Below are 249,040 nucleotides of genomic sequence, written 5' to 3'. Positions count from 1 at the left end.
AAAGAGTGGCACAATATATAGGGGGGAAAACAGGTGTATGACATGAGACAGGAGTATGACATGAGACAGTAACGAGACGAGAGTGGCTGAGGGCAGGTGCAGGGAATGAAACAAATCAAGGAGACAGGAGACAGAGAAGACACAGTCGACACCGAGGAGACACAGAGTAGACAGAGTAAACACAGAGTAAACACAGAACCTTACAATAACTGAAAAAAACACGTTGTTTTCGATAAGAAGCTGCACCCAAAACAATGATTCAAGCCCTTCTTAGAGGTGACACATTTAAATATGGTTTGATACATTTAATAAAATCAATTGCAAAAAATAAGATATTTATATTGAATGGGTGTGACACAAATTTAGGAATACTTTCATTTATTACTTATTACTTATTATTTATTTAGGTTAGATGGTGTTCATATCAACGCAAAATAAATGTGTTTAATTGGGGACTACCCTTAGCGCATGTGAATCTCACGCTCTGTTGTCTTTCCTTCTTTTCTCCTGACTGTGACCAGACCATAGGCAGCTAGAAAAACTCATACCAACTAAATTACTTGGTAAGTACTTTTTTATTTCTTTATTTCTTTTGATTACTTTTTAACTACTTTTTTAATTTTCATTTCTTTTTTATTACTCTTTTACTTTTTATATTTTTTTACTTAATTATTACTTTTTTCTTGTCATTACTTTTTTTACTTTTATTACTTTTTTACTTTTTCATTACTTTTTTACATTTATTACATTTGTACTTTTTCATTACTTTTTTACGTTTATTACTTTTTTACTTTTTTATTCCTGACCAGTGCCACACTTTTGCCATAAAGATAAAAAAATATCTTAGAGGCACCTTCATAAAGGCTTTATTTTGAAAGCGGTGACCGGATGCTGACAGGTTTCAGTCCGTCAGTCTTGCCGCTGGTTGCTCAGCCTAAAGGTGGTGCAAGGAGAGAGAGGCATGAGGCTCCTCAATGCGGATGACGCTATAGGATGGATTTATTTATTTATTTGCCTTTATTCAAGTGGCCTCGCTGCGCTCTTAAAGCCGGTTAATTGTGAACGGATGCGTCATTAATGCCACGCGCTCCTCTGCACCACCGCTGGCTGCGGTCTCATCCGGTTATGAAATGAACCCCCTGTCTGTTCTCCAGCAGCTCATCGCTCATCAGTGTTTCAGTCTCTGACTCCCCCATTTCTCCCCCTCCCTTTCCCCATTTTCCTCGCTTTTTGAGATGAGCGAGCGTGCGTGCGCGCGCGCGTACGTGTGCGCGTGTTGTAGTTGGCTTATGAGAATCAAGTCCCCATCCATTGTTCCTGTCCTCGCTAAGCCACTTGTTCTCTCTCTCTCACACGCGCGCACACGCACTCAAAAGCGCAATTATCCACGCGCTTTCATCTCCCTCTCAAAGTCCCACCTTGGCTGGCCGTGGATGGGTTTCTGCGTGTGTGTGTTTGAGCTGGCAGCCTTGGCGCCTCCGGAGTGCTCTTCTCACCATGAACACACTCTCATCAGTGGCGGGCCGTGCATTTTCTATCTAGGCCTTCAATGCCGTCTTACTACAGTTGAACAACCTAATGTAAGATATTAGTTCACCAGTGTTCCGGTGCGGGGCTTTTATTGTGAAGGAGCAGACGGAAAAAGATAAAATTGTCGTGTTTCTTGTGTTATTAAGTAACGTAAAACCCTCAGTTACACTGAGAATTCAGAGAATCGTATCGTACATGTATATGTATATTTCTATCGATGTATGTGTGTGTATTTAATAAATACACACACATACATCGATATAAATATGATGAAGATGAAAGTTCCTGTTTACCCAAACACATGACACAAGTAATGAGTCTTTTCAATATGTCCCTCTTGTTCTTCACCTGTTCATTGTGCAGCTCCGTTGCCGCTTGTTCGTTGATCTGTAGATCCGCTCCGTGTCCCCAAAAGTTGTCAAAGCACCGATGCTTGTAGGTGCCGAGTCGTACTCTAGTGTCTCGTTGCTGCCTCGGTTAGACAACTCAAGTTTGCAAAGCCAGTGTGGCTCCCAACACCAAATCGATCACTTGCAACAGGCATCCCCAGCAGTCCGGTATGCAGAGCTTCTCGGAGCCTGTGAGCCATTGGTAGCGCTCGTAGTTGGAACTTTGAAAGTGGCGAGCGAGCCCCTGTCCCGCCTGTGACGGGCTTTGTAGCGTCGGCGTCGGTCTTAAAGTTCGTTGAGAATGGCCTTATAATTATATCCTCGACCAAATCGATATCTTCTCCTCCTTCCGCCATTGTGGGTTGAACAAACAGCTTAGTAGTACGCGAATTATTTCGTTTATCAAATTCAGTTTCCTAGTTCTGAGGTTCTGCATCTACCTGCCCATAGGACCCGCCTCTCAATATTGGTAATCCAATCAAAAGACGTGCAGCACTCCGCCTGCTCGCTGCTCCTGTGCCGGTTCCGGGGCCTTCGAGAAGGCCTAGAGGAGCCAACTCTAAAGCTGATTGGTTGACACAACATTGTCATTCCCATTCACTTGAAGCTACCAGCGCCCGCAATGTTGATTCTGAAGGCCTAAGGGCAGATGTTAGCCCCCTGGCAACACACGATGGCTGAATATGATTGGATAAAAGATCTAAGATAAAGACCAGCCCTCCAAATCTCAACCTGGCGCTGGCAGCAGCGCAACCAAGAGGAACGCTATGAAATTAAGAGAAAAACTCTTACTCTGGGAAATAATTGAATACATATTTGTGGGCAAATATATTTAGAAAAAAATATATATTCTGATGATGTTTAGGCCAGCAGAGAAGGCCTTGCTGGCCCTGACGGCCCGCCACTGACTCTCATAATCTTATATTCAGTACAAGGGCGTGCGTAATATCGCGCGCCCGCGCCCCATTCTCCTCCTCCGTCTCCTCCTCCGTCTCCTCCCCCTCCTCCGTGTTGTGTCGCAGATGAGCTCAGCCGCTTGCCTCCTGGGAAACATCCCGGGGGCACCGAAAAAAACCGGATTGGCACTTCAGTTGTACTTGAATGGCACTTACTCATGGTATAACTCATGGTATTACTCATGGTATAACTCATGGTATTACTCATGGTATTACTCATGGTATAACTCATGGTATTACTCATGGTATTACTCATGGTATAACTCATGGTATTACTCATGGTATTACTCATGGTATTTTTGTATTTGGGCTTTCTTTAATAAATGTTACTTTCTTGATTCTTATAGTTCTGACTTTGTACTCATGGTTTAATTCACTTATTGTAAGTCGCTCTGGATGAAAGCGTCCGCTAAATGTCATGTGATGTGGTTTCTGTGGTTTCTGTAGTTTCTGCGATGACGTTCCACCGTGTCGATGTGTGCAATTCTGAGGCGGCAAGGAAATCTGGACGATCCGTGGATACCGTAGACGTGTTTATCGGGTAAACTCTAAATGAGCTTCTGTGCGAAATAAAAGAGTCTTTTTAAATCTCACTGATCCAATACCGGCGTCGAGACGTCAAGACCGGGGCGCCTGGCTGTAGCGCCCAGTTGGGCCGCTGGCTGGACGCTGCCCTCAGCCCCATGGAAACTGTAGCAGGCAGGATATTGGAGACCAGTGGAGGCCCCTGGAAATGCGGTCAACACGGGGGCTCTTTGTTTCTGATCTCACAGAAGCTGTAAGGGTAGTATGTTAAGTAAAAGTATAGTTACTTTATAAGTAGTTTTTTGGTATCTGTACTTTATTTTACTTGTCACTAAACCCTGGTAGGTATGGGGATACATGGTATAGAAAGGTATTTCTGTAGAGCCATAGCTTCCCGATCGCTGGTCTAAATGAAATGAAATGCACTGAACTCAGCAGGATAACCTGGTTTGGAGTCTTATTTTGATGCACTGGTTTTTTTAGGTCGAAGCAGTGCTCTGTTGATTCGATTTTTGGTCAGATTTTCATTTTGCCGAGATGCACTGTGAATGAGGACCAGTCTGTCTCCGATTACACAACGATTGGTCGACGAGAAGAAAAGTAGAACGACATGGAAGGGGAAGCTGTGCTCTGAAGTCCAATATAAACAGTTTTTCCCCTAAATATAAATATTGTGATTATCATGTTGGCCCCCCTTTATGCCTGCCAGACCTTGATGTGTTGGCTCTGCCGGAGCTATTCAATCTTAATTTTTCTGTCCATATATACTGTAAATTGGGAAAGTTGTTCGCTTAATTGTGCTTGAACCAAATGTTAGCTTGTAACTAAAACCTCTCACTTCGTCTCCAAAAAGATCCATCGACATAGAAATTAGATTTTTAAGGAAGATAATCAATTGCAATCCTGACGACACTGTAAACGATAGAGCAGAAATTGTGTGAACAGATTTTCACCATTGGCCACATCAGCATCATGGTTGCCCTCATAGGGCCGGTTGTAACTGTAACACTGTATTCAATTCAGTTTATTTTGTATAGCCCAACATCACAAATTTCAATCTGTACACATACAATAACCCTGTCCCAGGACCTCACATCGGATCAGGAAAAACTCCCCAAAAAACTCTTTCACAGGGTGAAAAAAGGGAAGAAATCTTCAGCTCATTCATTCATAGATTCATTGTGTCACGAGTATGAGAGCTGTGTCCGTATATCACATACTGGATATCATTATTTACTTCTTTCCATGCTACGTTATACTTCTACACTACTAAGGTCATCTGACAGCTTTAACTACTTAACCTTTTTTAATTTTTTCGACAAAAAACAAATGGAAAGATTGTCAAATACACTACTAAATAGTTAATTCTAGTACAGCTGAGTCTTTTTGATGAATATTTTTAATGTTGTTTAAACATTTGACAGTTCCAGCTCCGCAGATGTGAAGGTTTGCTGCTTATCATTTTGAAATAATGTTAATATTATTGTTTTTAATAATATAAAAATATTAGTAAACATTTTAATATGGTTAATTTATTAGTCATAATTGTAATAATATTAACATGATCGCCTTTTCTTTAAAAGAATTTAAGAAAAAAAATCCTGTGCTTTTATTTTGAAGTCAAGCACAAAGCCCGCGGTCCGGATGCTGCCCCCCACGCCCGCAGCGGCTTGAATGACATGATCGCCTTTTCTTTAAAATAATTTAAGAAAAAAAATCCTGTGCTTTTATTTTGAAGTCAAGCACAAAGCCTGCGGGCCGGATGCTGCACGCCACGCCTGCGGCGGCTTGAATGACATGATCGCCTTTTCTTTAAAAGAATTTAAGAAAAAAAATCCTGTGCTTTTATTTTAAAGTCAAGCACAAAGCCCGCGGACCGGATGCTGCCCCCCACGCCCGCAGCGGCTTGAAAGACATGATCGCCTTTTCTTTATAAAAAAATTTAAGAACAAAAATCCTGTGCTTTTATTTTGAAATCAAGCACAAAGCCTGCGGGCCGGATGCTGCACGCCACGCCTGCGGCGGCTTGAATGACATGATCGCCTTTTCTTGAAAATAATTTAAGAAAAAAAATCCTGTTCTTTTATTTTGAAGTCAAGCACAAAGCCCGCGGGCCGGATGATGCACGCCACGCCTGCGGCGGCTTGAATGACACGATCGCCTTTTCTTTAAAAGAATTTAAGAAAAAATCCTGTGCTTTTGTTTTGAAGGGACATTTTTCTGCAGTGATCATGTGATCAAGTGTCTCAAGTCTGAAAAGTTGTCCTTTGTTACAACAAGTCATATGACACTTCAAGTTGACCTTTGATCTTGAAACAGAATTGAATAGAATGTTGTGACATCACGATGATGTCACATCAAAGCCACTTTTCTGTGGGGAAACCTATATATAGAGACCCAACTGCCCAAGGCAAATCTTCAATCCTTTTTTCTCCGGATCTTCACGGCAAGTTATTACTGACAACCAGCGCCAAAGTCATTAATACACCACAACCGTCTTGTTAAAGACTCACCACAGAAACCTTCAGGATACATATATCTCTCTGCGCCTCTCCACTTTGCTTCATGGATTGCGGAAATAACAAAAGACACGGCGCTGGCCGCCGTCACGGTCGTCGCCAGCAACGTCCTCAGAGCCGTCCTCAGGACAATCAACAAGACCTTCCACAGGAACCTCCTCAAGGTCAATATCAATCTTGGGAATTTCCATTGTCTCACGAACATATAGCCCATCTGAAATGGGTTATTTTTCATTCTGAAGATGAGATCCAGAGTCTGAGGATGCGTCTCGATGAGAAAACTGAGATAATTCATATTCTCAAGGAAGAGAACGAACATCTCTTTGAGAAGTCCCAAAGCTCAGAGACACTGGAAGAAAAGATCCAGACACTTGAAAGCCAAAACCAGGCCTGGCAGGACAAATGTGAGGCTCTTGAACAGAGGACTGTCCTGACAGGAGATTATTGGGAGACAACAATCCAGAATTTGCTCTCAGAACGCCTCGCTATGACGGAGAAGTTTGAGGAAAGGTTGGAGGAGCAGCTCGCCGAGACAGAGCGGTTGGAACTGGAAAATCAGGTCCTGACTCAGAAACAACAGAACCACGAGTCAGAGACCGAGCAGGTCCAGCAGCTCACAGCCCAAAACAAGATGCTGGAGGACGTCAGTCTCCAGCTCAAGAAGAAGAATCTAGGCTTCTTTGGGAGAAAGATGCAGGACAGAGACACAGAGTTGGACAAGATGAAGAATAAGATGGAGGTGAAGCAGAAAAAGATGAAGGCGAAGCAGAATAAGAAAAAAGGGAAGCAAGTGGTTGTGGAAAACCAAGAGGAGGAGACGGTGAGTGTTATTTCAGCCCGATGCACACAAGCATGTGACCTGGAAAGAAAGAGCTGCGAGACACTGACAGTTAAGCCCAGAGTTCACTTAAGCCTACTGGAAGAGAAGATCCTCAATCTCACTGAGACAATTGAGGCCCAAAAGCAGCTGCTCAGCCAGAGTAACCAGTCCTGGCAGGACAAATATGACGCTCTTGAAGAGAACAGCGCCCTGACGGCAAATGGCTTGGCGACGAGAATTAAGAATTTGCTCTCAGAATGCAGAGCTGTGGAGGAAAAGTGTCAGGAGCAGATCGACACGGCAGAGCGGTTGGAGCTGGAGAAGCAGGTCCTGGTTCAGAAACAACAAAGCCACGAGTCAGAGATGCAGCAGCTCACAGACGAAAGACAGATCCTGGAGGACGTCTGTCTCCGGCTCAAGAGGAGGACTCTAGGCTGCTTTGGGAGAAAGATGCGGGACAGAGACACAGAGTTGGACAAGATGAAGAAGAAGATGAAGGGAGGAGAATAAAAAGTGGTTAGTCTCGTGATAGACAGAAGGTGCTACACTGATGGAGGTAGATCCTCCATCAGTGTGGAAATGACAGTGTGTGAAACAAAGCGCTGTTCATGGAAAGACTCCCAGGCTCTGGTAGCCAATGTTGATGTGTCCTTGGGCAAGACACTCGACTCCAAATTGCCCCCGTAGTTGATCTACGGTTTGTGAATGTAGTCCTGATGGGCAGGTGCTGCGCTGATGGAGGTAGATCCTCCATCCGTCATTTACACACTGATGGAGGTAGATCCTCCATCAGTGTGTAAATGACAGTGTGTGAAACAAAGCGCTGTTCATGGGAAGACTCCCGGGCTCTGGTAGCCAATGTTGATGTGTCCTTGGGCAAGACACTCGACTCCAAATTGCCCCCGTAGCTGCGGCCGACTCCCTTTCCCCGTGATCCGCCGGCGCTGCGGCAGACTCCCGTTCCCCGTGGGAGCCGGCCGCAGCGCCGACGGGTCAAGGGAGTCGGTCCCAGTGCCGACTCGTTCCCCGTAACCTGTCAGTCATCCGTCAGCGCGAAGGCCGACTCCCTTTCCCCGTGACCTGTCGGCGCTGCGGCCGACTCCCGTTCCCCGTCGGGAGCCGGCCGCAGCGCCGACGGGTCAAGGGAGTTGGTCCCAGTGCCGACTCGTTCCCCATAACCTGTCGGTCATCCGTCAGCGATGCGGCCGACTCCCGTTCCCCGTCGGGAGCCGGCCGCAGCGTCGACGGGTCACGGGTCAAGGGAGTTGGTCCCAGTGCCGACTCGTTCCCCGTAACCTGTCGGTCATCCGTCAGCGATGCGGCCGACTCCCGTTCCCCGTCGGGAGCCGGCCGCAGCGCCGACGGGTCGCCGCCGCGGGCCGACGGCGACGGCGGTCGGTCACGGCCGACTGACGGGTCACGACGGGTCACGGCCGACGGGTCACGCGGTACAGGGGTCGGCCATTGCCCCTGTAGTTGTACTACGGTTTGTGAATGTAGTCCTGATAGGCAGGTGCTGCGCTGATGGAGGTAGATCCTCCATCAGTGTGTGAATGACAAACGCTATTCATTCAACATTCAGTGGGTTTTATTACCCAGGTGCTCAGATCCCCCCCCCCCCCCCCCCAAATACAAAATTCAAAATTAGTTAAATATATTTACTATTAGAACAATTGATGAATCCAAGTGGTTTTTTTTAACCTGGTGCTCAGGTTTTTCCACACACAAAAAAATCAATTGTTTTAATACTAAATATGTTTAACCAGTAGGGTTTTTAACCTGGTGCTCAGGTTCTTCCACAAAATTCCAAATCCAAAATTCTAAATTATTACAATGTATTTACAATTAAAACAATTGATTAATCCAAGTGGTTTTTTTAACCTGGTGCTCAGGTTTTTCCACACACACAAAAATCAATTGTTTTAATACTAAATATGTTTAACCAAGTGGGTTTTATAAACCTGGTGCTCAGGTTTTTCCCACAAAAAAATAATTCAAAATTAGTTAAATATATTTATTATTAAAACAATTGATAATTCAAATTTTTTTTGTTACCTGGTGCTCAGGTTTTTCCACAAAATTCCAAATTCAAATTCAAAATTATTACATTTTATTTACTATTAAAACAATTGATTAATCCAAGTGGTTTTTTTAACCTGGTGCTCAGGTTTTTCCACACAAAAAAATCAATTGTTTTAATACTAAATATGTTTGAACAAGTGGTTTTTTTTAACCTGGTGCTCAGGTTTTTCCACAAAATTCCAAATTAAAATCCAAAATTCCAAATTATTACAATTTATTTACTATTAAAACAATTGATTAATCCATGTGGGGTTTTTTTAACCTGGTGCTCAGGTTTTTCCACACAAAAAAAGCAATTGTTTTAATACTAAATATGTTTAACCAAGTGGGTTTTTTAACCTGGTGCTCAGGTTTTTCCACAAAATTCCAAATCCAAAATTCTAAATTATTACAATGTATTTACAATTAAAACAATTGATTAATCCAAGTGGTTTTTTTAACCTGGTGCTCAGGTTTTTCCACACACACAAAAATCAATTGTTTTAATACTAAATATGTTTAACCAAGTGGGTTTTATAAACCTGGTGCTCAGGTTTTTCCCACAAAAAAATAATTCAAAATTAGTTAAATATATTTACTATTAAAACAATTGATAATTCAATTGTTTTTTTTAACCTGGTGCTCAGGTTTTTCCACAAAATTCCAAATTCAAATTCAAAATTATTACAATTTATTTACTATTAAAACAATTGATTAATCCAAGTGGTTTTTTTAACCTGGTGCTCAGGTTTTTCCACACACAAAAAATCAATTGTTTTAATACTAAATATGTTTGAACAAGTGGTTTTTTTAACCTGGTGCTCAGGTTTTTCCACAAAATTCCAAATTAAAATCCAAAATTCCAAATTATTACAATTTATTTACTATTAAAACAATTGATTAATCCATGTGGGGTTTTTTAACCTGGTGCTCAGGTTTTTCCACACACAAAAAATCTATTGTTTTAATGCTAAATATGATTAAACAAGTGGATTTTATTAACCTGGAGCTCAGGTTTTCCCACAAAATCCAAAATTCAAATTCAAAATTCAAATACAAAATTCAAAATTATTACAATTTATTTACTATTAAAACAATTAATTAATCCAAGTGGTTTTTTTTAACCTGGTGCTCAGGTTTTTCCACACAAATTCCAAATTAAAATCCAAAATTCCAAATTATTACAATTTATTTACTATTAAAACAATTGATTAATCCATGTGGGGTTTTTAAACCTGGTGCTCAGGTTTTTCCACACACAAAAAATCTATTGTTTTAATGCTAAATATGATTAAACAAGTGGATTTTATTAACCTGGAGCTCAGGTTTTCCCACAAAATCCAAAATTCAAATTCAAAATTCAAATACAAAATTCAAAATTATTACAATTTATTTACTATTAAAACAATTAATTAATCCAAGTGGTTTTTTTTAACCTGGTGCTCAGGTTTTTCCACACAAAAAAAATCTCCTCCGTGAACCGCCACCTTAACGTGGTGGAGGAGTTTGAGAGGTTCGTAATCCTGGTGCGTTGTCGGGGCATTAGCCCCTGGTAAACAGGTCTCAGGGGAGACTAAGAGCGGTTTATGTGCATCATTTACATATAATATTAGTTATAGTTATTGTGAATGACGGTTTATGTGTTCAATTCAGTATATTTACAATCTGTGTACAATCTGTACATAGACATCCCCATATGTATCATAGTAAGCAACTTCCATATGTAAGCAACTTCTTCTATTATAACATAAATCCATTCAATCAGAAATTAAACCCACATTACTGTATCAAAGATCAAACGCACATTATTACACTAACTTTGTTCCAAAAAGTTTGTTCACAGTTGAGAATAAGAACATGTGTGACAGATGTGGTCTGGGCAGTGGTTCTCCACTGGTCTGGGGCGGTGGTTCTCACCTGGTCTGGGCAGTGGTTCTCACCTGTTCTATCTATCGTCCGGCGAGTAAACTCACACGGCTAAACTCACTCGAGTAAAGTAACGCAAACATTTTCCTCACTTTTGGTGTGAACGCAGCATGGAAGAGTGTGAACAGATGGCACTTTGCTGCGTAGAAAGTTACCTTCAAAATAAAAGCACAGTATCTTTTTTGCCCAGGCAAAGGTTATCGTATGTCTTTAAAGTCGACGGGGGGGCCACATAAAATGACGTGGAGGCCAGACTAGGCTCGCGGCCCTTGTGTTTGACCCTTGTGCTCTAGATCACAGGTGTCAAACACGAGGCCCGCGGGCCGGATGCTGCCCACCACGCCCGCGGCGGCTTAAAAGACTTGATCGCCTTTTCTTTCAAGAAAAAATCCTGTGCTTTTATTTTGAAGGTAATTTTTTCTCCATCGGAATGTCGTCTGTTCACTCTTTCATGCTGCGTGTACACCAAAGAGAAGCGAACTCTCGCCTGGCTTTACTCGCCAAACTATTTGCGATCGTTCGCTTCATTCATGCTAGATGCGCCGGAGAGGAGGCGTGGCTTATCGCCATGAAAACAGTTCATTACCGCCGTCCACCATGGAAGAATGCTTGTGTCATTACAGTGAGACTGGTGGGGAGTTATTTGACAATGATTGCAGGTGTATTTAAATGTATTTTGGACCACTTCTGTGCTGCGGAAGTAATTTGCTTTATTGCTGTGGTTAACCACGAAGAACCTCCACGTTGGCAAACATGCTCGACAATGAGCTTTTAATCAAAATAATATATATATATATATATTATTTTATTCATATACATTTCATATGTATATTATTTATATATATATATATATTTTTATATTATATATTTATATAATTTCTTTTAAATATTATATACATATATATATATATGTATGTAATTTGTTTTAAATATTATATACATATACAGGACTGTCTCAGAAAATTAGAATATTGTGATAAAGTTCTTTATTTTCTGTAATGCAATTAAAAAAACAAAAATGTCATGCATTCTGGATTCATTACAAATCAACTGAAATATTGCAAGCCTTTTATTCTTTTAATATTGCTGATTATGGCTTACAGCTTAAGAAAACTCTAAAATCCTATCTCATAAAATTTTAATATTTCCTCAGACCAAGTAAAAAAAAAGATTTATAACAGCTGAGTGTTTGTCAAGGCTCAGGAAACCCTTGCAGGTGTTTCGAGTTAATTAGACAATTCAAGTGATTTGTTTAATACCCTACTAGTATACTTTTTCATGATATTCTAATATTTAGAGATAGGATATTTGAGTTTTCTTAAGCTGTAAGCCATAATCAGCAATATTAAAAGAATAAAAGGCTTGCAATATTTCAGTTGATTTGTAATGAATCCAGAATGCATGACATTTTTGTTTTTTTAATTGCATTACAGAAAATAAAGAACTTCATCACAATATTCTAATTTTCTGAGACAGTCCTGTATGTTTGACACAGTGAAAAACAGCCTGGGGTCAAATTGACCCCAAAGAACACCGACATTAAACATTGAATGGGGTCAAATTGACCCGAAAGGTAACAGGAGGGTTAAACATTCTGTTTAGGATGAAGATGTATTAATGTTCCATATGGAAGAAAACTGCTAAATAACTGCTGAGTTGCAGCACCATTGTATAGAAGAATGTATAAATGTATATATCCGTCTTTTGTCATAAATCTCTATGTTCTCACAAAATATACCGAGAATATCGGTAATATGTGATTAATCATGATTAATCCACAAAAACCTGTGATTAACCCGATTAAAATTTGTAATCGTTTCACAGCCCTAATATATATGCATCTATATATATGTATTTAATATTCAAAACAAATTATATAAATATATAATATCAAATATATCTATATATAAATAAAATACAGATGCAATGTATATATATATATATATATATATATATGTGTGTATATATGTCAAAGGATTCTTGTGTCATTTATAAATAAGTCTATTTTCTCATGTCTTGTATGTAGTAGCCTTTGGGATGGTTTAGTTTTTTAGTGGAACTACCCTGTAATGGCATGTGAGGGTCGTGGGTTTAATCATCGCAACCGTCCACCTGTCCGCACTAACTTGGTGTTTTGTTAGAAATGCCCTTTCGTCAATGAAGTGATGTCCACCACACTCTCAGTCTAACATGTAAATATAATGTTGCTTTTGATCAGATGAGACCAGTGTGTCTTGCTGAGTAGGAGCGCACCACATGAGTCATCAGGGGTCGAGTAAGGTCTCCCCCACCAGATGACTCACAGGATCCTCCATGTGCCGGGGAACATTTGTGATTTTCTAAAGCTAAAAAAAAAGCAGAAAGTGTGTGCGTTTGTTTGCGTTTTTTTGATTATTGGAAAAGGGGAGCCCAGCTGCATCACCCCTCACATACTTCAACATGTGATAACCCAGGCATCAGTACACTGCGAAGAGTCATACAACTTGTTTACAGTGTTATTTGTTAGAGTTCTCGTAAAATGGATTTTATAGCACTAAGAAATTCTGCCTGAGTGATCTGGCTCAGAGTGATTGTTCTCCCCACTTGAACGGCACACTTAACCCTCCTGTGACCTTTGGGGTCAATTTAATCAAAATAATATATATATATATATATTTTATTTATATACATTTCATATGTATATTATTTATATATATTTTTTATTATATATTTATATAATTTATTTGTAATATTATATATATATATAAAGTTTTATAACCGGACATAGACCTGATAAGCCGGCAGCAGTTTTACTGCTAATTATTTCCTTTCCTTAGTAAGACTGATGTATTATTTGTTCGTTTTAATATGACGACGCTTCACTTTAATTGTAGTTGCATATTACATTAGAACATGTACATGGTTTTAGAGAACATCATTGTAAAATTAGCAAAAGGGACATTTTAAATAATGTTTTTTATTTGTAATTACATTTTCTATTCAAACCATAAATATAATAATCTTAAACGTGTTAAATAACAACACTACACACACAGCCTGCAGAATCACACAACCTACAGAATCCCACAGTTCATTTGAATACAATTATAATGCATACTGCTAGCTATAAATCCTATTTAGAAAGAAAATCCACTCGACTATTCATTTCTTTCCAGCAGTCCTGGTCTCTTATTGTCAGTTACAGGGAAACAAAGTCAAAAAGAAAAATTAAGTCACGTATACGTTCTCCTTATCATGGGGGGATTAACTCCTAGGGGCCCCATGCAGGGCAACAACAAAAAGAGCCGTTAGCACTTTTTTACATTTGTTTCGCACACATTTATTTGTAATATAAACTTTGATAGCACACATAACTCAGAGATAGCCAAACTATTTGAAATTATTCAAATCCACATTCAATCTCGGGCCCCTGGGCCCCTGAGGGCCGCTGGGATCGGTTATCCACTTTGTCTGGTTGGTGATCCGCCCTTGAAAGTAAAGTTGGTAAAAAAGATACCTAAATTAATCATGAATATGTAGTTTGCATAATTACCAGTAAGTAGAAATAATACAATTGTATTACTTGAAGTGAAGAAGGAACTAGATAAAACTATATATTTATAATTAAGAAAAATAAATAATTGTAGCTTTAAAATAACTAAATTAACCATAAGCAAATTGACTGATGTAAATAATCAATAGCAACACAATCTGTGAAACTGAATATAAAAAGAGGAAAGAATAAAAACCACTGAATAAAGTTTCCTGCGTGGCGTTGAATCACAACTGTCATAATCTTAAACTTTGTCCCTTTGTGTGTAACACATGCGGTTCCAGTCCCAAAGGGCAACTTCACCTCAGGACAGTTCCTTAAAGTGGGAAGGAAGTGAGCGCTCTACCCAATCTAACATTACATGCCCAAGTTTCAAATGTTGCGTCATTGTTTTGGGGCATTGTCATCTCTGGATTAAAGAAGGGTGACCGACCTCATTGATTTGAAACTGAACAACTGCGCATTGATATATTTGATAACATAGTTAGTTCAAGTTTCATCTCCAGGGGCTTGTATGGACTCACAAATAGCTCAGTAATTATACACTTCTGAGCCCATTATCCAGCAAAGTTGGAGATTTGAGCACCGTACTCCAGTCTCTAAAACCTCTGCACGGCGCTCAAGATTCGCCGACGCTCTTTGTTATGAAAAGGAAACGGGAGGCTTTGAATCCAGAACCGGAAGCTTGCGTTACAAACTGGAGCTTGAATGAAAGACATGACCATATACACGCATCAAACTAAAATATGCTATAGTCCACGATACCGTGTTTTTAGAGCTTGACCCACACTAATCTCTAAAAGCTGCATATCTCTGCTTGTGCTGTATTGGCTTTGACCATTTTGTCTTTAATGTGGATCTTTGTGGAAACTCAATACTCACTCACGAGTGTCCCTTTAAGAGGCTGAAGCATATGAAGAGCAACATTTGGTTCCTGTACATCCTAACAGGTGTATGAATCAGTCAGATTGCGCTAGCTGCTCAGCAGAGTTTGATTAAACTGCTCAAAATATAGAAATACGCACAAGGAAGAAGAAACTCGTCTTCCTTTTCTTTGTGACATGTAGTGCTACAGGTGACTCGTCCCACTTAGTATCCACTCGTTGCACTCCAGGAGCTCACAGAGGGAAAGGTCTCTTGAGGGATCCCCCAGTGAGGGTGGGGGTTGCGGGACTGGTTCATCAAAGCTGCTGGAGGTAGTCTGAGACACATTCAAAGGACTCGGGACGCCGAGCATGGACAGCAGAGACGGACGACTGAGCGCGACTTGTTGACTATAACTTGGCTTTGAGGCAAAAACAGGGGCAGGACACGAGAGGGACTTGGGAGAAGGATCGTGAAGAGTTGGCGGTGAAAGAGAACACGTCAGACTCACGGGACAATCCTGACCTGCGTTCTCTGCCGCCAACTGGGAGTTAAAGGGAACTGCATTGGATGAAGCGGCAAGAAAAGAAGCTTGTGTCATTAGAAAATCATCCAGCACACTCGGGTGGCCTGACCTCGAGACCGCCGAGTGCGAAACAAGGCCGGTGCAGACAGGCGGAACATTTGTCGGCCTCAATGCGATGAGCGAAGGGGAATCTGCGCTCAACGGAGAGCGAGGAGCCGGAGCCGCGGAGGAAGAGACGGAGTCAGGAGCCGTCACAGAGCTGGAGGAGGTGAAGAGTCCCGCGGACGAACCGTGAGGCAAGGCGGATGTCGTGGCTGCCGGAGGGGTTAAAGGTGAGAAACGGGCGCTTTGAACACAGTCGCGAGGTTGAAGACCCAGACTTGGGGTCAGGGAGGTGGAGAGCGAAGGGGGGGCCGGGAAAGCGGAGCGCGAGGCCCCGGGAGGGTCTCCGGAGGGGCCGGCCGAGGAGGAGCTGGACGCGGCGGAGCCTTTGAGGCAGCAGGAAGGCTTGTGGCGCTCCAGAGCTGCCGTGTAGGAGTGGAGGTCTTTTTTCAATGCGGCGATCTCCTTTTTGATCGCCGAGTTGGATCGCTCCAGACACTGGAGCTCCTGAGGAGAAGAGGGTGGGAGGGGAACAACACAGGAGGGAGGAGGAGGGGGGGAAAGGAACAAGTTAATGTCAGTTTAGTCATCTCTATCTTTATTATCCCTCAGAGTGGCACTCGTAAGCCATAAAGAAAATGATTACAGACATACATCAAAAGACTTCCCACACAATCCTCTCCAAGTCCTTTAAGACTCTTCTCGAGCGCTGTAATAGAAAGCACACAGCAGCCGTAGAGTTGACGCTGCGCGGCCAAAGTCGGAAACCTCGGAGGAGAACTGAAATATTGCTCTTATGTGACGATACTGCAAGATCAGTGCGACAGGAGAGAGTAGGTGGTGGAGAGAGCAGAAGAAACGAGGTGATTCTCTGCTGATCGCTGCAGTGTTAGCGAGATTTATGTGAGAAAAAATGATGCCGTTCTTATTTAGAGTTTCTCGATTTGTTTCCTCCTGCTTTATCCATCAACTAAACACTCGCTTTTATGGCCTCATTACGTTTCAACGCAGCCTGAAAACACTTATCCTCCAAAGCAGCCGGTATTCATCTCCATTGAGCCCCAATGACTGCATGCACAGACTTGAATAACAGAAGAAGAACAGTGTCTCCCTTCAAAGAGACCACATTTCTATTATATTCCCCCAAGGTCACAGAGGTCAAAGGCACGTGCGCTGATCCCTTAAACCTTGACCTGCTGACACCGACTCTGCTTCTTCAAAATCGAGCCCGAAGGAGCAGAACTGAAAGAGAAGCGGGAGAGAGAAAGTGAAAGTCTGGGCTCCTTTAGCACAAAAGACACATGCCCATTCATAAATGTGGAAAACACATACCTATCCAACCAGTTACGGCAGTTAAGTGCTGTTCTAGGACAGAAGGACCAACGGGTTAGTGACAAACAGAAACGTACCCAACCAGCTGCTGCGCTGAACTACAGGTTTGATGTTGTATCATCATCATCATCATCATCATCAACATGAGAGTCATATAACACATTTTATGGGTGTGTGTATCAAGCAATAAACCCCACGTGACAGATTCATACAAATTGGATTTTATTGTTTGCTATATAGAAACTAAATCAGCAGACGAGACTCTAACGGAAAGAACTCATTGAGATGTAAGACTTAAATCTGTTTAAAGGAATAGTTCAGACTTTTTGGAACATATGCTTATTTACTTTAGACGAGAAGATCGACGCTATGTTGACATTCTTCTTTAGATCCCAAAAGCAATGTATAAATGGGAGGAAAAAAAGACGTGATGTTCCTTTGATGTTGTTAATTATGATAATTTGGGGGAGTGGCTTTGGGAGCGACGCCAAAAGCAAACTTTTGGAGCTGCTAGCTACTTTCATTGGATTGGTTGGATAATTTCTTTCAATCTAGCGTACTCTAGACTTTAATGTTATTTTTACTTTCCCTTTTGGGTAAGAATTACATCGAATGAAACAAAGTTGACTCAGAAAGTCTATTTTGCGTGTGTGTGTGCGTGTGTGTGTCTGCAACGCAACTTGTGGAATGTGTCCCTCTCAGATAAAAAACAGTACAGGAGGATAGAAAAACAGAGGCGGAAGTGTGTGGGTGTGTGTGTGTGTGTGTGTGTGTGTGTGTTTAGGAGAGGGAGGGCCAACAGGAGGGCATAGCAGAGGGAGTGGAAGTCCTTCCCCGAAAGCAGAGTATTTACAAGAAATGGCTGTGAGCATTTTGTCAGATTACACAACACACACACGAAAGGGAGACACACTGAGTGAACGGGTGATGGTGGAAGGAAGGAAGGAAGGAGGAAAAGGGGAGAGGGGACACAAAGAGTGAATATTTCGAACCTCGTGAAGTTCGTCGGCTCTCTTCGTTTGCTTCCTGCGGCTCTTCCTCGCAGCGTTCTTGTTCTTCTCTTGTTTTATTCTCCCTCTGCGTCCCGTGTGTTCTCCCTCTTCTTCTCTCTCCTGGACAGATACAGTGAAGCACACTCATCGAGGACTCGTTGCTGCGGTCAGTCAGTGTGTGATTTCAAGTGCCCTCTTTTCCCGTGGCCCCACTGCCTTTTAAGGATCTTTTTTCTTTAATGGGAGACATTTTTAACTTTTTGAAATTGCATGATTTGTAGAAGAGATGCCGTAGTCGATGAGGTCATGAGACAAACCTATCACATGACATGTGGTCTCTTGATTAAAGTAAGTTGCAAACTCAACAGATGGACGTTAAATTGGAGGTGCATCCCTTCAAGCTAAACAACTAAAAGTATAACAATTACAACAGGAACAATCTGATTTTAGTCAATTTTAAGAGAACAGCCTAACTTCAACATGCAGAAATAGTAAAGCAGGATGAAGCTATACGCGGCAATTATTATCTCCACCACAAAATAACTGTTGACTATTCTAACAGCACCGTAGACAGAAGGAACGCTATCGTGTTGGACTCTTCTGTCTTTTCAGACCACTTTCAGGTGTCTGTCTGGTTCTCTTTTAAGTATTTTGGGACAATGTTTACCTTTATTAAATAGTGACGAGTGGAGGAGTAACAGAATATCACAAAAATATCACCATCTGAAACTGAACTGGTGACCCGCAGTCACAGCTTACCAAGCCTCTCGAACCACAAGACCAACAGAACACCCCATGGTCATCGATATTCTTAAAATATAAATAATTCCCATGACATCACTAATAGTCCTATTATACTATAGCAGGTGCACTAATGGTTAGTTTTTAACAGTTTGAGTAATTTCATCATTAAAAAATACAAAATAAAACAATGCTTAAAATTAAGTGGGATAAAAGGAATAGAGTTGAATAATTAGTTTGGGTCACTCCTTTTTAGCTCAGATTTGAAGTCATTGACCGACTGACGCGGAGCACGAGGAGGCCACTTACCGATCCGGCGGTGTTGCTCCCCTCAGCGGACACGGAGCTGGGGCTGTTGAGATCACAGCCGGTGTCCATGAATAACGGTGACATCGCCGGTCTCCTCTGCTGCAGACTGGCGCTCACACGTGCGAGACCTCTGCCATGCGACGTGTGGAGTGGACGCATCAGCGAGCGCGCCTCCGCGGCTCCGGGTGAACGTTCAAAGACAATGTCAATGTGCTCACCGGTCGGGAGTCTTCTGAGCGCACCGAGTGTGGCGTCGGGAATCCTGATGATGCAACATGATGCTGCGACTGCTTTCGGTTTCTCTTTATTTTAAACTGACCCGTTGCAAAGCAAAAAGGACTTGCGCTGCCTTCAGGTGTGGCGCGTTGGTTCCGGTGTCCGAGTCTTTTAACGGGACAGAAAGCGGGGATGTTTAAAAGTTTACCCGGTGACACATTTTGCTTTTTTAAACCGCTGCTGGTTTTTGTGTGATTGTTTGGTTTTTGTGGAGAACTAAAGGCAAGCATCATTAAAATAACAAATAAAAAACCCAGCATGCAACTACTTATAGTTTCCCCGCAGTGCAGTTACAGGTCACTGTGTTTATGTGAAGCCTACACTTCTCTGCCAATGTTTGTGAGGATTTAAAAACATACGTTTATGGATATTGTGTCAAATCTCCACATGCAACATGTTCCCATTAGTATCTGAGTTCAGCTGCACTGTTTTAATATTTTCGATAGGGCGTGAACGCACCATGATAAATTGTTGTGGAAAAAATGTTTGGCCACAGGAAGAGCTCCGACCTTAATGACCATATTCTGAATCAGGCTGTGCGTGCGGGGGGATTTCTCAACGCTTTGCCGGTCAATGAACCGCCATGCCTCCCAACAGCAGCACAGGTTGTACCGCTTCTCTGCAGGATGTGATGTAACTTAAAGTGCTATTATGGCTTAATCTCTTCTCAACGAAGTTAAATACATAAATATCGCCAACACTAAAAGTTTTTGTTTCGGTTTGTTGACATTCAGTAAATTATTTAACCTGAGAAGAAATCCGAAATAAATGTATTGCGCAATTGGGTTAATTTGGTAAATCAGTGCACTATTATCAATGTCACGGCTCAGGAATATGATGAACTTGATTAGGCATTACATTAGTAAAAAATAATAATATCTCTATATATATATATATATATATATATATATATATATATATATATACATGTGTATATATACATAATAATTAGGGCTGTGAAACGATTAAAAATTTTAATCGGATTAATCACAGGTTTCTGTGGATTAATCATGATTAATCACATATTTCCGATATTCTCGGTATATTTTGTGAGAACATAGAGATTTATGACAAAAGACGGATATATACATTTATACATTCTTCTATACAATGGTGCTGCAACTCAGCAGTTATTTAGCAGTTTTCTTCCATATGGAACATTAATACATCTTCATCCTAAACAGAATGTTTAACCCTCCTGTTACCTTTTGGTCAATTTGACCCCATTCAATGTTTAATGTCGGTGTTCTTTGGGGTCAATTTGACCCCAGGCTGTTTTTCACTGTGTCAAACATATAAGAAATATCAACTTTTTTATTTATTTAAAGGGCTATTTAGGTAGTCAACAAACAAACATAAAGTACCTCACACTTAAACTTGGGAAGCAATATTAATTCTAATAATTTTCTGGAGGTTTTAATTGCTGGGGTCAAATTGACCCCGAGGGTAAAATATGTTAGTAAATGTAAAGGTAACAGGAGGGTTAAACAGAGCATTTTTCTCTTGTTTGTCAACCATTAACTCCACCATGATACAATCTAAAGGCCTCTAGTCTTCCTCTAGCAGCTGCTGAGGCAAACTGACTGTGTGGGTTTTCTTCATGAACTGGGCCGTGATGAAAGGGACGGCGGGGACACCGCTGCAAAGCTGAAACCTCACCGGCCCGGACAGGTGGACAGATTGACAAGTGACTTTTTTTTTGCTCGGTCCCGATGCGCGCGCACGGAGCTCTGTGGCGAGCGAGACGGAGATCGATAAGTGTTAACGCAACGCGTAATAAAAGAACAAAGACGTGCTATAGAGAACATGGTACTTAAAAAAAATTGTAAATGAATTAAGATTACTATACACAACGCGTTATTTTCAGCACTAATAATCGCGATATATATATATATACCCTATATCATATATACATAAGTCGGCAATATATAGTAGTTTGAACTCAAGGTTGAATGGTGAATTTGCGGAAGGATTGGATAAAATGTCTGCTAAATGACAATGAGATGAGATATATATGAAGGGTACATTGGTATATATCTTTTTTAGTATGGTTTTTTTCGTCATAGTGCGGCAAATATAATTGTATTTTTGTTCTGTATATTGCAACACAAAGGAACGAGCAAAACAGACATAGAGAATGCCTTACCGCTGGAGGTAATTCCCACAACAGACACACGGGGCGGGCTCATGTCACGTAGCTCAACTGGCAGCAGTATGACGTTGGTTAACTGTTGAGACGCAAACTTCGTCTGCGTTAATGACACGAGAACTGCAATTCAAGCCAGTGTGCGGTTTGAGACAATATATATATATATAAATATAACGTATTATGTGTGCTGGTGAGGTTTGTTGTGCGCGTCGTGTGCCGTCTCATGTCACGTTTCCTCGGTAGCTCTGACGTTGGTTAACTGGATGAGAGACACTAAAGTCTTAATAAATGAACAGGGACATCTAAAAGGTGAGAAGTACGCGTTCCTTCCTATACCTGGCTCGTGCAGAGGTCTGGACAACGCGGGGAAGACGACCATCCTGAAGAAGTTTAATGGAGAAGACATCAGCACCATCTCCCCGACGCTGGGCTTCAACATCAAAACACTGGAGCACAGAGGGTAACACACACACACACACCTCTAAAATAACGTATAGAATATGACACGTTATTTATTCCACAGACTGTGAAAAAAGGCTGTAACTTGAACATATGTTGGTCTTCATCCACTCAAAACGTATAACTTATGAGTCACAATAGATAATTGACCTACACACAGTATCCAGCTCTAAAGTCAAATATGCCCGGACAGCCAGCTCAATCAAACCTCAAAGAGCAAGATGGCATGCATGATGAGGATGTAGTATCCCAGTCTTCCTCCACACCCCTCATGTTCTCTTATCTCTTGTGTTTTCTAGGTTTAAATTGAATATTTGGGATGTCGGGGGTCAGAAGTCGCTGCGCTCCTACTGGAGGAACTACTTTGAGAGCACAGACGGGCTGGTGTGGGTGGTGGACAGCGCAGACAGACTCAGACTGGAGGACTGCAGACAGGAGCTCAGTTCACTGTTAATGGAGGAGGTACACACACTGCTGGAGACGACAGTGAAGAATCGTCTTATTCTTGCATTGTTTGAAGCAGAAATCCGTAATGCCGTTTACTTTGATTCTTAAATCAATCTCTGAAGTTGAGTTTCCTCTTTCCTCCATGCAGAGGTTAGCCGGCGCGACGCTGCTGGTGTTTGCCAACAAACAGGATTTGCCAGGATCCCTGTCGAAAGAGGCCATACGAGAGGTACGGTCCACCCCGTTGCAGGGATAATACTTTATCATTATTGCTGCTATGGCAGCTTGCAAAAATTGCACATCAATGTGTTTTCTTGCAGGCACTGGCCCTGGATGAGATCAAAAGTCATCACTGGTGCATCATCGGCTGCAGCGCAGTCACAGGAGACAACTTGTTAGCGGGAGTGGACTGGCTGTTGGATGACATCGCTGCAAGGATCTTCACCACCGACTGAGTGTTTGTCTGTTGGACCACGGCGTTTGAAAGAGCTCAAATGTCTTTGTTCCATCAGCGGTTTGTCACCACACGGTGCTGCTGTCCATCCAGGTTTATATACAAATGTATTTATATATTGACAGTTGAATGAGATGTTGATGGGAAACAATTAAGCAAACTAAACACAACATGGAAACCTAAATTGAGTGTTTTGTCTGCAATGCCTGACATCGTTACACATTTAAATACTGATTTAATAAAGTTGAAAGCTGCAGTGAATGGGCTAATTTCTAGAGTACAGCCTCAAGTGTCAATTCATGAAAATAAGTTTAGCCCATATTGATTCAAGGACATCAAGCTAGTCCATTTTATCCTGTGTCAAGGTGTCTTGTTCTAAAACACTTTATGTAAATGCTAATTTAAGTAATTTTGTAAACATTTCACTACTTAACTCCTCTTGGTTGCACACATCTAGTATCATATGTACAATGTAAACATTGACAAATGTAATCTCGAAAAATGCAGGTAAATGAAACTCGTGATTCATAGCTGATTATTTTCTTTAAATGGTTTGGCACAAGAACATTTTACTACAACCATTCAGTGAGCTGTCTTTATTTCTTAAATGCCTAAGTTACAATTACATTTATTTTTCAAACTCATCTCTGTACCATTAATGCAACATTGTTTTGTACAATTGATGCAAAGTATTCTTTGAAAACCCAGATTAAATATTCACTCAGCAATTTTACTTCATAGCCTCAGAATTTTAATTTAAGGAAATGCCTCAGTTTAACTATAAGACTGAGTAATGTTACACCGTATGTAGTTAAGAGTTTAGATTTACCATTTTATAACACCAGATGCCTCTTCAGGATTAATCAGAAATTCTTTATTAAAAGCACTTTTATTTGTTTCCTCAAAATATAAATATCCACATCATTAAATGATTTTGATGGCCCAGCAAACAAAATCACGTCTCCTGCAGCACGAGAAGGCCGACTCTTATGAAGAAGTTCTGGCTGGAAACTGCAAAGAAGGAGAAGCGTGTCAGAAACCAGGCGCATAAACATGAACTACAACTGTAGTCATATTTTGATCAGAGGGTTAACCAATCAGCCATGAATTTTCAGACTGGGGCGGTAATAAGAAACTAATCACTTCCAAAATAGTAAAGCGTGTAACATCTATGTTCTGCACAAAAAGCATTTCATCATTTGACTTACATGATGGCTTCCAGGTGACGTCCTTCCTCAAGACGATGCAAAACACCAACCTACCAAAGAATCATCATGGTGTAAGTCACATGCTTAGGATAGAAAATCATCAAGTCAACAAGGAGTAATCAGATTGAAGGCTGACATCAAAGTGATCAGGCATATGCTTGTCTTCAAATGTATTCATCATGTTTAAACCAAACACTAGTCAACTCATACAGCACATGTTTTACTCACCATTGATCACTTGCAGATTCTCTGTAGAGTTCGGGAGTCGACAGTGCAGGACAAGTCTTTCATTATTCCTCCACATCATCTTTGATCAGCCATGAACACCTGAAGGAATATAGGTCATCGTTTTCCCATGTAGAACTGAAACGGGTGTTTCACAGTGTTGGTGAAGCTCATATATGCTTCTCAGAATCTGGTAAAGAAGTTTCTTCAAAAGCTGATTCAGTTACATTATCATCACTGAAGCATCTGACAGCCAGTCAGTGGATACAGAGCTAAAACACAGGAGACTTTACAAAAGAACTTGAATTACCTCGTCAAGAATTGGGCGACATTATTCTCGCACCTAAAGGGGAGAAAAACAGCATGCATGAGTTCCAAGACAACTTCACACGTATAAGATTTATTTCATGCTACTCAGAATTTGTGTTGAAATTTCCAAAGATCAAACCACTACTAAAAAGAAAATTGGATTTGAACTTACAAGTCAAAGCCATCCCGATGACCTCCTTAGTTCCGGCTAGAGGTTGACAAGAAAAAAAATTATTACGGTCACCTTCTTGTTGGTACACAGAACAAGTTAGAAATCTGATCAGATAATTGTTTCAGTTATAAATCCAGATAAAAAACCAGCCACTCAGAGCCCTTCAGGGAGCCGGAGATCACTTTACACCTAAAAACGTGTTTCAGGGTTCTCAGTGTCTTATCGGGCCAAAAGGGAGTCTGAGACAATGTTGGATAGTCTGGTACCTGATAGTGGAGGCTAACTGGTGACTACTATCATCATCTCACACTCAAGTAGTGAAGTCCTTTGTGGTGGTCTAGAGTCAAACATACCGTGGGCATCTTTCATCCGGAGCGATGCTAGTCAGGCAGCTCCGTCCTGATGGCTGAAGACAAGAAAATGTTTAGGCCACTTTACAGATTTATTTATGAGTCTAGAAATTCATTTCTATTTTTTATTAAAGAGCACAGATAAGACTAATGTTCATATTCTAAACACATCTCATTGGCAGAGACAGTCACATTTATTTCAAGTTCAGCTTCCATTCAGACTGTTGGAACCCCAACATGTGTCCCCTTATTGCCAAGGCAACACCAGTGGGTCCACCTTTTCAGGTTCTGGCATTGAACCAAGGCGTAAGACGTGTGCGGATGTCATCATCAAGGAAACTGGTGACATTTCTAGTTTTAAAGCAGACTGGGTGTCGAGCATCAGCACCGACATCACCGACCACCAAGCAAACACCTGAAGGCATCACTCACCTGGACGAAGAGCGTGGTTGTTAAGATGGCAGCCTCTTCCAAAGCCAGGCACCTGCAACAGACTACAGTCAGGTCTGAGCACTGAGACAAAACTATCCACGTTTGACCTTCGCTGATGTCAGCTATTCGATTTCTCAACAGATCAGTTCAGATGAACGAGATTCTCGAATGCATGTCTCATCATTATCAGCAGGCATGGGAATAAAGGGTGCATTTATATATCTCACCTTCAACGAGACCGCCGCAATCATGCCAAAGCAGTCACTGAAGCATCTGTTGGCAAGAGAAGAAATTCATTTACAGCACAGAAGCTGCACTAAGAAAATTCACCCCGGTTAACCTTCACTGACGTCAGCCATTCGATTTATCAACAGGAGTTTCAGCTGAACGAGATTCACGAATGTATAAATGTCTCATCATTCTCAGCAGGTGTGGGAATAAAGGCCATTGGCCTCAAAGGTGCACCATGAGCTTACCTTCAACGAGACCCTGCAGTCCTACCAAAGCCGTCACTGAATCATCTGTTGGCAAGTCAAGAAATTAATTTACTACACAATCTAAACCTACATATAAATTTAGTGAGTGATCTGAGAGAATGCCACAACTCAAAATACAATCAAGCAGTCAAGTGGCATCAAAAATGAAAATGCAGTTTCACAGAAGTTCCTGTCGTTTCACATTGGTTCAAAGTGAGCTAAGTTCATCATCATTGAAACTGCATTACGCTACAAGTACATGTTAACGAGGGGACAACTTACCATGACTCTGAATTCCTACACGGCAGCCTCTTCCAAAGCCAGGCACCTGCAACAGACTACAGTCAGTTCTGAGCACTAAATATCCACGTTTGACATTCGCCGATGTCAGAGAGTCGATTTCTCAACATTAGTTCAGACGAACGAGACATATCTCATCATTCTCAGCAGGCGTGGGAATAAAGGCCATTGGCCTCAAAAGGTGTATTTATATCTCACCTTCAACGAGACCACCGCAATTATGCCAAAGCCGTCACTGAATGATCTGTTGGCAAGAGAAGAAATTCATTTACTGCACAGAAGCTATACCTACACATACTTTGAAAAGTTTTCACTCATTAAGATGCCACAACTCAAAATACAATCACGGAGTTAAAGTGCCATCAAAAATGAAAATGCAGTTTCTCAGAAGTTCTTGTCGTTTCACATTGGTTCAAAGTGAGCTAAGTTAATCATCATCGAAACTTCATTACGGTACAAGTACATGTTAATGAGGGGACAACTTACCATGACTCTGAATTCCTTCACTCCGTGAAGGTCTTGCTCTCTTGGCTCTGCAAGAGAAGAAAGCACTTCAGTAGAGTCCAACAACTATATATGATAATGTTGAGGTTCAAATGTTTGATCAGGGCTTTGGTGACAAACTGCCATGTGACATTAGTCGTCCAGTGGTTTGATGGGTTTATCCCCATTTCATCCTTTCAAACACTTCCCTTTACTTATGATTAATGACATCACTCATCTATGTGCTGCACAAAAGGCATTTCATCATTTGACTTACATGATGGCTTCTAGGTGACGTCCTTCCTCAAGACGATGCAAAACACCAACCTACCAAAGAATCATGATGGTGTAAGTCACATGCTTAGGATAGAAAATCATTATCAAGTCAAGGAGTAATCAGATTGAAGGCTGACATCAAAGCGATCAGGCATATGCTTGTCTTCAAATGTATTCATCATGTTTAAACCCCAACACCAGTCAACTCATACAGCACATGTTTTACTCACCATTGATCACGTGCAGATTTGAGAGTAGACAATGCAGAACAACCTGAAGAGAAAGATCCAGTTAGCCTGCTGAAGGACGTGAGTCTGACGTCACACGTATGATATTAATTTCATGCTACTCAGAATGTGAGAAAAGTTTCCACAAATATATTCAGTGAGAGTTCAAACACAACATCACTGCAGCACGAGCTAGTCGAGACTAAATCATGTCCAACGAGCCACGTGGTGAAGGTAAATTACCTTTGCAGCGACCGGGTCCTGAACGTCTGGACCTCATCTGTAAAGCAAAGAGCACATTGCTTCAGCATGGCGGCCCGTTAGCTAGCGGCTAACTTCCTCCACCCGGCGAACACGTGACCGCTCCACGTGCAGAGCTCAGGGAGGCGCGAGAGAAAAGAGGTATAGAGCGATCAAGTGACTCACATCAGAATAATGAAGTGCAGTCAGTCATTCAGTACAGGTCTGTAATCATCATCATTGAGACACTGAAGCCACAACGAACTCTAGAGCGGCCATTCCTAGAGGAGTTCAAACAACATACTTCAGCGTGTGCGACACACAACATATTAAATGCATAATCTCATAAACATGGTGTGGTTCACGTTATTGAAAGTCATGAAATTAAACTAACGCGTTTTAATGCCGGATGGTTAAGGATTGGTTGAAGCTCTGGTCGGTGCTGCAGTGAAGCTGCGAGCTCCAACACAACTGGAGCTTGTAAATAAGTTTACAGTAGAAAGTGTTCTCGCTTATTATGTACAAGTTTTAAAAAGAATGAGCTCCAACCTGAAGTGCAGTCACTGTCGTTGGGTACAGGTCTGGATCCTTCATCATTAGGTTCGTTGGAGATGAACCAGTCCAGCTCAGAATCGATCGGCGCGCAATGCATGCTGGTAAGATTTGTGTCCCATTTGGTCCCGATTCGCTCTGACGTCATATACACGTGGTCAACGATAATCTCGCGAGAGCCAGACGTCACATCAGAGAGCTGATTGGCTCTGAGCTTTGACAACAAACACCACGTGTTGTAGAAAAGACTCATTTGCTGTGTAGTAGTAGAAATACTTCACGCTCGATTGTTGGCTGTTAGTCTTAGGTTTAATCTAAAGACGCATACTGTGTGATTAATAATAAACCAAGCTTATTTATAAAACACATGTCAGAACAAGCAGCAAACTAACTGGACTGATCACACACAGCAAGGGACAGAGCAGACTCTGCTGAGGAGACTGAGGTCTTCTGAAGTGCAGGGAGCACTCCTGAAGACGTTCTTTGAATCTGTGGCGGCTAAACGTGATTATCCCAGATTGTTGCTTTCAACCTCCTGATGTTTGCGGGTTTGAGGTTTATACCAGGGAGCAAACCTCCTTTGCCTCAGCGTCTTTTTCTTCACAGGGGCTATCGAGTCCAGTGTGATTCTCAGTGAGCCTGTGGCACTATAGACAAGATCAGTGGTCCCCAAACTAAGGCCCGCGGGGCCGGATACGGCCCGCCTCCACATTTGGTCCGGCCCTCTGAACAATACCAGACCCATTATGATTTTCTTTTCAGTCTGGCTTCGCAAATACTAGACTAGCCCCTGTCAAATAGAACGGAATAATGACAAAAATGTTAGGTAAGAGAAAAAATAGTGTTATTTATTTCCTGACTTTTCTGTGAAGATCCCAGAAAGGGTTATCAATATTTGGTTATGTGTGGCTTTCTGGAAAACAATACATGTTTACATTTAGGCACCCCTGCGATCGTCACACCTTTTCTGTTACAAACTGACCCCGGCCCCCATCAGAGAAGGGAAAAGTTATGTGACCCTCGCAGGAAAAAGTTTGGGGACCCCTGGACAAGATGATCCATCTGGGACGGACACAAGTCACAGGAGTCCTCTGTTATATTGAGACGTGGTAAATTAAATGCAGAAGGGATCGCTTCTTTAAATTTAGCTACAGCAATGTCAGTTAGACATCTGGTGTAGAGACTTGTACACTCCGGTAGTATAAACTCAAAAGTTATGAGGTAGAGGTCTGACAAGAGGATTCTGTGGGAAGACCTCCAAATGTTCAATGTCAACGCCACATTAAAATTACATGTCATTTGGCTGACGCTTTTATCCAAAGCGACTTACAGTACTGTTACATTCATTCACTGTAGACGCAGCTACAGGGAGCAACTCAGGGTTAAGTGTCTTGCTCAAGGACACATCGACTAGGGCGGGGATTGAACCTCCAACCCCCTGATTGAAAGACGGACCTGCTACCCACTCACCCATAGTCGCCCACATGCAGGAACAAGGTCGAGGGTGTGGCCAAAGCAGAGAGTGGGTTTCTACCTCCATTTGCCTGATGGATCATGGAGGTCTGGATCGTGATCCATGCCTCCGACCAACTATTCATGCACTCTGTCATATTCATTGAATATGTTGTTACTCTGTAATGATTCCTTCTGTACACCTGTCATCTTTTGTTTGTCCATCCTGGAGAGGGATCCTCCTCTGTTGCTCTCCTGAAGGTTTCTTCCCTTTTTTCCCCGTGGAAGGGTTTTTCTATTTCTTGGGAGTTTTTCCTGATCCGATGTGAGGTCAAAGGTCAGGGATGTCGTATGTGCACAGATTGTAAAGCCCTGAGGCAAATTTGTTATTTGTGATAATGGGCTATACAAAATAAACTGAATTGAATAAAACATATAATTGGGCCAAGCGAGAGTTTAGATTGTTTGAGGAATATTAGAATAAACCAGGTCCTAGTCTAACCTGCGGGGTGCGGCAATATTTTCTTCAATAAAATTGAGATTGGTCTCAAAACAAAAGATCAAGAATAGTATTTAAAGTTTGGTACTGAGAGACCACCTTTAGTTTTACGCCTTAGTAGTGTGGACATGTTAACTCGGGGTTGTGTTTCCAGCCTCATATCAACCTGGAAATTAAGCATTGAAGTTATTTCCAATAATTAGGTGGAGATAAGGGTCACATCGATGTAAAGAAATGAACTCTTGGTTGAACATCCATCTTCACAATAGAATTAGGATGTTTAATTCTGAATCCCATCTCTAAAGGTCAGATTCAATATATTTATAAATGTCCATGTCAGTTTGAGATGATTGTATTTAGGGATTTGAAGATTTCAAATCCAAGGTATTTGAAATGTTTAACAATGGGAATATTAAAAAGGTAGGGAACTTGTTATTCAATGTTGATTTAATGGTTAAAGAGCTGATTTGGTCCTATTGATTTGATAACCTGACAATGAACTATATTCTGCAACGGTACTTAGAATATGAGGAATGGAAGAAGGGGCTTTGTCAACAGCACATTTTATGACGTGTCATTGAAAGTGATTGGAAAGATAAACGGAGGTTTAGATATTGAGCAAATAAAAGGGGCTAAAGGGCATTGTTGACGAGATGCCAAAATTGGTTAAAATATTTTCCGGGTTTAGGCAATACATATATAAATGCCATTTTAATGTCTAAGAAACAAACCTTTACAATAGAAGTTAATCTCCAATAGAATCCTAACAGATCTCCAAAAGTTAAGTAAAATGCAGGGGGATCTGATCAGGGAAAACGTTAAGGTATTGAAATGGGAGGAAACTAAAATTGGCTAGGGTGCCAGTTTTAAACTGCATTGTCTCGATGGCCTTAAGTACACAGATAACGCCGGTGTTCTGGATTAAAATCAGGCAGACGTTCCTGAGAAAGTACTGAACCCACTTCCATCATCACTAATTTTGCAAATCTGGTGAATTTAAGATCGGATCGTTGAGACCCAAACTCTGGGCTCCCACTAGGTGTAATGCAAGTTATGGCATTATAGCAATTTTATTGCACAAAAGCAAGTAACTTAAAAAGGTTGGAGACCACCGGTTTGAGCATTTAGCTTGACCAGCGTAGTCTTTAATTCTTAATTGCTTGCATCACAATTGAATGTGTTTTTTAAACTCATCTTTGTACTATCAGTGCAAGTTTTGTACAATTGATACAAAGTATTCTTTAAAAATGCAGTTAGATGAAATATTTAAACAACAATTCCTTCAGAATTATGCTTTGCCTTAGTTTCACTATAAGACGTATATTGTAGGTAAGAAAGAGGCAATGACAGTTAACATAGTTTAGAGTTACCACTTAATAACCTGACAGATGCCTTTTCATGATTAATCACAAATTCTTTATTGAAAGCCCTTTCAAAATATAAATATCCACAGCATGAAATGATTTTTACAGTCACCCCCAAAATTAGGTCTCCTGTAGCACGAGATGGCCGAATGGTATGAAGGCGTCAACGTAATGGCCGGAAACTGCAAAGAAAGCGAAGCTCGTTAGAAACCAGGTGCATAAATCTGAACCTTAACCGTAAAGTCATACTTTGATCAGAGGGTTAACCAATCAGTCATGAATTATCAGACTGGGGCGGTACTAGAAACTCATCACTTCTAGATGGACATAATAAAGCGTGAGTTTTAAATTCTTACCATAAAGCCCCAAGCAGTAGATCCAGATGGACTCTGATGATCATAAACACAAGATGCTTCTTAAAATGTGCACACAACACAAACACATTTAGTCCTGTAACATGGTGGATACCAGTCACAACATTATAAAGTCATTTCCATATAAATGAGTTGACAATTATATTGAAATTTGTTATATGCAAAATTTCTCATGCCCACCAACATCTTTTGAAATTAGATCTACAATAAAGTGGATGGACTATCCATTTCAAACCTCAATACATAACGTACATTTTGACTGTTATGCAAAGACAGAATGGTACAATTTAGTTTCTGGGATTAGATCAGAAAAAATTCTCAGTCATGTCACAGTCAGCGCTCTGCTCCATAAGAACACCAGCAGGTCACTTTACACCTTAAGGGGGGTAAGGGTCATCAGTGCCATACAGGGTCAACAGGAGGAGAGGCTGACTGGAGTAGTAAGGGCTATGAGGAAACCCTTGACTGGAAAGAGATCTTCATCATGTCCACTATCCCAGAAACATGACTCTAGGTTCACATTTACCTGCAGCAGTTAAGAGTCTCTGCGGTTCCAAAACCGTACGAGTAAGCCAGCGACACCAATCCTGCAACAAGTGACTCTGGTTAGTTAATCCAGGTCTAGTAATGAGAGCAAGAACAATTTTATTTCTAGTTAGATCAGAGCGGTACCGATCAGTCATGAATTATCAGACTGGGGCGGTAATAAGAAAATCACTTCTACTCATGTTTAACATATTTGTCAAGCAAGTTAATTGAAAGATCTGAAAATGAAACTACATTTACCTGCAGCAGTCCCAGGTGTCCTGTTGCCCACACTGAAGAGGTCAGCAAACTGAAACGAGTGAAAAGGTGAGTCAATACAGGTCGGTTTGATTTATGAGAGACTACATTATTACGTCTAGTGAGATCAGAGAGGTACCAATCAGTCATGAATTCTCAGACTGGGGCGGTAATAAATAACTAATCACTTCTACTAGAGAGAGCAACGTGTAAGAGTTAGTGGAGCGATTGTAGCCAACTGTACTCTGAACCAGATGAAAGTGTCAAGAAAGACTCCCCAAAACTGATGTGACAGGTGTATTTGAACTTACAAGTCAACGTCATCCCGATGACCTCGTACTCCGGTCCGGTTAGAGGTTGACTTCTCAGAAGCAGCTCGTCCTAATGGCTGAAGAAAAAGAAATGTTTTGGCCACTTTACAGATTTATTTAAGCGTCTAGATTCAGTCAAGAGCACAGGTAAGACACATTTGCTCATATTCTAAACATGTGAACACATCTCATTTGCGGAGATTTAAGTTCAGCTTCCATTCAGACTGTTGGAACCCCAACATGTGTCCCCTTATTGCCAAGGCAACACCAGTGGGTCCACCTTTTCAGGTTCTGGCATTGAACCAAGGCGTAAGACGTGTGCGGATGTCATCATCAAGGAAACTGGTGACATTTCTAGTTTTAAAGCAGACTGGGTGTCGAGCATCAGCACCGACATCACCGACCACCAAGCAAACACCTGAAGGCATCACTCACCTGGACGAAGAGCGTGGTTGTTAAGATGGCAGCCTCTTCCAAAGCCAGGCACCTGCAACAGACTACAGTCAGGTCTGAGCACTGAGAGACAAAACTATCCACGTTTGACCTTCGCTGATGTCAGCTATTCGATTTCTCAACAGATCAGTTCAGATGAACGAGATTCTCGAATGCATGTCTCATCATTCTCAGCAGGCGTGGGAATAAAGTCCATTGGCCTCAAAGGGTGTATTTATATATCTCACCTTCAACGAGACCACCGCAATCATGCCAAAGCCATCACTGAATCATCTGTTGGCAAGAGAAGAAATTCATTTACTGCACAGAAGCTATACCTACACATACTTTGATTAGTTTTCACTCATTAAGACGCCACAACTCAAAATACAATGAAAGAGTTAGTGGCATCAAAAATGAAAATGCAGTTTCTCAGAAGTTCCTGTCGTTTCACATTGGTTCAAAGTGAGCTAAGTTCTTCATCATCGAAACTGCATTATGCTACAAGTACATGTTAACGAGGGGACAACTTACCATGACTCAGTGAATTTCTTCATGACAGCCTCTTCCAAAGCCAGGCACCTGCAACAGACTACAGTCAGGTCTGAGCACTGAGAGCCAAAACTATCCAAGTTTGACCTTCGCTGATGTCAGATATTCGATTTCTCAACAGATCGGTTCAGATGAACGAGATCACGAATGCATGTCTCATCATTTTCAGCAGGCGTGGGAATAAAGTCCATTGGCCTCAAAGGGTGTATTTATATCTCACCTTCAACGAGACCGCCGCAATCTTGCCAAAGCCGTCACTGAACCATCTGTTGGAAAGAGAAGAAATTAATTTACCGCACAGAAGCTTCACTAAGAAAGCTCTCCCCGGTTGACCTTCACCGATGTCAGCTATTCGATTTCTCAACAGGAGTTCAGACGAACGAAACTCCACGAATGTATGTCTCATCATTCTCAGCAGGTGTGGGAATAAAGGCAGTTGGCCTCAAGGTGCATCAAGAGCTTACCTTCAACGAGGCCCTGCAGTCCTGCCAAAGCCGTCACTGAATAATCTGTTGGCAAGTGAAGAAATTAATTTACTACACAAGCTAAAGCTACATATACATTTAGTGAGTGCTCTGAGAGAATGCCACAACTCAAAATACAATCAAGGAGTTAAAGTGGCATCAAAAATGAAAACGCAGTTTCCCAGAAGTTCCTGTCGTTTCACAGTGGTTCAAAGTGAGCTAAATTCATTCATCATTGAAACTGCATTACGCTACAAGTACATGTTAACGAGGGGACAACTTACCACGACTCAGTGAATTCCTTCACGGCTCTGAAAGAGAAGAAAGCACTTCAGTAGAGTCCAACAACTATATGATAATGCTGCGGTTCAAATGTTTGATCAGGGCTTTGGTGACAAACTGCCATGTGACATTAGTCGTCCAGAAGTTTGATGGGTAAAACCCCATTTCATCCTTTCAAACACTTCCCTTTACTTATGATTAGCAACATCACACTCATCTATGTGCTGCACAAAAGGGATTTCATCATTTGACTTACATGATGGCTTCCAGGTGACGTCCTTCCTCAAGACGATGCGAAACACCAACCTACCAAAGAATCATGATGTGTAAGTCACATGCTTAGGATAGAAAATCATTATCAAGTCAAGGAGTAATCAGATTGAAGGCTGTCATCAAAGTGATCAGGCATATGCTCGTCTTCAAATGTATTCATCATGTTTGAACCCAACACTAGGCAACTTATCCAGCACATGGTTTACTCACCATTGATCACTTGCAGATTTGAGAGCCGACAGTGCAGAAACAAAGAGAGAGAAAAAGAATCTTAAATTAAAACTAAGGCGCAGTGGAGCTTCCGCAAATCACATGCGTAATTTCGACAAATTTCCCCTTGGGGATTAATAAAGTATATATCTATCTATCTATCTATCTAACAAGGAGTAATCAGATTGAAGGCTGTCATCAAAGTGATCAGGCATATGCTGGTCTACAAATGTATTCATCATGTTTGAACCCCAACCCGAGTCAACTCATAAAGCACATGTTTTACTCACCATTGATCACTTGCAGATTTGAGAGTCGACAGTGCAGAACAACCTGAAGATAAAGATCCCAGTTAATCTTAAACTAAGGCGTAAAGGTGAGCTTCCGCAAATCACATGCGTAACAAGGAGTAATCAGATTGAAGGCTGACATCAAAGTGATCAGGCATATGCTTGTCTTCAAATGTATTCATCATGTTTAAACCCCAACACTAGTCAACTCATAAAGCACATGTTTTACTCACCATTGATCACTTGCAGATTTGAGAGTCGACAGTGCAGAACAACCTGAAGAGAAAGATCCAGTTAGCCTGCTGAAGGACGCGAGTCTGACGTCACACATGTATGAGATTAATTTCATGCTACTCAGAATGTGAAGTTTCCACAAATATATTCAGTGAGAGAGTTCAAACACAACATCACTGCAGCACGAGTTAGTCGAGACTAAATCATGTCCAACGAGCCACGTGGTGAAGGTAAATTACCTTTGCAGCGACCGGGTCCTGAACGTCTGGACCTCATCTGTAAAGCAAAGAGCACATTGCTTCAGCATGGCGGCCCGTTAGCTAGCGGGCTAACTTCCTCCAGCCGGCGAACACGTGACCGCTCCACGTGCAGAGCTCAGGGAGGCACGAGCACGGATAAAGAATATATAGCATAACCAGTGTCTCACATCAGAATAATTTAGTGCAGTCACAGTCATTCAGTACAGGTCTGTAATCATCATCATTGAGAGACACTTAAGCTTGAGGGGCCATTTCTAGAAGAGCTTTAAAAAAAAAAAAATACTTTAGCTTAAGGGACGCAATAAATATTACATGCATAATCTCCTAAACGTGTTGCGTTTAACGTTAATTAAACTAATGAGAATAAACTAATGTGTTTTAATGCCGGATGGTTAAGGATTGGTTGAAGCTCTGGTCGGTGCTGCAGTGAAGCTGCGAGCTCCACCACAACTGGAGCGTGTAAAATAAATATTATAATAAATAAGTTGACACGCAGCTGATTTAGTGAAGTATTATCAAAGTAGAAAGTGTCCTTTATCATAATGTACAATTTTTAAAATGAATGCGCTCCAAAAGACTAGATGTGAAGTCTTACCTTGGACCGAAGAGAGAAGGAAGTGGCCGAGCTAACCCGCCCGTCTCGCTTTTATATCCCGGGTGAGCGACTCCTCCCAGCCGGGAAAACTGTCTCTGGCATTTCCACGAGCTGTGGAAAAAATTTATATTTTAATTTAAGATTATTATTATAATTAATATTATTATAATTATTATTTGTGTATCGAGGACTTACAGGTAAGATCCAGAATAAAACCTGCAGAGTTTATTTTACTGCGTCTTTCCGTAAAGAAAAACGTCTTATTGTTTTTGTCCACATGGTGGCAGCAAAGATACCGAAAAGGCTAAATGTTCTTCCCAACTTAAAATGTATTTCCTATAATACACTGTGACTGGACATTATTAAGAAAATATGAGATTAGAAAAGCGGGGAGATTTTTTTATTTTAATAATATTATCAAGAACATGACGTACTGTGGTTTTAAAATGATCACGTATAATCAATTGTCATTAAGTAGCTTCTTCTCTGTATTTAAAAATATATATAAATAACAAAAGATGAACAAAAACATATCGGTACATTCATGAGTTGAACACAAATATATACAGACATCTTAGATATTTTTATATGCATCTAGCTAAGTTCTTCATCATCGAAACTGCATTATGCTACAAGTACATGTTAACGAGGGGACAACTTACCATGACTCAGTGAATTTCTTCATGACAGCCTCTTCCAAAGCCAGGCACCTGCAACAGACTACAGTCAAGTCTGAGCACTAAAAGACTAAACTATCCACGGTTGACATTCGCCGATGTCAGAGAGTGAATTTCTCAACATTAGTTCAGACGAACGAGACACATCTCATCATTCTCAGCAGGCGTGGGAATAAAGGCCATTGGCCTCAAAAGGTGTATTTATATCTCACCTTCAACGAGACCACCGCAATTATGCCAAAGCCGTCACTGAATGATCTGTTGGCAAGAGAAGAAATTCATTTACTGCACAGAAGCTATACCTACACATACTTTGATAAGTTTTCACTCATTAAGACGCCACAACTCAAAATACAATCACGGAGTTAAAGTGCCATCAAAAATGAAAATGCAGTTTCGCAGAGGTTCTTGTCGTTTCACATTGGTTCAAAGTGAGCTAAGCATTACGGTACAAGTACATGTTAATGAGGGGCCAACTTACCATGACTCAGTGAATTCCTTCACTCCGTGAAGGTCTTGCTCTCTTGGCTCTGCAAGAGAAGAAAGTACTTCAGTAGAGTCCAACAACTATATACATACCTGCAAACTCATGAGGGACGGGGGGGGGTGTGCAGGTGACTTTTGTGGTGACAACGGGGGGGGGGGGTGGTGGTGCAGGTGACTTTTTGTTGTTGTTGTCACCACATCCACGTTGTTTGAAGCCTCAAAGCTTTTAGAATCACAACTTGTCATTTTATTGTTCCGACCACAAATCTAAATAATGATAATAAACAGTTTAAGAACAAAAGGTCCTCCGCTCTGACTCAGCCCTGTAATGATAGTAATAACAAATATACATTGTCATTTTATATAATATGGTTAAAGTCATTAATAAACCAACTTCCTTTTTTCTTCCTGAACAGTCCTCATGGACTTTTCCCTGAATCTGTTCTGTCTCTACCTGTTTGTCACGATACTCATATTATAACTTCTATACATATTACATACCTGCCATAAATATCATGATACCCGATACCAGAATTCTATACAATACCATAAAAACAATATGGTACCATAAATACGAGACTGGTATATTTATCTATAATAGTAATAAATAAAACATCTGTATGGTTCACTTTTTACCAACTTTTTCAACACTTAACAAATGACAGTAATATGAGTATTCATACAGCCAGATATGAATGAAACTACATGGTTCCATCATAGCATTGATTATACACTATGAGGCCGTTAGTCTCTGACCAGATGATACACAGTTCATCAGGATGAGCAGCTGGAGAGTTACACAACTTTACAGACAAACATTTCACTTCTGGCATCTTTTTATTTTTTTTTCGAAGTCGGTCTCTAAAGCTGCCGCCACTTCTTCGCTGTGAGCTGCGCGCAGCAGTGTGCAGCAGCTCGACACGGAGCAGCGCGTGCGCTCTGATCGCTCTCTTAATGAAGTATCGATACTAAAACTAAATCACATCGTGTTTAACGTACGGGTACTTTGTTAGCATCACTACACCGTGCAGCGTGACAACAGCAGATGTAGCGGCTAACATTCAAGCTAACTTGAACCCCCAAACGATGTCGACAACTGAACGCTGATTGGCCGAGACTCGTCCCATCAAAGATGTTTTATTGCGAAGAAGAGCACCACTTCACACTTTTCTCCGCGTCCACTGCAATCAACGGCAGGCGGCCTCAGGTGCAAAACAAAAAACAAAAAAAAAAAAAACTTTTCACGTGGATGACCTATTTTGAGTTCAAAACGGTGAATTTCACCGAAAGGTGACAAGTTTGCAGGTATGTATATATGATGTTGAGGTTCAAATGTTTGATCAGGGCTTTGGTGACAAACTGCCATGTGACATTAGTCGTCCAGTGGTTTGATAGATAAAACCCCATTTCATCCTTTCAAACACTTCCCTTTACTTATGATTAATGACATCACTCATCTATGCGCTGCACAAAAGGGATTTCATCATTTGACTTACATGATGGCTTCCAGGTGACGTCCTTCCTCAAGACGATGCAAAACACCAACCTACCAAAGAATCATGATGGTGTTAGTCACATGCTTAGGATAGAAAATCATTATCAAGTCAACAAGGAGTAATCAGATTGAAGGCTGACATCAAAGCGATCAGGCATATGCTTGTCTTCAAATGTATTCATCATGTTTAAACCCCAACACTAGGCAGCTCACAAAGCACATGTTTTACTCACCATTGATCACTTGCAGGTTCTCTGAAGAGTTCAGTGAGTCGACAGTGCAGAACAACCTGAAGAGAAAAATCCCAGTTAATCTTAAACTAAGGAGTAAAAAACTGCAAAAATCACATGCGCAACAAACAAGTAGTAATCAGATGTCTGTCATCAAAAAGATCATAGGCATGCTTCTCTTCTTGTATTTCATCATGTTTAAACAAAACAACTCAAAAACTCATAGCACATGTTTTACTCACCATTGATCACTTGCAGATTTGAGAGTCGACAGTGCAGAACAACCTGAAGAGCAAGATCCAGTTAGCCTGCTGAAGGACGCGAGTCTGACGTCACACATGTATGAGATTAATTTCATGCTACTCAGAATGTGAAGTTTCCACACATATATTCAGTGAGAGAGTTCAAACACAACATCACTGCAGCGCGAGTTAGTCGAGACTAAATCATGTCCAACGAGCCACGTGGTGAAGGTAAATTACCTTTGCAGCGACCGGGTCCTGAACGTCTGGACCTCATCTGTAAAGCAAAGAGCACATTGCTTCAGCATGGCGGCCCGTTAGCTAGCGGCTAACTGCCTCCACCCGGCGAACACGTGACGGCTCCACGTGCAAAACTCAGGGAGGCACGAGCACGGATAAAGAATATGTATAGCATAACCAGTGTCTCACATCAGAATAATTTAGTGCAGTCACAGTCATTCAGTACAGGTCTGTAATCATCATCATTGACACTTAAGCTTGAGGGGCCATTTCTAGAAGAGCTTTAAAATTAAAATTAAAATACTTTATCTTAAGGGACGCAATAAATATTACATGCATGATCTCCTAAACGTGTTGCGTTTAATGTTAATTAAACTCATGAGAATAAACTAATGTGTTTTAATGCCGGATGGTTAAGGATTGGTTGAAGCTCCGGTCGGTGCTGCAGTGAAGCTGCGAGCTCCAACACAACTGGAGCGTGTAAAAAAAAATATATAATAAAAAAGTTGACACGCAGCTGATTTAGTGAAGTATTATCAAAGCACAAAGAGTTCTTTATCATAATGTACAAGTTTTAAAATGAATGCGCTCCAACAGACAAAGTGTGAAGTCTTACCTTGGACCGAAGAGAGAAGGAAGTGGCCGAGCTAACCCGCCCGTCTCGCTTTTATATCCCGGGTGAGCGACTCCTCCCAGCCGGGAAAACTGTCTCTGGCATTTCCACGAGCTGTGGAAAAAATATATGTTTTAATTTAAGATTATTATTATTATTATAATTAATATTATTATAATTATTATTTGTGTATCGAGGACTTACAGGTAAGATCCAGAATAAAACCTGCAGAGTTTATTTTACTGCGTCTTTCCGTAAAGAAAAACGTCTTATTGTTTTTGTCCACATGGTGGCAGCAAAGATACCGAAAAGGCTAAATGTTCTTCCCAACTTAAAATGTATTTCCTATAATACACTGTGACTGGACATTATTAAGAAAATATGAGATTAGAAAAGCGGGGAGATTTTTTTATTTTAATAATATTATCAAGAACATGACGTACTGTGGTTTTAAAATGATCACGTATAATCAATTGTCATTAAGTAGCTTCTTCTCTGTATTTAAAAATATATATAAATAACAAAAGATGAACAAAAACATATGGGTACATTGATGAGTTGAACACAAATATATACACAGACATCTTAGATATTTTTATATGCATCTAGATTAACATATTATATTATCATGTGTCATATTTACTAAAAACTCCAAGAACTGAATTAAAGTTCAGCAAGTTAAAGCTAAATCGTCATCATGATTTTTATTACCATTCGTCTCTGTCATGGCACAGTTGCTAGGATATGATGATGTGATGCTGTGTTTACATCTTATTAATTCTGACTCATCCATACAACCATGACTATGACATCAGCTAATTCAAATGCATACTGCATTCAACCCGAGACATGAAAATACAAGCAGTGCAATAAATTAAGTCTTTATTTATTCAGAAAAGTGCTTATTTTTATGTTTGATGACTTCAGATTATTTGATTACGATACAAAAGGATTTAAAAATAAAATGCAGCACATTTTTAGACAATCATTACATACAACCACAACAACTGTTGCCTATTCAGTCTAGTTTGCAAGAGGTAAAACATATATAAAGTGATATTAAGTGGATAACGTTGAATGACAGCAGGACTATTATAAATATTAGAATTTCATTGTAACAAGGGTAAATTAAAAAGTATTACAAAATCACCTGAATCACTTATATGATGTCTTCTTGCCACCAGTTGCATATTTGAATGCATGGCGTAAAATTAACTATATTTTGAATTTCAAGGTGCCAATTGGTGATGTTTCAGGTCACTGAAACTTCTAAAACAAACATGATGTGCAGCTGCAGCGGTAACAACCGAAACACACTCTGATTTAGAACCATGGCGATATTAAAACAAAGATCTCATCTCATTTGCGCACACATGCACACACATGCACACACTCCTGCCTCGTCCCTTCAGGTTAAATAACCTTCACCAGAACACACAGTGAGGAAGTCAAACACTGACATACTCTTGCGTATATATGTGCACACACAGATGGAAAACCCGCTTAAATCTCTGAAAAAAACATACATTTCTTAAAAAATATGAAAATAATAAAAAAATCTTCTTTAATCACGATCACTTTGTCTAAATACGGATTAGCTGTGTGCGTTTGTCCTCTTCTCATTACTGATTATCTCTCAGGCAGCAATAAATATCACTGATTAACGTACCAAAACTAAAGTCCACTCATCAGTCAATGCTCATGCGGCCGAACATTTCCATTCCTTTCGGTTGCACATCAACACGTTTGTAGTTTCACAGTGCAAAACAAAAGGATGCAAATCTTATTCGTACCCTAAGCTCTTGATGAGGGACCACGATTAAGGAGCTAAGCTGCTGAGACCGGATCTCGAAATGGCGACACAGTCGAGGGAAACCGGCAGCAGCTGAACTCAGTCACATGGAGGCTTTTCCATTCAAGCCCATAGACTTCACTGTAAAAGCCACCGAGACACTGAACCCTGTGAGAGGAGGCCGTAAACCTTATGATGAGCAATCAGGACTTAGTCATTTGCACAAATAATCAATGTTTCTGAGGCCTAACGTGTGACCCGCATCATGTGGTCACTGTGATAAAAGTAAAAAATGTGAGCAACGTCCCTCGGGCAGGACAGTCCATCACAGCACGGAGCATTCGGTCAAACTAAATACTACAAAGGGTTTCGTTTTATTGTCCAGTTTCTACTGAAACTCGGCCAACACGGAGTTGTGCTGCTGTTTCTTCTTCAGCGACGGCGCAGAAGATGGCGGTGAGGACGATGTCACGGGTGTGAGCGTGACGCTGTAGAGGTTGGCGATGAAGGCCTCCCAGCCGCGGCGGAAGGCTCGGTCCAAGGCCTGGCAGGAACGAGAGGGTAAAGGTCAGCTTATCCACGGACACCACCAGACAAAAAAGGCAATAATGCTGACCTGTCATCATTTTGATCGTTTCTTTTTCTCCGTCGCATTTTCATGAGCCTGTTTTTTAGGAAGTCATTTTAGGTCAGTACTTATTTTCATGAAAGAAAGGAATCACTTCGAAGTTTTGGTGTTACATTTTTTGAGCAGTCTTGGATCTATTGGAACAAACATATCAGTATTTATACATATTTATTCATTATTGAGGCAAACTTTTATTCTCCACACGTGCGGAATTGTCTGCTGAGCACCGACTGAAAGGCTCCTCAGTTTATAGTAGCAGGTCATTGGAAATAAGGGGAAGTAGAGAAACTGACTGTCTCTCTTGTCTCTGTGGACGATGACCTGAAGATATATAATATAATATATATAATTATCCCGTGGATCATAAGCCAAAATCTAAATTTTTTTTTTAAACAAAACAACCTTAACTTTTCGTACCACTCAGATTCAACTCGGCCTCCTGCTGCAGTGACTATCGTTATTTGACTTATTTATCTTTTAGACTCGACATTACGCATTTCTCTCTCGCACATATAACTAATCCTGTGCAGACACCCAGAGGTCAGCCTGTGAGGCCCGAGGCTGGAGCTGATTGGTTCACGGCGGTGGAATGTTTTTCACGGTGTGGGCCCAGTAGGCGGGTAAACAGGGCCACTGATCGAAGGACGCGATACGAGAGGCACAGGAATGTCCCCTTGAAGCAAGCGTTTCCAAGGAAGCAGGAAATCGTCCGGATCGTGTGAATCTGATGAGGGCACCCGGAGGTGTACGCGGTAGCTCTGCAGCTCGGAGCCTGTTAGTGAAACCTCGGTTACACCATCGTTTAAAAAATATATTTTTTAATGCCATTAAATGTGACGTAGAGGAAAAAGTGACCTAATGAGATGACGTGCACCAGTGGCTGCCGTACCTTGACCCTGTTGGCAGTTATTTGGTGATATGGTTCCCATGGTGATTAATAGCCCAGTGTGTACAATGTGGTCTCTGAGGGAGAACTTTACCCCTCTGTTCCACCAGCTCTGTCGGTTATGTAACGTTGAGGGATTAAAGTTTAAGTGACGTGAAGCTGACGATGGAATTTGTATAAACACAAACAGAAAAACACAAACGCTCTTGTGCAACAACTCGGCAGAAACAACACGCAGCTCTCCCACCTTGCGATAATTCTTCGCCGTGTTCCTCTTCACGGCCTTCCTCCCCTCCTCTTGCTCACTCTTCATCCTCCTCTCCTCCTCATCTCCTTCGTCCTCCATCCTCCTCTTCTTGTCTCTGATCAGGACCTGGTCGTCCGCATCCCCCCGAGTCGGAAAGTGGACGAGCGCGGGCTCCTTCCCCGCTTCCTCCACCCCTTCCTCCGTCTCCTTCCCTTCCTCCGTCTCCACTTCGATCGCCACCCTGCTGTCCTCTGCGGCGTGTGGGTCAACTGGACTCCCTGTGTCCTCCTCGCCTCTCCGCACCTCCTGCTTCCTCCTGGAGCTCCTTCTCCACCTGCTGCTGCGGCGGCCGGGCTTCCTCTGGAGGAGAGTCTCCCCGTCGTCCTCCATCATCCCTTCATCCAGGTCAAACGCCTCCACTTCCTCCCTCTCACCTGCCCCTGAAACATGCACCACCCTCGGGCTGCCGGCGACTCCCCCGTCTGTGTCGCTGTCCCCCGTCTTGCGACACGTCTCCTCTACTTCCTCTCTCCTCCTCTCGCCTCCTTCCCCGGCGGCCTCAGGCTCGTCAAGGCGACCGTAGAAGCCACTGGATTTGTCCAGGAACTTTGGCGCCCGGACGGAGCTCCGCACTGAGCTGTTCCTGGAGTTCTTGCCAATTGTCATCTTTTCTCTTTCCGTCTCTTGTTCTTTTTCCACTCTTCTTATTTTCGGGCTTCACAGCTGAAAGACAGGGGGGTGTCAAGAAAGGTCAGCGATTAATGTCATTAGGTATCCCCCACTCGTGAAATTAAAGCATGGGTGGAAGATGTAATGTCAGTGTCAGGGTAGGCGTGACTGTCTGCATGTTTTATCTGTGTAAAATGCTGCTGATTGGTTCAGCTTTGGAGTTTTAAACCAGTAGTTCTGTTTGTGTGTGTGTGTGTGTGTGTGTGTGTTATAGTGTTATCATGGTTGTGATGTCAAAGCTAAAGACAAGAAAACAGTGCAAACAAAGGCTCAGACTTTGACACTCTACTTAAACCAATTAGATGCTGTACAGCAGCCAAAAATCCATGTTTTCATGTTGGCCATCTCTTGTTCAGTCACGTAAAAAAAAAGAAAAAAGGATGAAATTCATGGGGTTTTGATAACTATGAGAGATGTTAGTGTTGGCGTCACAGCAGTTTATTTTCCATGTGACGAACACCTTCTGTCACTTGATCCTCACTAGAAGTGAAAACCTCCGTAACAAGCCGTTTAAACTAAATTGCACACGATCGGAGGGCACTTTTAATCTTTTCTCCCCCTGTATTTAAGTTAGATTACAATACAATTATACATTTTTGTTTGGCCTTATATTAATTTCTTCAAAAAGAAATACATCAGGTAACATGTCACACAATCTGTCCACAATCAAAGCACCGGCTCAGCAACCCAGATGACAAGGAGGAAACAAAAAAAAGAGAACAGAGGACGTCTCAAATCGAATGACACGATGTTTAGAATGTAGAGCGGTCAATGAGGTCGATAGAGCGACATGGAGGAACACCCCGGGGCTGATTGTGAGAGGAACCAAGACAGCTGTGACTTGTTGTCTTACACAAAGCAATTTTATGGTAATTGATCTAGTAATAAGGAAAATGCAGACACTTTCAGAAAAGAAAGAGTTGCTCGTCTTACCTGATCTGCTGCCGCTGTCTCCTCTCTTCCCCTGTGTTTATGTGTGTGTGTGTGTGTGTGTACCTCGAGTGTATGAATGACTGAGAGCTGGGAGCTCAGGATACTCCCCTCATACACAGCGTCACACACCCACCCTGCCCCAACCTGCACTTCTGTCGCCAGTAAAGCAAATACACACACACACACACACACACACACACACACACACACACACATCAGAGCACTCTCACTCTCAAGGACTCTTTGTCGCTCTTTCTCTCTGACTTTCTACAGAACCACACATAACTCCTCTATACATCCTTAAACAATCATTGAACTGGAGATACAGTTCTGATTTACAGTCCCCACACACACACACACACACACACACACACACACACGCATGTGCAAACACACATGCACCAGAAGCCATCATCCTACTCTGATATCAGCGGCGATCAATCATTAACCATGAACATAAACCTGCAGAGCCAGAGATGGGAATTTCAGTTCAAATTCAACCTCAAAATCTGAGCTTTTAAACTTTCAACTCACAATCAGCTTCTACACTAAATCAGCCTCAGGTGAATTTTGTATTCAGTGATTATCAAAGTATAATACTGTTGAGATATTGTGTTTACATTTAGACATAGTAAATGTCAAATATCAACGTCTTTAACCCTTGTGTCGCCTTCGGGTCATTTTGACCCGATTCAATATTTAACCCTCCTGTCGCCTTCGGGTCAATTTGACCCGATTCAATGTTTAATGTCGGTGTTCTTTTGGGAGTCAACAAACAAACATAAAGTACCTCACACTTAAACTTGGAAAACAATATTAATTCTAATAATTTTCTGGAGATTTTAATAGCTGGGGTCATATTGACCTCAAGGGTAAAATATGTTAGTAAATATAAAGGTAACAGGAGGGTTAAACATTGAATCGGGTCATATTGACCCGAAGGCGACAGGAGGGTGAAACATTGAATCGGGTCAATTTGACCCGAAGGCAACACAAGGGTTAAATATGCTCACTGAGACATTGGTCCAGTCTTAAAATATATTTATATATTTTTCATTCATAACTCATTGATAAATATCCATGACATCCACAGTAAGAAATCTCATAATTGCACCCCCTCCCCTTCCTCTATGAACTGTTTTGTTTTTAGATCTTACTTTTTAATCCGTTATTATCAAGAATGAATCATAATTTATTGACAGTATTGATAATATGCATACCATTTTCAAAGTGTGTTTTTATTTGTCATTCATAATGGCTGCCTCTGAAGGAAGTCGAGTCGCCCTCTCTTCATCTCCAGTAATGTGTTGAAAATAGGAGTCTCCTGGCGTACCTGAGTGGAAAGTATGCGTGTATATAGATTATATGAATTAGCTCACGGAATGTTATCGCACTGTTTGGATGGTAAACACCAAGTCTGGGTGGGACAGGTAGTGTGTGTGTGTGTGTTGGGCATTTATCTACATGTGTTATTTTTTCAAAGTTAACTTGTGTTCACACCTTTTTGTACATGCACACACATGTATACTGTGATGACACACCAACATCAGGAGAACACACACACAGAGAAAAACAAACATAACGATTAAATAGTGTTATAAGAGTAATTTAAGGGTGAAAGCAAAGCATACGTGTAGATGATGATGATGATGATGATACTTTAAAGGTTACAGTTTTTAAACTACTTTCGAGCGTCACAGGTAGTCGAGTCTCCAGGTATGTCTGTGTGTGTGTGTGTGTGTGTGTGTAAGTGAATCATCGGGCTGTGTGTCTATGACTTCAGCTCGTCTTCCTCCCCTCCCAGTGCACCTTCATCTTTCGAGCCCTGCGTGTTGAGTGGCGAGAGGTGGACTCACGCCTCTGTAGCGCTCCATATATAGTCAGCAAGCAGGCGACTTCCCTGCGGGGGAGGGGGGGGGGGGCGGAGCAGCCGTCAATCACACTGTCCTCTACAAGCCTCAGCTGCGCTTGAGGTCAGCGTGGGTAATCTTCGCTGACGGCATCGGAAGCCGGAAGCCGGTCGCCATGGGAACCTTCAAGCGGCGACATGTTCGGGTTTTGGTGCGAAAGACAAAGAATTTGAGTTGCAGAGGTCCCAGAAACTCGGCATGACGGGTCCATTAAAGTCCCCTGACGCACTCGGAGAGCAGATGTGCTTCAGACGAGCAGGCTGTCGAGACGCTCAACTTCTTTGACTGGTCTGAGGTACGATCCAACATGTGTCGCAAGAGAGAAATCGTCCTGCAAATTCCTCCCAAACACTGATCACAGATCAGCAGCGACGGTAAATATAAGAACCACAATTTCTTCCTGCAAACAGTTAAAGAGCAAAGTTAAGAACAATATAAAAAGGCATGAATGAAGAAGACCAAAACACAATGACTAATGTTTCACATGACCTAGTTTATTTTTCAGGCAAAATACAGACATCACAATGTAAAGATCAATGTTACAGTAATAAATACATAATACACCAGTAGAGAATTGACTAATTACACGGAAGCAGGCAGTAGCTGTTTTTACAGTATCATACAACAATGTTATTTCGCTCGTTATTCTTCCAACTTCTGATGTCGGGGAAAATAATCGAGCACACCTCGAGTAGTTCAATTTACATTTAAAGCTTTTCTTCAAATATGCCATTGATCCACTCGTGAAAACCATTCAAGTCATTAGAGCGTGGAAATGCAACATGGACCGTGTGCTTCGTACTGGCTTATTGCATCGGGGGTTTACACGAGTTTCAGTAGTGTTGTTCCCATATTCGGGGCCTCTAAATGGATTCCACAAGCCGTACCTTTTTTCAAAAAGCATCACTAAAAATATACATCGATAAAAATCCCGGCTGGAATTCGCTCTCGTTATGAAACTACGTAAAACCAGCGTTGCGCTCTGAGCCTCACCACTAAAGCTGCGCTGGGTGTGGGACCACTGCGCCTCGGTAGCTGTTGTCATCCGAGTTGCAGCATCGTGTGGCCAAGTTGCACCACTTGTGTGTGTGGAACACATTTGAAGGTATAAGAGCATAATAAATACAAGGGAACGACTAACAAGCATTGTTCCTAATTAATTTGTAAGTTTCATATGCATCTATGTTTCCATGTATGCTGTGGATATTGTCTCCTGTCAGAAGACTCCCCTTTGCTCCACAATAGTATAACCGTGGTAGTAAATGCATACAGTTTGATTAGACAGGTTGTATAAAGCTTATTATCATGCAATAATGTTGGTGTTGTTTTGACTAAAGACACATCGACATGGCTGATAACGGACACTAATCAGGCTCAGCCATAAAAAATATCAAAGAGGAATGAGTTGCACTGCAGGATTTAAATTGAGCACAAGTAAACGTGGAAGCCTAGGAATGAGGCGAGCGTGTTCCCTGTCCTAAGATGCATCGCTCCTTGAGCTTTAGGGAATAACGCATTGGTGGTGTAACAGCTGTTCCAAATGTCAAACTGGCGCCCCCATCAGGCAAATGTTTGAACTCCAGAGGCTCCACTGTACCGCTGGACGGGGACGCCTAACTCGGTAAGAGCAAAGAAAACCTGATACATACACGAACATACACTGTTGTTACAACACACTCACCCAACATATACACACACATGTACTTTGATTACCTGCCACATAAAAGACCAGATCAGTTTAAATGTGACCTCGAACTGAGTCTCTTTTACATTATTTACAACACAGAGTTACATATGCAGCATGAAACGCTAGAGTACGCTTTACAATGTGTGTGTGTGTGTGTGTGTGTTCTTTAGACCTCAACTCCATGGTCTGAACCAAGTCCCTGAGCCTGCAGAGCCTCCTCTCTCTTCATCTTGGGTTTCTCAGTCCGCGTGTGCCACACCAGCACCTATAGGATGGAAAATAATTAAAATACTCTGTTTCTTTCAAATATTGATTACATTTGACCAAAATAATGTATCTAAACTACGATATATGACAACCGCTCTTCTTTCCCATCACACACACGATAGACATCTTTAATTCAAGCTCTCAAGTCTTCCATTTAACTTATTCTTATCTTTCTAAAACACACACACACATACACGTACCTTAGAACAGTTGTCCGCTTTCGGCTCCAGCTCGTCCATGGTGACCAATCCCTGAAGGAAGCTGCTCTCCAGGAAGCCCATTGGTGCATCGCCATCAAAGCAGGCCTCTGGATTGGCCAGGACCAGTTTGAGGGACAGCGCGAAGCCGGCCATGTCCATCGGGAAGGGACGACTGGGACGCCAGCCGGTATGGAAGCGAACCACCTGAGAAGAATTAAACATATAAAAAATGCCATCAGGTTTTTTGTTGTCTGTGTAATTTGGCCATTTAATTTCTTAAATTAAGGTTAACACAGGCTCCTCAGCATTATTCATATTAGACGTGCTCCTTCAGTTCCGCAGTTGACCGACCGTAATGTCAAACAACACCTACCTTTCCTCCTTCAACCACGGGCCTCTCGTATTTCATCCCTCCAACCAGCCCGACCGGCCACACAGACACTCGCTGGGTACTCCTCATCTGACACGAGACAAGAGGATAGTAGTTTTTCCTTCTGCAGTTATGGCAATAAAAAAATAAAAAAACAGCCACTTCCCTGATGTGTAGACTGGTCGTCTTCATTAACAAACTAAATGCTGAGGTGACATGCTGAGGACCCACCTCATCGAATATCTGCAGGCTGTACGTGTTATCGTCGTCAGCGAAGTAAACCACTCCCTGCTGGTTGTCTCCTCCTGGATGAGCCCTTCTGTCCTCCCTGAGCCACCGCAGACCCTCATTCCGCTGCTCGACTCCGCGAGGCTTCAGCCAGCTGGGGTCACCCTGAGGTGGAGAGTTGCCGTTCTGTCAGAAAGTTTAAAACTGCTCTTTTCTTCATACTGAAGACCAAGTTGCAAGAAAATGCATTTAATTCAAACTTAACCCTCCTATTACCTTTGGGGTCAATTTGACCCCATTCAATTTTTAAATTGTTTTGCTTCGTATTTCATGACTTTTCCTAATTTATTGGGGACAACAGGGTAAACACAAAATTCACATGATATGTTTTCACTGTCCTGGACACAACTTGGACACATCGGTGTTCTTTGAGGTCAATTTGACCCCAGGCTGTTTTTCACTGTGTAAAACATAAGAAATATCAACATTTTATAAACATTGGTTTTGGTTGGGTATTTTTTGAATTTAAAGGGCTATTTAGGTCATCAACAAACAAACATAAAGTACCTGACACTTAAACTTTGGAAAAAATATAAATTCTAATAATTTTCTGGAGGTTTAAAGGGTAAAAGATGTTAGTAAATTTGAAAGTAATAGGAGGGTTAAGACTGATGTGATTGTTGTCTCCACCCACCTCCAGCAGTTTGCGGTCCTTGGCGGTGGGCATGTGTAGGTGTGTGTAGGTCAGGCCACTCTTCACCATCAGGTCAGTCACCAGTGGCGTCTTGTGTGGCGAGTCCTCCACAACGATCCAGTGGAGCTGAGGAACGTGGAGGAAGGTCTGGGACAGACGAGTCAGCTCGGCCTTCTGCACCAGCCTTGACAGGGACGGGCAGAAATCAGTTAATCACCTGTGAGTTTGTGTCTGAAAGCGAAATGGACATTAATAGAGGATGGAGACGAAGTAGGCCAGTGAGCAGGAAATGAGGAAAGGAAACCACTCCTCCATAGGCTACCTCGCATACGTCGGGGTGATGACAAAGATGGTGGGCTTAGCTGGCTGTTTCTGCGGTTGCTTCGTCGCCTCGGACTTCCTTATCTGCTCCTGAAAACGATGCAGTTCCCCCCGCAGCCGAGATATGGTCCGGTCTTTGGGCATGTCGTGCTCTGAGCAGTCGCAGCGCTGACCTGCAAATGTTTGTGACGTCACAGACAAGACAGTTGAAAGTACAAAAGCTAAACTGCTCTTCCCCAACTTTAAGATCAGGAATATTGGGAAATGGCATCTACCAAAAACGTGGAGCTCTAGAAGAAGTAAAGAAATGTGTTGGAGATCATGCAGCAAAGCCAATTCCTTCCATGTGTTTTGGGGTTGCCCCCTATATGAATATTTACTTGTGAGAGCTAAAGAATAAGGAAATATTTTAAATAAAATTCCCACAAAAGCACAGGTATATTTAACAGCCTTAACCATAGAGGCATTGCACTTAGTGGGGGCTCTGGTGTCATCAATGCTGGCTCACTGGTGCGTGCAGCTCCTTGGGACACTTATTGGCACATGTTTGCAATGACCCCTGTGATTTACTTACTACATTGTTGAAATAGTAAATGTCAAATGTCTCCTGTAAAAAAAAAAAGTCCCTTGAAACCGTGTGCCGACCACTCACCCAGCTGCATCAGTGCATAGACGAGGCCCATGAGGGAGACCATGAAGTAGAGCACAAACACAGTCTTCAGCTTCAGCTTCATCCTCGTTGCCATGGTAGCCTGACCAGGAGAAAGGATGATAACGTGAGACGTGGAAACCATTACCCGTCACAAAGTGTGACTCTGAGGATGTATGCTGGATTGTATCTCTTGGGATTTGTATCTCGAGGCTGTGGGTACTGAAACTAAAATGGGCCAGAATGATGTTTCTAAAAACTTAAGAGGGATTGCATTCGTATTTAATTTTAACCTTACATTTCCGGACGCTGTTGCTGAGCAGGTCGGCTGTTATGATTAGGCTCGATGATAAATTAGTCTTAACCTAGCAAAGCTGTGTTCGCTTAACAATTGGTTTTCACAGAACATAGCTCGATTAATCATTTCCACGCACTTACCAGAGGCGGAAAAACGTGGAAGACAGGAGCGGTATGTGTTATTCATGAGATAAGGTTCATGTCATCTTTGACAACCGTGAGGTTAAGGCACCTCAGTGCACCAGAACGACCATTCATTCGCCTTCGCGATAAACCAACAACTTCCGGTTTCGGTGCACCACAGTAAAGAGCCCCCGTCGAACGTGTACAAGCACGTAGTTCCACGTTATTATCTGCACAACAGCTAGTTACAAAATAAATAAATGACGAATATATTATCGCCTTGTAAAGGGTGGAAAACTATTAATACGTTCCATAGTATGATGCCTGAAAACGTAAACTATTTATGGAAGTCCATTTCAACCAAGAGACATTTTGATTTTAAACAGATGAAGTTAGAAAAAATATATATAAATACTTAAATAAACAAGTTCTAATACTAGTTACCTCTTTTCCAGGCATTGTTTTCTATATATATTCCACTGTTAATTTTTCTTTAATTAGAAAAATGTAAGATCATAAATGACAAAAATGGCATCTCTTGAAAAGTCAAACAACTTTCCTTTATTTGTAACATACAAATAAAACACTGACAAGGCAGAATGACTTAATTTTCCCTTTCATTGTCGTTAATGGACAGGACTGTAACACTCACTCTCAAACATGGAGTTTTACTTTGAACATGTTTAAAAAGTGTTTTACCTGTAAAAGGCCAATAAATGAAAATGAAAATGATCCACAACAGCTTATATATATATATATACATACACAGAGAAAAGACCAAGAGAAGGACCAGTGATTTGGTGAGGCTATGTAACCATTTTCCAAAATAAAAGTACTCACTGACTTAAAATAAACTGGTTGAGTTTAGGCTCATTTTTAAACTTAAGATCTTTTCACAAACTGATTTTTAACTATCAGTCTTCTTTTTTCTTCTTATTTAAAAAAAAAAAAAAAACACCTATCTGGATTTAATGTAACAACTGAGCACTGATCTAGAGTCAGTTCAAACGTTGTGTCATATTGACGTTGATGCAATTTCACATTTCCAAGGCATAGAGGAGCTTTTTCTTTGACTGCAACACATCATAACAATAATACAGCATGACACACACAAACTGACTCTAGGTCAGAGCTGGGGTCCATCCAATACAGCGAACATGGCTGTTAAATAAAAACAGATGAGGTCTGATTACGTTTGATTAACCTGAGAGAGAGAGACTGTCAGTCGGTTGATCTACTGCCACTATGTACAACATCCCCTTTGTATTGTAACCTATGCAGTACAAAAAAAGACTTACTGTACTTATCAGAAAGTAGTCTAGAACTAATACAAGCACTATTTAGTTTCATTGTTTTTGTTGTTCATTATCAAACAAGCATGAGACACCAATATGTGGTCTTGAGGTGCGGAATATTTTAGGGTCTCCACCCGGTCTAGAAGCAACCAGAAACTTTCACCCCAGGATATGGACTTTGTCGTCCAAACATTTTTTTGGCGATGCATAACATTTTTAGATTTGATAACAGATTACTTCCAGTGTCTAGGTGTAAGAAAGAGTGTCAACTTCACATTTCAGTCTGCCCTGCTTTCACATACTTAAATCTCAAGTTGAGCCTTGATATGACCGTTAAAAAAAAAGAGAACAACAATAGTACCAATTTAAGCCCTTCACAGCCACACGAGATAGAGGAACCGTTACATCCACAGCAGAACAGTAAAGTGATTTTCTTTTTTTTAAACATCTCCAGCCCACAAGGAAAATCTGTACAAACTGACTATAGCCCTGGAATAAAAGAGTTGGTTTCTAGATGGAGCTTCTTATCCAGCAGACCAGCACTCAAAACTGTCCAAAATGACCCTGAAGGTTTTGTAAACAGACATGGAATAAACCAGATCACCGCCTTTCTTGATTGACAGTGATGTGGCAACTAAAATCCCAAATAGAACAAGAACCTTTGCACTCAGTTTATTCTGACTGGGACAAATGGCGGCACACATCTTTGAGTACGGACCTTGTACCAACACAAGTGAAGGAACACCAAATGTCAGCATTCACTTTTGATTCCACACAACTCCCTCATCACACATTTCTAACATGCACTGAAACATCGGAGATTTGTTCAAGCAGCGCTGTTGATCATGATAAAGACGACACGTTCTGTGTAACACTTCCAAACTTTGTCATACAAACTAATGACAGTGGGCTGGCAAACGGGTGCGAATGAAAAGAGGAATAACGACCATTAAAAAAACACTCAGTGCTCTGCAATCACTTCCATCGTCCGTGCAGCCAATCTGTGTTCCTTCCTCCGAGTTAATAGCATTCATCAGCTTCAGACGGCCCCGTAATGAAACGGTGACTTCTACCGATCCTCATCCTTGTTAAATCAATATGATTTGCTCATGCTAACAAACTATGTAAGAGAAGGGATGGAGGATGGTTTTAGTATTTAAAAAAAAAAATACAGCTAAAAAGGTAGCGTCAACATCAACTTGTTTATCATTAGTACCTCTTGGAAACGAAGCGAACAAAGAGGCAAGCGGGAGTGTAAAGGGGGCTGAAGGTGAACGGGTCTGCGGTCACCGGAGGGAGAGCGGGCGGCAGAACGCGACGGACTGGGAGGGTGTTTGTTTTTTAATAGGTGTGAAGCGTGGGAACACACACACACACACACACTACAACGAGGTGGATCTGTAAGCGTGGAAACAATGACTAGAGGGTGGGAAAGAAGGGCGTAAACGAGAGCCAATGATTTCATGGACTGAAGACGCGTCTTCAGAGTCATGACATGCAACTCTGATGAGGAAACGGATGGTGGGGGGGGGGGAGTCATTATGTTCTGGGTCGAACGCAGATTGACAGCAGCAGATTCTTCACTCACTGGGGGAAAAGGGAAAGCATGAATCAAGAAAAAAAAGGGACCATCTCTCCTCATAAATTATAAGAATAAAACGCAGGGGAGATGCCTGCTAGATTTAGGAGAATAAAGAAGATGAGCTCCTGGTAGTGGACAGTACTCTTGTAACTGTAGTATAACGGGCCGATGTGGAGTTGCTGCTAGCTGCACTTCATTCGTTACAAAATCACTTCCAAGCCGTGTGAGGATACAACAGGTGGTGTCACGGCACAGCAGGGTACTTTAAATCTAATCCTTGGGACCCTGGTTCCTTGAAACAAGCTGGTAGTCTCAGTGTGAAGGCCCAGAGACATCCGGGGCTGTATAACAGAAACTGACTAAACCTTTTTACTCGACAGTAACTTGATTGAGGATGTGACTTATTGAGAAAAATGTACTGCGACACCTTGACTTGAGGTAGTACGTTTCTATAATACAGCCGTCGGCCAGCTCCCGAGCCGGAGTTTAAGAAGCGCTGCAGAATGATTGAATACAGCGCGGCACGCTGGGAGATGAAGTTCATTGTCGTGGTCGAGAATGTCAGCAATGCCGTAGCTTTTTTTTCTCGACCGGGAAAATACTCATCATCATCGTTAACTGGGATAAGAGAATGAAAAAAGAAGGCTTGGACATTGAACCAAGAAAGAAAGAACAGGCGCTATGTGTGAAAGCTCACACTGCTTACTGTTTTTGTAGCAGGACTACACGAAACAAAAATAACCCACACAAATCTCAATCCATAATGCGACAACAATATCTGTAGCCAGGTATTCCGCCATGGGTTTTGGTGGTTTTAACGGCACTCTTCAGCCAGGCAAACTCAAAACGCTTGCAGAGTAGCAGACCGCTTAAGCTTTCACACACAGCCATGACAGTTGCTGGCTTTTAACCAATCGTAAAAAGGTGGAACTGAGGAGCGCATTAGTGGCAGCAGCCGCCGCAGTGCCCGCCCCCGTGGGTGTGTCCCGCCGGGGTCTCGCCGTGTTTGGTCCGCCGGCTGAGGATCTCATAGGAGCAGTCGTCGCCGCAGCAACCGGACATGCTTGGCGAAGTATCATCGATCTCAAACCTGAATAAGGGGGTTAATTCCTGGATATATGAAGGCACTGAAATGTCTTCTGCAGTCATTCGCTTGACTTTACCAAGAAACATTACTCACACTCTACTTACTGACATGAGATGGACAGACTTCATGTGCACATTAAAAAGAAACAAACTAAAAATACGAATAAAATATGCGCTTTGTCGTGTTAATGTTCTACTCACTGTAAAGCTTCTCTGAAGAACTGGTAAGCCCCGTGGTTGTGTTTGAAAACTGTCAACATCACTTTCTTCATCTGCGTACTGGACAGAGAGCAAGAGAGCGGAAAGGAAACACCTTAGTTTCACACGACTGAAGGATGTGATGTTTTCTATCAGCACATAATACACCAATTCATCCAGATTCACTTGGTTATTCATACACATAGACATTATGATCGCCATGACGACAGCTGTGGGTTTTACCTGTTTGCGATGAGCTGTAGAATCTGGATGAGGAACTTTCCGAGTCCTTTCCTCCGCACTCTGCTCTCTAACTGAACCTCGTAGCTTCAAGACAACAAGTTAGACCAGAGTGAGCCTATCGTTAAAAATAAAGTAAATATAAAAACTTTTATAAGAAGTGAAAACATTGTAAACGGTAAATGGCTCTGTACTTGAATAGCACTTTTCTAGTCTTCCGACCACTAGCACTTTAACACTACATGACATCATTCATCCATTCAGTCATCGATATACTGATGGGAGGGGCTACGGTTGCACCTGCAAATCAGCAGTAACTAACATTCACACTGTCAACGTCCCACGCCGTAGACACCGCTACAGGAGCAATTCTAAGTGTCTTGCCCAAGAGCACATCGACATGGGCTGAGCCGGGGGTCGAATCCTCTGATTGCTGACCCTGCTCACCACTGACCGACAGTCGGCCCACTGTTTACTACCACAGATGTTCCCTCGCGTGTGGTAATAAAAGCTTCGGCTTGAACTTAAATCCACACACTTACCAATATAAAACCTCCTCCCCACACTCCACGTCGAATCGGAAGTGAGAGAAGGCCACAGGGGCGGAGTCTCCATCGCGGGCCAGTAGGTACCACGCCCTTTCGTCGTTCATCTCGTCCCTCTTTTCCCTCTCCTTCCACCCCCACTCGCTCTGCTCATACCTACGGCACAGCAAAGAAGAGAACGGGTCGTCTTTTAGTTTCGACTGACTGGATGCCATTAGCTAAATTGAACACAAAATTAAATTCTGGCAAAGTGAGAGAAGACAAAATGTCATAATTTCTCTGCCTCTGTCTGTAATCCGTCTGCATTACCCCAGCTCTCCTTTCCACCAGATCCCCAGTGACAATAATTAAATTCATACTCATATCTACACTTGATGTCACTTTCCAATTCTCTTGCATACAAGAAACACCTGGCTCGTCTGCCCTTGTTCTTGTTCGTCTTCTATCCATTTTCAGCAGCAATCTACCACTCGCAAGACTGTTCATCCCCGTTAAATGTGGGTCACTTTCATCCTGAACTACAACAACAGACTTCTTACAGTGTTTGCATGTTGACTCTGGTGAGTTCGAAGGCCCACTCCACAGACAGCGGGTTGAGGGTGTTCACTCTCTTACACTCTATCTGCAGGTTGAGCCTAGATGGAAGGACAAGTATACAGAGTCAATAATAACATAAGAAATGTGTGTGTGTGTGTGTTGAAGTAAAGTGAGAGAAAGACTAAAAGAAGAACAGACAGAAATACCACCAACCGCACTGAAACAAGTATGTATTTCATGAAATACTGAATAAGGCCTTTGTGGGGCGTATGAAGCATTACGTACCCATTTCTGTCGTACTTTTTGAAGGCTGGGAAGGCAGCCAGTGGGTCATCAAGCTGTGATGAGAAGAGACAAAATTAGCTGATAGACACTTTCAAAAACACAAAAGTCTGTCAAATATGAGCCGTTTCTAGCTCCTCACATGTCACGATGAGCTAGTTATATTGGTCTCAAATGGCAGTGAACCAAATATCTTCGGGTTTTTAACTGTTGGATGGACAGAACCAGATATAAAGACACCACCATGTGCTCTAGGAAATGTTGAAACTATGTGGACAAAATAATTCATTATTAAAGCAGATAGGTTAATATCTAATCCAATTTATCGTGAGTCGCGCTACACTTCTGTATTTTTTCATTATGAGACAGTCGGGGCCATATTATGCAGTTCTATTAGGGGGAATATGAAGAAGAAAAAAAACATATAATCACATACAAATTATAAATATCTCTTCAGACTTCCCCTACTTTTGAACAAGCCATTTGTTTTGTCCAATGATGCAAGGTTACAACATTAAAATTTAAACAGAAGCACTTGTTTAGCCCTGACCCCTCGGGCCTGTCCAGTACCCCAGCCATACTTCTCCCCCATTTTATGACCACGGAGAAAGCTATACCAGAAGCCGGATCTAAACTCATTTTTTTTAAAGCAGTGAATACCGTATTTGTTCCCTTTAAAAAATAATCTGAGTCAAGATTCATCGCTGTTGCCAAGAGCACAAACAAATATAAAAGCTACTTTGGGAGAATTTCTTGCATTCCTTCTCTGTTGGCACATCGACAGTTGAAAGGGGCGGGAGAGAGGCAGCACAGAGTGCCCCATTTTGGAACAAAGTGACACAGAAAAGTAATAAGTGTGGGCAGGCCTGTTCAGAGCTTGATGAGGAAGGAGCAACAGCTCAGCTCGAGGCGAGAGTGTGAGCTTTCTTCTGCGGGGCTTCAATAAAGGTTAATCTGGAGACCACCTCCAAGCTACAGGAGCTTTCTGCCGTGTAGAGGATTTAATAATGCTGATTCATTATGCATAGAGACACATATGGCACTGCATTTGGCCTTTTCTGTCAGGGGAATATCAATTACGGGTTTATTCAGAGTAAGAAGGGCATCCCCATCTTTTGGCATCATTACATTAAACCCGGTCCATTACTGCAAGTTCACAAATGAAACCAATCACAGCTCACAACTGAGGTTTTCAAGTGCTCGATGCAATCTGAAGCCAAACCTGAAACAGCACGCGAAAGGGCAAAGTGGTGGCTGCTTTAATGTGAAGCACTTAGCTGAAAAAAGTGCATTTATTATGAACATTAACGCAACGCCATTATCAACTGTCAGAACTACACTACTGCAAATGTTGCTCCGGCCTAGTAGTCTTCAATGAGGCCCTCTCCCAAGGCTGACAATCACCACCTCTCTGGTTAATCTGAAACCCAAAAATCACCTTATTGGCTGCTTCCACTTTGGCACAGACAGCATCCATGGCTGCCCTCTCTTCCTGACGCCGGGCCTTCTTTTCCTTTGCTCTGTTGGACTTCCTCTGGACACAGGAAATAAGGAAAGGGGTAAACATAGGAATGTGTTGAGGTGCTTGAGCAGGGACAAAATGATAGAGAAGAGGGAATTATGCAAATAGGTAGGAGGATAACAAGGTGTAAAAAGATGAGAAAAAAGGGAAAACTGAGACAATTATTTTGAAAAAGCATTGAAAATTAGTTGCAAGATTATGCAGCTTATAAGGAGAATGACTAATAAAACAAATGGGCAGCCTGCAGAACAAACAGCGGTTTCACTTCACACATGATATCTTCGTCAGTAAAAACAAGATAACAATAGTTTAAAAAGGAGTTTCTTTTGACATGATGTATTGATAGCTTTTATGTGCTTAACACTTGTCAGCACCGTGCAAAAGAGTGAAGCATCTAGATTTTGCAGATTGCTCTCAGTGTTGGAGAAATTCGCTGATATTGAAATTTAGCCTGCGCTTAATGTCCAATGCTCATATCAGCAGTGGTGCAACCATAACTCACATTATGACCGACTGCATCAATGGCTGGCTGACAACACGCATACTTTAAAAGCTGCTATAAATATATCTGTCGTAGGTGCACTTCCATAAATAGTCTTTATTACCAGTCTTTAATTATTGGGCATCGGAAAGTCATATAAAAAGTTAGCACACTCGCTCACAGCAGAATAAGAACAGCAGAATAATTACATAAGTCTCCAGTAACATGTGAACAGGGCAGAGACGGTGCGACCACACAAAGGCAGCGGACAAACGAGCAGGAATTGGCTCGTGTTCCTTCATTATGGGGAGGAATGCATCGCGCTGCCAACTCGTGCAACATAGTGCAATAACTACAATAATAACTTCGTATCCACACTATGTTGATCTGCACTTCACACATTTCATTTATTTTATTTACACTACACACATACACACACATTTCATTTGCACTACACACATACACACACTTGCATTTTGCACTGTCTATATTTGGTGTTTTTATATTTAGTTTAATTGTCATTAGTATTGTGTATGCATATATGTTGTATATATACATATATTTTATTTAATATTTTGCTTTGTATGCTTCTATATCTTTCATCCCTGTTTTTATTTTTTATTTTTTATTTTTTATTCATGTGTGTTTGGTTTATTGGTGCTGCTACTGCTACGACAAATTTCCCCTTGGGGATTAATAAAGTATATATCTATCTATCTATCTATATAGCTCACGAGCATTAGCTCCGTACCGAGCACCGAGAGGCTGCACACTGTGGGGACACGTGGATCGGTTTATCTGGGGTGAGAGTGGAGGAGACTCGGTCTGCCTCAAGAGACTGACGTGAGCTCAAGTTATGGAAACTAACTCAGCTTTAACGCACGAGCGCAGGCCCGGCTGTTGCCAAGAAGTGCACCAACAAGTCGTGATGTATTATAGTCAGGCGGGCTGAGAGGCCACACTTCTAGCTTTTTTGGTTAAAATATATATAAATATGTAAACGCGCGCGCACACACACACACACACGTAATTAGCACCAACAGCGAGCAAAGCCCTCGTCATTTATGTGGCATTCCTACGTGGCTAACGCAGCTAGCAGGCTAACAATGGACAACCAGGAGAAGTTAACTGAGCATAACGGAAGAGGGCAACGCGATAATAACGATATATCTATACATATATATATATATATAAATAAAGCCGGGTGGGCTGACGTTCCCATGGTATCTAAGCTAACGTTATCCGGAGCTAGCTAACCCTAAATGGCATCTGGAGGAGCCCGGTGCCCACCGACACCTTTGCCTACACGCATCCACCATGGTCTCTCTTCCTCCCTCCTTCTTTCTCTAATCTCACCATCGCGAGCCCCAAAACATTCACCTTTCATTGTAAAGAGGCGTTGAGCAAAACAGATACACTCACCCCCATGTTTGCCGCTGCCGTGTCTTATCGATCCCCCGGAGAGAGAAACACACCTATTGTCCCCGTGCTGTACTGTTGTTGAGTTATGAGTCGCTACAGGCAGAGGGAAGGGGCCAGATTAATATGACAATGATGGACAGGGTGCTAACGAGGCTAGCTGGCTGGAGCACCGACTGATGGTTGTGGGAGAACCCGCAGTTGGGTAAATAATTTGGTTAAAACATCAATCAGAAAAAATCGCTGTTTTTTTCTTCTCTTTAAATCGGATTGGCGCCAAGAGTGCGAGTCTGAATTTATTACAGATCCCTTCCTTGCCCCCTTTCTTTCCTCTCCTTTCCGTCGCGTCCAACTATGCTACATTCACGTGCTCTCCACCAGGTCCGACTTCTGAGTCCCTGGTGGACTACACTGAACGCCCACTTCAAAACGCTGGGGAAACTCATACTTTTGAGATTTTTTTTTTTTTTAACTGTTAACAGAGAAAATGTGAGTTTTATAAATGTTGCGTTAAAGCTGTGGTGCAGGAGGTATCCAGATTTATAATTTTTTTTAAATCTAAAATTAGCAATACCACAAAGTACAAGTAAACTCCATTACAAGTCACACATTACAAATTTTACTAAGCCAAATAATGTTGCCTGGTATCATCAACATGTACTAAAGTCTCAAAGGAGATAATTCTCAGTTTGCAGCAGAATGACCCCACTGAGTGTTATATTATTATATATTTTTGGATTATTGGTGGTGGTGCAGAGGCAATTCAGGGTTCTTGTTGGTCGAGTTTGCGATAGCTGAAACTATTTAACAATGCATCATTTGTTTTATAAGGTAATACTATATGTAAGGTAAAGTGCAACTTCAAAGCAGCAGAAAACGCAAAAATTGAAGGACAAGTAGGTAAATTGCATTTGAATGCACCATGCGGTTAGGACAGCACTTGACTTAACAAAGAGAGAGTGTATTTATCAACGTGAATGATTTCTATATTGTTCAATTAGAAAATTCAATAAACTGCGTGGCACATTTCATATGGTTACAAATTCCTTAAACTTATGAAGTCAGTAGATTTCAAAATGTGAAATGAATGCTAGCCCTGAATGTACCACTTCATTGTGGGTGAGATCCTAAACACTAAGTAGTTAGATATTCCCCTTGGTGATTACAGTTTATTCAGACCTTTTCTAAGAATCAGTACGGACATTAAACCCAAATTAATGAATGATAATCAGTTTGAGCACATAATATTGTAGAAAACACAGAAAAATTCTGGCAGCGGTGGGATTCGAACCCACGCCTCCGAGGAGACTGGAGCCTTAATCCAGCGCCTTAGACCGCTCGGCCACGCTACCCCCGTATTTCTCTACAACATAGATGTTTGTCAAATTTCCGACAGTGCTTGAAAGCAGCACCTATTTAGCGCGAATATGGTTTACTTGTTTAGAAAGTGACGACAGACGGGTGGACTCATCAAGAAGCACGTCACAAAGTCGTTAAAATAAAATTAAACTTTGCCAATAACTTTTGAGTTAAAGTTGTACATATTATATAACACAATGACACAATACTTTATTATATAACACAATAACACAATTACACGATACTTTATTATATAACACAATAACACAATTACACGATACTTTATACAATAACACAATTGCACAATACTTTGACTACTACAAGCTCAATTAGATATTGGAACCCATTACACCCTGCTATCTGTAAAATATGCATTATATTTCCCATAATCTATATAATCTTAACTAAAATGTATTCTCACTATTAATCTTGCATTTACAGGACCATTTGCAGGTACTCTTGTTTTGCATAGATGCCTATTATGTTCACGTCTGCAAGTAATTATTTATTTAGTTCTCTTTAACACGTCAAAGCCATCATGAGTAAAATAATATCTTGTTTTATAAGAGCATGATTGTTGGGTAGTTTTGCCAAGGCTTTCCTTCAGGCTTTGTAACTATTTGTATAGATTATATTTAGGGCTGTAGGACACAATCAAGTTTAAATTGCACAAATAAAAGTGTTTTCAATGGAAATACTAATATTTTGTCAAACTGTATAAATGTACTAATAATAAAGCAAATCAACAATCAACATCATATATTTTTTTGGAAACTTACAGAACAATCTTAGACAGATTCTAGATTTTACTCCAAATTGATCTTTGAGCCCAAAACAAACTTTCCATTGCAGATGATAAAGTATAATTTATCTATCTTATCTTATCATATAGAAAACAGTTTTTTCACACAAAAATAATTTTACAAAATCTAAGAATAGAAATAAGAAAAAGAAAAGTCACTGGACTTTCAAAATTACATTTATAGGTTTGACAGTTTGCATCATTGATATCAAAAAGAAAAATGTAATTTATCAATTAATTAAATAAACCCATAGATAGAATAAACGTAACTATCTGAGAAGCAGTTCATCCCATTGACCACCAGGTGGTAACGTGGAGTGTGAAATGTTGCAGCGGCCCTACTTCTTCCAAACCTACGATTAAGGTAAAAGACAAGTAGGCCCAGTTTGAGGATGGAATGATATATATTTCACCTTTTGCTGCCTCGGCTTCCATTTTAAATACACTTTTACCCCTGAAGACAGCTCTTGGAAACACACTAATTTACTGTTGAAGCGTGAAAACACACGTTGGTCTCTACCCTGCATCATTTGGTTAGAAAGCAACCGCATAAAATGTAGAGGAATACAAAGTCACAGCAGTCCCCTGGGAGGACATGACCACAGAGTGATTCCCAAGGAGACAAAGGATCCCATTAAGGTCACTTCAGCCTCTACTCATGTTGATTGTGGAAACCCTGTTCACACTTCACCTGGATGTTCTCTCGCTTCTTCAACAGCTCAGAAACATAGGCTCAACGTTATTATATCAGTTTGATACTTCAAGATTTTACGGAAATTGCTTCTTAACCTGGTTTGAACAGATGACTTGTTTTATAAGTCTGCAACAGGCAATGATGTAAAACATGGTAACATACAGTAGAATGGATTGTTTTTTACCGTATACCCCTCCCAAAAGTCTGCTGGTATTTCTGTTATTGTAGTTTTATACCAGTTTGCGGTGTGACAACAAAGCTGTATGGTCACGTCTGTATGCAAATGTCTGTATGAAAATGTGTAAATTCCTTTTGGGGCAAAAGGAATTATTTTCCACATGCTGGATTTCAATGTAATTAGGTCCGAAGAAAACAAATAGCAAAGGATTTATTTTGTTGTTCTTGTTACATGTTTACACAATGGTGTGTGTTGGACCCAAACAAAACGGTTATATATTCCTCTAAATCCCTAGAGACTGGTATCTTGGTTTGGTGGGATATGAGATGGCCACCCTCACAACAGCCACTTTTTCATAATGCAAATAAAGGCCTTGTGTGGGGGGTTCTTTCTCCCTTTCCCCCTCTCTTCCCCCTCTCTCTCTCTCACACGCACACAAACACACGCACGTGCATACACACACGTACACCTCCCCTGCACGCAGATGGCCCGGTCTCTAAACCCCGCCTACAGTCTTTTGTCTTCAGGGAATCTGTCTGTTGAAAACTATTATATTTCCTGCCAGTAGGGGGCGCGATGAGGCTCAGCGTCTGCGCAGAGCCCTGGTGCTCATTGTAAGAAGTCTGTTTTTGCATACAGATGAGACAGACTGCCAAACATCAACTCCTCAACTCATTTGGTAAGTATTTCTGTTGATTCTATCTGCTGTTTGTTTGCTGGAAGGACTGGATAATGACATTCAAGCCCCCGCTCCCCCCACCCCTTCCCCCCCCCCACACACACACTTCCACCCACTCATATACTGTTACATACACGCACGCACACACACACACACACACACACGCACGCACACGCTCAGAGCCCTCTCTTCAGCTCAGCCATGCTTTGTGGTATTCTCTCATAGACCAAATATAAGATGGAAAGATGGATGGATGGATGTACAGATAGATAGATAGATAGATAGATAGTAGATAGATAGATAGATAGACAACAGACAGACATGAAGACAACAGACAGACAGACAGGCAGACAGACACACAGGCAGGCCTGCAGGCAGACATCCAGACAGACAGACAGGGAGGCATGCAGGCAGACGGAAACAAAGACAGACAGGCAGACGGGCAGGCAGACAGATTGATAATGTGGATGAGAAAGGGAGACAAGTGATAGGAGGGGGGAGGAGGATGAGAGAGGGAATCAACAGATGCGGTGTGGAAAGGACCAGAAGAGAATGGTGGATGAGGACGAGGCCTCTCTCAACGCAGCGAGCCCTGCAGCACAGAATTACAACCCACAGACCGGCAGCCAGCCTGCATGTGTATTCGACCGAGCTGAGAGGGCTGCACAGTATCTCCATGTGGGCTGCAGATGTCTGGTACCGGTCTCTCGCAGTACTTGTACTTCCAGATGGAGTCCTCTCAAGTGCAAGTTTCCCTCATGAAGAGGATAATCTCTTTGCATTGTAATTGTGAACTTTCCTTAAGAGCCACCTTCAAAGCTAAATGATATATGATGAACAAACTCATATAGCTATAACTGTCATGGAATGTGTTAAGTACATTCACACTGTATTCTCTTCAGTGTAAGGCTATTGCGAAACACCACAGATGAGACACAGTGGCTCATGTGGAATAATATATTAGCAACACTGCACTCTATTGCACATCTACAACTGACATCAAACCTCAGCATATCACAACTGAATAGATGGAGCATCAGGAAATAAAATCGGTATAATTACAGGTACATTTACAGGTAGATCTTTTTAGGCCCGGTATACAGACACACATTTCGATCCAGTGATAATTTTTTACATCCTTGCACAATTTCAATAAACACAGCAGGGAAAGTTCGATCTATCACATCTGATTTGATTCTAGATCACTCATCTCCTGAGATAACAGAGAAAGTCAGAGAATTTGTTGGGGGAGGGGGAGGGGAGGTGTAAAAGAAGGAGGGATAGTTGTGAGCACATGTGGAGGGAAATGGGGAAGTGAGGTAGACCAAAAGCGAGAAGAGCAGATAGACAGGCAAGGAGGAGGATTGAGACAGGTGGAGAGAGAAACAGGGAGGTGGAAAGGGGGCGAGGGAAGAAGTGGAAACAAGAGTGAGCTAAAGGGAGAGTGGGAGGGACACTCTGCTCAGAGATCGAAACCGAACGAGGAGAGGAGGGAAGGAAGAGAGAGTGTCAAATGGAGAGGAGGACAGAGGAAGAGGAGAGGGGAGGACAGAAAGAAGAAGAGGAGGATGATGAAAGGAGAGCTAAGAGGTGAAGGGAGGGAGGGGAGAGAGGTAGCAGTTGTTCATTAGTGAGGATGTGTTTGGGACTGGAGGACTGAGCGAGAGGAGAGACAGTGGAATGGTGAGCTTCATGGACACTGACTAATGAGAGGAGAGGAGGGAAGGGAAGGAGGCGAGAGGAGGGAAGGGGAGGAGGTGGCGGGGGTGAAAATGAGACTGTACAGGGAGGAAGAGGAGAGGAGTGGAAGAGGGGGGTGCTGGAGGTGAGCGAAGCAAAACTGCTTTAGCCTATACTGTATCACCAGAGGGGGAGAATGGGGGGAGGGGAAGAATTTGCACGTACGCACACACACTGTTGAAATTGAAAGCGACACGAGAGAAATACGGCGAGAGAGGGAGAAAGGAAGCAGGAAGAGGAGGAGGGGTGAGGATTGAGGAAGGAGATGAAGAGGAGGAATGAGGGGACGGAGGCAGGCAGGCAGAAAAGACAGAGTAGAGGAGTCATCACAGTATAGGGAAAGAAAGTAAGAGGAAGCAGAGGAGGGAGGAGGGAGGGAGATATTAAGGAGGGGAGGAAAGCGGAGGAGGCAAAGGAAATGGATGGGGAGAATGGAGGGAGGAAGGGGGAGAAAAAGACAGGAAGAGCAAGAAGGAGAAGCAAAAAAAGCAGGCAGGGGGCACAGAGTGAGAGGAGAGTGGAAAGAGGGGGAGGAGGAGGAGAATTAGGGCAGATATTCAGGAGGGGGGGGGGTAGAGAAAGTAGAGGAGAAGATAGAGAGGGCAAACAGGGGGAGATTAAATAAAGAAGTATAGGGAGAGGAGCAGAAAGCAGGATTGGAGGGGAAAAGGGGGATTAAATGAAAACTGGGAGGATGAGGAAGAGTTGGTGAACAAGACGAGGAGGTGGTGATGCCAAAGAGAGAGAGAGAGAGAGAGAGAGAAAGCTAGAGGAGTATGTAACAGGCTGTTACATGTCAGCAGCAGGCACTTGTAAAGGTAGCAGCAGGCTCTCTCTCTGTGTGTGTCTGTGTGTGTGTGTGTGTTGTCTTTATTGCCAGCATCAGGTGTGAGAAATCCTGCTACAGCTATCACTGAAACAATCCCTATTCTAATCGCTCACTCACACTCACTCACTCACTTACACCCCCCACCCCACCCCCACATGCTCACGAGCACTCACGCACACATGGTGGCACAAGGCAACGCTATTTGAATTGCTCGACATTTTAAATAAAAATAAATAAAAATAAGCCAAGTACATTGAGGCTATTCATCTGAGTCATTGTCCGTTCTTGCACAAAGTCGTGCACGCTCTTCAAGGCACCTTTGCTCTCTCACGTACGTGCACGAGCACGTAGACACACTATTGTACCCCACTCTCTCCTGTCCTTTTCTCCAACACGCATACACCAGTGCAAGTATGGACAGCCTGCCTCAGTACATAGATGCACAGCTGACGAATCCCTCCGCCGACACACTGGCAAGTAGTCCCTAATTTATGGGATTGTTGATAGATGTCAGATTAAGAGTCTATTGCAGCTATTGTTTATATAACACACAACCACGCCGTCTTTCTCTTTATATTCAAACGAGAATAACAAGAAATAATAATGAAAAGTGGGAATTAACAGGTAGGCAGTTTTTAAAAGCTGTTTCACCCCCCGAAGCCTTTAAGTACAACATGCTACTAAATTAAACACATAAGCGTGTCATATTACATGTTTAGTGGCACATCCAAAAATGAAGAGTCGGCTACACTTAATAGTTTTACGGGACTACTTTTTGTCAATCCAAACGGCTGGTTGGGAGAGGCGAACGCATCGGGGCGGATGTCCACCTCACTTTTCCCCGGGTGTGGTCTGCCTCCCCGGCACACACACCGACGCACGCACACACACACATCCACGGCTGCTTCCATCTATCCACGCTGTTCACTTCATTGTACCGACTGAGCGCATCAATTAGGAGAGAATTAGGCTGTTTCCGATGCTGTAGTTGTCTCCTCGCGGCTTCGAAGAGGAGTACAACCCGCGGACGGAGGGCGCCGAGAAGTTTTGAGTGCGGCAGAGCGGAGAGAAGCGACGCACAGGTACAGTGAGACTGTTATCTCGACTTCCAACTAGTGTCGTTACTAATGTAACGCGAGGGTACTAGCCGCAAGCTAACGGGCTAACGTTAGCATCCCGACGACCAACTAGGTGGGACTTCGGCGTTGCACTTTGAGGAGGAAAATGTCGCCTGATATGTGCCGTGCAGCCTCCGGGGGGATCACTTGTGACCGCTCCAACTGCTCCTGTTGGCGGCCAAACGTCCCGAAAGAGGCCGGCTCGAGTTATTATCACCCGGAAAGCGAGTTTTTGTACTTGGGTGCCCGCAGCAGGCAGCGGCGTCAGTGGAAGTAACAGCAGCGGGAGCGTGGGGAAAACAAAAGGACTTCAAAGTCTGACCCGCAACACAAATATATGACTGTTCGGGAAAGCTGTGGAAAAAAATATTGATTTATTTAAATAAATAAAAAAATTGTAGACAAATGTTGCTCGAATAAATCCACCGAATGCGAATCCACCTCCTCGTGTTTTGGGGTTAATAATGATGTTTCTAGTTTATAGAAAAAAACAAAGGTTTACATATGATAACATATTGCTTAAAAAGCTCATACTGATATTATAATGGCAATGTTACCTTTTCTAAAATATCAATACAAATCCTCTTTAAACTTACTCTTGTGATCCGCGAGCACATTATTCGTCACTATTGTCAACGTAGTCGGTATGAGTCAACAATGATGCATCAAGGAGGACCAGACTACACATGTAGATAATTGTGATATAGAACAAATTAAACAAAATATATCTAATTTGTGTGTGTTGATTTTCCCTTAAACCTGATTAAACATGTTTAGCAGTTTTGTTTGTGTCACAGAATACATAATCATGTCAGTTATTCAAATATTGAAAGTTAAGGAGCAGAACGAGAAGTTCCTGAACGGTTGTGTAAACAAATTACGAATCACAAATCAAGAAACATACACGCTCCTACAAATACACGCTGCCTCTGTGGGTTCGCAATTGTGTCTTGGCAGTTGTGTGTCTCTTAATGGTCTTAACAGTTATTCAGTCTGCAAGAGATCGAGGCTATCGTGGCGGTGTTCGAGGCTACCACAGCCCCCTGAAACACTGAAAGTGAACCGAGGCGGGACTACCCCCCCCCCCCCCCCCCACACACACACACACACACACACACACACACTACTGTGTAGCATTAGTGAGTTTCCAAACTTAAAATCTATCGAGACACCCGTAAACCGACGAAGATGTATGACTGCGTTTGGATGATGTGAGTTTGTAGGGAAGTTGGGGACAGCTGTTGTGTCCTCGGGGGGCCACCGGGCGCCGCGGCAGACAAAGACCCCCAGACACTTGTATTGTCTACCGGAGTTTGGTCGTATGCGAATGAGAAAGAAAAAAAAGTACCCCCCTCCCCCAAGAAGCACAACTGATCATGTTAAATCTGTAGCCGGCGAGGAACGAGTTAATGTCGCCCGTCTGCCATGCGCAAGCCCGAGTCGGGCTTTGTTCCGGTCGCAGTTCAAGTTGGGGCAACCGGCGATGAAGTTGCCGACGCGACTGGCGAAGAGTTGTTCAATTCAATTCAGTTTATTTGTATAGCCCAATTTCACAAATTACAAATTTGTTGCCCACTTTGGTGTTTTTTTATTATTACGCTGTTGTCCGTGAGTTATGGCGCTCTTTGTTTTGCGGGTTGTGACCAGTGTATTTGAAGAGGAGGAGGAGGAGGAGGAGGAGGGAGTTTGGTTGGGTTACTTTCTGCTACGCGTGTCCTGAGCTGACCGTCTAGGCTTTTGTGCTGCTGTGAGACTCACAGGCCCAGATACACATATATACACACAGAGATATATACACACAGAGCGAGAGAGAGACATACACATATAATCACACACATGCACACACACACGTATATATATATATATACACACAGAGCTAGAGAGAGACATACACATATAATCACACACACACACACACACACATATATATACACACAGAGGGAGAGAGAGAGACATACACATATAATCACACACATGCACACACACACATATATATATATATATATATACACACAGAGCTAGAGAGAGACATACACATATAATCACACACACATGCACACACACACACACACACACACACAGAGGGAGAGATACACACACATATATATATATATACAGATATATATATATATACACACAGAGCGAGAGACACACACACACATAATCACACACAGACACGCACATATATATACACACAGAGGGAGATACATATATATATATATACACACAGAGCGAGAGACACACACACGCACTCGCACACATATACACACAGAGATATATATATATATATACACACAGAGCAAGAGACACAAGCATATATACACAAATATATATACACAGAGCGAGAGACACGCACGCGCACACATATACACACAGATACATATATATATATACACACAGAGCAAGAGACACACGCACATATATACACACACACAGAGAAAGAGAGATACACACACACACACACACCGTGTTATCCACTGCACTTTTTTTTCAGATGCTGCCACTTGTCAGCGACACTGTTGTGATGAAGAGGCATTGTGTGTGTTTGTAATGGTTTGTGTGCGCATAGGTTTTAATTGTGCAGACTGGGACGTTATGTCCGGACTAAAAATAGGACATCATTATTTTTGGACATCTTAATAAACTTAAAAAATGGATTATGCATTAACAGAATATTGTCAGAAAAATAGTGAAAACTGCTCATCATCTTCAATACAGAAGAACTTAAACTTATACCGTTATTTTTAAACCAAGAGTCAAACATCTAAATATATTGCAGCTAAAGATTTCTTTGGCGTCTTTTGCTTAAAAAAACGACACAAATGATTATTCTATTATAATTGGCTAATCATTTCAGTACAACTTTTCCGTCAGCTTATTTAGCTTCTCTGTAAGATGTTGTGCTGCTGCTCAAAGCATTCCTCTGTTCAATGTTTTCCCGGTGCTCGTCCCGCCGTATCTAATCTGCTGATTGTGTTGTCAATCAGTCGTTTGATCATTTGCTTAATAAACGTCGGACGAAAACAGCAGCAAATCCTTTCAGAAGTGAAGGAATGTAATCTCTGAATTATTCAACCTTGTTGCTTGAAAAACCGGCTTGAACGATAAATTGATTGCAGCGATGCACCTGGCCGACCCGCCGGGTCGATACCACAGATTCTGACTTGCGGCCATTTGACCCACTTTGTTGAGTGGATGCATATCAGCCATAAGCGACCGACTCACAAAGATGAGATGATAAGTCTGTCGGTCTGCATTTACATTCACTTGGTTACGGCGAGCGTCCAGCCACACGAAACCCTGGCATCCTGTTACCGTAGACATAAAAGTTCCACAAAGTGAAGTATACAGATTTAATCTGGAAAAAGGGAGCAGTGGTATGTGAGCTCTAGTGTTTCTTGACCCTCCTGTTACCTTTCGGGTCAATTTGACCCCATTCAATGTTTAACGTCGGTGTTCTTTGGGGTCAATTTGACCCCAGGCTGTTTTTCACTGTGTCAAACAGATAAGAAATATCAACTTTTTTATATATTTAAAGGGATATTTAGGTAGTCAACAAACAAACATAAAGTACCTCACACTTAAACTTGGGAAACAATATTAATTCTAATAATTTTCTGGAGGTTTTAATTGCTGGGGTCAAATTGACCCCCGAGGGTAAAATATGTGAGTAAATGTAAAGGTAACAGGAGGGTTAAACAAATGGCCTGGGTGGTAAACACCCCTCTGTTCTGTGTGTGTGGTTGCTGCCCACATGACAGCAGCATGTTCTTAATTAACTGGGGTAATAAAGACAGACTTGAGCGCATCAGTTTGGGTCTTGTGACGGGGGGAAAAGAAAGAAAGAAGGTGGGAGAAGATCACAAGTGTTAAAAGGCGTGTTTGATATCACCAGACCAATTCAATCTCCAAAGGGCGTTATCAACGGTTATCAATGTGTGTCGCTGTGTCTGTGTGTTTAGCGGGTGTGGACGAGGGCAAAGCTCGAGGGGGGAAAACCTCGCCAGAGTGACAGATGTAAACAGACCAACGGGTGCTGTTTACACATCACGTCCAGTTCATTCATTATTAAAACGAGAGTGTAAAACTATCTAAAGTTCAGCTGCAGCCATCGTGGAAAATTCCGAAACGGCGCTCCTCTGTACAGGCGAGCGCGCCCCGTGTACGAGACGAACGCTCGGGTCGAACCCACCGGGTCTCGGGCCGCTGGAAATCTGACCGGGTCGACGCATCCGCCACAGCCGATCGAATGTAAGCCGGTTCGTCTGGTTCCCAGGCAACCGGGTTGTGGCCAGTGAGCGATTGACGAGGGCCGGTGAGAGATGAGCGAGAGTCGCTGAGCGTGAACACGGGTTTCCTCGAGTAAAGCAGCGTTTTGGAAAATAAACCCAGCTCGAGGGAAAGTAACGGGACGGCTTCCAAGGTGGCAGCGTACGGCGCCGTGCTACTTTACAAGAGGGAATTAGCTTTTTATGGGGTTTGTAGTGAAAACAAACTGCTAATGAAAAGAGACTCGAGTGATAGTTTCACGAGGGATTGAATCGTACTTAACACAGAAACTGTATTTTGGTACCGGGGGGGACGTTTTTACATGTGTGTGTGTTTTGTTGCAGCCATGCCCTCCGTGATGGAGCGCTCGGGGTCCGGGGTCCTGTCCAGGAGCAGAGCCAAGACCATAACCAACGGCAACAGCCAACCACACTCTGAAGAGGAGAGCAGCGACGAAGAGCACGCTCATGGTAGACACACACACACACACACACACACAGAAGTATAATCGACTGACCGTATCTGAATTCAATGGGTTGGTGGGCGACTGAGCGACTTCATGAGTGGAGCTACAGTCGACACACATTGTACAGATGCATCTCGCCAGCATTGCTGCAGTGCTTCCTAAGTCCTTGCACACTGCTCCCCTCTGTCCTTCGACCACTTATTCCCTCTGCCCACACGCTTCTTCCCTTCTTCCATTCTCTTCCCCGGCCACCGGCTTGTTGTCGATCTCTTCGTTTTCTTGAGTTATCTCACACGGCACATTGACTAAAGATATCTCATTCGATCGGACGGTTCAACTGGAATGTTTAGCGCGCGTCCAAAAAGCCACCACCCTAACGTTATGGCCAGCCCCACTTCCCCCCCCCCCCCCCCCCGGTCTCCTCCATCTCTTCTCAGTCACTTCCATCTTTTACATTTATCTTCCCCTCATTTCTTTCCTCCTTTCATGCCCCTTCTCTGCTTCATCCAGTCTTCCTCACTCATCCCAGTCCCATCTCCACCCATTTTTTTTACCATCTACTCCAGTTTCTATCCTCCCTTCCTGTCCTCTCTCCCAGAGGAAATCAGAATCTGTCTTCTTCCTCCTCGTCTGCTTGCCTGCCTCTCTTAGTCTCTTCACTCTTCGCCTTCTACCGTCTTTAGCACAGCATTAATTACTTAATGTCTGCCATCCGCTGTCATACTTCTCTCTCTCTTTCTTCCCACCCAATATATGTATTGTCTGTATAATCGTCACTTAGTGATGAACAGGCTGAACATGTTATCTGCATTAAAGATAGCATGCTAAAAGGTATTCATGGCAATATAAATGTGGTTTCTGTTGACTTTGTAGAAAGAGACGGACTAGATGCTGCGATTTTCAAACTGGATTCAAACCAAACTGTTCAGAAAGCCAAATGTGTGGAACGATTAAGTAAATTGATCAAGTGAAGACTGAAAGACTCGGCGCTTCCTTTAGTCTTTTAAAACCATTAGACACATTAAAAGCCGTCTCCCTGAGTGTTCCTTACAGGCTTTCAACCTGAGGACTGTTTCGCTCTCTTGAAAACTCATTATATGTCCCCGGGGTTTCCCTCAGTGTTTTAAAGTGGAGGTGCTCCACCTGGCCTGAAATGAAGAGTGCCCCCACGAGAGAGCTTTTTTTGTCAAATGTAGTATTGGGCTCATTGAGCGTCAGGGAGAATGAGTAATGCCGCTACTTTACACAACAAAGGTGATGCATTTGAGACATTCAGCAATGGGTTAAACCTGCATTTGGTAACGACCGGTACATTAAAGCAGCGTGGTGAGGTGACGGGATACGGCCAGGATAAGTCGCTGATTGATCATGTTATAAATAGTGATCACTCAGAGCAGCACGTCAATGAATTAAAAAGTTTGAGAGAGACAAACAGCCAAATCATTCACAATAAATTTCTAATGTGTGAGGGACAATCTCCCTTCGACAGGCTGCAGCTGTTATTGACACTCATAAAGGGCTCAGGATCAGGGCCGAAAACTGTGACCTGGGCATCCTCACCAGGGTCAGATGGTCAAGAGGAAGTTACCTGGATGTAACTCCAGTTCTAAGAGTACATGCTCGGCCCTCACGGGTGGTGCTATTGCGGAGGCAGAGCCTTGATTGGATAAACGAATAGTGACACCTGTTAGAGAGCAGAGCATAGAAGATGATTATTACCGTCAGTTAGTTACTCTTCCATGCTATAGAGCAGGGCTATTCAACTTCAGTAGCAAGTGGGCCGAATAAGAAAATCACGGGGGGTGTGAGGGCCGCACAGAATATTGATAAAATAATGGCTAAAAATGAAAAACAGTAATGTATATTTCCACAGGTAAACAGTCACACACGAAAATGCGTCGGTATTGTGTGGCAAAAGTGTTGCGAACAAGCATCACTATAAACATGTTTCAAAGTGTAAATATCCGCTCAAGGTAACCAGTTGTTTCAGATCCCTTCAACCAAACTGTTCCCATGAAAACATAAGAAATGTGACTTAATGGATCAATATATAAATTACTTGGGCTGAAACTAATATCTGGTGGCGCAGCGCACAGACTGCGTGTCTTTGAGTGCAGTCTCCTTTTGCGTGAAAGAGATCGAAACCAGGTCGGGCGAAATTTGTATTTTTTCGAAAATGTATTTCTTCATCCGTGGCTGTGATGCACTGCTCACTTATACAATCGTAATCGCCGAAATGGATATGAACGGTGGCTTGAAGATCTCCAGCAATATGTTTGTGAATGTGTGACAAATCTGGTGAGCGAAACAGAGCCCGCTGCAGATGTGAAGAGAACACAACGCACGCGCAGGGAAACCAGTAGGTTTGAAAACCAGTAGGGGTGTAACACCGGCAACCAACATGGGTGCGTAACATAAAGATGTAACCATACAGGTTTGGTTGAGGCAACAGTGAAACTCAATGGCTCTGGGTTAGATGTCTCAATGTATAAAAGAGGCGTGTCCGTCAGTTTTATCTTTTCTTACCAAGCTATACTGATTTGCAGGCAGTCTTGCGGGCCAGAGTTAAACTCAAACGGGCCGTATCCGGCCCTCGGGCCGCTAGTTGAATAGGCCTGCTATAGATGATAATGTTGTATTCTGTCGTCCAGTCTTACCTGCTCTTTAACTTCTTCTTTTTACATTTTTTTAAATTTAACCTTTATTTAATCAGATGAAAACCCATTGAGATTAAACATCTCTTTTTTGAGAGTGACCTGGACAAGACGAGCAACAACATATAAAACAGTTACAACAAAAAACACAGAACAAAACAAGTAGTTTCTTGGGAAATCTATGGGAATACTCATCCCCCCATCCTTCTGGGAAAAAGAAACTCAAATTTTTTCTTTTGTGTGTCTCTCTCTTTTCCTACAGACAGTATGATCAGAGTGGGAGGAGACTACCAGGCTCAGATACCAGAGTTCAAACCAGGTAAGATGAGAGAGGAAAGCACGGGAGGAAGATGACGGATGAGAATAGGAAGGTTAATGGAGAGAAATAGGGAGGAAATCAGGGCTGAGAAGGAGACATAGACGTGAGGAGGACATTGCAATGGTTTTCCCTTCTCTCCAGGAAATGGAGGGGAAGAAATGAGACACTTGGATGTGTGGCAGAGGTTCAGAGGCTGTCCTTGCTCCGTAATGGGAAATCCAAAAATAGTGACATTTAATACACACGTCTTGGATTGTCACATAGAAGCTCAAGTAATCTGTGGTATATTGAAAGGCCTTAAATTAATCCCTTAAATAATCAGTATTACGAATGTAATCATGCAGCAAGGGTGATTTTGTAGAATAAATAAAAGGATTAGCTCTGCAATATTCAAGCCTTTTATTTTATTCATCGTATCCGCTTTAGTAAAAGATAATGGCCGTCAAATAATTGTTTCATAACAGTCTCTATGGATTCAGATTTAGTTTAGTTTGAATACTATTTCATGAGGAATGAAACGGAAGAAAGCTTCAGAAAGGGGGCTCGTTGAAACGCGCCGATACCGCGATGTCGCCGGAACGCGGCTGAACACTGAGAAACCGATCGGCTGAGAGGAAGTTGTCTCGCAACCAACAGATTGCACCAGATGAGGGAAGAAGCCGGCGAACGGGCCTCTCGTTTAACGTTTCTGGATTTTGGCCAACCGCGGGTGTTGATTTCCCAAAGCGGCCGACATGCCGCCGTCTTCTCCTCGTTTTCCGTGTTAATGACGAGGAAGCCAAAGACGGGACGGGAGACCTCGTGCAAATAAGAGAGTCGCAGTTCAGTTTGATGAGACGACAATCGGCCAGGGAGAGATATTAGGAGCTGATAGATCTCAAGCGGTGGGGGGTGGATTACAATAAATGTATTGCCTCACATAATATATTGATTTAAATGCCTAATGTGTTTACTCTGTGGTGCAGCAATTACAACATGTCCTTGTTTGTTTTGGTTACCAGACAGTCCAACCTGCTACAATGAGAAGGACCAGAGGAGCATGTTGGTCTGGTGTCCCAACAGTCAGCTGTCTGACGCAATGTGTAAGCGTCACACGCCCTGGTGCTCATCTTTCTCCCTCTCTTGTTTCCGGTTCTTCTCTTTCCTCTCCTTTCTCCACCTGGTTTCGCAATCCTTCTCCCTCTATCATACCGTTGTGTTTTCTCCCCCCTCCCCTCCCTTTCTCGCACTACATCTCCAAACTTGATGGATATTTTTTCACTCTGTAACCCATTTTTTTCTCTCCTCCTATCCCAGTGGACGAGTACATCCTGATGGCTAAAGAGAAACACGGATACAACATGGAGCAGGTACAGCACTCGCAGCAAAGGATCATTCCTTTTCTTAAACATCAGAAGAAAATGAATAAATGATCTTTCTCTTGTCACTGCTCTGTCGTCGTCTCTCTCTTCTGACTCATCACTGTCCCGTTTGTCTGACCCTGTCCTCGGCCCGTCCGCCCACTCAGGCTCTGGGCATGTTATTATGGCACAAGCATGACGTGGAGCGCTCCCTGGCTGACCTGGCCAACTTCACCCCCTTCCCAGACGAGTGGACGGTGGAGGATAAGGTGCTGTTTGAGCAGGCCTTCAGCTTCCACGGCAAGAGCTTCCACCGCATCCAGCAGATGGTGAGAGACCAGACACACACACACACAGAGTATTTAGTAGAGAATTTACTGCAATTTTCCAAAAACCCTTTCAATATTTAATACTTAATTTGTACTATTCCTGTATTGTTGTTGTGCAGCTTCCTGACAAGCTGATCTCCAGCCTTGTGAAGTACTACTACAGCTGGAAGAAGACCAGGACTAGGACGTCCGTCATGGACCGACAGGCCAGGAGGCTGATCAGCAAGAGAGAGAAAGAAGATAGGTATGAGACGCCATGAAACTTTAATGATCACCTGAAGGGAGAGAGAGAGACTGGTGGAGGGGCAGAATGAGGAAGGATGATTAGTGGAGGAAGGACTGGGCAGGAGGGAAACATAAGTTCTCATCCACTACCCCTCTGAGAAATGACATTTACGAAGCTTCGTTGTTAAATGACACTCGTAAACATGGCGTCCTGGGAAAAAGGGGAGTCTCGTGAATACGAATGAGATACTTCGATACCACCGCTCGTCATTTTCAGTTGACATTCTCGAGCATTTCAGAAATATTTCAGATGAAATTTAGACAAATACCATGAGGGTGGTTAGTTGATTTTACTTGTTTTACTTTTTTCTCTAGTAATGATGAGATCGAGGAAGCAGACCCCGGCAGTGACAGTGACTTTGAGATTGACACCAAGAAAGAGGTGAGTTGTGTTATTAGTCATGACATAACTTCATTTATTACACATAACTCTTTGAATAGTTTCTTACGGCTTTAGCCTTCGATCTGATATAACTTTATTTCTAATATTTCTGTTTATTCTCTGCGAGCGCAGGCAGTGAAACAAAACCCCAACAACGCCAATACTGACAAGGCGCTCCCCAGCCGCGCTGGGCCGGTGAAGAAGGAGACCATCGGGGCTCAGTACCGCCATCACCCGCTCAGAGCCCGCCGCCGGCCCCCCAAAGGCATGTACCTGCAGCAGGCCGACATCGTGACGGTGTCGGCCTCCCAAGACGCCGGGGTGCACACGCTCCGCAACCTGGACACGCAGTTGGTGTCGCTCAAGAGACAGGTACGTACGGTCTGCATTGACTCAGCGATAGTCACACATACCACCGGCTGTCTTAGAGGCTCGTCAAGAGAGAAACAATTCATAACACACACATAAATATAACTAATCCAGTCTTTTTACAATTGGTGTAAACCTTTTACAAGCAGCTTCCATAATGTAACTGTTCATCAATTGACTGCAACTGCATGATGAAGTAACCGAAGCTTCTTTGTGAATGTGCAAATAACCAATAAACCTGCTGCACTGTCCCCTCCCTCTCTTCTCCGACACTCTTCCTCTCAGGTCCAGTCTATTAAACAGAACAACAGTAGTGTAAAGCAGAGCTTAATTGAAGGGGTTGACACTTTTAAACCCGCTGAGGTAATTTGGTTTAGTTTACCCATTTCCACCTTTCTTTTACACGGTTCCTTACTTTGCATCCTCCATCCAGAGTTGTTTCCTAAGCGTACTCACTCTTCTTCATCTCCGGCCCCTCTCTCTCTCCTCTTGCATGTGTTCTCTCTGCCCTTCCCCAACCCCCCAGAGATATTATTTCACCCCTTGTGGGACTGAGATTAGTTTTAATCTGCCCTTTTCTCTCGCTGTCATTTTCACCCCCCTCTCCTCTTCTTTCTTTCCCACTCCCACTCTAATCTCTCCCTCTCTCTCTCCCTCAGCCTGTCCCTAAAATGAACTCTCGTTGGACCACCGAGGAGCAGCTCCTGGCTGTGCAGGGTCAGTAAAGGCAACGTCTTCCTCCCCTCTTCCAGAGCCTCTTCCTCACACATTCATATCTTCACACACATGAACTGCATGTGTCGGTACGGTGGAAGCACGAGATTTATCTCCTGAGTAATATAAAAAGTAGTTTAATGACGGAAGTGGGGCATGTGTCCATCGACAATATTCACTGTGTGTGTAATCACCATTTGTTGCACTGTATAAATGATATTATACCTTTTATCTAGTGGATTTAAAATATTCCACGATGACAGAAAACAACACCCGTCAGGAAAAAGGCCTGTTTTGTGTGTGAAATATTTCATTTACTTTCTCTTTTTATTTATTTTACCATCTGACAGCTACGATGGTTTTGTTTCCGTTTAGCAAAACAAATGGATGCGTGTCTATCGTACTGCCTTTTTATAGTTTGACGCAACAGAGATGGGAGTGATGGGATCCAGCTGTGATTTTTAAGGAATTAAAGTTCCGGGAGAAGTAATAAAGCGGCTACTGTTCAAAAACAGTGTCGACAGCACTTCATCCGTGACGGAGACCGTCGTCTCGTCGAGGACATCTCAATGACTTATTCATTCCAGGAGGGTTCACGGCTGAGGGGGTGATTTATCGTCCTCGTTATGGACATAAACGGGCGTTAAGTTGTGAATGATGCCTGCTGTAAAGCGTCGTAACCGGGCAGCTGCTGCCGGTGTGCCTTTGAGCAAAGCGTTGAACCCGCCGCAGCTGTGGATTGCAAACGGGAGAAGAGCGAAACAGAGGCTGAAATGAGTGTGTGTGATACGAGAGTGGATCAGGACGGGCCTGCGAAAGAGCAGGTGCACTCAGCCAGCCGACCTCAGATGAAGGTTAACAGAAAATGCACGCATCATCACGCCCGCTCATTTCATTCTCTCTCTCGCTCTCGCTCTCTCACTTGTATGACAGACAGACAGCAGATGTTTTCTGTTGCCTTTTGAGGGCAATGAATTGGTCGTGAGTGATGCATAGACACAATATTAACGTGGTTCTACTGTTTCTCCTCCAGCTATCCGTCGCTATGGTAAAGACTTTGGAGCCATCGCTGAGGTGATCGGGACCAAGACGCCAGCTCAGGTGAGCCGCCTCTTTCATCTCTTTTTGTGACCTCATTCTATCCCTCCATCCACCCAGCAGTTTATTCTGTGAGCTTGCCCATCAGCTTTTCATCTCCCCTCCAATTTCCCATTCGTCCCTCCGTCTCGATAGTAATTTTTCTTGACGGGATGACTATAATCTTCATTATCCCTGCTTATATTTGTCCGCCGACCTCTAATCTTCGCGTCCTTGAACGCGGCACAACATTTTTGTCCTCCCATTTCTTCTCCAACTCTCCGTCTCTGCCCGTCTGCTCAGGTGAGCTCGTTCTTCGTGAGCTACCGGCGCCGGTTCAACCTGGACGAGGTGCTGAGGGAGTGGGCGGCCGAGCAGGTGGCCACCAGCCGAGACCAGAGAGACGCCAGGAGGAGCGGCGAGGACACGGCAGCCGCAGCAGATGGAGCAGCTGAGGAGGACGAGGTGAGATGATGCACGCCATATATATATATATATATACATATATATGGAGGATACATATGTATATATATATGTGTGTGTGTGTGTGTATATATATATATATATGTATATACATACAGTACATATATGTATGTATCTATACATATGTATATATATATTTATATGTATATATACATATAAATATATATACACACATATGTATATACATATATATGTATATATATACATATGTATATATATTTATATAGAGCTGTGTATAAATAAGTTTCTCCTGTCGTAAGATGAAGGCCTCCTCCTGTCGTCTTTTTTTTCTCCCAACTGTTCTCCAACTGTCTTTCTCCTTATCTTACTTCATCATATGTTGTTGTCTCCACTGTTTGCCTTCCTCCTCCTCCTCCTGATCTGTCTGCCTCCTCCCTCCCCTCAGGTCAAAATGGAGGACTCTCCCACCGACATCACCGGCGGCTCCTCTCCTCCCTCCTCCGCTCAGACCACTTCCTCCCTCTCCCAGCCTCCTCCACTGCTGCGCCCCGCACCTCCCTCGGCTCCTCCTAGCCTCCTCCGGCAGCCTCCTCCCCTGCAGACGCGGCCACTCCAGAACCGAGCGCCCCACAACCACCCCCCGCCCCCGCTCATCCGGCCCGCTGTGACCTCCACATCCACCTCTACCGGGAGCTCCAGCCTCAAGGCGTCTCCTCCCAGCTCCTCCTCCACTGCAGGCCAGATGCCCCCGTCGCTGGTCGGGCTCAAAGTGGAGCAGCCCAACTCTCATTAATGTGTGTATATATAAATACACACACACACACACACACATTACTATAGGAATAGAAACACAAACAAATTAGCATGAAAACAAACACAATGCTTTCTCTAGTAACTCCATCGCTCCTCGTCTTTGTTCGTGGGACCATCACACGTCACATGACCATCACATGACCACACGAACCATCGAACACGCTCAGGTCCCCAAGGTGACATCAAAACTCCTCAAATGCAGGAAGTGTGTAAGGACCCCCCCCCCCCCCCCCCTTTTAGAAAAGCAGTGGGCTGAAGCCCCTTTACTGTTCTAACAAACACCTACCTCCAGACCGTTGTTCTCAACACACACACACACTAGGAACTCAAAACACACACTACCCGCACACTTCTGAACAACACAAAGAGACATTGGATTGTCAAGCTGTTGAGGAAAGCCATGACCGCAGAGAGCAAAAACCCCACCTGCTCGTTTCCATGGCAACTGCTGAACATCTGGATTGCGGCTGTTGAACACAGACACACACCGTACATCTTCTCTTTAATGTAGGTTCCACTGGGCAGGTATCAAGTGACTCGAACAACCTTCAGGAAAATGAAATAATGAAACGAGATCAAGAAGAAGAAGAAGAGTTTCCAGCGTGAGCCAAACCCGAGAAGTCGTGCGGAAGGGCGACGCGAAGAAACGGACCTTTTTGAGCTTTGCTTTAAAACTTGGACCATCTTGGGAGAGAAACGGTACTTTTGCAAACGGACCAAAGCCGAGTTTGCTGACGCAGCTTTTAATAGTTGAAGCCGTCTGCTCAGAAATGGGAAAAACCGAAGAGCGAGAGCTCCCTCGTCTCCCTCTTCTCATAGCCATGTATTACTAGTATTAACTGGAGTAATGTTTTCCCCTTTTCTTTGACTAGACTTTTAAAGTGAGCCCTAGGCAGGCAGTTAGTTATTGTAAGTAGTTTAGATGGTGCAAACTTTATTATTTTTATGATGATTATTGACTTGGCACGAAGGCGAATCGGAGCCGTTTAACACGGCGCTGTTCTTTACTGTTGAGGAACGTTTTCTGTCTCTGGACAATGTGTCGGGCAGGTGTGCTTTCTTTCTTTGAAGCGGGTTGAGGGGCGCCTCACCTTAAAATGTTCTGCCAAAGTCTGCTTCGGCTTCAATAGTTCGTCGTTCCACAGAATTCCCACGTCTCCAATTAGCTGTGGAGCGTCAGAGACGAGCGTTTGTCAAGTCGCCGCGTCGGCTTGCCAGGTACAGACGAAAAGGTGTTTCAAGGCTTTTTGGTAAACACCGATTTGCTTTCTTGCCGAGAGCGAGACGAGAATATTCGTACCGCACTCGTGGGTGGGAGAGGGTTCGGTGGAGCCGGTTGTTGGATGTTCTCGTCTCTATAGAACTAGTGCGTCTTAAAGAAGTGTGCGTCTCGATCCTGTCGCAGTGCGTGTCGGCCTCCGTCCGGCTCCTCTAGTTCCCAGTTCACCAAGGTGACCTCTGGCGGCCTCGTGAACTGAAGACTGAGTGATGAGCGGCTGCGTCCTCGTGTGTGTGTGTGTGTGTGTGTGTGAAGCTGCTCGGTGCTCCTCCTCTCAGCTCGGCCTCCACCGGGCGCCAGGCGACTCGCTCCATCACGACGTTTGGCTTTAAAGCGGCTCGTCTTTTGTTCTTAGCGTGGACTTGTTTTCTTAATTGTTTCCTTCCTCCAAAACACGGCCCGTGTGAACGTACTGTATGTGAGAAGTTGTTTACATTGTGGAAACTGAACCGCTTGTGTTTGACAAATGTTTTTTTTTTTTTTTTTTAGAATAAAGAAATGACCAAATAGTCCAGCGTTAAGAGCAGGTTATCCACACTCATGTCGTCTGTGAGATTAGGGTGCGGCTCTGAATACATTCGGCCTTTTGCTCAACAGAATGAAGAAAACCCCCGACTCGTCAGAATACCATCCGTTGACGGGTCCAGCCTCCTGCAGCTGTGTGTCGGGCCTCACCTGAGGCCCGATGAGAGGATCTGAAGTGTGTTTTAAGACCTGTGCTGTAAACGTTATCCTCCACATGTCTGAAATGTGACATCACAAGTCTGACAACTCAACAAGATCGACTCGTGACATCATGAGCCTCAGGAATATGTCTGGCGCACCTGAAACTGACCCAGTTGTAAGTTCCACACAGGAAGCGGTCAGGGGACGCCCCCTTCTGCTGACGTGGAGTATCACCACCGGCCTCTGAAACACCACAGAGTTAAACTAGCGGCACGTTTTCATCTTCATTTTCATTCCATAATCTGTAAAACAATATTAAATGCTGGTTCAAATAGTTCACAATTCCACTTCTCTCTAAAGGCTGTTAATGTGTTCACAGGATTAGAGCTGAAGAGGGGATTGATATGTAATATGAATATTTGACTACATATGAGAACCCGTTGTTGGGCAGAATGGAGGTTTAGTAAACAGGGAAATTGCCGTAGAGCCTCCTGAATTATTCAGATTATGAACAATTATGAACCTTGATAACTTCATGACGCTGCTGGCGATGTGAGCCAGAGCTTTAGATACTAAACGGGATCTTGTTTATCTCATTATGGATTTCAGAGGCAGATTATTATATCAGTTTTTATTACTATCATTGTAATTTTTCATTTTGTCTTTGCACAAAAAAAACAAATAATATATTTTGCAGGAGCTGATCACCCCTCCCAAACCCACCACTACAGTTACAGTTTGCTCAAAACACATTTTAAATCAATGTAAATTACAGCAATGTAAAACGAAAATAACGTAAATAAAATCAACCCTGAAAGAGATAATATAACAGCAACAGCCAGAATAATAATTAGAATCCAATACCCAGCACCTTAATACATGATCAACTTTGAAAGAAAAATCTGACGTATTAAAAACTGAAAGAAAAATAACAAATGACAGTGTATCATCGTGAAAGAAAGTCAGGTACGACCAGCTGACGGGACCCACCGGTATCCGCCTTTCTCTAACCCCCCCGCGAGTGTGTGTGTGTGTGTGTGAGAAAGGAAGTGACGTCTTGTGGTTCGTGGTTTCGAGCGTGAACGTGAGCTCCGACGCGAGAAACGTTTTGGCGGAGACTTTTTTCACGCTTTCTCTTTCCCCTTCGAGCCTTTCTGGACCGACGAGGCTCCGAAAGAACAGACGCGTGAAATATAAAAAGGAATATGGCCAAAAACCTGAACGAGCGGTTGTCGGCGTCATCGTCCTTAAATACACCGATTATAACTGCTGTCTGCACATGGGGGTGGGCGGGGGTAATCTGATACACTGAGCTGTGTGTGTGTGTGTTAAAAGGTGCACTACACTGAAAAAGGCAGCAAAGATATGATCCGACGTGACTCCGTCAACTCCAACCCCCAAAATCCAAATCTGTACAAACCCAAAATGTCCAACGACACAAACAAAAATATATCAAATCAAAAGTAGAAGAAAATAATTCACCATTCGTCATTGAATCTTTTTCTTTTTTTCCTCCAGTGATCTTTTATAATACACACACACACACACACTCTAAAGGCCTGTGTAGCAGAGAGCGGATGTGTGTGTGTGTGGGGGGGGGGGGCAGAAACAGGGACGATGTGTCGGTTCAGGGTTGACATGGATATGAAGGCGTGATGCCAACCGATAACAAAAACAAAAAAAAGTACAAATAATTATTTCAAGCATTTATGTGCTGACAACAAAAACAAACCCGAAATTAAATTCTACAATGAAAGGCAACATAAAATCCATCAACAAGCCCGTCCACGAGCTGCCGTCCCTCCCCTGTTTCCCCGTATGCCCCTCGTTTCCAGTGCACAACTCTTTTTAAAAGCCATAAAAGAAGAAACTAAATTAAAAGAGACCAAAGAAGAAGAAAAAAAAGTACGGCCTTGGCTTGGAGACGGGTCGAAGCCCGTACGATCGATGACGTCATCGAGTCTGACTGGACCCCTCAGACCTGATGGCATGAGAGGAGAGGAAGAAAAAAAGGGAGTGAAGAGGCGTACGAGATGGACGTGTTTGTGCCGGGTTCAGTTGGAGAGAGGGTGGTGAAAAGTGAGTGTGTGTGCATGTGTGTGTTTGGGGTGTGAGGAGGGAGCAGGGGGATTTTTAAAAGTTCATTTTTTTGTGCGGGAAGGGAGGTAGAGAGGAGAGAAGAGGAGAGGGTCCTTTAACCAGCAGCATCAGTCAAAAATCCATCCGCATCCAGTCAATCTGTAGGGCTGTGTGTGTGTGTGTGTGTGTGTGTGTGTGAGCGACAGCAACCAAAGTCCTGGCTCAGTTGGAGTCCATTAGGTTTTGGAGGAGAACCAGAACAGATTCAATCAGACCTGCTTTGAGTGAGGCTCCGAACTTTCTGTCAATCATTGCCACTTGTTAGCGATTCAGAGAGAAAGTAGAATTTTATTGTTTCCAGCATTTCCTCCACCCTTTCTGTCCTCAATCCATCCCCAAATTTGTAACTCTTCCCCCCCCCCCCCCTCCAAAAAAAAAACCGGCAGCAGAAGCGTTCAGAATAAAACGGAATAAATAGCAGGAAGGAGTGACGGGAGTGGTCCGAGCGATCGAAATGTGACTTAAAAACAGAAAGAGCAGATGGAACATGCAGAAGAGTGGAACGTCGAAGTAGAACGCGAGAACAGAAAAAGAAAACGCACCCAGCGGGGACCAGAGAAGACCTCGGTCTAGAAGTACTTCACAACTCAGAGGAAATCTACTCAGTTTCTACTGGCCGGGCCTCGAGGGACAGAACTCCTAGAAAAGAAACGTTTCCTAGTCCCAGAACCAAAAGCCCGACTTCAGACCGTTGTCCAGATAACAATCGTCTAATTTTTTTAAAGTGATCCCACCCTTTAGCTTACCTCCTGACCTCCACGCTGACCCCCCCACAGCATCATCTTCATCCTCGCTATTGCCTCTTTCACACTCCCTCCTCCTCCTCGCTTTACTCTCCTCCCTCCTCGCCGGCTCCTCCTCCTCGGCGCTCACAGTTTGAGCTCGTTGGCGATCTTCGTGGCAATGTTCTTGAAGGCGATGGACGTGCCCGAGATCCGCTTGAAGCGCACGCCGTTGAGGGAGAGCCGCGGCAGCTTGCACACCTCCATCTCCCACTGGACGAAGTCGTCGCGCGCCGGGTTGCCCGACACGCACAGCAGCATGTAGCGCTCGCGCAGCTCGTACTCGCAGCTGTTGGAGTCCAGCACCTTGCGGATCTCGCGCATCATCTCCATCGGCTCCATGGACGACGTGGTCTTCATGGACCAGGTGAAGCGGAGCGAGCGCGGCTTGGCCGGGTCCCTCTGGCCGCCGATGGCCGGAGGGGTACCGGTGCCGCCTGAGGGGGAGGATTAAAAAAAACATGAACTGGAGCGGGCACTCGGTAGAGCGCATACCGTCGCATATCACAAGATTGGGCATTGAATTATGAACATGTTGGCATTAGTTGCATGACAATTGGATACAAATTGACCGTGCTATGGTACAAAGAAGATTTTGACCTTTTCATGACCTTGACCTTTGACCCGATCGATCCTATAATCGAAGCGAATGGTCCCCGGATAATAACCAATCATCCCACCAAATTCCATGTGATTCGGTTTAATACTTTTTTTACTTATGCGAATAACACCATCAAAGGGGAGGAGCTTAAACCAATGCAGCAACGTGACGAGGAAATGGCTCCCGAGTTTGAAAAACTGGGTGGACTCGTTTGTACAAATGAAGAAGAGGAGGACGTCGTTCCGCTCGCCCGACGACCGAAGCGGAGCGGGAGCGAACGTACCCGTGTTCACGGATCCCGGGGAAGAGTTGTTCTCGTCGTTGTTGGAGGAAGACGAGAGAACGCCCCCGAACATCTTCTCCGACTTGTCCACTGTGCTGCTCAGCATGGACCTGGGTGAGCGATGGGAGGGTGGAAGAGAAGGAGAGAGGGGAAGAGGAAAAAAGGGCGAGGGAAAGGAGATGAGTGGCAGGGGGAAAAGAGGAAGAGAGAGAGAGAGAAAAAAGATGAAAATTGTCAGAATTTAGAGAATTATTTTAAAAGTGGAGACAAAAAGCAGGGGAGGAGGGAGGATTGAGAGGAAGAGGGGGATGATGAGGTCGTGGAAATGAATGGAGAAGCAAAAAGCAAAAAAAAAGCAACAATTTCTTTAGGTACCCCCGTGTGTGTTTGTGCGTTTCTCTCTGATGCCGTGTGGCGACACGTCTGTGTGCGACACAATTAATTTTTAAAAGTCTGCTTGCACACAAACACACATTTGGGTCCTTCAACTTAAATCCAGCCGTCGCACACACATGCAGGTCAACCTCCACTCTCACTCTGGGGTGCCACCATTCACCGCTGGTCTCCCGGCCCCTGATTGGTTAAATCGTTATCACCGTCACCAACCAATTACATCCCAGCTCGCCCCCCTTCCCCCCCCCCCTCAAAGCCATTCACAACAAGCTCAGAGATCCACGACTGATTGGCTCCGGTCTACTGATCGGCGGGCGGTTTTCTGAGGTTTTGGGGGTTTTTCGGGGCTGCTCTGTATCTCACCTGCTCCCCTCATCCTGACCCTCTCCCTCAAACGGACTCCTCGAGAAAAATCAACACAAGTTTAGTCTTTTTGAGGGCTAAAGACAACAACTGGACTGTTACACAGACAGAAAATCAGCTGGCTGAACACACACACACACACAGTCGCCTGCTCGCCGTGCCCGCCTGAACGCTCCAATCCGACCACGTCGGGCACCGGCGCCTAATATCTCATTTGCGCTCCAACTGTTCAAGTTTAAGTCCAGATCCCCGGTGCGAGTCACTGGACCGCCGCTCCTCGGTGAGGGGGGCGTGCCAAGTGTTCAAGGGGTGGAGAAGATGAGTCGATAAAACGCAAAGAGTTATGCAGCGTTTATATATTTAAAGCCCACTTAGTAACGGCCGTTCAATGTTTTTAAGGTGACCTGGGGGAAGTTTAAAATGACAGCGGCTGATCCAGATGTCGCGTAAATGAAAAGCTACGTGAGAATGGGATGGCTCGGGGGAGTCTCGATTGAAATGTTGTGAATGCGTCGCAATATGGACCGATTGGCTAATACAAAATGTTCTGTTGGAAACGGATGTGAGACGGCGCCACTTGGACCCGGACGGTTTGGAGCACGGCGGTCGGCACGGTGAGGGCGAGTGGTGCGGCTCACAGGAGGTTAGGCTCATGGACCCCGCTGCAGTAAAACCTCAATTAGTAACACTGGACCTGCACAGGCTGTTTAAAAGTCCTATACAACACATGTGTAACACACACACACACACACACACACACGCTCTCTCATACCTGCAGACGAGACTGAAAACATACGAAACAAACTTAACGGAGCAAACAACAAGGAAACACAAAGACGGGAAACGTGAACACATGCAGACACACACACGACAAATTCAACAGTTTACGGTCTTAAATGCATTCGGTTGTGGGGAAGGACATCACTTTTTCGTTTTGACACATTCAAAAATAAAATGATGAACCAAAACATCATGAGAAAAACCATCTGCAACAGAAATATGGTTAAAAATATAGACATGGAAAAACGACAAGTTGGAGAAGTGGAAAACAGTTACACAAGGATTTCTGAAATGAGGTAACATGAAGCAATGTGTGCCCTTTGGCATGATTTAGTTTAAGATCAGGGGATGCAAAATGGCTCCAAAAAGGAGGGGTACTATGTCGTTGAGGGTACACTGATGAGACGATTACTTTAGATGCTTTCACTGTGCGCCACATGGGCTGTGAATGCGTGCAGCGATCCATAAACAACATCCCAAATGTACACAAACATTTCTTTTTGAGGCAGATTCATTATTTCTCCGTCTCATGCTTCAAATGTAAATCATGTATGAGAAAGCCAAAGGCTTCACTGCAGTAGTACCACTTCTAACCACCAGGTGGAGCAACGGTCCGGATCAAGAGGAGCGTCGCTCCACCTGCTGGTGACAAGCAGACAACACACTCTAAAGTGTGTGAGACGTGTTCAGCATGGACATCGTTCATGGAGGATGTGTCATCGTGTCTTCATCTGCATGCCAGACGAGCCGTGTGTTCATGGTGGGGTGTGTGTGCCTCTGAGCAAAAGTCATGTGTGTGTGTGTGTCCATAGCATAAAAAGCTATTTTCCAGCCAGAGTAGGTCAAAGCCATCCAGTTCTGTTGTTGTTGTTGTTGTTAGAGAGCCAGTGCCAGAGTGAGAACAGAGCAATAAAAGAAAGGAAGCGTGCAGCCGGAGAAATACAGCAGCTCCGTCCCTCCCGGGTCCTCTCCTCCTCTCCTCCTCCTCTCCATCACAACTTCCAGCTAAACCCGCAGGCTTTTTATTATAAATCACCCGCCCGCTGGGATCCTGAAAAACTTGCACCAAATACAAGAAACACAACCTCGTGAATCTTAATTTGATTTCAGAGGCCGGACCAATGGAAGCGGAGGTGAGATGGGAGGTAGTGTGGTAGGCGATAAGCTTGGATGATGGTTAGCAACATGAAACAAACTCTGGGTTTATTATAACACCTTAGGTCTCCTGTACCTGAGCTTCTTTTCTCTCTCGTGTGCTTCTTCATGGACATGCTAGTCATGCGGTGACATTTTGACACCATCACCTCACCAGTTGGGGTTGGAGATGTCTAAAAAACCCTCAAAAGAGGCACAACATCACTGGAAGAGAAGCGATAAATGAGTAGTTTGATCTAATGCACTGCCGAGACTCAACCTGAACTCCTTTAGCTTTCAGTCTCCTACTTTGCTGCCACCTTTAAACGCTCACTTCCTGTCCCCTCCCCTCCTCCATTCTGATTGGCCTCCCTTTACATCACGACAGTCCGCCTCGCTGCTCCTTCACCACCGCACTCTGTTACTTTTCTCTCGCTCCGACTCAGCTGCGTACGCAGAAAACTACAAGCTAAAAAGGAGTAGTTTGGTCGAGCGCACCATCAAGACTCCACCTAAATCTGGGACGCTACAAGGCGGACACAAGCTCACACATGCTTCACCTGGTCAATAAATATTTAAAAAAGGAAGGATGCGGAGGTGGGTGGGAGGGACGATGTGGGACAAAGAGGAAGAGGGGTGAGGTGTTATTGCGCCGCATGATGATGATGATGGGGTGAGTGAGTTAAGTGAATGGGCGGCTGGGTGAGGGCGAAGTTAGTAAAAAAGGAAATAAATAAAAATGGACCAAAACACGGCACGCAAAACCAGAAGGCTCAAAAAAAGGGGCTAACCACAGAAAAAAAGAGGAAAGATGAGGCTCAAGGCACAAAAGGAAGATTTGAACAACAAGCTGCACGAAACACCAAAAAGGGGAGGAAATATATATATACGTAAAATATATATGAAGAGGAGAATATACGTATATATATATATATCAAGGGGTTATATTTAACGTTGGGGGTGGTGCCTACCTTCTCGGAAACCTGAACGAGAGATTTCTACAAAAACAAAAGAGGGATAAAAAAAGAGAAACAAACGTATATATAAAAACATTTAGATTCATGACTTTCCTGTGGAAGACAAGCCGCCCTCTGAGCAGCAAACTTTATAGCAAACTGTCCAACATGAACCGGGCTCACTGGGGCCGGAAGCAGCCAGCGCCGCCCACATCACATTACCCAAGAAATAAAACACAAACAGTGTGACTGCCGTCCACTTTCAATCCGAACGTGTTTAAATGTTTAATCGCTGGTGTGAATGTGGGAACAGACATTGTCAAACGCACAACAGAACACCTTGGGAGGGATTTAATGAGCTCTGTGGAAAGAATTCCATAAAGTGAACCAGTTTGAACACATTCAACCCCCCCCCCCCCCACCCCAAAACGAAATAAAGCGCTCCTCCGTGTACGGAGCCGTCCTGGCTGATCCTGAAAAGAAGTTTTTGGGAGGTGAACAGCTCAAAAGGTCACAACATTTCGTTTTTAAAAAGGCAGCGAAAACCACCTCCTGTGCAGACAGACACGTTTCAAATGGGAATGCACAGAATAAGCAACAACTTAACCTTTAACACACAGTGGGAAACGTAATCTGGCGCACACACACACACACGTGTACCGGAGAAACTCTCCAGATCAAGCAGGGAAATGCAGTGGTGAGGTTATATGATATGTTAATAAAAGACATAGCTTTAGTGTGTGTGTATTTATATTTGTGTGTTTGGTCAAACTGTACAAATGCAACACAATCTCTCTGTCTCCACTACCTACCAGCACGCCAAGTTGTGTGTGTGTGCATGTGTGCCAAGGTGTCCCCACTAGCGGTATTTATAGTTGAGGGAAAAGTGATATCTCCGGTGTAACCATGGATACTGTCGCCACGGAGCTACAGTATCCCTGAGTGGGAGGTCTAGAAAGTAGCTGTGACACACACACACACACACACACACACACACACACACACACACACACACACACACACACACACACACACACACACACACACACACACACACACACACACACACACACACACACACACACACACACACACACACACACACACACACGACAGTATGTCTTACGTCGTCTACTTTCCTCTCGCTCTGACTCAGCGGCGTACGGACTTCATACATCGATCAGAACAAACGTCATCTGAGCCTTTATTGATAAAACTCGTAGAAACCAATGGAGACTGCAGTCAGAGTTGTTTATACTATATCGTCAGTTTTTTTTTCTTCACTTTCCATTTTATAACCACAATGTACTTTCTTCACCTCATATTTACACAGCTGGATCTAAGCTGATTGCACTTCCATGGGCAAGACAACAACAACAATAACAACCAGCTCTGGACTAAAGCACTGATTACAACCAGCGACCCATACGGGTCGTTTTAGTGCTGCAACCTGCAGTGGAAGACGCAGAGGAGAACTGGGCTAGACGTGGAACCAAAACCCAAATTACTCCTCAGTCACCACCGCTCCAAACTAAATTATAGAGGAGACGCAGCTGTTCTCTTCCTCCCCCTTTCTGCTCGCAGCAGAGTTACAGATCAGCACAAGTTGAGTGATAGGGATGGGATGAGACCAGCTCCTTGAAAGAAATACTCGGAGAACCAGTGATGACGCGGACGTACGCCGCGCTGTTCTTGAGAGGAAGCGAGCACATGAAGTGACTTGTAACGTAAACCCAGTGATTTCCTCCATAAAGCTCAGACCTCAGTTCTCAGAAGAAGCTTCCAACTGCAAAGTAGCTGGATAATAAATAGATCAGCTGCTCGGCATCGACTGAGCTACAAACCTCGTCTGCCACACGTCCTCCCCCGTCACATCTGTCCTGCTTCTCAGGTTATGATCTTAACTATTCACCCTTCCTTTTTTTTCTTCTGCTGCTCACCTGCGTACAAACTTGGAGGTGAACTTGCTGAAAATCCCCGTGGTGGCGTGCGTCCTCCGGGCCTGGCTGTTGCCGTGCGACAGTGACGGGGACGCGGGTCCGCCGGGGTAGGCGGAGCCCTGCTGGTCCCGGGCGCCCCGCTGCTGGCCCGCGTGGAATGTGCTGCGGATGCCCACCCCTCGAGAGAAGTTGGTACGGTCTGACGAGGTGGCGCTGCTGATGTTGTGGGCAGATGGGGAGGCACCGGGCGCCCGCTGAGTTGGGGCACTATAGAGGAGGAGTGGGGGGGAGAAAGAGGTGGAAGACGGAGCGAGGGGTTGGTAAAGAAAAGGTGATGCAGAGGAGAGGGGAGGGTTTAGAAGAGCCGAGGGGGCGGATGTGAAGAAGAAGAGGTGTGAAAAGATTAAAGCGGGATATGGGAAGAGGTTGGTAGGTGTGATGACAGAAGAGAAGAGGAGGTGCAAATGTGAAAGAAATTAGGGTGGATTTGACAGAAGACAAGGGAAGAGAACGCAGGAAAGGAAGCCGATGGGAAAGGTAGATGAACAAAGTAGAAAGAAAAGGAAGAACAGAGTTATAAAAGAGGGGGTGGGAGTGTAGAGGAGGGGTGTGGGAGAGAAACACACAGTTAGACAAACAGAGGAAAGTCTTTTCTTTCTGATGTGCTACTTACCTCAGTGTAAGATCACACAAGTACCTACGTCTGATCAACATCTGCCCTGATGTTTCATATAATCCCATAAATCAGTCAAATCCATATTTAGAGTCACAAGGACACACACACACACACACACGGCTGTAACTACTCAGCATAAGCATCCGGGGAAATGCTTTGCCCACGATTAAAACCAAAAACATATAGTTTCAGTTCATTATATAATCTCCCACTTGTCTTGGTGTGTATCTGTTGCTCTGCGATACAACTTCACCCATCAATGAGGAGGGACACAATCCAAAGTCTTGTGGTTTAGGGTTAGGCAAACGGAGACTTGAGTCAGGACGACAGTCCAGCTGTGCGATGGACAGCTTCAACACATCCTTTGCTTTGGAGGACGAAATACACACACACACACACACACACACACAGCTCTTCTATGCATACGGGTTAGTGGGGACCTTGGTGACGTATTATAGTTATAAAGAGGAGGGCGGTTGACTGGAGAGGACCACGTGTTGCAAAGAGGATTATAGCTGCAATATCCTCTAATCGGTTCCAACATGTGGGAGCATTCCGTTGTCACCTGGGGACAAGAGCAGTAAGCGGAGTTTAAGCATCTAAAGGTGCGCTCGCAGGCGGCGTGGCAGGAGGTGGAGGCGCGCTTCGTGTATTCATGGTGGGAACACGTGATTTGCGTAAAAGTTGACTGCACCTCTTCGTTATACAAATGCGGCGCTCCCTGTTGGGCAGCGCCGCTCGCTTCATCGCGGCACGCCATGAACACTCGCGCAGCCAAACGGGTCCTTTCACTTAATGTCGATTCATGAGATTGGTGTTTGAAATGTTTTCCCAGAGGGGAAATCGGGGACGGCTGGAGGAAAAGCAGGAATGAGGTGGGACTTGGGGACACAGACCGTGTCCTGAGGTTACCTCCTCCTCACTCCGGGTACAGTCTGTGTGTTGGAGCGGTACCTTCTCTCCAGCGTTCCCAACCAGGTTCTGAACGGCCCGAGCTCACTGCTGAACGATGCATGCAACGGAACAACACTTCAACAGAGAGCAGACAAAAAGCACATACAGCCAGAGGTCCACCTTGACATTTGCTCTGCTGGAATTTCAGCCTGACATTTGGGGGGGGTGGGGGCGGGGCTTCAGGAGAGTCTAGTCTCGTTGTCTAGTGACTAGACAATGGCCACAAAAAGAATGGGCGTCTCTGAGGCTGAAGGGAAATACCGCTGGCATTTAACGTATTTAAGGAGGCAGAAGAACATATTCAAAGACTTTCCACCACATCCTGAGGCACGTGGCTGATTTTTTTGATGACTAAAACTCAATAATATCAAAGTAGCTCATGAAGCAGACACTATCAAGCAGGCCAGCGAAACAACAAAGCAGAGCACACAGAAATACACACAGACTAGAGTTCAGCCACATGACCAGCAACAGTTAGGTCATCACTCCATTTCTTTCCTTCAGCGTACAGTGAACGCTCACGAGATGAAGACGGGCTTTTCCCGGGCAACCTCAGGACTGAAATGGGTTTGCGTTACAGATTGAGGCTGCATGAGAGAGCCCTTGCTCGCTGTGGGAACCGTAACAAAAAGGGACCCCAGCTGTTTACACAGGGCTGATAGCCAGGGGAAATCCTTTTGTCGACGCACACAATGTGTGCAAATTAAATATTTAAATATCTTTACATGCAACAGATGATACGGCTACATGCGTCAACACTTTTACATCAGCATGTTCTCTGGTTCTCCCCAGATCACTAACAGTTATATGGGGGAAAAAAGTAGGATTTTTTAATTATTATTAATGACTAAACAATTGTAGTAACTGCTGACTTTCAATCTAAGCAGATGGAAAATATATTACAATAGTCGTTTGAATCATTTCATTTTAACCTCTGACTTGCCCTATAAGATAGTGACGCCATCCAGCCCGTGACACAGACTCTTAAGAATGCAGTTTACAGATTAGCAACTTACCTGTAAATGTAAACATTAGTCTGTGTGTTTTTCCCCCCCAATAACCCTGCAAATTGTCCAATGTCTGTTGGTTGGGGAGCTACAATTATCAGATCTCGTCGGTTTAGAGGCCCGTGATGGCCTGGTGGAATTTCTGGTCGTATGTCAAAAGTCCTTTTTCGTTCTTTTCTTCCCTTTATTAATAATAATAACATAATATGAACAGTAAATTAGCTTATTGAGACCTCTGCACTTGGAAAGCTGATCCCTGCTGGTCCATCGATGTCTCTTCTATGAATTTGTTTGTTTTTCTATCTGTCGGGAAACTAAACAAGACAACAACGAAAAAACTACCTCTGTTCTGTCAGAGGTACAGTACAGTGACAAACCTGCTCATCTTGTTCTCAAGCTCTGACCCGCTGGGTAGTGGGAGGTTTGAGACCGACTGATTGGCCAAGACAAGATCTGTCAACATCTCCACTGAGTTTAGCTTGTACAGCCTTCTGAGTTCCACAATCTACTTCCTGGCTGTTGCTAAGTAACTGTTGAGTCTATGATGGCTGGTCTTAGAAATGCTGCTCTCAATAGTCTTGCTGTTAGTGATAATATATATATATATATATATAGGTGATATATATATATATATATATATTAGTGATCTATACAGATATCTAATTATTATTCTTCCTTCCTTTAGCTCTACTTTTTCCCTTTTGTCCATCGTGTTCATGAGGGAGGGATGATGATCTGTGATGAGTAAAGTGGTACTTGCTCAAAGGGGCTGAGACAGCTGTGATTGTATCCATGTGTGTGTGTGTGTGTGTGTGAGTGAGTGAGTGAGAGACTTGCCTGGGCCGTGGTGCGTGCAGGTCAGAGGGGCATGGATGATTGGAGGAGGACAGGGACTTGTTGTGGCGGGGACGCGAGGAGGAGGAGGAGAGGACGGCAGCGGCGGAGGCAGTGGAGGCGCGGGAGCCTGGCATGTTTAGGCTGGGAGGAGGGGGAGGAACAGGAGGAGTACCCCGCCCAACGCACACACACACACACACGCAGACAAACCAAAAACGTGACCAACACACGTCACACAATCAGACAAACATACGAGCATGACATACGTTCACAGACACCGGGCGGGGTTTGTGTGTGGATGGGCAGGGAGGTGAGGTGGAGCATGGTTAGAAGCAGCACTTATCAAACATGGTAAGGGGGAGGGGAGGGGGAGGGGAGGGCAGAGGAGGGAGGGTAGAGCGGAGGAAGTGGAGACAAAAAAGAGACAGAAAACACAGAGAAGAAGGACTTGAACAAAGAGGAAAAGTTGGTCTTTTTGCTTCATCGCGGTTTCACAAAAATAACAATCACAAAGCCCAGAGAAAGGCCGACTGTGTTCTTGTGCCTTTGTGTTATCATGTAAACTCCACTGAGCACAAAAGACCAACTTTAACACACACACTGAAAGACTGAAAACACACTAGAGACAAACTGGACGATGTCAGGTCACACACACACATCACCACATAAAGACAAACCCAGGATTTCACTAGTTGGTCTAAATTTAACCAGCAGGTCTAAATATTTGTAAAATATATTATTAGCACATCTTGAGGTGTCGGTTACAAAGTAAAATGAACTCCAACCATATTCCTCTTATGAACATCTCTCACTGTGTAAATAGTTATCTATCTTAAAACCCTTCAGAATTGTTCTTGTATTATAGTGACAATATAATATATAGTTTTTAATACTTTTTAGACATGATACAAGTGAATTAGTTGGAAAACAAACAATTAAAGAGCAGCAATTCTGATATTAATTGTTATGCCTTTCTTAAAACTGGAGTTATCCCAACTTTTCCAATGTTGCAACACTACAAGAATTGGAGTCAAAATCAGAATTGAAACCATTTAGCTTCCGGTCGTTCTCAGGTAATAACGGGCATGTTGGGATGCCGAGTTTCTCCATGACGACAAGTGGACATTTGGGAGGGAATAAAAGCTGCATTAACTGTCCTGTTGAGACGTCATCACTCTGACCTCTGAGCCTGGAGCTTTATGGGTTTGACCCGTCTCGTGACTTCTTCTGCCTGTCAAGTCCCTGACTTTCCCTCTCCAATCTTCCCCTCTTCCTTTCTACTGCAAACAATCTAAACTATATCTGTAACAAAGAGTAGCTTATTGAGTTACTTAAGCAAAGAGCACTGGCTATTTCCTGAACCCTCTCTTAATCAGCACGGTTGCTACGGGCGACACAGCGCTGCACATTACCGACAGCTCTAACTTGACTTTATCCACACGCACAGAAACCAACACAGTAAGAGACAGGGGGTGTGGTACCAGAGGGAGAGAGATAGATGGAGAGAGAGCAGAGGAACGAGCAATGAGAGAGAGAGAGAGAGAGAGAGAGAGGCGACATTTATAGAGGTCAACCAAACAGCTGCCAATTTCACAGAAAAGCATAGCCGAGAGGAACACACACTGTTTCTGACTGGGATTAACACGGCTGGTGATGGAAAAAAACAGCATTTACTGGACGACCCAGTGTGTGGCAAGACTTTGAGCGTGTGTGACATGTATGTTTAAGCTTGTGTGTGTCAATGAGTTTGTATGTGAGCAGCCTCAGTGTGTGTTTGTGTAGATATTGTTGTGTGTGTGTGTGTAAGCCTATTAAGAGGCAAGTACACAGACCATAAAATGCCACTAGGAGTTAATATTCCATCACAAGTCTTCCTAATCTCCTTGGAGAGAGAGGAGAAAGATTGATATAAAGACAAGAAGGCAAAAGGGAAGCGTGGAGGGGGGAAAAATAAATAGAAGAAGGAAGGTGCTGAGGAAATGTGAGTGACTTAAGATCCAGAGGGAGAAGAGCTCAGACGCAGATAAAAGAACACCAAACGCAGAACATTAGAAAATCACAGAAAGGGGACAAAAAAGGAAAATTGGGGAAGGGGTATGTAACAAGTATAAAAGCCAAAACTTCAAAAGCATTAATGATGATCAAATGAAGTAACGTCAATATCAAAGCAGATGACAATCTCTATGTTAGCGGAGCCTACGATGGTTAAAAGAACCACAGTGCTATAAACAACAAAAAACAATGGCGTCTCAAATGACCACATTGTCACTGTGCTTGGACTGAAAAAATAAATTACTTATCAGACTTATCCGCCTGAACACGGACTCAATTATATTTAATGTTGTAAGCAGTGCACTGTGGGAAACGAAGGGGTCATTTGAGACGGATTCATGACCAGGTAATAAAGCAGTAATGACAATGGCTTAATGTTTAATGCTCATGAAGAAGCACACAAAGCATAAGCGTGAGTAATGTGCGCATGGTGGTAATGTGGACAAGAAGGAGGCGCATTCAGCACCTGCGCCTGACGGTCCCCGACATCGAACTCGAAGACAATAACTCGACGACTTATTGCGTAAAGATGTGCTTTTATGGCCTAAAATGTTGATGGCAGACTCCAGGATAAAGCAACTCGACAACGGAGAAAACTTTTTTTTTCCATTGTTGAGTTGTTTAAATTTAGGAAGTATGAAATGAAAAAGGGGAAAGAATATCACTGACATTTACCAATACAATGAAAGACTAGTAGAACAAAAAGTGGAGCTTAAGTTATGAATATATAAACCCAATGATAGACATGTAATTTGTTGTATTGTATAATTTACATACATTATATACATAATAATAATAATTTGTACAACTATAAGATTATAAAAAGGCCTTTTGGCCTCCTGTTGAGTTTTGTACCTTCTGAAACCTCTAACTGGCCATCTATGATTTGACTTTGGGCATAAACTTTGGGCATTAAACTACAAGTTTGTGAAAGTTAAAGTTCATTGAAAGATAATATTTTATTAAAAAGGAACAGAAAGGTGTTTCTAATTATTTTGTATCTATTTTTTGGTCTGTTTTTTATTGTTCTTTACCCTTTTATTTCTCCTTTCCCTTTGTATTGTATCTTAATGTCCTGTCTTGTTAATTTGTAAAATCAAAATAAATATATATATATTTCTTTAAAGGAACAGAAAGAAGGCCAAGAGCTTAGAAGACCTCGAGGTCTCCACATATGTCAACGTGTATGTGTGTGTGTGTGTGTCTGTGCGCGCGTGTGTGTGTGTCCATCAAACGCTGCCTCTGCTCTGACTGGCCGTCCTCCATCAGACCATCATGGGGTAATCTGTAATCTACTGGAGGTTTGGCCTAAATTCTCAAGGGAGACTGATTTCCTTGTCCAGGAGGGCTCACCCCATCCCGGGGTAAAGCTGTGGCCCTCCGCGAGCCAGCTGGCAGAGCTCTGGAGAGTACCAGCCAAGGTCTGGGATCCAGTAACTGAGACAGCTGTGGGACTGCCTCATTCACATGGTTAGTGTGTCTATAATATGTGTGTGTGTGTGTGTGTGTGTTAGTGAGGAAGCAGGGTTGTCTCTCTGCAACTACTTGAGTTGCTGGTGACAAGAGAGAAAGAGTGTGTGTGAGAGCGATTGTATGCAACTATAGTAAGCCCATCTTTTTTAACACATTTTGAACGCATTTTTCCATTGTGTGTATATACACACACACACACACACGCTTGTGTGTGAATGTCTGTGGGCTTGTACCTGTCCTTGCCGTTCTGGATGCCCTGGCCCAACGTTGTTCTCTCAGTCAGAGGAGAGTTCCGACTGCGACCAGTACCGGTGGACAGGATGCTATTCTGAGGGCCGAGGGGTTAGAAACAGAAATGTTTCAGACTGAGGACAAAACGGTTAAATCAGTGCAGTGGCCAGCCGGGGGGGGGGGGGGGGGGGGATGGCATTCAAGGTGACCAATTATTACTTCAACAGCCTTGAGCAAGCCTCCCAATCAGCCCGGAGTAGTGACCTAAATTAATCAACATTAATTAAGTCTTCACCACACAATCCCGCAATGACAAATCCAATAAATTTTCACCTCAGTTTTTTTAATTAATTTGAAAAACAGAGTGAAAATGTATTTTTCTGGTTATTTAAAGGCCTTGCACTCCCAACAAAAGGTGTTTCCCATTTCCCTGCCTGACACATTAGCCATCTGCTCAGAATGACGTCGGGTGGATATCTCGCAAAGTCCACATACTGTGTAATAAAAATGATAAAAGTCGAGATTGTCCGCGCCCGAACAGGGTGCGACTGAATTAACCGGAGTGACAGAGATGTCAATCGTAAGCCGTTTGCACACGCCCACATAGTCCTGAGAGGAGGCCTCGTCATGTCACCCCAGGGAGAAGAGACTTTGAATCTCACATGGCATTCTTCACAAAATCTGACTCTAAACACCCTGAAATACTTCTATCATTTCGAAAAAACTCAACTCAATATTAAGTTGAGTTTGAAGTAATATACTTGTTAAAGATTTGTTGCTAGGTGCATATGAAAGTTATTTTGTTGGCTGACATTGTTTAATACGTTACAAAACAGCCTTAGGGGTTCTATAGTGGTGCCAACTAAGGGGGTGTCAGAGCTGGGTGATACTAAGAAATTACAAAAGGGTAGTTTCACAGAAGACATGTTGACATGTCACCGAAGGAAAAGCACAGGTGCAAACAACACATTGAATGATGGTTGAGCTCCATTGATCGGCTTCAGTGCCAGGGTCCTTGGTGTGAAAGAACAAGCAGAACCTTGAACATGATGCGCACTTCTACTTTCTTACACGATGAAAAACATCATAGTTGTATTGGCATTTATTTAAATTAGTTTAATTAGTAGATCGCATCTGTTTTGATCTTTGGACCATAGATTAAGAGAATATAAAATACTGTTAATTGGTTTCTTATAGAAACTTTGAGTGTTGCAAATGTCATGAAAGCAGTGTGTGTGTTTGGTCTCACGGTGGAGGGCGTGGCGCTTTTCTTGCGGTCAGTGGGGACCAGAGGACTGGCCGACACCTTGGTAGTGGAGCTGCCTGAAGAACCTTTCCTCCCAGAATCCTCTCCTGCAGTCCGGTTGTCCCTCTTAGCGTAGGAGGAGCCTAGAAATAGAAAGAGTGGGAGGGTATTCAAACGGCCATCACTTGCTGAGCTCTAGCCTGAGAGATCTTCCGTCTCGTTCCCTTCGACCTTCTTCTGCTCATCGGTCTCACCTTCTTTCGTGGCTTTCTTTCATGCTTATTTTTCAAAACTGTTTCGGAACTCAAGGGGATTTTTACAAATGTATCACAACCTTTGTATCAAAAAGTTATTAAAAAAAAAATACTTTTGTACGATTCGTCCACTTCTCGTAGCACACACACCCTTACTCTCCCACACACACACACACCAATCTCACCGTGGTCGGTGGCTCTGCGATTCTGAGGCTTCTGGTTGGACGACACACTGCGCTGCACCTTAGAGAGGCAAAGTGGACACCCGGGGTCAGTGTGGTCTTCTACAGGACTGTCTCAGAAAATTAGAATATTTTGATAAAGTTCTTTATTTTCTGTAATGCAATTAAAAAAACAAAAATGTCATGCATTCTGGATTCATTACAAATCAACTGAAATATTGCAAGCCTTTTATATTTTTTATATTGCTGATTATACAGCAAGAAAACTCTAAAATCCTATCTCATAAAATTTTAATATTTCCTCAGACCAAGTAAAAAAAGATTTATAACAGCTGAGTGTTTGTCAAGGAAACCCTTGCAGGTGTTTTAATTAGACAATTCAAGTTTGTTTAATACCCTACTAGTATACTTTTCATGATATTCTATTATTCAGAGACAGCATATTTGAGTTTTCTTAAGCGGTACGCCATAATCAGCAAAGTTGATTTGTAATGAATCAACTTCATCACAATATTCTAATTTTCTGAGACAGTCCTGTATATGTCAGAGTGTTTACACACACACACACACGTACAGCCGCTGTCAATTCCCAGAGCCATTCCCAGGGGAAAGCTACAACACTGCTGGTTGCTTTGGTTCACCTGTACCTGGATGTAAGTCAACAATCTAAAAACCTAAAAATGAGCTACGTCAGAGAGGATGCCCAAAGGTTCTCTCGTGCCACTGGCTGGAGTTGGGAGACCTCATGTTGCGTTAGCAGAGGACATGACGTGTTCTCATTGTACCTTGTGAGGCGGTGAGGGGGCGTTGATGTTGCTTATATCACATCCTGGCCGGGGCTTGATGCCACTTTCATCCAGCTGAGGGAAAAAGACAAACGTGGAAATCTGAACACGAGTATCGGGAGGAGACGCAGAGAGACTGCGGTCTGGATACAACAAACGCAACAGAATTAAAAATAGCGCAAAAAAATGGTTTGGTCTGATGATGAAAGGGAAGCTCTACATTTCCGTGTGCATAATGATGAACTCACAAGAGCTGATTTGAGTGACAGTTTCCTGTATAACTCCAGTGCAACTGCAGTTTAGAGAGCTCTGATAAACCAACATTACATGGCATAGTACTATGTAACAGAGCGTGTAGGTGAGAGACAGAAGGCGTGTACCTCAGAGTTCCTATAATCCAGTAGCAGGTACGCAGCCATCACATCGTTGTACTTCTGGTTCACCAGCGAGTCCTGGATCTCCTCCTGAGAGAATCCCATCTTCAGCATGATGTCTGGACACACAAGAGCAGATTATAATTAGAATGGTCATCGTCCTGGGCATCCATCATTTTTCTCAAGATGAATTTTCCTTGTGTGCGAGTGGAGAAACAGAACATTTGTACTCAAAGTAAGCTTGGGCATCAGGGAAGAAAGGAATAAATGTAGAAATGTGTTTCTACGCGTTTCTGCTACTACCTGTCCTCCTGGGGTCTTTATAATCTGGCATGGGTTCAACGTAGGGCTTGAGTTCTTCGTCCTCGTGCCCCACGTTCATCCACCGGTCTCTCATTATCTGCTGTTTGGAGGAAGCCAGGACGGTCGAAAGAAATAAGGGAGAAATAAAATTTCACATTCAACAGAAAATAGCGGCGAGAGGAGAAAGGAGATATGGCAGAGATAATAGTACAAAAGAGTCGACTCCGGACAATTTGGCAAACCACGGAAGGGATGCGCACAAGTCTGCTAAACTTAGAGGTCCAATTACCTCTTGGTGATACAAATTCAGGAACTCATAACCCCCAAACTAACATGTATTTACGATGGCTTTAAAAAGCACTTTACACTTCAGCAACAAACTCGCATATAGTCGGTGAAGTCTGGGTCTTCAGTTTAGTATCGTATGTGCTACGTACAGCGCTACTTCAACTGAAACACCAGAGGTCTGGCTATTCGGAGTCGGACAATTTTCATTACAGTTTGTCAGTTCGCAAGTTTCTTTAGACATTTTAAATCTGTTGAGGTTGTGATTCTTTTTAAAGAATCCAAAGCAGCGGAAATAAATTTGCTAACAAAACAATAAAAGCATTTTTGACACTTATCCAATTGCAATAGATTCAAGATACTTCAATGTGATTTTTTGAGTGACGTTGTGTGTGTGTGTGTGTTTGTGTGCGTGCGTCTGCAGAGTGCAACGTACCTCGAGGCTACCTCTTTTGGAGGGGTTCAGAATGAGGAACTTTTTGAGCAGGTTCTCACAGTCGGTGGACATGTAGAAAGGAATCCTGTATTTACCGCGCAGTACGCGCTCTCTCAGCTCCTGGAGATGGACACGGGCATGAAAAGTCAGCAGCAGACTCTAAAAGTCCGCCTTCAAACGTTAACACGATCCTTTTCCCCTCCTCATCCTCACAAAAGCTTCAGATTTTAAGAGCAGCAACCGTGTAGACTGCACTCCAGACCAGCCAAATGTTTCCAACGATTTACTGAGAATGAGGGTCTCTGAAACAGTGTTTGATGATAACGGACATGAATCTCATCGGTTTATGCAGTTTATTATCATGTGGCATAAATTGGCCAAGCAGCACCCCCAAATGACTCATATTGTTGTGAAACAAGCTGGTGGGGATTTCAACAAGCACTTCCAACACAGTGGTACTGTAGTTTGTGTGTTATCAAAACATATTGTTCATACTTCTCCTGGTACTTTGATGATGGAGATATTTTAGCCTATACTTCTATACAATATATATGGTAATGGTTTAATTCAACAACATAATGCAGTTGTTAGCAAAAGTCACCAGGAGCTAATAATAAACATCCCATTACAACCAACTCCTGTAATCTACTTTAATCACTTTCACTCTCTCTTGATTTTAGTTTCGGCATTCTGGGGCAGAAGGAACCGAAACCAGCATGACAAATACTACAACCTCCGGCAGAATACAGACATCTGCTTATGTAATGAACATGAGCGCACACACACACACACACACACACACACACACACACACACACACACTCTCTCCCCTTCCTGACCTTGAGGTTCTGTCCATCGAAGGGCAGCGAGCCGCTGACCAGTGTGTAGAGGATCACCCCGAGGCTCCAGACGTCCACCTCAGGCCCGTCGTACTTCTTTCCCTGGAAGAGCTCTGGGGCGGCGTACGGTGGAGACCCGCAGAACGTGTCAAGCTTGTTCCCCATAGTGAACTCATTGCTGAAGCCAAAGTCCGCTATCTTGATGTTCATGTCCGCGTCCAGCAGCAGGTTCTCTGCCTGCAGACAGAGAGAGAAAGGAGAAAAACATTATTATTATGTCGGGGGAAATGAGAGAAATAATATGGGGGAAAAGGAAAGATTTATTAATATGCTGGCATTCTTTTACTTCTGAATCATGTGACAGGAAATTACACACACACACTTTCGTTACAATTGTAATGTGATATTTAATTTTTCCACATGGAATCTTGTTGCTTCCACTTCCCATCCTCCACAGGAAGGTCAGAGCTTACAGTTTAAAGCTAGCGCGTACAGGAAAGTTGAACAGAGAGGCCACCCTGTCATGCAGTGTCCGTAGAACAAAGATGTTCTCGGAAATGCTAATTCTTTGAAGATAATATATTCCACAGATAGTCGTCTAAAACACTTTGTTCTGGGGAAAAAAGAATACTGCTGGGTGGTGGAGGAGGTTTTCAGAGTAATGGCATGGGGCCTACAAGTAGCACACAATGGGCGAAGTGAGTTGCCACAATTTATTCCTGTGAGTGTAGGTTTTCTATCCCTTCGCCTAAAGTGAGCCAATGGGCAGGGAGGCTGGGGTTGCCTAGCAACAGGTGTGCGCTCCTTTACACTCGCTCCAAGAACTCTGCCGCTACTGTGTGTGTGCACATTAAATACAAGACTGACATCATCTCAAGGCTGACCCAAACAATACATTCAAATCATTTATAGCTCATCAACAATCACACTTTCAGTTGCCCAACAACACAATTAAAGTCCAAGAGTCATTAGTATAGAAGTCACAGCAGTATAAACTTTATGTAGAACATGATTGCAGCCATGCTGTGTTTTTCCAATTTGCTTTTAGTCTTGTTGTGCAGCAGGCTCATCAAAACGTGCTCCTGCAGTGTAGGACCTACTAGAATTAAGCCGGTGCTGGATTTCACAATTCAACCCCACAAATCAAGAGTGATTAGGATAATGCGCAGGACGGTACGCATTACAATAACGAGAACTGTCTGCCCTCCAGAAATCTTATTTCCCACGCTGCCTTTTTTTGTAAATGCCAACCATCATTGTCTACTTAAAATGCAGAAAAGGTACAATGACCTTGGTTAAAGCATTGAACATGTTGATAAAAAAGCCCCAAATAACCATTATTGAGAAAAACAACTTTGAGATGAGAGGCTCCTGTCTGGTTACTGTAGCAGTAATCATGATAATGTCTCGTCTACAGGTCTAGCTGCTGGCACAATAAGAGGATTTACAACTCTGCATAATACTAGGGACCAAAATGACCTGGAAGCATTGAACCTGTGTGTGTGTGTTTGTTGCATTTAATTTTTGCCACCGTTTGATGCGCATCAAATAAAGGAACGGGAAATATATGAAGAGACAGAAGGAGAGGATGATCGAATAGGAAACAAGAAAATTGCATTGAAATACAATTTGATGCATGGGTACGTGTGTTTAAGCCCTCGCACATGAAGGAGGACATTATATCATCTTTTTGATTAACCTCTAGGTCGCATGTTCATGGGCAGGATTTCATCTCAAAATGTCAAATCCATTTATGAGAGAGTGAGAGAGAGAGAGAGAGAGAGAGAGAGAGATGCTTGGGCTTTAACACTCAATGTAATTCCACAATGTTTGTGTTCTCACCTTGAGGTCTCTGTGTACTATACACTTCTGATGGCAATACTGCACCGCTGACACAATCTGGAGAGTGAGAAAGGGATTGAGAAAGATGGAGTGAGAGAATGGATGACACAATTGAAGTAAAAGGTTGAAAAGAAGTAAGACAGAGTTCTCCATTACGATTTCATCAGGAAGCAATAATGAGGAAGTAGTTGGGATGCCAAATGTAAGTAACTCCTGAACTGCTTACATTTACTGATCAGTATTCAATCATTAAAAACACAAAAGGTACATTTGTTTTATACTTTTAAGCTTTATTTTAATAACTGATATGGGCCAATTTTGTAAGCATAGCCCCAAATGAATTTATTGATAAATTAACTGAAAAGCGTATATCACAGCATTATTTTCTCCAACACACAAACCTGTCTGAATTTGGCACGAGCTTCTTTCTCCTTCATCCTGCCATGGGCCACCAAGTAATCAAAGACCTCCTGGGGACACGAGAGAGAGGAGGAAAGATGTTTTAGTGTTGAACCTGATACTTGTCTCCTTTAAGCCAGAGTATTGGGTCAAGAGGACATGGCATTGACAGCATGTGCCTTTAGTCCCAACGTACAGGCACTTAATTAAAATACAAATACTTTACAATTAGAGTATTTTAATGCAAAGGGGATCCAGGTGGTCAATAAGACAACTAAACTATTTTTCTAATATACATCCTTTGGATACAGTCGTTGCAAAATACAGAAGAGTCTGTGCATAACCAGGGGAGCTAGCTTTTCTTTTGGGAACCATTTGAAATACAGAGTGCTTCGCCTCAGGAGGAATGACTTCACAGTGACACGCACTTACCTCCACTCGCGTACTCCATTACCAGGTACAAAGTCTTCTCTGTCTCTATCACCTCAAAGAGCTTGACTGGAGGTGGAGAGAGTACAGCAGTGGATTGGACGGGGAGGGAGACAGGGGCCAAAAAGAGAGGGCCAGGAGAGTAAAGGAAAGAAAAATCAAAGAGATAAGAGAGAAAAGGATTATTATGATTCAGGTTGACTGCGTGACCTTGATACACAGTCTGGTGCTCAGTGTGACTCACCTATGTTGGGGTGATTCAACAACTTCATGATCCTCACTTCCCGGAAGAGCTAGGAGAGAGGAAATCAGATTTAGGTTTATATGGCTCGTCGGTGTGAATGCCTGCGTGTTGTTGCGAGTTACATTTACATTCTAGATGTTCATGTGCAAATGACTAACAATGGATTCATCACGCACGGGTCGATCAGAGAATCAATATTTGTAATGAGGAAGAATTGAGAAAGATGGAGTGAGAGAATGGATGACACAATTGAAGTAAAAGGTTGAAAGATTATCGAGTTCCTTTACGTTTGTGTGTGTTTGTGTGCGTGCGTCTGCAGAGTGCAACGTACCTCGAGGCTACCTCTTTTGGAGGGGTTCAGAATGAGGAACTTTTTGAGCAGGTTCTCACAGTCGGTGGACATGTAGAAAGGAATCCTGTATTTACCGCATGGCGCTCTCTCAGCTCCTGGAGATGGACACGGGCATGAAAAGTCAGCAGCAGACTCTAAAAGTCCGCCTTCAAACTTTAACACGATCCTTTTCCCCTCCTCATCCTCACAAAAGCTTCAGATTTTAAGAGCAGCAACCGTGTAGACTGCACTCCAGACCATCCAAATGTTTCCAACGATTTACTGAGAATGAGGGTCTCTGAAACAGTGTTTGATGATAACGGACATGAATCTCATCGGTTTATGCAGTTTATTATCATGTGGCATAAATTGGCCAAGCAGCACCCCCAAATGATTCATATTGTTGTGAAACAAGCTGGTGGGGATTTCAACAAGCACTTCCAACACAGTGGTACTGTAGTTTGTGTGTTATCAAAACATATTGTTCATACTTCTCCTGGTACTTTGATGATGGAGATATTTTAGCCTATACTTCTATACAATATATATGGTAATGGTTTAATTCAACAACATAATGCAGTTGTTAGCAAAAGTCACCAGGAGCTAATAATAAACATCCCATTACAACCAACTCCTGTAATCTACTTTAATCACTTTCACTCTCTCTTGATTTTAGTTTCGGCATTCTGGGGCAGAAGGAACCGAAACCAGCATGACAAATACTACAACCTCCGGCAGAATACAGACATCTGCTTATGTAATGAACATGATCGCACACACACACACACACACACACACCACTCTCTCCCCTTCCTGACCTTGAGGTTCTGTCCATCGAAGGGCAGCGAGCCGCTGACCAGTGTGTAGAGGATCACCCCGAGGCTCCAGACGTCCACCTCAGGCCCGTCGTACTTCTTTCCCTGGAAGAGCTCTGGGGCGGCGTACGGTGGAGACCCGCAGAACGTGTCAAGCTTGTTCCCCATAGTGAACTCATTGCTGAAGCCAAAGTCCGCTATCTTGATGTTCATGTCCGCGTCCAGCAGCAGGTTCTCTGCCTGCAGACAGAGAGAGAAAGGAGAAAAACATTATTATTATGTCGGGGGAAATGAGAGAAATAATATGGGGGAAAAGGAAAGATTTATTAATATGCTGGCATTCTTTTACTTCTGAATCATGTGACAGGAAATTACACACACACTTTCGTTACAATTGTAATGTGATATTTAATTTTTCCACATGGAATCTTGTTGCTTCCACTTCCCATCCTCCACAGGAAGGTCAGAGCTTACAGTTTAAAGCTAGCGCGTACAGGAAAGTTGAACAGAGAGGCCACCCTGTCATGCAGTGTCCGTAGAACAAAGATGTTCTCGGAAATGCTAATTCTTTGAAGATAATATATTCCACAGATAGTCGTCTAAAACACTTTGTTCTGGGGAAAAAAGAATACTGCTGGGTGGTGGAGGAGGTTTTCAGAGTAATGGCATGGGGCCTACAAGTAGCACACAATGGGCGAAGTGAGTTGCCACAATTTATTCCTGTGAGTGTAGGTTTTCTATCCCTTCGCCTAAAGTGAGCCAATGGGCAGGGAGGCTGGGGTTGCCTAGCAACAGGTGTGCGCTCCTTTACACTCGCTCCAAGAACTCTGCCGCTACTGTGTGTGTGCACATTAAATACAAGACTGACATCATCTCAAGGCTGACCCAAACAATACATTCAAATCATTTATAGCTCATCAACAATCACACTTTCAGTTGCCCAACAACACAATTAAAGTCCAAGAGTCATTAGTATAGAAGTCACAGCAGTATAAACTTTATGTAGAACATGATTGCAGCCATGCTGTGTTTTTCCAATTTGCTTTTAGTCTTGTTGTGCAGCAGGCTCATCAAAACGTGCTCCTGCAGTGTAGGACCTACTAGAATTAAGCCGGTGCTGGATTTCACAATTCAACCCCACAAATCAAGAGTGATTAGGATAATGCGCAGGACGGTACGCATTACAATAACGAGAACTGTCTGCCCTCCAGAAATCTTATTTCCCACGCTGCCTTTTTTTGTAAATGCCAACCATCATTGTCTACTTAAAATGCAGAAAAGGTACAATGACCTTGGTTAAAAGCATTGAACATGTTGATAAAAAAGCCCCAAATAACCATTATTGAGAAAAACAACTTTGAGATGAGAGGCTCCTGTCTGGTTACTGTAGCAGTAATCATGATAATGTCTCGTCTACAGGTCTAGCTGCTGGCACAATAAGAGGATTTACAACTCTGCATAATACTAGGGACCAAAATGACCTGGAAGCATTGAACCTGTGTGTGTGTGTTTGTTGCATTTAATTTTTGCCACCGTTTGATGCGCATCAAATAAAGGAACGGGAAATATATGAAGAGACAGAAGGAGAGGATGATCGAATAGGAAACAAGAGAATTGCATTGAAATACAATTTGATGCATGGGTACGTGTGTTTAAGCCCTCGCACATGAAGGAGGACATTATATCATCTTTTTGATTAACCTCTAGGTCGCATGTTCATGGGCAGGATTTCATCTCAAAATGTCAAATCCATTTATGAGAGAGTGAGAGAGAGAGAGAGAGAGAGAGAGAGAGAGAGAGATGCTTGGGCTTTAACACTCAATGTAATTCCACAATGTTTGTGTTCTCACCTTGAGGTCTCTGTGTACTATACACTTCTGATGGCAATACTGCACCGCTGACACAATCTGGAGAGTGAGAAAGGGATTGAGAAAGATGGAGTGAGAGAATGGATGACACAATTGAAGTAAAAGGTTGAAAAGAAGTAAGACAGAGTTCTCCATTACGATTTCATCAGGAAGCAATAATGAGGAAGTAGTTGGGATGCCAAATGTAAGTAACTCCCTGAACTGCTTACATTTACTGATCAGTATTCAATCATTAAAAACACAAAAGGTACATTTGTTTTATACTTTTTAAGCTTTATTTTAATAACTGATATGGGCCAATTTTGTAAGCATAGCCCCAAATGAATTTATTGATAAATTAACTGAAAACGTATATCACAGCATTATTTTTCTCCAACACACAAACCTGTCTGAATTTGGCACGAGCTTCTTTCTCCTTCATCCTGCCATGGGCCACCAAGTAATCAAAGACCTCTCCTGGGGGACACGAGAGAGAGGAGGAAAGATGTTTTAGTGTTGAACCTGATACTTGTCTCCTTTAAGCCAGAGTATTGGGTCAAGAGGACATGGCATTGACAGCATGTGCCTTTAGTCCCAACGTACAGGCACTTAATTAAAATACAAATACTTTACAATTAGAGTATTTTAATGCAAAGGGGATCCAGGTGGTCAATAAGAGAACTAAACTATTTTTCTAATATACATCCTTTGGATACAGTCGTTGCAAAATACAGAAGAGTCTGTGCATAACCAGGGGAGCTAGCTTTTCTTTTGGGAACCATTTGAAATACAGAGTGCTTCGCCTCAGGAGGAATGACTTCACAGTGACACGCACTTACCTCCACTCGCGTACTCCATTACCAGGTACAAAGTCTTCTCTGTCTCTATCACCTCAAAGAGCTTGACTGGAGGTGGAGAGAGTACAGCAGTGGATTGGACGGGGAGGGAGACGGGGCCAAAAAGAGAGGGCCAGGAGAGTAAAAGGGAAAGAAAAATCAAAGAGATAAGAGAGAAAAGGGATTATTATGATTCAGGTTGACTGCGTGACCTTGATACACAGTCAGGTGCTCAGTGTGACTCACCTATGTTGGGGTGATTCAACAACTTCATGATCCTCACTTCCCGGAAGAGCTAGGAGAGAGGAAATCAGATTTAGGTTTATATGGCTCGTCGGTGTGAATGCCTGCGTGTTGTTGCGAGTTACATTTACATTCTAGATGTTCATGTGCAAATGACTAACAATGGATTCATCACGCACGGGTCGATCAGAGAATCAATATTTGTAATGAGGAAGAATGACACTGGGAACGATGACAATCACTTCCTGTTCATAACCATGTGGTTCAGTTTAGTACAAGGAAAATAAAAACAAACATTTACTATCCGAGGTCTGGCACAATTTAGGATTTTTGGAGTTCAACAGGGCAATGCCCTCAGCTGGTTGTAAACTCACTGCGTACTAATTTAACCAAGTCTTGCTCAACGCCACCTCGTCACTTTCTGTGGTTAAGGCGTGAAGAGACACTATTGACTCATTACAAATTGATTTACCGACTCAGCAGATACGGTCAAACTACGCTTACAGGCAAATTATTCAGAATATATATATACATATATATATATATATAATTCCCCACCAATTCTGGCCCAAGTACACATGGATTTGCAAATCTATCCATTGTAGCATTAAACGCGAGTGTGTGAAGAAAAACATTTATCACTGAATTTATGTATTGGCCCGGTCAGTGACTTTGCCATGTCTTTACATGTTCTTGTCATGCGCTCCGTCTGTCTGCATTTGCATACAAGTGCCTATACCTTATGTCTGCGGATGCATAAGTGATCGGCGCGTGTGTGTGTGTGTGTTGAGTGTGCGGGCAATACATGGATAGAGAGTGTGCGTGTAAGTGGCCAGACCCCACCCTGCCACGATCAAAAGTAGTAATTGCAGCTTGTTTCCTGTAATTAAAACTCTCTCTGAAAACTAGACCACTTCAGAGAGAGAGAGAGAAAAAAAGAGAGAAAAAAAGACACGTGGGGCTGGAATGGTGACTTAAAAATGACTTCTGAGAAAAGGGTGAAGAAGAAGGACTGAGGTATGGATTGTGTGCCTGTGTGAGTGTGTGCGAGAGAAAGAGACCCACCTTCTGCAAACTGGAGGAGTTGAGCTGTGTCTTATCAATGATCTTTACAGCCACCTAGAAGCAAAACAACATTTATTTAGTACACTTTTCATTCATTAATCACACTCGCTTGCAGTGGGTTTGACGCATCTCGCTCACACAAACCTGCACAGTCACACAGCCTGTGACCACAGTCACACAGCCATCTTTTTGGACATATCGCATACACAGAATGATCACAAAATGAGGTGATAAACACACAATCACAGCAGGACTACAGTTGCATAATAATGCAACGAATAGACGGGGACACACACACACTGAGCTAAAGCATGGTTTGGCATAATGAGGTCTATAGTTCATAATCCAACAGTGGGCACCAACGAGGGAGACCGGGAGAGAAAGATGAGGAGAGAGAGAGAAATAAGGAGGAGAAAAACAAAAAAATAGAGAAACAGACAGATGGGAGGGATTCAAAGTGAGAGATGTAGAAAAAAAGGGGATGAAATGGAAAAAGAGCATAGCACGCAAAGATAGACCAAGAATAACGTCTTAATGTCTACTTTTCTCCCATATCCATCTCTCACTGCAAACTAACTAATTTCTTCACTCCTCTTTCTGGTTGTGCTCCTCTGTCTGACTCTTTCATGCCCTCTGACTCACCCTTGTTTTCTGTGTGTGTGTGTGTGTGTGAGCAAGTCACATGGAGTGTTATCAGGGTGTCAGGCACAAAGCTGTCACACATTGACAGAGCACACTCGCACACGCACACACACAAAAAGAGTGTACTTGACTGGGCCTCAGACAGACCCCAGCATGGGCTCGCTGCAGACACAGCTCTTCCCTTAAAGGGACAGACCACTACATTACATCACACTGGAAATCACAATGAGCCAGAGACATTTAGGCTTCTCTCTCGAAGATGACAAAGATATAATCTGCTCCAGCAGATGATACTGTCTCCAAAGCCATGCAAGTCCAGGTTCAGACCTACTGTCTGTCTGCCACAGCGTGAGCCCTCCTCGATGCTCAGAAACCAAGAATGATGATTAACATTCGGTTAAAAAAAACAGTGTTTTTCTACTTTTTTTTTACCATCTCGGCTAATTTAAAATAGATAAATAAAAAAAGACAGTGGCTAAAAATATTCCATTTGTAATTGACTGATGGCAGAGAGTCAATGTTTTTTTTGGCGATATCCAATTGGGTTTCTGTCAAGGAAACCGGTGTGATGCTTCCTTCCGGGGTTGACCTAAAAAAATGCCACACCCATACACGACTTTATTTCCCTTTGTTTGAGGTTGAACATTCAAAGCAGTTCATACTAAGATGCATCTACTTTTTTTAGACAAATGCTTATGGTTCCTGAATTTTAGGCTTGGTTAGTATTGCAGGTCGCTATTGAACAAGCCAGTTTCTATTTAAAAAAATAAGTCTAAAGTTTAGAAAGTCAGGACAATAATCTATTCACCGTGTGTGTGTGTGTGTGTGTGTACCTCTTTTCCGGTGAGGACGTGTCGTGCCAGTTTGACCTTGGCGAAGTTGCCTTTGCCGATGGTTTTTAGCAACCGATAGTTACCAATGTGCGGCTGGTCATCTGATGTGGTCGTGGAAACGGAGTTCCGACATCGCGGCATGCTGGAGCGCCCAGACGACTTGGTCTCCTGAGAAGAGAGAAGTAGATGTGTGAGCACCAGAGGACATGATGACTTGGGAGACGGAAAGCGGTGGAAAGTGACGGTGAAATGAGCCGGAGCAAAACGTGGAGGAACGGTTTTTCAGCTCTCCTGAATACTTTGTCAAAACCTCATCGGCCCTTACAGGCTTTAAATATCCTGCGATTACACGTCCCATCAATACAGAGACTTTGATTTCATATTAATTTGGTGTTTAGTTTCCACCTTTTAGTAGTGGTGAGACACTCATCTCTTAGGCTAGTGGAGTGTCTTCATCCACATGCTATATAAGAAAATGAGGTTGTGTAACTCACCTCATCAACACCTGAGAGAGACAACAATGACTTTAAAGTAAGAGTTACTATCTCGCCAAAGAGACTTATTAGTTCGTTATTATCACCAAGGAATTGCCTTTTAATACATTACATAAAAAAAGAATATATTCAGAACAGGATTATAATTCATTCATAATTACGGTGCCGGGACAAAGAGCTGAGTCTTGGTGTTCCTATAGTTACTGTTTTACTCTGGGTAATGTTTTACACTGCAGTCATGGAACAATATGCATCACTTGGTAAGATATTCCCATTGGGCTTCAAACGACTCAAAGCATAGAAACAATACGGTACCCTGAGTTCATTCACTGTGCGACTTTACTTTGAGCCACCAAAGCCAGAAGTTATTTTAATAATCTCTTTATATGGTCGTAAGGGGTAGAAACGCTTCAGTTCATCTTACAGCAGACAGAAGGACTTTCGAGTCGTACGCACACCCACAGAAAGAAAACAAAACCGTGCTGTGCTGGCAAGTTTTGCATGGTTGGCAACTGCGATTGGGTTTCAACTCCAGGAAAGGGTCACAGCGAGTGTGCATGTATTAGTGTGTGTGTGTGTGTGTGTGTGTGTGTGTGTGTGTGTGTGTGTGTGTGTGTGTGTGATCTGGGCAGACAGGTGACAGGCGGTCAAAGGAGAGGACGGCTGGCTCCAGGGTGACGAGACGCAAACACACACACACACACGGGCTGTGACACAAACACCGGCGCACAGATAAAAAAATACACACCGGTGCGCACACAGCGGCATTAATCTCAGACACCTAAGACACGCTAACGAGAGGCACGGACCAGTGAAATTCACACTGTTGGTGCGCACAAATCATCCCTCTCTCTCGCTCTCGTTGTATCCACCCAATTATCACTCTCCGGCACGAACAAATTAGAGGGTCGCACTGACCGACAGACCGCTTTTTCATCAACATCTCCCTCCCTTCGTTCACACATCGAGGGCCACGGGATGAAAAGGACCCCGTGATTACTTCATCGTGTTTGTGCGTTTCTTGCTCCAGGTGGTATAATCTAACGTCTGTGTCCCAAACACTTCCTCATGCTGACAGTGCAGACAAAGTGTAAGAGGCCAGATTAAGTGCCAACCAAAGCAGGGGAATTGGGATTAAAAAACAAAATGACAGTCACATTAAACGTGGAGGACAGGGGAAGGTCTTTACGGGGCCCGGCGAGTGGGGGAAGCAAATCATTTTTATTTTGGGATCATGTGGGAGATGGGGAGAGAAACACTGATGTGGACAAGACAATGAGACCTAATCTGACCTAATCTGACCATACAAAGATGAGTTCTAGACTGGTCCTCACAGACTATGTGATCCAGCTCTTGGAGGCGATAAGACATCCTATTTTTTGTTTTCGATGGAATTGAAAAAGGTGTGGGCGATGATATGCAAGTAACATAATTTACACATGAAGAGTCCAAATATAAAAGTTGAAATTAAGTGTTTTTAAACATATAAAAAAACAAATTTTGTATACCAACAGAATGTGACATTAAGACTGCACACATGTTGACAAATAAATTGCACTTTATATCTATTATGTAAATAAATCGCAGGCAAAATAGCCACAAAATTGAAGCCGTAGGCTCCAAAAGTCTAAATAAGGCTTTTTCCACTGCTAGAAAAATGACTTGTAAAAAGTTGTGTTGTAAAGTTACTTCCTACTTTGCATGTAAACATGTCTGATTTCCTGTATAACCTGATTATCTCATCCAAGGGAACTGCTTTCTGACATGCTGACCGACAGGTAAATGACAAATAACTGTGATTTGGGAAAGCTGGCTGATATTGTGAGACAATAATACGCCTGGGGCACTAGATGACACGTGTTGAGATGAACACATTGCTTTTGAATCAGAGACTACTCAAGCTACAAAACTAAACACAACCACACAACTGCAATGAATTACCTGGTCCAGGCGCCTTAACAAATGCATAACTAAAGAACCGCCTACTGGGACTTTCCACAACGGTGCGTCATTTAAAAAGCTAAATGAAAACCGACCACAACTAAACATTTTATGTAACTTTACATTTCCAGGGTAGTCCGTCTCAGAGGGAGCTACCATACTTTTAACTTCACGACATGCATTTTACAACACGTGTTCCTAGTTAGGCAACGCTGCAGATTGAGATTCACAATAATATATGAATCAACGATTAAACTGTGCTCCATTATTAATCCGCATACAGCCCAATTAATAATAGATTAGTTAAAATCAGATCCCCCTTTACCAGTTGCAACATTTAAGTGATGCACGCATTATGCATTTATGAGTATAATCCAATATATCGGCCACAACTGTATCATCTGAACAATCAGTACAACCTCTGTGTTGCTGTACTACAACTGGCATGAAGGTCAGAAGAAAGAGACTTTCAGTCTTGGGTCAGCTTGTGCTTAAATGGATCACACACACACACACACTCATCCAACCAGTCTGCAGGCGTAACTTTAAATTCAGTTGTGTACTGGGACCGTTGTGCAAAGAAAAGCAAGCAAATCCAGGCGTTTCCTCTGAGTTCTTCCCTTCTACCACGGTCTTCAACTCTTTGGTCTTCCTTCTATCCGATCCTCTTTCATGTCAGACTATTTTCGTCTTCTAATTCTTCCTTCATTTTTGGGCAGCTGCAAGCCAGGCGAATCCCCCGCCTGCCTCCCTCCCCCAACTCACACACACTGCATATCCAGCTCTCCTCTCTCCCGTCAGTTTTAAATATAGATGTGTTGGAGGACAATAAGTGACATCATTGTTTTGTTCTCGCGTTACTCTGATGCTTTTTGTGAAAACCAACTTGAAAGGGCTCAAAGAAATTACTAACTTAAGATTCCTGGCTTAGTACAGTTAAAAGCCCAAAGATACATGCATGTAAACAATCACATGACATTGTCAACCACTTCAAAATCATGTACGCTATATTTCTACCTTTAAAAAACAAATGAACAAGCATGAAAAAAAGCAAGTGTTTCATCTGGTTTGATTCCAATTTCCCAGTTTAGTGAATTGTTTACATACAGCTTTCAGCTAAGATGTTTTCGAAAGCATTTCAATGCCAGATGACTTCTACCACAACCATCATTCAACTTCACTGGATGCCGCGTCACGCCTGTCAGATTGAGGGCAGACTTGATCGTTCTTTGCCTACCGTGTGGAGAGACCATTAGTATAGTGTTTATATCCAGCCCACAAATTCAGACCCCAACACACACACACACACACACACACACAGCTGAGAGCCATTTACTGCACACAGCAAACACCAGAATGTGCATTTGACCACACACACACAAAGCCGGAATGGTAATCCAAGCCAGTACTCGTGTTTTGACTCGGGCCTCATTATCACCGTCCTTTACCAATCACAGTTCTTGGAGGAAGGCACTCCGACACAACCAGATGGTGCGGTTCAGAAAGTGACCCTCGAGGAGAGTCGCAGTTCGTGCGTCGCTCTACTACCAAGAGAGGGCTCAAGCTAAAAGCGAGACAGGCAAACATGGGAAAGCATGTTGTCAACAGCAGGGAGGCAACGTGGGGGTAATAAAAGGGGAGGGGAGCTTAAAAACACACACTTTGGAAAATTAACACGACAAATCAGGCAAAGCTGAGACAACTTAACACTATTTACAACACTGAAAAGAGCAAAATGCTCTCGTCGGCTTTGACGACTGCGATGCAAGAATCGATCAGCCCTCCAGATCTTTTGTTCTGCCGGTTTCTAGTCGGCTGCCTCGCCTCCCATCACCGTATTCTGCAGTGACGATTGAAACTCACCTGAGATGCACCCATTGCAATATTCTTGGACGATTCCATATTCGCTTTCACCGAGTAGAGCTTGAACGCATCAAAATGCAAGTCAACGCTCCGTGCCATTTAGACGAGACCGTCACTTTGATTACTCGCGCACGGGAATGAATAATTATATAGATATAAATAAATAATAATACAAGTGTCAGATTAAGTTACTCGTTTCAAATGTTGTCCGGTCGCTCCTCCACGGCCTATTTTGGAGCCGAGCTGCCGCACCGACGACATATTTTGCGTTTGGCTGTGAGGTCACCGTCTGCGCCGCGGTTGTAAAGCTATTATGCGGCACGTGTGTAAATGTGACCGCGAAATATCAGAATTATGAGAGTGATCCGCTGATCTGATCGGTGTGTCCATCAATTTTTATTTTGTTTTTGTTTCACTTTGTTAGAGTATTTAAATATATGATGTAGTTACACAGAAGCCCAATATTTATCCTATTACACAATTAAAATACGGTGACTTGCAAACATTGTCAACCAACGAACTGATGTCTTATTGGCAGCTATTATTAGACGCCGTCATGCAGATAGTTTTTTAAGTACCACATCACAACAATGTAATCACACCGTCATTGCAAATAATTTACTACAAATAAATTACCCCATCCCGTCTCGTCTGAAGACAACTTGTTTGCTACTGTGGGCTGAACAATACAGACCGCAGATCTTGACAGACAAATATAACCTTGAGGGAAAACTATATCAAACTTAATTAAATTCAAGAGTAACAAGCTGCAAACCCATTCATTAGGTTAAACTAGAGCTTATCACTTGCACACTATCAAGAGACCATTTCCCACAATGTAATAATACATTGTCATGTTTGATGTTTTACCCAAGATGGGAGCTCGTCTGAAGCTGTGCAAAAGTATTAAGAAGTGTTACTCGCATAACTCAAAAAGTATTAAACCGAATTGCATGAAATTTGGTGGAATGATTGGTTATTATCCGGGGACCATTTGATTAGATTTTGGGATCGATCGGGTCAAGGTCACAAAAAGGTCAAAATCTTCTTATGACCATAGCACGGTAAATTTTTAACCAATTGGCATGCAACTAATGCCAAAATGTTCATAATTCAATGCCCAATCTTGTGATATGCGAAGGTATGCGCTCTACCGAGTGCCCATTCTAGTTTTTAATGTCATCAAATCTTCACACACTGTAGGGTTCGGGCTTCCCATTCACACTGAAACGTGGTCCGAATTGTGAGGACAGCCAAACCCAGAGCTCTCTGTCCAAACAGGTAGAACTTGATAGAAAGGGTGGCAATACTGGGGAAACAAATAAACCCTCCTTGAGCTTTTGCTTTTCTGCTCCAATATGCGTTGGCAGCAGCTCTGCGGTTCCACGAATGGATTACTTAGCGTAGCTCTACGAATTGATTTAAGATTTAATGGTGAAATTTCATTATTTAGAATGATGTATTGGGAATGGCAAAACTGGGGCAGTGAAACACAAATGGCCTTTTGGAGGAGAAATACTGCTGTGACATTTCGTTTCCTTCCAATAAAAATGACAAAGAGAAATACTTGAATCTATTCAAACGATATGTCATTTTCAATTGTGAAACTCAATCCAAACTCTTGAAGAGGATATTTCCATTTCTAAAAACAAATGCTATATGTGGAACAAACGAGCATTGGATACATAACACACAAACAAAGCTGCTTCATTATACGGAAATTTGTAGGTGGGAGTACACACACACACACACACACACACACTCTAGGTCGTGATGGCTGTGTTGCCATGGAGATTTGTCGCTTGCTAAATTCTGCCCGCTATCTCGATGTTCGTTTGTATCGTCTTCATCCTTCTTTCATTTTCTCTCACTCCCTTCTTCCTCTTCACCATTATTTGCTTTTCTACCCCGGTTTTTGTTTCCATTTATATGTTCTTTTGCGACAAGAATAGTTTCTAGAAGACGAAGAAAACAAAGAGTTGTGGCATATCTGACGACGGTCAAAAAATCCAACTTACCACAGAAGATCACTACATTTCGTTAGCTATATAGTAGCTCTCGCTTATGAAACACCAATTAGGACTACGACCCCATGAACTACATTACTATTAACTGGAACTACTAGATAATTACAAGGAAACACCAACAGGGTGTACATTCGGGAAGGCTGAACAAGCACTCTAATGAGAGGAATATTAGAAGGAAAGACGTTTAAAAGCTGCTAAATGCCACCTGATTGAACTTGTAATGGAAAGGCAGTTAAACATGTGTATAGACTCATCCAGTGTTTTTTGCATACATCTATTTTCTGCAAAGGATGGAAAGTAAATAACAAATGCAGCACTTTTTACACTATAGTCACACACGCAGGATAAACAAAGGAACTTTGAACACATGTGCTGCCTCAGGTCAGCAGGGAACTAATGTGAAAATATCTTTGAAAATCTTAAAGCATAGGAGTCTAGAGTTTATTGTTTTCTGTGTCAAACCTTTTCCTGCACTAGTTAACATGTATATATTGTGGTATTAATAGGCCTGCTTGGTCTATTTCAACACTTCAGCTTCTTTATTTTATGTGGATTGTGTGACATTTTATATGCACCTAGGATGATGATTTCCAAAAGGCTCATTGAGGGTCACAGGACTCATTTATAGCGTCAGAAAAACATTACAGTCTGTGACTCATACCAGGACACATCTTTTGATGACAAAGCAGAATATTATTTTATCATGTCATCTCTGTAGAGGGATTTTCACAGCTAAAGATTTTCCAACTTTTAATGGTAGACCTAAAGCCTAAGACCCAGTTTATCCCCAACTATTGCACCACAGCTTGTCAACCAACAGTAACTATTATACACTTCTTTTCAGTCGTAGAGCTGATGTGTGCTTTCAGCTCGACTGGCTCAAGTCTCACTGCAAGACTGAAAAGGCAATGAATGTAATAATAGCGATCTGCACAATATTTCAAATCACAAGTTAAACTAGAATGGGCACTCGGTAGAGCGCATACCTTCGCATATCACAAGATTGGGCATTGAATTATGAACATTTTGGCATTAGTTGCATGCCAATTGGATAAAAAGTGACTGTGCTATGGTAAAAAGAAGATGTTGACCTTTTCTTGACCTTGACCTTTGACCTGATCGATCCCAAAATCGAATCAAATGGTCCCCGGATAATAACCAATCATCCCACCAAATTTCATCCGATTCGGTTTAATACTTTTTGACTTATGCGAATAACACGCACGCATACAAATACACGGCGATCAAAACATAACCTTCCGCATTTTCAATGCGAAGGTAATAAATGTTCTGTTTCCATGATCCTTTGTCGCCTCTTGTGTACCTCTGCATACATCTGATATAAAGTATCTCCGATATGTGCGTACGAGCTATACAAACTCCTCACTAACACATAAGGCTTAGTATATTTGAGAGAGGCCCCTTACTTTTAGCAAGGAGGTGTCACGCTGAGTCTCAGTTTGCCGTGAATGCAGTGTCGGGTGTGTGTGTGTGTGTGTGTGTGTGTTCTCTTGAACTGGATTACCCTAACCTCCTAGGTATGTGTATATTTGTGTGTGTGTGTGTCAAATCAATTCAGAGTTCTTGTTTGCTCTGTTGCCGTCACAGTTGCGCAGCACTTTCTTTGCATGCCCTCGTTGTGCTGCTCTGCAACAGTGCGTGAGCGAGTCTGAGCGGTGCATGTGAGCCACCGGAGCAAACGGGTCTGGGTCGCGTTCACAGGCCGGCCGATTTCAAAAGCCGAGGAACACATGTATAGATGGAGGTGGTGCAGGGTTTCCCCGCGTCGTTTCATTACAGGCTGAGGCCGTTTCACCTGAAACAAGGACCACCGCCTCAAACTATTCCCCGAAAAGAAAAAACGACCACTGACTTTAACTTGTAAAAAGTAAAACACAGAAATAAAAAAAGGTGCCATTTTATACCGTCAAAGCCGTATGTTGGCTGTGTGAGTGCGAGTATTGTTTAGGCAGTCACCTAACAACTAAGTGGCTTATCGCCTCGGCTAAACACGTTCATGTGGAACCCATGGCGCAGTGGTTTTCAGAGTACGGTTAAATCACAGGAGTGCCAGTTATTAGCAACGATAAAGTAGGCTCGATGTTTTATAAGATTAAAAATCCCAATTTGAGGAAAGATTTAATGAAGCAACTGGGCTCGAGAAGCAAGTGTGGAATATATTGTGGGTGTAGACTGTGAATAAAAGGTAGGGAATTAACAGCCTGATCACAAAGGCTCGCTTATTACGAGTTCCCACTATTTGATGTGAACCCCGACTAAACCGATGTCACCATTCTGACTGGATTTCTGAATCAGTGACTCAGCAGAGATCAGAAGGTTTCCTCCTCGGGCCGCAGCTTATCCTGTGAGTGGTGAACAGACACACATTAAAGCCACAGAATCAAGTGTTTCAACAGCTGGAGCCCCTACAAAGGATTTCAAACTAGTCAAAGACTGTTAAGCAGGTGAATAAAGTCACAACAAACACCTCTAACTTGGACTGCCTCCCTGGGAAACATGTTTTGGATACTAAGGAGCATTACTACCACTTGAAAGCAGCACAGAGTGAACAAACAATGAAGGTGTGAATGTTTTCCTCCAACACAAAAGCGCATCTTGGAAATCTACTTTGATTTTAGTGCAACGTATGATTGCTAAAACTGAATTTGTATCCGTAGTTTTATCTTTATTCTTGCAAAACATGTTCCCTCTATATCAGGGGTGTCAAACTCATTTTCACCGTGGGCCACATCAGCATCATGGCTGCCCTCAAAAGGTTGTCACTGAAAGGTATAAACTACCACCCAACATATTGTTAAATAAGTCTATATTTGTTTATTTGAATGTAGAAATATTGTACGTAAGAAATGTTCTCTATCTTTATTACATAAATCCATTTAATTTGAAACCTTCAAAATAAAAGCACAGGATATTTTTCTTACATTTCTGGAAGAAAAGGTGATTATAAGTCTTCAAGTTGTCAGGGGGCACATGAAATGATGTGGCGGGCATTGTGTTTGACACCTGTGCTCTATATAACAAAAAAGCAACAAATGCAACTTGTGTTGTGCTGTCGAATATTTGGAAATTAAAGTGTCTCTCTGGATTTTTCATTTAACCTTTACTAGAAATCAAAACACACATTTGATCACAGGAAGAAATCCAGGCGTTCTCGGCAGACTCGCACTAGATGACGAACAGAAAAGGCAAATTACATTGAAGCAGTGAGGAAGAAATCCACACGCCCTCAACCGACTGACGTCAAACCCTTCACTTCGCAGGTCTACAGTTAGCTGCCACACCTACCACTCGGCTGGACTGGAAAGGCCTGTTTTACCCCGAGACAATCCCAGAGACACACACACACACAACTGAACTTCACTCTGCATTGTTGGTTAAACACCTAGGTAGCACCGGCTTGTCCTATATTTAAGAGTCTTCCGGAAGTCCGGGTGTTAAGGAGGCAAAGGCATACAAAATGTATAAAATAACAACGTATTTTGGATCCAACTACCGTATTTTCCGCACTATAGGGCGCACTGGATTATAAGGCGCACTGTCAATGAATGGTCTATTTTCGATCTTTTTTCATATATAAAGCGCACCGGACTATAAGGCGCATTAAGCGGAAAAAAAACAGTCAGATAAGTCAGTCGATCAAACTTTATTAAACGCGTTCACAATAATTCTCAACATTATTCAAACGTTAATGAGCGTATTCACAATAACTACCAACCTTATTCAGTTGTATTTTGGGATCCTTTTACACACACTGTAATATTATGGTGAAGCACAGTATTGTAACGGACTGAGGGAAATGTTATGTCCGGATGTAAGTGAACGTCTCACGAGCTGGTAGCTGTGAGGCGTGTCTGTGATTGGACAGCGAGTGATGTTGTTGTGTGTGTGTTGTGTTCAGCTGGTTCGGGCGGAGCTATGACCCGGAGCAGACGTGAAGCTGGTTTTGAGGTTTCACGGCGGTTTGTTGTCGTTTGGCGTAGGCTACGCCAACAGTAGCTTGTTCTATGTACCTTGAATAAACACCCTATAAGCCATCTACGTCTCGTAGCGTCCCTGACCCAGGGTCGCTACAGTATGTATTACTCCGCGACGTTCCTGGCTACGGTAGCCGTAATGCTGCAAGCGGTGCGGCTTTGTAGTTTACCAAAGTCGTACTAAAACATTTTGACTTAGCGCCGTGAGCGCCTTGTACCACACAAAATCGCTTAGAGGTCAGTAAGCAAAACCAGAATTAATCCATATATACGGCGCTTCGGATTATAAGGCGCACTGTCGTTTTTTGAGAAAATTAAAGGCTTTTAAGTGCGCCCTATAGTGCAAAAAATACGGTAATAACTTAGTGCATGTGCCTGAGTCTGCAGACGAAAATAAGGGCCTACTAGAGTGTGTGATGATGGATCCACTGTGTGTGTGTGTGTGTTTGTGTGTTTGTGCATCAGGTTCTCCGTTGCTAGGGCCCTGGCTAGCTTTGTCTTTTTGTTCATCTGCCTAGCGACTGGTCTGGTAAGGAGAGAGGCATAATTTATGGTTTCCTGGGCGTAACGGCAACGTGTGTGTGTGTGTGTGTGTGTGTTGTTCGGTATAGATTACTTAAAAGATGATTCATTCATCAGGAATAAGGACAAGCGGGGGGGGAAAAGGCCAACACTGGATTATTACAACACATCTTCCCCAGTATACCTGTGTCAGTCCTCTCACCAGTTCAACGTTTCCCTCTCATCTGTATTACATTTCCAGCCCAACAGCTTTCACGCTGCCAGGGTGTCAGGTGAAATACATCCAACTGTGTACAGCTTCACTCATGTTTGCTTTGTCTTTTTTTGTTGCTGTGGCGCTTGATGGCATTTTAAACCTTCAACCGTCACCATTTCCTTTCCTGGCGCAGGTCACAAAAGTCAAATTGGAATAGACTGGAAGGGAGCGCCGAGGAACGACAAGATGTTTACAATGCGATATGGACTTTGGGAATAATTATATGGATAGCTTTCATGGCTAAGAATCTAATTTTTCAATCTAAAAATGGGGGAAATGCAACAAAATCTGCAAAAGATTCTCTCGTCCCAATACTTCTCATTTTCATGTAAAGTTCAACAGTTCAAAATACGGCGTTGCAACTACAAATTGGAAATGCTGCACGATTGTTAGAAATGTAGATTACGCACACGTCCTGGTGCGAAACGGTGAATGTAATAACGTGTATGTTTAAAAGATAACTGAGCAAGACGCCTTCAAGTTCCCACGTTTTACTTTTAAGTGTTCCAATGAAAATGCTTTTGCATCGACTCTTCCGGCTGCTTGCATGAAATGATGATCAGATGATTCCCATTCCCACTTTTCCTGTTTGATATAGTACCACACAAACGGGTCAATGTTCAGCGACAGGAAGTATTCGTAGGCAGAATCACATGACGGCAGTCATTAATTTTTTGTTTTTTAAAAGACTGCACGCTCAGCCATCCTGGAAAGGTAACTTGAAGATGGCTTTCTTACTGCTTTTTAAATTCTTGCAGGAACTTTTCCTCGCCTTCTAAAACTCAGTTTTAGTCAGGGTTCTTACACATTTTGACCAGTGGATTTCTAGAACTTTTCCAGGACTTTAAACCAAATTTCCATGACCAAACTGAAATCTCAGTTTATACATGAAAATGTGAGAACATTTAGTATTTAAACAATGTGAATTCCAAAGCATACCGTATACATTAAATGAAACAAATGACCAGCAAACTTTCAAGTTAAGGTGCGTTCACTTGCAACGCGGGAAAAAAAATTGCGCCGCCAGTATGAGAGCGTATGCCGGCTTATATTTTGAGCGTCTTTCTTTCTAAAACATTATAATTATTTCAAACTCGGCGTGAATGAACATGTGAATATAACACATTTCAATGACTTTTCCAAAACTATTGTGATTTAAGTTTTTTCCATGACTTTTCCAGGGCTGGAAATGACCATTTTAACATTCCATGACTTTTCCAGGTTTTCCATGCCCGTACAAACCCAGTTTAGTATAAACCAAGTAGGTAATGCCGGCTTTTAATGCTTTTATATGGGCCATCTTGTGACTTGTACTTTTTTTCCTTGTTCTTATGTTCTTTGTGGACTTAATAAACCAAGGATACGCCCAATGTAAAAATGACAACAAAGCCCTAAATGTACTTTAGTCAGTTTACCGTCTCTTGCACATGGCTTCTACAACGAGGAAACATCGCCTGGACAAATTAATGGTTCAAGACACTCGCACTTCCATGTGGGGAGGATCCAGCTTGCTCGGCTAGTGTGCAACTAGCAAAACAATGAAATGGAGGATGAAGTAACAACGACCGAGGCAGACCAGTATTTCTGGCTGCATTAGTCTTTTCAGAAGACATGGCTCAATGAATAGAGAGGGAACATTGTAAAACAGGAAAGCAGACAATAAACTGAGGAAGTGGACAAAAAGCACAACACTTTTTAAGACAAGTTGTGCAGGTTTCAGACCAAATTACTGTAATTTGAATTTGAATGGTTGATTTAATAGCCGTAGCTTTAGCTTTAGTTCTATCCTCGTATTGCATGCATAATCCTGGTATTCGAGGTTGAATGGTGTCACACTGATAATGAGTGTCATATCCACTTAAGTTCCTCAAACTAACAGCCAGTACCTAACCTTCTGCAGCAACATGTCAGATCAAAGCCGCTCAACACATCTGCCATTTCACACCGTCGGAAAGATGTCAGAAGTCACTTCACTGTGTTTGACAGCTCTCTTATGATATGCGGCCAGTGGCCGTTTATGACGACAGGATGGTCGTCGGACGAGGTCGGTATCTTTTACAACACCAAGTCCACCAGACTTTCAGAAACATTAACGGCTTAGTTTGCCGGTCGTGTGTGAAAAGTGCTCGCAGACGTTCCATCCGAGTCAAGCAACTCGCCATTTCATGAAAAATATTAAAAAATAAACCGCGTTTTCATTCCAGTCCTGCAGTCGTTTTGCAGATAAATGGTGAGGATATTTAGAGAACATTTGCTTGACCGAGCGACACGTTCAATATTTAGATCAGAATATACTGACGGGAAGAGTCACGTCAACACTCAACCCGGCTTCATGTCTGGTGCCATGTTGTCCTGTATCTTGAGACCCGACACCAAAGGCTTGCTATACATGGCCTTTAAAACAGACTGTTTGTGTGGGAGTATCCATCTGTGACCCTTAGCCTACAAACCCAGTTAAGGACTTGCCATGACCCCAAAACTTTTTTTTGGTACACTCCCAGAACCTCAAATCGGTGCTGTAAGAGCAGCAGGGATGCATTCGGAAACAACAAGAGCACCGTGCAAAACAACCCGGGAGGCTGTATTGGTACAGACGCTTCGCTAAAAGCTACACAAACAAGCCAGGAAGTTTGGTTTGGAGGTGAATTGCCAAGATACCGAACTTTTTTCTTCTTTTTTTTTTTCTCCCTCTTTTAACCCTCCTGTTACCTTTAGGGTCAATTTGACCCCATTCAATGTTTAATGTCGGTGTTCTTTGGGGTCAATTTGACCCCAGGCTGTTTTCCACTGTGTCAAACATAGAAGAAATATCAACTTTTTTATATATTTAAAGGGATATTTAGGTAGTCAACAAACAAACATAAAGTACCTCACACTTAAACTTGGGAAACAATATTAATTCTAATAATTTTCTGGAAGTTTTAATTGCTGGGGTCAAATTGACGCCGAGGGTAAAATATGTCAGTAAATGTAAAGGTAACAGGAGGGTTAAATGAGTGTAAAACTGTGAACACTTTTCACAGCAGTATAGCTCCATCCCTTGAATTCAACTAGGAAGTTTGTGAGTATTGAAGTTTAATATCCGCGTGTTTGTACAAGTGTGTGTTATATCAAAATATTCAAAAGACAGCAAACTTCATTTAAGACAGCAGCCTTAAAAATCCCACTGGTTATGAAGAGGACCGGTGTGTGTGTGTGTGTGGCCTTTACAGTCCAAGACTTCTACAACCAACTGTATTGTTTCTGACCTCTGCTCCAGGTAAGGGTGCAGCCATGTAGGAATATGTATGTCTTATTTGCCCAACCTACCAGTCTAGTTGTCGATCTACTTTCCCGCACACTAACGGAGGCAGTGATCCATTGAGAGAGACGAGTCAGCACACACGCCGACACTCAGTGAGATCATGGTGTCAACAGACCGCTTCTGTCACCATTATATTTGCACGAGATGCGAAGACAGACAAAACCTTTGAACCTTTGAGTCTCCAACACCTAGAGGCTTCCTATTGGCTGGTAGAAGCAGAGCTACAGCGTGGTTGGCTGTGCAGCTGCAGCATACACACCTGGGTTGGGCTTTCAGTGTCTCAGGTAGTAAACTGTTTGACAGAGGGTGCAGTTCTTGGGACAGATTAGGAAAAAAAGGAAGTACAAATCAATGACGCCTGCCTTATTTACGATGTCATATTCCTTTGAAGTCCACGGACGGCTTCAGTCACAAATGTTAAATAAATATATTAACCAAATGTTTTTTATGTTGGTAGAGTTGCTCTATTTATGTTGCTAAGCTCATCGAGGCTACTGACCAACTGCTAAAACAATGCATCGGGCCTAAGCCTCACCGCAGCTACATTATATCTACAGATACTCAAACACAGATATAGAAATAGGTTAGCTTCTCTCTCTCTCTCTCTCACACACACACACACACACACACACAGGCTACTCTGACAACATGAACACACACAAATGTTTCCATCGTCGCAAAAGAAATGTTCTTATCACACAACGCTTGTCAAAGGCTGTCAAAGTAAAGTAGGTCATTGTCTGTATCAGAAATAGTTTTCAATGTGATTTTAATTCACTTCAACAAGATGCTGTGTTTGAAGCAAGGGCTGTATTCCAGCCTTCTAACACTGATTTACACAGCACAGCCAACTGGTTTCTTTGCCTTTCAAACTTTTGAACACGCTCCCTGTGTGTGTGTGTGTATGTGTGTGAGAGTGTGTTTCTCATTACAACTAAATGGAAACATAAACATCCGTGGCAATTTTGAAATGTGTATTTATGAATAGCATAGTGTGTTTAGAAGTCCTTTAGTGCCATACAGGGAGTGAAATTAAATAAATAATTATTCCAATTTTAAGAATACCTCTTCATTTAATCTACAAATGGCACAGAAGTGCTCTCGACACCTTAATGTACAATTCCTTAATCAATCAATGAATGTCTTGTTTCTTACAAGATTGCATGAGCACCAACAACTTTAAAAGACTGTTTTATATTATTAAAAACAGCCATAAAGTCTTCTTCCTCAAAACAACAACAACAACCAGAGAGTACAGCTTTCTAATCAACATTGTACTGCAAAAATACAACTTATTCTTCCAAGAGCCCATAACTGCATGAGGACTTTCAGGGCATGCTTGCACAGCAGAAGGCGCAAATATATAATATAAATATATCAATAACCCAACAAACTGAACCTTCTCCTCTCTCAGAAGGAGCATTTTGTTTGACACTTTACATTGGATGGTCAAAGTTTCTAGTTGAGCTGATTCGTTGATGCTGAGCTTCTGTACTTGTGTTAACTATATGATATTCATGCGGAACTGTCAGACGGGATTGTCTGTATTACAACAGGTCAAAGTCAAGTGGGAGGACATGCCTTGACACACAGACTAAACAGAAAATTAACTGTATTATTCTATTCTGCAAAGAGTGGGAAATCCAGTGTGAGTGCGTCGGCAAGCCGGTGAATCACTGCTGTGTGGCAAAGACAACAGAGAAAAAAAAGCAAAGAAACAACGAGCGACTGTGAAAGCAGGGCCCCTTTCCACAGCGGATAAAGATCACATCATAAAGCAGATTTATGTGTAAACATCTACAATAACATTAATTTGGGAAATGATCTGAAGAGTCTCACCTGTCCAGTCGAATTTTCAATGACTTGCACCAGCGGGGCCCTTGTTGACATTTTTGATAGACTGGAAGTTGCCACAAAAAAAAGGAAACAGTGAATCAAAAACGACCCGTCAGTGTCTCCTGTGCATTTAAAATCTGTCTCGCTGGTGGTGGAGGAAAAATGTCCAACAGATGTCCAGCGCTAGCCAGCTAGCAGCACGACAGAGAGCCCGTGAATCAACAAGTTGAATCCAACATCGGCAGCTAGCCGAGTTAGCTCGCTAGGAACTAGCTAGCGGCGACCGCACGTCCCATGTTTGTCAACAAGTCGAAAACAGGAAAAGCAAAAGTGTGTTTTTCAGCTTCCGTCTCGGTGCGAAATCAGTTCTCCACTTCGCATATACCAGCGTCGATGGTGACCAGCGAGCTACCAGCCGACCGCTTTGACGTCTTGACCAGTTAGCTACCCGGGCTAGCTCGGAGAAAAGTTGGGGGCAACGGTTGTATTAAACTAGACCAGGTCCAGTGAGGCGTCTCGCACGCGACCTGACGGCTCGCGAGGAACTACCCGACGAAATATTCTTCGATGGTTTTCACAACACAAGGTCGACGCCTGGGTTGTCGTTTTATTTTATTTTATTTTTTGTTTGTGTGTGTGTGGCAGAGACGCGTCCTTTTCAGTTGTGAAATCAAGTCCGGGGTCCACAAACTTTCAGGCCAAAGTTATTCCCGACGAGGTCTTGACCTTCCCCAACTCGCACAAAACAATGCAAAATGTTCCCAGCGGAAGTATCCAGGGTTAGGGTATCCCAAAAAAACAAGCGGTCGCATGGCAGGTGAGAAACACGAATTAAAAGTGTCTCGCTCGTCCACGGGTCGGCGTTAGCTCCGCGGTGTCTCTCTCCCAGCGAAGCTAGCTCGTTAGCTCGTCTTCCTGCGGCGGCGGCGAGAGGCTCGGAGCAAAAAACCTCCAAACACAAAATCCACGGAAATCACCGGCGCTTCTTCCTTGTGTTGCGTGATTGGAATATGGTCGTCCAGTGCTGCACTGCAAGTGAGGCAACACACCAGTTCGCCCTGTCGGTGCGGCGGCTGCTATTATTCCCGGAAACCAGCCTTCTGAGGGGAGGAATCGTCAAGTTGTAAAATCTATTATCGGTCAAGTGGGGTGTTCTCGTTAGGAGGTGCGTGTCGCGGGCGACAGGGGGAGAGCGGCGAGGAGCTGCGCCCGATTGCAGTCTATGCGCACGATCCTGCCCTGATACCGGAACAAGCTCGCGGCAACATGGCTGCTTGCACCACGACTGAAAGAGGGATGGGGAGGGAGAGGGTTCGTCTCGCGCTCGGCTGCACTCGGCTTTTTCCGAGCCTTCACTGGTGAACGCGACAGGTTGGTAAATGGCAGGTCCAGGGGTTTTGTGTATGTGGCTTTAATGAAGATAAACTTCCAGACCGGACCATCCGAGGCTTCAGAGACACCAACAGCCCCACATTACCGTGTGGTCGGTAGCCGACCACTTGTGTTATGATCTGGGTCCATGTGGCCCTATCTTGAAGAGGGGCCCTGTGATCTCCTTCAACATGTGCCCCTCAACAAGTTAATGCATTAATGTTTATATATATATTTGAAAGATCTAAATAATAATCTTAAATATAATTATCTAATTGTTTTCTTTGTGTTTTGCATTGTGAAAGGTGCTGATGATTCCAGAGGTCCACATAAAATCCTGCATTCCTTCACAGAGGTTATAATCCCCAACAAGATGTATCTGAGGGATCTTTACGGTTTATACAGTTTTGATACTCAGCCTAAAATCTTCAGTCTTGTCCCAATGCGTTTTTTTCTTTTCAGTTATTCACTGCTAGTTATAGTCAAAGTGTTCCTGTCCAACTTTAAAGTATGAATATCATATTTTACTCAGGGGTCACATATTAGACCCGCACACGAGTGAGCCATGTTCACAAGCAGGTGACCTTTGAAGGGTAGTTTAGGCAAATCACTCCTTCTGATCTGGAGAGACTCACCACAATGCCAAACATAAACCATCCGCACAATGCAAGGATGTTGGGGAGAAACTGGAACATAAATCAGGAAATTAAGGGTTATGAGAGGCTCATTAGTATATGATATGGGAGAGCATCCAACTGGCAGGATTTCCCGATAAATCAAGGGGGAAAATCCCATCCCTGATGATGGAAGGAGTGTGTAAGGAGACATAAACTGTTGAGGAGACAAAACACCTCGGTGCATGGCAGTGTTTTCATATGGCCTTGTTACCGTACCTGAGGGACTCACGGAGCCTTTGTTGTAACTTATCAATCAGTAAACAGACAAAGCCGTCCGACTGGCTCGGCAGAAAATGTCCTCTTTATCATTTTCAGTGTGATGGCACTTGTCCATTTTAACGATGGATCACTGGAGAGCCGACGTATCTGGTGACCGGTGCTTTGTGACGAATACGGAATAAAAAATTGGGCACAAAATGATATGCCACATGAATTCAAAACTCAATTTTTTTATATTTGTACATATTTTATAAGAATATTGTTTGTTGCTGGGGTAGATGTGTTTTAGTGTCGCCATCTGGAGGATGCCAGACTAAATTACAGAGTGTAATATCTATATTTATCCATTCATCTATCCATTTATCAATACATCTATATATCTATCCATCCATTTATCCATCGATCTGAATTATGTTTACCCCACAGTCTATCCTGAAACTATTTCCTGCTGGGTGTGCCATAAATATTTGGATGAAAATGCATTTTTTTGGCTGCCATACTTTGGAGAAGAAATAACACTGAGTAGGAGGTTGAACCATCAACTGTTAATTGAAGCTGCTTTGAGGTTATTTTAAAGTCCTTTTGGATGAACATAAGAAAACATTGCCTTTTTTATTTGGTATCTCCATTCTCCTACTTCAGGGTGCCAACTGTATGTGGCCAGATTGAGGCTGTCATGAGTTATTTTGAATATGCAGCCAATCATTTTCTGTGTGGAAGCTGGCATGCGATACACATAACCAGACGGTTGACTGCCAGCCCGTCTCTCCAGCCTGTATGAATTTTCATTTAATCTCAACAATAATCTAACTCACTCTGTGACAGTATGCAGATCTCCATTACCGCGACATCCGACCAAAAGAGCATCGTAGTTCTGTCACGTATGATCTCGATGCTTTGGAGCTGGAGCTGGAGCCACCCAGCTGGGGGTGAGTTTACCCAATGAACTCACCTCCAGTAAGAAAGTTATTGAACGAATTATGGGACATTTTAACATTCTATATGTAGAAATGGGAACTGAATATTTTATCCTGATTTACAACAAAACCAATATATGTGGTGACATATTAGGTCACACTTTGTTGTGTGTATGAAGATAATCACTTAACCCTCCTGTTACCTTAACATTTACTAACATATTTTACCCTCGGGGTCAATTTGACCCCAGCAAAACATCCAGAAAATTATTAGAATTAATATTGTTTCCCAAGTTTAAGTGTTAGGTACTTTATGTTTGTTTGTTGACTACCTAAATATCCCTTTACATATATAAAAAAGTTGATATTTCTTATACGTTTGACACAGTGAAAAACAGCCTGGGGTCAAATTGACCCCAAAGAACACCGACGTTAAACATTGAATGGGGTCAAATTGACCCTAAAGGTAACAGGAGAGTTAATAGGAAGCTTTGTGACTTTATTACATCAAAGGATCCATCAGTTATCAACTTTCTTACTTTTATTAGACATCAATAACAGTAACTTGAGATCAGATGTTCACTCTTTTGGAGCTGGACCTATTGTAATGTAGGTTATTTATGTTATTATATTATATCACGATGTATTTGTGACACATTGTCCAAAAAATCTATTGAATAATTGTCAATGGATAAAATAAACAGAAATAAGAGTGTCTGTTCATTTGTCTGATCCTGTACATGAAATACCTGAACAACTATAGTACTTCCTCACGTTAATAAATCATACGAAGGCCCAGCAGCCGTCCATTATTCAGCCTAATTAGACGTCTGACACGTGAAAAATCTACAATATAGTTCTGACAGGAAACTTAACTGCGACCGCGTTTGAGAAGATGTACCGAACATGATTATAGTGGAGGGACTCGAGAGAGGGAGACATGAATACAACATTTAAAATGATTGGGGGTATAATCTATAAGGGTGATATTTCTTTTGGCTAATTCATGGCCTGACAGACTGAAAGTGTGAATAAAAACCCTTCCATAACCTGGTAATTGAGTCAGTGCTGACTCACACGTTGGCAGAATTAGTGAAGATAAAAGCCCACGAAGAGGCCGACTGCAGACCGAGCTACAGTCTCAGTCCGTGCATCACAATGTACTTAAGTAATAATATAACTGAATTCTCTCATTTATAATTAACCACATTCTCTCTAACTGATTCTGACCAAAGTGATGAAGACTTTTTGTAGTACATTCAGTGCATTGCATATTTTATGATTTACAGTAAAAGGATTTGCATCAACAAGTCTTGAAGGGAAATGAGGAAACGGATTCATTTTCAATTGGAGCGTTTTCTATTGAGGAAGCCAGGCTTTCCTCTGCATCACCAGAGGAAACGCCACGGAGTAGCTGGACTTTGCCGGTCTGCTTTCCTGTTGGTACCAGACAAGTTGTTGAAACATTTGACCACTGCAAAGCAGCTCGTGCACATCTGTCTTCTGTGACTTCATCATTTGGGGTCTCCTACATCCGCTCCGAGGCCAGTCGCACAGACAGTATTAGTGTATTCTACTTATTCACAACATATTTACCCGTTCTCGTGCTTCTGCTGCTGCTGATCCTTAAGTCGGATCAATAAAGTCGATCGGATCCAAACTACCCCACCGTGGTCGTTTTGTGAAGATTATTCTGATATTTCTGTTCAAGGGGATGAACAACCATTTCATGAGCTGATGGTTTGCACATGAAATAAGTCATCATTATCTGACTCGTACGAACCTCCCGTCGCTAAACTTTATGAATATATTATAGTTTAAAAAACAGCCACATGTATGACATTATGATCAGCTTTTCAGCAGAAAGGGAGATAATCCCCCTCGGGCTCCACTAATCTTTTATTAAAATGTCTCCATTTAGCTCCGGCTCCTTGAAGATAGCAATCAGCGTTACTCTGCTAATCGGACATTAGCTCCTGTAGTGTTGGGTAACCGGGCCAACGGGGACCTTATTAATGGCCTTTTCCTGTTAAAGGGGGAAAACCTCATTTAAGTGACATCAGTTTGACACTACTTGGTATAAATTATGCCTCACCGTCTTATGTCAGACTAAAAAGGCAGGTTCATTATTCTGCAAATGGAAAAGCTGGTCAAAGTCGGCTTTAACTGTGAAGTAAATGAACGGAAAGACAAAATGTTCACTTAAAAAGGAAAATCTTTACTTAAAATACAGTCAGGAAAATCAAATGTTTATTCAGTAAAGACAGAAATCAAGTGCAAATGACCCACATAGGAAGATGAATTGGGATTTAGTAAATTATGACAATACCTTGATTTTGAGCATTCAGTTAACTTGCAGCTACACAAAGACGACATGTTCCCAATATCAGCGCTTCTGAAAGCCCCACGTATTCATTCTTTAAAAAAAAGACAGTTCAATGCAATAGAAAAAAATATATACATTTGAACTGAGGAAGAAGTGGAAACGTTTTAAACTATGTACATTAACAAATCAGTAGTATCCTTGATGACTTAAACAATCTGAATGCTTGACGTTTTAAACCAAGATCATTGTTGTTATTTATATGGAACCACAGGGAGAACCAGGGGTCACCTTCTCTTTGCTCAAAAAGTACCTCCAATATTCCTGTTACGCACTACATGGAGATGTAGTGACGTTTTCAGATCTGCATAGAAGAAATGCCCAAACATCGCAGAAATAAAAGAGGGCTCACACACCCAAAGGAAACAAAGACGCACTGTAGGATTATAAATAATAAAAGCATCTGTGGGGGCGTTAAAATAGCTTCACATCCAGAGGATTCACCTCTGACTCACTCCCTTGAAATAGCGCCGAGCAGATCCTCCACGGCGACAGTCGTCAGGTCGGAGTAGAAGTTGCCCTCGTTGTCTCCGCCTCCGAACACCAGCAGGGTGCTTCTGACGTCCACGGCCGCGCCTTCCCCCGAGAAGCGCTGGGGGTTGGCTGTGTCCATGGTGATGATGGCGTGCCCCGCCCTGGGGACACACAGCTGAGGGCGCGTCAGCTGAGGGAGCGCCACCTCCGTCCAGCTGTTGGTGTCTGACCCAATGAAACAAAGGGATTATTTCGATCATGGAAATCCATAATGTCATTGCATTAATTAATTAGACTATAACTTAAAAATGTCCAATAAATCACAATTTATGAAGAAAAACAGAAACATTTACTGATTTTCTCTCATTTCTTGCCCCATCACTGTAACTTTTTGGGCTTTTTGAACAAAACAAGACACCAATGTGAAACTCAGGGAAATGCATTGAGGTTTTGAAGTATCTGCACTCTAAAATAAATCATGCCATTTGAAAGATTACAGGATTAACTGAGAAATATTAGACGAAAAATAAGGAGCCTTCCTGCAAGAGAATCTTTGATTGGAAAACTACTTGGACGCACTCTGATACTTCTTTTCCATGTGAACGTTGTGTGTGTGTGTGTGTGTGTGTGTGTGTGTGTGTGAGCGTCTCTCACCTATATCAAAGATGAAGGCGTCACTCAGAGCGTTGTTTCCGTTGTAACCTCCGTGGATCAGGAACTTTGTGTCCGAGAGCACAGCACTGCCGTGCCAGCTGGAACACACACAAAATAAAAAGACGCTTATGAAATCGTGTGATACTCGTGAAGATATAATTGTATTTATTTCAGTACTGAGGTACAGAGTCCAGTTCTAGTGTGTGTTTCGGCGTGTACCTTCGGGGAGAGGGGGCTTTCCCAGTTGTTTTCACGGCAGAAAACTCCATCAGACCTAACAAGCGAAAACACTTTTTCCATTTGAACTATTCAAGCACATTCTTTACACCTCTATGCAGATATGCCCAGATATATGAAACCAAGAGCTTCCCGTAAAACCGTCGGGTGCGTGGCTTACCGAGGTCCAACATGTACATGTCGTTGTAGCAGACAGGAGTGTCCCACCCGCCGAAAACATAGATCCTCCTCTCCTGCATCACACATGCCGAGTGGCTGAAACAAAAAGGGGAGGATGAGAGAGGGAGAACAATTTAGTGAGCCCATTTAGTTTGGGCGAGCGGCAGCCGGACGCACTGAGAGGACGTATGGATCAAACCATCTCACCCTGAGCGGGGGGTCGGCGTGTCGCCGGTTACAATGGGCTGGTACCAGATGGAGAGGTCGGGGTCGAAGATGTACAGCGAGTCACTGCAGCCGTCGGGATCGGGGTTTGGCCGAGGGAACACTCCCCCCAGCACAAACAGCTCCCCCCGAAACATACTGCAGCTGTGGTAGGCCAGAGGAGGAACCTTTCCTTGAGCCTGGAGGAGGTGAGAGGGACGGAGAGAGAGAGTGAGGAGGAGGACGTGAAGGAGGAGGACAAGCAGCAAAAACACACACAGACCTCCACCATGGTCCACTTCCAGCTCTGTGTGTCAAGGATGTGAACGTCGTTGAACCACTTCCTGTTCTTCGAGCCTCCGAATACAAAGATCCGCCTGGAGTCCGGGTCGTACACGGCTGTGTGGCCGATCCTGGCCTCGGGCGTTGGGCCCTCGGCCAGGGTCTCCGCCGCGAACCAGGACATGTCCTCTGTTGGACAGAGACGAGAACACTCACTCTCAGATCCAAAATTAAATCAAAATAAAATGCACCTCGAAGGAAACTATCACTGGAGCCGGCTCCGACTGTTGTTCAGTGACAGACCTGTGCAGAGCTTCCACATGGGATCTTTGCAGAACTGCATCCGAGATCCCTGCCCTCCAATCAGAATAGCCGTCTGAGCGTCGATGGGGCACAGAGTCGGACCCCAGCGGCCCGACGGGCTGACCAATGGGGCTGCAGGACCAACAGAGGTTTGTTATTTCAGAAGTTAAAACCAAAAAATCTCAGGATGGATGTTTGAACGGAGGCTAACAGTTTCCCTCCGTTTCCAGTCTTTGTGCTAAGCTAAGCGTCCCCTGACCCCAGTTTCTTATACGACAGGGATAAGAGCTTGGTGTTGAGCCTAGCCAAGTTTATGCGGACAGAAAACATTATTCTTTGAACTCAGTTGTTTGATGTGTATCAAACCTACCAGCTACGGGCCTGAGAGGTGATTACATACGACAAAAAGTCCACATGAAACACAACCAACGCTGTGTGATGTGCGTGCTCAGTTACCGGTGTGTGTGGGAGTCTTGGCCGGCTTACTCTTCGTCCTGGCTGCACTCTGAGGAGGCGTTTTCCCCACAATCCCCTGCGCCTCTCCTGCTCCATTAGCTGTGGAGCGAAGAAAGCAAAAGAGATTTGACAGAAGAAAAAGAAAAAAAGTATACAAACTGCTTCACTCCTCCACGCCGCACTAATTAGCATTAGCAACACCCACCTGGCTCAGTCACTCACACATGCGTAAATAATGTCTTCTTGAGAGGCTCGACCATCTGAAGCGAATACACACACTCGGGCCTGAAGGCAACTTTTTGGTTGCATTCCATCCGTAAACGTCTTATCTCAGAAGTAAAAATGTGTTTGGACTGATTTGAATCACAGTTACTTATGATAAACAACATCCTCATATTATAATTCTCCTTTAACAGCATGCTGTCTCTCTCACCTGTTCCCTTCATCTTTGTTGCACCTGCTCCGGCGCTGAACAGCTTCTGGCCCCCTTTGGTTTGACCTCTGCCCTTTCGCACAGGCGTGGTCTTCCCCGCGGCGCCATTTGGACAAACGTTCTCTTCTTCCTCGCCAGTCGTCATTTTCTTCCCGTCACCGCCTTCCTCCGACGCTCGCCCTCGCTTCCTCTTACCGTTAAGCTCCCGGGGTGCGAGGGGAGCCGTGTGGTCCTGGGTCAACAGACAGTGTCATTCGTCGTTGAGCAAACACAGACTGTTTGAAATATGATTCCATATGATTTTGCTTGCAACGAGAAACACAATACAACTGTATAAAATAATAATAATAAAAGTTGAGTCCATACTGGTTTTCTGAGAGGCGCTGTGTTGCATGTGAACACTACCAAAATAAGCATTAAAACAAGTCGGACTGACAAGTGTATAAACACATTACGGTCTCAAATTACAGCTCTTGATGTGGGGCCTATGGATACATAGATATATATTTATATATGCTTACTGTACATAAAGTAAATAATTTACATAGATTACCTTTGGTGTGTATTCCTTCACAGACATTAGCTCTGGCTCGGACCAATCTGCTTTTACCTAAAGGGGGAATACATGTATCCATATGTATATATCGTCCATAACAAAATGACTGTGCTGAATCCCATGGGGTTTGTTCAATATTTACCAGGTTTCCTCCTTCCAGAGTAACACCCAGTGTGACTCCGTCTGTCCAGGTCTCTTCTTCCCACTGCTCCCATGACAGGCACCTGCAGGGCATGAGGTGTCCTGGTTACTCAGTGAATCAGATCATTTAGGGAGACCCAGACATCTCACAACACAGTCAACTTTAAATATTGTATGAGCTATTTCTAATCTTATCATAGGGACATGGTCAGTCAACCCCTACTTGTTATATGGAGTCAGTTTTCCGATCGTGATGGGGAAACGGTCCGCATCGTTGAGCTCTGCGTTGACGCAGATCCGCTCTCCCCACGGCCCGCTGCTAAACAGCACCACCTGGCGGACACTCGGGGGAACTGCAACACACACCCTGCACGAACCTTCAACACTGACAAGGGGGAAAAACACAGAAATAAGTTAACATTGGTCTCGTGCTATTTATAAAAACAAATAGAAGTGTTAACGAATGTGTTGACATTTGTTTCACCATAACAGAGAAGCTAACCAAAGTATCCTCTATAAACACAGTATTTGAAGAGGCGCCAATGGAAAGTTAACGACACGGACAACAAAAAACGGATTAAGCTAACAATTACGCTCGAGCTGCGTTTCAGTTACGTCAAAGTTCACAGACGGTGAGAACCGCACTATCTCGTTTATCGTTACCTCAGCAGCCTTTGAGGCGGACCGTTTACTCCAAAGACCGCATATATTCCGAAATCTCCCATCTTCGCGTGTCGTCCACGGTAAAACCCCGTTTATTGTCCCAATTCTTTCTGATTAGCTAATTTATTTTTACCCAATTGAATGCCAAAACTACGATATCGTTTATGGCTCCGTTCGACATTTCCCGCCACAGATTCGTGTTGTATATCTAAACTCCGCGCGACTTCTTGGTAAAAAAAAAAAGGATGAGCGCGTGTTTTGATGTTGAGAGTATCTGCACGGGTGGAGTTTGCACGGTTGAGTATGTAGCAGAACGAGAGCTCCGCCTATGCTGCGCGTGCTGCACTTCAGGCTGCGTTTCACAAACCGCCAGCCAATCAGAGGCCTGTATTCAGCACCGCTGCGTGACGTAGCCAAAGGTGCGTTCAGGAGTCCTTGTCGTCCCTTTTAAATCTCGGACTCTGTATTCTTGCCATGTACTGAAACGACACGTCTTTTTCCCCCAATTTTTTTCTAAACAATATTATTTTCAATATTGTCCTCTTTTTGTTTTATGGAAAGCACATTTAATTGTGTCAGTAATTAGTCAGTAATAATCTCTCAACCTTTTTGTCAGTTGGTCCTGTAGTTTATTTTACACCATAAATACATGTAGATAGCTACATTCCAAATGGCAGATCAGTGTTCTTGAGAAAAAAGAGATACAGTTTTAATGCAATGCCCACTGTTTGAAGAGGGGGGTAAAGAGTGAAATAGTACTGATTCCCATGTGAAGAGTATAAGCTCACAGCATACAAGAGGAAACACTGTCAAGTTTGATGAATGTTCATGCAAATCTTTCATGTGTGGTGTTTCTGAAGATCGAACCTTTTTCAAATCATCCCCTCAACGCAGAGTAAACAGTTGGAACAAACCCAGCTGCCACGCACACTGAATTTTTCTTTATAGCTACATCATTGCCATCACTGGCCCATTTCCTTTTTCCCTCTGCAGTATGAACAGAGTCAGTGTGCACTCTTCTTTCCTACCCACAGCGTACTACTGGTCTGACTGTGGCCCTTATAGCAACAATGGCACTGGCACATTCAGAGGACCTGCGGCCGGCTTCATTATCCTCCTAATCACCTGCGGCTTTGAAATGCTCATCGGCGCCCCGTCAAACCTCTCATCTGTCACATTCTCAGGCAAAGGTAAATATCTTCTTTTACATCTTGGTTTATTGAAGCATGTAGAGCCGTAATGCATCTTTAATTAAATTAAACTAAAAAATAAACATTTTAATAAGGCATTCAGGTAGAGTCGTATCCAACTTGTTGAATCAGTTCTCGCAAAACTTTCTTCTCCTGTTTTTATTTTATTTATTTTTTACTTTTAAGGTCAAAGGTTGCCGGCATCCTTCCCGCAGACTTCTTCCCCCTCCACCCGGCCCTCACCCAGATGATCTTCTACCTGTACGTGCCTCCATTTTTTGCCAATTACTTTCTGTGGCAGAGCTACAGGGTGCAGAGCATGTTGTCCATCCTGAACTCGATGACGATCGTTATGAAGCCGCTGCTTCTCTGTCTGATGTGTGTGGAGAGGTACCTGGCTGTGGTGCGACCCCTCAACTATCAACGGTAAAACCACACTCGAGGTTGACGTCCACGTTGCACATCCAACCTTTTACTTTTTAAGAGCCATGAACACATGGGATCATATTCCTGAAGACTGCCGGCTTCTATTTCATAACAGCCCACAATTTAGAACATCATTACCTTCAATGTTCTTCTCATCAGACCTGGAAATAATTGTTCCTTTTCCCACAGCCTTTGAATGTAGTTTTAATGTCCTCATGCGTTCCTCTTTTTATATGACTCTTTCCCTTTCCTCCAGGTTCAAGGCGCCTCAGTATCGATGGGGATCTGTAGGTGTCTCATGGTGCATTTACATCGCCGTGACTTCCTGGACTATTACTGGGGGCTCTCACTGGCCATGGTGTGCCTCGCCGTTCTAGTTATAAACACCTTCTGCAGCCTGTCTATTCTCAAAACATTAAAAAAGCCTCCGCCGGGGGACACAGGGGTAATGAAAAAGAAGAAGAAGGAAGGGGAGGTGGAGAGAAACACTGGCAAACAGGGGAGTCGAGGAGTAAAGGTGGAGGATGGGGGGGAAAAACAGAGCAGAATGAATGAAGGAGGGAGCGAGGAAGAGGGGAAGAAAGTTGGAAAGAGCAAGCCAAAGGGAAGAGGAGTGATGAATTCAATGAAGAAGAAGGCCTTCATAACCATTGTTATCATTCAGGCTGTCCTTACACTCAGCTACCTCCCCATGATCATCACCGCGCCTGTTACGTCCCGTGACTGAGACGGCCCTCTTTCAGGAAGAGGGTGGACCTATCTCTCTCAGTTCTGGTATGCCTGGAGTACCACCACCTGAGAGGGATCACCTAATCAGCGGGCGGGGCTTATATACACCCTGACCAAGTCGCTCTCTCTCTCCACCTCTGAGCTGTGACCATTCCGTGGTATGGTGCAGAAGTGTTGGCCCCCATTTGTATTTTCGGGTCAAGCTTGTAGGGGTTCTCTGCCATTTTTGTTGTGTCAGTTTTCTCCTGTTTTGTGGTCAGACAGGGAGCTTAGTATTGTTTTTCCTTTATTCTATGGTAGGTCAGTGGTATCTTTTGATTTCTAGTTAGCATCGTGGTTTTGTTTATTGTGTTGGCCTTGGACACCCTGACGCCTATTTTTCCTTTTGCTTTGCTTCTGTGTTATTCTGCCCTTCGTTAAACCTTAACTGTCTTAAATAAATCTTCCTTATTTTGTTCAAGTATTTAACTTTATTATTTGCCTCCTTTGTTTCCCCCTTAGCTGTATCCCTTTTTTGTATGTTGCGGCCTGTGCATCCCTAGTTAACCGAGAGGCCGTAACAGCGCCCGTGAGGTTTCCAGCTCGTACCCTGTCAGTACGTGGCCATGGGTTTAGCTGCTGCACAAAGCTGCAGCTACCTGCACAGGTTGGGCCGGCTGCCATGCATGCGGTCACAAAACACCTAGTTCACCTGGCATATCGCCCCAAACGGGTTTAAGTGGAAATTTTAATCAGGATTTTAATTCAGATCTTTTCTGTGTAGCAGGTTACAAACTAAGCTTATAGGTTCATACTATTATGATTAAAGTCTGAGGGCATTGCAATAAATGATGGAGTGCTATATGTGAATTATCAAAAATGTGTTGCGTAATGCTAACCTGTGTATTATTATAATTATAATTATTGGTTGTGTGTATTTTTATTTATTCATTCATCTTCCTGTTTTTTTCTGTTATATTGTTTTCATTTAAGTTTATGATCTCTTTTGAAAAGCAATAAAAGTAACCAAAATAATCTATTTCCAACTCGCTCTGGCTCCAGCGTTATTTCTATGCTATGTAAATATTCAGAACATCTGTGTTCTGTCTTGTGTCCATCACAGTATGCAAAGCCACCGATATTCAATACGCGATGCTTTTGGTTGGGGACATGAAAATTATGCCATATGAACTCTGCCAACATCGGCTCGGAATTTGTATATTTTAACAACTTTCCATAGAGCAGTGCAGCTTCCCCTCAGAGTTTTCCTAATATGACATAACTTGCTCAACATTTTGATGGATATGATGACCAAACAGGTGGAGTCGTTTGTTTCCCAGTGGAGATTATCATTAGAAGACATTACAAAATAAACATTCAGAAATACACTGTGAAAACATGTAAATAAATAGACAAAAAGATTACAAAATAAAATGTGGCAACATTTGGGGAAATGCCAAAATGAAATTGATACAGACTTTTGAAAACGAGCATTGGGAAAAAAATAAATAGTATGCAGTTATTATGAAAATATCCACAATGGTAAAATATATATGATTTCATAATAATGTTGAATAATTTCTTACTTTATGTCACAATTTATTTTTGGGTTTCTACGTTATATATATATATTTATATATATATATATATATTTCTGTTACTTACTAATGTCCTCCTTGTGAATTAGACATTTAACACTCTCGGGCTCCATAAAAGTGATTTATATCAACAGTCTTTGCACAAGAGAAGCTTGTTCGTCAATAACCCTGTGATTTAATTAAGAAAATAGAAAAGTCATATAGTTGACCAAACGCTGCGTGGTGTTCTTGAACGCACCGCGAACAGTCCTTGAATTCGCAAAGCATTGTGGGATTGGATGCCGACGGAAAGCTTCTCGAAGGAACTGCAAAGATGATGATGGTGAGTGAGTTAGCATTCATGCCCAAACGCAAACCTATAATCCGCGTCCATCCTGCAGTTTATCAGCGGGGTTTTGCATCTGGACTATTCGCAATTTAGAGGATTCCCACTTGGCGTTATTTGGGAGCGATTATTTAATGAACATTATTTTAAAACCATGTTTTATTTGTTAGCTTGACTGTTAGCCTCGCAGCGAAACCAACGTCAATGGGCGTAAACGGCCCTCACGGCGATGCTCGCTAAGCTAGCTAGCTGGTCTCTTTGTAAGATGTCTAGCTGTCGTTCACGACTCTGTGCTGCCGAAGAGCGTTTACTTTAATGTTTAACACGAGCTATTTGTCACTGCGTTTGTATTTGCCCAGAGATGAAGGATTATGTGTGACGGAGTATTAATTTTTTTTTTTGATGAGTCATTAACTACATTATGTCGATTAATGATCAGATAACCGTAAATGTAGTATATATAATACGGGTTTAGTCTGCTATAGTGAGTAATATTAGCAGACTGTAAACAGACATCCGGCTTCTGACGTCTGATGGGAAACAAAAGCTTCACACCCTTCTGCTCCAGTACCACGCAGTCTGTTTTACCATTTTATATTATAGCCTTAAATGGTCAAGTAACACTACTTAAAGACAGTTTCATGAGTTTAATATAGTTAGCAGTTGCTTAGATCTCGTGGTACGAAAATATGGGAAGTATGAGAAAAATTCAATTGATAATGCTGCACATTTTTATTGCATGTATAAAAAAACATTTTAGTTTTCTATTACAGTTTCCATCACTTCTGACATTTTAGTTAAGCATGAACAGTAATATTAAGCCCAGCTATTGTTTTATGATTAAAAACCACATTTCCTATTAATGCATCAGCGTTTCTTGGCATTTTTTGTTGAAACGTATATTGTGTGATGTTCCTAAAAAGGCGGTTTTAGATAACTAGTTGAGGACGCACTGCTTCAGTACAACTTATTTTAAATAATGGTTTTGTGTTCAGAGTTCTTGATTCCCTAACTTTCTTTTGACCGCCACCACTTTTCTCTTTCTTTATCCCATTCTCTCTTCAGAATCCGCAGATTATCTTGCTGAAGGAAGGGACCGACTCGTCTCAGGGCATTCCCCAACTCGTCAGTAACATCAATGCCTGCCAGGTCAGAAAATACAAAGTTTCCCCTCGGTTCTGTGTTTGTGTGAGCACCATTTAGAGCACCAACATAAGAATATAAGAATATACACTTTTATTAATCCCTAAGGGGAAATTAGTTCTCTGCATTTAACCCATCCTTAGTTATGAGCAGTGGGCTGCGGTGCGCTTGGAAGCAACTTCAGTGCCTTGCTCAAGGACACTTCGACTTGCAACTAATGGGGAGAGCGGGGATCGAACCCACAACCCTGCGGTTGCAGGACGGCCCTCTTAACCCACTGAGCTAAAGCCGCCCCAAGGCTCTAAATCCACCCGTTTGGTTGTATTTTCCAGGTTATTGCTGAGGCTGTCAGGACCACCCTGGGGCCCAGGGGGATGGACAAACTGATGGTGGATGGCAGAGGTGAGAAGTGAGGTGCAGACACACGGATGGAAGGAACGGAGTACGAGTTGAATTCGCCCTCACCAACGTGTGATTGATTGTGTTTTCCAGGTAAGGCCACAATCTCCAACGATGGAGCCACCATCCTGAAACTGCTGGATGTGATTCACCCAGCAGCCAAGACCCTGGTGGACATCGCTCGCTCCCAGGATGCTGAGGTGAGATGTGCTTAATTTTTTTTAAGGATTAATGCCTAATGACAATTAAAAGATTGTGGATTAAATGTTCTCTCCATCAGAATGTCAGCCAATAGATTTTCTTAATCTTAGTTATTTTTTCTTCTTTTCAAATCCTCAGGTTGGCGACGGCACCACCTCCGTCACTCTCCTGGCTGCTGAGTTCTTGAAGCAGCTAAAGTCATACGTGGAGGACGGCCTCCACCCCCAGACCATCATCAGGGCGTTCCGCACTGCCACCCACCTCGCCGTCCACAAGATCAAGGATATCGCCGTCTCTGTGAAGAAAGACGACATCCAGTAAGCACACGTTGTTTACATGGCATACGGCATTTTAGGTTTGATCTATGGGACAACTGTGGGCGACTATTGGTCAGTGTTTAGCAGGTCCGTATTTCAATCAGGGGGTTGGAGGTTCAATCCCCGCCCTAGACGATGTGTTCTTGAGCAAGACACTTAACCCTGAATTTCTCCCTGTCGCTACGGTGTATGATTGTAACAGGATTGTAAGTCGCTTTGGATAAAAGCGTCAGCTAAATGACATGTAATGTAATCTATGCTCTGAGCAATATAGTAATATGGTGTGTGTCTTGATCTATCTAAGAGAGCAGAGGCTGATGCTGGAGAGGTGTGCAGCCACAGCCCTGAACTCCAAGCTAATTGCTGGTCAGAAGGAGTTCTTTTCCAAAATGGTGGTGGACGCTGTCATGTCTCTGGATGAGCTGATGTCTCTGAAGATGATTGGCATCAAGAAGGTCCAGGGCGGAGCTCTTGAGGTTTGTATCTTTTACTTTCACTCCCGCTTAAACAAAACTTGACTCTGAACGTGATTTGACGCCAACGGTAATAGAAGATCTGGTTAAAAGAAGCTTTAAATTAGCTGAGTTACCTTTAACACCTCTTGTCACTCTTTCCTGTTTTTGTCTTTCATATATTAAAAAATCCGCCCACATCACTCTTTTTATATTCCTTTTTCACAGGAGTCCCATTTGGTCTCTGGGGTTGCGTTCAAGAAGACCTTCTCTTACGCCGGGTTCGAGATGCAGCCTAAACGATATGATAATCCAAAGATTGCTCTGCTCAATGTGGAGCTGGAGCTGAAGGCTGAGAAGGATAACGCTGAGGTTCGCGTGAACTGTGTGGAGGTATGAACACTACACCACCACACGGCATCGGGATGGAAAACCTGGACATTGTAAAGTAAGTCTTACATCCTTGCGCCTTGTTAAATCTTTAAATGTTTCCTTCCCTTTTTCTGCAGGACTACCAAGCCATTGTGGACGCAGAGTGGAACATCCTGTACGACAAACTGGATAAGATCCATAATTCAGGAGCCAAGGTGGTTTTGTCCAAGTTGCCCATCGGAGATGTGGCCACCCAGTACTTCGCTGACAGAGACCTGTTCTGTGCTGGCAGGGTGCAGGAGGAGGATCTGAAGAGGACCATGATGGTAGGCCACAGACTGAATACATCACATCTTTAAAAGCTAACGTCTGTATTCTTAAAAGATGAGCATGGATGACTGGAATACCCGCCAGACTTCTTTTACAGTTATGGCTTTTATCTGTAAACTCACAATGGTCAACGTAAATAGTTTTGTTACCGGTCAACAAACTTGTCAAACGCTTAAAATGTCTTTGCAGTAAAACATAGAAATACAGGAATGTATAATTATGTATTTTTATCTTATTCCTTACCCTCCAGGCCTGCGGCGGCTCCATCCAGACCACAGTAAGTGCCCTGACAGACAACGTCCTGGGACAGTGTGAACTCTTCGAGGAGCTCCAGGTTGGAGGAGAGAGGTAAGAAGGACACGTTAACATTGTGTTTACACGATGCGTAAACCGGGATTCTCCGCGACTGCTCACACCGTCACATCTATTTGCAGGTATAACTTCTTTAAGGGCTGTCCGAAGGCGAGAACTTGCACCATCATCCTGAGGGGCGGGGCCGAGCAGTTCACCGAGGAGACGGAGCGATCTCTGCACGATGCCATCATGATCGTACGCAGAGCCATCAAGGTCAGTCTTCACATGGAGCCTTTAGGAATATACAGTCACATGTATTCATGGCACTGTGTTGTTGTCCACCTGTACAACTGGCTGTCTTACTATATTTAGTCATAAACCAGGTTTGGTCTGGTTTTAAAATGGTTTAACCTTTTGAAAATTCTTTCTTATCCTTGATGCTTAATTCAAGGAAATTGTTGATTAACATGATGGGTGTTTTCACTTATAGCAGGAAAGGCACAGATGTATTTAATAACTTTAATTATGGCTGCGTTCCACTTAGGGGAGGTCCTGGTCTATTTATAGTGCCTCACTGGAGTAGTTTACTGTGGCACTTAATGGAACTGAGCAATTAAGTTATTGGCACCAATTTCCCATGTGCTTTTTCTTCTGTGTCAAGTTGTCTAACGTGAAGAAAGGTCCGTTTCATTTCGAACCTCGACTCCGTTCAATCAGTCCGCTCTTCAATCTGTGTGCGCTGCAAGAAGCTGACTGTGCTGAACCCGTTTCCAGAATGACTCCATCGTCGCGGGTGGAGGAGCCATCGAGATGGAGCTGTCCAAGTACCTGCGCGATTACTCCAGGACCATCCCTGGCAAACAGCAGCTGCTGATTGGAGTGTACGCAAAGGCCCTGGAGATCATCCCCAGACAGCTGTGCGACAACGCCGGCTTTGACGCCACCAACATCCTGAACAAGCTGCGTGCCAAGCACGCACAGGTTGGGAATGAAACGCGACGCACTCGCCTCCTGCTACTCGGGGCTTTGAATAGAGCACTTTGCATATGATCGCTTTGATGACCTTTTAGTTTGAGATGTGGATAAATACATCTGTGAATTATGTGTCTTCTCCCAGCCGGGCGGTATGTGGTACGGCGTAGATATCAACAACGAGGACATCGCAGACAACTTCGCCGCCTTCGTCTGGGAGCCGTCCATCGTGAGGATCAATGCGCTGACGGCGGCGTCCGAGGCCGCCTGCCTCATCCTGTCGGTGGACGAGACGATCAAGAACCCACGCAGCAGTATGGATGGGCCTCCTGCTGGTGGCAAGGGCCGAGGCCGCGGGAAACCCCAAGCTCACTAAGAGAAGCGAGAACGAAACCCAATTTTGAACTGGCATTACAATCCAAATGCAGATAGAGGATTGTGTCTTCAGCACAGTTTAGGTTACATTTAGATTGTTTGAATGCATCTCTTTGCGTTTGACCTGCATGTGGATTTGAATCCTAGATAGAATTGGGTAAACCGTCATAGACACGTTGCAAATGGCAAGTAGAGTGAAACGGTTAAAAGAGGGAAGTGAGAAGTTCATCTGGCAATTTCAACACTGATTCTTTGGACGTGGTGGAAGGTGGCTCATTGTTTTCTTTGTCGCCTGTATGTTCTGACTAAAGCTTTCACTGAGTCTGTCTTAACATGTCATGCCTTCCATCTTTCCATGTGTAGCCAGTTTACTGAGAAATGGGGTTGAAATACAAGAAAAATGGAACTAGTCCCCCTTTGGTTTTGAACTAAACGCACTCCTGTCCTCCCGTGTTTGCTCTTCTCTGACCTGAAGCAGCTGTTGCATCATTTCTAATCTGTTCATGTGACAAACTGATGTGTAACATGGGAAGTAAAGCACTGATAAAATGTTGAGCAGTTCTGAACCATTCATTGTTTTGGATGTGTGAAACTATTGGACCATTCTTATCAATAAATTCACAGCTGAAATCACACTGTTGTCAGGTGTGTTATGTTGTACACTTGGTCGACAACAGATTGTTCCTGACGCCGTGGTCTTTAAATAGAAGTAACGCATGCTATTGCTGTGGGGAAATGGTAAAAGTTTTTATTTTAATTTAAAATGTAAGGCCATGAATTATGGAATTATAATAATGTAAGTATGATACTTGGAAACTTTTTTTTTTCAAAGTTAAAAGAAACTGGGTTAGGTTGGCAAAATGAACATGATACAGTGTCTGATAATCTAATGGGAATACAGTTTATTATAGCATACAACAAACAAAGTGGCTTTAAATGGTTCATAATAGGATGGAAAGTTAATAAAAAGTACAACTAATACAATACAGACTAATTAGACCCCCCCCCCCAAAAAACTAAAGCTACTTTTTCAGCCCTTTTAAATGCATTTATCCTTTAGTCTTCCTCAGTTGATAGTTTACTCCGTTGTCTATCACTTCAGTCATTGGACAGATGCTTTGAAGAGGGAACCGGGGGAGACCGGTGCTCTCTGTCTTGCCTCTCCATCTTCCAGACGGAAGATAATATTAATTGCGTACATGCAAACACTTTCCCGAGTGCTGGGGGTCATGGAGCAGTCTTTGTAGTAGTAGGGGTGAGAAGCCATTTTTGTACCCCTTGTTTTCTCCTGTTTCAAAGTAAAAGAGGTCGGTAAGATAGCTTTTGTTTACTTTTTGTGGCCTAGGCAAGTGAGGCTACTTGCAAAGAGTGTTTTGGGACTCACCCTGATGATTATTGATACCAAATCACAATAAATAAATATTGTGGACCTTCACCACAGCATTGGTCCTTTTTTGGGAGAAGAGGAGACCCGTCGCCATGTTGCGCTCAGGTTTCCACAACTGAGCGTAGCATAAGGTCTAGTGAAGACAACTGAGCCATCTCCATCATAACTTACTCCATCTACTGAGAAAGGGAGATGAGGTTGAAAGCAACTGGACAGGCTCGCTAGTGTACTCTCATTTCTGTATGTGAATAAAGAAGTATAATCTGGAGAAATAGCTTGTCAAACAGCTTGACTTACCTTGATTTGCATAAACAAATTAAATGGTGACGTACTTTATGAAAAACATTGATATTCTGCCATAATGGCACAGTCTCTCCCAGTGAAGGAACCTTATGAGTGAGTCTCCTACATGCTGGGAACCTTTAACCGCCCTTATGACCTCCAGCTTGTAGTTCGGTCTTTCCGCCACTAGGTCGAGCACTACCACAGAGACAACGGAGAAACAAAGCTGCAGTTTGGGTCAACGGATTTCAATCAGAGGTATCAGACCAGAACGTGTCACATATCCCTGTATAACCCATTATATGAGGGGGCGGCAGCAGTCTTCATAGAATAAGATGAGTGAGTCCCACTCTAGGTAGTTTAATGCAATAGTTAAAAACACCTCGTTGCAGCAGGGAGGCACTCAGCCACCTGCTGGCTTTAGCTTTTACAGACTTCATACTAAGTGTTCCTGTGAATAATTTCTGGGCAGGAAATGCCTCTGACAAAAATTATGTGGTGTGACATGACACCGAATTCATGTCTTCTTTTCTTGGAGTAGAGGGCGCCCGACTCTTCAGTTGAGATGCTGACACGTTGTTTTTCCGTCTGTACTTATGAAGGCCGGAGAGTTTGAAGAAAAGGAAGAAATGGTTCCCCCCCCCCGTGACCTTTTTGAGACTCGAATGAATAAACGTGAAGCAGGATTTACAGGATGTGAGTTTTTTCTTTGAATGCAAAGCCGACGCCCAAAGTACCATACAGTTATCATCCCTAGAATCAGTTACTTGTCCTATGTTTTTCCAACCCTCGTCTCTACTTCCTGCTCCTCCTCAGTTAGACAGGAAGTCTATGGAAGCTCGGACGGAGCGGTTAGACATGACATCAACGGCTGTGACTTTGATCTCCGTGTCTCCAAACTGCATGGTCACCCTGATCTCTCTCCTCTCTGGGCCTGCTCCTGCTCCTCCTCCTCCTCCTCCTCCTCCTCCCCCCACTGCTCCCGGTAGCGGTAACGGTTCCGGTAGGTCCAACGTTATCGTGCCGCACTTCCTGACTCCGGGGTCGGTGATGTAGGTGACGTCGTCCGCCGAGCTGCAGTAGATGTTGATGATGATCTTCCGCTGGCCCAGGCGAGCGGGCGTGTAGCTCCGCCTCACGACCTCGCCCAGAGCCACCGATTGGTCGACGCAGACGAAGCGGTCGAGGATGTCGGTGCACCACTCGCGACCCTCCTTGATGAGGAGTTTGTCACGAGGGTGGCGCCCCTCCACGAACCGGTTCAAGACGCCGACGCCGTAGATCAGGGGGCAGCGCCGCACTCTGACCTGCGCGAGAGAGAGAGAGAGAGAGAGGTCGTTAGAACTGCCCATCAAAGAGCTTCTCTGTTACCAACAGCTGATCCCGAGCGCTCACCACGGTGGGGTCCAGCCCGAAGAGCACGGCGCCCTTGAGTGTGGTCAGCCCGACGTCGTGGGGGATGATGATGCGACACGCCCGCCCCAGTGCTCTCTGGACCGCGCTCTGCAGCATGGGCGACTCCGCAAAGCCGCCGACCAGGAAGAGGAAACGCACACCTTGCACCTCCGGCTTTGCCATCAGCTCCTCTGTGAGTGGAGAAGAAGGTCGGAAGGTCATTCATGTGTCCGACTCCCCAGGATCCAACTTTTTTTTGGGGGGCGGTGTGAGCGAGTCTGCACACGCGGCGCCGTGCGTCTCTCACCGATGTGTTTGACGATACCGACGACGGTGGGCTGGAAGAGCTCGTTCATGGCTTCCTGCGTCAGCCGCAGCATCCCCTGGGACGACCACTTCACGATGTTCATACTGACACACACACGGGGGAGAGCGTTTGCACCTTCGGGGTGTCCACACACACTATCAACCCTTTGTTCAATCAGACGACCATGCCCTTCCCTCACACACACACACACAGAGGCCACGCTCACTTGCTCCTCCTCAGGGCGGCCTCCACGCTCTGCCCCTTGTGATTCTTGTAGAAGTCGATGAAGGAGAAGGGCAGGGAGATGTTGAGGGCGTTGGTCCTGCCCGGCGCCGCCGTCCGTTTCCTCGCCTCGAACGCGATGGTGAGGTCCACCCAAGCCGCCGGCCGCTTGGCTTTGAAGCTCTGGATGAAGTCCTCGCCGAAGATCTGGCACAGCATGGCTTCGAAGGCCAGGTCCACTCCGACGGCGCCGTGCGGACCGCCTGGAAGAACGACGACAGTTCTGGGAGCCGCGGGTCGTTTGTTTCGGTGGTTTTGAGGCGACGGCGAGCGTCTGTACCTGAAGCCTTGTAGAGCTCTTTGAGCGTTCCCTGCGGCTGCTCGATCTGATGGACCGTCAGGTCAACCGTTCCTCCTCCGCAGTCGGCAACAATATACCTGTCGCCTGCACAAAGAGTGCACAAACACGCACAGTCGAATGCCTTCGGTGACTCGGGGACGCCAAGCATCTAAAGAAATACAATCTGGTAATAACGGGCTTCACGGTTTGGTCTCGGGGCCGGGAGATATTTGACGCAGCTGTAGGAACATGCTGCTTCTCCTCAATTTGGAGGAGGAAATTGTGGATAACATGTCTTCATTTTTGTGGAATGTCTAAATGTCATGTTTCAAATATGTCTGTGTGTGTGTGTGTGTGTGTGTTCCCCTGAAACTCTTCAACCAGCAGAGACTCTGAAACATAAACATTCTCCAGGCATCTGTGATGGCTACGCTCCGTCCGTGTTTATGTTCTGTAAAGCGATAAGAGCTGCTCTGAGCTTCGTTACCCAGAATTCAGCCGACCACACCCTCGACACGTATGGGTGAGTGAGAATGCGAGACGGGTAGTAAGCAGCAAGTGTAAAAAAATTTAGGGACGGATGAGAGAAGAAAAGGAAAGAGGAGGACAGGGAGAATGAGATTGTTGTCATGGCTCAACAGAGAAAGAAAACACACAGATATGGGTGAGTTCAATTGTCCCCGGGTAGGATTTAATCATCTCAGGCTAAACTGGACACTGGGTCATACATTTAAAAACAATTATTATTACAACCCGGTTTTTAAATAATTCTGAGTTATTGTGGATAATAAAGGGGTGAAAACAGCAACTGGACTGGAAGAGAACACAGCGAATGGGAAATGAGAGGAGGTGTGTCTGCTGCTGGGGTTAAAAGTCAAAACCATCAATATCTCCGACATGTGGGGTCTGTCTGACACACACACACACACGCACACACACACATGCACACACACTTACCAGTCTGTAGCTCAGACCACAGCTCTCCAGTTCCACTCTCCACCAGGAAGGTTCTGCTGTGTCTCGATCGCCTCAACTGCTCCCTCGCTGCAACGAGCGAACACAAAGCTGAACACAACACATGCCTCGCTTTTTACACACACATTTGGAAAAGCTTGGGTCGTGGAATCAGTTCAACAAGTGGCAAAAGATCATGGTTGAATGTCGTTTTGGCTGCCAGCAGGCAGCCGTTTCCTGCCAAACGAGTTGTAATGCTGCAGCAGCAGCGAGGATAGAGAGCATCCCTGGTCCCAGTGGCACATGCAGGAGTTCTCGTACCCCTGAAATATTGCTCCGGGCCCTCTTTTCTTAGTACAAACAATTCAACAAGAATGTATGTGGACTCTGTCTAGCTGTGGGCCCCGAGAGGCACAGTCACCTTTCACCACATTGCGCCGCTTGTATTCAAATATCTTTCGGGTTAGCTCGTGTTAAACTAATGCTCAATGCTTTCAACGCCACAAAGATAAAAACATTTTAATTTTTTTGCCACAAGGTAAAGTTCCATAAGCCACGAGGCCAGGACATTCACCCGATGGATAGTGTCAAGTTGTTTTAGATCCAATCAAAACTGATGTTTTCACAGGACAGAAGCAATTTGTTGGAAATGCTCTCACGTGTCAACTTTCTCGACGCGTAAACCGCAGGTTGAGAGGATGGAGGGAGGCCAACGAAAGCAGAACACACGCTTAACACACCGCCGAGAGAAATACCAAACACCTGACAGCCTGATTGACAGAGCGGATACACGCAGGGGCCGACATTCATGCAATAAAACCCACGCAACGAGAGATGAGGGCTCTTAATCTGGCAGATAACTGCAGATCAAAGGAGCGTAAGAGGGACTGTGAGGGAAAAGGTACGTTTCTCCATATCTGGCTTCTAGTGACACAAACTCGTTGACAGAGTTACGGCGAGGCTTGGTAATTGGATGTGTGTTGCAAGAGGTTTGGAGTGAAATCTTTGAATAATTTAGGTTCAATTGTTTTTTACCAAGTTCCCTCAAACCACATGAGTAACTACACACCACGATACTTAGAAAGAAAGACGGAAAGAAAGAGCGATTATTGAGCAACAACGACTACATTGTCTCAAAAGCAAACGCGCTTACAGTTTTTAAGGCTCTGGATGATGTGTGTGTGTGTGTGTGTGAGAGTGTGTGTGCATGCATGTGTGTGTCTTTGTATGGCGGTCATGAATGAAATGCAAGTCTGGAAACCATTTACATGAAACAGTATAAAAGAAAATGTGTGTGTCTATGTGCGTGTGTGTGTGTGTGCATGTGAATGTGTGTGTGCACGCGTGTGTGAGTTAATGACTCCCCTGTGCTATCTTTGGAGACAAAATGAGGTGGAATAGCAGCTAAAGATAGTAAAAGCCATGACGACCGTGATGCCAAGTGTGTGTGTGTGTGTGTGTGTGTGTGTAAATACTGCATGTCTGTTTGTGTGGTGGTCTGTGTCTGCAGACTTGCAAAGTGTGCGACCTGGCAGAGAGAAAGTTGTAGGGGGAGGGAACGTTAAAAAAAGGACAAATGAACACAAGTGAAGGAGAAGGGAGAATGACAGGCCGGGAGGGGGTGAGCTCATAGTCTCGTTGCACCTTGTTCCAATCACAATATCCTGTTCTCCGTGTGTGTTGACGTGTGTGTGTGTGTGTGTGTGTGTGTGTGTGTGTGTGTGTGTGTGTGCACGCTCTCTGTGTGCGTGGCACTGACTGCATATGTGTAAGTGGGCCTTTTTGCCATTGTTATTTAATCAGAATCTGAATATAATACGCAGGTCTTTTCACAAAGCTCACCTTTAACATTTGAAGCCCATTGCATTGATGAAGTTCTCAACTCAATTCTTTTTAGGTGCACAGGTTTGCCCATTTGACATTTTACCAAAGAACCAGATATTTTGAAACTCAGAATCTCATCTTTTGTACTGATGATTCAACCAGAAGAGTTTTATTGCCGTGCTCTGCTGTCTTTTCCAGTCACATGCATTGTCTATACAGAAAATCAACCCTGGATGCCCCAAATAACTTTGTAAGAATGATTTGAAAAGCCACATTGCCACACAATCAACACAAGATATAGAAAACCTCACAATCTAAAGAAACGCAAAGTCATCTGAGTTAAAACCACAAGTGGTATCTGAAGTCGGATCTCACACACAAACAAACCCAGTTGGTGCTTTGCATAAACCACAATCCCCAAGTGGAATCCCACAACATTTCCAGGAACACACTGTGGTTTCATGCTCATGCTAATGACAAAGACCCCCAGAACCCACCTCCCCCCCCCCCCCACACACACATACAAAGAAGTACACACACAGACACACACACAGAAACACACACTCTCTCTCTTCACTACCTTGTCTGAAGCTGGAGTCAAAGGGCCGGGACCCTTCCAGATCAAAGCCGTTCGTGATTGGCTGCAAGCTCAGGTCAAGCACCTGGTGGAGGCGGAGCTTACGGCAGTAAATGGACGCAGCTTCGGGTTCCAGTGCGATGAGGAGCTGCTCGGGACAGTCGGGAGACACCAGACCCGCCTAGAGGAAAGAAGACAGACAGATAGGGAGAGAAGCATTGAGATACGGAGAGGAAAAGAAACATTGAGATACGAAGAGGGCTGAACAAGAGGAGGAAAAGAGTTTGAGCGACTAGGACTGCAAAAAGGCCGCTCTCAAACATCCATCATGCTTTGAGACATGTATGTAGACACTGCTTTGTTCTGTATATACAAACGCTGAGAGCCATTAGGAGACGAGAGTTGATATATAAGCACAGTCCTGATGTATTGGGTGTAAAGTTGAGTGGCTGGAATGATGTGTGTGTGTGTGTGCGTGCAGGGGCGGGGGTCTGGACACCACTTCCTGTGTTTGTACGCCGGTCTCCCTCATTGTTCACTTGTGATGACATCATCACCAGGAAGCACACAGACCCCGACGGCCTCAAGCTGGGAGCCAGCGCAGGGTGTGTGTGCCTACGGGCCGATGTGTATGCATGAGACCGGTCGGTCCATTCTCATTGATGTGTATCGTGATCGGACCCCCTGCATTCCTGTCCATGTACGCACACTTCCTGAGTGTTGATGAGAAGATATTAGATTAGATTAGATTTGACTTTATTCATCCCCAGGTGGAAATGACTTACTTACTAAGATGGAGACAAAAGTGCAGCGTTGTGATCTGTGTGTGTGTGTGTGTGTGTGATATATAGTGAATATTTATCACGCAGCCATTATCTCATGCTATATTCGCTGCCTTTCTCTCCATCTCTCCATCACACACGGCAATCAACCAGGAGCTTCTATAGTTGCATGTATGTACATACTGGCGGCCAATTGTCATTGTTCAGTTAGAACCATATGACCCGCAACTTTTCATGAACAAGATAATTAATAATAACTTTTTTTTGTCAGACCAGAGCAAGATAGTAGTCTCTTTCATATCTATGGCTCTATGCGTGGATTCATGAATATGTGTGTGTGTGTGTGTGTGTCTTCCTACCAGGTATGCAGCCTCTCTCATGAACTGTTTGGCAGGTTGTCTCCACACAGCGGGGACGGTGATCACCCATCTGATATCTTCTCCCAGCAGCACCGATGATGACAGGTCCTTCACCTCCTAAAACAGGATCAATGAAACCCTTTCTTTGGTAAAACACTCAAGTTTTGAGCTACTGTGCCGTTTTCATTCTAAATCATCTCGACACCTTGGATGCAAAGTAAAGCTTTTACATATAAGCCATAATTATGTAAATACTATATGTATAGTGTATAATCCAGTGCATAAATGTGTCCACCGTGAGGCATCATACTGCAATCATGAACTGGGGCTTTAAAGTGCACCTTGAGGGCATGTTCCCTGAAGAAGTGCAGGGCGTGAGAAAAGACCTCGATGGCTCTGACCCTCCGTCCGTTGACCGCCTCCAGCTCCGTCTCGATGTTGAGGTCCTGCAGCGAACACAGGAGTTGAGAGACTTGTGAGAGAGTAAAATGCAGAAGTTCTTCAAATGGAAGCAGTTGAGGGAATAATATCGCAAAGCATTGGATCTCACTGGGACTACAGATGAAAAATAGCCTCTTGGCTAACTCTGGCACATTTACTGAAATGTTTTTATCAATGTGCACTGTCCCTTATTAAATAAACCATAAAAAAAAAATCACACTTCCCACAATGCAGTTTGCTGTTAATTGGCCCTTTTTGTCAGGATGTATTATATGTAAAATATAATTTATATTCCCTCTTTCTCATCTGATTCCCTCTGATGTCTCTTACACTTGTGCTGTGGATCTTCATCTTGAACTTATCGAAGTACAGCCAGTGCCGGACCTCCTCCGGGTCCAGGTCGTGGTAGAAGTCCCGGGCCGCAAACCCAAAACTGTGGAACCGCAAATCAGGAGTGAGCAGCAGACAGGTCGGGCTCTTCTGATTGGCCACCCCTGGGTCGCCGCCCTCCCAGCGCCTGCACGGGAAGGGAGAGAAAAAAGATGTCAAGGGCAGAAAGTTAAAGAACAGAATTGAATAGAAAACAACGCACACAAGTTCTTACTTCATCATGTGAATGGCTTCTGAGTCCCGTGTGAAGCTGAACGCGTAGCCGCTGGAGGTCGTCCCAAAGTCTATCGCCACGACAACTGAGAACGGACAGGACATCCTGGGTCTGACCTCCACCATCTGTAAGGGAGAGTTTGTGTGATTGGTAGACGGTACTGATCGGAGAATAATTCTTCATGATTACTCCTATTGGATACATTGCCATGTAAACTGGTTCACATAGGAACTATTACCCCCCCCCCCTCCTCCCCCTCTTCTCTCCTCCAGTAGTTCTGTAGTGCTGAAATGAAGACATTTCTTTCCCACAGAGTCTTTATTGGGGAATGAGCTAAGTCTGCACTTCACTTTAAGGCTCTAAGTTTAAGTGTTATTATAAACCACTAAGGACAGTGAGATGTGGATGTGGGTTTACAGGTTGTGTTTAGGAGCTGAATATGAAGAAAACTAGAACGGGCACTCGGTAGAGCGCATACCTTCGCATATCACAAGATTGGGCATTGAATTATGAACATGTTGGCATTAGTTGCATGCCAATTGGATAAAAATTGACCGCGCTATGTTAAAAAGAAGATTTTGACCTTTTCATGACCTTGACCTTTGACCCGATTGATCCCAAAATCTAATCAAATGGTTCCCGGATAATAACCAATCATCCCACCAAATGTCATGTGATTCAAGAAGATGTTGACCTTTTCATGACATTGACCTTGACCTTGACCTTTGACCCGATCGATCCCAAAATCTAATCAAATGGTCCCCGGATAATAACCAATCATCCCACCAAATTTCATGCGATTCGGTTTAATACTTTTTTAGTTATGCGAGTAACACGCATACAAATAAATAAATAAATAAATACACGGCGATCAAAACATAACCTTCCGCATTTTCAATGCGAAGGTAATAAGTAGTATTGGGTGTGCGCACGGGTGTGTGGTGAATGTGTGTGTGTGTGTGTGTGCATCGTTACCGGTGAGGGTGTGAGGGGTGTGATGCTGCATTCGTTTCTAGTTGTGGCAGGCGATGACGAGGCTGATGAATTATCCCCTGGGAGGAGGAAAGGAAAGAGAGATGTAAGGACACACAGGGGTGGCTAACCATCAACATCTCATTACACATTACATGCATTAAGATGTATGCAATGAACGGAATAGCCCAAATAAATCTGCGCGTTAGTCCTCGACCGCTGCTGCGAGCGCACATGAACACAACACCTCATGTTTCCTGACCTGACGCTCCAGATGTCAAATGGAATGTTTCTTAGTGAACTGGAATGACTGGAATCTGATAAGAGTCATAATTCCCAAGTGGGAGAGGGCCACGGCGAGGCCGGCGTGTTCACACTCCAAAAGATAACCAGAGAGGGATTGCTCGCCATGGTAACGTAGCATAAACAGTACAGTATTGTATATTAGCGTCTCACCGGGTATCCGCTGGCTGCTGGGGCCTGGCTGCGCCGCGTCAGCCATTTTTACGGGAGACAGGGCCTGCGGGGAAACACACCAACGCCAACACGGGGCAAAGAGAAGAACGGATGAGTTGTGGCCTGAAAACAAATACAGTGCATGAGAGAGTGAGGCAAAGGTGAAGGAGACACACCCCGACCATCTTTCACAGCACGCTTGGACTTCAAGTTCCCCGCTCCTGTGACCGCTCAGAGGCCGTTAACTGGTCGCTTGGTGAAGATTTCAGCTTTGAGCTTATGAATCAGAACTTCTGCCGAATACTGAATATGTAAATGTTATATGAGCCATATTTTCATCTGGGTTAAACAAACAAGAAAAAGTGTAAACAATGAGAGAAATTGATTATTGAGTTGTCTCCACTTTGTGTATTCGTGAGTTTTTGTATGTGTGTGTGTGTGTGTGTTATCTGAGCCAGGACCAGGAGCAAACTAAACAGAACAGATGCCCAGTGAAACAAAACTGTGTTTGTTTGAGTCTCGTTCAGAAAGTGAGAGGAATAGAAAAGCATCAGTGGCCTTCTTTCCTCTGGTTCTGTCCTTGTTGATGATAAAACCAGAGGTTGACCCTCCACATCTCTCCCATGCTTCATCTCTCTTGCACATCATTTTTTATTACCGTCTGTTTCTGTTACATCCCATCGTCTCTGTTACATCAATGTGCAGTGGACGATTTACCCCCCCCCCTCCCTTCCCCCTTTTTTCCTCCTCAATTCTTTTCTTCTCTCCCTTTTTCTCAGACACACGACTTCGAGCTTGCAGAACGAGCAACCCGGACTCCCCGGAGACGTTACACTCGGGACAGATTGTGCAACAACCTCCACTTCTATGCAGTATTATCTATAGAGCTCTCTCACTTTTAATTATACGGCAGGTATCACGTTTTTTTATCGTGCAGCTTTAACAGTTCATTACATAAACATTCATGCAAAACAATACAAACACGCACGTTTGTAGTTTAGTGTATGTGACAAATAAAAACATCTTGAATCTTGAATCTTGAAACTACAAGGTAACTCAAAAGAGAAAATACAATACAAGTTTTGATGAATGCGTTTGTCCAAAACTGCTTATGAAAAAAGTATTGAACCGCCATAGGATCAGGAGAAACATGTCATCAGCAATTATAAGTGTTGTGAATCTTTACTCACCTCTTTGTATGCTGTTGCACAAGATGCCCGTGTTCGTTTTTCACCTCTCCAAAAGTTTTCGGAGTAAGGGAGGGAGATGGAGAGGAGAAGAAAAGGAGGAAACTGTGACTGGAAAGGATGCTTCTCTCGAAATCCCTTGTTCAAAAAGTAAGACTTCCCAGCTGCATCTGCAGGAAAATGTTAAAATTCCCTCGTTGGAAAAGACGACAGTGGGACGAGTTGCACCATTTTTCTTGTCGTAGAACTTTTCCCAGTGAAATTCTGAGTTGGATTTTGTAGTTCTGTCTCTGCAGCCGAGCTCACCGTCTCTTCGCTCAATGCAGGAATGTCAGAGAAAAGTGGTGACACACACACACACACGCACACACACACACAAGTTGGAAGAGTGGGAGGGCTGTGACAGCGCATATGGGGGGAATGCTGGGGGATTTACCTCACTGGGAAATTGTGGTGTGTGTGTGTGTGTGTGTTGGAGACTGAGGGTGGAGTATTCCAGAGCAGGCGGTGTATTAAGTCATCTTGCCCTCTCCATCCACTCCCACCCCTCCATCTATCCTTCCTCTGTTTAATTATCTCTTCCTGTCCTCTTTGCTTCTCTTTTCATCTCCTCACTTGCTCTCGCTTTGTTTTAATTACGTGTCTGTCTTTGTCTCCTTCCACTTCTTTGTCTTCATCTCTCTACTTTCCTTGTTGCTGGAGTTGCCCCGCTAACCTTTCCATAACCTTTATGTATAACTTTCGAACTTTGCAGACAAAAGCAGGAAGCAGCCAGGTTTGTTCTGTTGACATGCAACAGACGACGAACAATTAAAAAATGCAAACGGTTCAGTGAATGGTTTGTAAATTCATGTATTTGTTTTCTTGCCGAGATCTAGATGATTGATATCACCCTCATGTCTGAAAGTTGTATCCATGACAATCAGTTTATAGTTAAACCATAGCAAATGCATTCGCTGTAGCCTTACCCAATACATGTAAGTGTTTTCTTATGCTTTGTGTGTGTGTGTCTGTGTGTGTTTGTTCAATGCTGAAGGGATCTGATTTCTCCTCACAAGAGCTGCTGTGATTGAAAGCATACATTAACCCCCAGTGCTTGCAAACACAAACTCAGACACACACACATGCACACACACATGCACACACACACGCACTCACGCACACACGCACGCACACACACACAGAGACTAGCTGGCCCCGCTCCCAATGGACAGAGGAAGTCAGACCTCATGAGTATTCGAAAGAAAAGGCCTCTGGTATACACACACACACATGCGCGCACACACACACACACACTAATTCGATTTGGAAATCTGACAGGACAAGGAGACTGAGTGTGTGTGTGTGTGTGTGTGTGTGTGTGTCTGGAAGCCATTACCTGGCATGTCTCCCTTTGCTGCCCAAAAAGCAAGAGGCCCCATATGGATGATGCCATCACCACTCGTTCTCCTTCTTTCTTTTGCTTTATTGCCTCTTTTATTGTTCTACATCTGTCCCTTCTCGGCTTTATTGGCCATTCTTCTCTCTTTTCTCTTGCTTCTTCCTTTCTTGAATCCATTTGGTTTGATCCCTCGTATTCATTGGCTCCAGTTAATTATCCAACGACTAAAGTCGGCAGTTGCGTGGCAGCATTTGAACAGCTTTGTTATTAAATCTGGGCTTTCCATAATTGTTCCCGACTCCTCTGTTTGCCAATCCGCTTCGTCGCCGTCTGCAATGGACCTGCTTACACCATGGCCTTAAGCCCAGCAGGGGGGCCGCAGTCAATCTCCTCCATCACGCCAGAGACTCAAAATTCTGAAACAGATCTCGAGTCCTGGTTTAGGTGCAGCCTCACCCTTCTCACCCTGGAGGTCCGGACGCAGGAAGCCCAACACAGGAAGTGATGGAGTCAGGTGACAGGAAAGAACCCCTGTGCGGCATTCCTCTTATGAATTCCACATTATCTCTGGGACCCTGGAAGTCCTCGAGCAACAGGAATACACCCATAACATACACATGCACACGTGGATCCGAATACACACACACACACACACACACACAGATACTGTTCTTCCTCCGACTGCTCAAAATAGATCCAACTCTCAAGCACAGCCCGAATGAGAAGCTGCTACTTCCCCTCCAGATAGCATTCACGCAAATAACAATCATTTGGGAATTTATTTTTTGTAAAGGCTGTTAAGTTGATTATATCTAGTTGTTAGCCTCACACAGTGTCGACCAAAACATACATTTATGCTAGTGCACGTTAAGTTGACTTTCCAGGAAATATTTGCTTCCTTGCTGAGAGTTAGAAGCTAACAATGGTAGCCTACCACTAGCTAACGCCTACCCCAGCTAACTTAGCTTTCGTGGAACTATGGTGAAACATCTCGGCTTTGCTCAAAAGTTAAATAAAATCCACTGACCAGCACTCCTTATAAGGCCACTAATTAACACACCTTTGTGCTAAGCTAAGCTAGTAGCCACATATTTATGCACATACATGCGAGTGAGATTAAACTCTGCATAGATAGATAGATACTGTATTTATCCCCAGGGGGATATTTGGTTGTATCAGCAGCAAGCGAGGTTACAGAGTAAACATAAAATATGAATATTAAGTATGACAAAATGCACAATATACACTACCGTTCAAAAGTTTGGGATCACTTAGAAATTACTTTATTTTTCAAAGAAAAGCACTGTTTTTTCAATAAAGATAACATTAAATTAATCAGAAATACACTCTCTACATTGTTAATGTGGTAAATGACTATTCTAGGTGGCAACGTCTGGTTTCTAATGTAATATCTCCATAGGTGTATAGAGGCCCTTTTCCATCAACGATCACTCCAGTGTTCTAATGGTACATTGTGTTTGCTAATCGCCTTAGAAGACTAATGTCTGATTAGAAAACCTGTGCAATTATGTTAGCACAGCTGAAAACAGTTATGCTGGTGATATAAGCTATACAACTGGCCTTCCTTTGAGTTTGAAGTTTGTAGAACAAAATTAATATTTCAAATATTAATCATTATTTCTAACCTTGTCAATGTCTTGACTATATTTTATATTCATTTGATAAATAAAAGTGTGATTTTTCATGGAAGACACAAAATTGTCTGGGTGATCCCAAACTTTTGAACGGTAGTGTATACAATACAATAAAATAGCAGAACAGTACATATTGCATTTGAGAACAATTTAATAATACAGTATAAAGTGTATATAAAGTTTATAGAGTGAAAGTGGTCTGTTGTTGTCTCTGGCTCCAATGCTGTTCTCCCAGTAGACTACGGAGAAGTCCAGAGCACTGGTCCCACAGACTGGTAGAACATCTCCAACATCTTACTGCACACATCGAAGGATCGACATTTCCTCAAGAAAAGAGTCGCCTCATCATTGACCACCGTCGCGGCTAGAGGCGAGCTGCTTCCCCCTGTTTCTAATCATTACCCTGGCTCATATTTTCCATACAGACCGGAGAGCAATGTTGATATTCTCATCTAATTAAGCTGTTGAAGGTCAATGTCAGGTTCATCAGTGACAGATGTTCTGCAAATCCCCAATGCCATTTGGAAAAGTGTAATTGTAAAGGTGAATAATGCAATGAATATGCAATGAATATGCAGATCCACTCACCTGCGCCCCTGTCGTGGGTTATAAAGTGGTTAGAATTAAACAACCTCTTGTAAAACTAATTGTCTTGCACAAGCACTGCAAGTATTTTTTAACATTTCTTTCAAAGCAAACATATCAAAACACACGAGGGGCCTGGAGGCTGAACATTGGTTGTAAAACACACAGGGGAACCATTAGAGCGGCGAGTATAAATATCTGCATGTACTTAGTGAGTCATTGTTTTCTTAATGATTTCTGTAACACATGTGTAACAGTAATACACTTCCATGTTCACCGAAGTCTGTGTTAAAATCCTACTGTAAGCCTGTGTTGCTTGTTGGAGTGATAATAGCCCCCAGTGGGGAGGGTCAAAAAGACCTTGTGCTAGGAGCACTTATACGTGCAGGAATACCAAGTTTGTGTAGAAAATATTGAAGGGAATATTGTACCTCGGAGTGCGTGCTAACGGGCCACATCCTGCTCGTGTGCACAGAAGGGTGTGTGTGTCGTATGCTCCAGTATGTATGTGTCCCTGCAAGTGGCATTGGACCAACCCAACGGTGACGCCTGGGGTGGGGCCACAGGAAAGGCTGGGGTAGAAGATACACACTTGCACACATAATACACACACACACACTTTAAACATGACTGCCCTCTGACATCAAGTCTGGGCTATTGTGGAAGAAAAAGAGAGGGAGACCGAGGGGGGGGAGAGAGAGGTACAGGAAGGGAACGTATGATTTACGATTCAATAACAAATACAAAAAGGGGGAAATTTATAACTGAGGAGAGAGAGAAGGCAGTGGGGAGAAGGAGACGGCTGTAACTAAATAGTGAGTGTGAGAACAGTTTGTGTGTGTGCATGATGTTGCTGCGTTCTCCCATGACAATACATGTAGGCATGTGTATTCAATCTGCAATATGAGTCGTCTCATATTAAACTATTTTTCACCCAAAGACGTCTCTAACCTCTTTTTTGTATGACTTATCAGATCAGAAAGAGAGAGATATTCGACTGGAGTTGGTCTACGTTTGCATGCAGCTTGTACGTGCATGTGTGTGCTGTGCGGTGTGTGTGTGTGTGTGTCTCCTGCAGTCCTTTATGAGTTTCCCAAAGAGAGGTATCACAGGTCAGAGTGGATAAATCAACTGTGCACCCACACCCACACACCAACGCCCGCACACACACACACACACACACACCTATTTGAGGTAAAACCTTGAAGAACATCTGGTGTTGCTGATTTAATGTGCCCATCGCTTTCTCAACACACACACATGAGCATGCGTCTTGCATCCAGCTGTGACGATGCAGAAATAATACAGAAAGCTAGAAATCTGTCACTGTGAACATTTACGCTTCTCTGAATGTTGTAGTGCAAGTTTCAAGGAAGACTCAGCGGTATAGTTACTTGTTTGGGCCACTGAGTAAACTGTACTTAACTCTCCAGATGTGATATTTACCTGTCCAGTCATTAATGGAAAAACTCTCCATTAACAGACTGTAATTTGGTGATGTTTGTAAGATTATGCCTGATAACTACAATTTTTTTAAAATTCCGACACACTATTGAGGAGTTTAGTTAGCATCCACTTCAACAGGCATCAGTTGTTATGGGGTGGAGCATTTACATCCTTGGGTCTAGCTACACAGCTTCGATCTGCATTGGTAACAATAAAAAGGTTTCTGCCAGAGGACACACGCCATACTGCCCATAAGGCCCTGCTGTGTGGTACAGTCGCCCTCCGCTGTGAAGTTGGAGTAATGCACCCTCTTGTTTACTGCTGACTTGGGAGAAGTCCTCTGGTTTAGCTTTTATAATGACACATGGATTGACCAACGGCCGTTTTGAAATGCGTCGGACAAAGGTCGAAGGGAAATTAGCTCAAATGAGCCACGGACTATTTATTTAGTTGTGGCAGTTCAGCCTTCGGGAATGAGTGTTTAGGGTGTCACATGGCTAATGAAGTATCAATTATTTGTGGGTGCTGCCGATAAGTTAATGCCTGTTTTGAGAGCACAACCAGATAATTACTACATGTAAAAATGTCTAAAGTTTACACTGAACTACAGTTTTTCTGAATGTAAAGTTGTCCTTTTCCACCAAGGTTATGTTAGAGAGAGGGAACAGTATCTCTGCGTACAGCGACACACCTGTCACTGTCAGCATTTTATTTATGCCGATCAGGGTTTCCAACTCGCAACAGCTGTCGTTGGTAAAAACATTGTCAGCTCTCTAAAACTGCATTGTGGAAATGAGTGACCAGAGTTTTTGGCCCCGCGCACACTGTTTAAAATGTTTTGAAGTCATTACAACAAAATCCTCACAGGTAACAAGGTGTTTATATTGAAGCACTGGTGTGTTGAGTACATGTATACATGAATTGTATTGCTCTTTTAGAGTAAACATAAGGGGTATAACTTTAAAATTGTATCATGTAATTTGGACTTTTCTCTGCAAAAAATTAAGAGCATTGTTTAACTTCATCTTCGACCTGATTTTGTTCTCCCCATGTATTGTGATTATATTTGAGTCACAGAGCTGTATAAGAATCTGTGATGATTAGTACATTTAGAAAGGCAGTAAGACATTTTAAACAACCCTCTGGTTACTGGGCATGTATATGGTCTAGATATAAATGCTGTCCACTGCACAATAAATAACCTTGATTAAAAAATGACATGTGTGTCACTTTTATCAGTTAGTTGTCGAGATATTGATATACGATACAAGATAATTAATTCCAGCATACACCAGGAATGTCTCGATTGCTTTACATCATTAGTTCAAGCTATAATTACTTATCTGTGAGCGAACCACATTGTTTTTGCATTGTGGCTTGAGGTTTTTCACATGATTAGCACCGGGCATGTGCTTTTAGATTTGAGATTCTTTTGACTCGTGATAGTCAGATATCAATGATAAAATAAACACAATGGGCCCACTGTGTCTGTGTAAAAGTTGAATAATAGATTACAACAAACTGCTGCGAGGGTATTTCAACAAATACCTTTTAAATATTATATTTCCGACAAACAGATTGAGACACAAACTGGGCATATCTTCACCCACGAAAAGCATGTGCACGCTACTGCTGACACTCACACACGAAATTCTTGAATGCGCGCTGTACTTTTACTCTCCTCGTGTCGCTTTTCTCGGCCCGAACAACCTTAATAAACAGGCAACTGGAGCTTCGAATGTCAAAGAACGACCGGACCCGGTTTAAACAGCCACGTTGTCAAACATTAACTAGTCATATTGATTACAAAAAAAAGGGGGACAGCAAGAAAAAATGGGATATATTTTTGTTTACTTACATGAATTGGTTCGGGGCGGGGCGTAATGTCGCCTGGGCCAATAGAATTGCCCGGATGCTGCCTGACGTAGATTGCAACCAATCGCAGGCGTGTACAGCTTGACAAACGCGACCCACGACGCAGGGTTTTTGCCCCTCGACGTTACGGCAGAGAAACAGTGGATTTATCCGTTCCTGGCCACTCGCGCGAGCTCGTTGACAAAGGAGACACGTATTGTTTTGGCGTATTGGAGATTATTAGAAGAATTTCTCTACTGTGTGGTTTTCCTGTGACGTCCGGGACCGGAAAAGAGCCGTTTGGTCCCCCCCTCCCCACCTCCGACAGCTGGTTTGCGGATTCCCCACTATAAGCACTTGAAGTTGTGGTGAGTTGTTGTTATCGAAGGAGCAAAGGGGGGGAGCTAGCTGTTTGCTACATGAAAGAAAGAAAGACAGATCTGCGAGAAAGCAACAACAAACGCTCACAGTGTTCAGTAAAAAGCTAATACTGAACGCGTGTATCCTGGATGAGAGCATTCGTTTGACTAACTTGCGTGCATTTCAAGGATAATCTTACTTCTGGTGTTGGACCATTTAAGTCCACAAACAGTCTGAAAAGAAGAAAACACTCGTGGAAATGATGAAAAGGGGACCAACCAACTTGAGAAATGACTCTTGCGTTATACATAACGTCAGTTATATTGTGCGAGATAACGGGAAACGTTCATGAATATATGCTTTATTTATATATTTACATAGATCAGAAACATTATACTATATATACATTGATTTGAACAGCATAACTTAAGCTTTAATAGTCTGCCGTTCACACTGTTCTGCACAAAAAAAGTTAATTAAAGTGCAGTATTTGTTATCTATCGGTAGAATGATTTTATTTCCAAAGCCACGCAGGCATTCGTGTTTCTGAAGAGACTGAAAAGTATAGCGGTGCTGTAGCGGATCCTGAAGGATGTTTGTTAACATGTTGCATTCAGGTACCCGTTGTGAGCTCCGATTTTCGCCTCTCAGAGTTATTGTGACGTGTACCGCTTAATTGCTTCATTGGTTCCCAACATCTGTGGCGTTTAAGTTGAACACCTTGGCCTTCGAGTTGCAAACAGCTCAACCTAAGAGTGACGCTGCCTTGTGGGATGATGCTGCGAAGATGTTTTCAGAATTGCAAAGGGGTAAAGCTACCCAGTAGTTAATAATAAAGAAGTTAAGATATTTTGTGTTGAATCCTTTTCATATAGGTCTTCCACATTTATCTTGTGACCTGACAACCAGTTTGGCTATAGTTGTAAATGTGAGAACAGCTGCTACTCTCTCATATTATTGAACATGGAACAGTTTGAAGTCCTGTTCTGCTTGTCTGGACACAACAAAGAGCTTGAAGACGTATTTTAAACTTTATTTTTCACTATTTTATATGACATTTGCTACCAGTGGGTTACACACACTGGGACTCTCGTGCACTAACATGCACACATGGCCAGACCAGCTACATAAACAAAGCACAGAGACACTGAGATTGTCTTTATTCTATGCTGCTATATGAATGCTCTGAATTCTGAATTTAGCACATTGAAACAGATGATGAAATAACTGTAGTTGCAGCCCTAATCTGTTTATGTATAAACAAACAAAGCTGTCCTCCACTTATTATGTCCGCCGAGCTAAAACTAATGTTGTCTAATACAACATCTCCACAGTCGTTCATTCATGAATGTTAGTGAGGTGTTTGTTGCTTTATGGGCATGTTGGTGCTGTGGGAATTAATTTTACGAGAGTTGTTGTAATATTTAGTCTAACCACATATAGAAATGGACAAAATATTAGAACTCCATCTCAGTATAGTGTAATACGACTCAACGGCATCACAAACTATACATTGTTTGTAAAATAAGCATACAATTAACTACTGGCCTTAACTACTAACCAGATAAGAAAGACACATAATATCTGTTTTCGGTTGTGACACTCAAAGCCTGAGTTGTTTGTGTTGTATTTGTAATATTTCATGTTGATTTGAATAGGAAAGGTAAACAAAAAGTCAATCCACAATGAGTACATTTTTCCCAACTGAAAGTAAAGCCTCGCTCTTTTCCCCCAACTTCAGCTGGACCTTGATCAATCTTGGGACCCATCAGTCATTGTCGTGCACTTTTAGCTCCTGGGGGGAATAGGAATGGACATATTGTGGTGAATATAAACAGATGTTGTGGTGCAGCAGCTAGCATATCACGGCTACAACAGATTCTGTGCATCACTGCAAATATTCATTTGCACACTGAACAAACGGCAATTCTTTCTGATGGCATTTTGGTCGGTCTTTTTCACCATGCACCGACCGTCTACCTGGTACCTGGCTGCATCCCGCGTTCTAATAACTGTCAGTGTTGATGCGGTTAATCCATCAAAATGAAATCGTAATGTTCTGAACGTTGTCACGATTCAGATGAATTCAGACATCTGAACTGAGGCTGGTTGATGTGGTTACATTCCCAGTATCACTAAGTTTTTTCCAATATCATTATACATCGACGACAACATGCTGGTTTTTTTCTCCAATATAGCACATAAGAAACCTAAACAAATGTTCTGTGTGGGAGACATTAGACCAAACTCTTCATAATTTATCGATAAATAAAAGCGTAATAACTTATTTTATTCGTTTTTGTTTAAAATGTGCTCAAAGTTAGAGCTATAACTACAATGTGTTAATTGATTAACTCATGTTTAAGTCATTTATCAAACAAACAATTAATATGATAATTTTCAGTTTTTAAAAAACTTAATTATTGTACACTTTATTTAGGGTTAGGTTCGGTGACACGTCGAGATGCCGCCGTAGGTTGTGGGTAAAAGTGATTGGTATTTATTTAACGCTGTCATGTCAAATTTGTATTGCAATTCCCACATTCGCGAAAGAGCTGAACGCAGCACCAGACCCACGTGACCGAGTAGAGCTTTCTAACGTTAAGCAAGGTGGCTAACAGGATTTAGCTAACTTGAGCTACGTTGCATCGCAGCACAGAAGAAGTAATCCCCGCCGGAGAAACGACGACGACTACCACGCACTCTTCGCCGTAACTTTGCGTTAACGACACACTTCGAAGCGAGCACCGAGAGCACAATGCCAGGTAACCTCAACTGTTAACCGACGCGACGGTTGGTCTCGCGCGTGTGAAGCGGTTGATACCCGGAGCGGAGGCTTGTTGTGTTGACCTGCTCCGGAGACGCTGCCATGCTGTAGCAGCGTGCTAGCGGGACAGGCGACTTTTGTTTGGCCTCAAGCAGCCGAACGGGAGCGTGGCTCTGGGTTTGACCTCGGTGTGTCGGTTACATGCGTTTATTATCGCGCCGTGTCTTTCTCCGTAGCGTTTTATTTCGTGTTCACGCCGAAACCACTCGCAGACTTTGACGGTAATACCCGATACCCTTTGTTGTTACTGGGGCAGCGGCCACCGTAGGCCCGGCCGTTGACAGCACAGCTATGCGCGTCCATCTGTTTGGAGCTACCGCGAACTAGCCGCTTAGCGCGAGCGTTGCCTCGCGCTCAGACCGTCCGATCCGTTGACTACGTCCCCAGGTAGGCCGAGACACCTGGTTAGCCTGTTAGCCCCCTGCAGGCGTTACGGGCTACAGTAGGCCACGACGACACAGCTCCCGTTACAGACGGGACACTGTTACATCACGTAATCTGACGTGATGCAGGTTATTCTGTCAATTTAAACGTGGCTTTTATTAACAGTTGATTGGAGTTTTAAATACGTCTTTGGTTTCCCCGTGTTCTCCAGTTTTCTGTCGCTCCGCGGATCTCGGTTGAAGTTTTTTTTATTTAACCTGCAGGTATTTAATGTATATGACCTATTCTAATACATTATCACAACATATTTAAACAGGCTCGCGAGCGAATTTTTTCACGTGTGGTTTAATATTTGGACATTTAAAAAACATTTTTTTTCTGGTATCCATGGCGTTACCTAAGCGTATTTTATTGTAATCCCACTTCACCTTTGTACAAAGCAGTCTAATATTGGGATGAATGAGTTGACTTGGAGAATTTATTTTAGGGATGCCACCAAAATTGTTTCCCTAACCGGAAAATAATGTTTTTTTTTAATGTCATTGCGTTAATATTTGAAACCTCAGTCTTTGTGAAGTGTCACAGTTTCTCGAGCACACAGTGATATCGTTACATCTCTTAATTCTTTGTCCAACACTCCTAACAACAACAACAAACATTACATTTTTAATAATAATATGAAACAAGAAATGGTAATATCATCATATGTTGGCTGTTTTATATACAAGTTAAATAGTTAACCGAGTAAAAAAAGTTATATAATTGATTGGCTGTCAGTTTCCTAGAGCCCGTGGTGTTGCTTCAAATATTATCAGACCAACAGTTGGATTTCCAAATAGTCTTTTGGGTTTAAATGTATACAGTAGTTGCTGGAAAAAGTGAATTAAATGTTGTTTTGCTTGATAAATTAATACAAATATCTTTTTTTTAAAGCAACATATTATTCTCACTTTTTATAAAAATAATGAGGGTTTTCTATGCATAGTTTCTTCTCTCATCCTGGCAGTTATCCAGATTTAAAGTTAAGGATTTCTAGGGGGGGTCGACAGGAAAATCCAGTCAAACTGTTGACATCTACAACTACTTCAACGAAAGTGATGACATGAGATGTTATCGCTTTAATTATTACAATTTTATTTTCTGTGTCGACCTTCTGCAGAGCAGGTTTTTACCTTTCCGCTGCTCATCAAATCAAACCGCTCGGGGCCACGGTGGCTGCTCGGCTCCGCTAGCTAAATATTACAATGTGACCAACGCATGGTTATGCAACATGAACATGTTAAGTGCTACATGCATGTTATAATGTCACAGTAGTCCCTGTCTCCACTTCGCTTTGTTCGTTACGGTTCACCGGACGAGCGCCCTTGTGTTGCCTGAGCACAGGCATATTTACAGTGACTCATAATTGATTTAATAGGTCGGAATTCTCATTTAATTATTTTTTTGAAGAAATAGTCATCTCGTATTAACTTAATTGTTCTGTTTTTCTTTTCTTTCCTTTTTCTTACACCGGTAAACTTTGGAAATTGATGTTGAAAGTCTTTGTGGTTCAGTAAAAGTGGTTAAGCACACTGGCACATGCAGGTTTCAATCACCGCGCTCGATTAATTTGTATTACGAAACGTTGTTTCCTACCCTCTGACTCTGACCTGACTCATGTTTCTCTTCGCGGCTAACATCCTGCTTAAATCTGCACCTCATAATTAATCTGCTTTATCAGTGTTCCCAGACAGACGGACACTGACTGCTTTGAGAGGCAGACCCTTTGTAGTCTACTAACCTACTTAAATGTTTATTTGAACTCTGAAAGGACAGTGTGTCTGGACCGTCGCTGCGTACAGTTGGCAGCGGTCCAACTCGGGTCAAATTCGGCTATCGTATGTCGATTGAGTCGCATCGACCGAGACCGGAACGGCAGCAATCAGTGTCTATTTAACATTATGTCCTGTCTTTCTTGAAATCAGGTTCTTATTGTGCAGCTGCTGGGGGTTCATACTCGAGTCCAGCACGGCGTGCCGGCATCACGCCGTCCCGGAGGCCGTGTGCGCAGCTCGGTTGAAATCATCGCTTTTCTTTTTCTTTTTCCCTCGACTAGGTTGAGTCATGACGAGTCTGTTGGAGCCGGCTGGCAGTACGAGGATCATGTCATTACAGTGGGCATTTCTCATCAGAGCAGGAGTTCTTTGTCACAGAACGAGGCACGCACAAATAACCACGTCGCCGCCTTTTTTTCCTCCACGATTACACACGGTGCGTCTGTCAGTTTGTGCTCTGACGTCCGTGTTCACTGTCGGCGGATGATGATATCCTTCCATCAGAAAGGGCAAGATCAAATGTGCAGCAAGTACAGAGCATCGCTAAAGGACGTAAGCGCTCTAAAGATCCCAGTAGACCATGAAGCGTAACGCAAAGTACACATTTAGGGCCACTGTAGAAGGAATGTCCGCTGATAAACATCTGTGCTGAACTTAACTTATTTTTTGCTTACTTTTTTACCACGCCTCCGTTATTTGGGAGCAGCAGGAAATATGTGACACCTGCAGCCTCTTCGTTGCAACATGCAGCAACATCACATGCGATGACTCACTGATTCACTTTCTTTTATACCTCTCTGTGTGTGTTGTGTGCTCCTCTTTGCTTTGTTTACATAGGCGGACCGATCGCCGGCGCGTGTTGGTGCGTGTGGGCGTTCCCCGCAGGCGAGCGCGTAGCCGCCGCCCCGCACTGCGCTCGTGTCGCGGTGACAGGCGACGGCGGCGCCCCGACACAAGGCGTCGTCCCAAAAGTGGATTCGCCTTTCTGTCGCAGTTTCATTTATATATTATTTTTTATTGCCGTCTCTGACTTTGATTTAAGTCTTAGATTAAAATCTTTGCCATGATTGATTTGCTCCGCACTCCGAAGCCGAGCGCTGTGTGACGATGAGGAAACTGACATTGTCCTATATTTTCTTTTTTTCTTTGTGTAATCCAACTGATTTAGACCTATGGGTGCTTGTTTGCCTGTGAAAGTCACTCTGTCTTCATGACTTCTTCATGATGTCTGTGTGTGTTTGTTTATGTTCCTTGTTGATAATAATGCATTGTGGTCTTTCACCACATTTGATGAATTGATCGGAGTCGTAAAATGCCAACAACTCCATTAAGCCCTCAGACCTTCATTTGGGAGTTTGCGGTAAGAATAGTTTCAGAACCCAGCGTGGTGTTAGAGACGAGCTGCTGCTGCGGGTTTCTATCCATCTCTCATTCAGATCATGAAATATGGAAAATTGGTGTTTGGCGGTTTTATCGTTTATGAGTTGTGAGATTCGTTGAGGACTATGCCACCCTTGGGTGCAGTTTCTCAGCTGTAGCTGCATCGGTCTGGATCCCAGCCTGAAATGTTGCAGCCTTGATTTGTTCAAACGTATTTTCAATCCCATCTTTACAAGTATACCGTATCAATAGTATGTGTATTCGGGGTTTTTTTTACCATAAAGAAAACGTCTAACTCTTGCTCTTGTGTCTCCCCGTGCAGAGCCGGCTGAGATGAGCGGTCCAGAGGTGGCCAAGACACCGGGAGGTGGCGCTCCGGGCAAGGAGGGCAAGGAGCCGGTGGCCAACGGGCATGCAGGAGAGGGCAGCGAAGCCAACCCCTTCGCTGAGTACATGTGGATGGAGAATGAAGAAGAGTATAACAGACAGGTGTGTGTGTGTGTGTGTTCTCCTCCTGTGTTTTAATAGACATAAAGCACATCTGAGACCATTTAAATCTTTTCTGGCCCAGCTGATTTTTAGATTGAAAACTTCATATTTGTTATAGTCTTATTCTACTTTTTTCCTTTCTATTTAGTCCCTGTCTCTTTTTAAACATTTTTTTTTAACATCCCCTTCCCCACACTCGCGCAAAACGTCTCATAACCACGAAAATCTTCTTCCTTTCGAACCGAGGGTCGTCCTGGAACATTCAGTAGAGGGGAAATAATAAGTTTAGTCAAAGTTCTGGTATTGTGGGCTCCTTCTTAATATCAGAACTTTGACACCACACTAAAGGTCATTTTCAGACTTAACATCTGCCTTTTTAAGAAATGTCAAGGATATCTTGGAGGTCATTGTCTCCAGTACATGTTTTGTCCAACAGAGAGCACTCGTATCTGTATTTTATAAATTTTTATACATAAGCACCTGAATTACTATCTGGTGCTTCTTATCAAATTCGGTCCTCTCCCGTCCCACTCTCCTCTCCCCTACCCTCTCCTGAACCTTCACCTCCCATTTTGTTATTCTGCTGTCTGGAGTCCCCCAGCCCCCAACTTTTCCTTGCCATCCCGGAGGAGGTTCTTGGGTCAGCTGATGACTGATATCCACCCTCAATTTCTATTTTTCTTGAACTTTCTTTTCATTTGGTTGGGTAGAAATGTACTTGATACTACATAATAAAACAAACGTCATCTTCCAATATTCAGTGCCCATTTCTGTATCTCTGGCGTGCTCGGTTGAGTCATGCATGTCAACGCCGCGGCATTATTGAGAAGATTTCTCTGGAGGAATCCTTCCATCTACTTCAGATGCAAATGATCTCTCGTATATTCCTCCTCTGTCCGCCCCTTGCTCTTTTTCCTGCTACGTCACTCATCTCTCTTCTTTATTCTCTCCGCCCCTGTTGTCTCCCAGGTGGAAGAGGAACTGCTGGAGCAGGAGTTCTTGGAGCGCTGCTTCCAGGAAATGCTGGAGGAGGAGGACCAGGATTGGTTCATCCCTTCTCGTGACCTCAACAACCAGGGGCTGGGGCAGCTGCAGCAGCAGCTCAACGGCCTGTCCGTCAGCGATCACCATAACAACCTGGAGGAAGTGGCGGTGAGTCACAGATTCTTATCGTTTCACAACGGAGAATTGATGAACGCTCCGGCTTTTAGGTTAACGGGAATATGTTCCTCATCCGTTATTCCTTCTCTTCTTCTGCAGAGGAAGAGCATGTTGAATCCTGAAGCGAAGGAGTTCGTCCCGGGAAAGAAATACTAGGAGTCCCCCTCACCCCCATGGAGCCTCCATGCGCGCTCACACACACAAATGCACACACACAAACCAATTCTCACATATTCTCAGAGACTCTGGCGGCCACGCCCGCACACACACTGATTCACACACTCACTCACTCATACACACATGAAGTCAATGGCGTGCTGGCAGGCCCAGTTGGGGGTGGGGGGATTTGTTTTTGTTTCTTTCTTTTTTTTTTGTTTCTTTAATCTTTTTATTTCCTGTTTGTTTCTTGTAAACTGAGGGACATTGGGAACAGGGGTGGGGGAGGGGTGTAATACCAGCACCGCCCTACAGCGGGCGCTAGCTCATCATTGCATTTCAGATGACACTGTTGATGCTTACAGAGCAGGTGGGGCTCATTGATTTCCCCCATGGAACCGAGGCAGCTACCAAGCAGTGATACCAGGAGAGAGAAAAAAACGTCAATCCAAAACATCTAATAAACACGAGAAATTACTGCACATACTTGTTAATTTGTGTGCTGTCAGATTCGAAAAGCATCGTCCGTAGGTTGAGGGTCGCCATGACAGTGAGGACAGAGTACGGCTAACACGTCGGGGGACTCGAAGGGTTTCTGCAGCTGCTCTGTTGCGTCATCACGGTCAGTCAAACCCGTTAACGTTTGATCCTATTTTGTCATAAGTTCATGTGACATCGCAGCTCTTGTGCGGTCCAAAAATGCAGGTTCTTATTTGTATCTGCGGCGGCTCCGTTCCAAACCAATTACAGGCCCCATCCCTCCCCGCACGCTTGTTTTTGAAGTGATCTTAACAGACGTGGACAGGCGTAATCATGGATAAGAAGTTATTTTCCCGATTTATGTGGAAGTCCATGTTTATCTTTAGTCCAGTTTATTAGAACAGAGGTGTGAGTTTCTCTCAATCATGCGTCAAGTTGAATTGAGAAAGGTAAAAAAATATTAGAGGGAAGGTCAGAGATGTGAACCGGGGAAAAAAAAAAAAAAAAAAACCTGAGGTCTCATTTTATTTTGTTTTTTTGTTCACGGCTTCATCCTTCAGTTATATTTGAATTTGTGAGGTGTTGTGAACAACCTTGTTACAGGGGAGTATTTGGTCTGGAACACAGTCACTGCCTCGTTCTGCCGGAACAACTTGGTTTGTCCGGCATCAGATCGAGTGTCCATATCCAAATCAGGTTTTCAAACAGCCTCTCCTCCTCTTTTCTTCTTCTTTTTTCTCCATGTTTTTGAGGATGAGGAATTTTGTGTCTCTACTGGGTACAGTAACCTGTGGTGTCCATTCAGGCCTGTTTGCAGGAGGAAACTTGAGGGGACAATATTGTCATGGCCAATGGGAATAAAGCAGTGTGGAGCACATGGCGAACCGTATGGCTTCCTTGCTCTTCTTCTCTTTGTACATTGACTTTTGAGAAAGTTCTGTTTAACCATAAATCCCTGTTGTGGTCTGGCTTTCCCTGAAGCATCGCCCCTCAGTGCAAGTGTAATCTCCGTTAGGTTGTGAGCCTTTGGTTAAAAGTTGTGCACGTGAAGATGCTTCTGAGGAAACCCAGAGTCCGATCAACAGCCAACATCAATTATTTCGTACGTTTTTGTAGTTCTCAGCCATCTTGGGTTGAAAATGCAGAGACGGTGTTGTCGTCTCGTGATCTGATTTTTCACGCCACTGTTCATTTGTGGTATTGGTGACGATAACGTCTCGTGTATTTTACTGCGACGGTCGAACTAACTCGAGTGCTTGTTCTCGACTGAACGAAGCGACTCGAGCGTGTTCTTGAGTCTGCAGTGGAGACGGTGACGTCTTGGTTAAATGGAACTTCCTCACACAGTGTTGGACCACAGAATGGCGCCCTGGTGAAGCCAATAGGAATGTCCGCCAGGTGGATTGTACAACATGAAATCATTTTTGGTGATTTTATTTAGATGCGTTTAGATGACAGAAGCCGTTTAAAAAAAAAAAAAAAAAGACGAAAAAAGAAAAGACAAGAAAAAAGAGGTCCAGAAGACACAGAGTATGAATTTCAATACAAATAAAAATAATGAAAAAAGAAGAATAAAGATGTTAAAGACAAATGCTCTGTGTCGGTCTTTTGTCATTGTTTTAAGCGCGCTGGACCAGCACGCTTCTTTATATTGAATGCTTTTTTGAATTTATATTTCAAGAAATGTCATAACCTCTGATATGTCAGTCGAAGTATATTGGGGGAGAAATACAACAACAATCCATCGGGTTTTTTAATTAGCTTTTCTGAGCACTTCATGGACTCTCGTCCACGCTGGCTTAAACATTGCGATAGAGTTCCCTCTTCCCCGTAGACGAGGCGGCAGATGACAGCCGTCTCACCACAGGTCCGTTAAGCAGAACAGAGCTTTCCGTCAAATCCCAGAAGCTTCCTCAGCGGTTGGAGTGTTGGTGTTTGCAAAAAATATTTTTTTTTCTGCAGAGCTACAATTTTGATAATCTGCAACTCCAAGGAAGACTGTGATATGATTGAAAGTGAACAGCTCCTTTGTGAACGAAGAAGAAATGGAAACTCCAAGAAGGGAAGTATTTTGTGAAAATGGAGCTTGACCCAGAGCATCAGGTATGAACACGGTGCTGAAATGGAGCAGTTTAGCTACTTAAAGATGTTAGTGTTCAAACAACTTAAAATGTCTGCAGCCATAAAAGTAACAAGTGATTAACATCCATCGGGTGCTTTTTGTCTGTTGTATAAAGTGATTATTTTTAACACTTACTCCAAAGAAAGTCCTTTTAACTAGTTCTATGACTCTTCCGTTGCATTCAGGAAGGCGGAGAAACATCCGACGACACGATCAACTTGAGGAACCGTCGTCTGACCGTCAAACCGCGCGTACGGCGCCACCTCGCCAACGAGCCCGACCGCGTGTCCATGGCGAAGGTCAGCAGACTCCCACCGGCCTCCACTGATAAATATGAGGACATGGAGATTGCTCCGCGCCGTCGCTTGGAAACAAAACCAGCGCAGGTCACGATGAACCCTGCTGGTCGGGCTGCAAGATGAATACTCGTTTTTAAGTATTGTGGTCCAGTTTTTTATGTATAAATAGATGTATTGACGTAAATCTGCCACAACATAAGATAAAACATTGAATAACACTTTGGTGCTAATAAATTAAAAAAATACAAGAAAATGTATTTGCCTACAATCCTCAAAATTCTGCTATATTTGAAGATGAGCATTTTGTCCATATTTCTCCCTCTAGGCCTCGAGCTGCCCGTCCAACCAACCAAAGTTCATACGGCGGTTCTGGAAGCAGACCGGAGGAATGACCCGTCATAGAGGTGAAGGGTCAGCCGTACAACAGGGTCTCACGTTCACAGCCTACGCCCGAGACTGAGCGCTATCTCAGTGATTTGTAAAACGACCTCCGGAGCATCACGAAACATTTAGAGACTTTCATTCTGCTGGCGTCACAGTAAAACGCTCCCTGAAGGTCACCAACTGATAGGAGCAAGCAGAATGTCATCAAGCTGCTCTGATGACCTTGGAGGGTTGTGGGGGTCACTGAGGTCAGCATACTCGGCTTGATTGACTTTGTTCAAACGGATGTTTATTCCATTAATTAACAAATAAATCAATAACTGGAGAAAGGACTTATTTTCTTCATATTATATTTTTCATATTTTCCACCTGTGTTGACATCAATATTTTTACTGCAATCAAAACCCTGGCAACAGTCCTGTAATTCAATCATTCATAAAAATCTGAATACAACTAAAGTGGAAAGCTGATCTCCAACTGCAGCCACATGTGTGAACATAACATTAGAAGAGGGAGAACTTTACATTCTGTACTTTCACTTGATGCATTTTTTTAAATGCACAACTTTTTTTACACAGTGGTATTAAAAATAAAAAATGTTTTAACCTCTGCAAATAATCCGAGTTCTTGTTGCACCACTGAGCACATTCCCACCTCATCCCAACATGTTACTGTCTCCTTAAGTGGCGCAGACAGATGGTTTACTACCGTGTTATGACTCATCCTCAGCCTGTGTATCCTGATACCACAACGCTGCCCAACTTTGAAGGGCATTTTCATATGTGGCAACCCTTCTGTCCTGAAAAGTGCACACAATTGGACAAAGACGCAAACACAGTTTTTTTTTAGGGACATTCTGCTGTGTATTGAGGCAAAAGTTGAGATTCAGAAGGACGAATAGAGCGTCTCGTGATGAGGATGACGATGGTGAATGACACTCTGCTGCATCTTAGGCTGGTCCCACGAGGAGGAGACACACATAAAGAAGAGATTAACAAGAAAACGCCATAGGGCTAGAGTTTGGTGATTATCACACACACGTGCAACTCGCTTACCTCAGCAGTGTACCTGGCTTGGTACTCTGTCAGCGGTGTACTCCTGCTGGGCTCCGGGCAGTAGAACGTGGGCTGTAATTGGGCCAGAGGAAGTGTGCTGCTCTGAAGGAGGCAGGGAGGGAAGGTTTTCATCCTCAAGCAGCAACCATGAGGGCACGCAGTTTCCTGTGCACAGCTGAGAGAGAGAGAGAGGGGGAAGGGGAGACGGTCAGAAAATGACACACAGGGTAGAAACTAAAAGGGATTGTTAGTGTGTCAGAGGTATAAAGGTGCTACTGCCTGGAAGTAGGCTGTATGAAGGTGCTATTTTTCAGTCCAATAGCTGGTTCCAAGCCCCTCAGGTAGGCGCTGACATCCCAATTTCCAGCATCTATATGAGAGGAAGGAATTAACTGCACATTCACTCACAGTGTTCACTCTGGTGGAATTACCGGATAACCCTGACCTAAAGGTTCTGTATCGTGGGACAAGCGTCATACTGTGTGTGTGTATCTGTGTGTGTGTGTGTGTGTGTGACAGGGTCATTCTACCTTTAGTTGTGATAATTGGACTCGAGGCCACAGGAAGATGGAGCAGGCCGGCTTCTCTGCAGACAGATTTCAGTAAATCCTCACAGCAGGCCGGGCCGCCATGGGACAACACAATCACACCTAAAAGTGAGCAAATATAGAGCAGTTTTATAGGAAGGATGTGTGGTTCTGTTCCCAAAGAGCCACTTAACCTTCAGTTTGAAGTCCCTCGAAACAGATTCAAGCCAAAAGTACTTCAAAGGGTTTCCTTATTGAAAAGTGTCACGTTGAATCAAATTTAAATGTAATCTTACTTTCTTCGTAGAGAACATCAATTTTCCTCTGAGGCTCATCTTTTGCCTCCTGCTGCTCCAACATATTTGCTGTCAAAAGAAAACAGACTCAATGCAGCTGCCAGCTTCTTGTGTGTGTGAGTGTGTAAGTGTGTGTGTGTGTGTGTGTTTCTTTTCAGCGAGACTCTGAGAACTCCTTACCCTTTCCACCAAACGCATCGTGCAGATGACCTTCCATCTCCTCTCCAAGTAAAGGCCCGATCTCCCTCCCAACTCCCACTTCCTGTGTCCTTGCCTCTGTCGGGGAAGAGCCGACAAACGCCGACGCCTCGGACATGTACGGAGCGGGGGTGCACAAAGGATGCCAGGAGCCAGGGAAGAGGGAACACGAGGGAGGCTGAGAGATAGAGCCGAACAGGTGTGAGCGAGTGCTGGTAACGGAAAGCTGGTTCGAAAACGATTTCTCTGCGATCTTCCTGTGCGGCTCACCTGTGGACAGCTGGTAGAGCCGTAGATGCTGTTTGTCGTCTTGTAGAAGTAGTGATGAAACACAGGCCAGGTCTCACGACGACTCTATGAAAACACCACGATCAGCTGGTCAGTGAGTCAGTCGATCCATCATTACGTTCTCCAGCAGTCGGCCTATCTGTCCTACCTGAGGTGGGCTGATCAATGCAGGAGCAGCTGCAGCTTCCCAGCTGGACTGCAGCTGGTTGACCCTGAAGGGTTTGTAGTCGCGACTATAACTGGTGACAAATCTCTCCGAATGCATCGGCCCCACAGACTGAAGGGGAAAACATAAACATACGTTGTGACAGGGGGTCATGTACAGTGCTGTGGACAGGATTCTCTCCTGAAGAAGAAGTAATTATATATACTAAAGTTAGCAAAATTAGCTTCAGAGCCAGGTATTGGTTCTTGGTTTCAGGTGTAAAGTGGACTGAAGACCATAGAGAGCTAAAAGGAGAGTGGATTTACCAATTATAGCCTCCATATCTACTGTGTATGTAACCGTTTGTAATTAAGCTGTAGTTACATAAACTAAAAAGTGATATTATCTAATTATATGTCATTTGTGGTTCCACTTCAAAGCTTGTTTCTGCTGCCCCCAAGCGGCCAGACATGAGCGGACGTGTTGATGTGTCATTCAATTACTGTCCCATCGGTTACAATTACTCGAGGACAATGCCAATGAACATATCTACATTAATGATAGCACGGTGTTATTTTTGTTGAAATAAAATAGCCCACTGTAATCGCAGTGATACGTTTGTGAGAAATAACATCGTAGAAACGGGTCAGTAGCTGTGTGTGGTGGCAGCTGGAGAAATGTGTTTTTAAAATTATTTCAATTCAAAACATACTTGGAGAAACATTAAAAATATGCATAATTCAATCCGAGACGAGTTAATTAGGACAATATAGACAAACCCAGTTGCTTGAATCGCAGCGTATTTACCTCCAGGCCTTTGGTAGGAATCATCTGATGGTTTCTTTGATTCCTCTTCGGCAGATTAACCTCAGTGCAGCGCCGCCGCAGTGCAACTGATGCGAGAGAGACTCAGTGGAATGTTTCTGCTGTTGTTATGAATTAAATGTTATGTATTCTAGTGATGTTGATTCTATTGGCAGCACACACGATTCATGCTCCCTTGCTCGTGTGTTCGGGAACACAGTGGTTCTGAGGAGCAGAGGGACTGGAGGAGTGCTCAAGGAAACAGAGTCGAGCAGGAAGTTGAAAGCCAGTCATCTGCAGTCTCCCATGTCCCTGATGTTGCGCAATCCCAACCCCTAAAATCCTTAGTGCCAATGCGCACATAAAAGTTTTACATAATTACTCTACAGGTTGTATTTAACTTTGAGTCAGTTTAATGTAGTGAATGCGATTGTCCAGCCTGTACAACACCACCTTTAATATATGATAATATATTCTTTCTGATACCACGCTCATCATAATGTGCAGAATGGGCTCTTACAATGAAAACATGTACAACATAAAACCCATAACAAGAAAATAAGGGCTTCTTATTCGTCATTACATTACCATTGAAGAAGTGACACTGGGATGTGTGTGTCACAGTGGTAATAGTAATATCTACTAGTAAACAACCAAAGTGCAGACATCCTGCTAAAGATGAATCACGTGTTTCACTTCTCTGCTGATGACGAATATGAAATATCAAGTGAGCATTTAAAAAAAATTCACAACACTGGATGATTTTTCTGTACACATATATCAGTCTTTAAAAAAAATTATAAATAAAATGTAAAGAAGTGTTGCAAAAGTGCAAAGATTTACAATTACAGAAAAATGAATCAATTAAATTTTTCAAAATAGCCTCTATATGGAATATTTTCAACCACCTGAAGCTCCGCTGGTCCCGACAACCTGGTATCCTGGAGTGAGGTTAAATCAAGTGCGACATCATTATTACACAATCATTATTATCATCATCTTCATAGTAAGTACTATTAGCAAGGATGCTAATAACTAGATATCGGACAATATGATTTCCCTTTTTGCTGAACACTGATTGGTTAAGATCTCTCATTGGATGCTGTTAAAGGTGTGTCGGTAGAAGACTTTGGCATTAGCACCGTAATCCATAGTTAAGGTTTCGTCAATACTCCGAGCCCCCAGACTAGCGCCGCCGAGGGCCGAGGACTGCTGCAGAGCCAGGAGGCTGTAGCCACGGAAACGGCCCTTGAACTTGTCAGATGATGCCACTTCATCCAAGAACTCCGTGAACCCTAATCGGAGAAACGCGGAAAACAAGAGAGGGAAATGAGATTTAGAGGAGTTTTTTTATATTTTACAGCTCTACTTCTTTTGGGAAAGTAAGTTAAGACCTCATGGTCCTGGTTTAAGGGGCACTGACCCGGTTTCAGAAGCTCCCAGCTCTTCCAGACTGAGCCCACACACAGGACGGGGAGGCCAAGGTCACTACTCAGTAGAGGCTGCCATCAGAGAGGGACGGAGGGAGTTGTGAGTGAAAGCACAGTATATGTGTGTGTGTGTGTGTGTACATTACCTCCTGTGCTGCTGGTAAAACTGCTTCTACGTGCTTCGCCAGCACCCTCCCAGCCTGAGTGAACACATGCTGACAGAGAGCGTCCTCTTTTGCGCCTGAAACCCACAAATACTTTTCATTTGACCTTTTCCTTGTTACCTTAACAGAAGGAAGCAGGGAACGATGCCCCGCCTACCTTCAGCCAGCTTTTGGCAGAAACCGGCAAAGTGGGACTTCTGGAAGTTTCTGTAGAGGTGCGGCAGCATGCCCATCAGATTTGACACCTGGAAAAAAATCCACAACAAACTAAATCAGAAGAGAGAAACTTTTTTCTCAAAAGATCAGATGGCACTCAACTGTATTTCAATTTTTTTTATTCAGGGTTCATTTCTTACCCTGACTGGTACTTCAAATACCCAGCATGCCTCATCATAAAGATTACTGATTCATTCAGCGCTCCCATACTCAAACCTGAGTTGACATTTTCCCTGTTTTTTTGTTGCCGTCTGACCTGGAAGTACTCCTCCATGGCCTTCCTGACATGCGTCACGTCATGAGGAGGAGCGACCAGGTTGTCCTTGGCATCGAACACCGTCTTCACCGCCAAATGAGCGATCCAGAACGCTGGCAAAAGAGAAGACGATTAAAAGGGTTTGGTCCATTCGGTCAAGCTAAACGTAATTCGCATACATATCGCCATGGTTACCTCCTCCTTCGTCACCCATCATGTGACCCCAGCCTCCACAGCCGACCTGTGAGCCGTCGGGATTGACTAACTTGCAGTTGGAGCCGGTCCCTGATATCAGCACGACGCCTCCTGCAAAGAAAACAGAGACGGTCGGAGCTAACTGATATGATGTGACAATAACTCTCTCTTTATATATCCATCTATCTATTTCAGCCATAAAGTGTGGAAAGACACATTATAAATGAGATCACTTTGATACAGCCACACCTAAGAGGGTAAAGTGTCAGGTGTTTCCCTGTAATGACATTTTACAGTCATAATTTCTAATGTATCAGTGAGTAAATGATTTAATTCAAAAGCATATGGTCAAAGTGGTTGAGATTAAATTGGGTGTAAATGCAGGCTACTCCTCCACGCATGTCTCCAGCACTGTTTAGTCAAAGTGTTGTGCTGAGGATTGACTGCACTACACATGAAACAATAGAAAAAGTCCAGTTACCTCGATCGCTGGCAGTCGCCATGGCGCCGATTGCATCCGTGGTGATGAAGTAGTGGCGGCTGAGAGCGGGGAAACGTTGCTTCATGTCGGCGATCAGCTTGTCGATGGCCGCTTTCTGCTCCCCTCCGCTCAGAGACATGCCCTGCACAGACGGAACATATGCGTTTAAAATGTTCCACACTTCATCGCAAATCACTGGAAGAGACACTTTACAAACAGTTTGACTGACCAGCGAGCACAGTGGCGTGTTTGGATCCAGCCCTGCCTTCATCTTGGCTCTTTGGACCATGTCGTTGATGGTTTCAATGCATTTATCCACCCCAACCAGCTGTGTAAACATGGTCACACACACAGAAAATATGTTTTCCTTTCTTGTTCTATGCAATAAGTAAATGTACAAGGCAAGCACAACTCCCCAAATCCCCCTTATTCATCCATTATTCCTCTCACCCAGTGGTTAGTGGACGGGCCGTCGGTCTCAGCCAGGACCTTTCCATCTGCTGCCACCAGCACCACTTTGGAGTGGGTCCCTCCACTAGAGACACAGAGAGGGGGAGAGAAACTGAAACACATGCATACAGGACGCACCATGGAGGCAACAAGAAAAAACAAACAGATATGGATTTGCTTCGGTATATAAACGGACTTGCACTTTTGAAGTGCAAAAAAAGGAGCTGAAAATGGATCACATATTTGTTCATTTATAGATCGATGGAGAGTCAGTGGTCACGACACGAGACACAAACAGCGAAAAAGGTCCCCCTCGGTCAGTAGACTGTAAAACTAATAAAGTATCCGCTGGTACCGGAAATTACTCGATGACAACCGCAAAAAAAGAAACGAATAAAATCTGCAACACATACAAAAATGTACCGATAATTTAAAGTCCGTGTTTGTTCTATATATTAATAAATTCTCACCCCTCTACTCCACCGAACACTGAAGCCATGTCTGACTTCCTATTTCGGTTCTGTGGTTACGTGCAGTGCGCAAATATCGCGAGAGCGGCAGGTGAGCTCCAACCTGCAGTAATAATAAACTACCAGTAGGTGGCAGCAGTGTTTTCCCCATTTGTAAATGAGAAAATGATGGCAGTGACAATGATTCAAATCACACATTTTTAAAAATGTTATGTCATACTAAATTTTGGACATAGATAATGAGAAAAAAACGTAGAAGTAACACAAAGTAGGTTTAAGGCTATGTGACAACAACTGAAAAACAGGATTAATGGGTTTTCTTGTAGGTTGTGAAAGAACAGGGTCATAGTAAAACCTAGTTGTGTGTGTTGGCTCATCGTCTAAGAAAACATACTCAGTGTCCAAATATATGTCTAATATTGATGTTAGGACTACGTGGTTATGGACTGAAAACAGGGACCGCAACTTTGAGTTGCACTGTGATCCAAGCAGGAGGCATCTGCAACACATTAACTTTGGGGCCAGCTTTTCTTTGCCAACATAGGCTCCTACAAAAAGGTTTATTCCTCAGCTATAAATGTCTGTTATATCACTGTACTCATATAAGTACGAAAAGAGAGAATCTCGGTCTTGCTTTATTGCTTTGTATGTGGAATAATAGAAGCTTTCTATTAGTTGTTCAGTCCTGCTGTGATGTCTTGTGATTATTTTCCACGATAAACATCATCTTTTGTTACATGCAGTTAAACGTATAATATATGTTATGAATATATTCTGCATGCGAGAAGTTACACAAGAGTGAGGAGGAGGAGGGAGGAGAGAGGAAGAGAAGGAGCGGCTCGGTGGGTTCACCATGCGCTGCTCACTCTTTTTATACAGTCTGCTCCCTCCTCCTGTCGAGGCAGCTGCATCAAGCGCCACAGGCTCACTGCTGTACCGGATGTTAAATCATTTGCATTTCAAAATAAAAACTCGAACTCGATCAAACTTGGCAAAGCCTATAAAAGATGTGAGCATATTTACATGTTTCCTCAAACTCTTTTACGTTTGTATTGAGCTCATTTGTGAATACACATGTTTAACAAACAATTCGGATGTCTCCTATGGTCTTGATAATAATAGCAAAGCAGTATTGCTATTCAAGAAAAAAATCGTATTTCTATGAATTTCCTACCTCTTCGTTTTCATGATGCCACTTTAAATGGCCGGGGCCTAGAAGTGACACGTTGAGCCCCGTCTTGTGGTGTAGCTCTTGAATTATACTCAAATGTAAAAGTCTCCATAATCTGTTGTTAATTGGACTTTTATTTTGAAAGTCCCGCCCGGAAGCATTTCCTTACCTATTAAAAGTGGCTTTCCTCTAGTGGAGCCATACATGAGGAGAGAGGCGACAGATAGTTGACCCACAGACAACATCGGAAAACTCCTCAACTTTCTCGGGAGCACCCGGTGACCTTTTCAGCCTCTTTTTTTTATTTTCTATATTTCATTCCCACCATGACACCTTCAATTGTGCGCGAGCGGTACGATACATGCGTTTCTACGGCTGGGGGGCGGAAGTGAGAGAAGAGGGAAGTTGCCACAGGAGATATAGGGGAAATAAACCCCTTAAAAGTGAGTCAAGTTCAAGTCACATTTCGTCTTCCGAGAGGAAGGGTGGCCCTGGAGTGTTTGAGGGCATGGACACCCACGTGAAGGAGGGACAGCTTTATGTGCAGCACCAGAAGTTTGGAAAGGTAAGTCCAAGAAAAAAACTGTTGTTTGCTGTAACGGTTTGGCGTTGACAGAAGGGATGAAAAGTAACTGTAACCCCATAATAATAAAGAGGAATTAAAGATGCTACATCACGTGAAAGTTATATGCAGCGATATAAATGTTAAGTAATGTAATGTACCAGTATTATGGATATGATTTATTCCACGAAGCTCTTTGAGGCCACAGGAACGAGTCCCTGTATGATTATGATCGAGCAGCAGTGATACAGATATATTACGGTCACTGCTGCCCATTAAAACCAGCCTGTAAGGCTTTATAGACATTTATAAACAGATAATACTGGTGACTAAATAAGAATAGTATGATCAATTTGGAACATTTTAGAAAAATTATAAAGTAAAACCATTTATTTATGAGAGATATTACGCTGTTGATATTGTTTTTTAGGTCAACGCAGAGTAAATAAGCATGTCAGCAGAAGTAGGCAATGTGTGTGTTACTATTTCCTGGAAGATGTGTCCCATTAAGTCTCGAATATGTTTTTAATTCACACAACGACGTTAACTTGGTGCGAGTTCACAGTTGTACACCATACGGGAGCTGCATGTTAGATCATGACAAATACAAAGAGCACATGCTGAGGCAATTACAGGCCAGCCATTGTGCACAGCGTCTTCAAAGAGAAGCACACTGTAGATGCAGAGGAGAGAGAGAGAGAGAGAGAGAGAGAGAGAGAGAGAGAGAGAGAGGAAGTTAATGTTTAACTGATCTGTTCTTGTTCTGATGTGGTGGCTTTGGAGTAAACCGGCTGTGCATCTGTGTGTGTGTGTGTGTGTGTGTGTGTGAGCGGGGATGCATGTGAATGAAGACCTAGTGCACCGTAGCAACTTCAGTAAATGTAAAAAACATACACTGAACCAAAGTGGATGGAATTGCACTTATTTCGGTTTATGAGGACAGAGAGGTAGAAGAGACAGGCTTTATAGCGTCGCTGTTGGTCGTGTGTGTTTGTGTGTTTGTGTGTGTGGGCGAGCTGCTGACGCCTCAGTCAAAAGAGTAGCTATTATACCTGCATGCTCTAAAACAAATCATAAAGGCACATGTTGACTTTCCACAATAAGCACACCGCAAAAAGGCGGCACGCCCACGGCAGCATCGATTATAAAAGAGCGGAGAAGTCGAGACGGTGGCGAAAAAAAGGTGGGCGTCATGTTTCCACTTCATCTATCGCTGCGCCAACAGCTGGTCACACCGTTGCGAACACGGTCAACAAGCCACATCCTCGTCTCCCCCGTGCACTCATTTGAGTTTCGGAGAGCAGTTAAATGACGGCGACGGCACCTTTGGGTGTTTATTCCAGTCTTTGACCTCCATGCAACCTTGCCTTTGGTCTCAGTGCATCGCAGGATAAGAACTCATTCCAGATTTGTAAGAGAGTCTTTGTCTCTGTCTCTCTGGTCACATGACATCGACAAAACGTCCCGGCCCCCGTTTCCTGCCCTGAATTCGCAGGTCCACAATAGATATTCTTACTTCCAAAGCTGCCTTTTGTAAACAGTAGAAAGTACAATAGATTAGGAGCAACCATAATCTTTGCAGAGTTGAGCAGAAGAGAACCAAAGTGGATGAAAATGCAGCAGAGCGGAGCAGAATGGTACAGGAAGCCGAACGTGGGCCGATCTAAGTGTTGAAAGTGGTTTGAGGTTTGCTGGGTGGATTATGCAACCGATCGAGTCGTCAGTGGACACACACACACATGTGCATTCATAAAGGCTCGTTCTCACGTGTGTGGTTGGAAAATTTGATTCAAGAGTGTGACAACCCGTGTTTTATCTGTTTTTATCACGAGTGAAGTCTGGCCGGGAGAAAAATAATGTCTTTGTCATATTTTGGATTAACACTGTTTCAGATAATAACGCAAATTCAGATCCAAGACACCAGGCTCTGCAGTTTTCTGTTTCCGGCACCCTGCAGCTACAACAAGCGTTCGGTTTGAGGTTCATGGGAGCAGCTGTTTGCCAACCAGCCAGCCGAGGCTGCAGAGGTGGAACACGATAACGACGCCGGCACAGACGCGAGGATAAAGTAGTATTACACACACCACGTCTAAAGTTATGCGTCTGATATTCACTTCCCTTTTCTTCAGCACACGCTAAATCATATTTCTCTGAAAAGAAACGACAGATTATTTGTAGCAGGACCAACTAACTTGACGTGGAAGTGAGTAATTCTCTGTGCAGATGTTGTCTGTGAATGTGTTTTCAGGACAACATGATCTAGTCAAGTGGAAAGGAATGCTTGAGTTTATGCAGAAGAAGACTTTTAGTTCTTCTTTATAAGTTTATTTCAGTCACATCGACAATGTAGTATTCAATTATAGTATTCTTTCTTTTTTCATGGTCAAATGTCCCTGACCTTTGAAACGAGAAGCAGAGGCCTTATCGTGAGCCTAGCGTACGATGAACAGATAATGCGGAAAAAATGTATTTCCACAAGCGTATCTTTCCGATCACAGGGTCGGTCGCTCATCGTCAGTTACTCTCATCCAATCCACGTGCTCGGTTTTTTGGCATGTTAATTAAAACAAGAAAAAGAAACACAACTTTTTTCCCCCCCGCAGCAGATCCAAGCTGAACTCATGATGAGTGACGACAACCGCGCACTGTGTGTTTCTGATTTGGGGGGAAAAATGAAAGTAGAAATGAATATTGGACCAAACAGACGAAAAACTGTTCCGTACTCTTCTTCATGGGTTCCAGCGGCGAGGCCAGAGACGCCGCGTCACTTCCTCGTCACATGAAATCATTTTTCCGACCCAGTTTACATTTCACTTTGTTTGGTTAGTGCGAGTACAAACGCTTAAACTTGAAATTAGATTTGTCCTTTTTTTCCTCTGCAGTTGACAGTACCACTTTAGTCGTACAGTGAATATATATTGAATATATAGAGCAGTGGATGGGCTTTTTATTGCATCAACAAATTATGTTTAGTTTTAATTTTAAAGTAATTAGTTTCATGACTTTGAGGTACTTCCTGGATTATGTTCACCATCGCTGCTGGCTGTGAACAACATCTCTAGCCTTTGCTTTCTATGAGCTACAATGATTATTCGAAAGTCTTTTATTTATTTATATTTTTACTTGACTCACTATGTTGTAGAAACCCTCATCTGATATTCTTCGTTCCTAGAGGTTCATAATAAGTCATTACTGTAATCCCCCTTTATGTATTTGGTATTTTAACTTTAACTCTGAGAGTTTTTATTATGGAGACACAGCAGAGGACTGAGGTTAGGGCAGCAGATCTGTGGTCTGCCTCCCCCTCTAACACACACACACACACACACACACACATGCTTCTTCTCCTTCATTCCCTCCTCTTGACTACATATTACACGCATTACTCACACACACGACACAGTCACACAGCCTTCCTCTGTTTTCCTTCTCCCCCCCTTTAACAGACATTAGCGAAAACAGACGCGCTCCGATACACAAACAAACTTTCACTCTCAGATAGACACACACACACACACACACACACACACACACACACACCGCTCCTGGGTGTCTGTGGCCGGTGGGAACATCGGCGAGTGGTTCCGTTGAATGGCGTCCTGACTGATGGAGAGGATCCTGTGTGTGAGCGGTGGAAGCTGTTGATAGATGTATCCCATAATCTAATAATCGTAGTTACAGCTCCTGGAGTGACTTCAGTGCCCACCACAGGGTGAATTCCAGCGGACCTCACAGAGAACATCTCCCGCAGCTCACAATAACACAATGGCCAATGCGTGCAAAATGTAAATTCATAAACAGATAAGCACAATGACAGCTTTGAAGACGTGACAGATGTAGCAGGATGGCGTAGCTCTTTATGCAAAATCATCTCAGAAGGACAAAAATAGCAGCAGCATCACCTTCGGTGTCGAATGTCCGAAAAGAACCACGCCTGAAGCCCACGAGACTTTCCGGGAAAAATTGTTATTGATACCGAAAAAATTCCCACAGACAGACCATTTACTAATGCGTTCGTGCATTTACAATTTTGCACGTGGACAGGAACACTGCACAAGAGCTACAAAAAACATCAACATTGTTAACAACAAATAAACAAAGAAGTGACAGTGGCGAGGGCGCTCCACTACAACGGGAACGGATTTCATTTCTCACAAAGAATATGTTAAAAAGGAAAAGCAAAATGACCTCAAGCCGTGTACTTTTTGCCTTTTCTGAAAAATGTCAAATCGTCAGCGCAATAGTTAACACATTAGTCATCGTGACAGTGAAGGCCACTTATTGTTTGGCCAGTGAAACAGAGAACAGACACAAACGCACAACTCCTGCAGCTCATTTTGTTCTCGTGAAAAGACGAGGGCATCCGTGAGGAAGTAGCTCTCCCTCGCTGTGTCATGATCATTTTTGCATAATTTCCACTTTGTGTGTCGCGACTGATAACGGTCTGTGCCTTATATGGAGCAGCTGTTTCACACACACACACACACACACACACACACACGCACACACACACACACACGCGCGCGCGCCCACGCGTCTCCGGACCGTATTGCAACAGGGCTTTCGTGTTTCGCGCCCTCTTCATGAGCGCTGCACAATCACACGTTTGTCAGAGTCTCTGTGTGGGACCGCGTGCAACAGATGGTCCACAATGCACCACGGGAATATGAACAATACTTAAACAGATGCACACACACACATTGGTACACGCACACTATGCACCGGGACACACCTGGATGCAGAAGAAGGAAGTGGAGAGTATCCGGGGTCGTGACAATCCCACACACTTCCTGTCCTTTCTGGCAGCGAGTTTATCGGGTCGCGGTGTGTCCGGACATGTGCGTGTGTTACGACTTATGAAACACATGTGACTTATAGAAATTGATGAAGTTGGCTTTTTCTTGTCACTTCTGTTCTTGCAATAGTTGTTGGCAGTTTACGGCAGCGCTGTGAGAGTTAGGCGAGGTTTGAGCTTTCTGTTAAATCGCAATGAGGGTTAAATCTGCAGGGTTCGTACGGTCATGGAAAACCTGGAAAAGTCCTGGAATTTTAAAATGGTCATTTCCAGTCCTGGAAAAGTTATGGAAAAAACTGAAATCATAAAAGTTTTGGAAAAGTCCTGGAAATTTGTTATAATCACATGTTCTTTTACGCCGAGTTTGAAATAATTAATGTTTTTTTAAAGAAAGACGCTCAAAATATAAGCCGGCGTACGCTCTCAATACGCACAATTTTCTAAATTTTTCATGTTTATACCGAGATTCCAGTTTGGTCATGGAAATTTGGTTTAAAGTCATGGAAAAGTCATGGAAATCCATTGGTCAAAATGTGTAAGAACCCTGAATATGGGATGCATTTTGCATCGTGTAAACACTATAATTCCACCTCAAGACTGACTCGCATGTCGCTGTGAATGACAGTGAACAAGCCGACATGTTGTAAGATGAACTGAAGATCATTTTATTGGTAAATATGATCTCAGCAGCGGGGACTTCCCAAACGAGTGTTTGGTTCCGGTGCCTCATACAGTTTCACGTGGACTCGTTTCCGTAGCGACTGCACATAATCTCCCATGCAGCGTGTCGTGTATATTGTAAACATTGTTAGCGCTGAACATCTGGAGTCTCGTACACTCGCTCGCGGTCCTTCTCATTTTTCAGTATTTGGAGTCGTGGTGTTTGGTCACATCCCTTTTTTTTTTACTGTCCCCGTGGAGGAAGAGATCATTGTTAGTGGTCGTATTTTTAAGCGCACTTCCTTGTAGCATCCTTGTTATTTTGTGAGCGTACCTGTTTTTGGGGGCCACGTCTTGTCCTTGTCTGGGTAGAAGTAAAACAAAGACCTGGACTTTTTCTTTGTGTGGACTTCAAACAGTGACATTCTCCTCTCTGCATTCTGCTTCCACCCCCATGCTGTCGGAACAAACCGCATGCAGGTTGTCCCTCCCTCCCCAGACAGATGTGAGCAGGACAGATGTGTGCCACCACCTCCGCCCTTCAGCAATAGCTTTCTGATCTTAAATGCGGGTTTATGGTTTATGGTTTTTATGGTCTTGCTTTTTGTTGTAATACAAATGTAAAGAAGACATAACACATAATATAAATATCTAGAAATGTTCACCAAACGACACTAATATGGGGAAACCTTTCAGATTATCTACTTGAAAACCCAAAAATGGAAACTCAAAGAAAGAAATTTGATATCGGAGATAATTTTTTTTGACAATATGTATGTTGAAGGGATGAATCAAAGGGAAACGACTGGCTCTGGTGAAACATCTTTTCCACTCCTCAGAAATGGAAGAAGAACTGGTTCGTCCTCTACCCCGCCAGTCAGAACGGCATCGCCCGCCTCGAGTTCTTCGACTCGCCCTCGGGCGGAGTGGGCGGGGCCGGCGGAGGCTCCGGAGGCGGGTCCAGTGAGAAAACCAGGAAGCTCGACAAGAAGATCATCCGCTTGTCTGAGTGCATCTCCATCCTGCCGGCTCTGACGGAGAGCTGTCCCAAAGACAACATGGCGGCGTTCTGCGTGGAGACCAACGACAAGACCCACGTGTTCGCCGCGGAGAAGAACGCCGCCAAAGACTGGATGGACACCATGTGCGACATCACATTTCAGGTATCCTCACACTTTACTCTCTCCTTGTGTCCGTGGGCCGTAAAGGTCTGAGCTCACGTGTTTACGTTGTGCCTGAACATGAACAACAAACGGCCTCTTCATGTTGGAGGGAAACGCTGAAGAACTGCTGTTTACCATTTATCTCCCAACTGGGACTGCGGCATCATTGTTTTTGTTGTATGACATCCAACATTTCCCACATGCCCCTGGAGTGTCTACACAGGCCACAGCTTCTATTGTGTGCACTCACACACACACACTCACACACACACACTCACGCACATGAACGTGACACATATTTGCAGAGAGGAAGTCGGAGGGAGTTTCCAGCAGGACGACTTCATCCGCTTCGTCGTCTGTTGCCGTCTCTCCGACTCTTAAATCTCTTTCCTCTCTCCCCCCTCTCACACTTCCAGTGGACCGAGAAGTTTCCCGACACATGAAACCCCCCAAAAAAGCGAACTCCTTATTAACAACGCTGTGAGAATCCGACTGTGGCGTCTTCCCCAGCCGGTTGACTGTTTGTGCGTCTGCGTGTTTGTGCGTCAGCAGGGTGGAGGCGGCAGCAGCAGCACCGCCGCAGACTCCGATGGAGGAGCCCTGGACCTGCAGATGGCTGAAAACCTCATCTACTGCTCCAGAGAGGAGGGTGAGGACGCTAAGCTGGTCTTTCATAGATTGTATCACAGCAGAAAGGAGGAGAATAGAAATAAACTAGAACGGGCACTCGGTGGAGCGCATACCTTCGTATATCACAAGATTGGGCATTGAATTATGAAAATGTTGGCATTAGTTGCATGCCAATTGGATACATGGTAAAAAGAAGATTTTGACCTTTTCATGACCTTGACCTTTGACCCGATCAATCCCAAAATCTAATCAAATGGTCCCCGGATAATAACCAATCATCCCACCAAATTTCAAGCGATTCGGTTTAATAATTTTTTAGTTATGCGAGTAACACGCATACAAATAAATAAATAAATACACGGCGATCAAAACATAACCATCTGCATTTTCAATGCGAAGGTAACTAGAATGGGCACTCGGTAGAGTGCATACCTTCGCATATCACAAGATTGGGCATTGAATTATGAAAATGTTGGCATTAGTTGCATGCCAATTGGATAGAAATTGACCGCGCAATGGTAAAAAGAAGATGTTGACCTTTTCATGACCTTGACCTTTGACCCGATCGATCCCAAAATCTAATCAAATGGTCCCCGGATAATAACCAATCATCCCACCAAATTTCATGCGATTGGGTTTAATACTTTTTGAGTTATGCGAGTAACACGCATACAAATAAATAAATAAATACACGGCGATCAAAACATAACCTTCCGCATTTTCGATGCGAAGGTAAAAACAACGTCTCCCATCTTCTCCTCGCAGTGAACGAGTTCTGGCTGAGCGTTCAGCGCACCGAGGCGTCGGAGCGCTGCGGTCTGACGGGCAGCTACTGGCTGAAAGCTGAAAACGACACTTTGACCTTGAAGGAGCCAAAGACCAAGAGGAACGTTCTGGTGTGGCCCTACAAGCTGCTGAGGAGATATGGGCGAGACCGGGTGGGTGCCTGCGCCAAAAATATATCTCTGTGAAGTCGAGGCAGAGGAAGTTTATTGTGTTCCTGTTTAGCCCAGAAGTGCAATTCACAGCGTGAGCAGCTGATCACGGAGGATGTTTAGCTTCAGTCTGGTTATTTTAGCGTCCCGTCGATGACCGGTGACCTTTTTAAAGCGTCCGTGTGGTCACCGATGAGCGAGGTCCAGAGGAGGTGCAATGGGTCTCCACAAAAAAGAAAGCGGGGGAAGACATTTTAGTGTGAAGTAAACTCGGAACGGTGAGTGACAAGCCGTCAAAATAGATACGCTGAGAAAATTGAGAAGTGAAAATCATTTTTTTTTTTAAAGGAAGCAAGCTGCCTTTTAGAGCCAAGGAAAGGATACATGATTTAAAAAAAAGAGTGCTGGGGCCTCTGTGAGCAGCTTCCATTGCTTCAGGTCCATCGAGGCATATCTTCAGACACCTCTGTGTACATCTAATGCATCCCCACTTCCACACATTAACCCCTTCTCTCCCTCTGCTTTCTCCCATCCAGGTGATGTTTTCCTTCGAGGCCGGCCGCCGCTGCGACTCGGGCCCCGGGAACTTCACCTTCGAGACCAAGCAGGGCAACGAGATCTTCTCACTGGTGGACCAGGCCATCCAGTCGCAGAAGGTGCTGGCCGAGGAGCGCCACCTCAGCTGCCCGACTAACTCGGACCCGGAATGCCCCGCGTCGCTGCAGCACATCCGCAACACCGTTCCCGGCGGCGTGCCGGCGGGAGGCGGAGACAGCAGCAGCAGCAGCTGCAGCAGCCGGGAGGCCGACGGAGACTCGGGCGGCAGCAAACCGGGCTCTGCTGACGGTGTGCTCGGGAAGAGGGAGGGCGGAGATGGAGGAGGAGGAGGAGGAGGAGGAGGGAGGGGTCAAGGCACTGCAGGAGGAATCAAGGGGAGGAGTTTACCAGAACCACCAGCCATGTTGGGGGGTCTGGGGGCGGGGCCTGCGAAGTCTCCCAGGGGACAGACGGCCGCCAAAGCTCTCGCCTCGGCGGAGGAACACGCGAGTCTTTATTCCGAGCCGGCGGATTCAGTCCGTCTGCCGCCGCTCGGCTTCGACCGCCTGTACTCGGACCCGGTGGACAGCATCAAGGGTCAAAGCCAAACCGGCAACCCCTCCCCCGCTCCGGTGCCCACCCCGCGCCTCCGGCCGCTAGGAGACGAGTCTCCGGCGGGCGGCGTCCAGACGGATCATCACCTCGTCGGCGGCGACCACAGGAAGCCGCCGGACCTGTACTCGCACCTGTACGACCGGATCGGCCTGGAGCTGATCCACAAGGCGAGCGCGCTGAGCCTGAACGGGGCCGGGGGGGGGGGGCGAGGCGCCGACGGCAATCGGCGACCGCCGGGCGGTGAAGCGGAAGGGTCTCCGCCGCCCCCCGCCACGCGCCAGGAGCACATCTACGACGAACCCGAGGGTCGCGCCAAAGGAGGCGTGTCCTCTAGTTCGGGGATGAGTATCTACGACGAGGCGCGCTTGGAGCCGTACGGCGGCGGGAGGAGACAGGACCGTACGGCTCCGAGGTGGCCCAAAGCGTTCGCCGGCCTCAAACCGGGGAGGGTCGCTTTTGGCCGTAAAGAGCTGCCGCCGCCGCCGCCCCCCGGAAAGCACGGAGGCCCCGGCACTAGCAGCGTCAACAACAACAACAACAACAATATTTGGGGGGGAGGAGACGCGGGGAGGGAGCTGTACAGCAAAGTGTCCAAGCTGAAACCTCCATCTGCTCATGTGTGGAACAACCAGCAGCAGCAGGCGGCGGCGCTGAGGTCACCTGACATCATCTATGACAACTTGGGAGACGCTTAAAATCCTTCTTTCCCTTTTGTGAAAAGAGGAGAAGACTTGACTTTATTCTTTCAGTTCTGTGTCGGGACGAAGCACCTTTCTTCATCTGTGGACCGGCATGATTAGTTTAGACGGCGGATTCCTCAGTCGAGCCGCTCAGAACCACGAGAACACCACATGACGGCTGCACGCTGAAGCAGTGACTGCAACTATTGTAGGGCCACCCTGTGTGTGTGTGTGTGTGTGTGTTTGAGAAAGAGAGAGTGTGTGTGCATGGTCAAACCCATAACTGGAGCACCAAGCCACTGTGTGGTTGGAACCAGCCACTTCACTTGAACACACACACACACACACACACACAGAAACCATGTGGATCTGCCAAAGGGAGCCCGGCCTTCAGGCCTCACTCCAACAAGCTGAGAAAGAGAGAGAGAGAGAGAGAGAGAGAGAGAGAGAGAGGCTTGGCTCTACTTTAAAAAAAAATATCTGTCGTGCTGATGAAGTAACTGGGAATCATGTTTTTGCACTTCTTAGGCTTGGAGTGTCTTTGAGGCCAGAACTTCACCAAAAGGAGCTGGTCTTTTTGTCTTTGTGGTTTTCTGGACTGATCGATCCTCCTCAATCCCAAAATGTACGGGAGACTGACAACATGTTCAGTAATCTGAGACGCCGTGCTTAGCACCCCTGTGAATGTCAAAACATGGTTGCTACTGGTTTCGGGGATCTTGGAACCAGACATACATGAAGAGGTCACGGGGGTCACATGATCCTCACATGGGCTTTGAGTTACAGAGGCAATATAAGAGAATCCCTTTTGTTTCTATGTACAGACTAAATATGAAACTAATCAACTGCGACGTGTCAGAATCAGCTGTGCTGTCTGTAAATATAACTATTAATAAAAATGGCTCTCAAAACTTTTAAAAAGCTCCTCCCTTTATTGCTACATTACGACTTCCTCCCAGTGCGGACCAGAAGGTTTTAAATAATGTTTCAGAGACTTTCTGTTCTGGACCAAACCGGGACGGCAAAACATTCTGACCCCCCCCCCCCCCGCCACGCTCTGTTTTTGTTGTTCCAGTCGGTTTCCAGCCACCTAATCGCTCCATTAAAAGTTGAGAAGCAAAGGCTTTCTTTCTTGTCTCTCTCCCTTTTCCCTTCACCCTTTCCTTTCTGTTGTTCGGTTGCTACGGTGACAGCTAATGGCGGCTGGTTCGTGCTGGACACGCTGTGCATTTCAACTTCAGATGAGATACCGTAAGAGGAGGGCAGGAAAGAGGTGTGTGGGGGGGGGGGGAAGCATTTAACTGACATGTTCAAGACGCTGATTGTGTGTGTGTGTGTGTGTGTGTGTGTGTCCTGAGCCTGAGGATGAAAAGGAGAGACATGAACAAGGTGGTGACATGATGAATGCTGGCTGGATGGAGCGGCCTGTCTGGTTGGCTGCATAACAGGCCCAGGCTGTTCCCGTCAGCGCCGCTGCTCTTCCTCCCCAGCATCCTCTTCATCCCTCTCTCTCTCTATTGACCCGCCTGCTGCCCGGAGTACTTTCCGGACAGGAAAAAAAAATCCTCCAAAAGTAACTCGAACTACATATTGAGGAGATATTTCCGAACTGGTCGCCCCCTCCTTCAGACTGAAAAACTGAACTGACAAACTTCTGTCTTTCTCATTAAAATCTCGGGGAACCCGTCGGGAAAGAAGAGAACCACGGTGGCCTCCGTATGCTTATTAAATATGGCTGAGCACTTCCTCATTGGAATATCCAAAACAAGCCCGTCAGCGTCGAAGACTTCTGTGAACTCAAACCGCCGAGAGGGAAATTGTGACCGACTGTTTTTTGCGCTGTATCTCAACCGGCTGCATTTTATTCATGGGACCCATGAGGCCATACTTGTACCTTTTATGTACAGAATCAACAACAGAAGATAAAAAAATGTATTCGTAACGCTTGTTGACGAGCTCTACAGGCACGTGGAGGCCCACGCGGGTTTATGCTAAGCTAAGCTAGCATCCTGCCGATTTATGCTAAGCTAAGCTAGCCCCCTGCTGGAGGTGGCTGAATATTTACCGGTCAGACGCGAGAGTGTTAAACTATTCCTTCAGAGGGGTTTGATTATGAAGTTATGAAGTTAGTCAGAAGCAGAAGTGACACAGGTTGAGATATTCAGACTTCTTGTTCTCCATAAACACACTGGGTCCATTTCCTACGATTGCAGCAGAGGGCATATTTTTGTTAGACCCTCTCTGGATGATAAAATGCCATAAAGTCTTTCAGACTTTTATTGGATTATAATGCAGGATTGTATTATCGCCGGGAGAATATAAAATGAAATCAGTGGACGTTTCCGCCGGAGTCCCCTTTGAGGTATGTTGAGTGAGTTCACGCACACATATTTGATATTGTTTTTGAATGAAGAGCTTCAGTGTCTCATGATGGTTTGAATAGTGTTTCTAAAGGCCTGAAACACGTCAGGAGTTATCAATAACATAACATATGGACCGATTAGAACTTTATGGAAACACATATCGGTGCTTTCGGCCACCTCCTCTCTCCTTCCTTTCCTCCCCTTACCTCTCTCCTCATCTGCTTTGACCTTTCATGCATCTGCAGAACAGCTCAACGGACTGATCGCTGATGAATGTGAGTGTATGTGTGTATATATGTGTGTGTGTCATCTATCAGCGAGAGGGAAATCCACAAAAAAAGCATGTGTTCAGTTTATGGTTTGTAAAGTTTGGACGTGTCATGCTAGCATGCTGCCATATCACCATGTGACCATTCCTGTGTGTGTGTGTGTGTGTGTGTGTGCTCAAGGTTGGGAGCCTCATACTGAAAGCAAATCAGAGAACTCACAATAGTTTAAGATCTACTTCTGGGAGTCTTCTCAGTTTTCTGGCCAGATATCAAGATGAATGTTGGGCTGCACGACACTGAACGAAAAACATCACATTTATTATGATGAATGTTTAAATAAGAGCCACTCGAAGGAGGAAATGTCAGGTTCTCATTTAGATTCTCGATTTGTTGCCCCACCCAAAATAAAATTCCCTGCTTGTGCAAAAACTCTGCTGAATATTCGTATAAAGTGAGACTCTATATGTGTAAAACATATTTGTCAGTGACCTTCTGACGCCCACTAAAGCAGTAAAACGTGTTCTTTTCATTTCCTGATCAGGTCGTTGCGATTTATGGTCCCGATTCTTGTCTCGTGCTCATCGGCCAATCATATTTCCAGATTTTCCTCGACCTGCGTGGGCGTCAGGAACCTTCAGATCAGATATCTGTCACTCAGATTAGGGTTCAGGTCCCCGCGAACCCTGCTGACTTCCCCGCCCCACTTCCTCCCCAGAGATGCACTTCCTCTTTCTGTTCTCAGGGCGCTCTGCTCGGGAGAGAGGCTCCTCTCCTCCTGCGAGTGTTCCCTCTCCGTCGGAGTCGCGGGACGTCCCGCTGAGGACAATCGCCGGAAGGAGACGGTGGACTCCAGATCGGGAGACAGATGGGGAGTCTGACTCCTCTGCAGTCCAGAAGTCACCGGTGCATTGAAACAGGAAGCCGAGGCCCAGAAATGTCTCCACACGTTGACGGAGCTTATCAAGCTGAGAGGCACACACACACAAAAGGTCAAAGAAGATCCAGTTGTTGTTATCTACTAAGATTACAGATATTATTTGTGTCCACGCAGGACGGGACACAAACAGACACACATGCAACCTGCCGGGGGCCACATAGGGGCCGCCCTGCCACAAATAGACCCCGCTCGTATCAGAGCATCTTCTCGCAGCAGCAGCAGTCGGCGCTCTGCGGCTGGAGCAGGAGGCGGTGAAAGGTTGACGTGGTGAGTGAGTTGCCCTCGCACCGAAACCACCGCGACATCACCTCGTCGTGGATTTATGGGTATACAAAGTTCATTGTGGTTTTTTGCGTGACCCGCTTTGAGGTGATGCTCTGCAAAAAAACAAGAAGTCATGCATTGTGCGCGGATTACTTCGAGAACGGGATGTTTTGATGATAGTGACTGCAAAGATGAGTCTAATCTGTTGATACATTATATTCTTTATCTGCAGGCGAACCAGAGGGAGTAAAAGATTACAAGTGATGAGATGCACTCTCTTCAAAGCAAAGCTAAACCACCAACCTGTTACTCAGTTACAGTTTATTAACCCACAGTTTATACACAGTGTAAAGATACAATACAAATGAATAAATATATAAATATAAATATACGTCGGACCGACAGGATCTGGAAACGACAGGATCAGCTCCTTTTGATAGGATCTCCTTCGCGGCTCAGAAAATGACCGGCGTGGAAAACAGTCAACACAAACGACTCTCGAGCGGAACAGGAACACGAGAGAGTCGACAACACGAGATAAAACAACGAGGAACAAAGAAGCTTTGTGGAAACAAACGACTCGTCCGGACGCTCAGTACGAACTGGGGACGCGCTGGTGAACCGGCGCTCACGCCTCATTAATCTGGTGACATTTAACGCTGAGGAGTGTGACTGCTGACCTCCCAGTGAGGAGGAGGAGGCTCTCTGGCTTCAGCTGCTTGACCTTTTTTGGTGGAGAGAGAGAGAGAGAGAGAGAGAGGCTGCTGTTGTTCTATTTCAACAAATGTACGAAGTTCACACACACGTTGACTCCGGGATGGCTGACGAGGAAAGTGGCGAGCGAGGCGAGGCGGCGGAGGGAGAAGAAGCGGGTAAAATGTCAGTGGGCAGTCGTCCGCTCAAATTCTCCTGAGAGACAAAAGGATCGTTGTGGACGCCACCGAGTGAAGGAGGAAGTCCTGTGACGTCACAACGCCGTGAAACCGTCTGACACTGGGTCGGCCTCACGCTGTACGGTTCAACAAGGGGGCGGAATGGCGGGAGACTGATTACGCCTGTGTGTGTGTGTGTGTGTGTGTGTGAGGCTCCTTGACGAGGAATACATTCATAACGGTGACGGCGGACGTGTCTGAACCTACCAATGTGTGCGTATGAGCGAGAGTCGAAATGTGTTTTCCTCGTCACAAACCTCTTGGTGTCAACTTTGAAGAGCACACTGCAGCCCCCCCCCCCCCCCCAACGCTGCCTTTTCAACGCCCGGCGAGGGAGCGCGCTGTGGGGGGGAAGGGGAGCAGAGAGGCCCCTCTGTCTGCTGCTTTACTCTCCGTCTCATTAACAGAGAGTCTGTGTTCTGATTGGGGCTTCAGGGCAGAATGGGAATGGGATGTGCATATGTGTGTGTGTGTGTGTGTGTGTGTGTGTGTGTCAGTATGTCTGCTTTATTATTAGGAATCAAAACTATGTCGTTTTCTGTGTGCTGCGACATGAAGAAAATACTTTGAATGCATCCTTTAACCTCCTGACCTCTGATCATCCTCACCTTCTTTTTACTCTCTGTTCCCTTCCTCCATTCAGACTTCCATTGTCCTGCTTTTCCCTCTCTTCATCTTTTCCTTCGCCTTTTTCATTGCTCACGTGTGTGTGTGTGTGTGTGTGTGTGATTTGCTGCCTCAGCAGTTTAAAAGGTGGCACAAGTCGAAACTTTCCTCCTTCTCACACACACACACACACACACACACACACACACACAGGGTTGTTAAGTTTAGATCTAGCTAATAGCGTTTGTGTGGTGAGAAGGAATAGAGATGATTTGGAATACCAAAATAAGCTGTAACCAATCAGAGTTCAGGGCAGAATAGTGTGTGTGTGTGTTTATGTGTTGATTAGGGTGTCCTTCCCTCTTTTACAAAGTCTTGAAAGTCTTTATGAGCTGCCTAATTGCTCACAAACTTTACAATGGGGAGCGATTAGCCACAATGGGTGTGTGTGTGTGTGTGTGTGCTGAGTAAGCAGTTCTGCCGTTCACTGGAAAAGCCTTTTGAAGTGGCAGGTCTGGATGCTGGGGGATTCAAAGTGTGTGTGTGGGTTAAATGACTTGTTGAGGATGTGCCACCCTGCCTCTCTCTCTCTCTCTCTCTCTCTCTCTCTCTATATGCACCTTATTGTCTCTCTATTGCTCTCTCAGTCCACTTTTTTACTGCATCACCATGGAGTCGTCGTCACCGTTGTCTTCCTCCTTTCGAGTCGGGGCCGGGGCCCGACGGCCTCCACTGCTGCTGCTGAGGAGCTTCAGAGCCGGACGAGAAGCCTTGACAGGAGGAGGCCCCAGCGAGGAGGAGGAGTGGGAGGAGGAAGAGGGCAGGGGAGCCACAGTGGCCCTGGCCTTGCTGTTCATTCCCAGTTGGCGGCCATGGCTTTGTGGCTGCGTAGAGACAACAAAGTCTTTATGGGTCAAGTTTAGCTTTTAAAAAACAAAATACATCATTATCTTTGATCGAATAACAGAGATTAGTCTGAGCCGTCACTTCTGGGATCAATAAGTCAGCAAGCGAATACAAACACTGGTGAGGCTGCCGCGAATAAAGAGAGGGGGAATATAACAATATATTATTACACTTTTTAATTTCTTTGGGTGATTAGAAGATACCGGCCTGTCAGATAGTTTTCATCAGTATTTATAACTCACTAAAACACACAGTAATTGTTTGACTTGATGAGCTCGTCTAATCTCCTCCTGGATTATAGCCATGACAATTATATGTGTGATAATTAGCGGTGGAGTGTAACTATTAGTTATTAATTAATCACTAAGTACAAAATTAAGGTACTTTACCGACAGTATTGCCATTTTACGCTACTTTATAATCGTGTTGTACTTTTCACTCTGGTTAAACTTCAACACAAAAGAAAAAAACATGATAAGTTTATGGATGGAGAACACTGTGACAGATTAACCTTTACAGCTCGTGAAACATTTCCCAACGTACACTTCTCACATGGTTTCATTTAAATACTAAACACTCCCATTAATCCTCTCCAGACTCGTCAGGTTGATCTTGTGACCCCTCGGTGGGTCAGAACTAGCCCCCCCCCCCCCCTGGAGTAGCTACAGCACCCAGCTGCCTGATCATTGGTGCCTCAATGTGTGTTATAATTGAACAGAAAGGGGGGATGCTACTGAAAAAGAAGTACTTTTACATTTAACACTTTAAGTACATTTTGCTGACATACTTTTATTTTAAATGAAGGATTATTGCAACTGAATTGTTTGATACTTTCACTGAAATTAATTTGACAAACACACGACACAAAGAGCTGAGTATTCAGAGCACTAAACTGCGAGTGCTGCCACCTCCTGAGTAAAACCCTGAGTGAGACGCGGGGAGGAAGCTGCTTCAGGACAGGACGCACCGCACTCTCTGCACACGGCCCGAATGAGATTCATAAAAACACTCTTCCTGCTCCGTGTTGTCAAATTGCTCTCGACTCGTCTAATCGGCTCGTGTCAGAGTCCGGGTGCCCGTTTCCGTGACCTTTACCCCGCCCTAAAGAGGTGGATGTTTACCTGCCGCGGCTGCCTGCTGCTGCCCGTGGCTTTGGAGCCCTCTAGTGGTTGAGCCGGGTCTCTGTGGGCGGCTGCTGGCTGCAGCCTGGAATCATCATTAATGTCACATCAGCACAGAACTCCACCTTTCAATGACTGCAACACCACCATGACACTGCATGGTATCTCCATCCTCGGACCTGTATGGGTATCGAGGCTGCGAGAGCAGGCCTCTGCTCCTCAGGTGCTGGTACAGGTTACTGCTCAGAGAGAGAGGGTTGAACACACACTCCTCGTCCAGCTGAGTGAGACAACCCTGGAGAGGAGAACACAGGAGACAGGACACGGTCGTCATCGGGATGTCTGGACTAGAGGATCACACTTCTTAGAGAACCAGGCAAGCATTTGGGTTGCGGGTGCCGCTCGCCATCGAGCGACGTGTTTCTGATGGAGGAGTCCTCTCCACCTGAATGGTGAGCACGGCGTCGGCCGCAGGCTCCTGAGTGGAGACGGGCAGCGAGCAGGGCAGCAGCAACTCTCTGGACACCACCGGCTTCAGCAGCAGGGAGAGGGACGGGGATGGCTGGAGGACGTAGTGGGAACACACACCTGAGTCGTACGCACACACACACACACAGACGCACACACGTGCAGTGGGGCATGTGAGTGCACTCATAAGGACGGGTCATTCCCAACACGACTCTGTCTTCCTCACACACACACACACACACCTGAGCCTCCAGCCGGCGGCCTCTGTGCAGCCTCCACGCGAAGCAGCAGGAACAAGTCACGGCTCTGAAAGACGGGAAACCACCGGACATCAAAGGAAGAGGAGCGCTGGGCCAACGGGCCTTTAGTTAAACCGGTTAAAACGCCTCGATTGTAAGAAATACATTTGTGAACGACGATGAACAGAGTGAGTGTGTTCACACACACACACACACACACACCCTGAGAGTGTGGCAGAGAGCGTGGAACAAGTTGTGGTTGGTCTCCATTTCATCCCAGTCCAGCTGCCAGCAGGTGGTGGGGCGGAGCACCAGCGGCAGGCCGTACAGCACACTCTCACACACTCCGTCTGCACGCAGAGTCCTAACACACACACACACACACACACTCCGTATTTAAACACACAACGAACCTTCACAGGTCCCAGACACAGAGAATGACATCATGCCCGGCAAGATGAACCGTCCTCCAGCTTCATTTACATGCCACTGTAAATCATGACTCATCAGTATGTAAAACACACACACACACACACACACACACACACACACTGTCCTTGTCTGTCACCATGATTTATTGCTGGTGCGGTCAAAATGAGAATAGCTTAGAATCCTGTTGTATCCTGTCGACTTTATCAGGAAGTCATGTGACATAATTACCTTCGCATTGAAAATGTGGAAGGTTATGTTTTGATCGCCATGTATTTATTTATTTATTTGTATGCATGTTATTCGCATAACAAAACAAGTTTTAAACCGAATCCCATGAAATTTGGTGGGATGATTGGTTATTATCCAGGGACCATTTGATTAGATTTTGGGATCGATCGGGTCAAAGGTCAAGGTCATGAAAAGGTCAACATCTTCTTTTTACCATAGCACGGTCAATTTGTATCCAATTGTCATGCAACTAATGCCAAAATGTTCATAATGCAATGCCCAATCTTGTGATATGCGAAGGTATGCGCTCTACTGAGTGCCCGTTCTAGTTATCAATATGTCTTGATAACAAATGTTATTGAGCTCATGAAGATCTCCGTGCATGTTTTATTTGAGCCTCCTTTTCCTTTTGCGATGTTTGTGTGGGCCCGTGTCTGTTTTACATGCGCTGTATGTCAACATCTGGAGTAGCATCATGTCTGAGTTTGATAAAGTGTTGATTCTTGACTCAAACACGCTTTATTTTGGTTCTAAAAGAATAAAACTCCCTGTCTTCATGTGAAAACATTGAAAAGAAACGCGCATATTGAAGCATTAATAATTTCTGATCCATTTGAAAGGAGTACAACCACATATAAGGACATATAAAACAAGCTACGGGTACTTATGATGTTCCCAGCAGAAGTATCCAGGATTACGGTATCCAAAAAAACATGCTTACACAACGTGTAAACCAACCGAGCCATTTATGCATAAAGAAACATGTATAAAAATGACTTGTGAATGTTTTTAGTGACTTTAGTGAAAACATTTATGATAATTGTTTTGTGTTACTTGTAGCCAGTTTATCCCATAGTGACCATGTGCCATAAGTTTCTTCCATATGAGAAAAACATTTCCTCGCAAACAAGTTCAGGAAAGTTCTCGACTCGCTTTTAAGCACAGAAACATTTTTGGGCCCAACTCTGGTTGTGTTGAGTTATTTCTCGCCGAACAAAGCCGACTCTGATGTGACAACAGAGATTCATCTCATGTCCCACCAGTCAGAATGGAGCCATTCATAGGTTGGCTGGGTTTTACTGGACATGACACACACGGCTGATGGAGCGTGCACACACACACACACACACACACACACACACACACACACACACACACACACACACACACACACACACACACACACACACACACACACTCACGTACGTACGCACACACGCACGACACCAACGTCCAAATGACAAGGCAATACAAATTAAAATAGACGTTTTAACGCTTCCCTCTTACTTGATTACTTTCAGTTTCCGTGGCGGCTCGCCCTGATTGGCTGATCCCTTCGCGAGGGGCAGGAAGTCCCGGATGCTCTCGGTCTTCACTCCCAGGTTGGGGCTCAGGGGGATGAGGGCGGGGCTTATCAGTCGCTCCTGCATGTCACACTTCACACACACTAACGCGGGTTGACACATGGTGAGTATGAGCAGACGACAGGCGCTACTTGTATCTGTTGGTGCGCAGGAGCCGCACCTGGAATGGGATTATCCGCCGAGGGGTTGGGCAGCAGGAGGTGGAGGTGCTCTCGGTCTCCGCCCTGCTCCTGAAGCCACGCCTTCAACACCGTCTCCATGGTGAACACGCTGTTCTCCACCCGCTGCAGGTCGACCTCGGTCCCCAGCATCAGGGAGTCTGAAGGCGGACGAACAACAATGGATTGAAAATGGACTCTGTGGCTGCTTTATTCTAAAGTTTACATGTATTTAGAATGTTTTGTACTTTACCGTCACATGTTTTAAAATAAATGTCTAAAATATTCTCCCTTCTCATCTATGACCACTAGGGGGAGGCAGAATCCAATACATGTGATCCTATTGTCTGCCTCTGACTCCACGCTTCAGGCTCTGAGGGCTTCGGTGTCTCTGGATCATCCAAAGCCCTTCTTAGGACTGACTGGATGAGAACGCCGAGCATCGACTGTGTGAGGGGAAGAGGAGGGGAAGAGGAGGGGAAGAGGAGGGGAAGAGGAGGGACTGCCTGTTGGACGTGAACCGACGATGCAGGGGAAAGTTTAGTAACTCTCCTGTCGTGTAACTCTCTCTCTCCTCTAATGTTCTGGAGGTAGTTCGCCTCATCACAGTGGACAGAAAGACGCTGCACGGCTTTCCTCTCTTTCCTCTCTTTCACTTCCACTCATCATTACAGAAAAAGACAAAGACCTGGCACACCCTCCTCTCCTGCTCTCCCTCTGTTGTCACCCCCCCCGATGTCCATTTATTATCGCAAACTAGACGCAGACCTGACTGAGCGCCCCTGTTCTATCTGCTGTCTAATAGTTAATGACCCATCGGGAGATAACTAATGGGACCGAGGGGAGGGGAGAGGATCAGGAGGCACGGTGAGAGCGAGGGGAGGGTTAGGGATGGAGGAGAGGAAGGGGGGGGGACGAGACTGAGAAAGAGCACAGAAGATGGATGAAGAGGAGTCAAAGTATTTAACCTCTCCCTATCGGGAACTTTTAGAAAGAAAATGACTTTTAAATTCCTCGTATAAAACATGCCGTTGCGTCTTTCATCTCCTCTACAGTACGGAAGCTGCTTTCGGGTCTGGCCCAAAGTTTCCAAAAGTGCCTCATCCAGAAATAAGCACTTCTGAGGGGAAGGAATTGTGTTCGCTGATGGACGTTTGTGGATCCCTGCTGGGTGAAGACGAGCGGGACGGGAGAGGAAGAGAGAAGATTAAGAGGTAAACAGAGCCTGAAGTGGCACTTCAGCTTTAAAAGTTGTCCTTCCAGATGTCAAAGAGAGCACGTAAAGTCAAGATTCTTTGCTTTCAACCCTGACACATGCCACTTAGCTCTCTCTCACGCCAATATGGATGATGGCGGTAAACAACTACTCTCTAACTAACAACCAAAACTGCATCCCTCCTCTGCACTGCGAAGAGACTGGGGAAAGTGTAGAAAGAACGAACCGGTTGGACAGAGAGGAGCGAGAAGAAAGCTAAGCTAAGGGAAGGACGGCGTCGAGAAAAAAAGAGATGCGCTCCAGAGAGGAGGATGCAGAGTCCGTGTGTGAGAAAGAGAGGGAGAGAGAGAGAGAGGGACGCTAGAGAGGAAGAAATATGGACGTTAGTTTCGAGGAATGATGGGAAGAAGGTTTAAATTACACACAGAGCAAGAGTAAGAAGGAGGAGATGAGATAGGGAGGAGATGGATGGGTGGGCGAGGAGAGATATCAGAAATGCTTGTAATTAGACCACAGAGTGTGTGTGTGTGTGTGTGGGGGGGGGGGTGTATGTGTGGGTGTTTCTGCGTGAGACAGAGAGTAGATAAAGAAGAAAAAAGTGCTTCTCAAAACAACATAAATAACTGTGTGTGTGTGTGTGTGTGTCACGTTATTGAGTGAGGTCAGGTGAGAGCAGTTAACCTCCACGCTCGTGAGACAGAAAAGTAGCTGAAGTGATGAGTCTCTCTCTCCAGCAGGCTTATCTGACTCCACGAGGAATGTGTTTACTCTGCGATATCCCCCCCATTCCCCCCCCCCCCCCACACACACACACAGATTACTCTCCTTTGGAATCTTTGTTGAGTTCATTAAGCGTGTGTTTACCGATTTATGCGAGATTTCAAAAAACCAATGATGTGTTATCACTCGTCCGTCTCAACACTATCTCTCCACGCCTCCTCCCTGTCTCTCGTTCTGGTATGATGAGAGGTGAAGACGCTATTGAACGATGGCTTCTTGTAACGCTTCAATTCGACCTGCCGGATTGTTATTTATCCGATATATTTCGTAGTCAAAACAGCGGCTGCAAAACGGTAGATAGACACATTTAATTTCCTCCAAATCCACAATAAAAGCCCCCCCCCCCGAGTTATTTGAGCTGCTTACTCGTGGACTTGTTTCATTAAAGCTCTGTTAATTCAGTTAAGACACGTTGAGCCTTAATGGCAGGAACTGCTGCTGACTCATCACATCCTTTAAAAGGCCGGCTGCTAATGCCTCGCCCCGCGCACCTGTCTCATCATCTGAGAGCCTTTCCTGTCCAGATGTGGATGATGATGTTGAACATATTTGCGATTCACCACCACACACATGGACATACTGTATGTAACCTGCTTTTGATTAGATTAAAATGTAATGACTTTGCTTGTCATTTCCCCGGGAGACTTTCTCTTCTCCCCGTGTCGTTAAATGATTCACAGAAGGTTGGTTCATTTGATCGCCTCTGGGGTGAGGCTGTCACTTTTAATTTGAAAATCACCTGCGGGGGAAATAACGTAAATATTCGATCTGTGATGATCTTTCTGAATTTAAAATTGTGTTTAAAATAATGCTTTGGAAAGGTGAGCGACAAGGAGAACTCCAGTGAACTGGCGATGACCACGCACGTCTCTTAAAACCCAGAAGGACATCAGCCCTCGCCCAGTAATGGTTCCTTTTACTGTCTGTGCATGAGAAGAGGCCATCAACCAGTGTACCATTAGATCATGGGGTGGGGGGGGGGGGGGGGGGAATTAGTGACGGAGTGAGCTAATGCGGTACCATGGGAGGAAGCAGACCCTGTTTTCACTCGTCCATTTAGATGCGGATCTGCTGATAATGGACAAGTGTAATGGTGGATCTCCATGGAAGCTTGACACCATCACATTGTCAAAGAAACTTTGAAGTTTGCTACACTCCTGACTGATGATGATATATATATATATATATATTTGCATGGGGGGGGAATCTAAAATGAAGAAATAAAGAAATAAGAAAAATTTAATATATATTGTATTTCAAATTTTTTTCATAATATATATATACGATAAAAGTATTTGCATTTTTTTTAAAGTTAAAAAACAGTGTTCAGCCTCAGTTGTTTCTTACTCCGTACTACTCTCGAGAGGCTTTCTTTAAACCCTCGGCTCGCACTCGACCTGCAATTACACCACATGCACTGTAGGGGGCCATTGGCCCCTGGAGGCCAACGTCGCCGCTGCATGCTCCCTATAGCCATGCTCGCAGGTAGGACTCGGGCTCCGATGCCGTTGCCTGAGCCCTGGATACCTCCCGTGGGTATGTATGTACAGGCCCTCCTGAGCAGCGACAAACTGACACCCTGGCTGAACTACAATATGACAATGTGTTCCAGGGCTATTTATAGTAGTGCAAGGAACCACCGTTCTCAGTCACGGTGCAAATATTTGAATTTTTTTTTAATTTTCGTTTGTTTGTTGATGTGTGATATATTCCAGAGCTCACGGTCAATTCACAGGAACCGTCCGCACATTTCCCAATGCTTTAGTTTGAAAGTTATTTGCTTTTTGATGTGGCGGAGTTGGCTACCCCGGAGCATTGTGGGTAATGGTAAGGTCCACTCGGATTAGGGCTTTGTACCGAAGTACTGTTAGGATGATTTGGACCTTTTTTGGTGTTACTTTAATTCCACCTGTACTGCAGCAGTGAAGAGAAATGAGTTGCAGTGCCGTTTCCAGCCACACCGACACGCCGTCGGACCGGTAGCTTCTGAAACGGCCGTGAGCAGGTGGCCCTTTGAACACCGACTGAAAATCCGCCATCTTGGATCCACGCGACGCAGCTCCTGGCTGCCAAAGGACCTGATTACACATCGCTGTCTGTTCAATGCACGATGTATTGTAACGTCTCGGACGTTATGGCACTGATGACACGGAGACGGGACGACGTTATTAATCCTCACTTTATTGGGCATCCACCGACACAGACAGCGGGCTCCTCAGATCAGCAGCTCGAACGTCAACAACAACGGTTCCCGTCAACCACCCTTAACTCCTGTTTTCCGACAGGTTAACCCCGCCTCCCCTCTACTCCGCCAATCACAGGCACGCCCCCTCGACCAGCACGCACGGTGCCACACTGTGATTGACAGCCACTTCACAGGGTCGCTACAGTATTATTATTTTGTATTAGACATTATGATATATAATAATTCATATATTATGTCACCCAATGTTTATGTAGTATACTGTTATTAGATATAGTATATATAATACATATTATTACATATATATATATATCTTTTTAAATGTATATATGTTAGGGCTGTCAGCGTTAACGCGTTAATCTATGCGATTAATTTGGCCGCGATTAACGCAACTTTGTTTACTTCCGGTGTCGTTGAAGTTGTTGCACTCCTCTGAGTGTCAAACCGCGGCAGTCCGCCTCCTTCCTCCCGTCTGCTCCTCGATATTCACAGAGAAACAGAGGGCGACGTGTCGGTGACGCGGGGCGGAAAGTGCAGGGGACTTTTTCTTTGCTCGGCCCGATGCGCGCGCAGACGCGCCGGCATGGAGCTCTGCGGCGCGCGGGACGGAGAGCCGAGACGTGTGAACGACACGTCGAGACAGAATGACATGCTGCTGGAGAGACGACCAACAACAGACGTTTAGTTTAATAAAAGAACAAAGACGTCTTGAAGAAAAGAACCTTACATTACTTCTGCTGTAATCTGGCGCTATAGAGAATATTTCAGGGGGTGGGGCCTCAGCCTGATAGAATGGTGGGGGAAAAAATGGGATGTCATATGCAAAAACCTTTAAAAGGTGAATTTACATTTTTTTGTAAAATCGAGAACATGAGCCCAGACTCCAGAGGGTTAACATGACATATTTGTCAGTTTACCAAGGCCACTTGTTCTGCTGTTGTTGAATGTTAAAGATGACAGGACCAATGGGGTCTCAAATACACCTTTGTTTACTAATCTGGATGTTTCACTGAAGAAACAATTTATCATCCACAATATTAAATACCTCGCTGGCACTTTATAGGTAGGAGCCTCTTTGAAAACACAGCTCTGTGTGAAGTTTTGTCTTTAAAAAAGAATACAATTAAACAAGTGTCTAAAATACACGCTGTCTGAAGGGATTACTCGTTCATTTAGAAGATTTAGTCTTTCGAAGAAAAAAAACCTTTTAATCGCGATTAATGAATTTCAAAATGTGCGATTAATTAGTACTTTTTTTATCGATTGACAGCCCTAATATATATATATACTGTATATATATAAATAAATATATCCACACATATCTATATATATACATACATAAATACATACAAATATATATAAATATAAATATAAATATATATATATATGACATCCCAGCCAGAATTCTCCTTTCAGGTTTAATAACAATAATAATGTAAGATTTCTGTAATGCCGTTTCTTATTTATGGTTTTATCTGTCTAATCTTATCCTCTTGTAAAATCACTCTCAATGCCGCCGGTAACTCTTATGTAATCTAAATAAAACCGTCCTCACCTGGCACCAAAGTGTCATGTGATGTGAGCGTGGACATCAACATGAAGGGAGCGTCCTCATGACAGTCTGTCTGTGGAGTTTCCCTCTGACATATCCATATTTCACCAACAGAGCGAGACTGTCAGCACACACACACACACACGCACACACACACTGTCCTTGTCTGTCAGTCTGTGTGTGTGCGAGTGATTAATGCTCGTCTGTGTTTTTTTGAGGCTGTGACAAACAGGACATTGATCCTCAGAAACACTCGACACACGCCAGCGGCTATGTGACCTAATTGCCTCTGATGAAGCCATTAAAGCAGACGGGCACATGGACAGGACAAGAGGACGAGGGGGAGACAGCAGCACTGTGATCTGGCCTCCATCACTGAGGACCCGGGGGGTGGGGGTCGGGGGGAGGAAGAGATAAGATGACACAAGCTTGAGAGAAGGTAAAAAAAAAGGGACGTATTTTGGTGTTTTCAATTTTGTGTAAATGCAAAATATAGTCAAAGTAAAAAGTGCCTCAATTTTCCTGCTTTTAATTTGTGTCGCCAACGAGACGTTTCCCGTGGGGAACAAACGTCGAATGCATCGTACCAACCTGTTGCCGCCGCGTTGATGCGAACGAGATCAACTGCCCTGTTTCAAGCAGAATCTGGAAATAGGAGCGATGGAGGAGAAGGACTCAGAGAGGAGGAGAAGAGGAGAGGAGGAGAGGACTTGGGCGACTTCTTTGAAGCACTTGAAAAAAGACAAGAGGATGAGAGCAAATCTGCAGACAGTATTCATGGAGGCACATGACAGAGGAGAGAGGGGAACCAGGGAACGGGAAAATGACTCCTTATTTTACGGAGGTACACTTTGGGGGCCGAGTATCGACAATAGTTTATCGCAGCTGTATCGAACAAGACAATTATAGCTAAAAAAACAGGTGCACTTTCCCGGAATCAGCAAAAGCCCAATATCATAATCTCACGTTTGAAAGTAAAATAAAATAAAAAGACAAGAGGAGAGGAGACCGGAGCTGGGTGGAGTGATTGGAGAGAAGATAGTGAATAACAAACCTCTCAACAAGGACCGTGTTTTCCTTTAAGTGGCTTAAAAGCCAAGATGAGAGAGACTCGCGCTCCGTCTGGGTATTCTCATACAGGTTCAGAGGACAGGCAGAGAGACAAGGGCAGTGAATTGTTCCTTTTATCGTCGGTGGTCCGAGAAATAAAGAGAAGGTGGAGAAGAGGAAGAGAAATGGAAAAAAAGGAGGAAGTGAGAAACGATCGAGAGAGAGAGAGGAGAGGAAGAGAGAGTTTGTCATTACAGAATCAGATTTAATCACACTGAAGACGTACACTGACTTCAGGCAAACAAGACATAAATTAGAAATGAAGACTTTAATTGCTCTTTTGTGACGATAACACAGAAATGAAATGAAAACATTGAGCGTATTTCCTCGCCATTTAAAAAAAATACTGTGTTGCTTTCGAAACGCCTTCATGACCATCCTCCTCTTCCTCTCTTAGTTAAACAGTGAACTTTATAAAACCCAGGAGAACACAAGCAGCCAATGTGAAGACAATCAGTCCGGACTCTCATCTCGTTCCTATTAAGTATTAACTGTATGTTTTACGCTGGATAATCATTTATTCATCCATGCGGTATCTAAGGAGGAGCTTTTATAGACTGATCTGATGTAAGACATCAATCTCCTCAAAATTAAAAAAAACATCTCCTCCAAGGTGTTCCCTACTTTATTTCATTGATATTGTACATTAGAGCTATTTCATTGATTCGACCGTTATTCAATCCTCTTGTTGTCGAGAGGGGAAGAAGACAGAAGAGGGAGATGATTGAAGTGTAACAACACACTCTGGATGTTTAATAGCGGCGGACCACTCGGAGGAGACGATTCTCTGCTCACTCTCTTGCGCTTTTTAAATTTTTTTAAACCAACCATCTGCTGCTCCGAGAGAAAGAGCAAGAGAGGGGAAACTGAAACAGCTCTCTTGTGCTCAGAAATATGTGTCTGAAAACCACAGAAAGCCTCCGAGAGCCCACCGTCTAATGCATCAGCTGGTTGATATCAACTTATCATTTACATTTTCTTTATGAATATGTCTCTCGGGCTCTACGGCATAACTTCAATGCCTTCTTTCGATCGCTATGAGATTGGACCTGAAATTACAGAAACATAGATTAAAAAGTAATTATGGAGATGTATTGACAGACAACGAATACTTTAGGAGGGGGATTCATATGGAGAACGTTGTGTGTGTGTGTGTGTGGGTTCCACGTCCTGGTGTGAAGAGCGACGCCCGTCTCCATCTGCACGACCACCTGCTGCACAGAGGTGTGAACAGCCTGACCTTGGTACCGTGCATCTACATATGTGAAACCGTATTTATGAATCAACATATAAATTAGATTTTGACACATTCCTGCTCTTAAATGTATGACCAAATACTGTGAGCGTGTGTGTGTGTGCTTCCTGCATGTGTGTGTGTGTGTGTTTCGTAGTAGCTGGGTGGGGTTTCCTCCCGCGCACCTCTTTGCACATTTACCCACCACACACTCAACCCAACTCGCTGACTGCGATGGAAAAAGAACGGAGCGAGAGCGACGGAGAGGCAGCGAGCGACCGCAGGGCTGGAGGACCGCAGGTGTTGCAATCGTAGAGCTGCGAAGGAAAAGTCTGGTGGAAAGTTTTTTTTTTTTTTAACGCAGAACCAATTACACAAGAATGTAGGAACGGTGTTTGTCGACGTCCCCGCGGGAGTCGGGGACGTCGACACAAGAGCGAGGTCACGATTACCGCGAATAATATCCTCTTGCTGCTCCGGGGATGACACACAATCCTGATGAAATCACAGACGTATGAAACTAATTACAATCTTTGGATTCACTGGAGGCGGAGCACACCAATAATCACTCCAATGACGTGGAACAACTGCAGGAGAAGGATCGTAACAAAAAGACGCGTCCCTCATCGAATACACTGAAACAGCGTCACTTCACGGCCTGGATGCACAAGAGGAATGATTACAGCAAGAAACACCTGCTGCAATCTGCATTTAGGCACCTGCATATTGTTTTAAGACAGCATATTAAAACAAGTTTGGAGAAATATGCTTCTCTTTCTGATGAATAGACCAAATACCACCCTCACATCAGTCAGCTATGCGACTACAGCTGCAGCTTAGCAGAAAGACTGGAAACAGTTTGATGCACACAAAATGAGTAAAAGTGACAATCCGCCTCTTCACAGATGAGTTTGTGTGCTGGACTGATTTCCAGTTGGACAGTTTCATGGACTCCTTCTCTCGGCTGCAAAGCAGCTGACGCTGTGGACAAGTCAAGAGTAGATACGTCATCAGGGAAATACTATCTTTAATCTTGTTTTTAAAAACTGAGCAGATTAAGGCTTAAAGTCTCATTAGGTGTCCTTCAAGTGTCCGGAGCGCCACGGTTAATAGGACCGCAGTGGCGAGCGGTCGCTCTGCAAAGGCAGCGCTTGGTAGGAAGCTCCGGTGTCGTTGCTTCGGCGTTAACTCATTACATGTTATTTAGCAGACGCTTTTATCCAAAGCGACTTACAATAAGTGATATAACTCCCCGCGGAGCGAAGGGAAACTGAGTGGAGAAGTTGTCTCTCGGGGTCGATGAAGATTTACAATATGTCTCCCCCTTCTTGGCTCCTCATCTCAGGAGACACAAATTTACAGTCATTATTCTGGCGACTCAAAATGGATTTTGCGGGGATGTACGCTGATCCAAGCGCCGCTGTGTGGGGTGTGGAAACGGCTTCAATGTTCTGCAGGAGGCAAATAAGGAGACGGGAAACAATTCCAGACAAACAGAGCGCCGCGTCTTCACGGTGGCAGCCGCAAAAGTTAAAAACGATCTCAGGACCGCCGGCAGCGGGACAGTTAACATGATTACACCATACAGAACACCCCCGGCCGTGGCAACATATTCAACTGTGGTGTGATGTGGAGTATATAGAATATAAAAACAGGCTCCCCCGCAGTGTATTGTTGTTTTGTAGAAATGGGTCTGCTCAGATTATTACTTAACTCCATTGTGATACAAGTGGTAGAGGTTGAAGAGGACAATAAATACATCATGAATCAGTGGTAATATATATATATTAGGGCTGTCAATCGATTAAAAAAAATTAACTAATTAATCGCACATTTTGAAATTGCGATTAATTAATCGCGATTAATCGCGATTAATCGCAATTAAAAGTTCAAAGTTAAAAGTTCATTCTTTTTAAAGACAAAACTTCACACAGAGCTGTGTTTTCAAAGAGGCTCCTACCTATACAGTGCCAGCGAGGTATTTAATATCGTGGATGATAAATTGTTTCTTCAGTGAAACATCAGATTAGTTAAAAAAAAAAAGTATATTGAGACCCCATTGGTCCTGTCATCTTTAACATTGAACAGCAGCAGAACCAGTGGCCTTGGTAACTGACTGACATTCACATATGTCACGTTAACCCTCTGGAGGCTGGGGGCATTTTATACATTTTACAAAATAAATTAAATTCAACGTTTAAAGTCTTTTGCATGTGTGACACACCCCACGTGTTATACATCAAACATTCCAGAACAATCTCAGCTCTGAAATGAGCCTCATTGTCCTCGCGCCGTGTCCTCTGGTTCTCTGACTGACAGGCTGCTAAATGAGCCTCACCTGTGAGGTGGGAGGTCCTTGTGATTTACTGAGTGTTCATTGGTTGTTTTTCCCCGAAATGTTGACAGACAAACGGATTGACCAATCACGTTGAAGGTTTGTGGTGTCGAGTCTTCCGCCGCGTCGTCACCCGACACGTCGCCCGCTCTCCTCTGTGTATCAGAGGGGGAGACGGAGGAAGGAGAGCAGGAGGAAACCCGACTGATTCATCCACGAGTTAAAACTGATTTCTGCTCCTTATTTTCGCGGAGAAATGATTGTTTTAAAAACGGAAACAGTGTCAAACCGTACTGCCGCGGTTTAAAAAAAAAAAAAAAAAAAAAACTGCGTTTAATTGCGTTAAAATATTTTAGTGCGTTAACGCGGCCAAATTAATCGCATAGATTAACGCGTTAACGCTGACAGCCCTAATATATATATATTCCTAACGAGATAAAAGCAGAGAGGAAATGGGATACTTCACAGAACATCTACAAAGTGCGAGGGAGGAGAGGGAGCTGGAGTCAAAAACATAGCAGAGGGTTGCTCTTCCTTAAAAAGAGACGAAGGAAAAGAGTAAAAGTCAAGCGGAGGAGGAGAAAGTCATTAAGAAGTGAAGGAAAGAGGGGAAAAAATGGAAAAGAAAAAAGGCCTCTCGTCTCTCTGTTACGCTTTGATGGAGCGAGGCAGAGATCCTGTGAAGCACGGAATGATTCAAAGAAAAGACACACACACACACACACACGCATACACACACACACACACACACACATAGAGTGAAGGAGAGGCGCAGAGAGACACTCAGAAGTCACTCATTTATTTGTCGTAGGACACAAGAGTTTACGATCGGAAAAACAAACACATGCACGCTCAATTACAAGAACACACACACACACATGCTCCGCCTCGCTGACACACACACTCCCTTTATTCTTTTCACCACAGCTGTCATCCGTCCCTTGTAAAAGCTACTTATCTCTCGTCGTACACACCGGACGGGGAGATAGGAAAAGACAAGATAAAAGTGGAGGGGACAACGCAGAGAGAGGGCTGTGGGCAGTTTGAGAGAGAGAGAGAGAGAGGAGGGAGAGAGAGATTGCAAAGAGAGGCTCAGGATTAGGGGAGATATAATGGGCTGTAATCCTTTTCTATTGAGAGACGGCTCCAAGAATTGCTGATGGGGTGTCAGTTTGTCCAAGATACTTTTAGACTGCCGCTACCTCTAGCTCCAAAAATGACGAGATTAGCAACATTTATATTTCAGTAATGTGGTCTAAAAACAATTGTTTGATTTTCAATTTAATTTCAAACACAGGCATTCATAATATTTGTATTTGTGCTTTCAAATATGAATTCACAGCCATTTTGAGCATCTGTAATAGCCTCTACATTATTCTCCTGACAATCAGGAACGTAACGCGGCAGGAAAGTCCCCGACAAATCCTCCAAGTGGAATTCTTTGACTGACGGATAAAAACTGTAATTGTGAACAGACAAAGAGACACTTGTTTGCATGAGAGAAACTAATGTTCACCTCTGAGCTCGGAGCGAGTAGAGAAGCAAGAAAGGAGGTTATTGATGTGAGACCGATGGGTGGATGGGTGGAGGACAGATTAATGACGGGATAAAAGACAACCCCCAAAGCCAATACCAAAATAAACAACAGAATAAGGTCTGTCACTCGAAACCTGGATTATGGGATTATACACACGTGGATGGAATGACTGTGGTCACTTTGAGAAACATTTGCAAACGGGGTATTGGAATGGAATAAAAGCTTTGAAAAAGTGACGCGAGACTCAAACTTTTTGAATGAATGCCTGTCAAAAGAGGAGGATGACGACGCAGAATCTGCACTAGAAAAAGGGATTTACAGGGAGTTTCTAGAAGGATGCGTCACATGCATTTTCATAACGCTGCACCTTGTTGTAAGCCACGAGACAAAACACACATGCGAGCGCACCTATTTACCTACAGATTTGAATATCAAAATAAAAACAAATATAGACAATGGTGCACAAAATATGTCTGCAGAGGCACATGTAGTGTGCATGTGTGTGTGTGTGTGTGTGGGGGGGGGGGGGGGTTAAGCAGTGAACACGGGCACGTGTCCAACAGGAAAGGCACATCTGGCCAATTCTTCTCTAAACCTACTCGTCCACGCTCTCGAGTGTTTGAGCCTCAAACGGGATTAGCTTTCAATTTATTGGCGATTCGGATGAATTATTAAAAGTTTTGGTAAACATTGGTTTTCTCACCGAGCACATTGTCCTGTTCGTCACCGAGACGCGTGAGGCAACCGTCTGAACGTTTTAGAACGAAAGACATTTGTGAGGAAGTCCAGGGGATGTAGCTCAGTGGTGGAGCGCCTGCTTTGCATGTATGAGGTCCTGGCTTCGATCCCCAGTATCTCCACCTACTGCAGCGGTAACCTCGAGATATGACGCCACTTTGCTGTGAACATCTGCGACACCTAAAAATGAAATTCAAATGCAATGCATTTCAAAACTAGAACGGGCACTCGGTAGAGCGCATACCTTCGCATATCACAAGATTGGGCATTGAATTATGAACATTTTGGCATTAGTTGCATGCCAATTGGATATAAATTGACCGTGCTATGGTAAAAAGAAGATGTTGACCTTTTCATGACCTTGACCTTTGACCCGATCGATCCCAAAATCTAATCAAATGGTCCCCGGATAATAACCAATCATCCCACCAAATTTCATGCGATTCGGTTTAATACTTTTTGAGTTATGCGAGTAACACGCATACAAATAAATAAATAAATGCACGGCGATCAAAACATAACCTTCCGCATTTTCTATGCGAAGGTAATAATATGAATCTTGCATGTTTTTCTGAACAAAAACCGTACAGCATTATCCCTTTAATAATGTTTTTGAAGTATATAATTAGTATGTGGGTGAGGCAATGTCTGCAGAAATGGGGACTTCCGGAAAGGGTTCACATGGGGCTCAAAACGTCTGTGAGAGATCCCTCAAACACTCGACGGGTTGACGGTGGGACAGAACTAAACCCTCGCTCACTTTGCTGTCGTCAAAGTCCGTGAGTCAGTGCGCGTGGAGCCAGATTTTGACGTGCAACAGTTGCCTGATAATAAACAGTCTTGACGGCGCCAATGAAGATGAGGGGGCAATGGAGCTGTAAAGCTTGTTGAATGTGTCTCTTCATACTCTGTGAGTACACTGCATAGAACACTTAAAGGTAACCTCTGACCTCTAGTATCTCTATAGTCTGACTCTCTCGGCCCAAGACGACTGTGACGGGGAAAGACATAGAAACAAACCAGAGTGTTTTTCCTCCCAATAGCTGACAGCTCTGTGGAGTTGTTTATTTATGAGCCGGTCCCGTTTTGTTTGTCTCTGCTTTTGGAGTCACACTGTTCTGCTGATCAACTAACTGATGGCGGTGATGCATTGAGAAACGTGGGAATGAACCCACAAAGGCGCGAAGAAGAAGAAGACGACATGGATGGAAACATTTCAGCATTAAAAGAAAATACTAGGATACACCCGGCACGCAGTTACTTGTTGATGCGATTCCGATTCAACAGAATCCCCACGATCCACATCATGCTCATACGGCATCAGAAATGAGATATTTTGAAACGCTCTCTGGTGAAAACAGCAGCAGCAGAGGAACCTCTCTGAATCCTTTCCTGAGACAGTAGCCCCCTGTCATTAAGAAAATAACAAATGACATTTTCTGTGGAGGATTGCCGTCACATCCCGTTACAGGAGTTCAAAAGCACCGTGGCGTGAAGGGTTGGTGGTTCTTCAAGCCTACAGCAGCCCAGTATCCTATCCAGATACTTCAGATATGAACAAGAAATGCACTAGTCAGGCTTCTCAGTGGAAATGTCTATTTCTGATGATGGAACAATTTCATTCATATGCAAACTCCGTCAGTGATTTACTGACATTGACGCGCACCATTTATAGACTGCAGTTTCCAACAAGGGTACATTCATTCAGAACAGATGCGTTCTGCTGTATGTGACATACTGTAAAGAAGCTATTGTGTGACATATGAATACTTACTATCAGCGTCGATATCAAACTGAAGTAATGGACAGTGGATTAATACAATATCTGCACTCCGAGAAAATACAAAGAAATACAAGGAAAACTACACTGACCACACCTGGCGAACATAAACAAACCGAGATATGTATATTTTACCCATATGTCCATCAACCAGCGTCGTGTGAGGAGCTTCTGGCAACAATGGTTCGACTGAAAGGTCAAATACATAAATCCCAAATCAAACAGCTATGTGCACACCACTGCTACTTTTGGGTGTATTCAGCTGGCTCACCAGGTGCCGCCGACGTTTTGTCTGTCATTCTTCTTCCCTCACCTTCCAGCATATTTGGCTGCGACTACAAAGATGCAAAGCACAGCACCTTTTCACAGGCTTTTTATACCCACTTTCCTTCCTGGTGTCAAACACGGGCCGACAGAGACAGGGAGATAAATAGTGTGCTCACTTATATATTGAAGAAACGTAAATATTGTACTTTTACATTTATTTTCACGGGGGATGTAGCTCAGTGGTAGAGCGCATGCTTTGCATGTATGAGGTCTTGGATTCGATCCCCAGCATCTCCATTTAATTACCTTCGCATTGAAAATGCGGAAGGTTACGTTTTGATTGCCGTGTATTTATTTATTTATTTGTATGCGTGTTCCTCGCATAACTCAAAATGTTTTAAACCGAATCGCAGGAAATTTGGTGGGATGATTGGTTATTATCCGGGGACCATTTGATTAGATTTTGGGATCGATCGGGTCAAAGGTCAAGGTCATGGAAAGGTCAAAATCTTCTTTTTACCATAGCGCGGTCAATTTGTATCCAATTGGCATGCAACTAATGCCAACATGTTCATAATTCAATGCCCAATCTTGTGATATGCGAAGGTATGCGCTCTACCGAGTGCCCGTTCTAGTTTAAACATGTAATGATCCGCTCAACAGGCTTTGACCAAGTCAAGCAAAGCAGCTCTGAGAGATATATGGAGAGAAGCAGCCGAGGGGAGAAAGGTTCACGGGAGACAGTCGTAATATATCACTGAAGCTGCTCCAGAACTCTAGTTCTGACGAAGACTATGCAAAACAATAACACGTGTTACTCCCAAAACACACGTTTCCTTTTAGAACTCACGATTTGGCCTCGGGAGTAAATATAAGCCTTGTGAGGCGTGTGCGCGACGTGGAGAGCGACGTCTCGAGGCTGCATGAGAAAACGACACCGAACGGGAACGAGATGAAGCAGCTGTTTGTTCCAAACGCTTGACCGATGAACCGGTGAACTTCCTAGCAGTCTCGTTTGGCTCGTTTGTATCTGCATTGTTTCCTCTTCTTTCACAAAAACTGCCCCAAATGTCATCACGAGGAGTGATAAAAGAAAGACTCCAGTGCGGAGGTGCCACGCCCAGGGAATGGCCAGTGTAAAGGAGCGAGCGCTCATACAGCACTTGTGTTTCATCTCCAACAGCAATTATCTGTCCGACTTTATGACATGACAGTCTGTTATGATGCGTCTACATGCAGTTACACATACTTGTTTTAGCAGAAAGTGGGTAAACGGACAGGAAATGCGGAGGGGAGACATGCTACAGCTACAGCTACAGCAGCCGGGAGAAAAGATGCTTCTCCTCAGAAATAGTAATAGTTCATGTTTATTATGGTTAATAAAGTTTGCGGTTAATACATCGTCAGTGTTTAAATGCAATATATCCAACGATGCATCTACGAAAGAGTGCACAACTTTAATGTGTTTCATTCAATGCAGCTTTGTAGTTCAGAGGACAAGATGCGATTACATTTACATCTCAACAAATGGCGTCTGTCTCCTCTCCCTGGAGCTCACGGCCCGGGGCTTCAAGGATCCTCTGGGTGAGTTTCAACAAAAACAGGATGCTTATCGAGGCGTTGGCCTTTAGACACTCACACACACACACACACACACACACACACACACACTCACTAACACTCACACACTCACACACTGCTGTACTTGAGAGGTCGTTGACACAAAGCCTGTCCTCGCCCTGAAGCTCAACTGCAAACACACACACACACACACACTTATAGCATAACCCTTCTTTGTTCTAAAACACTTTTCTTGAGATAAATGACTGACGATCAGAGACAGAGAGAGAGAGAAATAATTTTGTTTTAAGCTCCTTGACTCACTTTGGTACAAATTGAAAAATGGTTATTCCACCCACTTCCTATGATATACTGCACTCCAAGGACACACACACACACACACACACACACACACAGCTAAAATAAATAGTCTGGTGAGACGTATTCGCTCTCTCTCACAGAGACACACAGAGACGATTAAGATTCCACAACGCGCCCAGATTCCAGAGTATTCCCAGAATAAACACGGCTTCCTAAATCTTTTGCGTATTTGATTTGGCGTATTAGTCTCACGTCTGTTTTCGAAACTGAACAATCAGTCAAGTCGTGCTCCAAGGCCCATCAGGGTCGTGCCAGTCCTGTTTCACAAACATCCCGTCGAACTGTCACGAGGGCGTTGGGGCATTAGGTCGAAGTCCGAGTAGATTTCACGCTCAAACTTCTTATCTTTGATTAAAGCCTGCGTCGGTTTTCAGCCAGATGAACTCTGAGGCCAACGAAGCAGCGCTGACCTCGTTCCCTTTTCCATGTTCTCCCAGAACCTCATCCAGAAACGTTGTGTGTGAGTAATGTCGCGGACTGAAATGCCGTTCAGGACAAACGTTCTTCACGTAAAGTGTGTTGGGGATTTATGCTTCTAAGTCTTTGAGGTCAAACATTTTCTCTTCATGAGAAAACCGATTTGAGTCAGAAAATTCGGTTTCACGGTGGGCTCAGAAACAGCCGGCATTTGTATACAACCGACCCGGTATCAGGAGCCGTGCTCTAAGCCGTCTGCACGCTTGCGTGTGAAGACGTTCTGGTTGTTCTCTCCGCTGTGGAAAGAAGCATCTTTAATAAAGCAGCTTCACGTGGGGCGCCAACGGTAACCGCCGGCGTCGACATAATGGAGAGCGTGTCAGCTGGAGTATACAGACTATAATGTTTCACTCGGTGCCATAAACACTCGGAGACACGGTGTGTGGAGGAACGCAGGGATTTAGTCCCGGTGGCATCACAACGGGCTTTAAGGCCGGAGGCCTCGCGATCATCGGCCTGTGGTAACTAACGGCATTACGCCGTCTCACGGGATCCATTCCTAACATTTCTTTGCTCGATTGAATCGTCTTTTTCATTAGACACCGGAGAGAGACAGCAATGAGCATCACTCATATGGATCGATGAGTGCGATGCATACCAAAGGATTTGAAGTCAAGGAGCTGCTGCAGGAACACGGCGCTTCATGATTCTGTTCGAAATACTTTTCTACCCACTAAAATGATCATAACAGAGCAGCCTCGCTCCGGGCATGAGCTGAGCACCTGGGAGAGCAGGGTGTGTTTAGGCGCCGGGACCAGATCTAATCGGCCCCGGCTGGGGTTAATCGTTAATCAGCCCCAGCTGGGGTTCAGATGTGTGTGTTTCTGTCCCCATAAAGGAGCAGTAGTGACTGAGGAGCAGGAGGCGAGAGCTTGGTCGGTCGGTCGGTAGGTATAACACATCTCAAGTGTTTTATATGAATAAAAGGGTTTTGTGAACCACAAAAACAGTGTTGCTGCTTCTGTTATGTCCGAGACTCACAGGGTAACGGAAAGAGCCGTTACAGAGCCATTTAACAAAAGTGATTTCAACTATAAAAACATATATATATATATATATTAATAGAGGAAGAAAAAACATAATTGTGTCAAACTTGTTCCTGTAATTATCTGGTAAAGCTTCAGGAAACTGGATACCTTCTGCTTTTAACAACACAACATGTCCTCCACACCCGTGTGGTCGTTCTGTTTCCATGTTCTCTGATTTCATTTCGATTTGTTGACGATAAAAACAACAAGATTTACATGTGGGCTCAACACCACAGAGCTCAGGACCAATTTCCATTGTGGTCCTTGACAGGACTTCTATTGATGGGTGCCATTCACAGGTGACACCCCCTTTAACAGCAGATTCATTCAACAACCGGCTCTGCTTCGGAAAGGCCACTCCGAACCAAGACTGAATCCAAAGGGGGAACAACGGCCGGTTCGATGGGGACAACTGGGACAAATAAGACCCCATCTCACCCCAGTGGGTATGATGTGGAGAAGACACAATGAGAAGCCCCATTGCATAACTGACGTAACTGTGTCAGGTGAGAAAAAACTCACGACGTCTCAGTATCATGTCTCCCGAGAAAACAAAGTGGCAGCCACTGTGGCGGCTTTCTCCACCGAGACAAACTGTTTATCACCACGGAATGAATATTTCACACGGTGCATCGACATTTTCACAAGAAAGGCTCCCCTGCTTGTGTTTCACCTCCTCTCTCTTATACGTGCTCCCATTTGTCTCCCTCTCCCCTCCCTGCGTGTCTTTTCTCTCACTTTCTATTCCTGAATGTGGAAAGTGAGAGGGAGTAAATGAAATAGAGAGCAGACCTCACGCTGTTTGACTCTGTGTGTGTTTGTGTGTGTTTCCCACCGTCAGTCTCAGCGTGCCCGGCTTCAGGTGAGTGGTTGTCTTGGCCCCAGTCTGCCGCGCTGCAGATCTGAACCACCAGCAGCCGCTTCAGCGACACCAGGTCGGCGCCTTTCAGCCCCGCCTCCAGATGGCGAACGACACCCCGCCCCGGCTGACTGGTCACCACGGTAACCTGTGAACACAGCGGGAGGCCTCAGCGACAAAAAAAGGACTGGAGGGACACGAGGGGAACATTTTCACACAGTGTGCGACCCCGAAACAGAAACAGTACGTTTCATCGCGTCTCCGCCTTCATATTGTGCAAACAAGCATACTCGAATTGTATTTGGAATTTCTAGAAAATGTGTTTAATTCAGACGCTCTCTTCTCCCGTCAGATGGAAGAAACGAGAGAAAAAAAGCTCCTCACAACAATGAAAGATTTCAATCACTTTTCATTTAGCTATTATTAAGCCACACAGCTGCTCCGCCTACCAACTCTTTCCCAAAATACAACGTCTGGGTTGCGACAGCGGCCTTTATGAGGCATTCTGGGTAAGTTTCTGCTGTACTTCAGGGCCAATTATGACAGCCAGTGAATTACTGTTACTAAATCAAACACATGATTTCACAACCGCTGTTCTCGTACCCACAAAGCAAACTCCGCCCGAACTGAAGAGCGGCATACCATCATGTCTCAGAGACACAACTCAAAACCTCAGCTCCAACCGCCATCTGTGATCCATAATCTCAATGTTTCCTCATAACTCAACGGTCATTATCTCACACGATTCGGCGTCATGAATGAACTTCTCGTAATGCTCTGTCAAATGTGTTTCACTAATCCATTCATTTCTCCATAATGAGGATCTGTGCATTAGATTTGTGCCAAAGACATTTTGAAATAAGTCTTCTCTGTGCCTGATGACGGGAAGAGACGGAATAAGTTTTCTCCGTCTATTACGTGCCTAATGGGGGGAACACAGATAAACTAATATTAGGCTGATGTTGAGCTCCCGACTGAATTACATTAACAGCAGCAGTGAGCGATGATTATAATGGGACCTCGATGGGTTCTGCTCTCTGCTTCCTGCTGCTGAAGACACATGAATGAGAGAGACATACAGAATATGTTCATGAAAAACAGTGTATAATTGGAACAGAAACACACACACACGTACACACCACACAGGGCCAAGTCTCTGTTTAGTGTCTCTCTGGCCCCTAATGGGTGCTATTCATATCGGCTGCTGTCAGAAACAGTGGGTCTTAGTGTGATCATCTCTCCAGAGTGTCCTAGTAAAGCCGGTTGGATTTGAGAACTCCTTGTCTTCAGCCCGGAGCCTTGTATCCAGAGGACTTGTTGTTCAAATTGAAGAAGACAGACAGAAACAGACTCAATGCTCAGTTGGCTCCCCATATGTTCAACATTCAGAGGGAACAAATGAGATGCTTTCCATAATGTCAGCTAATATTCATTTCCCGGTAAACGCTCATTTGCTGACATCTGAAATGCCGCATTTGTGTCTATATTGAGTTTTGATGCCCATGCAGATTAGCCCAAAGGAATAAATAGTTCTTGTAAATGGGAGCGCATCCAAGTGACAGCTTTGACCTTTTATCGATTAAAAAATTCCATCCAGTCACGATGAAACGACGTACCGAACCAGTGGAAACAAACTCGACAGGACGGGAGACGATATTATCATAAACTAGGGTTTAAATACTGTGTGCACTCTCATGATTCCACTGAAATGTGATCGCTGATAGGAGAAAATACTCTGACTGGAAGGCTCTGAAAAATACTGAAGCCATCTGGGTGTCGCTTTTTACAACTCTTCCGAGACACACGACTGCAGCAGAGGAGTAGAGCCCATTTAATGCATTAGAAATGTACATGAGCTGGTTTTAAGTGGGCTGCCTGATATAAGTGGACTGTCAACAGAGAATTCTGTTAAGCTTTTAAAATGCAAATTTGACTTCTATTTCAATATGCTTTTGTGGTTGCTAAATACACTGAATTGGACCTGAAGGGACCTCCTTTAACAGAGAAAAGTGGAGCCTTTTCCTCCACATTAGCAAGAAGCGCAAGGCTTGACTATCAAAAGGGGATCTATTCAGTCTGCAGCAGAGAGACGCACCTTCATAATGCACCTGGAGACAGAAACATACAAATATGGAAATTAATGACAACAAAAACACTGAACCAAGCTGATCATATTTCTTTTGTCTTTGAGGCTGACGTCATCAGTAGAAGGGGATGTAGCTCAGTGGTAGAGCGTGTGCTGCGCATGTATGAGGTCCTGGGTTCAATCCCTAGCATCTCCACTTCTTGCGGCACTGTGCAACAAACTGTTGCTGATAAATTAGTTTAAAGCGTGTTGTTATATGAACGTTGTCCGCTACATTACACGTAAATGAAAAGTAAAAGCTGCTAGCCTATTTACATGAATGTGTAGAAGAGACTGTAGATCAGTATGTTCTTTGCAAATATGTAAATACCCATTACAGTGATACCTCAATGCAAAAACAACGCCTATTTTAACGTGTGACTTTAGTAAACACGTTTCTTGTTGTTCATATCGAGGCTCTTACTGTGCTGACCTCCACAGATATATTGTTGCTGGCCTGGCTGCCAGTGCTGGTATGTCTGATGTACTGTTTAAACTGCTGCAGACTGTCCAGCACTGCCTGACGCAGCAGCTCGCCTCCTCTGGCTGCTCCTCTGATGCAGCCTTCACCTGGAAGAGTCCTCAGCTCCTCCACGCAGGAGCGCAGGCGGGCCAGGTTGCCACGGACCTGCTGAAAGTGCAGAGAAAATGCGAAGGACAGGAATCCAATGGGTAACAGAAAGCAACAAAGGGAGCATGCCTGAGAAACTCTTCCGCCTTCATCCATCCTACCACAAAAGGCAGTAGACACTCCTGCTGCCGGCTGATGGCGTACAGGCTGAGTAGTGGGATCCTACAGGGTCCATCCAGACTACAGGCCAGGGACAGGAAGTTATCCAGAGCATCACAGAGCACGGGACAGGTCTCCGACCACCAGGGTGGCAGCGCCTCCACGATCAGGACCCTGGCTGGTTGCCGCGGAAACGAGGAGGACCAGTACACCAGGTTGCCGGAGTTGGAGGAACCCGCTGGCCTCTTTCTGTTGTCCATGGACATCTTAAAGCAACAAGCGGAAAACAACACTGTGTTCAATAGAGGGCAGCATAACAACATCTTCTGGAGGGAACATTGTTGATGTACATGATCTATTCTACCTTTAGGGTTGCCTTTTTATGGGTTCCCAAAATGATCCAAAAACATTAACATAATAGGAAACCATTGCCCTGTCATGATAATCCGCCCAAGCAGACAACAACATTAAAGCACATGAGCCTTTAGTCATCACCATGAAGAGTAAGCCCCACTGTAAATAGAACATAAATAGACATAATGAACAAGGGGAATTATGTAACTATCTAGGTTACAGGCGTTCCCCGACTTCTGAGAATGCTAATGTGAAAAAGTGACGATTAAAGTAGGTTTTGTAATGACCGAAAGGCAGCTGAGGCCAGAAAGTTTTGAGTGGAACGATGCAGAGCAGACTACATATTTGTTGTCATCCTGGTAGAAGAAAAAGAAAAGTGGTCAAGTTCCCCCCCGGCAGGTCTAAACTTTGGGGTGAATAAACAAGTCGTTGAACAAGTCGTTCATAATTTAAAGTCGTCTGGAACATTTGAGACATTTCAGTCCACTGGCAGCAGTGCTGTCAAAAGTCTGAGACATGGATGATGCAACGAGAAACAGAAACTCTAATAGTTCCCGTGGAGGAAAATCGGTCATTACAGAATTAGAAAGAAAATGGACAGAATAAAGCATGTTCAGAGCACTGAAGAAAGTCTCGTGTTATATCAAAAAAGAAATCTCAATTCCATTTTAGCTAAGTGTTTTATAGACATGTCTTTGATAAACCCTAAACCTAATCCATATTTATCAGGAGAAAAAAATAAACTGCTTCCCACGCATCATCAGATGGAAGTGGCCCATCTGTGTGTCTGTCAAACGGCAAAAGTCAGTCATGCAACATGTCGGATGTGGCCAGCGGGACGGAGAAGGGAAACCCCCTCACAGTCCACCACACCATCTGAAGCCCCGCCATTATGGACCGTCTGTCAGAGTGAATCTGTCTTTCTGAGTCTGGTGATTAGCATCATCCTCATTACTGCAGGGAAACCCCATGTTTAGCAACATCGATGGTCCCCTCACTCTGAAAAGCATCAGGACAATTAGTCGTTTCACGTCCACACATCAGTGAGTGAGATGAGACAAGGCACTCGAACAATTTCATCAAACATACAGCGGGCTTTTTTGTAATTTCACACGTTGCGCAGAGAATATAATCAATATACATGATATTGGACAATTTGGGTCATCCCGAGATGGATTTTGCTTGCCTTTTCCTCTGACTGACAGCATGTGTACCCTTTTAGGCAGTTAAAGAAGACACCCAACTTTCTCATCTTTCCCTGAATCACTTCTCCTCTTCTAAGTCGAGTTCAGTCCTCACCCTCCTCACACATCACACACCCTCCCACCTTTAAATATCGCATCATCCTTTCAGCCACTCTAAATACAAGCTACCAATCAGATTCAGTCCAATGAATGATGGAGCTTCTGTTTGTCACCTGTAGTCGGTTGAAAAATGTCCCACGCTCTGTGATCCCCCCCCCCCCCACACACACACACACACACACTACACGGCACTAGCTAGGGTGCGTGGTGAGTTGTGTTAGCATAAATATGGCCGATGAAAGTTGATCACAGTGCGTCTAAAGTGAATGAAAACAAGCATAACAGCAACAAATAAAAGAGGTTATAACACACTTGTAACTCTCCGGTGGTTTAAAATCTAAATATAACGAACATCCGGTCCGATTGGATTCACTCAGATGACGTCATTACTTATTAGCTGAATCTAGCTAGCATGAGATAACTTGAGACTTTACCGTAGCTGGGTTATGTTTCTCGTCGTCAGCTCCCTTCTGCTGGAACAGTTATGTAAAGGAAGTGAATATGAAATCAATAACCGTGAACTGCCAGCTGGATTAATAGCTAACCGGACAGAGTCCCAGCTAGCAGCAGCAACAAGTGGGCCGAGTAGCTGTAAACTGTAAATAAAGTCTCGAGCAGCTTCTGTCTCGAGCCTCTGCTCGGTGGGCCCAGACAAAGATTGTCTATTAGTGAGATGAATCACTCATACCGTTAAAATATAATGTACCGTTTCCTTCCATCTATTAACGTTACTGCGAAATAAAAATAGATTTGTGGTCAATTTTACAGGGTATCAGGCTGACTACTGTTAAGTAATATATCATTATACATTATCTTGACATTTATTATGTATATATATATAAACATATGTATATAAATTAATGTATATGAATATATATATATACATTTTTTATATATATATATGTAATAATAGATGTATTATATATACTATATCTAATAACAGTATACTACATAAACATTGGGTGACATAATATATGAATTATTATATATCATAATGTCTAATAACAAATAATAATACTGTAGCGACCCTGTGAAGTGGCTGTCAATCACAGTGTGGCACCGTGCGTGCTGGTCGAGGGGGCGTGCCTGTGATTGGCGGAGTAGATGGGAGGCGGGGTTAACCTGTCGGAAAACGGGAGTTAAGGGTGGTTGACGGGAACCGTTGTTGTTGACGTTCGAGATGCTGAGCTGAGGAGCCCGCTGTCTGTGTTGGTGGATGCCCAATAAAGTGAGGATTAATAACGTCGTCCCGTCTCCGTGTCATCAGTGCCATAACGTCCGAGACGTTACAATACATCGTGCATTGAACAGACAGCGATGTGTAATCAGGTCCTTTGGCAGCCAGGAGCTGCGTCGCGTGGATCCAAGATGGCGGATTTTCAGTCGGTGTTCAAAGGGCCACCTGTTCACGGCCGTTTCAGAAGCTACCGGTCCGACGGCGTGTCGGTGTGGCTGGAAACAGCACTGCAACTCATTTCTCTTCACTGCTGCAGTACAGGTGGAATTAAAGTAACACCAAAAAAGGTCAAAATCATCCTAACAGTACTTCGGTACAAAGCCCTAATCCGAGTGGACCTTACCATTACCCACAATGCTCCGGGGTAGCCAACTCAGCCACATCAAAAAGCAAATAACTTTCAAACTAAAGCATTGGGAAATGTGCGGACGGTTCCTGTGAATTGACCGTGAGCTCTGGAATATATCACACATCAACAAACAAACGAAAATTAAAAAGAAAATTCAAATATTTGCACCGTGACTGAGAACGGTGGTTCCTTGCACTACTATAAATAGCCCTGGAACATATTGTCATATTGTAGTTCAGCCAGGGTGTCAGTTTGTCGCTGCTCAGGAGGGCCTGTACATACATACCCACGGGAGGTATCCAGGGTTCAGGCAACGGCATCGGAGCCCGAGTCCTACCTGCGAGCATGGCTATAGGGAGCATGCAGCGGCGACATTGGCCTCCAGGGGCCAATGGCCCCCTACAGTGCATGTGGTGTAATTGCAGGTCGAGTGCGAGCCGAGGGTTTAAAGAAAGCCTCTCGAGAGTAGTACGGAGCACTGACTGAGTAAGAAACAACTGAGGCTGAACACTGTTTTTTAACTTTAAAAAAAAAAATGCTAATACTTTTATCATATATATATTATGAAAAAAATAATAAATAAAATATATATTTAATTTTTATTATTTCTTCATTTTAGATCCCCCTCCCAATAAATAATACACGTGTTTCTATACATTTTATTTCTACCACATATATGTTTTATATATATATATATATATATAATGTATATATATATATATATAATTTATATATATACAAATGTGTATGAAACATCTTTACATTAAAGCTGCCAATTAACCTCTTCCAGCTTCTCTTATGTGAGATGTTTCTGCCTTTTCCTTGTCTTACATTACAGTAAAGTGAATCACCTTGACATATTTTCCAATGTTCTGACATTTTATGGACTGACTGATTTGGACAGATAACATAAGTGAGCAATACTCAAGTTGTCATTTACAAGTATGTGTTTGTTAACACAAGGAGGTCTTGAGCATCTGCAAAGAGAAAAAACAAATGCATAGATAGAACAAACTTCCACCACAAGTATCCGACTGCTTCTCTCTCGATGTTTTGCATCATGTTGCATTGTTTTTTTGTAAACGTTTTGAAACATTTCCTTCTTGTCCTGCTCTCTTTCCATGTGTTCATTTTCTATTCATCATTTTTAAATGAATAGAGGAAAAGATGAATGAGATGCCAAGTGCTGGAAGCCAGGAACAGAACGGAGGAGTGATGTGGAAATGTGCTCCTCATGGTTGGTGTGCTCGGCTCGAGTGCTTTCTGGAAGTCAGTGCGGGCGTGTCAGTGTGTTGGTGTGTGCGTGTGTGGGTGGATGTGTATTTTTGTGAGACCTTTCAAGCCATGGAGGTATAATCAATAGTTTTTGGTGAATGTGTGTGAGTGTGTGCGTGCATTTTGTAAAATGCTGTGGTCTGTAAAAAGGCTTCGGTGAAGGAGAGGTTGTGAAATCCCATTTTCTCTCTCTAACATTATCCTGTGTCAGGGTGTATGAGATTGACATGAAGAAATGATGAGGTGTGTGTGTATGTTTAGGTGAGATAGACAATAAAAGAAAACATTCTGGCAAATCTCTGTACCTGGTGAACTCATTTCCAGATGAATGTGTGCCCAGTGGGAGTCCTAACTTGTGTCACCGAGGACCTCGGGAACCCCAGGCCTCTGGCTCAGGCCCCTGCTTGAACATGACTTCAAAATGAATGAATGAGAATAAATCAGCAACCAAGCCTTGTCAGATTGTACTCCGCGGTATATATTTTACTGGGTGAATAAAAATAGAACACAACATGAATGAATATTTCATTTTTATCTTAACAGGAGACAAACACAGTTTGACAGTCGGGGTTTAAGAGGTGTGTTTTTGGTTATGCGGCGGTGGCTTTGGCAACTTTTCTTCCCCAAATCAGATTCCTACGGGTACCGGCAATCCTCCAACATGCCTCCTTTCCTTCTTTCCTTCCTTCCTTCCTTGCTCATCCCTAGTTAAAAAGTTTATCATGTCAACACCTGTTCCCTCGCTTCCTCTTTCTTTCTTTTACTTTACTCGTACTCCTCCGCTGGGCTACATCCCACCCACCTGCATGTCAGTGCTCTATTTTCCTCAATAATGTACATGCTGTGCATGAGACTAACACTGCAATGCATCGATGTCACTGTGAGGATCTTCCACTGAGAAGGATGTCGAGCTTTCACTCTCAAATAGGATGGTCCATGTAAAGGGATTAGGTGCAGCGATATGATTGGAGCTTAATCGCTCTTATGCACAGACACACACTTGCAAATACACACATGCTTCCTGATTTAGTTGTGATGAACACAACATACTTCTAGGTCAATAGGAGCTTTGCCACAGTGTTCTAATCCGCCATGCCTTTTCGATTCACTCTGGGGGATTGAGGGAAAGTTTTCCCAAGTAGTTTCAGTACTTATTTTGTACACTAGTTGATTTATTTTTCATTCAAGTGTGGCTCCTGCGCCATTTTGACTTTTACTTTTGCGCAGGGTTTTATTCACTGTGACTAAGGTGAAGTGACTGTGAAGTCGGTTGTGTTAAGTTGTTTGCTGCCTTGAGGAATTTTAGTTTAATTTGCTCAAATGGGCACAGGAGCATGAAATTAGAAAATCCCCTCAGTACAGCCTCAGTTTTAATTGAAGAGGTTCCAATGGAAGCAGATAGCAGGCGAAAACTTGGTTTCACAACTTTTCATTTAATGAGTGAACAATGGTGCTGCGTCCAATCTCATTATTTTTCTGCGAACACACTCCTACTACATCTGAATTTGTTCTAAACTCACATCATAATTTACTCTTTAATCCCTAATGCATGCTTGCATATAATATATAGTTTACAAAGGAATAGTCCAACATTTTGTGTTTAATCCGTACAAAAACAAAGTATAAAAAGATGTATTGTACAACAGACAGAGCAAATATATACGAAAGGGCCAGGCTAGCTGTTTCCCCCTGTTTCCAGTCTTTGTGCTAAACTAAGCTAAGCGGCTGCTGGCATTAAGTGCATATTTTCCATACCGACATTGGTGGTACCATTCCTCTATAACTCCTCTAACTCTTGGCAAGAAGGCCAAATAAGAGTATATCCAGTTTTAGCTTGTCATCAAGACATTGTTGTGTTTTTGTTTTTTAACAAGCTGGTTAAGAAATAAACATGTTGCACATAATTAGCACATCTCTCACACACCAGGCCAGACCTCCACTGAACTACAGCAGGTCTCTGCTTGCTTGGATTTGTAAACCGGGGTTGGATCAAATCTCGCAACACGGGATGACACATTGTTGATTTTTTTGTGATGTTGAAACTACAATATATTACTTAATGACAAGAGAGACAGGAGAGGAAAGCGCTCGCCACTCTGGCGTCTCATGTCAGAGGACAGCTACAGCAGCTGCGATGAGAATATGAAAACGTCTGAAATGATCTCTACCATAGAGTAGCTACTACTCCACATGTAAAACACAAGTGAAAATGAGATTAACCTAAACCACCTGAAGGCATTGAGGAGGAAATGCTAACTATCTAACGCTGAACTGGAAATTCTCCCATTTAACTTCACATTTGAGTAGATACCTCTGAGGAATCAGAAACTAGCAACGCTAACTCAGGGCAGCTAAAGCGTTTGAACCTTTTTTGGAGGTGTGAGTACTAAGAAATGAAAATGTGTGATGTGTCAATCTGCTGGGGCTCAAGAGGACACACTGGGACAAACCACGCTGTTCTTTTATCCACACGAGACCCGTTTCAGATCCAATCCTCCTGTTTCAGAGAATCTGTTTGTGTCGGAGGGGAAAGACGAGGCTTTAGGAAGTTTGTGTTTGTTTTTGGCTTCGCAATGGAAGGATTAATATTTAAAGTGTTTGTACTAATCCCGGTGGGAGAATGGCGTCATTGGAATGTGTGTGTGTGTGTGTGTGTGTGTGTGTGTGTGTGTGTGTACTGTCTAACCTGTTTACTGTGGTTGTGTTTTCTGCTCCAGTACAGAGTAGAGTTACCTTGATGGGAGTGTTTTACATTCAAAGCATGGCTGCAGAGCCTTTATGACTTAATGGTGTAAAGGTAGAGCTCAGCTTTCTGTGACATGGAGTATGTCTTCCTTAAAGAGAGCTTCAGCATCCGATAACAGTTGTCATGCCAAACCTATAAACTGTTACCTTTGTGTTTCATAAATGTAAAAGTTGGAGGTAATGTAGGTAATGTTCTGCTCCGTAATCAAATTGGCTTGGATGATACCCAGACAACAGAACGATCCATTTCTTTCCTGATCCAGAGCTCATGTTACCATGAGGATGTTTTTTATCTCATTGGAGGTCGTCGGTGTCTTCCAGCGCTCGATAGCGTCCGTCAGCTATTTTTCTTGTTTTGCCGGCCTGCAACTTTTCCGTGATGGTTCACTCTGCTCGGATAGATCCGCTGTACATTACCTGCTCAACTGCAAACGACAAACACACCACGTTAGCATTTATTTATCCTTTCTTTCTTTCTCACCATGCATTTTGGCAGCTGAGAGACATCTGCAAGAGAATTGAATTCTGCAACTCTGCTCCTGTCTTACTCGGTGTGCGTGTAACTGATACCGTTCAAGTGCCGCTAAATTCAATGATCCATTACATATCAATTGGCAATCTAATTTGTGATTGAAAGCCTGGGGACACTCCCCTCTCTAATGAGATGATAGATGTAGACTTTCAGCCACTCTGCTTTCAGAGAGGGGGAGAAACAGGAGACGTTGGCGCCACTCCCTTATATTTGCTCATGAATGTGCAACTGATACTCGGCAATAGCCAGATTCTCTCCCGACCCGCACCACATCGCCAAAACACCGTCAAAAGGCCCGTGTCGTCTCGGCGTGAGGCTTTGCGTCCAGCAGCGTGAGAAAATACCAGAGGAATCAGATTGTGTACCAAACAACAGAAGCTCCTGATGGTCTTGTGACCGCGGCCTCATCAATAAGTCAGTGTTCCTAATGCTCCACATGCACAGTGGTGATGCTCTCCGGAGGAACATCCAGAGGGAGTCCTCGTGAACTCATCTCGGACCAAAGGTCCACGTCTCCAGGGCTAACGCCGGGAGGTAGATGACGTCATTCTGGTCCGGATGAATCAGTTTAGTATTATGACGTATTTTATCATTATCATCATTATATAACCAGATTGCGGTGTCCCCGAAGCTTCCTCTATTTGCTGTTTGTTGAAGCGCTCACAACTGGGACACTTTGAAGATCCCACTGCAGTCCTCCGGTGGGAAAACAACAAGCGTAAGAGATATTGGTCTGACATTTCTAAAATGCGAGACCAAGGCATCTGTACATAAGACAAGCCTCATTACCTTCGCATTGAAAATGCGGAAGGTTATGTTTTGATCGCCGTGTATTTATTTATTTGTATGCGTGTTATTCGCAGAACTCAAAAAGTATTGAACCGAATCGCATGAAATTTGGTGGGATGATTGGTTATTATCGGGGGACCAGTTGATTAGATTTTGGGATCGATCGGGTCAAAGGTCAAGGTCAAAGGTCATGAACAGGTCAAAATGTTCTTGAATCGCATGACATTTGGTGGGATGATTGGTTATTATCCGGGGACCATTTGATTAGATTTTGGGATCAATCGGGTCAAAGGTCAAGGTCAAGGTCATGGAAAGGTCAAACTCTTTTTTTTACCATAGCGCGGTCAATTTTTATCCAATTGGCATGCAACTAATGCCAAAATGTTCATAATTCAATGCCCAATCTTGTGATATGCGAAGGCATGCGCTCTACCGAGTGCCCATTCTAGTTATAAATGTTTCGAGTCTTTGAAGATTCTAGATCTCTTTATTGGCCCTCAAGATGTTCAAGTTGTTCCTGTCGACTTTGGTCCAAGTGCAAAAACACGTTTTTAGCTCCGACGTTCAGCATGCGTTGGAACATTCTGCTGTCGCATGGACATTGGCCTCCTTTGTGTCCTCTTGCCATACGTCAGGAAGCACTTCCTGCTTATCCCTGCCGAGGGACCTTACATACAGGAACAGGTCCGGCGCTACATGGCGGCTCTGCCGATGCGTGACGCGGCTCTCCAACAACAATCCGCTCTGTTGTTGCTCTCTGTTCCCATGGCTCTCCTTCCCACAATCAGAGAAGGGCAGCATAGACGATATATTGTGCCAGCTGGTGGTCTGACATGTTAATGACTTTAGGCGTGGGTATACATTTCCTTTGTAAACGGGCAAACGTTACAGAAAAAGTACTCTAGGTCTCACTGTTGCCACTCCATTTTGTATCCAAGGGCAGTTTGGAGGTGGTACATTCATTGCACCTGTCACCGCTCTCTCTCTCTCTCTCTCTCGTCCCAGTGTGTATGAGGGGAAGTCTTGACATCAGAGCGGAGTACATCCTGGTGACGATGTCACCGCTGTCTCCGTGTGTCTCCGTGTGTCTCCGTCAGCTCACTGTGTTCCTCAGGGCTGTATAATGATCAGGTCTCAGTCATAGAGGCCATTTTGTCCCCCGGGGGATGGGGGGTTGTTAACATATTCACCCATCTTTGTTTTTCCCGTTGATCATGATTTAAGATTCTCGTCACGTACGTGTCTTTTGAAAAAATAATACCCACTGTGTGCCACGGCCTGATGAGCTCATAAACTCTGCATCTTAAATCCTACACTACATGTTTTGGTGCTACTCTCGGGAGCTACATGCGCTTTCCTCTGTTAATGGACGTGGATTTTTCAAAAGCGGCGTATTCATTCGTTCTCGTCGAAATGCAGCAGATGTTTCGCGATGAACATGAACGGCTGATAGCTTCGGAGGGAGCTCAAGTACTCCGCTAATTGGAGGGAAGCCTTATCCACCCGGGCCAACATTGTTCCAAGCCGATCCTCACAGAGAAGAATATGCCGAATGACAGACAGCCGTGTCCATGGGAGGCGATCCTTCTGTCGTTGAAAGAAGTGAAGCAAGAGAAAGTAGAAATGTCAAAGTGTCAAACTGTCCCTTTAACCACCCTCCAGCTTTATGTAGCATCTCTAAAATTACTTCTGCACTGGAGAATTCCTCATGGTCATTTTGTGTTTGGAGTCAGAGTGCCATATTGTACTCCTTCTATCTTCCACCCTCCTGCCCCAGTCCCTTTTAGGACACATCTATAAGTGGTATTGCTGCCACATGTTTCACAGTCAACGTTAAAGCAATGTTACAAGTCAAAAAATGGCCTCATCGTTAAAGCGTCACTATTTTTCAACCTGGAACCTTTTTTCTCTCTCGTGTTTTCACGTTACTTCACATAATTGTCTTCATTATTACATAACTGTCACCACAATGGAAACTCCTTTTGCAGTGGTTGTTAAAATACAAAAAAAAAGACAAGCAAAGACAGAACATAATAAATACACAAAGACGTTTAATGCAGATAAAAAATGAAGAACCAGAGACCAAAGACAGGAGTGAAAGCTGCAGCTGGTGGACTGTTTTGGATGTTTTTTGGGGATTAGCTCTGTTCTATTTTTAAAAAATCCTCTGCACTTCTCATTTAATTAATCATCTTTCCCATACGTCTACATTTGAGTTATTAACCTCATATCCATATTGTGACTCACAATGAGTAGGGACGTGGGAGTGAAGGGATCTTCAGCGGGATCATTACCCATTCCTCTGTTGGTCCATTGATCCTTCAAACCGACCCGACGTTCTTTATTTCCACCCCCTTCCTCGGCTTCTTCCCTTCACTCTTAAGTGCTCTTCTGAATCTAGGTGCTCTGACAATTGACAGTTCTTCACCCTAATCCTTAGACCTGTTGTGATGGAAATGTGGCTCTCCAAACTGCACTATTCACATTAAACATGAAGGATGAATTTGAGTTGTTGTGTGTGTCACACTGTACGTGTGTGTGTGTGTGTGTGTGTGTGTGCGGGGGGGCCGACAGGCATATTTTAGCAGTTAATCACTCTTTCTGTCATTTCCTTCAAAAGAGAGAAATGGGGAATGAAGAAAAAACGTGTTGAATGGAGACAGGAAGGTAGAAAATCTGCCCAATTTCTCAATGTGGGATTACATTCAATGCAATCGCTGACTGGGCTAGTGAGTTTGCCTAATTGCTTTTGCTAAACACCGCTCCATCCAAAGAGAAAAACTAGGCTGTAGGCGCTTAGCCATCTCAAAATAGAAAGAGCTGAATGCCTTGGCCTCTTTGGTACGGATGCAAATTGAGCTGCAAGGACTGAAATATGCAGCGTGAGTGTGAAGCGATAATAACCAACTCTAGTGATTTTTTTTATTTTGAACTCTCCACACTCATCACTCATTAGCTTGTGTGGAAGAGCCAGGTGTGTGTCATGATAGGACTTGAGTTCCATTTATTTATTTTTTAGGAAAATATATTTATGTTAATTATATATAAGATATATTTCGTGATTTTCAACTGGGTGTTATGACAGAAACCCTGAAAGTTATCTCCTGATAATAAGTCTAATCAACTCACAGGACTTCGTTATTGTTCGCAAAGTAGAAGACAAATAATGTTTGACATTAGCTGATGGAAGCACGAAACAAGACATGTTTACTTCGATAACATTTCATAATATCTTTTGCACTCACAATAACTAACGTGCTTTTATGGCCGAAATGACAAAAACATCCTGGGTCCTTTGCCCATGTGCAAACCGTCCTCCCCAACCCACCCCTCAGGACCTGGCTCATTCATCTTATCTCAAGTTGTGGAAGAAGAACAACATGCTAGTTTTTCTCACTAATATTCAGATTACTTGAGTCAAAGTACTAACCTACTCACACAGACAGTCACCAGACACCTGCACATGCTCACATGCCTCAGTAAGCAGGTTTCTTTTGCCAACATCCCAGCGAACACATTGGGATTTCTGCAAAAAGATAAGGACTTATCTGAGCTTGAACTCAAACAGGTTCGTAACAGAATACTACAAAAACCTAAACACTAAAAATACTTGATTAGAAATAACGTGAGAAAGAGAGAAAGATGGGTAACCGAAGAAGCTTCTTTGTGTCTATGAATGTGTCTCTGTCTTCATTTTCTGTCTGCTGATTAACAGTGGATGGATTACATCATAATGGAGAACATTGTTGTGCACACTCTGTTAATCAAGTGCTGAGTGGTTCAATAGGTCCGTTGCTATAGGAACAAAAAAATTAATAGTGGACATAATAAGTTGATTGAACAAGAAGTTCAAGTTATTAATGGGGAACTAATGGGGCACTTTGTCTTCATTACAAAGCAGAAATCAGTGAGTGCATATGAGTGTGTGTTATCTCTCGATAATCATCAGGCTGCATCAGAACCGTGTCTTTTAGATTCGGTCGGACTTCCTGTATCGTCTTCTCGCTCTGTGATCGACTTTACCTTTCTCAGTGAACACACACTGATTTATCTCATGGTGCTCACATACGGAAACTTTAGGTCTCATTGGGGTCCAGCAGAAGCTGAACTAGAGCGAGTATCTAGAGAGAATATGAGTGTCACAGCAAAGGGTCTGAATACTCATGACCATGTGATATTTCAGTTTTTCTTTTTTAAGAAATTTGCAAACATTTCTACATTTCTGTTTTTTTCTGTCAAGATGGGGTGCTGAGTGTTCATTAATGAGAAATAAAATGAACTTTTTTTATTTTAGCAAATGGCTGCAATGAAAGAGTGAACATTTTAAAGGGGTCTGAATACTTTCCGTACCCACTGTATAATGTTGATTTTTATGTGTGTGGACATTTATTTCTGTCATGTGGAGACAGATCAAACCACTTTCCAACAAACACAGTCTTTTTCCTTCCCTAACTCCGTGAGATGAAAAGAGTTCATATGATACGTGTTTTAAGGCAGAATATGACTATGTCAATAGTTCATGCAACTTTGTGTACATGTGCAACTTAAAGATATATGTAGTCCGTCCTGTTTCCTGTCCGTCCGTGATAAACCCCTCCTCTTTATGACTGGCTGCGTCCTGATTGAAGCACATCAGTCATCAACCAAGTATTGAAGCAAGTTTGTTGATTTGACCTCGTAATAAAAAAACACAAAATTACTTTCCATTTTGTATTCAAATTTTTTTAAAGAACTTGAGCATCTCATCAATAGCAGCCTGATAAAGTCACGGAGAGGCTGATAGCTGCTTCAGAATGTAATTTCAGTAAGAAGCTCTAATCAGTGATGTGAACCTCTGGATAATTGCAGAGCCACATTCGATTTATCAGCCGTGTCGTATAAATGTGCAAGGATCTGTAGATTTGTGAAACATTCACAAAAAATGACATTTCTCATGACTACTCCCAGTAGAGATTCTGTAGTTGTGTGCTGAATACCACAACGCTGTTGGTTTCCTTTGCCTCCAGAGTAAAGAGAACACAAGGTCCAATCTAATGCACATCTATGATTACAGCCCAAGTGACTGATTATTATGTGATATTTTATTCATTACTTACTTATATATACTCTTATGCAACAAAGATGTCTGATTTATTTAGCTAAAGACATCATTTCGGCTTTTGACTGTAATAGCTATCATGTGCCACCGGTGTCTATGACATTGATTTAGAGATTCCTTTTGTACACATTCTGTCCCTTTTTTATCGATGGAATCACCCTCTATAATATGGCAGCTCATGTGAAATGTTAAGCCAAATAATTGAGTCATTTTTCTCTCTTTGGTAACACTTACATGCAAAATCGGCTATTTGATAACAAAACCTTTATTCCTTGACAGGATGCACTTTTGAAGTTGACCTCGGCCTGCTGTCCATTTTGAGATTTCCCACACTAATTGTTGTGTCTAAGACGGGTAGCAAGCAAAAATAATTAACTCAACTTCCTCCTCACCTTCCCTCAACAAACAGGAAGAAGGTCGAGGAGAGGTCTCGTCTGGCCATACCTGCTTCCTGTCTCTGCCTAGCAACAAGGAAAGCGTTTCTAGGGGCTGTCAAAGGGGTCAACAACCAACTGTTTGTCGTATCTCACAACTATGGACTGCACATTTGCAAAAGAGCGACGTTGTTGAAAATTGAAAGTATGATAAGGACCTTTGTGGAAAAGCGTGGTCTCATTTTACTGCAGTAGGGTCTGACCGAGTCCTGGTCGCAAGAATTACTATAAAGAACATCCAATCCAATATTCTTGCTGATTGTCTCGTTATGTGACTCATATGGAGGCATCGCTATTTAATTGAGACTGTTAACCACTTAAAAGTTCCTCGCAGGGAATTAAAGTTCACGTTTTGTTTTATCACCTCACATTCACAAAGGAACTGTCCAAAACTGTATTCATGTTGCTTCCTGTTGTACCTGCGTGTACCAATAGAGTGTGTGTGCATGCGTGTTTTGAGTGTATGAGCGTGTGTGTGTGTGTGTGTCATATACACGACAGCCCTCTGCATAGTATCTCATCCTCTCTCCACACGCCGCCAACATTCAATGCAATAATTAGCAATCAGTCTCGCTCCGGTGGCTCCATTTACTGACCTGGTACACAATGTCACACACACACACACACACACACTGCATAATGGTGAGACATCCTAAAATGATGGTTTCTTATCTACTTGAGTGTGTGTGTGTGTGTGTGAGTGTGCTCCAGCTTTGGGGCAATAAAGAACAACAACACTCCGGTCGTCGTTCTCCCTTCTGACAAAAAGCACCGCGGAAACTCAAGATAACGACTCGGAGGAGAGCCTCATCACACTGAAATGAGATTACCTTAGCAGAACAAAAGAGAAATAAAAGTCAGGCGGTATAAAGTGGGACAGGCATGAGACGTAAAACAAGGTTAAGCCAGAAAAACATATGAAAAATGAAGCATGATAATGGAGAAGCGGGAGCGCGTACACACTGGCACATCCTGCCGACGAACAGAAAACGGAGGAGGCACTTTATGTAATGAGCTTTCCGTACATGTTCATTTCTATGATAATCAGCTTTTCCTCTCATTGAGGCGCATGCAAAATAAAAAGCACCACAGCTCTTAAAGTGCTACAAACAATCACAGTCACACGGCCTCTATGAGCGCAGAGAATGCAGAAATACGACCCAGGTATTTAATGTCTTTCTCTGAGGGTCCAGAGTGCATCCCTGCAGAGAGAAAACCCTCTGGGTGGTCACGAGAAAAAACACTTTGAGTGTCACTTTGAGTGTCTGTGACAAAAAATTCTGTTTATTTGCAGTTATTCTGAAAAAGGCTGCATGAACTGGTAGATATGCATCCAAATCTATGATAAAATATGGTTTGCTACATGTTTATTTGCTTTAATAACTGTGAAAAATGAAGCATCTAAGTGTTTGTTGGCAGTTTTTTTCCTCACTCAAGAAGTACCAACAACAATAGCAGCATTTCTTTTTAGCCACGTTGGCATTGTGACTCAAGTGTTGGCAATATCTGTTGGTGGTCGTCAGTTGGCCCAGACTGAAATATCTTAGCAATTATTTTTAACTTCATGGGTTGCGATGACCTTCTTTCTTTTTTTTTTTTTACAGACATTCATGGTCCCCAAAGCAAGTGTCCTCATGACTTTGGTGATCCCCTAACTTTTTTTTAACAGCGGTGTCAGTTTGATTTGCTCTAATCTCACAAAGCTGCTAGTGCGGCAAAAAAACTGCTTTGAGAAATGAAACCAACAAACTTGTATCTATATCCTTTGAACAATCACTGTGCCCCCCCCCCCCCTCCCCCCGCTGTGAAATATTCTCCCAGCAGGTATAATCAGCTTCATTCAATCATCAGCAGTGAAAGACTTAAACCTCAGCTTCTGCAGCCGCCCGCTGTCTGAGTGGAATCAGTCAAAAAGAGAGAGGGACAGAAAACGAGATGGCGGACGAGAGATACCTGATGACAGAGAGAGAGAGACAGAGAGAGAGAGAGAGTCAAAAGATAAAAAACACAGATAAGGAAAGGTCCTCTGGTGCCTTTGTCTTATTGGCCAAGGGCCAGTCGGGCGCCGGCGGCAACCGATGACATCACTGTATGAAACACGACGGGGGAGGGCGGGGTCTCTGCTGCCTCTTGTCACCCTGGCAACAGGTCCACTTGTGTTTGTGTGTATGTGCGCATGTGTGTGTGTGTGTGTGTGTGCTTGTTAGCCTTATGCACTGATTGCCTCACCTCTGGCAATGAGTCTCCTGCCAATTCTCTTTTATGCTCTCTTTCTCTTTCTTCTCTTCCTCCGCTCCGTCTCGCTGTCCTCTCTCCATCGGTCCATCCTGTCTTTTCCCCATGGAGTTACATGTTATCATGTAAA

At 43.7% G+C, this 249,040-nt stretch overlaps 15 protein-coding genes, 3 long non-coding RNA genes, 13 other non-coding genes and 1 pseudogene across 58 annotated transcripts; 9 read left to right on the top strand and 23 right to left on the bottom strand.

Annotated features, from left to right (window-relative positions):
* Positions 1-13,662: 13,662 nt before the first annotated feature.
* Positions 13,663-19,319, bottom strand: batf2 (basic leucine zipper ATF-like transcription factor 2). The gene is made up of 3 exons (XM_056442706.1): positions 19,125-19,319; positions 18,075-18,194; positions 13,663-16,257 (listed from the first exon to the last, which is right to left on the bottom strand). The coding sequence occupies exons 1-3, from the start codon at positions 19,281-19,283 to the stop codon at positions 15,328-15,330; spliced, it is 1,209 nt and encodes a 402-aa protein (XP_056298681.1). The 5' UTR covers positions 19,284-19,319; the 3' UTR covers positions 13,663-15,327.
* A 2,341-nt stretch (positions 19,320-21,660) lies between these two features.
* arl2 (ADP-ribosylation factor-like 2) lies at positions 21,661-23,165 on the top strand. Its single transcript, XM_056442348.1, has 4 exons — positions 21,661-22,009; positions 22,308-22,470; positions 22,604-22,684; positions 22,776-23,165. Exons 1-4 carry the CDS (start codon positions 21,813-21,815, stop codon positions 22,908-22,910), a joined length of 576 nt encoding a protein of 191 aa, XP_056298323.1. The 5' UTR covers positions 21,661-21,812; the 3' UTR covers positions 22,911-23,165.
* A 325-nt stretch (positions 23,166-23,490) lies between these two features.
* LOC130211547 (uncharacterized) lies at positions 23,491-28,265 on the bottom strand. 2 transcript variants are annotated; one of them, XR_008835094.1, is made up of 17 exons: positions 28,157-28,265; positions 27,794-27,888; positions 27,611-27,647; positions 27,371-27,413; positions 27,142-27,191; positions 26,868-26,914; positions 26,580-26,625; positions 26,364-26,409; positions 26,082-26,126; positions 25,833-25,878; positions 25,606-25,657; positions 25,177-25,229; positions 24,824-24,859; positions 24,653-24,685; positions 24,346-24,444; positions 24,118-24,167; positions 23,491-23,920 (listed from the first exon to the last, which is right to left on the bottom strand). It is a non-coding gene; the product is annotated as an uncharacterized LOC130211547 (long non-coding RNA). The 2 variants fall into 2 exon arrangements; XR_008835095.1 differs by lacking the exon at positions 27,794-27,888 and having other exon boundaries at positions 28,157-28,264.
* LOC130212356 (small nucleolar RNA SNORD31) lies at positions 23,986-24,059 on the bottom strand. Its single transcript, XR_008835314.1, has one exon. It is a non-coding gene; the product is annotated as a small nucleolar RNA SNORD31 (small nucleolar RNA).
* LOC130212361 (small nucleolar RNA SNORD22) lies at positions 25,385-25,509 on the bottom strand. The gene has a single exon (XR_008835318.1). It is a non-coding gene; the product is annotated as a small nucleolar RNA SNORD22 (small nucleolar RNA).
* On the bottom strand, positions 26,257-26,320 carry LOC130212339 (small nucleolar RNA SNORD29). The gene has a single exon (XR_008835302.1). It is a non-coding gene; the product is annotated as a small nucleolar RNA SNORD29 (small nucleolar RNA).
* LOC130212333 (small nucleolar RNA SNORD29) lies at positions 26,761-26,824 on the bottom strand. The gene has a single exon (XR_008835296.1). It is a non-coding gene; the product is annotated as a small nucleolar RNA SNORD29 (small nucleolar RNA).
* Positions 28,266-31,499: 3,234 nt separating the features above from the next.
* LOC130211546 (uncharacterized) lies at positions 31,500-35,190 on the bottom strand. The gene is made up of 13 exons (XR_008835093.1): positions 35,156-35,190; positions 34,929-34,978; positions 34,675-34,701; positions 34,391-34,435; positions 34,147-34,192; positions 33,909-33,956; positions 33,623-33,668; positions 33,378-33,429; positions 32,943-33,019; positions 32,635-32,683; positions 32,375-32,435; positions 31,831-31,863; positions 31,500-31,656 (listed from the first exon to the last, which is right to left on the bottom strand). It is a non-coding gene; the product is annotated as an uncharacterized LOC130211546 (long non-coding RNA).
* LOC130212346 (small nucleolar RNA SNORD31) lies at positions 31,723-31,796 on the bottom strand. Its single transcript, XR_008835309.1, has one exon. It is a non-coding gene; the product is annotated as a small nucleolar RNA SNORD31 (small nucleolar RNA).
* On the bottom strand, positions 32,503-32,573 carry LOC130212344 (small nucleolar RNA SNORD31). Its single transcript, XR_008835307.1, has one exon. It is a non-coding gene; the product is annotated as a small nucleolar RNA SNORD31 (small nucleolar RNA).
* LOC130212350 (small nucleolar RNA SNORD31) lies at positions 32,753-32,819 on the bottom strand (annotated as a pseudogene).
* On the bottom strand, positions 33,157-33,281 carry LOC130212360 (small nucleolar RNA SNORD22). The gene has a single exon (XR_008835317.1). It is a non-coding gene; the product is annotated as a small nucleolar RNA SNORD22 (small nucleolar RNA).
* LOC130212335 (small nucleolar RNA SNORD29) lies at positions 33,802-33,865 on the bottom strand. The gene has a single exon (XR_008835298.1). It is a non-coding gene; the product is annotated as a small nucleolar RNA SNORD29 (small nucleolar RNA).
* On the bottom strand, positions 34,567-34,631 carry LOC130212338 (small nucleolar RNA SNORD29). Its single transcript, XR_008835301.1, has one exon. It is a non-coding gene; the product is annotated as a small nucleolar RNA SNORD29 (small nucleolar RNA).
* Positions 35,191-41,382: 6,192 nt separating the features above from the next.
* sb:cb1058 (uncharacterized protein LOC394209 homolog) lies at positions 41,383-45,910 on the bottom strand. Its single transcript, XM_056442342.1, has 3 exons — positions 45,733-45,910; positions 44,071-44,793; positions 41,383-42,853 (listed from the first exon to the last, which is right to left on the bottom strand). The coding sequence occupies exons 2-3, from the start codon at positions 44,734-44,736 to the stop codon at positions 42,698-42,700; spliced, it is 822 nt and encodes a 273-aa protein (XP_056298317.1). The 5' UTR covers positions 44,737-44,793; positions 45,733-45,910; the 3' UTR covers positions 41,383-42,697.
* Positions 45,911-48,115: 2,205 nt separating this feature from the next.
* On the bottom strand, positions 48,116-52,916 carry b3gat3 (beta-1,3-glucuronyltransferase 3 (glucuronosyltransferase I)). Of its 6 annotated transcripts, XM_056442336.1 has the most exons (8): positions 52,497-52,916; positions 52,062-52,161; positions 51,411-51,582; positions 51,089-51,272; positions 50,398-50,559; positions 50,170-50,256; positions 49,797-50,000; positions 48,116-49,594 (listed from the first exon to the last, which is right to left on the bottom strand). In XM_056442336.1, the coding sequence occupies exons 2-8, from the start codon at positions 52,153-52,155 to the stop codon at positions 49,496-49,498; spliced, it is 1,002 nt and encodes a 333-aa protein (XP_056298311.1). In that variant the 5' UTR covers positions 52,156-52,161; positions 52,497-52,916; the 3' UTR covers positions 48,116-49,495. The 6 variants fall into 6 exon arrangements, with proteins under 6 accessions (XP_056298311.1, XP_056298310.1, XP_056298308.1 ...); XM_056442335.1 differs by having other exon boundaries at positions 50,170-50,580; XM_056442333.1 differs by lacking the exon at positions 52,497-52,916 and having other exon boundaries at positions 50,398-50,580; positions 51,411-52,148.
* Positions 52,917-53,016: 100 nt separating this feature from the next.
* naa40 (N-alpha-acetyltransferase 40, NatD catalytic subunit) lies at positions 53,017-78,392 on the bottom strand. Of its 5 annotated transcripts, none has more exons than XM_056442347.1 (8): positions 78,334-78,392; positions 59,682-59,777; positions 58,247-58,299; positions 57,964-58,059; positions 57,422-57,580; positions 56,883-56,966; positions 56,643-56,720; positions 53,017-56,445 (listed from the first exon to the last, which is right to left on the bottom strand). In XM_056442347.1, exons 2-8 carry the CDS (start codon positions 59,718-59,720, stop codon positions 56,298-56,300), a joined length of 657 nt encoding a protein of 218 aa, XP_056298322.1. In that variant the 5' UTR covers positions 59,721-59,777; positions 78,334-78,392; the 3' UTR covers positions 53,017-56,297. The 5 variants fall into 5 exon arrangements, with proteins under 5 accessions (XP_056298322.1, XP_056298319.1, XP_056298320.1 ...); XM_056442344.1 differs by lacking the exon at positions 78,334-78,392 and adding an exon at positions 73,851-74,097; XM_056442345.1 differs by lacking the exon at positions 78,334-78,392 and adding an exon at positions 61,669-61,988.
* On the bottom strand, positions 62,936-63,017 carry trnal-aag (transfer RNA leucine (anticodon AAG)). Its single transcript has one exon. It is a non-coding gene; the product is annotated as a tRNA-Leu (tRNA).
* On the top strand, positions 67,759-86,699 carry rcor2 (REST corepressor 2). Of its 2 annotated transcripts, XM_056442328.1 has the most exons (14): positions 67,760-69,028; positions 73,678-73,803; positions 76,716-76,772; positions 77,774-77,854; positions 78,069-78,121; positions 78,280-78,441; positions 78,561-78,685; positions 79,042-79,108; positions 79,241-79,480; positions 79,763-79,840; positions 80,137-80,194; positions 81,225-81,292; positions 81,572-81,733; positions 82,158-86,699. In XM_056442328.1, exons 2-14 carry the CDS (start codon positions 73,680-73,682, stop codon positions 82,503-82,505), a joined length of 1,623 nt encoding a protein of 540 aa, XP_056298303.1. In that variant the 5' UTR covers positions 67,760-69,028; positions 73,678-73,679; the 3' UTR covers positions 82,506-86,699. The 2 variants fall into 2 exon arrangements, with proteins under 2 accessions (XP_056298304.1, XP_056298303.1); XM_056442329.1 differs by lacking the exon at positions 79,763-79,840 and having other exon boundaries at positions 67,759-69,028.
* On the bottom strand, positions 86,164-132,826 carry mark2b (MAP/microtubule affinity-regulating kinase 2b). 7 transcript variants are annotated; one of them, XM_056442325.1, is made up of 21 exons: positions 131,543-132,826; positions 115,302-115,469; positions 113,827-113,880; positions 112,765-112,813; positions 112,522-112,587; positions 112,089-112,159; positions 111,686-111,742; positions 109,839-110,075; positions 104,937-105,056; positions 104,216-104,315; positions 103,919-104,031; positions 103,539-103,613; positions 102,757-102,814; positions 102,321-102,460; positions 101,074-101,168; positions 97,316-97,456; positions 93,842-94,108; positions 91,917-91,943; positions 89,032-89,070; positions 88,276-88,385; positions 86,164-87,828 (listed from the first exon to the last, which is right to left on the bottom strand). In XM_056442325.1, the coding sequence occupies exons 1-21, from the start codon at positions 131,591-131,593 to the stop codon at positions 87,479-87,481; spliced, it is 2,388 nt and encodes a 795-aa protein (XP_056298300.1). In that variant the 5' UTR covers positions 131,594-132,826; the 3' UTR covers positions 86,164-87,478. The 7 variants fall into 7 exon arrangements, with proteins under 7 accessions (XP_056298300.1, XP_056298294.1, XP_056298295.1 ...); XM_056442319.1 differs by lacking the exons at positions 109,839-110,075; positions 111,686-111,742; positions 112,089-112,159; ... (3 more) ...; positions 115,302-115,469; positions 131,543-132,826 and adding exons at positions 105,776-106,012; positions 107,618-107,674; positions 108,019-108,081 and having other exon boundaries at positions 104,216-104,331; positions 104,938-105,056; XM_056442320.1 differs by lacking the exons at positions 109,839-110,075; positions 111,686-111,742; positions 112,089-112,159; ... (3 more) ...; positions 115,302-115,469; positions 131,543-132,826 and adding exons at positions 105,776-106,012; positions 107,618-107,674; positions 108,019-108,081 and having other exon boundaries at positions 89,032-89,067; positions 104,216-104,331; positions 104,938-105,056.
* Positions 132,827-136,920: 4,094 nt separating this feature from the next.
* krcp (kelch repeat-containing protein) lies at positions 136,921-142,094 on the bottom strand. The gene is made up of 13 exons (XM_056442326.1): positions 141,669-142,094; positions 141,229-141,390; positions 141,007-141,088; positions 140,862-140,918; positions 140,309-140,540; positions 139,876-139,974; positions 139,420-139,551; positions 139,118-139,305; positions 138,838-139,034; positions 138,632-138,726; positions 138,454-138,508; positions 138,235-138,332; positions 136,921-137,805 (listed from the first exon to the last, which is right to left on the bottom strand). The coding sequence occupies exons 1-13, from the start codon at positions 141,728-141,730 to the stop codon at positions 137,558-137,560; spliced, it is 1,707 nt and encodes a 568-aa protein (XP_056298301.1). The 5' UTR covers positions 141,731-142,094; the 3' UTR covers positions 136,921-137,557.
* A 579-nt stretch (positions 142,095-142,673) lies between these two features.
* On the top strand, positions 142,674-143,819 carry LOC130211548 (uncharacterized). 2 transcript variants are annotated; one of them, XR_008835097.1, is made up of 3 exons: positions 142,674-142,858; positions 143,045-143,119; positions 143,541-143,819. It is a non-coding gene; the product is annotated as an uncharacterized LOC130211548 (long non-coding RNA). The 2 variants fall into 2 exon arrangements; XR_008835096.1 differs by having other exon boundaries at positions 143,045-143,284.
* Positions 143,820-145,893: 2,074 nt separating this feature from the next.
* On the top strand, positions 145,894-151,403 carry cct7 (chaperonin containing TCP1, subunit 7 (eta)). Its single transcript, XM_056442327.1, has 12 exons — positions 145,894-145,912; positions 146,981-147,064; positions 147,391-147,460; positions 147,551-147,657; positions 147,797-147,975; positions 148,280-148,451; positions 148,656-148,820; positions 148,937-149,125; positions 149,380-149,477; positions 149,564-149,696; positions 150,198-150,404; positions 150,541-151,403. Exons 1-12 carry the CDS (start codon positions 145,904-145,906, stop codon positions 150,769-150,771), a joined length of 1,644 nt encoding a protein of 547 aa, XP_056298302.1. The 5' UTR covers positions 145,894-145,903; the 3' UTR covers positions 150,772-151,403.
* hspa12b (heat shock protein 12B) lies at positions 150,999-164,723 on the bottom strand. Of its 5 annotated transcripts, XM_056442313.1 has the most exons (15): positions 164,238-164,723; positions 162,863-163,029; positions 161,673-161,736; positions 161,220-161,296; positions 160,245-160,369; positions 159,971-160,157; positions 159,541-159,645; positions 159,200-159,316; positions 158,062-158,239; positions 155,661-155,747; positions 154,704-154,808; positions 154,368-154,626; positions 154,142-154,245; positions 153,835-154,025; positions 150,999-153,746 (listed from the first exon to the last, which is right to left on the bottom strand). In XM_056442313.1, the coding sequence occupies exons 1-15, from the start codon at positions 164,278-164,280 to the stop codon at positions 153,252-153,254; spliced, it is 2,304 nt and encodes a 767-aa protein (XP_056298288.1). In that variant the 5' UTR covers positions 164,281-164,723; the 3' UTR covers positions 150,999-153,251. The 5 variants fall into 5 exon arrangements, with proteins under 5 accessions (XP_056298288.1, XP_056298289.1, XP_056298292.1 ...); XM_056442314.1 differs by lacking the exon at positions 162,863-163,029 and having other exon boundaries at positions 164,238-164,722; XM_056442317.1 differs by lacking the exon at positions 164,238-164,723 and having other exon boundaries at positions 161,673-161,759; positions 162,864-162,943.
* A 5,201-nt stretch (positions 164,724-169,924) lies between these two features.
* On the top strand, positions 169,925-180,422 carry paip2b (poly(A) binding protein interacting protein 2B). Of its 2 annotated transcripts, none has more exons than XM_056442350.1 (4): positions 169,925-170,148; positions 176,868-177,034; positions 178,004-178,186; positions 178,295-180,422. In XM_056442350.1, exons 2-4 carry the CDS (start codon positions 176,879-176,881, stop codon positions 178,349-178,351), a joined length of 396 nt encoding a protein of 131 aa, XP_056298325.1. In that variant the 5' UTR covers positions 169,925-170,148; positions 176,868-176,878; the 3' UTR covers positions 178,352-180,422. The 2 variants fall into 2 exon arrangements, with proteins under 2 accessions (XP_056298325.1, XP_056298324.1); XM_056442349.1 differs by lacking the exon at positions 169,925-170,148 and adding an exon at positions 172,744-172,905.
* On the bottom strand, positions 180,253-185,306 carry LOC130211538 (uncharacterized). 3 transcript variants are annotated; one of them, XM_056442341.1, is made up of 9 exons: positions 184,953-185,306; positions 184,149-184,277; positions 183,983-184,066; positions 183,695-183,890; positions 183,515-183,583; positions 183,222-183,341; positions 182,968-183,061; positions 182,692-182,866; positions 180,253-182,590 (listed from the first exon to the last, which is right to left on the bottom strand). In XM_056442341.1, the coding sequence occupies exons 1-9, from the start codon at positions 184,974-184,976 to the stop codon at positions 182,522-182,524; spliced, it is 960 nt and encodes a 319-aa protein (XP_056298316.1). In that variant the 5' UTR covers positions 184,977-185,306; the 3' UTR covers positions 180,253-182,521. The 3 variants fall into 3 exon arrangements, with proteins under 3 accessions (XP_056298316.1, XP_056298314.1, XP_056298315.1); XM_056442339.1 differs by having other exon boundaries at positions 184,149-185,306; XM_056442340.1 differs by having other exon boundaries at positions 182,971-183,061; positions 184,149-185,306.
* A 402-nt stretch (positions 185,307-185,708) lies between these two features.
* On the bottom strand, positions 185,709-188,652 carry nagk (N-acetylglucosamine kinase). 2 transcript variants are annotated; one of them, XM_056442338.1, is made up of 10 exons: positions 188,612-188,652; positions 188,142-188,226; positions 187,921-188,019; positions 187,692-187,833; positions 187,211-187,321; positions 187,016-187,128; positions 186,701-186,788; positions 186,526-186,620; positions 186,373-186,451; positions 185,709-186,244 (listed from the first exon to the last, which is right to left on the bottom strand). In XM_056442338.1, exons 1-10 carry the CDS (start codon positions 188,638-188,640, stop codon positions 186,042-186,044), a joined length of 1,044 nt encoding a protein of 347 aa, XP_056298313.1. In that variant the 5' UTR covers positions 188,641-188,652; the 3' UTR covers positions 185,709-186,041. The 2 variants fall into 2 exon arrangements, with proteins under 2 accessions (XP_056298313.1, XP_056298312.1); XM_056442337.1 differs by lacking the exon at positions 188,612-188,652 and having other exon boundaries at positions 188,142-188,568.
* A 1,362-nt stretch (positions 188,653-190,014) lies between these two features.
* Positions 190,015-201,344, top strand: dok1b (docking protein 1b). Its single transcript, XM_056442352.1, has 6 exons — positions 190,015-190,347; positions 196,639-196,962; positions 197,515-197,611; positions 198,358-198,530; positions 199,064-199,394; positions 199,440-201,344. Exons 1-6 carry the CDS (start codon positions 190,144-190,146, stop codon positions 200,372-200,374), a joined length of 2,064 nt encoding a protein of 687 aa, XP_056298327.1. The 5' UTR covers positions 190,015-190,143; the 3' UTR covers positions 200,375-201,344.
* A 3,149-nt stretch (positions 201,345-204,493) lies between these two features.
* m1ap (meiosis 1 associated protein) lies at positions 204,494-234,807 on the bottom strand. Of its 2 annotated transcripts, XM_056443035.1 has the most exons (12): positions 234,651-234,807; positions 232,561-232,824; positions 232,262-232,459; positions 229,680-229,851; positions 210,649-210,807; positions 210,412-210,571; positions 208,687-208,828; positions 208,468-208,531; positions 208,203-208,345; positions 207,937-208,052; positions 207,758-207,842; positions 204,494-206,614 (listed from the first exon to the last, which is right to left on the bottom strand). In XM_056443035.1, exons 2-12 carry the CDS (start codon positions 232,822-232,824, stop codon positions 206,387-206,389), a joined length of 1,731 nt encoding a protein of 576 aa, XP_056299010.1. In that variant the 5' UTR covers positions 234,651-234,807; the 3' UTR covers positions 204,494-206,386. The 2 variants fall into 2 exon arrangements, with proteins under 2 accessions (XP_056299010.1, XP_056299011.1); XM_056443036.1 differs by lacking the exon at positions 208,687-208,828 and having other exon boundaries at positions 208,203-208,319.
* trnaa-ugc (transfer RNA alanine (anticodon UGC)) lies at positions 223,402-223,473 on the top strand. Its single transcript has one exon. It is a non-coding gene; the product is annotated as a tRNA-Ala (tRNA).
* On the top strand, positions 225,624-225,695 carry trnaa-ugc (transfer RNA alanine (anticodon UGC)). Its single transcript has one exon. It is a non-coding gene; the product is annotated as a tRNA-Ala (tRNA).
* trnaa-cgc (transfer RNA alanine (anticodon CGC)) lies at positions 231,914-231,985 on the top strand. Its single transcript has one exon. It is a non-coding gene; the product is annotated as a tRNA-Ala (tRNA).
* Positions 234,808-249,040: the final 14,233 nt, after the last annotated feature.

The sequence above is a fragment of the Pseudoliparis swirei genome, chromosome 21, assembly GCF_029220125.1.
Source record: "Pseudoliparis swirei isolate HS2019 ecotype Mariana Trench chromosome 21, NWPU_hadal_v1, whole genome shotgun sequence".
NCBI lineage: Eukaryota > Metazoa > Chordata > Actinopteri > Perciformes > Liparidae > Pseudoliparis > Pseudoliparis swirei.
Note: the sequence above shows the minus strand (reverse complement) of the source record. Positions and strands in the feature narration are given on the sequence as shown.

Coding starts and splice junctions, on each gene's coding strand:
- sb:cb1058 (XM_056442342.1), bottom strand. CDS start 44,736: ATGACAATTGGCAAGAACTCCAGGAACAGCTCAGTGCGGAGCTCCGTC. Junction 42,854..44,070: donor CGGCGAAGAATTATCGCAAG/GTGGGAGAGCTG, acceptor CGTTCCTGCCAG/GCCTTGGACCGAGCCTTCCG.
- rcor2 (XM_056442328.1), top strand. CDS start 73,680: ATGCCCTCCGTGATGGAGCGCTCGGGGTCCGGGGTCCTGTCCAGGAGC. Junction 78,442..78,560: donor TCCACCGCATCCAGCAGATG/GTGAGAGACCAG, acceptor GTTGTTGTGCAG/CTTCCTGACAAGCTGATCTC. Junction 79,481..79,762: donor TGGTGTCGCTCAAGAGACAG/GTACGTACGGTC, acceptor TCTTCCTCTCAG/GTCCAGTCTATTAAACAGAA.
- cct7 (XM_056442327.1), top strand. Junction 147,976..148,279: donor GTGAAGAAAGACGACATCCA/GTAAGCACACGT, acceptor GATCTATCTAAG/AGAGCAGAGGCTGATGCTGG. Junction 149,126..149,379: donor ATCTGAAGAGGACCATGATG/GTAGGCCACAGA, acceptor CTTACCCTCCAG/GCCTGCGGCGGCTCCATCCA.
- hspa12b (XM_056442313.1), bottom strand. CDS start 164,280: ATGGGGCCTCTTGCTTTTTGGGCAGCAAAGGGAGACATGCCAG. Junction 160,370..161,219: donor CACCCCTCACACCCTCACCG/GTAACGATGCAC, acceptor TCTCCCTTACAG/ATGGTGGAGGTCAGACCCAG. Junction 154,627..154,703: donor AGAGCTCTACAAGGCTTCAG/GTACAGACGCTC, acceptor TCGTTCTTCCAG/GCGGTCCGCACGGCGCCGTC.
- LOC130211538 (XM_056442339.1), bottom strand. CDS start 184,319: ATGACCCCCTGTCACAACGTATGTTTATGTTTTCCCCTTCAGTCTGTG. Junction 183,062..183,221: donor TCCAATTATCACAACTAAAG/GTAGAATGACCC, acceptor CCTCTCATATAG/ATGCTGGAAATTGGGATGTC. Junction 182,591..182,691: donor AAGCCAGGTACACTGCTGAG/GTAAGCGAGTTG, acceptor TCGTGGGACCAG/CCTAAGATGCAGCAGAGTGT.
- batf2 (XM_056442706.1), bottom strand. CDS start 19,283: ATGCGTCCACTCCACACGTCGCATGGCAGAGGTCTCGCACGTGTGAGC. Junction 18,195..19,124: donor GGAGCAACACCGCCGGATCG/GTAAGTGGCCTC, acceptor GTATCTGTCCAG/GAGAGAGAAGAAGAGGGAGA. Junction 16,258..18,074: donor GAGCCGACGAACTTCACGAG/GTTCGAAATATT, acceptor TCTTCTCCTCAG/GAGCTCCAGTGTCTGGAGCG.
- b3gat3 (XM_056442331.1), bottom strand. CDS start 51,868: ATGGTTAAGGCTGTTAAATATACCTGTGCTTTTGTGGGAATTTTATTT. Junction 50,581..51,088: donor AGGACCGCAAACTGCTGGAG/GTGGGTGGAGAC, acceptor ACTTTCTGACAG/AACGGCAACTCTCCACCTCA. Junction 50,001..50,169: donor CCGTGGTTGAAGGAGGAAAG/GTAGGTGTTGTT, acceptor AATTCTTCTCAG/GTGGTTCGCTTCCATACCGG.
- paip2b (XM_056442349.1), top strand. Junction 177,035..178,003: donor AAGAAGAGTATAACAGACAG/GTGTGTGTGTGT, acceptor GTTGTCTCCCAG/GTGGAAGAGGAACTGCTGGA. Junction 178,187..178,294: donor ACAACCTGGAGGAAGTGGCG/GTGAGTCACAGA, acceptor CTTCTTCTGCAG/AGGAAGAGCATGTTGAATCC.
- krcp (XM_056442326.1), bottom strand. CDS start 141,730: ATGGGAGATTTCGGAATATATGCGGTCTTTGGAGTAAACGGTCCGCCT. Junction 140,919..141,006: donor CTCTGGAAGGAGGAAACCTG/GTAAATATTGAA, acceptor TTCCCCCTTTAG/GTAAAAGCAGATTGGTCCGA. Junction 138,727..138,837: donor ACGCCGACCCCCCGCTCAGG/GTGAGATGGTTT, acceptor TTTTTGTTTCAG/CCACTCGGCATGTGTGATGC.
- naa40 (XM_056442344.1), bottom strand. CDS start 73,943: ATGCTGGCGAGATGCATCTGTACAATGTGTGTCGACTGTAGCTCCACT. Junction 56,967..57,421: donor GGGGAGGAGGTTTTATATTG/GTAAGTGTGTGG, acceptor GTTGTCTTGAAG/CTACGAGGTTCAGTTAGAGA. Junction 56,721..56,882: donor CTACAGCTCATCGCAAACAG/GTAAAACCCACA, acceptor CTCTCTGTCCAG/TACGCAGATGAAGAAAGTGA.
- m1ap (XM_056443035.1), bottom strand. CDS start 232,824: ATGTCCATGGACAACAGAAAGAGGCCAGCGGGTTCCTCCAACTCCGGC. Junction 208,829..210,411: donor CGGAAACTGAAAGTAATCAA/GTAAGAGGGAAG, acceptor TGTGTGTGTTAG/GACTCTGCGTGCAGACGGAG. Junction 208,053..208,202: donor ACGCCGTGCTCACCATTCAG/GTGGAGAGGACT, acceptor TCTCCTCTCCAG/GGTTGTCTCACTCAGCTGGA.
- mark2b (XM_056442325.1), bottom strand. CDS start 131,593: ATGTCAACAAGGGCCCCGCTGGTGCAAGTCATTGAAAATTCGACTGGA. Junction 103,614..103,918: donor TGGATTATAGGAACTCTGAG/GTACACGCCTTC, acceptor TTTTTCCCTCAG/CTGGATGAAAGTGGCATCAA. Junction 102,461..102,756: donor TCGCAGAGCCACCGACCACG/GTGAGATTGGTG, acceptor TTCTATTTCTAG/GCTCCTCCTACGCTAAGAGG.
- arl2 (XM_056442348.1), top strand. CDS start 21,813: ATGAGAGACACTAAAGTCTTAATAAATGAACAGGGACATCTAAAAGGT. Junction 22,471..22,603: donor GTTCACTGTTAATGGAGGAG/GTACACACACTG, acceptor TCCTCCATGCAG/AGGTTAGCCGGCGCGACGCT. Junction 22,685..22,775: donor CGAAAGAGGCCATACGAGAG/GTACGGTCCACC, acceptor GTTTTCTTGCAG/GCACTGGCCCTGGATGAGAT.
- nagk (XM_056442337.1), bottom strand. CDS start 188,282: ATGGTGCGTCCTGTATGCATGTGTTTCAGTTTCTCTCCCCCTCTCTGT. Junction 186,621..186,700: donor CTGCCAAAAGCTGGCTGAAG/GTAGGCGGGGCA, acceptor TGTGGGTTTCAG/GCGCAAAAGAGGACGCTCTC. Junction 186,245..186,372: donor CTGGGAGCTTCTGAAACCGG/GTCAGTGCCCCT, acceptor TTCTCCGATTAG/GGTTCACGGAGTTCTTGGAT.
- dok1b (XM_056442352.1), top strand. CDS start 190,144: ATGCGTTTCTACGGCTGGGGGGCGGAAGTGAGAGAAGAGGGAAGTTGC. Junction 196,963..197,514: donor TGTGCGACATCACATTTCAG/GTATCCTCACAC, acceptor GTGCGTCAGCAG/GGTGGAGGCGGCAGCAGCAG. Junction 198,531..199,063: donor GGAGATATGGGCGAGACCGG/GTGGGTGCCTGC, acceptor TCTCCCATCCAG/GTGATGTTTTCCTTCGAGGC.